General features: G+C 38.2%; 1 protein-coding gene across 3 annotated transcripts; it reads left to right on the top strand.

The window, feature by feature from the left end:
- Positions 1–45224: 45224 nt before the first annotated feature.
- On the top strand, positions 45225–286959 carry Bmpr1b (bone morphogenetic protein receptor type 1B). Of its 3 annotated transcripts, XM_059266351.1 has the most exons (13): positions 45225–45283; positions 131176–131240; positions 141733–141828; positions 238692–238851; positions 249560–249662; positions 250157–250259; positions 257590–257686; positions 258636–258774; positions 266110–266302; positions 267078–267375; positions 279624–279799; positions 280877–281007; positions 285102–286959. In XM_059266351.1, exons 4-13 carry the CDS (start codon positions 238709–238711, stop codon positions 285225–285227), a joined length of 1509 nt encoding a protein of 502 aa, XP_059122334.1. In that variant the 5' UTR covers positions 45225–45283; positions 131176–131240; positions 141733–141828; positions 238692–238708; the 3' UTR covers positions 285228–286959. The 3 variants fall into 3 exon arrangements, with proteins under 3 accessions (XP_059122334.1, XP_059122335.1, XP_059122336.1); XM_059266352.1 differs by lacking the exons at positions 45225–45283; positions 131176–131240 and having other exon boundaries at positions 141500–141828; XM_059266353.1 differs by lacking the exons at positions 45225–45283; positions 131176–131240; positions 141733–141828 and having other exon boundaries at positions 238737–238851; positions 249565–249662.
- Positions 286960–288358: the final 1399 nt, after the last annotated feature.

The raw sequence follows: 288358 nt of genomic DNA, 5'->3' as shown, positions 1-288358 counted from the left end.
TAATATGCTCTAAAGCTGCATCAGACTTATTTATGTGTCACACAGTTGCAGTCAACTCCATATTTTATATTGACTTTCTTTTGAAATTAAATTTATTGCCACTGAAAATTGTGGCAAAAATAAAGCCAAAAGGTGTTACAACTTACTAATTGAAAACATATATTCTTAAACTCGTTCATGTTAGTAAACACTTCAGAGGTAGGTTTTATTTAGTTTTTGTTGATGTTTAATAGAAGAGATTTAACAATAGCAAACTTGTCTCAGGAAGCAATTTTAGTTAAAATTTAGTTAGGATATATGTATATCTATCTCATAAAAATTATTAATTTTTTAACTTAAACTTCATTTCTAATGCAAAATATAACACATACAAATGAGTTAAAATTTGACCTGAGATAATGTTCCAAGTGGTTATTGCAGTTAGAGGATTTTTAAAAAAATGACTAGGAGTGGTGAGTCTTCCATACTCCTTCCTTGATAATGAGATACTTCTGGGTTCTGGCATGTGGCTGTTGGGTCACATTTACTATGGGGTCATTGTTTATTGTCTTAACTCTGATTATGCTACAGTAGCCAACAGGGTAATTTATAAAGAACATGGATTTAATGGCCTACAGTTCTGGAGGGTGGGAAGTGCCCACAACTGTTGGGGCCTTTCTGGTTTTGTAATCACATAGCAGAAAGCCAAATGAATATGAGACAAAAGGTTGCTGAGTCAACCTTTTGTAATAGTATTAAGCAACTTCCAAATGTCCTACCTTCCAATATCACCATAATGGCATCCAAGTTTAAACATAAATGTTTAAAGAGAAAGAGATTCAAAATGATAGCACTTTTTAAACTAATATTTTACTTGGACCAAGAGTTCCTAGAAAGCAGAAAGCACTTTTATTCTTGCAATACAAAGTTCCCAACACATCAGACATAGGTAACTGTGGTTGGATATCTATAGACTGATAGATTGTAGGAAAAGGGGTATGTGGAAATCAGAGAAGAATGAGGAGGAAGATGGATAGGGCTTAAGACAAAGCGTGGAGAGGAGAGTACCAGCCACCCCTCTTTCCACTCTTCTTCACATGAGATAGGACACTGAGTGTCTTGGGCTGTGGGGATGTCATCTTGTACACTTATCTGTATATATCTAGCAGTGATATCAGCGGCAATGATGGCTTAGGTTGAGATGGGTTGACAAGGCTAGTCAAACATCACCGTCATAGACTTACTTCCTCGGCAATCAGTCTTCCTAAGATTCTGGGCAACCTTCATGTTCTACATGGTCTCTAGAGAAGTATCCTTGCCACATGGCTGCTGAGTACGAAGGTCATGGAGTGGGAAATTGTTTTAGTATTAGTATTCCTGGTCTTCCATGGTGTAACATTTTTGTTGACTAAGCCATAAATGATCACTATGCTTGAATGGGAAATGGTATTTCTAAAGTGTGCTTTAGATAGAATTGTATTTTTGACTCATGGTTACAAGCTAATTTTTGGTACCAGTGCTAGGCAAACATTTCCACAGGCAACCACTGTTTATGCCACAGCCCAAGTCTTCCTCTTAAGCAGAAACTTCTTAAAATGCTTTGTTGAAATATTTTCAAAATAATTTATTGAGATGATGGTGTTCTTTCTCAGCTCCCATCCCAAATTAGCAACCCCAAAGAACAGCAAAAATGCTTAAGGAATTCTGAGATGCAGCTGGTTGGTTTTCAAAAGTTTACTTAACCCTGTGGTTGATAAGGCCAAGGGAAGGGGGTCCTTTGCTGTTGGGAGATTAGTGGGAGAACTGGCTTAATGGAAAATTAGCTTTGTTCCCCTTCCCACACCCAGTCCTCTTCTGGTGGGCTTTCAGATGCGTGAATAGGCAGGTGTGAGTTGGAGGAAAGTCTGGTATTTAGAACTGTGCTTGGGGGAGCCCCTCATCCCAACCTGGACAGTTCTTGACTGGAAAGTGTTTCTCAGAGACAAGTAACCAAGGAAAAGGAATTAATGATTAGAGTTTATGAATTAAAATAGGAGTGTACATTGCAGGCAACCCACTCTTTCTGACAAAGCACGTATGTTGCCTTTACTTCCTAGGTCTGTTTCCTGTCCAAGATATAATAGAGTAAAGATTACATGTGTCTGTCTGAGCAGCCCATAGGTTGACAATAGCGTCCCTTAACTCTGTAGTCCTTTCATTTCATGGGGTCATGGCTCAGTTGGTAGGGTGCTTGTCTAACATGCAGGAAGGCTTTAATCCTCCTCACTACATGCAATCATGTGTGCAGGCACACACCTGGAGAGGCAGGAGGACCAGAAGTTCCATGTTTTCTCTGCAACATAGCAAGCTTAAGACCAGCTTGATCTATGAGGTTCTGTCTCAAAAGAAAAAAACAGAAACAGGCAGGCAAGCTGGCTCAGTGGGCAAAGATGCTTGTTATTAAGCTTGATGACACCAATTCAAACCCTAGTGAAAAGAGAGAAGTTGTTTTCTGATCTACACACACACACACACACACACACACACACACACACACACACACACGCACAATGTATTTAAAGAAAAAAGAAAAAAAAATTTTTTAAAAGGAAACAAAAAACGAAAACCCTGCCTCATTTGGTGTTTAAATTTCCTTCAAAGCTGCAGCGATGTAGAAGTTCAAGGGTTTGACGGGGCTGCTCATTCAGTAGCCAGAAGTTTAAGCTGATCTCCTCAAATTTTGCTGCTTTATTTTTGTTCCAGTTTCTACTAACACTTTCCCCAGATCTTAGAGAAAGCCGAGGACACTGCCCTAACCATAGCCCTCCTTCACCATGCACTCTCCAGCACTAGACCCTCCTCTTGTATTTGTGTGTTTCTAGCCCATTGATTCCTTCACTGGACCTTGTTTGAACAGATCAAGTGTCTTAGCTGACTATGAAGTACTAAAGCTCTAACTACCTCATTGTTTAGCCTGAAATGCGGACAATAAATAGTATATCCTCCTAAAATATTCAAACTGATATGTTTTAAAGCATGCTAGTTATTTTCTGAGACTTAATAGAATACTAAATTATAAAATAACTTTACTGTGTGTAATGCATATATCAAATTAGTTTTGGTTTATAAATTGAGAACTTTTAATTGTGGAATGAGACAAAACCTTAATTAGAATGTTGGATTTACATACACACACACACACACACACACACACATACACACACCACACTGAAACTGAAAAACAAAAAGAAAATGACGATAAACAAACAAAAAACCAAAACCATTATATTTTTGTTAAATGTGGAAGTTCAAATAATTTTCAGTAAAATCATTTTTGTTAGTAAATTCTTTATTTTGGACTGTGAATATAATAAAATTACACATGACACTCAAATTATTTTCCAGTTTCTATTTTCTATCAGATTCAGTGATTAAAAATTGTACTCTTGGATGTGACTGGAAAGCCTTCAGTCATGTGTTTTACATTGTATCAGGTAGGGTGATTTGGACCCAAGGGGTATAGACTCTCCTTTGAGTGGCTGTCTAAGGTGTGTGGGTGCCAGAGAGGCTCAGAATATCATCGCAAACTCTGGAACTATGCCTGTCCGGATCAGCAGCCTCCAAGAGGCTTTTGGAGAGGGAAGGAACAGTTCGTATCTAATCTCTGACGTTCTGTGTTGGCTCCTTCTTCTTGTGTCAGTGCCTCCCACACACCTTGTCTCAGACCGGAGAAGTTTCCACAGGGGAGCGGTGCTGTATTCTGTGACCTCTTTCCCAGGGACCCCACAGTGGACTTACCTCTCCTTTGGCAAGACCTGGGCCACTTTCTCTCAACACATCATTGAAAAGAAAGAAGAAGAAGGACTGGCTTAGGCTTTCTTTGGTCTTGAAATAGTAAGAGATGCAGGCAAACCTTGTTAAGGTGTGGTGATAAAATGAACCTTATTGCATATCAATCAAAAGACTTTCACAAGAAAGTCAAGGAAATCCCATAGATGCCCTTTATAGTTGTAAAAAATAAAAAATACACAACAAGGAATCTATTTTTTTCAAGGTGTCTAAGTGTTGGGCCCAGGCATGCAATCCCTTTTTTCAGGCTTTTGTCTTAAGGATGGTAATTCTTTCCTCATGGTATTGGCTGCTGGAATAGGATCTGGAAGTTAGTTTTTACTTGTAGAAAAAATAATTTTACAGAAAGAACATGAATTTGCCTTTTTCTTTCTTTGATAATTTCTAGTCAAGAGATAAATGTATTAATGGTCATTACCAAATGTAGGATTTTGATCTCTGAAGGCATGTTTGTAAAGCATAAATGATCCATTAGTACCTTCAACATGGCCTCATGTGGAGCTTGGGCTGTTATGCACTGGTGAAGAGCTGATAACCCCCTCATGCTCAGGTCCATTGAGGCCTGAGGGGACACTGCTGAAGTCATTTCCCTGTCTGATGCAATCTTTGCACCCACAGCCAGGGGATCATCTTGCCACCAGCATCATGGGACCTAGGGACTGCTTTCAGAGTCACTCCCTTCTCTCTGTTGTGCTCTCCCACTGGGTCTTCCCTGTCACTGCTTAGAGCCATTTCAGGGCAGGTTGTTTTTTTTTTTTTGTTTGTTTTTTTTTTTCAGATTTCCTTTTTATAAAAATGTAGGGTCATTGTGGTTCTTATAAACACCTTTTCATGTTCTATTCTTTTGTTACCATTCTGAGGTGATTATAAAAAGAACTTAGTAGATGTATTTCCTCCATTGGTATTCCCCAGGTAACACATCTGGAAAGTTCTATGCAATAATAATTTAAAAAAAAGGAAACAGATGCATAATTGCTGTCCTGCCTCCTGTCCGAAGTCTGATATTAGTGGTTTAGGAAAACTTGAAATCTGCTTTTGCACAAGATCTATCTATCTATCTATCTATCTATCTATCTATCTATCTATCTATGCTGAAATTGGTAGTTTTCCCCGGTCATGATTTAAAAATCTTACATCTCCACGAGTAATAACTTTGCCCATAAAATATAGGAATTAAAGTCACTGCCAAGCAGATATAAATTCCTTAATTAAAATATGTATGATTAATATTGTAGCATACTATTGCTTTTAAAATGATTCAATAACAATAATAAGCCCCCAGATGCTGAATTCTAAAACAAACAATAAGCAAAACAAAACCCCTTGTAAGTTAATAGAAGTCTTCCCCCCCCCCCATATGTAATGTGATTTAATTTGGCTCATTAAAACTGACTGTTCCTAAAGTGGTGCTGTGTGACAGATGTCCCTTCCTCATGCCTCACCATCCAGGTGGCTCTCTGGTTTAGTTAGCTAAGGCTTGACCAGAAAAGCACCTTTCTTTGCAGGTGTGCGTTTAAGGTGGTCATTGCTCTGTCTGGACACTAGTTATGATTGCAAAACAGAGGTCAGGTTGCTCTTTGGATGTCTAAAAAAATCCTTTCAAAATCAAGTGTTTGCAAAGGACAAAGCACCCCTTTCATACATCTCTGCATTCCTGTGTTTTCAAATTATTGCCTTTTATTCATTCTTTCCAGATTCAACAAATAAGAGACTAGTTAGAGCGAGCCAGGTGTGAGGTTAGGCACTTTCCCCACACAACTACTTGACCAAGGTCCCTTAACTGCTCCCTGTCATCTTTGCTCACTCTCCTCTTGCCTTTTATCTCCTCTGCCTTGTTTTTATGGAAGCCTGCAATACACGGCTTCTGATCAAGCTGTACTTGAAAGTATTTTGCTGTGAAAGAGTTTTGCATGAAACTTCTGCATGTGAAAAGGAGGAGGAAGAACAGCGTGGCTAAAATGCACAGTGTGAGGATGGAGGCCATTATCCAGGCAGTCCTGGAAATGGAGAATGGAATGTGAGTGGAAAGACAAGCCACCCCTAGTTCCAGGTAGCTGGTGACTCAGTCTGTGGTAAGAGAAATACCTGCCCTCGAAGTTTCAGAGCAGGTGTTGTAGACCTCAGATAAGATCTTTTGTAAGAAAACACTTGGCCTGAGCACACTTGAAGCATTTCACTCCATCGCCTCCAGTGCTCTATTAGTAAATGTCAGCAAATAAAGGATGTCTGTAGCTTCCAGAACCAGACGAAAATGGTATAAAATTATGCACAATTTCTAATTAATTGTGTGACTGGTTGGAATGTTGTGTGATCTTGATATTTACTTTGCACTCAGACACACACATACACACACACACACACATACACGCTGTGTGTGTGTGTGTGTGTGTGAGAGAGAGAGAGAGAGAGAGAGAGAGAGAGAGAGAGAGAGAGAGAGAGACATACACACGCATACACATTTAATGTAATGTAATTATTATACACAATTAGACGAACAGCCTGATCTGAAGTTTGAGGCTCTATTGTTTTGTTTGGACAGGAGTCATATGTTGTAAGAAGTTGGATTTATTTCCAATGATGGAATCACTTTCTGCTGAAATACATTTTAAGGAAAACAGTTTTAAACAGTCAAATACATGCTTTCCCCCCTCCCTTCAAAGTGTATTATTCTACAGGGCACGGTCAGAGGGTATTCGTTCCTTTTTGATCTGAGCATTCCAGAGTCAAATAATTTTGGTTGATAAACAATGTAAAACATGCCAAATTACTGCAGAACTTTGCAAAGTTTATAATAAGTTAACGACTCTGTTAAAATGTAAGAGGGCATGCAGAACACACGGTCTTTTCAAACACTGTTTGAGAGAGATTTCTTTTCTCCCCCACCTATGACCACACAGCTCCTGTCCCCACCACAGTAGGTACTTGTTCTGTAGGTATGCCCTCTGGAGCAAAGCCACCACTTGGGCCCTGCCCTGGATATGGAATTAGAAACTCAGAAGTTTGAGCCCCTAGTCTATGTTTGAACAAGCCTCCAGGTGAGTGACTCTGATATGTGTGGGAATGACTACACCAGGGTTTCCTGGAACATAGTTTGGAAAATGAAGATATAATACATTTCAAATAGATGCCTTTAAAGAAAGTCACTCTGTCCTGAGTAGTGATATTTAAGCGCAGTTTTTATGCTGAGGTGTGGGGTGTGTGCACGAACTGTCAAAGAACAAGAAAATGCACCTTGCCAAGCAGAATAGGTGTGGGAGGATAAAAAAGGTGTTGAAAGCTTATGATTCAGGATTTATGAAAGTGGAGTTGCATTAGTTTGCAATTATGTATCTGACCGCATATACCACATCCTAACTGAACTTCAGATTTATACTTCCATATCTTAAAGAAGTGATACTTATAAAATTCCTCAGGATGTAAAATTTCACAGAAATACCAGCTCGTGTCCTTGAAGATTCTTGACATTCTGAATTTATTCCTTTGATACTGCTCTTATTTGTTGGTGCTTAGCAGGGGTGTGCTAGGTCCTGGTGGATGCTGAACACATAGTGATAAATATAAGAGCACACTGCTGAGCATCACAGTGTGCTAGGAAATAGAGACTAGGAAACAGGCATTTCTTGAAGAGGGCACTCAGGAAAGGAACTCCAACATCTAGGGTTTTGAAAAGTAGTGCACATAATCTAGACCTTGGATTCTAGAAGATTTCTCATAGGAAATCTAGAATAAAACAAAGAGACATTTGTTATATTGCCAAACAGTGTAAGACTATTATAATATCTTTGCATATTGGGGAAGGAAAACTAGTAGGTAGTTTGAAAGTGTCTCTGGTTCGTGGGAAGTTCATCATGGGGGTGTGTGGAGTTCACTGCATCAATGTCTTAAAGATAGGATTTAAGAAAAATTGAACAACATTCCTGGATTTAAAAATTTGGAAATGCAATTTAATAAATAAATACGTGAAACTAGAGCTAGCCATTCAGTCCAATTCTGACAACTAATGCATTTGTGCCGTTGTAAGAAGGAATGATAATACTAACTTAAGATACTTGTCATAGTGGCTATCAACAGAATCTTAATTATTTGGACAGTTTCAGAAGTTTTCAAGTAGAAAAGATAATAGAAGTTGTTAGTGTTAAATTTTCTAATTTCAAAGGTGCAATTACAGAATTCTGTCCATATATATGTTTACGTTTAGTGCTTTCATATTTTTATACTTTTAAATATAATTCTATGAGATAAATACATATGTTTTCTTTTTTTAAAGTTTATTCTTCTCTTATACAATACATTCTGACTGCAGTTTCTGCTCTCTCCACTCCTCCCAATACCTCCTCTTCCCTAGATCCACTCCTCCTCTTTTCCCTTCATAAAAGAGCAGGCCTCCCAGGGATATCAACCAAACAGGCCATAACAAGTTACAATAAGACTAGCCACAAACTCTCACATCAGGGCTGGTGAGGCAACCCAGTAGGAGGAAGAGGGTCCCAAGGGCAGGTGAAAGAGTCAAGAGATATACTCCCCCCCACACTCCCACTGTTAGGAGTCTCACAAAAACCCCAAGCTAACAACCGTAACGTATATACAGAAGACCTGGTGCAAACCCATGCAGGCTCCGTGATTGCTGCTTCAGTTTCTGTGAGCCCATGTGAACCCTGCTTAGTTGATTCTGTGGGCTACATTCTCCTGGTGTCCTCGACTCCTCTGGCTCCTACAATAAATACATCATTTATATTGTACTAGTAAAATTAATATTTATTTTTTACTTTCAATGCTTAAGGTGTTTTTGAGAAACTACCTTCCATTAATTACCTGTTAGTTATCATCATTATAAGTAGGATGATTTTAGTGAATAATTAGGTTCTTCTTTCCTCCACCCTTTTAAGCTCTTTAAGGCATTGTATTAATAGGGTTGCCTTTGAGAAAATTTCCTACTACATATTTCTGTAGTGTCTGAAATAGAGGTGTCTGTAAGTAAAACATATGAGACAATTATGCATCCATTAGTTGTAATGGATGTAGTGAAAGTGTATTGTCTAGTAGTCCAGAACTAATATTACCGGTTTACCTGGAGTCCTCAGAGTTGTTGTTTGTACCACGGAACAGCCCATTTGCTTGGACTACCATGTTGGTCTCTCAGAGAAAGTTAGTTTGCAGAGGTTTAGGAAGGGTTTTGAAAGCCGTACTGCTTGGGGCAAATCCTGAGCATTGGTGAACTGAGCAAGTCTTTGAACTTTTCCATACATTTTAGTTTCATTTATAAAATGCAGTTTTAAATATTACTTACTTTGTAAAGCTGTTGTGAGGATTAAGAGGATCAGGTTTTACAAAGTGCCTAGCATAATCTTTGGCATGTAACAGATGATGTGTAAATATTAATAATCGTTTTTATTTGACCATCAACAGCTTTTCATTATTCTTAAGGTAAAGGTGGTCTCCTCAATAGAGTTCCTAGAAGAACCCTATCATCTGGCCAGTACTCAGTCTTTACATGTCTCTTTTTTCCTAAACTTCAGGATGCTTCACTCTTTGGGGACTTTGACCCCCTCCTGACTGTCTCTCCTTCTGTACTGTTGGCCTCATGCTTGACTGACTGATCATTTTTTTCAGGCTTCATATTCAAGCTCAAATTCACATCCTTAATCTAACTTTTCCTGGTCTTCTCATCAGCTCTTAACAGTCTCCACCCTACCCTAGATGCTGTCCCCATGTCATCGACTCTGTTCCTTGCAGAATTTGCCATGCAATTTTTAGATCACTTGTCTTTGACACCACGGTGGGTTATGGACCAAGATTGTCCTTCGCTCATAGTAGGTGCAGAATAATTGTCTGATATGTAAAGGAGAGAGAATTATGAGTGAGCAAGTAGCCTATGCACACCTGGGTATTTTTCATATTTAGGAATTTGAAACACAGGTGCCAGATAATCCTGACATGGGAGATTAGACATCTTTGTTGTTGTTCTTGAAAGCTGAGAAGGTAAATGCCCCAATGTATTCAGGTGTGCTGGAGAACTACTTAGAGTGTAATGTTTAGTTTTGTTGATTCAATGCTTTATTTTCTTTGTATTTGTAAATAGTGCTAAACAGATTAACAGATTTATTGTGCTTGAAGTATGCTAATCACAGTGTGAACATTACCAGTCATTTCTCATTGTGTCTGAGGATTTGCATAGCTTCAGCATGAACAGCTTTCCCAGGCTGCTTTGGGGCTTTAGGAGGCACGCTTGTGCTCCAAGAGCACAGCAGCAAGTAAACACCTTGAGGCTGTTGTCTGCAGGAAGTCACAGATTAGTTCCAGAAGGTTCTATTTTCACAATGTACTTACAGTCATTTCTTTTTTCTCATGTGTATTTTCTTGTATTTATTCCACTTTTCAAATCTCTGCCCTCCTCTTCCAGGTTTGTGCGCTTGAAATGTTTTGTTTTCTTTTGTTTTCTTTTTTTTTTTTTTATAACTCCTGTTTGGTTTTAAAAGCACGGGGAAGTATATTTTCAATATAAACTATAATAATTGTTTTGTTTCTTTGAAGACTTCCATATCTTTGACATAGGGAGCAAAAGCCAGTTTACAATCCTGAAGCCCATTCACAGGCATTAGACTCTGTTCCAATCGAATATTAAAGCTTGGCATAGAAAATAAAACTCTATAGTTAGACTCTTATGAACCAGAACCAATAAAATGCTTCACCAGAATGGGAGTGTTTTACATGTTCTGGATGGCTGGTTGTCCAGCACAGCAGGTTCCGCATCACCAACCTGTACAGTAGCAACTCTGGTGTCTTACTGAGGGAAACAGCACCCAAATCCATGACCCATATACATTAATTTCTTATATAGCTCAACATTTTCTGAAATTTTTTTCTTATAGTGTGAATTCATGTGTGTATGTGTTTGCATGGGTGGATGCATGTGTGTAATGCATTGTCTCTCAGGTGCTTTTTAATCATTTATTTGAGACAGGGTGTCTCATTAGCCTGGGATTTCACCAAGTAGGCAGCCATCTCTGGGCTCTGGGGGATCTGCCTGTCTCTATCCCCCACCTCACCATCACCAGGATTACAGGATTCTGGGCACCAGGATTATAGGATTCTGGACATCAGGATTTAGTTCCCCTTGCCTTTGTTAGCCAAGTACTTTATTGACTGGACCATTTCCAGCCTTTGAAACCTCTTTCTTAAAGGATTTTTTTAAATTGATACTATGGTAAGATAAACAAGTGTTTGGTGTGCTATAGATTATATTAGTTGGCAAAACAATTTCAGACTATCCAAGTGATAATCTAGCAATAAATAAATGTTGCTTGAATGATACAGTAATGCATTTTAGGTAAAAAACAGAGTATGGTTCTCAGTGGTAGAATTTTTAAATAGTAGAAGTTTAAAAACTGTATACCAAATAATATTTTTAAAAGATGTATTTATTTTATTTTATGAGGATAAGCTTTTGCTTGCATGTGTCCAAGCATACCACTCTTTGCAGTACCCATGGAGTCCATAAGAGCGTGTCGAGTCCCCTGGACCTAGAGTTATGGGTAGTTATGAGCTGTCATGTGGGTGCTAGCAATTGAACCCCATGCTCTTATAGCAACTAGTGCTCTTAATCACTGAGCATCTATCCAGCCCCCATAGTTTAATTTTTATTTAGGAGTCATCAAGTTTCCTAATGGCAATGAGGAAACTATCTGTAAATGGCAGTTTTCAGGAATACTTTTGACATAGATTCTAACCTTTATGGAAAGCCTTCCCTTGTGAGCTAAAGGAAATGACTGTTGGACGAACCAAGGAGCATTATTTTAATAACTCATCTACATTGGGCTCTTAAGTATGAAACATGCTTTGTGAAAGGTCTCTATGCAACAGAATAAAAAGTGGTTAGGTTTTTAAAAATCCAATTGGTTTCCCAAGTAAATAGATTCATAGGTACATGGTACAAAACTGAAAACATATGAAGGTAGTGCTTCTCTTGTTCTTAGAGAAAATTGCTGGGATCAGGTTTTGGTTACCTGCTCAGAGATAGATGAGATGTGTCAAAATACTGTTTAAAACACAAACCAGTCTTAGCTACTGCATCCTTGGTATACCAGGAGGAAAGAGGTGACATTAAATTATCTTCAGCTAGTTGGTTTTTTTTAATACATTCAAACTTTTGATGTGTAAAATAAATATAGCCAGCTGTAGTGTGATGTGTCTGTACATCTGTCTGTACGTCTGACACTTGGAAGGCAGAGGCTGGAGATTGCTGCAAGGTTGAGATAGCCTGGTCTATGTAGGGAGTTCTAGGCCAGTCAGGGCTACATGATAAGACTAACTCTACCTCAAATGACAGTCCTTCTAAAAGTAAATAGAAACAGGAAAATATTTTATAAATACAACATCTTAGTTCTAATTTCCTGAAAAATCATGGTTTTTATAAAATAGCATCCGTTTTAGGGTAAATTATCCACAGTTCGTTTTTTTTTCCCCCAGCAATATACATGCCATTGTTGCAGTTCGCCAGTTCTTAGATATTAATAGCCATAGTATAAAAATAAACATCTGAGAATACTTTTTTTTTTTAACATGCTCTGTACCAAGGTCATTAAGTTTGGTCTGCAAATGTGTTTAGCAGCCATAATTGTGCTGCAGGATAATTTAAAAACTAGAATTGAACTCTTAACCCCAGGTTTCCTCTGAGGTAATTGCAGGATGAAAAATAGCTAAGAAAATAAATCAATTTATCTTCATTGGTAAATATTTTTCTCAGTCATGTTTAGTACTTTTTCAATCTAGTGGTCCATCTCACATAGCACATGTATGATGTATGTATGTATGTGTATTTATTTTTAGGAAATAGGTTCTCATTTGTTTCCATATTCAGTGGCCATGTGACATACCAATTTTAAATCAACAGTTATTTTCAAGTAGAAATTGGGGATTACTATCTTCCATGTATTGTTTTAGCATTTTAAGTATAATCAAATTTAATCTCTATGTTAGCCCTAAAAAGAAATCAAGATCCAGAATGATTAAATAGCTTGCACAGAGCCATGTGACTGAGAAGCCCAGTGGAGGACTCCAGCTGCTGAACTCTGTTCCCTGTGGTGCTCACTTCATACTGTGGGGGCCACATTCATCAGATTAGTAAATGAAACATTGCCAGGTGAGTCTGTGGAAGTTTGCTATCAGCAGACCTTGTGGTGACACTGCTCATGGACCTTCCAGATGGAAGGTGGCTGGTCAGGCCACCACAGTTGAATCTGGCATCCGAAGGCTGTTTCCCAGAAGCCACTGTTGGGCTGTACCTTTTGAAGTCATGCATCACTGGCTGGGCCTTTGATGTGCTTCTTCTGCTGAGGTCCCTTTCAGGTGTCCAACTTCAAATGAATGGTAATGGCTCCATTCCTCAGCAGTAACATAATGGAATTGTGTTCTTTTATCCTCGTTATGTGGGTTATGAAGTGTTGGTTTTCAGAGTCGTTGAAGTTTAGCTCATTGGGATAGTGAGTTTTTAAGATTGACTTTTGGTTATTTTATATGTAAATATTCAATGGCTGCATAAATGAGTAGCTTTGAGAAACGTTTCTGAGACACAGCTGCCCTCTTTGGTAGAGGTAGGGTGAGTGGATTTGTTCTCATCTCAGCGAGCGACAACAGGTGAAAGTCTCTAGAAACATTTCTCCCTTCACTGACATACAAATTGCTTTCCCCTCTGGTCAGTATACTCTGACTTTTGGGACTAATGAAACGTATTGATGGCTACAGTCCTAAGCCACAAACGTGGAAGAGATGTTTAGTATAAACTTAACTTTTTGAAATGAACCTTAGAGAAATGAAGTACACTAGTTGTCATCAGGGTTCAGAATGTCAGAGAAATTAGCTAAATTCTAGAGATCTAATAAATAGCATGATGACTATAGTTAATCTATATATTTGAAATGTATTGAGTAAATATTAAGGACTTTTATTATTCTGCTTCCATTAAACAACTCAAGCATACCCTTTTTAAATTTTGAGCCATTCTTTGAGTATGGATCATCTGCTTGGGCTCTTTAGTTGTGGCTTGTTCTCTCTTACCCCCCTAGTCCCAGCTCACTCTGAAGGAAAACTAACTCTAAGGGAAGTGGACTCCCTGGGAGGATTCAGTGTTTCAAAGGGAGAGTTGAACAAAGAGGCTTCAGGACTGGAACCAATGGCCTGCTGAGCTGGGCACCAGATGCTGCAGGTAGATATCCTTCTCTTCCCTGCCACTGTCCCTTCTTTCAAGATCTCATGGTCTGTCCTGGACAGTGTGTGGGAGAGCTGGAGTCGGTGTCTGCCTGACCTGTCTCTATGGCATGTTGGAGGATGGAGTTCAGAAGAGGTAAGCAGCAGGCTTCCCCCTGTTGTCCTGTTTGTCTTTCTCTGCCTTTCATATACAGTTTGGGAAACTGGTGATCTAATCTGATGTTGGATTTTGCTCTGGGGAAGAAAGACACGATTAAAAAAAAAAGTGGTAGTGATTCTGGTTTCAAAGCAGGTTCACAGTAATCTCTGGGGAATCCTCAGGAGGCTGCTTCTCACTAATCAGTAGTGTGAATCGATGACATTAACTGACTTTGAGGATGATGCTGGGATGCTGGTCTGAGCACGGCTGCCTTGAGTTTCACCTGTGTCCTTGAGGAAAGCTCCCAAGAGGAAGGGTGAGTGAGTGCTGGTGGGGGCAGGTCTGGGTCAGCATCTCCTAAGAGGTCTCTGTTGTCACCAAAAGTGGAGGAAAGCAGAATGGTAGCCCAGGGATGAGAAGAGACTCATAGAATGTTGGTAATTGGAATTTTATGAAAGCATATACAACAGATAACATACTCTGTCATGAATTTGATTTATACTTTAAAGAGTAATTGGGAAAGACATGAGAGGACTTTTTTCTTGGTTAAGTTTGTATTACTTCAATTAATTTCGTTTCAGTGTGAGAGTTGTTGAACTTTTAGACAGTTCAGAATAAATGGTTAGCTTGGAGAAAATGAGATGAAAGAAATTCCTAAGAAAGTTCACATGCCAGGAGTGGTGGTGCCAGCTGCAATCCCAGCACTCAGGACTGAAGCAGGAGGATTGACAGTATGAGCCCAAGCAAGTAAAACTAAAATAAAACAAAAAACCCTCCCCATCAAACAACAACAACAACAACAACAACAAAAACCAAACCAAGACAAACCCTACTCTGGCTCCCAAACCAAACACCACCAAAGAACAAGCCAAGTTAAGTGTTTCTTTAAACTGTAATGGGGGTGGGATATCAAGAACTCAGTATTAGCTGGGCAGTGGTGGCGCATGCCTTTAATCCCAGGACTCGGGAGGTAGAGGCAGGTGGATCTCTGTGAGTTCGAGGCCAGCCTGGTTTCCAAAGTGAGTACCAGGAAAGGCGCAAAGCTACACAGAGAAACCCTGTCTTGAAAAAAAACCAAAAACCAAAAAACAAACAAACAAAAAAAGAACTCAGTATTTACTCAAAAGATTTCTGATTCATATATGAGCACAGCCATCATGCTATCCCTTAGTGAGCTTGAGTTTATCTTCTTTCTCCCACATTCTAGCCCCTGATAACTACTGATCTGTTGCTATTGGGGCTCCTCATGTGTCTCTCAGTCACAATAGGAAATTTTCCACTGAGCATTTTTTTTTTTCACTGAAACTTTGCAAAAGTAGTTTAATTAAATGATTTATTTATTTTTATGTATGTGAGTGTTTTGTCTGCAGGTATGTACGTATACCATGTATACACCTGTTCCTGTGTATATCAGAAGAAGGTGTCAGGTCCCCTGGAAGTGGAGTTACAGACAATTTTGAGCCTCCATGTGGATGCTGAGAATCGAGCCTGGATCCTCTAGAATGGCAGCTGCTGCTCTTAACTGCTGAGCTACCTTTTCAGCCCTGAAAAAGAAGCTTTTAACTAAAGATCTGAACACATATAAATGTTAATATTTAGGTTGTTTGAATCCCTTAGAACAAACAAAGTAGGTGTGGCTGTTTTAAGGATCAGGATATACAAAGGGGACAAATTTGGAAGAATCCTCATCCGAGGATACTGCAATAAGTGTTTTGCAGGGGACTGGAGAGATTGCTCAGTGCTCAGCAATTAAAGTGCTTGCTGCCAAGTGTGAGGACTAGAGTGTGATTCCCAGAACCTGTGTAAATAGTGGGTGTACATGCTAGGTGGGCAGCCTATAACTCTAGCCTTAGATAGCAGAGACAGGGGATCCCCAGAGCAAACTGGCAAGTAACACTAGCTGTTACCACATAAGCTGTGGGTTTTACTGAGGGACTTTGCCTCAGCGAATAAGGAGAATCTATACATGTGTGTCCATATGTATGCATGTGCATACCACAAACAGAAAAAGAAGAAAACAAAAAAAATAATTTAAAAAAGTGTCTTGCAACTAGATTGAGCGTTAATACTATTTTGTTTTTCATAGATGAAGTGTTGGAAGTCTGGATTGTTAAACCCTTAGGTGTCAGTTGGGAAGTGGAAGGAGGAACTGTACTTTAGTTACACTTTTCATGGATTCTGAAGGCCATGTTTAAGTGGAGAATTAATATTCATAGAGCTCTCTCATATGTGGTAGCTCTTCCCAGTTAATCCCTCAACATGTTCAACTGGGATCTTTTCTTTCACAGAACAGAGAAAAGGAAAAAAGGTGGTTACTTTAAATAATTCATTATGATAGTGATTACCATGGAGTAGGAATAGGCACAATTTATTTCCTGTTTTGGAGATTTTCCTGGGAGACTAAACAAGGGCACATGGCCAGAGTGGCCTCGTGGCTGATGTAATTGAACTTGGCCAAGGAGGCTGATATTCCTGGAGATGTCTGATTCAGTATGAAAGCAAAAGAATTCTGAGAGGCAAATGTACCTAGATCATGCTTGGTCTTGTAAGCAGCCTGGAGTCTACTTTTATTCTTAGTGATATGGAAAGTTATCGGAATGTTTTCATCAAAGGTGTAACATGAGCTGTCACTGACTTCATAGAGAGGCATGCAAGGAGAGATCTGCTGAAGATTGTTGGAGAAATTACAGATGGGACAGGGTGTAGGGACAGAGCTAATGAGAAAAGGTAAAACCAAAGATGTATTTTAAGACAAAGCGTTGAATTGGATGTGGGGAGCAAATGAGGGGGAAGCATCAAAGAAAAAAGTTCCAAGGATTTTTCCAGATTAAAGGATGCAGTTACTATTCATGGGACCAAAGAGATGAGATCTGAAAGTGTGGGTTCATTTTGGACACATTAAGGTATCTGTTTGCTAGGTGAATCTGTTTGCTAGAATTGAGAGCAGAATAAAAAGTGGGCTTTGTTAGTCTTCAGTTTATCTAAAGCTATTAGACTAAACAAAAGCACACAGGGCCTCTTAAGGTTTGAATTTGAAATGTTTGTGTGCTGGTGGCACTCTTTCAGCTCATAGCTGGTGGCATTCTTTTGGCTGGAGACTTTGGAAAGTGGGCCTTGGCTGGCAGAGGGGGGCGTCACTGGGGACAGGCCTTTGAAAGTTGCATCTGAAGCCTGCTTCTTATTCTCTTCTTGGTGATCCCCTATGAGATGAACAGCTTCTACCACATGCTACTATTGCTATGAATTGAGCTGTTCCATCATGCCTTCACTACCATGGTGAACTGAAACCCTTTGAAACTGTGAGCCTAAATAAATCTTTCCTCAGTTTACTTTTTTTCCTGTTAGGTCTTTCGCTACAGTGATACAGAAGTGATACAGGACAGAGTCCAGATAGAAAAGCAATATAAAGACTGAGCCCATGGTACTCGATGGTTTGGACTTAAAAGTTGGGGAAAAAAAAAGGAGCCAGTTAAGGAGTCAGATAAAATGGAAATGAGGTGTGTGTGTGTGTGTGTGTGTGTGTGTGTGTGTGTGTGTGTGTGCCTGTTCCTACATACATCTGCACACCTCCTGGCACCCATTGGATGAAATTGTTTCAAGGAGAATAATTGATAACCTCAGCTAGCTTTTGTTTAACATGCAGCAATGGAGGCCTACGGGAGACCTTTACACAAACAGGCAGGGATAGTTGTGCTGAAGCCTGACAGATTTCTGGAGAGGGAGAGGAGGAGGGAAGGAATGTAGGGAACAAGTATGTGATAGTTCTTTTGGGGGAAAATAAATTGAGAAGTGAATGGTAGCTGGGTCTGGAAATGAAGTCAAGAGGAAAATCTAGTTTTGACTTTGATTTTGTTTTCATAAAAGAAAGTAAATATAGCATGGGAGTGATCTAGTAGGGGCAGGGTAGGCGAGATGCTGAGTATTGTTCTGTGTTGGACAGAGGAGCTAAGACCTAGAGCAAATAGCAGGATGGCATGTCTGTATAGGAGCAGATGGTTCAGGTAGAGTGGAAGGCAGATAAAGCAGAAGGGCATATGTGTAGGCTGGGAATTAGGTGTAGTGGATATATTAAAGTAGGAGGGTGTGTGTGTGTGTGTGTGTGTGTGTCACACACAGAGACAGAGAGACAGAAAGAAACAGAGAGACTGGGGTGGGGACGCAAGCTCGGTCCTTTAAACAGTTGCCTTCTTCCTTAGATCAGCTGTGCCTGCTGAAAAGAAAGCAACATGATCAGGCTTGTTGAACCTTGGCCTTCCTTCATAGAGGGAGGGAGTGGAGAGGGTCCTAGACCCTCACTGGAGCGTCAGTCACTCCTCCCAGCCATTTGAAAGCAATTCTGCTGTAATTGCATGTGGCCTCAAGGGCTCTGAGAGGCAAGAGTAAAAGCTTGGGGAATCTAATTGAGAGGTGACTCCATCTATGTGGCTATGGGGAGGTGACCATCCAAGCTGCATGCAGCGGCTGCTTTGGGCTTCCCCATGTTCTGGAAGTAGTCTTCCACCCTTGTTGTGTAAGACAGACTAGTAAGCTCATTGGTTCCCTAGGTTGGACTCTGGTGGAATCCTACTTCTCTTTATAGGTGGGGCCGTATAAGAACATACATGTTGTATGTATCTCCCCAGGGAAGGAATTCTTGCAGCAGTGTGCTTTTTGGTTTGTGTGAGTTGTCCCTAGACAGAAGAGTAAAGGGTATGGGAATGAGCTGAATGGGGAGCTGGGGAGAGAAGGCACCCTTCCAAATAAAGTGAAAGCTAGTGGCCAGTAGATTGTAGACAGCTGCTGTCTGTTCTCAGACTTACTGTCTTCTTGATTTGTTCCAACTCTTTAGTAAAAACCAATAGCACATGAGGAATCACCCCACATGAGCATTTCCTCCCTCCATCCTGATCTGTGTTGATGCCGTTCCTCTAGTTTGTTACAGCGTGTGAACAAAGGGCTCCTGTGAAGTTGACTCTGAGAAAGATGGAGACAGTGGAAGAAGATTAAAATAGAATCCCTATTCTCTTAATCTCTCACACCATCTTTTATACTTCAGAGCATGGGGTCTTCCTCTTTTGTGGGTCCCTTTGGCATTTGAGGGACTCCTGGGGGAATACTTCTGTAAGATTATTTTTAAGTGAAAATTTAAAAAAGACTTAATACCAAAGAAACCAGTCAATGAAATAAGACTTTTAAAAATAAGAAGCACAATTGTAATGATAATGTATGAGTCTTTATTATGTTTTAAAAAATAAATGGATCATGTGAATATCTTGATTTTAAAATAGTAATATAAACAAGATATCTACCCGCTGAGATGAAATATGGAAATGTTGGTCACAGCTCTGACTCATTTGTCTCTACATTCATAAAGGAAATGCTAAGTTTTTTATGTATTTGTTAACACAGAGACACATCTTTTCTCTGTTTAAGTCTGTTCTTCATTTTGTAAATGAATCTATTGGACAACTGTAGGCCTTGGTATCTGTGACCCATTTCAGAGATAGTGCTGGGGTGTAGAGCTGTCCGGGGTTGATCTGATCTCTACCCTAACCCTAACCCACTTACTCAAAACACATAGCCAAGAGTGCTTGGATACCTTAAATATCTTCAGGAACCCATTCCTTTCTTTCTTGCACTATGCTCGCATTTACCCTATGTTACTTTCCCTCTGAGCACAGTAAATAGCCGTATTGTCTGGTGTGGCTACAGGAATGACGGACAGTGCTCTATAAATGTGTCTTGCTTGCAGAAGGTGCTCACTGCATGTTTGTTTGATAGATGCTTCTATTTCCAGTGAATGTTTATAGACTTTTGTGAGGCTACAGGATGTTGTGAATGTCTTCCTACTGGTAAAGGCAAGATCCTTTAGGATTAGTGAGCACATGTAAGCCCTCTTTAACCTAGCAGAGCATATATAAGTTTTCTCAGTCAGTCCATCAGAGGCTAATATTCTCATAAGCCAAATTTCTAAATTTAACTAACTTTGATTGGAAAAGTTAAAGGTGATCCTGCCAAACCAATAATGGAAAAGCTAACTTCAAATGATTTGTAACTTGCTGAAATTCATAATTCAAAACTATGATTTATCTCAAATATCTTTGTCAGTTGTCTAAAACCATACTTCTGACTTAAATGTTTTAGTACATTAATACAGACACAATGTGCCTTAAAAGTAGAAGTCCTGTGACAGTAGCACTTAGTTTGGGGGAATGTACTATCTGTTAGTGTTGGAATGCGTTGTTAGAAGCTGTCTTCCCAGGATAGCAACCATTGCTATTTTCATCAGAAAAACTATGGCTACTCACAGAAGACCCTGTTGATGTTCTGTGAAGGAGGGTTGGGAGGGCCACAAGACCCTTACTTGAGGTCTCAGCCACACCCTCTGGGCCTCCCTACTTGCAGAATCTAATTCTGCCCCAGCTGCATTTACTCTTGTGGTCACAGGAGGTGCTAGAGTAGGTAGACTCTGGAAAGGTGAAGAAGGACTCACCTCTGCACTGTGGTGAAGTTGTCATCCATGCTGGTGTGACACTTGTAGTAATGCAGCTGTTTGGGGCTTACCCACACTTCTGCAACTCCTCACCCATTCTTTGTAAATAAGCCCAATAAGGTCCCAAGTTAGACCTTGGTAGAAGTATTGCATTGGTCTGTTGTTGGTATCCTATCTGGGTGAATAGATATTTGTTCATGTCTTTCCAGGAAATGTTCCTGCAACACATGCCTTTCTTATTCTTGACATAAAACTATTTTTATTCTTTCATAGTTTTCAGATTAATTTGTTGTTCTAACAGTCTAATAACAAGTGTTTTTGTGCAAATTATCTAATTTGTTTAGCTAGTCATGATATATTCTTTTCCATTGATCAAGTATTGAACAGCCTTTTATTTTTATATATGTATATTCATACAAATCTAAACGAGTAGTGGAGGTAACTGTAAGTAGTTAGATTAATGCTTGGCACATAAGGAGCATTTTGCAGATTAAATAAGGAGTCAGAAACAAAGGTTTGTGCTTTGAGTCTCTTCCATTAGAGTACACATATGTTTGCCCTGTACGTGTCCTTATCCCCAGTGTCTGGGATAGACAGTGCAGCTTTATGCATATGCATGTCAGTACATGAGTGTTGAATGAATGAAAGCTCCCAAGGAGCAGTGGTTATGGGGAATGCAAGATGAAGAAAGATCGCTGAGGCCACTGATGCTAAAGATGAGCATACTTCTTGCTATTACCTATTTTTACTCTGTGTGATCAATATTTGTGACAAATATAAAATACATGTGCTTACCCAGTTGCTGAGGCAGGGAGGTGTTTACCTGGTAGACACTGGTATGTCCACCTTGGCTCTTATCACCACAGGTCACAGTGGTTGAGAAACCTTTTCAATATAACCTGTGGTTTAAATGGATATTCGAAAAAAAAACCAAAACAAAAAACGTAATAAAGCTGTGTAGGTAGGAAAAAAGTATATATACCTGTGGAAAAATTTACACCAATTTACGTTTTTAAAATCTTTGGTGTATGATCTGTATATATGTGTTTATGATTATGTGTATGTGTGTTTATGAAAGAGAGCGAGAGAGAGGGAGAGAGAGAGAGTGAGCAATGGTGCATATATGGAGGTCAGAGGACAACATCTTGCATTGGTCCTCACTTTCTGCTTTGTTTAAAACAAGTCCTCTTGTCTGATGTTTGATGCTGCATCAGCCAGGCTAGTTGGCCCAGGTGTGTCTGGGGGTTTTTCTCTTCACCTCCCATCTCCTGATAGGAACAGTGGGATGCTGTGGAATGTCATTCTGGATGCTGTGAGTGTGTGTTGCTCTGATTGGTTGATAAATAAAATGCTGATTGGTGTAGCTAGAGTTTTCCTGCCTGGCCCACGGTCAGGGCAAATCTCTCTCACCTGCCAGTCCCACAGCCACTCAGACCCAACCAAGTAAACACAGAGACTTATATTAGTTACAAACTGTATGGCCATGGGCAGGCTTCTTACTAACTGTTTTTACAGCTTAAATTAATCCATTTCTATAAATCTATACCTTGCCACATGGCTTGTGGCTTACCGGCATCTTCATATGCTGTTTGTCATCTTGGCGGCTAGCAGTGTCTCTCTGACTCAGCCTTCCACTTCCCAGCTTTATTCTCCTCCTTGTCCCGCCTACACTTCCTGCCTAGCCAATGGCCAATCAGTGTTTTATTTATTGACTAATTAGCAACACATTTGCCATACAGAACATCCCACAGCACTTCCTTTTTTTTTTTTTTTTTAAGGAAGGTTTTAACCTTAACAAAGTAAAATTACATATAATTTGGGAATTTGGGCGTAGCTTCTTTTACTACTTCCTGCTGGAGGGGGGCGCTGTGTCTTATGGGGATACAAAGAAAATTTTAGAATTATGAAATAGTCCATGAGAGTGTATCGTCTGAGCCAGTTGCCTTCAAATTGTTCTGGATGTTGGATCATCTGGGCCATGGTGTCATCGGAGACCTTTCAGGAGGTCTTGGCTGGTCAAACCTGATGTATCTTAATCTGGAACAGATCCATAGCCTCTGGCTTTCTGTGGGAACAAAAGCAGAGACTCTTTTCCAAAGTAACATATCCTTACATCTAAATTTTGAAGTCAAGGTATCTTTAAAATATACATTTTGGCATAAGTCAACAGCTTTTACAATCAAATGTTTTTCTGCAGTTAAAAGTCCCAAAGACAACACAATCCAGATTCTCTGTGTAATATTCATCTTCACGTGGCTTATTTTTTAATATTAATTTTACTGTCTCTTTAAAGACTTTATTTTTAAAACTATGTATTTGTTTCTATAACTGTATATATCACCTTTTTTGTCTCTTTCAAGCCTACGTATATTTTACACACATTGCAAACTATTACATCTGAATCTGTCTTATTGTGAATCTGTTGCTTTAATCTGCAGCAGCTGTGGCTGCTGGCTCTGCCCACTTCAGCTTCCCAACATGGTGGTAGTAAGTTTTCCACCAGCTCTGGGAGCTATCATGGGTCTGTGGGTCTATGCTTTTATCCAAGCAGCGTGTAGCCCAGAAACCTCTTTTTTTTGTTTTGTACTAGGAAAGGCTAAACCCACCACGCAGCTTAATGTGCCACTTGCAGAGGCCTCATTCCTACCACAGGGCGTATGCTAGGAACCCACCAGTAGCTCAAACCAGCAGCTGCCGCTCATTTGAGAGAGACAATTAAGAACTGTTTTTAGCTCCGTTTTAGAATCTTTTTTCTCAGTTTTTAGGTGGAAACTCTTGCCACCACGTTGGACACCATTTGTAGATGTAACCAACCTTCTTATTAAATAAGAAACACAGAACCAATGCAAAGAAGAAAGCCAAGAGGTCAGAGCTAAGAGCTAAAACCTTACCCTTCCTCCTGCAGTGGTCCTACCTCTCCGAACTAACTACCCCTATGTTAAAGTCTTTATATAGTGTTCCTGTTCTGCCTTCTCATTGGTTGTAAACCCAACCACATGACCGCCTTGTCACGGCCTGTCTGTATAGGCCTCCAGGTTTTCCATGATTGGTATTGAGATTAAAGGCATGTGTGTCCAATAATGGCTGTATCCCTGAACACACAGAGACTTACCCAGCTCTGCCTACCAAGTGCTGGGATTACAAGTGTACGCCACCACTGCCCTGCTTTTCTATGGCTTGCTAATAGCTCTGACCCCCGGGCAACTTTATTTATTAACATACAAATAACATTTTAATACAAATAAAATATCACCATAGATTGGCCAGTAGCCAGGCAGGAAGTATAGGTGAGATAAGCAGACAAGGAGAATTCTGGGAAGAGGAAGGCTGAATCAGGAGTCACCAGCCAGACACAGAGGAAGCAAGATGTGAAGGCAGAACTGAGAAAAGGTACCAAGCCATGTGGCTAAACATAGATAAGAATTATGAGTTAATTTACGTGTAAGAGCTAGTCGGTAATAAGTCTTACCAAATGGCCAAGCAGTCATAATTAATATTAAGCCTCTGTGTGATTATTTTATAAAAGGCTATGGGACTGTGGGTGAGAGATTTGTCCTGGCTACGGGCCAGGTGGGACACAGAAAATTTCCAAGTACAGTGGGATGCACCCTGTTTTGCATGGATTTTGAGTAGTCAAGCTCAGATTGTGGTGATATATTGTGTACCTTAATAAACTTGCCTTAGGCCCAGAGGACAGAGCCAGCCACTAGATTAGACATAGAGGTCAGGCAGTGGTGGCACACACCCTTAATCCCAGTACTTGAGATCTTATGCCTTTGCTTGGAAGGCACATGCCTTTAATCCCAGGAAGTAATATGCCAGGGTAGAGAAAGGTATATAAGGCATGAGAAAACAGGAACTCACTCTTTTTAGACTCAGGATTTCACAGAGATAAGAACTAGTGGCTGGCTATTCTGCTTCTCTGGCTCTTTTTTTTTTTTATTTTTTTTTTATTAAAAGACCATCTAAGATTTGAACAACACAGATCCTCATGCTTTGGCAGCAAGTGCTTTCTTTATACACCACATATCTTCAGGCCAACTAAAAATACTTTTTAATGACAGAAATTATAGCATCTATTCAATGAATGTCATTTATGGATCATAAATCTTATAGGGATTGATGAGCTTATTTTTATATTCTGAAAGTAATATTTAGAGTATTGGTATTGCCTTTTTTTTTTAAAAGAGTCTTACTTTGTAGCCCTGGACTCACTAGGTAGGGTAGGCTGGCCTTGAACTCAAAGATAGCTGCTTGCCATTGCCTTCCAAGTGCTAGGATTAGAGGTATATGCCACTCCACCTGGCTGGAGTGTTGCAGTATGGCAAGGAAAGCATATTATTTTTTTACATTCATATACTTGCTGGTTTGGGAAGGGGATTTAAAGCTATTTTACAGGGTAATGAAAACTAATTAGTAGCATTTTCTTGTTTGAATGGCAAGCACCCACATTAGAATGATCACATTTCACCTACCTTATTTTCTGATTATCATTGTCTTCTCCTGTGTAAGAAAAGGCAGAGTAATTACTAGACTATATATAAAGTAATTTTATACTTGCCAGTTGATCTTCCCTTGAGGGCTACTGTAGATGTTATAAATAGCTTGCTGACTTCGAAGAAACATGGTTCTGTTCTCAGGAACTCATCTGGAAAGGGCATTTCTTTAGGGGATATGGAGACCATGTGTGGAATTTCAGCTACAGGAAAAATTCTGGGATTTAGACAAAGAAATATTAGGTGGTTTAAAATTGAAAGTTCATTTGCGAAAAACTGGTCTCCTCTTAATGGGCTTGTTTTATGTTTTCAGAAGTTAATACAGTGTGGATTTATAGTCCTCAGTTTGGAGGTTCCAGACTCTCAGGGACCTGCAGACCCAGGTTGCTATCATTGATTATACAATCCTGGTCAGAAGTCATGATTTGAAGTAGTATGGTTTTGATTATTGCAAATGAACTTTTTTTTTTTTACTTAAAAAGGGAACTTTGTTTTGTGTCCTAAACTTTCATAACAGTTTGAAGTCAGGACTGTAGCCTTTAGTTATGAGAGTCTGCCGCTTCTAGAGGTCTGTATTCCTGAACTACTTTTCTCAGTGACTCAGTTTACTTCACAGAGAGTATTGAGGCTTGAACTACCTTTTCATATTAAATTATCATTATATTTTACATAATTGTAAATATATGTATGCATATATTAATATATAAATATGTATTATATTGTATATTAAATTTTTTGCTGAGAAATGGTTTTATGGCTTTTCTTTGAAACAAAGCTGCATTTGTTGTGAGAGTGCATATATTCTATGCTAATCTTTAATGTGTTATGATGAGTTTATGCTTTATAAAAAAAGGCCTCTATCATGTTAGACCTAGAGATATCAAAAGTGTGGGTATTTATGTACTTGTGTATGGTATTGGGTCTTCAACCTAGGAAGTCTTGTATGCTGTGGAAGTGCTCCATCACAGAGATGTACCCTCCTCTCCAGAACCCTGCCCTGCCCTGCCACATGGTCCCTTTTTTACTTTCCTGGCTTGTGTGGTTACTTCAGGCTATATACAAAATCATTCACTTTTTTATAAAAACTTTTAATACAGTTTCAAAACTAAAACTGAAAATGGAGATGTGTAGCCAAGGGTAATGTGGTTTGATGCTTGGGCTTCTGTGTGTTGTGACTATGGCCAGCACAGACACAAAGGCAGACTCAGAAGGGTGGATGGTGTCTGCAGCTCAGAACAGGCTATGCCAGGGTTGTGGGGGAAAGCACTTGATATGTTGACAAAACAAACTCCTTGACTGACGTAGTTGTTGCCTTGGAAAATTTCACATAATCTGAAAGTCTTTGATAATTATAATGTGTGTTTATGGAAGATGGAGTTGAAGTCTGGACTTAGATAATTATAAACATTTTTCACCTTTGTAAGTGTCTCATGGAGAATCTTATCTCCAGGAAAAGATTTCAAACATAGAACACCCCACCCCTACCTTATTACCCATGTTTCCCTGTATTACATTTAAATATGATTGGGAAAAGTGAGTCACATTTCTTAATTTTAAAATATGCCTACCACATATTGTCCTTTGCAATGGTAATCTAGACGGGAAAGTGAATTTGTAAGTACATTATCCGTTATGTGCAAACCACATAATTCCCAAAGGGTTGCTTTGGCTTCTAGGGGAATTCTAGTCCATACTGAGAAAAGTGTTTTAGTGTGAGATGTGTGGAGAAATGAGAAAAGGTGATCAAGGAACATGTGTTTGACACCGTGTCGATCGTTCCACCTCTCCATTTCCAGGGGTGATAGCTAAGCTGACGAACGAGGCATTGCCAGTTTTCAAAAGACAGTGAACATGGAGAGGCTAATTTCCTTCCTTGGGATTCACAAGTAGCTTTGGTCACAGCTGCCATGGCTTTGGATTACAGCGGTGTCCAGAGACTCTCCAGAGGTGGATGGGCACCGTGAAATACGTCTAGGACAGGCCTTCAGAAGCTCTCCCAGTACCTTTCCTAGTAGCACACCCTTTCATAATTCTTCTTATTTTCCCTTCTTTTGAGTCAGTCTGCCGAGGAGTACTGGGTATAAAGGTGAATTATACACAGGGATTCTGCCTGGTATTTTCGAAGAGACATTAATGGGGCTGGGTATTTTAAACATGCCCAGTGTTGTGAGGCTAGTCAGTGAGAAGCAAGTGGACGGAGTTATCCTGTGTGGTCTAGGAGTCTAGGGAATAAGAAAACATGGCCATGTTCTTAACAAATACCATTTGAATAATAAAACTCGGAAGGCAGACCCTAGCACTTAATGTTTGCTCACTATCTTCCCACATTAACTGAGTAAGTGGACGTCTCATCTCTGATGCTACCTGCTACCTGAGAAAAGAAGTTTGTTCTTCTAGTAGTGACATTTGTGATTTTGGGGGAAACAGTATCAGTCTCCTGTATGTTCTGCATAGCAACAGAAGACTTGTTTTAAAAAATGGGGCTGGCAATCCTGTTGGCAGAGGTGTGGGTAAGTGAGCCCTGAAGTTGTGAGCATGGGAGAGCTGTCTCCATTACTCATCTGTCATGTAGTGGCAATGGCAGGGGAGAGGTGCCCTCCCTAACCCCACCCCCACCCATCAATGCCTGAGGCAGGTGGGAGAGCTGTCCCTGCCCCTCATCAGTTGCAGCACTCAGTAGAGTGGACCCTACACCACGCCTGAGTAACACAGTAGACACCGCCCTGAAGGTGTAGGTGTAGGTGTGGGATAACTGACCCCCGAGGACATGAAAGCAGGAGAACTGGCCATGTCCCTTGCTCATCACTGCAAGGGGTGAACTAGGCAGGAAAATGCTTTAGATTTTGCTTTAGTCAAAGAATTACATGCAGCTTTACTTCTCTGCATGGTCCCTAGCCATAGGGACCTACTCAGGTCTGGTCACTGTTGAAGGCTAAGGGCTGTGGGTGTGTGTACATATTTAACAGAGCTTTGGATCATCTTCATTTTCTTCATTTTTACTACATCAAAGTGAAAGATGTAATCCTATCTCAATTTTTCTCTACGTCTTCCAGATCAATTTAAATTCTTCTAATTATTCACAGATGAGATTAAGTATGAGAGAGGGTTTTGTTCCTGTTGTCTTTCAATTTTCTCTTTCTTTGGAGGTCACTCCCTTCTTTTCGCAGCTATGTTAATAGATAATCACGCCAGCACGGTTTACTGTTGCCGTAATCACGTTGTTAATGGAAGAATTTTAAACTACCAGGCGGATCTGGAAGTAATTTAGATCCTTGCCTTTTAGAAGAATTTGAACTATGGTCCCATCAGACTAACAGCAAGTGAAATTGGAAGGTGAAAGGATTAAGCTTCAAGAGGCTACTTATGCTATAAAGGATCGACTGGTTTGCATATTGAAGTAGGGATGTGTATTATAATTAATAATTCCTTAAAGAAGCTTCCCAGTTTTAGAATATTTAAGTTATTTATCTTTTATTTTTGTAATTTAAATGGAAGACCACAAGCCCACCTCCTTAATACTCTTCTCTCAAGGGCTTCTTTGGAGCTGAAGAAACTGAGGTGTTGGATTTGTGAATGTTTCTAGACACACGCTTTTGTATTTGTTCAGTTTTGTGACATCTGAGACCCTATTTTCTGACTTTAGTTTTCCCCTATTCAGAGTCTTGGAAGAGACAAAAAAAAGTTTTTGTTAGTTAAGAAAAAAAATATAGACACAAAATAAAGTAGCACCCTGTTAATTAAAGCTCTTTTCTGTCAATTTTGGGGAGGTGTTATGGAGTCGACTCCCTTGGGCGAATGCAGCAGAAATGTTTGCTTCTCCTATTCCAACGACAGGGTTTCACTGGGAGGTGGAATTTCAAATCGGACAACTGAGTTTTAATTAGTTACAGATGAAATTTACCGAAATGATTCTGATCACTTTGAGAATGATTAACTAGGCTCCTGGAGACGCAGGGGGAGGCAGATTTTTCATTGAAGTGAAAATGTTTTATCTTTGAAATCCTAACCTCATTACCCTTTTGCCATTGATATACAATTCAGTAATTTGCTCACGATCATGCCAAATTAAAGAATATTTTATTTCTTACCTCCCTGGATGTCTTAAGCGTCCACTGGGTTAGAACTGTACGGGAACTCCTCTAAGGCCTGCTTTATCAGTGTGCCCTCTTGCTTTAAGAAATGCCCGTCGTCTTCTTTGTGCCACGTGGTTGGAGAGGCTTCAGAGCTGCCACGGGACACTGATCAAAGCGAACGATAAATCAGGAATTCAGGAGTTGACCGTGTGAGGATTCCAGCACTTTCTGTCTTGGCCTGTTCTGAAAATAAGTAAGCCTGACAAGGTCTTCTGAACTGATTGATGTCTTACCGAGTCAGTGATGTCAGGGGGAAGCTGTACGACTTTGCTGTACCCTTTGGGACATCAAGGAAGGCTAGCTTGTTCCTTCATCATCAACGATTTGATCTCCCAGTCTCTGTAGCTAGGCATATTCTTTTATTGTCCTTTAAGACCCATTTATTACTTACAAATGCTCTTTTAAAAAAGGGTTCTTAGAAAGTTGTTGAGGTCCTAGCACAGAAAATACTGATTTAAAAATGTTTACTTGTCTTCTTGTGTATGAGTGTTTGCAAGTGTACCAGGGCATGCGGAGGTCTAAGGCTGATGCTACATGTTCTCTTTGATCACTCTTCCACATTATTCTTTGAGGCAATGTCTCTGATTCAAACCCGGATCTCATCAGCATGATTGGTTTGTTTAGCCAGCCTACTCCAGGCTGGATCTCCTGTCTCCACCTTCAGAGGCTAGAATTACAGGTAAGGCACCACACCCACTCACATGGGTTCTCATGGGTTCTGGGGATCTGCAGTCTGCTCTTCGTCCCTGTATGTTAGGTGCTACAGTCACTGCTTTAGTCTCGCCAGCCCTCAATACTGATTTATAACATAGAATCAAACCTTGTGGCAGGACAGACCTGCGTTATCTTGATTCTAGGCATTCCTGCCTCCATTCCATCCTTCAAGGAGTTCTTGGGCTGACTTAAAAGTTGGCATTTGCACTCCGCAGAATCTCATTTCAGGCAGTTCCAGTCCTTCTTCCTTCAGAGGTATGCAGATGCCTCTTGCAGTGTTCCGAGAGATGGTAGTGATAGGCAACAGTGTTGCAGCTGAGCAGGCTTGAAAACCCAATTCTGTTCACTGGATGTGAGTTGGAACAAATGATTAAATGCTGCCCTGTATCTGTTTCTTGAAGTGCGTGATTGGGATGATAACATGGTTTACTTTCTAGAGTGTTGCAACATGACATGTGGCAGTATGCACGGAGTGCTTAGAGCAGTGTCTGGTGCCTATGTAAACTCCTCTGTGAGGCTTGCAGGCTGTTTAGGCTTGATATTGCCTGTTTTGCCCAAGGGGTTTGCTGATCTGGTAGATGTTTGTATTTCTGTTTGGCCTAGTATAGACTGTCCCTTGGTATACATTCCTGCACTCTGTGAGTTCCTAGAACACACTGTACTCTGCTTCAGCTGCCAAATTATTCATGAGAGTACAGGCTGAGTCTCCTCCCTCACCCTTTCTGCTTATCAAAAGAAAGGAATAGCGTTCGGTGAATACCTCCTGTCACACTCGGTTGCAAATTTGTTGAGAGTTGAGAGAGAAATTACACTTTATACTACCTAGCTAACCATTCTTTATCACAGAACTAAGGAAAAAATGTAAAAAAAAAAAAAAAAAGCTGACTGTAAAGTTACTCATGCTGCTAATTCATTTTCTCCAAAGGAGAAATTTCTGAATGACAGGCTACAGGTCAGAATAGAATTGTTCCAACTATAATTGACAGATGACAGACTATCAGAGGTAGTTTCACATTGAATATTCCCTGAACATTGAATAGAAATGGGATCAGTCTAAAGCTAAACTGTATCTAGGTGACACACGATATGTACTTGTTTTTAAAGTTTATTCAGGAGGAAACTGCCCATTTCAATGGGAATAATAGTGACTGGCATTGCACCATACTGTGCTCCAAGTAGGACCTACTTATGAATGCCTAATCTTGATTGGAAAGCCTTAAAAAATACGATGGGGAAGGGGATTGTAAGAAGCTCAAACATAATTTTGGAAACACTTTTCTTAATTAATGATATTAATTTTGAGAGTTTGTAATTGATATGAAATAGTGCTTCTCCAGTGTTCTCCAGACCCTGTGTGGGTCTGGAGCATACTAGTTAGAGGTAGTCAGATAGGGAATGAAGTAAGGTGGTTGACTTGGTCAATGGCAGCTTAGAGAGGTTAGAAACAGAAGCAGAAACTTGTTGTAGGCTAAAGGTCTCTGTGAGACCTCCAGGCTGTTCTAAGTGAAAGGTGGAAAAAATCATGGCTCTCTATGTTTAGCTGGCAGTCGCTCTTTGGTTTCTAATTTTGGTTGCATATTTTTCTCTAATGTTTCATTTTGACACCGTGTGTTTTAAAAAGGACTTTTCTTGTGGATAACATTTTATGATATGCCTTTTCCTAAGTTCTAGGCGACAATGTGGCTGCGTTTTATTTACTGGAATCATTTGTGATGGGAACCAGACTCGAAACTATTCAGAAATAGTGTTAATTATACAAATAAAAGAGGCGCATATCTTCTTGATTCATCTATGTGTTTCAAGAGTTGCTCCTGGGTTTATTCCTCAAACCATATATAAATAATCACATCATCTTCTAATTCAGTAGAGTTTTTTTTTATTTAATTAAATATAACTTCCTACAGGTCCGTGTGGCTTCCTCCTAAAACTGCATGAGTAACTAGTGTCTGGTCATGAGATTAAAGGTAATGGAAGATGGAACACAACATACATGGTGAACTGAATACTTAATTCTTTAATAACTAGAGTTAGGTTTTGTAGACTTTAGTGGTTTCTCATTGGTATTTATAGAACAAAATAGAAAAAAAAATGACTCACAAGGCTGTAATCCCAGTTATCAGGATTTTTAATAAAAAGGATTTGGGGACCATGAATGCAGAGAAACGGTGTGGTCTATAGCTTGAGCGTCCACTAGTGTGAAGTGCTGCAATCTACTCTTCAAAAGACAGAGCCTGTGCTGGAGCCCCCATGGATTGTAACCACTCAGACTTTGTATATCCTCCATGGCAAATGGGGTTATTGGTGGCAGTAGGAGGGAAGGCGGGTAAAAATCAGGGTAAGATTTATTAAACAGTTATTAAGATTTATTTAACAGTTAGTACCCATGTAATATTCATAGGTTGAGGTGAGGCTGGGCAGGGACAACAAAGGACCTTGAGCTCAGCTTGAGTATCAAGGTGACCTGAATCCCATGATTAAGATGTTTTTTTTTTTCTGTTTCTTTTATAAATATCTCTTTTGATAAGGTCCAGTGATATATTAAGGGACTTGGATTTTGTATTTAAGGAGGTCATTTCCTAGGACTTCTTGAGTGTAGATTGGAAATGTGACTTAACATAGGTCATCATGTTTGATAGAGGGTGTAAGCTCAAGGTGCCTGCTGGGTGTGGAACTATTAGGTTTAGAGGCTGAAAGTCAACAAAGTGTTAGACTCATGTTTACCTTTCAGTTAGGTTTAATCAGATTTCAGAGGGCAAATAAGACCTGTAGGGAAGATATCTTGAACTTGTTCTTTTCTACTAAGAGATATCTTCATAATATACATGGGGAAAGGTTTTTAGTATTTAGAGGTAGATAGCTTGTTTATACTTCAAATGTCCATTAAAATGCATTAGTTCATGGATTTTTATCACTTTCAAATTTCATGAACTTACTCTAGATTAATTAAGAAAAAAAACAGACTTAGCTATTTGTTAATATGAGCACAAGTCTATAGTATACAACTCTTAATGTGAACTTGATCCTTGTATTTTCTATTTTAAGAGACTTCAGTTACCATCAAGGGGCGGTGAACATCCCAGGTGCATCTGGCTTGTCTTTTTCCTTTATTCACATGCTGAGAATATGCATTATGTGATAGACTATTGCAAACTTTTAGGGGTAGTTACAGAGTAGGGTAATTGTCTCATTAAGCATGTGATTTTTGTTTTGTGATTTATGTTAGGAGTTTTGAAATGACTACTATGATTTTAAAAGTCTATTTGTTGGATACATCACATTGCCACCCATATTCTCAATTTCTTTACACTAGCATTTCCATTTCCATTTTCATAGGGTGGACATTTCCTTCTCTAACTAAGAAGATACAGGCCACAAGACTTCTGCACTGTAGAGGGATTCCCTGTGTCCTCATGTGTTCCCACTGCCTTCCTGCCTTCCAAGGCTGAGTAAGGACTACCTTTCTCCAGTCATACTATTATTCAGTCATATCTCTTTTTCACCTTTTCTTCAGAATTCCTCCTCACCCCTCCCTTGCTTTTTGCTGACTCCTTGAAGAATATTTCTGTTAGCAAAACTGTTTCCTGGCCCAAGGTCAGCCTTTAGACCTGCTCCAAGGTCTTCTGAAAACAAACAAACAACCCACCAGAGCTTGTGTTCCTTGCCACCCATCCATTGTTTATGTCACTTTAGTATGTGGCTAGAAATGCTTTCATCATATGCTAGTGACAATTGCCTTGCCTGGTCCTTTGGACACTTGATTCAGGCTCCACATCACTGTACTCTGGAGGGTCCCATAGTGAATACAGAATAAATGTTATTTAAATGAATGACATTTTCTACTTGTATGTTTATTTTTATTTTTATGTTTATGTTTTTTCCTTCCCCTTGGCTTTTAATTGGCTTTTATAAAGCTCTTAAATGCTTATGTTATCTGAGGTTCTGAGGATCTCCTTTGCCACTCTAGCAGGATTGACTCGTCTCTGAGTAGACACCATTTACAAGCTTGACTTTAAAAGACATGCATGTAGCAAGTTTCTAATCTGAAGTCTTGATGCTTATTAAAATGCTTAAGTGTTCTTGTGTGTTCCCCACCTGTCTGTATCCAATTTTAGACTTATCAGTCTCATAAAACTTGGTCCTTTTACCCTATTACTTTTGAGTGACATCCACATTTTGACATTACAAGGCACAAAGATATTTAATTAAAATAGAAATCTCAGAATGGATGACTAGTTCTAAATCATTCATTTATTTTTATTATTTTATCTAAGAGCTTCAGTTTTATACTGCTTCAATTTTTATCTGAAATATCCTTAGTTTGCTCTCTCTGCCTCTCTAGTTTTGTCTGTCTTTGGTTTTTATTTTTTCCTTTTTCCCCATTTAATTTTATTTAACTTAGTAGAAGCATATATATCTCCATTGTGATAAATATATATTTTTTTCCTGGAGCAAATTGAAAACACTGGTCTGTGAACCCTTGAGGGGATGTAAGTCTTTCAAACTTTCAAACCACAATCAACACATTGTTCAATAAGTGTTTACGGTTTAAGTCTGACTGTATTGTTGAATATTATATTTAGTGGCATATAAGGGTTAAAGTTCATATCCTTACTCAATAGAAAGGGGTACTGTTATAGTTGGGTGTGGGGAGAATAAGTGGAATCACACACCCTTAGTTGCGGTCAAGAAATACCCTCTGTCTCCAGTGTTGAAGGATGAGAAGGGCTTGGGCAGTGGGAAGAACCATAGAAAGCAGAGAGAGGGCAGAAGCCAGTGCTTGGCACAGTGAGATGAGGTAGAGTGCAGGTATCATTGACTCCTGGGGCTAAATGTTTGACTTTTTATGAACATTCGTTTGACTCCCTGCTCATCAAAGGTGTTTCACGGGAGGATGGCTTTGTGTTCATGAGTCACGTCATGGTGTGTATTTTATCTTTATTCCCATCCTGGTGGACTGTATGAGAGGTTTACAGATAGCTGGATTTTAACTCTCCTATCCATAATCATGGTGGTGTTTGTCTCTGCAGATTCACCATTCTGAAGGAGAGTCTTAGACATCCAGGGCAATGCCAAAGAAATCAGAGATTGTCTCTTAACTTCTTTAAGATACTGTCTGTAAAATAAAACCCCAGCGGTCTTTCTAACTTCTCATTACCTCTCACCCATGCTAGAAATGTCAGTGATAATTTGGATTCTTTTGCTAGATAATTTGAGAATTTCATTTATTCTTTAAGGTACAAGATGAAATCTCTGAGTGTTTTTAACTCTGAATCCTCATTCACATATGTTATTTGAAGACACTTTTACACTTATTTGTACAACCCCTTTAAAACTTAGATTAGTAAAAATAAGAAGAAAGTCGGAATTTTTTTCCTGTGATGCTAAAATTTCTTTCAGACCACATGCTGAATTACTATTCTCTTTTCTTTGAGGTCTTTCTCAGACAGTGAAATATAGACTCAAGTGCACATAGCCAGTGCTTTAATCTGAGCTGTTTTGTCTAAATGTGTCTATTTGGATGACATGCATCTTCAACCTTCAGCTTTCTTGTGGACTTTAGGTTTTATTTATTTTTCCTAAGTTTTGTGGAATTAGAAGTGTGTATCACCCTTTACAGTCAGCCATTATGAGTTAAAGTGTGCTTGTGTGTACACACGCTTTTCATGGGAACATTTTAATTTGTTACTTTCCCTGAGATCCTGCAGACACTTAAGGATTCAGTCTTTATGGACTATCCCAGATTGATGTGCATGTGGGCTTTATCATTTCTGAGTGTGCAACCAAGCAGCTCTAAGAAATAGAAGCACTGTTTTCTCCGATGAGGTCTGATTAGTATTTGTGCACAGCATAACAAATACCTTTTGGATTTAGTAAGTCAATAGTTCTTTCAAGGGCTATTTAACAAGCTTTATGGGGCTGAAAATGTATGTAATCTATAGGTTTAAAAGCTTACGTTAGAGAAGGGATAAAGAAATGTAGGCTTTAAGGAAAATAAATTTATCTTGCTGTCTTACACTGCCTTTGAAATTCTGTTTCTATAAACTATGATCAGTCTGAACTGGACTTTGCTTTTAAACTATTTTGGGTGACAGTTCACACCACGTGGGCTATAGCAATGAGAACTTAGTGTTGTAATTGGTTTGTTTTGTGATATTTTCCTGCACTCAACTTGCACTGTGGTCTCGAGAAGCAGCCTTTAGGTCTCTCAGGCCATTCCAGCCACACGGTAGTTCTTCACCTCTGTGTCTGTGGGGTGCCTTGCCAATGGATTGCTCCTTATGTTCCCTTTCTCTCTATTTCAGTCCAAGAGCTTTTACAATATTCAATGAAAAGGAGCCTATATTTTTAGTGTTTATGGAGAGTAGACTGTATTGGTTTTGCTTTTGTTGTGTGATTGTGGGGATTACTGCCTCATAGACACTGTCAGCTTTGAGCTCTCTGTTTAGGTTTCAGATCAGTGCTTTTGTATCAGATCACTATTTATTTTCTAAGTCCTTTTTAGCTCTATTCATCATACCTTGGGGAACCAAGGATTAGGAATAATGGATGTGGGGGTAGTAGTCCATCCTTTGCTTCAGTATAGTGGAGTCAGCCTAAAAGCTTGGTTACCACGAGGCTTTTCCATTTTTCCTCATGTGGTAGATGCCCAACATAGTGGCCTCTATTAGCAACACCAAGTACCAGTTGCCCTAGCATTCTCGAAAGTTTCACTATGGCTTCTGGCCTTCATTTAGAAGCTAAAATGATAGGAAGAAAGGTAACAGCAGGTGATGTTTGGGATTACCAACCACTCTGAGGGGTTTGTGGCAAACTCTTGAGAGTCATTCTGGAGCTCTGATGTCTGAGACGGCCTCAGTTGAGAAGCTGGCTTGCCTGGGGCCTCAAGTGCTGTCTTTAACTGTGGGTTTCAGGCACACTTCTTTTTTCTTTTTAGTGAGAGGAATTCTGCCACATGTTCCATGCATATCACTTCATTTAATCCTTACAGTAAACATGCACTAGGCATTATCCCATTTTACTGATGATGAACCCAAGGCTATGATCAGTTCAGTAGCTTGCTCAAGATCTCCCAAATAGTAGATGCCGCTACAATTGTACCTAGGGATTGTCGAGCTCAAAGACTTGGCTCTTCACTGCTGTGGGCTTTTGCTATATGTAAAGTGCTGTGTGCTCACGACAGGATTGAAGAGGCTAATGTGTCATCCTTTGTATAGTGGGCTATTATTACTCTTGATATGACAAAAAAAAAATGTCCTGGAGCTTGGAACTGTTATTAATCCTTTCTATTATGTTAGGATTTACATTTACTTCATAATTTTTATATAAATACTTTTATACATACAGGATTGTTAGTATTTTGTCAAAGTCATGTCTCTTGATTTACAAAATGCTCGTGTTATTTTAATTTTTAAGTCTTTACCCTGAGGAAGGAAATCTATATTCTTCCCTCTCCTATATGTCATTAAGTTTTGTTTTGAAAATAAAATGAGCTTAGTAACTTTACCAGGATCCCTTTGCAGATTTTCTGGACTCTAGAGTTTAATAATTATAATTTTGTAGAAGAGAGTAGGGTCTTTAATATTCTATTTTTTTAAAGTAATATTTTATTACTTAATAGAATGTTGACACACATAGAAGAGGATTTATTGCTTCAATGAGGGTGTTGAATGGAGCTGGGGATGGTGACGCGTGCCTATAATTCCAGCATTTGGGAGACAGGCAGGAGGGTGGGGATTCAAGGCTGTTTGTGGATATAGAGGAAATTCTAGGACAGACTGGGCTAGATGAGGCCCTGCCTCAGAAAGAAGAAGATAATTCTGAATGGTCAAAAAATCATAAGCTTAGTTTACCTCCTATGTGTGCTGGTTATTTTGAAAGTTCTCATATTGCTGAAATACTTAAACAACTTGCTTAGTTTGTATGCATTGCTGCAATACCCCAAAGCCTGATTTTAAAATGCTTGGAAAATTTTTAAATTGCAAGAGGAAACTAAATGAGCACTTGTTCATGCTGTAACACTTTTCTGTAATTTACCTCAATTTCTGAGGTGGTCCTCTGGTACCTTTTTTTTTTTTTTAGGTTAGGAAGGGATTTTAAGGACTCATGAGCCCAAGTAATTTGTTTAATTGTCTTAATGCTATCTTTATAATGATTTTAAGCTGTGGCTTTCTGTGAGCCAGTGCCCAGAGCTGGGTAATTGACATCCTGGCAATGAGGTCTGTTTTCTTTTACTGGCTGGTGGCAGCCTCTGTGACCTCACAGGTTATTTTTTAATATTTCAGCTTCGCATAGCATTGTCAGTGAAGGCCTACAATATGGCTTGGTGTTTCAGAAGTGGTAATTTAAGTAAAAGAGAGTGTGACCCTTTGTAGAAATAGCTCTGAAATACTAACAGTAGTTGAAAATAGTCTTGGAAAGCACAAAAATATTGGGAAAAATTAATTTTAAACTTAGGAACAATAGTTTGAAATTTTCCTATCAGTACAATTGAGAGTTAGTTGCTCATATTTGTTTGAAATATAAAATTTCAAATTCTGTCTTCATTTTAAAAGTATGTGAATTTGTTAATTTTTATAGATGAGAAATTTGAATTCTTCCTTCATCTTTCATAAATGGCATATATAAATTGAATCTATTTTGGGGGCTACTTAAGAAAACATAAATCAATGAAATATAACCACCAGTCATATAAAAGAACAGCTACATGTACAATGCACCCTGTGAGTCTTAATGTGAGCCTCAGATGTACTTAGGCACAGTCTGCTCAGAGGCTTCAAGACAGGAAAATTCAGTTGGGTGTAGTTCATACATAGCATGGGTCTATATGGGGTTTCGAAAGGTATCTAGGTCTCCATTTAAGGATCCAGATCATGGGATTGTCGGTAGGGTCCCCAGACCACATCAAATGTACCTGGTGTATTGAGAAACTCTCCACCTGAGCTCTTTTCACACTGGTTCTGATTTCCAGGGACAGTGCTGAGTGGTAGCAGATACCCCAATTTCTTCTTTCATCCTGCACTGTGTGGTCAGAACTCTGTGTGTCTGGCCATTTGGTGACTCTCCGTTGAGGACTGACTGACCACCATATGCCATGAAGTTCCACATGCTGTTCTGGTTCTACCTGGGTCACTCAGTCCTCTGTCAGCTGCAGGTTTGTTTTTATATGCAGTTGACTTATTAGTTGAATTTTCTACTTAGATTCTCCACCCTCCTCTGTCTAAATCTCATCCACACTCAAAGGTTATACATGCTTGTCTTGCAGCTTCCTGTGTATAGCTCATTACTTATACCTTGTTGACTATAAAAATATGGAAAGAGCCATTGACTAAAATTCACCCACCATAGTGGAGAGGGTGCCTGAACTGAACCGGCTTGTCCCAGTGATCAGACTGTTGAATACCCTAACTGTCCTCACAGAGCTTTTCTTTAATGACTGATGGAAGCAGATGCAGAGATCCACAGCCAAACACCAGGCAGAGCTCCAGGAGTCCAGTCAAAGAGAGAGAAGAGGGATTCTATGAGCAAGTGCATCAGGATCATGATGGGGAAACCTGTAGAGACGACCAAACCAAAGTAGTGGGAAATCATGAAAGTTGGATCAAAGGCTGTGGAGCCTGCATGGGCCTGGACTAGGCCCTCTGCATGGCAAGACAATTGTGTAGCTTGATCTACTTGTGAGGCCCCCTGGTGGTAGGATCAGAATCCAACCTGGGTACACGATGGGACTTTTTGGAGCCCACTATCTATGATGGGACACCTGGTGCAGCCTTGAGGCAGGGGGAAGGGCTTGCTTGGACTTGCCTCTACAGAGTGTGTTTCCCCATGGGAGGCCTTGCCTTCTTGTGGGGAGGAGTGGGGGTGGGGTGGGTTGGTAGGGGGAGACTGGGGTGCAGGAGGAGGGAAGAGGGGGATCTTTGATTAGTGTGTAAAATAAATGAAAAAAAATTAACAAAAAAAAAATTAAAAAAAGAAAAAAATTACCCATCATAACCACTTTTATGAATGTGCCTCAGAGTATTAGCAGTATTCACACTGCAATGGCTCTGCAGAGCTTCTCATCTTGCACACCTGAAACTATACCCATTATACCTTTGCTCCCAATCCCCGCCCTCCCCCAACACTTCTGGCAATTACTTTGCAGCTTTATGTTCTTATGCGTTTGATTACTTTAGATACCCACTATTTATCTTTTGGGGATTGGCTATTTCACCCGCATAATATTCTTAAGGTCCCATGTGGTAGCATGAAATAGTCTTTTCTTTTTTAAGGCTGAATAGTATTTCATTCTTTGTATATACCACATTTTGTTTATCTGTACATACTTCAGCGGATATTTGGGTTGCTCCCACATCTTGACTATTTTAGATGGTATTGCTATGATCAGACATTACATAAGCACCTCTTTGTGATCCTTCTTGAAAGTCTTGGACATTGTTTTTCATGTCTGGGATATACACTCAAGAATAAGATTGCTAGACCGCCTGGTAGTTCTATTACTGACTTCTTGAGGAGCCACCATCTTCTTTTCTGTAATGTCTGCATCATTTTACATTTCTCCCAACAGTGCATATTGGTTTTAATCTTTCCATATTCCCCATCCCCTCCCAGTGATCAAACTAAGAGACTTGCAATGCTAAATGCACGCTCTTTCACTGAACTATACTTCAGCATCTCAGAATTTGATAGTGGACATTATAATTAGATGTTAGGTGATCTCTCATAGCTTTGTATTACTCCATTAGTTAGCACTTTCCATCATTATGACAAAATGTCATTACTAATTAGCATATAAAGAGAAAATGTCTCACGGTCTTGCACAATTGTATGCATGATCAGTTGGCTCCATTACTTTGGGTTTTTGGCATTGCAGCACATGGTGGGGCACATGGTAAAAGCAAACCACAAGTACCATAAGTTAGGGGTGAAGAGAAGACTGGGGTCTCTCATGCCCATTTAGGGGCACTTGCCCAGTGACCCAATGGTCTCCCTACCTTACAGAGGTTTTCATACCTCAGAATAGTACCACCATGAAACCAAAGCTCAACTTATGTGCCTTTGGGGAACATTTGTGATTCAGCTTTCATCAGTAAGAGACATGGGGCATGGTTTCATGATACTGCTGGCCATTTTTGCAGCAGTAGTGTTGGGGTTCTCTACCCATTTTTTAAATCAAGTGTTTTCTTGCCTTTAGTAGTCTCATTTCCATGCTTTTGCTTTTTTGTTTTCAAACCATTGCCAAATCTATTATCATAACTCTTCTTTTCTAAGCTTTTTCTTGGCTTCCTAGAGCCTTAGCTCTAGAATTAAATCTTTGATCCAGTGCTTATTTGTTTTTATAGATGGTATTAGGTGAGTATCTAACCTTCTTTGACATGCAAATATCTGGTTTTCCCAGGATCAGTTGTTGAAATATCTACTCTTTCTGCTTTGAATGCTCTTGTTCCCCTTGACAGACTACCTTTGGCCACATGTGAGGCTTTTCTTTCTGCTGTCTCTTCTGCCTCAGTTATATGTATGTCTGTCTTCATGACACCAAGACACTGTTTTGGTTATTATACCTTTACCATGATCTTTGAAATCCAGAGTTACAATTTGTCTAGCTTTATTGTTCTTTCAGAATTATTTTGACTGTTCGGAATATTGTCTCTAAAAATAGATGTCGTGTATAGCTTATTCATGTTTGTCCTTCCTTGAAATCTTGTGATATCTAGCTCATAATAATTACTTAGAAAATGCTAGATGAATTAATGTTCTAACCTGCTTTTGTACTGAGTTTCCAATCTGAGTAAAGGTCGATGGAAGTATGAAGAAGAGTTAAATTATACAAAGTCTTTCATTTGTGACAGAATATAACTATATAGTGAGAATGAACATTTAATAAAAGATAAGCAAGTACCAACCATGATACACATTTTACAAGATGAAAAATGGAATTCTTGGAGGTGTTTTCTTTTCTTTTCTTTTTTTTTTTTTGGTAAGGATATAAATAAGTTTCTTGAAGTAAGAAGATATAAAATATTCTTCTGGTAGATTATGTGTTTAGACTGCTTAACCACTTGTTTTTAAACCCCCCCTTTTTGGTGGATATTTTTAAAAAATCCATAATCTTGCTAGGTCTGGTGGCACATACCTTTAATCCTAACACTAGGGTGATAAAGGTAGGGGAATTTCTGAGTTTGAGGCCAGCCTGATCTACAGAGCAAGTTCCAGGACAGCCAGAGATACACAGAGAAATCCTGTTTAAAAAAAAAAAAAGGAAAAAAAGGAAATCTATAATGTAGCATTTGAAAAGGAAGGTCAGCCTATTCAAAAGCCTTCCTGCGTTTACCAAAGGACTGTTCAGGGCAAGGAAGCATGAATATCGTGCCCTGGTTTCACCTCAGTGTAGTCTAGCACTCTAATTAAGGAGGATTTTTCATATTCAAACATAATTTAATCTAGGAATTTCTGGCGAGGGAGCCAGGTGTGCACTTGATCTTCAAAGTCTGTGGACACGGTGCATCTCACCAAGAAGTTGTCGGAATTCTTTTGTAAGGTTCCTGAGATTGCATCCACATGGTTCCCACTAGGTACTTCCTTTTATGGTGTGATCTATAGATCCATCGACATTCTCTTCCTTGTCATACTGGTCTTTGAGTTATGAACTATTATCTTGCTTGTGTGTTGAGGCAAATCTGTGGGTAAATTTTCCACTCTAGTATCTGAGAGCTGTCATGGCAGCAGGTTGACCCCAAAAAGATCCCTGAGGTCAAGCACTCAGCTTTCAACCTAACAGGACCATTTTATCACCCCCTAATTTTACTTTAGATTGTTTTTTGCTGGAATATAAAACTTCTGTTCTGTAGTGAGTTTATGTTTATGAGATGATATCTAGAGGAGATCCATGGCCCTGCTCTAAGCCACTTCTCACTTCTCTCCATCTGGAGGAGGATACATTTTCTGTTTTTGTTTTTGTTTTTGTTTTTTTGAGAAGTGGGTATAAAAATCCACATTGTTATATATATCATATTGGTGATGGCTCCATGTTTTTACACACTCAATATAATTTGTGTCCTCTCAGAGTCATGCATTATCCTCTTGTTGAATAAAATATTTTGAAAGGATAGCAAGTAAAAATTGCTATCTTGCTTTAAAAATACTCTCTGTGTGTGTGTGTGTGTGTGTGTGTGTGTGTGTACACATATTTGTGCATGTGTGTTTGTGTGCATGTGGAAGTCAGAGACAACTTGTGGTAATCAGATCTCTTCTTTTATCATGTGGGATCCAGGGTTGAAACTCTGATTGCCAGTCATGGTGGCAAGCACCTTTACATGCTGAGCTACCGGTATCTCTGGTCCTGAATATATTCTGCCTTTTAAAAGGTGTGATTTCTTTTTCCCCATTTACAAGGCTGGATATTCTGTTTGGAAAGAAACCCCTTGACATAGAGTGGATGCTCAGTATTTATATTTTCTGTAAGGAAATAAAATTTTGTTTATAACCCGTACCTTAAAATTACCTAATATGCTGCACTATTCATACTGTCTGTAACATCAAGGTCTCACTGGATGTTAGGGCCATTTCAATACATTATATTGTTTTAAGATGAAGGAATCAAACCATCCCTCTAATCTGGGATGAATTGTAGTTATCAATGCATTGATTCTTTTTTTATTGTTATTTCTTATTAATTAGTTACTATGCATCAAGTTGATGCTCTAACTGAAACACATTCTCATGTTAGTATCAGACAGAACTGCCATGGAAGGATGTATCTCAATTTGATTATCTTGTAGAGTGCTGTAACTTATGCTAGTTTATTAAGGCATCTGATATGTGATGGTGTTGATGGTGGTGGTGGTGTGTGTGTGTATGTGTGTGTGTGTGTGTGTGTGTGTGTGTGTGTGTGTGTGTGTCTGTCTGTCTGTGTGTGCACATGCATGTGTGGGATGTCAGGTAGTCTGCTCTATTATGACCTACTTTATTCCCTTGAGACAGACTCATGGAACTTGGAGCTTACTGTTTTTAGATGACAGCAAGCCCCAGAAATCCCTGTCTCCTTGTCCCAGCTGTGCGATTACAGACATACGCAGCCATGTTTAGTGTTTAAGGGTTCCCTGGATCTGAACTCAGGTCCTCATGTGGCAAGCCTTTCTGCCCATTGAGCCACTTTCTCATGAATGTGACTTGGCCCTTAAAACTTGTAATTTGCTTTGCATTGCAGCACCAAAAAAAAAAAAAAAATCATCTAATTTCACATTTGCCATCAAAATCTAGACCATTTGTTTCACAAGCTATTGAAATGCTTTGTGTTGTGTATCAAAGTTATTCCCTGATTTTGATTAAAGACATTTGTATCTGATAAAATCCTAGGGTTAATTTTGAACTATGATGTGGATTTTAGTTTGTTTTGGAACTATGTGGGAGTCATAACCTTTGGCAGTTTAATCCAGATAATCCCTTGACAACTTGATCTGTCAGCAATAGAATGAAAAGTGTTGTAATCTTATCTTTGTTTTGTGTATATTTTTTTAACCTTACTATGAGACATAGTTGTACTGCATTTAGCCTTCTTTATTTAGTGTTTATTTTATTTTTGAGTTTATTTTTATTTATAATATTTATTCATCAGTTTATTATATTTATTATTCACTTTATTCTCTTAAATTTTAAAAACATAGAAAAACATGGATTATATGAATACACAGAAAAACATGTTTCTTATCCAATCAAGATCTAATTATGGTTTATGTAGTTTCTTAGAAAATGTATTAATTTATTGTGAATACTCAAAGGCTGTGAAAATATGATACATACACAAACAGATATATACATAAATACACATACTCATACATTCCCATGTATATTTGTTTAATATATTCAATATATGTTTTATATATGTAATGTATGTATTTAAACAAGTATATATATTTAAGCTTAAACAAATTTGGTTAGAAAAATATTGTGGATAAAATATGGTTTATATATCTATTCACAAATCTGTGCTTTTTTCATTACACAATACCTCATATTAAAGCATCCAGTAATTGCAAGTCCACTTAGACTTCATGTTGTTTTTCAGAAAGAAAACATGTAGTGTCTGTTGTGTTGATAAAGTATGCTTTCCTATACAAAAGGAGTAGGGAAGAATGTCAAGGTTCATGGTGTGTGTCTGCTTTTCTGTTCCTTCTGCAGATGTACTAGTAAATGACTCTCTGCAAGTCAACAGATTAAAGCAAATAGAAACTCAATTTTTTAATCCTCTGTTGACAGGCTGGAGTTCAAGGTACTCGTTAGATGTGAAAGGAAGTGAGGATCATTCAATGCCTTGCTGATAAAGGTAAAGTCATGGTAATTATTAAAGAGTTTGGGATGCTTGGTAGGTGACATTATTGCTTTTTGATATTGACTTTATGGTCTGCTGAAATCAAGAGAAAGATACAATTTATACAATGAGTGAATGTGTGATTGTTCCTCTAATTATCACCAAAAGTACACAAGATAAGGAAAACTGGTGTGTATCAGTGTGACAGAGTGGATGTGGATTAGTTCTGCAAGGAGCAAGGTCATTTCTTTCACTTGTAATGTTGGCTTACACACTTAGTCTGTTCCACAAACATTTACACACTCAGTCATGACTTTTCTCCAATACTGATGACTTCATTATGACAACATTTTTCAGGTCAGTACAAACTAGATTACGAAATTATTTTGCTTTCATGAAAACTTATTCCACCACTCTTTTAAGGCTGATGGTTCCAATGGCTTCACTAATTTTAGAAGGAAATGTCAAGTGGGTGGCACATGCTTCATGCTGGCTATGACATCATCAGTAGGCTATGCTGAAGAGGTGGAGTCAGGAGGAGCATGAATTTGAGGCCAGCTTGGCCTACATATTTCAGAAGGGCTGAAGAGAAGGTTTAGTGGTTAAGAGTCCTTGCTGCTCCTTGAGAGGACTTGGGTTCAACTCCCAGCACCCAGATGGTACCTCATGACTATCAAACTCCAATTCCAGGGGATCTGACTCCTTCTGGGCACCAGACACACATGCAGTTAAACTATCCATACATATAAAATAAAATAAACAAAATTACATAGAGTTGACTATTGAAAACATTGTCGCTTGCATTTGTCGTTTTTGTAACAAAGGTAGCCATAGGGGGGCAACTCCCTAATCATAACCCTAGTTGAGAAAAGCAATAAAAGGCTCTAGAAGGTTTCAGACATAAATCTCATAGTTTTCAAGCAACTACACCACAGGTGAACAAATTCATACAATGCAATATAGTAAAAGATCACTGCATGTAAACTAAAAATATTTAAGAATCAGGATGCCAGATTTTTATGAGTCAATTTAGAGGGGGTGCTCGATATTTTTTGGGGGGAGAGGATTAGTAGATAAGTAAAATCTAAATACGACCAAAAATTAATAGAAAAAACTTACTAGGTAAGTTTAAACCAGTTTATATTTAATTAAGAGGAATATAAATAAGGAAAATAGATCAGGAGCGTGCTGATTGACTGTATTGATGCTTGTTTTATGTGAATGCTGTAGGGTGAACTGGCTCATAATAATAATGTCAAAATGTACTTTGTTTTTTTATATCTTGTCCAACAAGAAATGAAGAAGAACAAGAAGAATTAAAACTATGCATTTAAAAATTTTTATTACTTGTTTGTTTGTTTATGAGACAGGGTTTCTCTATATAGCCCTGGCTGTCCTGGAACTCACTCTCTAGATCAGTCTGGCTTCAAACTCAGAGATCCACCTGCCTCTTTTTCTCAAGTGCTGAGATTAAAGGCATGAGCCATCGTGCCTGGCAAAAACTATGCATTTTAATGTACCTTTTACCTTTAGATTCATTTTTTAAATCTTTAAATCAAAGTAAATATACTCAGGAAAGTTTTTGAGTAATACTTGTACATATTTATCAAAGCTTTTATTTTTTAAAATGACTGCAAGAAATGTTGGTTACATGCATTTAAAATATTTATTGTTTTATTTATATATATAGATGGTGGCCCTGTGTTTATGTACCATGTGTGTGCAGTGCACATGGAGTCTAGAAGAGGGTGGTGGGTCCCCTAGAACTGGAGTTACAGATAGTTGTTGGCTGCCATATGGGTGGTAGGAATTGAACTTGGGTCTTCTGGAAGAGCAACCATTGCTCTTAATTGCTAAGCCATCTTTCAACCCCCTGGTTATATACTTTTTTAAAAAATAAAAATGATTGAATTTTAGCCGGGCGGTGGTGGCGCACGCCTTTAATCCCAGCACTCGGTAGGCAGAGGCAGGCGGATCTCTGTGAGTTCGAGGCCAGCCTGGGCTACCAAGTGAGTCCCAGGAAAGGCGCAAAGCTACACAGAGAAACCCTGTCTCGAAAAACCAAAAAAAAAAAAAAAATAAAAAAAAAATAAAAATAAATAAATAAATAAATAAATAAAAATTAAAAAAATGATTGAATTTTATTTTACATGTATGGGTGTTACTCTACATGTATGCATGTGAACCACATACATGCCTGGTTCCTATGGAGCCCAGAAGAGGCATTGCATTCCCTGGAACTGGAGTTAACACATGGTTGTGATTCTCCATGTGGGTGTTAGGTACCGAACCCAGGTCCGCTACAAGAGCAGCAAGTGGTCCTAACCGCTGATCCATCTTTCCAGCCCCTGGGTACATAATTTTAAGTAAAAATGTAGAAATAATTTAGTTTATGGCTCCTACTGTTATCTTTTTTTTTTTTTTTTTGGTTTTTCGAGACAGGGTTTCTCTGTGTAGCTTTGCGCCTTTCCTGGAACTCACTTGGTAGCCCAGGCTGGCCTCGAACTCACAGAGATCCACCTGGCTCTGCCTCCCGAGTGCTGGGATTAAAGGCGTGCGCCACCACCGCCCGGCCTTATCTTTTGGTTTTTAAAAATATTTTAAAATAATTTACTGAGGTATAACAATTTACATATATGCAATATCTAATGCTTAGATCATAGTTAATTGACATACCTATCCTCTCAATCATTGTTTCAAAATTGAAGTTTTCAGCATGGAGAATATTTGAGTGACTAATATTATATACCTCTGGTTGCATTACAAACATCTCTGAGGTAAAAGGTTGGTATCTATCGCTGTCCTGTCAAAAGGGCTGTGGACCTGTGTAAGGTGGGAATCTTATAGGCTGCTGATAAAAAGGCTGTGGATCTTGTGCAAGGTCTTTGGATCAAGGGATTGTGGGATCTCAATGGTCCTCTCTTCTTGCATCCTGGTTCACAATGTAAGTGATTTGTTCTTCATGCATTTGCTGTGGTGCGCTGCTCTCACCAGAGGCTCAGAGTTCATGTTGCCATGCAGCTTTGTGCTGGAACCTCCATGAACTGAAATAAACCTCCCCTTTGTAAAATAATAATAGCATGGATTTTATTATTATTGTATACAAAGTTGACTGCCATACTTGTTTATTAGAAGCATGGGATTTTTTTTATGGGGAGATGATAGAAATCAATAGCTTGTGATCTAGTTGCTGTCCTGCCGCAGACATTAGCACTTCGGGTGTGGGGCAGAACATCAGTAGCCTTCTGAGGATCAGGGTGAAGTGTTTGGAAAAGGTTTTTATCCATTTAGGGGTCATGCTTCCAATTGTTTATCGTTAATCTTGATGGTCAACTTAACTGGATTGATTGATGCCTAGGGAATTAGTAAAGTATTCCTCTGAGTGTGCCTTTGAGGACATTTGCAGGGAGGATTGATATGTGAGAGAGTGACTAAGGGGGACAGATCTGCCTGGAATGTGGGTAGTGTCATCCAGTGTGCTGGGGCCTAGATGGAAGAAAAGCAGAAAAAGAAAGCCAGCATCTAAGAACCTTTCCTATTGAAGGCTTCTACTGCCTACCAGACTCCTTGAGCAGTTCAACAGGACTCCCAGCAGGGACGTTGTACGGTGCTTCTAGGCCTTGATTTATACTTACTTGGCATCATGGGACCAGCAGCTTCCCAGTTCTCAGCCTTTTTGATGTGTACACAACCACTGTTGGACCACCTAGCCTGCGATCATGTGACCAACTCTCCCTTTGGAACTGCATATGTATTCTATGGTTCTGCTCTTTTGGAGAATTGTGGCTGAAGCACAGTTGTTGATGTGGTCCTCTAGTTCATGCCCACAGGAAAAGAGCCCTTTACCAGACATGAGGTACGGCGAGAGCCCAGTCACATGGGCAGGCTTCAGAGTGAGAGTTCTAGTCACTGAATTGGATAACTCAGAAAAGCAAGGGAACCTCAGCTTGTACACTGGGCTCTGTAGTTAAAGGTCGCCTATAAACCCCCCCCAAGGGTTAATACTGAAGATACTTAGAGTACTGGCTTATGGTAGATACCTACTGTGTGTAGGTAAGATTGCTACAGAGTGTGTGCTTTCTGAAGGTGTCAGGACAATGGGAATGGCTCAGCTTGTGGATTAAATTTGTAACTATGTCATTAAACAGTGAGACGAAGGAATGTAGAGGCTGTAATACATCCATTTTTTCCAGAAATAGCAATCATTGAATCATTAAATTACACTGCTTATATTATCCAGCAATAATAATATTTAACAGTGTTCTTAAAATAAATAATAAGACAGTTGGTAACAAAATAAAACTGCTACATCTATGATAGCTTTTCAGTGTATCTGTGGAAGTATCTTTTTATTTTATTATTTTCTTTTTGCAACAGAGTCTAGGGCTGGTCTAGATAGAACTCATGATCCTCCTGCCTCAGCCTCTTAATACTGGAATTCTAGGCATGCATCATCATGTTCAACCTGAGAACATTTTAAAGCTTTTTTGTTGTTTTGAGACAAAGTTTCATTACTAAACCAATGCTAGCCTCAGAAATACTTACGTAGCTGGGGCTGGCTTTAAACCTTAAAGCTCTTTAAAATATACTGCCAGGCAGTGGTGATACACACCCTTAATCCCAGCACTCGGGAGGCAGAGCTAGGTTGATCTCTGTGAGTTTGAGGCCAGCCTGGAATACAGAGCAAGATCCAGGACAGGCACCAAAAACTACACAGAGAAACCGTCTCTCAAAAAACCAAAAAAGTAAAAAATTATATATATATATATATATATATATATATATATATATATATATATATGCTGCAAAAATACCTTCTGGAATGCTGTGTGACTTGTGTTTGTTTCAAGAGCATAGGTAAATCTGTTTTCAACGAGCAGTAATGTTATGAAAATCTATCCTAATTAGATATTCAGGGGAAGATTTTTATCCCATTTTTTCCATGTGGTAGCAGTATTCCTTTGCATTAATAAGTTTTGATTCCTTTAGAAAATTTCAACATATTTGCTTTAAAGGTTTAATTTTATTTTAATTAAGATCTATGAATTTGACAGCCTGTACAAAAATTTAGAAAGCTGTGTCCTTGACCAATGAGCTGAATGAACATAGGAGATTTGTTTTATGGGCTTCAAATGGATGAAGCAAGTAGAAGCTGAATATGTATAGATTGGCCATTCAGAGTTACTTTCTTCATGGGGTTAGAACACAGGATTCAGTACCATGGTGGTGGTGGTGTTTGCTTCCTTTCATTTCCTCATATGACACCTAGGACTGGCTGCTCCATCCCTGTTTGATCTGGTCCACTGTGTTTAATGGCAGAGCTTAGATACTCAGAAAACAGGCTCCACAAATTTCATTTAACTGGCTTTTTTATTTTTTTATTTATTTATTTATTACCTCTGACATGTTTTCTAAACATGTGTGTTTAATGTGTGAGTTTCTCACGATGTGTTTCTCAGTTTATCTGTTACAGTTTTAGCCTGTTATATGAAGTCCTTATGGAACTGAAACTATCAATTCTTTGACTATCAGTTGAATATTTTAGTACTGCCTTGTTGATTTTGTTTTAATGATTTTATTAAATGATTTTACTACAGTAAAATGATCCCATATTATGTCTTCAGATCTCATCCAAGTTTCCTTATAATTTTTTCTGGTTTTTAAAAACCCTGGTTACAGTCTTGATGGTAATTATGGATAACAGATGTATGTAATTTTTTTCTGGATCTATCACGTTATTTACTATTTCTAACACTCTAGAGAGTGGTTGCGACTCTTTGCTTGTTTTGCGGATGCAGAAACCATGGCACAGAGAAGCTAGGATGCTTAGCTAGGGTAAAAAACAGTAAGAACTGGCCTTTGAACCATCTGAACCACTGCTCTACTCCTCCTCACTGCCTCATACTTCCTCAGAGTATGGAATTTAAAAGATTCCTTGAATATAAATGTTATCAATGGAAAGCATCATGAAAAACATTGGATGTATTCAATTTTTTAAAATTTAGTTTAATCAAATGAATAATATTGATTACTTCCTCTGTTACTCAGTGATTATATTCATCTAATTATTGGTCAGAAGTTCTGTAATCAGATTTTTCCATGATTATAGGCTTAGGCCAACATTTTGGGAAAGCATTTTTGCCTAACCTTAGCTCAAAGTATATTTTAAAGCCCTTCTACATGTGGGCAAGGCTATATTAGATAATGAAAAGTTAGTTTTAAATATAAAGTTTGATAGCGTTGTAGTTATTCTTGTTGTCTGGATTGTTTTGGTTACGGTTTCTACTGTTGTGATAAAATGCTGTAACCAAAATCAACTTGTGGGAGAAGGAAAGGGTTTGGTTCACCTATGTGCTTGTAGTCCATCATTCAGGGAAGTCATGGTAGGAACTCAAGGGAGGAACCAATGCAGAGGTCATGGAGAAATGCCACTTACTGGCTTGCTCCCATGCTGTGTTCAACCTTCTTTTCACAAACAGGACCACTAGCCTAGGGGTGGCACCACCCCCCAGAGGTTGGGCTCTCTTACATCAACCACTAATTAAGAAAATGCACCACAGGGGCGCGCACAGGTCCAGGGGCATTTTCTCCGTTGAGGTTCCCTCTTCCCAAATGACTTTAGCCTGTGTCAAGTTGACATAAAACTAGCCAGCATGAGGATTATTTAGAGTTCTTAGGTTATGTTTAATTGTTTTGGATTTATGTTTTTGGTATTTACTATTTATGGTATTGATCCAGTGCCCAAGAGTAATGAATGTATCTGGAAGATAATTATCTTATTTTATAATGTTGCAAAAACAGTAAATAATATGATTGTGTCAGTGTACTTGGACTTTTAGAGAAACATTTAAATTCTATTTAAGTTATGTGCATTTCTCATTTACTAAAACAGAATTTTCCCAGTAGGAAAGACACTTCTAAGGTTAGCTGCACATCATATATCTTTTATTTATTTTTATTCAAGAGCTAGCAGAATATAAGAATACTTTCAAATGCATGGCTGCTGTGTAAACTCAAGGCAGAACAATTTGCCTTCAAAACAAAGAATTAAAATGGTCTTGTAACAGATTCCTAGAAACAACAAAGTCTCACTTTAGTGGTTCAAAGATGGAGAGAATGCCATATGAGGATTTGGTAGTGAGAAAAGTTGGGTGCAGTGTCCAGGCCGGCAGTGTCTAGGGAAGTTTTGACCCTCACTTCAAGAGGGACATGTGGCAATGGGTGATACCTTGAACACTGGCTTCAGGAGATTCCAGCTCTAAAAGTAATTCTTGTAAAACAGGCTGATATATGATGGGGGTTAAGTAAGTGAGAAGAAAATAAATGTCTTACTCTAAAGGATAAGTCAGTGGCTTAAGCCTGGCTGTTCATCTGACTGAATTTGTGAGGCTTTGAAAAGTGTATTTCCTTCTCTACATGGTGGCTCAGCTCCAGGCTGTATATTGCCAAGAAGCTGTGTGGTGAATTTAATGGATGCTCAGGTTTGGAGACTGGTATGAAAACGGCTCCCATGTTGCTGTCCTCCACTGTTTTCTTCCCAAGGAAGCTTTGGAGAAATAATATTTTTTCCATCAGTTAAATTTCAAAATGGCTTTGTCTCCCTTTCCATGAAAGAAGATATGTTTAATAGCATGTGTATGGAAACATGGTGGGATTCTGTATTTCTTTTTAACTTCAGGATGTATAGACTGTTCTTTCACCAAGTATATTTTAGGTTTCCATATGGAAACAGACATATACCTGCTTTAAACAAGAAGCCTTGCCTTCTTCATCAGGGAATTGGCAGTAGAAATGGCTGGCAAATCGCCCTTGGCCTTTCTATGCTGTCATTATTACTGCTTGTTTCTGCAGACCTGTACTTGTCAGGTGCTGCACCAAACACTTAGCATACTGTTTTATCCACCTTCTACAGTGCTCCAAAGGAAAGTGATTTCATAGCCCTGATTTTAGAGATTAGGGAAAGGAAAATATCAGGATGTGTATACTTGGTCCAGGATACCCAGTCTAGAAAAGGTAGGGTAGAGATGGACTGTGGTTACGTTGCTGACACAAGAGTGGTTTTCAAAGCTACATTGTTGTCTTAGCTACAGCTGTCAACTGGATACAGCTTGGAGTCATTTGAGCAAGCCTAGTTGGGAGATTGCTTACATCAGATTAGCCTATGGTTATATCTATGTGGAATTGTCTTGATTAATGATTGTTGAATAAGGACTTAGGCCACTGTGGGCTGTACCATCCCTATGCGTTGGTCCTGGGCTGTATAAAATCCTAGATGATGAGAGAACCAGAGAGTGAGCCAGTAAGCAATGTTCCTCTGGTGATTTCTGTTGTAGTTCCCCTTTGAGCTTTTGTCTGGCTTACCTTGATGATGGACTGTAACCTTTAAGCTAAAATGAATCTTCATATCCCTTAGTTGCCTTTGGTCATAATGTATATCACAGCAACAGAAAAGCAAGTTAGCACAACCGTGTATAACTTTCACATGGCGTTCTTCAGACCTCCTTTACGATCTTGAGGCAAAGGTAAAAATGACTGGGTTTCCAAAAAGCATTTACCAGATGTCATAGTGATAAATATAAACTATGGTTGCAAATACTATTTTCCTTGTATTTTGGTACCTAGTACAAACTAAATAGATAATGTACCTTCAGAGATACTTATAGCTAAGGTCCAAACTTTCTCATGGAAGGATTATGAAAGACAGTGAGATTGCTCCCTGCCACAGTCTCTGGGTCACACTGTATTTTTAGAATGTCCCCAGTACTTAGTTTTCCTTCTCTTTTGCTACTGATTTTCCTTCTTTTTCCTTTTTGGTGAAGAACTGCAGAGTTATTGAAAGTATCCTCCCCATTAGAGGAACATCCTCAGCCAGACTTCAATCCACAACTCCTTGATTCAAAAGGCGACTGTGAATTTTTTGGTAGCTTTTTGTGACAGGGTGGTGGTAGGCTGTGAAATCACATACTGTATTTGTATGTGTGTGAATTTTCTGGTCCCTGACTTTGTCAGAGTCTGTGAGGCATCTATTAAAACACGATAGGACAGAGTGTTTTGCACTCATCACACCTCCAGGTGTTTTGATCTTTCATTTTCTATCTCTGCTGCCAATCAGTGCAGCAGTGACAGCTCCTTCCCCAGGGGCCTCTTTTGCATATTGACGTAATGCTTATTTGTCTCTTGCTTACGTTCTTCCTATTTTCACAAAGATTGTTCATGCAGAATGATCAGCTTATTAATAACTTAGTTTTTATCCATAGGTACTATATTTCATAACACATGTACTAATACTATATAATTACTATAATGGTGATTGCAGTGTTTAGTATATTCTTTAATATATATGTCACAATATTATTAGATGTAATATAAGTATATAATTACATTATAGGTAGGCACCTCTTATATTTTGTATAATCTTTTTGTATTTCATAAGCACATTATATAACTAGAAGGTAAATGGAAAATAGATATAAATTCTTGGTTAGGTTTGCTCAATTTTCATATAAAATACAGAAAAATGTAAGGTGCAGAATATAGGATGTGTATTTACATGGATTTTTTTCTGTATAAAATATTTTTGTCTCATTGTCATGATTGTAACAAGTTTGTTTTTTGGTTGCTTCTCAAATTTAGTGATTAAAAATTTAAACTTGCAAACTTCTAATTTATCACACTGATGTAATAGAGCATTTGGGGTAATAGGTGGAATTATTTTAAAATAGAGAATAATTACACACACACATCGTAGCTTAACAAACATGGGCAAGGACAGATACATACCTGTGTTCCTTGTTGTAGGACTAGAGATAATGTCAACACATTGGATGCATTTGAAATGAAGCTATTTAGTTAAAGCCTTAATAGAATAACTTACCCCTGTGATGAAGTCTTGGCTAACTACTTAATGTTCTTAGTTTGTGTAAGAAAATGACTTCAAGTTACTACACTGTAGCATTTCCTTCAACTCGATAAGAGTTACCATCACTCTAGTGGGTTTTCCCATATTCCAACTAATGTTATTTAGGTGTTACAGAATTTTCACATACAAAGACAGTGAAATTTTGTGAAACAATACTGCAAATGTAAGTTTCATTCGTGCATATTGTGGCATTGGCAAAACCAGTTCAGCCTTCAGTCTAAACTTTCTGCAGCATTACTTGGATCTCTATTAGGGTGTAGTATGTTCCCCAGCACTTGAATGAGGGTTGGACTTGTGATCTGCAGAAATGATGTTGTCCAGTTCCTAGGCACCTAGAGCTTCCCCTGCTCTGCTCTTTTGAAACCCTGCTACAAGTAAGAACAAGGAAAGGCTAGCCTGATATCAGGTGAACAGCCTGGTGGAGCAGAGTCATGTTCACCCATTTGAGGTCAGCTTTAATAGGAGCCACCGGCCAGCTGACCCAAAGTCCTCTCAGAGGCCCTGGTGCAGGTTGGCTGCCTCAGCAGCCTGTACTTTGCTGAGCATGCTTGAGTGAACCCAGCTGAGAACTGAGACAACACCCAGCTGCTGTGGCTCTTTCCATTCAGTCTCTAAAGGAACCTAGGAAACCCATCAAATTGAAGCTATTGCTTTATTTTGAAAGTCATAATTATTGATGTTTACAAGCAACTTGTAAGTAGATCTTCATTCCCAACAAGGGCATAAAATAGTAGAGATTGAATATTTTTTTAACTCTGAATTGTTTTAAGAATCATAATGGAGGAAGACAGTATATGTTTGTTTTTACATAGAGATCACATTTATAACCAGGGAAAGAGCCTGACTGTTTGATAGCGTGTGCAGGAATTATTCAATTTATATATATAAAAAAGAACACAGCTTAGATTTTTGACCTTATGTAGAATGAGTTGTAAAAATGTTTTCTAGGATTGAAAACATATAAAGTAAAAGGTCAAATTAATATTAAATATAATTTCAAATGTATCACTGAGCTGAAAAGACACACAAAGGGAAATCTTTAGAGGCCAAATATTAAAAAATGACCAGTCCAGAATAAAAGAGAATCCTATATTGACTGAGCTCTGGTGACACAGCTCCAGAAATGTATTCAAGGAGAAGGTTATACAGGAGATGATGCTTTCTGTACAGAGGAGGTTAAGTTTAAGGAACAGAGCACAAGGAAAGACACTGCAAATGGATTTAAATATACCTATAATCACAATAAACATAAATGCAGTGTACTTTTTTGTTCAAAGACAAATATTGTTGCATCTCATAAAGAAAAATCACTGCTATATGATGTTTATAAGTTCAGTGCCTAAAATGTAAGTCCTTGAGTGGTTAAAAGGAAAAAGAAAACAAATTACCAGCCTATCTGTCAAAGATGAAAGAAAGATTCTAGGGATTTTAAAAAAGGTCACTGGGATTTGGTAAGGGATTTTGTATCTAAGAGATACAAAAATTCTAAATTTTATGCGCTCCAAAGCCTAGTTTAAAAATTTAAAATAAAGTTAAAATTAGTTGAATTAGAAGGTAAAGGTTAACAAATGGAGCTTACAGTAAATTTGAACGTGATTGTCGTCTCCGTTATTGATTGACCAACATCGGTAAGCATGTTGGCGATTTGAGCTGCAGCCATTAGATATAATGCCTTTGTGCTCTATATTATACACTACACTGTTGAGCACACAAAGTCATGGTTATTGCTTTTGAAAATTAAGTACATACTTTCCAAATAGATAATGTCAGTGCCAGGTTTGTACCAAGTAACTTAAAAAAACGATATGATGGAAAATTACATTGAAAACATTTTAGTGTAAAAATTCCCTTACCATCACAAGAGACCCAGAATACCATTATTATAATGCCTTTGAGCCCTTCTTCCCATCCCATCATGCTGACAGAGGGCTACAGTGGATACACAGATTGGAAGTGGTGGGGAGGAGAGACAGGCCAGAATATAAGGAAGCACTGTAGTGAGCACAACATAGTTCATGTGACTAAACTCAGAAAACACTGGAAAAGAAACTGGGCAGATGGAGATTAGAGTATGAGAAAAGATTTGAAGGTATGATTAAGAAACATACCAATAATTTACTGTGCTAGCCTTACAAATGCAGACCTTCCCACGAGAGGACAAAGAGAGAGAAGGAAGGGAGGGAGAATTCTTGGTATTTGGACAGTGTTAATCCAGAATTGTTCTATAAGGGCCCATGAGTTACAGGCTTACTGCTCAGACTGGTGCTATGTGGAGTAGCAGGACCCACTGGGAGGTTGTACATCTTGGGCCCCTTCCTGCAAAGGGAACCATGGACCCTAGCCTCTGATTCTCTCTCCTTTTTGCTTTTTGAGTGCCAGGAGGTGGACAGCTTGTTCTGTACATGCTCCTCAAATGAACTTCTCATCCTCAGCCCCAGCCCTACAGGCCATGGGAGCAAACCTATCCAACTTTCACCCTCTGTTAAGTGAATTATCTTAGACATTTGTTAGAGTATCAGAAACCAGATTAACAGACAGTAAAGGAGAAAGGGGGTGGGACTAATCTTCGGATTCTGAAAAACAAAAGACAGCCACACATTTTCTTGTAGCTAAGCAGGTAGACCTGTGCATCCACCAACTTTGTGGGTTCAGTTCTCTTCAACCCCCGTTGTGGATTTTGGGGATCAAAGCCAGGGGTAAGGCCCTTGCAGTGTCTTTACTGACTGAACTGTATTGCTGCTCCCACCCTCTGTAATTATTTTCTTTCTTCCTTTTTGGGGGAATAGCTTTTAAAGAGAATAAAGTACAGGCTTTAGGAGTCTTTTCGTTCTTGTTGTAGGTACATATCTGATCTTTGGAAAAGATGTATAATATTAACTTTTTGGTATGCCAATACCAGAAGTCTCTTGCGTGGGGTCTGAGAGAAATAGCCCAAGGTATCTTTATTGTACATAGCACATAATGAAATGTATTATGCAAAAGGGGACTTAGTAGAGTTTTAATAAAGATATGTTACCCCTTTCCTTTTATATTCATTTTAATTTACTTCTGCTTAAAATATTCTTTATCGATGTCAGTATATCATAATCTAAGATACCTAAAATTAATGATTTTTTTTTTACTTTCTCAAGGCATTTCCCAAATAAAGAATAGAATTTCTAATTAACCAAATAAAAACAAGATTGAAATCAAACTTTGTGCAACACCAAGTTAACCTCCAACAGGGCTATTGTTCTGATTATTTTCACTAACAGTGATCATTGAAACGACTCAAAGGTCTGATTCTCTGCTGTGGCATGAAGAGAGGAAGCACTTATTAATTCTGTGCAGAGACTGTTTCCCACACAGCCACCGTAATGCACCCCAGCCTTCGTGTTCCAAAGCTGGAAACCTGAGAAGGAGCCATGGTCCTCCTGCCAGCAACAGATGGTTACTGTTTAAATGAGGGTCCACGCTGCTTCTCATCTGTGAAGTGACTTTAGGTTCTGGGTGGGGGTGAGGGAGTGGGAGAATGAGCTAGTAGCAAGATGAAGCAGAGGGGAAGAAGTAAGCCAAGGGTCTTGCTTTGTTTGTTCTTATGTGCTCTTTAATCACAGTCACATGGCAGGTTGTATTTTTCTGTCTCCTTCTCCACCTCACAAGGCGGGGGAGGGATGAATGGAGGAGGGCAAGGCAAACTGTTGACATGTGTTGTGTGTTGGCATCTAGCAAGTGCATTTTGCTGTGGGATAAGTTTGTGGCTTGTTTTCTGCTTGCTTGAATAAGGCCTTTCCAGGTTTGCCAAGCCTACAGTTAATGCGGTCAAGGGATTTATTATGAAATGTACTAAATCTTGGCACGGAGCTAATTGCATATAACAAGAAGCGTGCTAGAGGCTTGGACCTGAGGAGTGACACATGCAGAAAGCATTCTTTTTCTGATGCTGCTGAAAGAGGTTTTGTGTGGGGAATGTCTGCATGTCTGCACTTATTGCTAATGAGGTAGCCCCCACCCCAAAGTGCATTTCTGAGTTACTTGTTAAAATAATTGTGGAGTTTTTCTCACTTTTTCTTTTGTATTTTTGTCAACAACTGGCAGTTGAAGAATAAATATTTACCAACTACTTCTAGCCCTCTTACTGTACCATCAAACCATTTATGGTAAACTCTATGAGCATATTATGATATAGAATGATTATTATATAAAGATAAAGGCAGCAATCAGAAAAATTGTATTTTTTTCTTAGGTTGTTATAATAAAATAGATGGGGTAGTTTAAAGAATAGAAATTTGTTTTCTCACAGTTCTGGAAGCTAGAAGTCCAAGATCATGATGCCAAACTGGCTGGGTTGTGGTGAGACTGTCTTTGTAGTTTGTAGACAGCCATTAATCCCTGTGTATTCACATTATATATAGAGAGAAGATGTTCTATAGTGTTTATTCTGAGAAGGGCACTCACTCTGTCCCGAGGGCCCCACCCTCAGGATCTCATCTAAACCTGTTCCCTCTAAAAGGCTCCTCGTGCAAGTACTATTACACGATGGGTAGAACTCGAATTCATGTTATAGCAGAGGTGTTGAAAGGACCACTGTTGTGTCTTTTTTAACCTAATGTATGCTCCTAGGCCTTTTTATTCATTTTGAAATTAAGGGTAAAAGTTGAATAATTGTTTTTTCCTGCACTACTATTTTATTGTCTAAGTTTTCTTTAAAGTTTATTAGAATATTCAATATATACATTGCTTTTTCTAGGTACTTAATATTCTGTCTGTTCATGTTTGGTAAGTTGAATGTTTCAGTCTACATGCAACTTATAGCCTATCACTGACATGTTCAGGGATAAAGCAGAAATGCTTGGCTCAATGCAACAGTTACATCCCCATTTGGTATGCACTTTTCTGCTGATAGCATGCTTGGGTTCTGGTAATAATAGCTTGTTAACAAGATCCATTAAGGAAATAAATGTAGTGTTTCAGTGATGTCTGCTCAGTTCAGCCATTTTCCTGTGTACGGAAAGCTAATTTTTCTGTGTACTTAAATAGTAACTGGGAAGAGAGAATTATTAAAGTGGCTTCCATCATTTGGTTAACACAAGTATTTCTGTTACTCGTGGTTTTGTGATGGCAATATTCCTGAACTTAAGACTGAACAGTAGTAGCCACAAATTTCAGCCCTGGCACAGCACAAAGGAAATGTTGGGATGAAAGTATTCAGTATTTGAGGGGAGAAAAGGGTAACATTCAAAAACAGAGTGGCTAAGAGGTCATTTGTATGTTCTCTACACCACTACAGATTCATTAATATGTAGGGCTCATCAGATCTGGTAGAATTCTTATCATAAGCCAGAAATTGGCACTAATCAGGGTGGGCAGAAACCTGATGCCTTTCTCAGTCTACATGCAACTTATAGCCTATCACTGAAGAATATTTTGCTTATATTCTGAAGAATAATTTGCTTGCTTGCTTCTTTATTCTGTTTTTATTTACTCCAGCTTTCCTGGGTTGGCGGGAACGATGATAAGTGGTAATTGCTATAGTTGATACTTAATTTTTTATTTAATTAATATTAAAATGAGTCCCCCTACTGCTTTTCTTGCCCCTTAGGACTGAAGATACTAACTTTAAAATGGTTCTTTTTGAAACAACATTGATGTTGGGGAAATTCACATAAACACATACTTTTCCTTACCAAGTGTAATAACTAGAGGTTTGGTTCAGATCTGAATGGAGGTCAATATCCAAGGAACATACACATTCCCAAACAGTCACAAGACTTCTCGTGTCCCTGTAGATTATCGCTGCCAGTGAGAAGGTGGTCTGGGACCCAATGCCCATGTAATTAGAGTCTGAGTTCCTACCCCAGGATAACTGAGTTTGTAAGATTTTTACATGATTCAGATACATGTTAAAGTTAGAGAGGCCTAATTATTAGGCTTGGATTGTATTAATAATTGTATGTGTGAGGTTTATGTATGTCTGAGGCTGTCACAGTTGAGATGGTTTATTTACATATGCATTCTTTTAACAAGCATTTAGTGAACAGAAGGATTTATCAACCATGTAGCAGGAACCATCCTGGAAGCTGCGTATAATAAAGTAACAATCTTTAGTCACAAGTAATATTTAAGCAAATTTTACAACTCAGTGAAGCAGAGTTTATACCAGTGGGGGAAGAAGACATTAGTTTTCAACCAGCCCATGAAAGACCCACAAGGATTTAATCTGAGGTGAAGGGAATAAATAGCTTAGATTATCTTCTCAGTTTTATCTGTCTGCCAACTTTTGAGTAGATAAATTACTAGAGGTAGTTCATTGAAGGTCCAAATGATTAGGCAAATCCCTAAATAAAGGTATGGATGCTTTAGTTCATTCTGTTGACAGTATGTAAATATACTTTTTCTTAAGTGCAGAGTTCAGTATGTGTGGTTTTCTGTTCTAAGCCTTGCTTTCTTCATCTGGAAAGTGGGGATATTAGTCTTGCGAAGTAAGATGATATGAACACTGAAGCCAGCACAATGATCCCCAAAACTTCATTATTAATGATTTTAAGAACAAATTGATTTTTCTTGAGATATTATTGCTAATTTAGTAAAAGGAAAATATAGCAATGTGATTCATGCTTAAAACAAAAATCTTTCCCTTTAATGAATCTAAAGCTTGAAGGGCTAGAAAAGAAAAAGATGTCATCATGTCCAGGCTGAAAAAATATTTTTACTTTCATAAAAGGGGAAAATTTGCAAATGGATCATTCTTTTTTGGCTTTGGACTTTGCACCAAGTTTACATCAATCCCATGACAGGCTCTCTCTGTCTGCAGTAATGGGCCATTTCAGTCCTTAATGAGACTTCATCCCAATGCCCTTTAAATATGTGAGTAGGAAACACGTGAGAAGTGGAGTCTTTACCAGGTTGTGTGGGGGCTTCCTGCGAAGAAGTCAGTGCACTTGCTACTTGAGAAAATACGGCATCTTATTTTTGTTGTTGTTATTTCCTAAGTTCAAGAACCATATTTCACTATGATGCTAGTAAAGAGTGCCGAGTCTTCTATAAACAGAGATTGAAATTGGATTTCTCTAATCAGTGAGAAAGAAATGTTCTTTATTCAGGTCTCAGGAAATTGGTTCACTTGTTTTATAGCTGGAGTCTCACTTCAAGAAAATTTCCTTGGTGCATTTCCATTCTTGTAAAATGGCGCTCTGAGAAACAGCAGTAGAAGGTGGAGGGTACATGGGAGGCACTAATGGAAACAGAATGGTGGCAGGAGCCCACCGCCATGTAGCCGTCTGAACAGGGTGACAGAAATGTGCCACTCAAGGTAAACAGTTCACATTTGTTGTCTTTGGCTATTCCTGAGCACCTTGTGATAATGTAGTTATTCAAACTGAATTTGGAATGGTAGTGTTGTTCTCAAATTTCACCTAAAGACTGTGCTGCCAGGACCCACCTAGAACGGATCACATTCATTCATAAGCAGGACACTGCTAATATTTTAGTAACCCCACAAAAAGGATCATGAAATGAAATCACGTAAAAGAAAAAACAAAACAAAACAAAAACAATCTGCTCTGCATTTTCTTTTCCTGATTCTCAGTGAGATGTGTTATATAAAAATAGCCCTCTCCACACATTCTCTTTACACATACTCAGGTGGCACTCATTGTGTGTGGCATCACCCGGTCTCTGTGACCTTGGCAACACGTCAGGGGTTAACATTTTCGCATAGACCGACTGTTGTGAAACAGTTTTCCAGTGCACTGGCACAGAGCAGCTTTTCTTCAATCGTAAGCATTTATAACCCGTTTCTCCACCCTATTTTCCCTCAACAAACATCCATTATGGCAGACAGTACCATGAGGAAGTGAGGGTGAGGAGTGAGGGAGCCCTTGTTAGAATTTATGTGGAAATTTCCATAGTCTCAGGAAATGTGGTCCTGGTCCCGTTCAACTTGACCCCTTATTTTATTTTTTAAGTATTGATTCTCCTAAGATATTCCTTTCGACAGTACTTGTTTTACATATTGGCCCTAGTAGAACAGTCTAAAAATCTTCTTAAAAATAAACATGCATTTTTTCCCTTTAAATCCTTATTTTAATCTTTAACTATCTTTAACATGGTAATCTTGGTCATCAGATTCTGAAAGAACCAACTCTTCTACACTAATGATTTTTTCATTTTTGTCCTTTCTGCATTTGCTTGCCTTTAAAGTCGTAGAAACAAAATGTGCTCTTTTGATAGTAACTGGACTTTTTTTATTCACAGTGAAACTAATTTCTTCCTACAGGTTCTCCAAGTATTAGGCAGAAAAGTTATTCTGCAAGTACTATGATACAGAGTAATAACAGTGGGAAAGAAAACAGTTAAAATGAATATCCCAAGTTCTTGAAGGCATCTTCTCCTCGGAAAGCTTGGTAGTATCATGTTCAACATTTAACATAAACCTATATCACAAGATTCCTTTTTCTGCTTGGTTTTACAGTTGTACATCTAATCCAAAGTTGAAAATGTCTTTGTTCTTGAAAGGAAAATGCCCCACATTGCTTAGATTGATGGTGCTTTAAGACATGTTTATTCAAAGATGGCAGCTGAGAGGTGAACAGGCTAAATGCTCCACATTAGAGATCATTGTGTCTATACAACAGATGCAGGCAGCGATCTGTTTATATAGCTGCCTTCAATTTTCTTTGATTTATAATCTATGAGAGAATTTAAATGCTTGGTCTGTAGTTTTTAAACAAATACAAAGATTTTTAGACAAACATACCCATTCTAAAAATCAATTCATGAAGAAGATTTAGTCTCTAGCAAGTCAGCTCTGTTGTTAAATCACATGCTCAGAATCTTTCAGGAGTTGATCCATGAGAGTGTTGGATCAAATAAGATTATTGTAATTTTTGAGATATTAAACACAATCCATTGGTTAAATTTGAACATGTGCTACTTCAAAGCAATCCTTAAGCCATCCTGTGAGTATTCTAAAATTTATAAAACTGATTATACTATGTGCTTTAGTGTTAAAATGTTATACCAGCATGTAAATCATATAAGGTGATGAAATACACTGTGGCTGTTTATGGGATATCCCTATAAAGTACTTATTGACACTTGAATTGCATCTTTTGGTGACCCAAATATATTTGTCAGAATGCTTTTTGTGACCATGTTTACCAGTATAACGTCTCAGATGGGACTTGCAATTCTCTAACAAGGACAACAGTTACAAACCCTCTTCATCTAGAGATTTTCTTTACATTCAGTCCTGCAGTCAAAGGTAAAAGCTCTTCGGAGATTTTGTTTTTTGTTTTTCAAGACAGGGTTTCTCTGTGTAGCTTTGCACCTTTCTTGGAACTCACTTGGTAGTCCAGGCTGGCCTCAAACTCACAGAGATCCGCCTGGCTCTGCCTTCTGAGTGCTGGGATTAAAGGGGTGTGCCACCACTGCCCAGCCTCTTTGGAGATTTATAAAGACATATTTGTTATTTCCAGCTCAGGGGATAAAAGTGAATACTACTTTTTTTCTTGGTGTTTGTAAAATATTTACAAATGTTAATTATCCTATTGCTCTTATTGAAGTTGATGTAATCTATCAAATTAGTAAGACTAAATTTTGCACGTGCAGTCCATGAGTTCTCACTATTTTGGGCAATTAAATCAATACTTGGCTATCAGAATATCTGGTACAGAAAGTATCTGTTCTGGAACAGAGGAATGTTTTGGGAATGGAGACTTCTCATTTCGCACTTGAGAGATGATTCCATGTATCTAATCCTTTGATGTCCCGAATTTGTTCTGTTCAAATGTGAAAGCTAAAAATTAGTCCTAATTTGGTCATGACTTTTCTTCATGAAATACTTGTATACTTTCTTTGATTATACTCACACTAGAAACTTCTCAAGTGCAAAAGTACTTCACTTTTGCACACATAGGCTGCTCATGAGTTCATGTTGTAATCTTAAGTGGAAAAAAGTTTTCTGGATTTTAAATTGCTAGAGTTTTGTAGGAGTCATTATTTTTTGTCCTTATAAGGGAAATTAAAGCCATAAGCATAGGTTTGTAGAAAATTGTTGACTTTTAGAATATTAGAATATTCTGCAAAACAATTAGTTGCCCAAGCTAAAACCATATTATTAAGTTAGTTAGTATTGGCTGTATGCTGAATGAAGAGAAGTAAGATAAATAGGGGGCACTGATTTTAAAGATGAACTTGAGTATTTGTGGTGGTATTGTGTTCCCCAAAATATTGTGTGCCCTAATAAATTTATCTGGGGTCAGAGAACAGACAGCCACTAGATACAGAGGCTAGAAAATGGTGGCACTCAAACCTTTAATCCTAGCATTCCAGAGACAGAAATCCCTCTGGATCTCTGTGAGTTCAAGGCCACATTGGAAACAGCCAGGCATGGTGACTCACGCCTTTAATCCCAGAAAGAGCGTTTAATCCCAGGGAGTGGTAGTAGAAAGCAGAAAGGTATATAAGGCGTGAAGACCAGGAACTAGAAGCATTTGGCTGGTTAAGATTTCAGGCTTTAGCAGCACAGTTAAGCTGAGAGCCATTCAGAAATGAGGACACAGAGGCTTCCAGTCTGAGGAAATAAGACCAGCTGAGAAGTTGGCCAGGTGAGGTTAGCAGTGGCTTATTCTGTCTCTCTGACCATCCAGCATTTCACCTCAATAACTGGCCCCGGGTTTGATTTTATTAATAAGACTCTCTAAGATTCATGCTACAAGTATGTTTATATAATAGGCAGTATTTATGGAAGTCTGCTTTATACAGTACCTTGGTCTAGTCATGAATCTTGAAGTATTAGAGGGAAACCTGAGACATTTAACCTGATGGGCTGTGCAGACTTAAATATTAGCTGGTCTGCTTTATCTAATCCTTTGATGGAGCATCTAATGTCATAGACTTTGATCTGATTTTGACAAATCCTGGTATTAAGCCTTAGTAGAGAAATTAATGTACAAAAGAAGAGAAGTACTTTAGTACTGTTGATAATTCTCGGCAAACTATTTCCTGGAAGGTCTATGGTACTGTAAACTTGCCCTTTGGTCTTGTCATTTTTTTGGTTTTCACACTTTAAACATTTTTCTGTATCGAAATCTTTCAAAACTACTTCCCAGACTCCTCGACATACTCAAGCGGAATCCTTTATTTTCTCCAGGCCCCGCCTCCACCGAATTTGTGAATTTAAAATTTCAGTGTGGTATTCCGAAATGGCAACAGCTGCACTTGTATTTGTTTCCTGAGGCAGCTGCGAGGATTTACTACCTCACACTCTCAGGGTGACAGGCTCAAAGCTAGTTCTGAGTCAAAATCAGAATGTCCTCAAAACTGTGCTTCCGGTGTTCCGTGAGGCAGCTCATCCCTCACCTCTCCTGGCTTCCGGTGTTCCCTGAGGCAGCTCATCCCTCACCTCTCCTGGCTTCCGGTGTTCCCTGAGGCAGCTCATCCCTCACCTCTCCTGGCTTCCGGTGTTCCCTGAGGCAGCTCATCCCTCACCTCTGCTGGCTTCCGTTGTTCCCTGAGGCAGCTCATCCCTCACCTCTCCTGGCTTCCGGTGTTCCCTGAGGCAGCTCATCCCTCACCTCTCCTGGCTTCCGGTGTTCCCTGAGGCAGCTCATCCCTCACCTCTCCTGGCTTCCGGTGTTCCCTGAGGCAGCTCATCCCTCACCTCTGCTGGCATTCCTTGAGTTGAGGACTCAGTATATCAGTTTCCACTTCTCGGGTTCCAGTTCTGTGTATTGAGTCTTCATCTGCCCTCCCTTTCCTGAGACGCATGGATGGCATTTAGGGTCTACCTAGAAAAATCTCATAAATAATATTTCTGTCCCCACATCCTTAATCTGATCATACCAGTGAATATATCTTTAAAGGTAAGGTTAAACTTACAGAAGGCAGGACCAGGGTCTTTGTAGGCAGGTTGCTCTAAGAGTTTGTTCATGATAATAGTTAAATTACATCAAATAATCATTTGAGTTTTCTTTAAATCTTATCTATTAGAGTAAAATAACCAATTGAAGATAGGATAATAGGAACATAAAGACCTCTGATCTCTTATTAACTCTTTCTTATGAATATTATGTGATATTCTATTAAAGGTGGTGTATACAGAGACTTGAGTGGTAAACCATGCCTCTAGCATGTGAGAAGCCCAGAACTGGATCAAAATAAAAATATATATGTTGGAGATACAACCAAAGGAGAGTCCCATAGTTTGTCATGTGTGTTTACAAAATTTGTTCATTAGAAATGTAAAATTTTCTAATTTAAAATTACATAGAGTAGAGGAACATTATAGTTTATCTCCCATTAAGTAACATATCACCTTTGTCCTCTAGAATTGGGAATTCCTTACTGGAATTAAAATGAGAATGGGTTCTTCTGTTGTTCCCTGCTTGCCCACATGTGTGGGAGCCTGCTCCAACCTTTTAAAGGGTTCTTAAGTGGAGGAGAGAGGAATGAGGAAATATCAGATAGAAAGAGAGGCCTAGATGATGAGAAGAAACACAGGATAGTTTTGGGAGGGCCTGGGTCAATACCCAACAACCCCTTCATTTATTCGAAAGGGCATTTTGTGAAAATGCCAAGGGGAGGGGCAAAAGACCTCCCCCTTGCAAGATCAAAGCACACCGTACAGCCAAGTGTGGACCCTTCTAAACACCTGGTAAACACGCCTGTGGTCAAATCATCTTCTTATGCAACCCTGCTAGGTAAAGCAAGCCCAGAGTCTATGACCCTGAGTAAGTTCTCACTAGGAAGCCTCTGTGGGCTCACACACACACGTGGTACAGGTAGAATTTCAGGTATATTTTTCTGACAGTCTCTATCAGACCCAGAGTTTACTCTTGGACTTGCTACTGTATAGTTGAAGATAAAAGCAGGTTGTCATTTCTGGACATCCAATGTAAGGAGGGACTCAGGAAAGGGGAGAAAGGTAAGGTTAAGAAACAACATGAAGGCTTACATAAACAAGATTGGAATGAAAACTGTGTTACTTTTTTAATTTAGAAATCTGTAACGTATCCAATCATAACATTCCATGCTGAGTGCCGCACACTTTTAGAAAGACACCACAGTGCAATGCTCCAGGTCCCCAAATCTGCTTCAGTGCTGGCTTTGTGTCTCACTTGAACTTAAGACGTCAATTGGCTGGCTTGTATGTTTTTATATTGGACCCAGTAAAATGGAAAGAAAAGACAAAACAACTAGTGAAAAATAGACGGGCAGAAATGCCATAGAACCCTGGCAGTATTAACTGGAATGTTCAGTTCTTTACTTATAAATGTAAAATCGTAAAGGTTTAATTTTTCATATATATATTTGATTAGGATGATGTCATATGCTTTCAATGGTTAGGGTCAACTCAGTATAATAGAAATGCGATAAAAGCAAGGGCAGATGTCTCAGAAGAGAAAAATTAACAAAAACAATTTAAAATGAGCGATATCCTAAACCTGTCTGTGTGAGTTAATACAATATTTGGGAAGCATTGAAACCACATGATTTGAATAACAGAAACATCAAGTAACGTGATGTTTTATTACTTTCAGGAGAAGTCAAAACGTTGTTACAGAAAAATTTTGGGAACTCAAATACCTTACAAAATAGGGTATGCTTCTTGGGAGATTAAAAATATGCTCTTGGCCCATTCACATCTGGAATAGGATTTTATTTTCCATCACTGAAGCTAAAAAAGGTAAAGATAAAACCTCCCAAAGACCTAAACTAACCCTTAGAAAACTCAAAGAGTTTCAGTTTTCTATGCAACTTTGCTTGTATATCCCATGGAGAGCTTGGTGGCCTTAGGCAGATGACTGCTTAGATACATTGCCATCAGTGCTGTAAGTAGAGACCTCAGCTATGGGGCGATTCCCAAAAGCTCTCCCCTTCCTAAGCATTGAGCATCAGAGAGAGTGAGCCAGTGTTCTCAGTGTTGGAAGGGGACTCGTTACTTATACTTTAGCATTCATCGAATGGGTTTCAATTAGCAATGACATGAAAACAAAATAAAATAGAATGTAGCAGTGACATATATGTGTGTGTGTGTGTGTTTGTGTGTGTGTGTGTGTGTGTCAGGGATTAGTTTTTCTTAATTTTTTAATTGAAAATAGATTCTTCTCTCATACAGTACATTCCAACCACATTTTCCCTTCCCTTTACTCTTCCTTCCCTCTCCATAATACCCCTCTCCCCCAGATCCACTCCCACACTGATTCCTCTTCAGAAAAGAGCAGGCCTCCAAAAGACAATAGCTAAACAGGCCAAAACAAGATGCAGTAAGACAAGGCGAAAACTCTCACATCAAGGCTGGACAAGGCAACCCCGTGGGAGGAAAAGGATCTCAAGAGCAGACAGAAGAGTCAGAGATACACCTGCTCCTGCTATTAGGAGTTCCACAAAAACACCAAGCTAATAGCCATAACATATATGCAGAGGACCTGGTGCAGAACCATGCAGGCCCCATGATTGCTGTTTCAGTCTCTGTTAGCTCAGGTGAATCCTGCTTAGTTGATTTGGTGGGCCATGTTGTCTTAGTGTCCTCCATCAAGGAGGGGCGTGTTATTTTTTTAAAAGATCTTTTATATTATGAATGATGCTTTAAAATCTATACCTTTTTAAAACTAGCTCATTACTCTGGACACAGTTCCTCTTGTACCACCAGGCCATTATGTTTGCATCTTTGAAAAGGTTAACCTACCACATGACTGTTTTTCTTTCTATGAATGAATATATGAACAGCATGTAGAGAAAGATTTGAACCTGAAAACGCATTCACCAAGACTGGGAGATTCCATTTTTATTCTTGACCAACTATTCAATTCCATGAAATTATGGAGTCAGCTAGCTATAAAAGTTGTCCATAATACCACAAATAGAAATTAAAACAGCATTGAAATATCCATTTATTTTATCTATAAAATTTATCTTTTTTCTCCAACTGGGTCCAGAATATGCAAAAAGAGGAATCATTTTCCTCTTAGAAAAAACTTTGAATGTTCTTGGAAAAGTCGAGAAACTTTGTAAATCTGAGACCTAGGATGCCCATGACTGCTTGTCTTCATGTGTCATGGAGAATCTCTCCTGCTTGTACTGAAGGGTACTTGGATAGGAGTATTCAACTTTCCCTCCCTTTATGTATATTATTTATGAAACAGGCCATAGCAGCTATGGGGCATATAAAAATCCATGTATACATGTCTGAGATTTTTCTTTCCTGCTTTGACAGTAGACTGTTGGAGGGCTTTACAGATTGTGTTTACAGGAAGCAGTTGACATTGAGAAATGAATAACCCTTGTACATTTTTGTCACATAGTGAAGTCAGAAATATTATATTACATACTTATGTTATATACTGATTAATGCCATTTAGTGCTATTATTAAGACTATTTTTGAAATATTAACGGACTTAAAATGTAGTCAGTTCTGTTTGCAGAAAAGCAGACAAACTTAGTCATCCAGTTGCCATCATCACATTTGTTGTAACTTGTATGTATCTCTTTAGATGTGTTTTAGTTCATATTTAATATTTGAGGGAAGGAAGGAACGAACTTGGTTAATTATGATAGTCATACTTGCAGATCTCTTCTGTAAACTGGTGTGTTTCAGCGGTGGAATGGTTAAAGGAGGAACTTGAGATTCTTTGTTTTTTTTTTTTTTTTCTCTTTCCAATGGCAGTAGGCAGACTACTGAATTTATTTTCTGTATTTCCAATGTATAATTGAAGTTCCCTGAGGGCAGGGGATTGTTCTTTTTATTTCAAGAGTGTGTAGAATAATAAATTCTTGGCACATAGTAGAGTTCAGATGTGTTGAAATAATAAATAAATGGATATGAGATCAAGCCTTCAGTAGTGTGTTTTCTCCTAGCTTGTTAGTAAATCTATAGCATTACTGGGTCATATCTTCTATAAAATCAGATATCATATTGGAAAATATGAGAGGGTGCTGCATTATTCTGTTTCTACCTACCCCTTAGAATGCCATTGGGAGGTAATACTGTGGACTAATTTGTTGGCTCCCCGAATTTTAAAGTTTGGAGCTCTGTTTGTCCCATTACCCCCTTCCTTTGCAATATCTCAGTTGTCAGTGAATTCCTAGCTAAATTTAGGACCCATTTGTATGCAGTGGGATTGGTTGTATACACCTGTCTCTATGTTGTCTGGGCCTTAACTTCTGATTTCTGTTTGATTTTGTTCTTGCTGCTATTCTTTTTATCACTATATTTCATAATATAAAATAAAGACTTACAAACTGTCTTGAAAGTCTTTATGAAAAAGTTAGGAGGACAAATCATTTTCCTCCAAATGTGTTTGTTTTATACAACTCTTAAGTGAATTCTGTTAAAACTATTAGGCTTAAAGGTCAGTGTAAGTGATGTTGTGTGTGTGTGTGTGTGTGTGTGTGTGTGTGTGTGTGTTTAAGAGAAATAGACAACTTCACAGGAACATTATTGTCTATGAAAACAATCCTACTAATATGTTAGAAACCTTAATATATAGCCACTTGTCATTTCTATCTTATGGAAATGCACATCAAGGGAATGCAGAAGTTGTAGATGTATATTCTGTGTAGTAATCCTTTATATTTGTGAATCCCCTATGTCTTGCATAATCATCATGTATCATGTATGATAACAATCTGGCAGTGATTATTTGCCTGAGAATGACTGCAGTTCATGGGAACTCCCAGAATATGCAGCCACATAGCTCCTGACAATGTGGTTTCATAGCAATTGTGCCTATGGTGATGATTTCAAACCCCCTTTTCCCAGCACTTGCCCCTTCTGCTAAACTTGAACAGTGTATATTAAATAATAGCAGTGATTTAGGAAAACAAAACTGTTTCAGTTCCTGTCTTTGCTGAAGTTGCTAGTCTAATTCATTGCATTGCATCTGTAGTGAGTTTCTAGGGGAAAAAATCAGCCCATGAAAATTCAATGTTATGAAATATACTTTAGCTTATTTCAAAATGGAACATACTGCAAACCCTTTCCTCTGGCAGTGAATATGGAGATGGTTACCATGATGTCTTAAAGTAATTACATATTGTAAAAACTTAAGCATGTAAAAGGCTTGTTTTGAAATGTCTTTTTAGCATTGACTTTTTTTAATTCTTCTACATAGTAAATGTCAAAGAAATGGGACATGGATTATTACATTCTTTTACATGATTCCCCCTCAAAATCCTGTGGGATGGGTAGGAGGTGGCTCAGTGGGTAAGAAAGCTTTCTGTGCAAGCATGAAACCTGAATTAAAATCCCTGGGACCCATCTAAAAACTGGGCATGGCAATAGATGCCTACAAGCCAACTGTTGGAGGCTATACATAGGAGGATCCTGAGAGCTTACTGGACAGCCAGCCCAGCCAAGGCAGATGGCAAGCCTCTGGTTGGGTAAGGTACCCTGCTTCACAACAACAAGGCAGAGAAAGATGGAAGCAGCCACCCACCATCCTGCTCTGTCCCCATATGTATGCAATGGCTAATGTACCTATATGTTCACATGCACACATCCCCCCCACACACATACACAATTCTATGGGTCATCGCTAAAAGAGAAATAAAAGCAGTATTTTGTATGACACATTCTACTCTAAGTTTAAAATAGCTCATTTTTAATAGCTCTCAGCTTTGAAAGCCTTGGAATTTTTAGTTCATGTTTTGGCAGGCACTATATGAATTATTTTGGATAAATTATTTTAGAACGGATTTCTTTACTTGAGTCATGCTAAGTTTGTGAATCACTTTATGTGCATTGTTCAAAGATGGTGACATTTTCTTTAGTCTAAGGTGAGCATATTTGTCACCATGAATTCCTTATCTGAGATCAGCACAGGATAAAATAAATGACTTTTTTCACTCTTTATTTATTAAATAGCAAATATATTTCATTTTCATTGTAATGCTTTGGATAGATGGACAGTGACCTGCTAATTTTTAATTGATTTTAGGATCTATAGACTTTCGTTTATGGCTGCTGCTGCAGTAAAGACATGGTTACTAATGTAGAATAAGTTATAATAGTTTTCAAAGAGGTTTTATAGTTAACCGATAGTCTAAATTTTGTGATAACGTCCATGTTATTCTACATCTAATTAGCAAACACTTAGCTTTTGTTTCCTGTTGGCTTAAGTTTTATGAAAATTAATCTCCTTTGACCCGTCAAATTCTACACCTACATTATCTTTCTTTGAGTTTCCCCTTTTTGTTCATATCTTATCCTAATGGTAGTCACTGTGGTTATGTTGGAGATTCTTCCATCCTTTGCCCTCAGGTGCAGTGCTGATGTCTCTCCTACAGAAGCCCAGGAATTATGTCCTACTGGCTATCCATCCCTTACTGCTCCCTGAGTTATCACCATCAGGCTGAGCACACCAGTTCCATGTCTATTTGAGTTTGCTCTGTCTTGGTTTTAAATTTGGTAGTTTTAAGCCGGGTGGTAGTGGCGCACGCCTTTAATCCCAGCACTCGGGAGGCACAGCCAGGTGGATCTCTGTGAGTTCGAGGCCAGCCTGGGCTACCAAGTGAGTTCCAGGAAAGGCGCAAAGCTACACAGGGAAACCCTGTCTCAAAAAAAAAAAAACCAAAAAAAAAATATTTGGTAGTTTTATATTTACTGAGAGAAACATGATTCATTTTACCATTTAAATAGATTTTTTTTTCTGTATTAGTGACAGATATTTGTTTCTCTTTTGAGGAGGTTTCCTATCACAAAGGCATGCTTAATAGATAATAAGATAAGGGAAGTGGTGTTGATGAGTTTTAAAGAGGTGGTTCACAGTTGATGTTTGTTCCTATCTAGGATACTAAGTTTCTGTTCAGCCAAGTGAATAGTGTTTGGATGTAGTTCACATCCTTTCTAGTGACTCTACTTTTTCCTGTCTGAGAACATCAAACAATTCCTTGTATTGATATATTCTTTTTGTAGGTGTTTTGATAAATCAATCACTTTATGGTAAAGTGTGGTTGACTTAGGAACCCAAATGCCTTGTAAAAGCTTTGACAATACTCTTGAAGAACAAATTAAAATTAAAGCTTTTGTCTTGTTTGGTATTTGTTAAATAAAATAGGCCATTCTAAATACCGATACATTTTAGACCAGACATTTGTCTGTATCTTATCTAGTGAAAACTCATGCAAATATTCATACTTCAGAGGCAGCAAACCATATAGGATTATTTCATGATTTTTGAAAGAAAGATGTCTCCTTTCATCTTCCATCTCTCTGGCCTGATAACTACTGTAAAGTCATATAGCTTGCATTGTCTCCTCACTTACAAAAGATCATTTGTATTGTCTGCTGTAACCTGGTCAGGTGGTGGGTTTTACAGAGCAGCTCTTAGATTTTTTCATCTCTGCCAGGCTTCTTCTACTCCTCTCCAGGTGAACATCTCAGACTGTTTCATAGCTGTCACGTTTGAGGACCTCTTGGAGCAGTGTTCATCACTGACTCTGGGGGTGTGTAATCTGTCATACCTTGGAAAATGTGCATTTGTTAAAGGTGCATGACAAAAGATACTGAAATTTTCCAAGGTAACCCTTGATCCCACCTCCTCAGGTCTCAAGCAGTCCATCTAGGCAGAACCAAAGGCATGTACATTCAGGAAAGTCTTCCTGTTTGACAGATTATTCACACAACTCTAGAATGTGCCATAAGCCAACTGATGTCATTGGCAGTGCACCTATTCTACATGAGGGGGAAGCCTCTTTGGTGGTTTCTGACTGAATCACATTGCACAGAGTGGTGAAAGGGAATTACACTATGTTAACAGGAAATTAAATTATTTGTTAGTCGTTCATTTTATGTGTCAGGAGTACTAAGGCCGCTTACAAGGTAATTTCCTGTGCATATGCTTGCTCCCTTCTCTCACTCTCTCCTCCTTCCTCCCTTCTCTCTCTTCTATACTTTCTTTTCCTAACTCATCAGACAGTGACACGTGTCTCAATGACAGCATATTAGAACAATAGGTCAAATTAGAGGTTACTTCTATTGTACTCTGGAATCCATAGCTCTTTGCTGTCATCTGTGTGTCATGTATGATGTGTGTATTTGCTTGTGATGACTTACTTACTTGGCTCTCATTAACCTTATGAACTCATTCAGAGAAGAGCTGGTGACTTACTAGACTGGCTTGCCATTATCCCTGGGCAATGGAACCTTTATAATTATACTTAATGGGAATGCATGTCTGAGTCATCATAAGTTAAAAAGTTAAAAGATTAAAAAAGGTTTGTGGAAGTGTCTTCTTGGAATAAGTTACAGAAATCTCAGTTGTTCTTTAACAATAAGCATTACGCCTTTTATAAGAATTACATTTTCTCGCTTGAAATAGTTTGTCCAGATCCTTTAGAATGAAGTTACCATTTCCTAGTATCTGTATGATATTTTACACACTGCATTTGAAGTCTCTTACTAAGCTCTTTGGGGAACATTATTGTGTTTGATCTGCTTTGCTCAAACAGATGGGGCTTTCTTCTCTTCCAGTTAGCTGACATCCAGCCCCTCCCTCCTTTGTGCGCTCCTCATCACTAAGGTAGAACTCCTTAAGGTTATATTAAGATCAACCTCTCCTCTTTTTCTGTACTGTTATCTTTAATATCATCACCCTTTCCTAGGGCCTCTGTGTCATCCACGCATCACTGATCCCAACATTTCACCTTCAGCTCTGTCTTTTGATTACAGATAGTGATTCTTTTCAAAAAGCTTGGTCATGGGTAAAGGTGACTGACGGATCTCTGTGACTGAATGTAGGACTTTTCATCACTTTCAGTAGTGCCTCATTAATACATTCCTCTCAGGAATTTCTAAACAGTATTATGAAAGCCTCATATTCTTTGCTTTATCAGCTGAGCACTGTTCATAGTTCTTATCTGCTCTTCACGACCTTACTCTGTATTACAGTCATGGATTTCAGTGGGAAATTACCATAGCATGGGGGCTTAACACAGACATTTCTTACAGTCTTGGAGTCTGAAAGTATGCAGCCCAGGCAGGATCAGGGCCACACTTCCTGTGAAGACCCTAAAGTAGATCACTTTCGTGCCTTTCCTACCTTCAGTGGTTCTCAGCCCTCTTTGGTTTTTCTTGTATTGTGCTTGAAGTACTCCAGTCTCTGCCTGTGTGTTCTCTTTTCTTCTCAGAAGAAAAATTGAAGGCTCGCACTATTCAATATGACCTCATCTGAGATAACCGTATCTGCAGACCCCATATTTTCATTGTCCTGGGTGGACTCAACCTTTGGGGGGACATTATTTTACTATACTTTTTTTATTAAGAAAAATTTTTATACATTTTACATACCATCTTTCCTCTTCCCACCCCTCCAGCCTTCTCATCCCAACACACCCTCCATTCCCTCCTTCAAGAAGGTAAGGCCTCCCATGGGGAGGTACGTTTAGTAGAGGCAGGTTCAAGACCCTCCCCCTTCCTCAAGGCTGTGCGAGGTGTCCCATCATAGGTAGTGGACTCTAAAAAGCCTGCTTATATACTATGGATGGATTCTGATCCTACTGCCAGAGGGCCCCTCAAGCAGATTGCTACATAACTGTCTCGCTATGCAGAGGGCCTAGTCCAGTCCCATGCAGGCTCCACAGCTGTTGATTTAAATTTCATGAGTTCCCACTAGTTTGGTTTGGTTGTCTCTGTAGGTTCCCCATCATGATCTTGATGCCCCTTGCTCATAAAATCCCTCTTCTCTCTCTTTGACTGGACTCCTGGAGCTCGACCTGATGTTTGTGGTGGATCTCTACATCTGCTTTCATCAGTTACTGGAGAAAGGCTCTATGGTGACAATTAGGATATTCACTGATCTGATTACTGGGGTAAGCCAGTTCAGGCATCCTCTTCACTATTGCTAATAGTCTAAGCTGGGGTCATCCTTGTAGATTCCTGGGAACTTCCCTAGCACCTGGTTTCTCTCTATCCCCATGATATCTCTGTCTATCATGGTATCTCTTTCATTGCTCTCCTACTCTGTCCCTGTTCCAGCTCGACCACTGTGTTTCCTTATGTTCTCATCCCCCATCCCCTACCCTCCATTGCCCCCGTCAAACCCAGTCTACTCCTGGAGATCTCATCCATTTCCCCTTCCCAGGGTGATCCATGCACCTCTCTTTGGGTCCTCCTTGTTAGCTAGCTTCTCTGGAGCTGTGGGTTGTAGTCTGGTTATCCTTTGTTTTACATCTAGTATCCACTTATGAGTGAGTACATACCCTGTTTATCCTTCTGAGTCTGGGTTACCTCACTCAACCAAAGAATGGATCTACTATACTTTCTAAGTTAATGCTTCCCAAAGTGCCCTGCATGTGAGACAGGTATAGTGGATAACCCAGGTAAAATCTGGAAGAAACGGTTCCCAGATTCTGTTTCAAGTGTGTGTGTGTGTGTGTGTGTGTGTGTGTGTGTGTGTGTGTGTGTGTAGCCTTGGGTGAGTTAGTTATCAGCCTATGCTGCAGCATAGTTAAGGATACCCATCTATTGAAACCAGTGTCAAGATGAAAAGAATCCCATATGTGTTCTGTGCATAGCATGATGCCTCCACAGAAACATGTAGATGACATCTTCTAGAAGACATCTGCTGTCACACCCATTCGGTTTGCTTACTAGGCTCATAAAGATGTTTGAAAACTTTGTCCATATTCATCTCTTCTTGACTTTACATATTCAGGTCTTTCTTTCTCTCACTGTGTTCATGAGTGAGAGCTGCAAGGAGCATATAGTGGCAGAGCAGACACTGTGGATGTACTGACAGGTTTTATATTGACCCACTTAGAAGTTTTGCATAATGGGATGGTTATAGAATGTGGAGCCTTTTGTGACTCCTGATGGCTACAGGTACCTGAGAATCTTGGAATCTTAGTTAATTTTCATATTTGCCTTCAAGCTACTTTTCTGGCTTGAAAAATGAATTTTTGACCTAATCCCTTGAGTTATATTCTTATTCACTAGTGCTCTGTACTTACAATTTCCTTGTAATTTTTAGAAGCCTCTACAAAGCTGGCTACATTTGTAAACCTTTTCTTGAAATCAGCTCCTGGTGACTTCTTTAAGCATTTTGGAATTGCTTTTAGATTGCGTGTCTCACATTAAACACTAAGGTAAGTATATTTTAAGGAAGCCTGAGGTAAGCAAGAACACAGGATCATCTCTCCCCTGAGAGCCTTCTGGCTTCATTTAAAGTTTTTTTGCTTCAACGTATGTCTCATTTTACATTATTATCTGCAGTGTTTTCTCCCTGTGGTAAAACTACAGTATGTATTTCAGGTGATAGTACGGTTCAGTGCTTACTTTGGGACTTTAGATGCATCCACAAAGGAACAAAAGTCTTTTGAGTACTTTCCTGTTCTTCACTAACCAACCTGGTCTTGAATTTGTGGTGTTCTTCCTGTCTCAGTCTCCCGAGTTCTAGGATTATAGGCACAAGCCACAATACTCAGCTGTCTTACTTAATTTCAATTGCTATATGTGGTTGGTGGAAATCTTATGGGATAGTGCAGATCTAGTGAGAAAATAATTACATTACAGCAATTTAAAGTTTCAAGTGTTACAAAGTGGTTAATATGAAAAATTTAAATACCTATAGGAATTTATTGGGTTTAATCTGTAGGGTATCATTAAAGGCTTAGAATGATAGATATGGAAATAAATTGCTGTTTTGAGAATAAAGAGGTATTAAAATATAACATAGCAGTCATTTAAAATGAGGTAGATCTCTCTATCATGGTATCTCTTTCCTTGTTCTCCCACTCTGTCCCTGTTCCAGCTCGACCATCCTATTCCCTTATGTAGCATGAATCTTAACAGGTCTTATTAATAAAAACAAATCTGGACTGGGTATTGGGGTGAATGCTGGAAGATCAGAGAAGCAGAACAAGCCACAGCTTCCTCACTTTGCCAATTCCTCAGCTGATCCTGTTTCCTCACACTGGAAGCCTCTGAGTCCTCATCCAAATGGATTTTAGCTGAACTGCTGCTAAAAGCCTAAAAGCTTAATCAGCCAAAAGCTTCTAGTTTCTGGTCTTCACACCTTATATACCTTTTTGTTTTTTGCCATCACTCCCTGGGATTAAAGGCTTGCTTTCTGGGATTAAAGGCGTGAGTCACCATGCTTGGCTGTATCCTTGAACACAGAGATGCAGGTAGATCTCTGCCTCTGGAATGCTAGGATTAAATGTGTGTGCTACCATTGCCTATCTTCTATGTTTAATATTGTGGCTGTTCTGTTCTCTGACCCCAGATAAGTTTATTAGCGTGCACAAATTTTCGGGGACCTGGATTTTCAGATAGAACATATGATTTAGGTCTTGTCATACTTATGTTCTGGGAACATGGAGAAACAGGGTGCTAGGGAAATTCACAGATATCCACAGGATGACCCCACTTTAGACTGCTAGCAATAGTGGAGAAGGTGCCTGAAGTGGCCTACTCTGGTAATCAGATTGGTGAAAACCCTAACTGTCATCATTGAGCCTCTATATAGTAACTGATGGAAGCAGATGCAGAGATCCACAACCAAGCACCAGGTCGAGCTCCAGGAGTCCAGTCAAAAAGAGAGAAGAGGAATTCTATGAGCAAGGGGCATCAAGATCATGATGGGGAAACGTACAGAGACAACCAAACCAAACTAGTCAGAACTCATGAACTGTGGACCAATAGCTGTGGAGCCCCCATGGGGCTGGACTAGGTCCTCTGCATAGGTGAGACAGTTGTTTAGCTTGATCTTAAGGGGCCTCTGGCAGTGTGATCAGAATCTGTCTCTGCTGCATGAGTGGGCTTTTTGGAACTCAGTGCCTATGGTGGGACATCTTACATAGCCTTGTTTCAGGGGGAGGGACTTGGACCTGCCTCAGCTGAATGTACCAGGCTCTACTGACTCCCCATGGGAGTCCTTGCCTTGGAGGAGGTGGGAATGAGGGATGGTTGGGGTGGAGTAGCTGGGGGAGGGGTGGGAGGAGGGAGGAGAGGGACACCTGTGGTTGGTATGTAAAATGAACAGAAAATTTCTTAATAATAAAAAAATATAAAAGTGAGGTGGAGCTAGGGGTTTGAGAACACTGAAAAAGGACCTGGGTTTTCAGGTAGAACATATGACTTAGGTCTTGTCACATTGGTTTAGAATGTACAGGCCCAATATTCAGGAGACAGATCTTGTTCAGACATAGGCTTTGGGTAACTGAAGCTGTTAGCAGTGATATGCTTACTTAGCTTTAGTTGATCAGAGGTCCTGGTAATGAGCTAAAGAATGCTAGTGCTTAGTGGTAGATAAGTCCACAAGGAAGGAGAAAGATTGTGGATGTGGTGAGAATCGAGGTGGATTAAACCCAAGATTGCAGTATGGGTAATGGATAGGCGTAGTGGATACAGTTGGATGAGTGGACTGTAATGAGAGGACATGATGGTTTCTCTAATATATTGGGATAAGTTCATTTTGTCTCATGCAAATGGTGGAACATTGGGGTTGATGATAAGATTTAGACCTGATTATTAGAGTGAGTGATCAAATAAAGTTGACAGTATAGTATGGAGATTAGGGACTGTGACAACATAGAATAATTAAAGTGAAAATATATTTAATCTTATTTTTAGGGAAAAGGTAATTGAAAAAAGCCTATATGTTCTGTTAGCATTGTGAAGTGTTAGATGACTTTCATAGTGCACATATATTTATGTTATAATACATTATACAAAACTCTTATTATGATGCATAGTAAAACTAATGATCACATGATATTTCTTAGGAAGATTTTGATTATTCAAAACTGGAAGGTTTGCTGAAGAAGGTCATTTAAAAATGATTGATGATAATAAACCCATACATTTAAAAATGTGTGTGACCTCTTGACCTTGACAGGTTTCCATAGTGAAATGTCTTGACTTTTGCATTTGTAGCTTCAAAGGCATCATTAGAAATTAAATTAACTGCCATGCTTTGAAATCTTTAAAACTGTATTTGATCATTCTTCATGATCATTGACTTTTTCTAGTTGCCATTATTCCTTCTTCATTTTATAATTAACTAAAACCATAGCCTGGAAAGAACATTAATGATTTGATTCTTGTTCTGAAAAAGCCACTGAAAATTTAATACCTGCAGAAAAATAGATAGCTATCACAATCATTTTGAGTCATTGTAACTAATTCTTATCCCTTCCTCCATGGTGCATAAAAGTATACCCAGATTGACCTTTGATTTTTTTAGGACAAGTTTTAAAATTTATTTTAAAATTGAATATAGGTACTCAGTTTGACAAATGTTGTATCCTCTCCTTAAATGGCTACTTATGAAATCAAGACGTTTACTTGACAGCATGAAGGTAATTAAAGGGATGATACAAATTACAAACCCAGTTCTCAGGTTTGGTTAGAAATTCTAGTTAGTACTTCACAGTTGCCACTTGTTTGTGTCTCTATGTAATCACAACTGATTACTTTCTTAATAACCCACAAATAGCAGCAGCAGAAGGATTTTCAATTAAATTATTGGCGAGTGTCAGTTCCTGTTGTCTGGTATGAAGTCTTGAAGCTGTTTTATAAAAACTGTAGAAATATACTTGCATCACAGTAGCAATAAGAAATCAAGTTCTTTATTCTCACATATAGACTCGTCTTAAACGGTGAGTACCACAAGAGTAATTTCATTCATTATTTCACGTGAAGAACTGAGACTTCTGTATTAATGGATTTACCTTCCCTCAAGCTCACTTTGCTGAACAGCTGATTATTAAAATAATAACTTTACTGTCTAGGTAGCTTAGTCTTTTTAGGCTCAAGCCATTTTTGTGTAGCTAATTTTCTTACGTGCAAAATGCTCATCCTGTATTTTCTCTTAGTATTTCTCATGTCATTTTGTACTCTGCCATCTGTACCCGTCAGAGGGAACCTGTGTGGCAGTGAGTCCTTGCAGTGTTCTTTCTGATGCAGTTCCCTCTGCTACTGGGAGCACGGCTTGAGGGGAGTTTAGGTATATCTGCTGAAATGAACCTGGTCCTATCTGATCTTTGGGATCATCATGAAGGGACATAGTACTGAAGCCCGTGGTCTTAGCTCTTTGTCTTTAGTTTTGAAAACCTGAAAAATGCCACTCTCTTTTGGCTCTTGTGCCTCTGGGACCTGACAGCTTTCTCGTGTCTTTATATTCTAGGAGGCCACAGGAGATATTTTGAATCCTTTAAATCTATACCCAAGTCACGCCTTCAGATCTACTGTGTGAGATACTCTGTCACGCCCCTCTTCCAAGCCACATTAACATTCCCTGTCCTATAGGGAAAAAATTGTGCTGACACTCAGTCTTTTCTTAGGACAATTATTTTCAGAATATGATTTTCAGAAATGATTATAAATGATAAAACATTTTCCAGTTGCAATACAGCATGGTAGCCTTGTACACAAACCTAGCAGAAATAAATTATTCACAGATTCATCCTTGCTATTTTGGCATAACTTTGTATCTTCTATTATAATACATTTGACAAAAGCTAGATATTTTTCAGAGACAGTCTCCTAGTCCCTACAAAGGTTATTCGATTTCCTTTTCTGTCTGTCTTTGTCAGATTCTCATGACCATGTTCCTTCTTGCACACCCAGCCTTCCTTTCTCCATAAGGATGAACAGTGTTTAGTTTACTATCTTTTCTCTCAATAAATTATGTGATGCAGACATCAAGCTCTTGGCATGGGAATGGGGCATGAGGACATGTGACATAAAACTATTTAATATTCTAAAAATGCTACCTGCTAAAGGTTAAGATTGTGTTACTATAATAAGATTTCCTGACTCAATTTTCTTCATCTCTGTCAAGTGGTAGTTAATAAAAATAGAGACAATGTTGTCATTTGTTAGTTTAATTCTTTGACATCAATAGTCTTTTGTTTTAAGATATTAAAAGTTTCATACATTTCTGTAGTACTATGGTGGATTATGGCGCCCCTAGTGGAGAAAATATGCATTTTCATGTTTTTACTATTCGTAGTAGGCAGATTATTCAATTATATCTAATACGAAGTTAAAAACAGATGTGATGGATGTAGAGAAAGGAGAAGCATTTTTCTTCTATGTGACTTTTATGGTATTCTGACACATCTAAATAGAAGCAAAAAACAACTGTACTTTTGTTCAATATATAAGGAAAGCTTCATTTTAAAATGAGTAGTTTTCATTGTCTTTTACAAACATAAACATTGCCTAGAGTTTTTTCTAAGAGTTTTATTGCTTTCTGATTATTTTTAAATGCTTATTGTCTCTTGTTAACTAGCCCCAGTAATTGTCAAACTAGTGCCTGTTTTCTCAGCCTTTTCCAGGAGAAGCCTTGGGTTTCTATTAAAGTGTTTTACAGGGGCTCCCCACATGTCACATTTCACACAGTGCACTATGCTGTTTTATAAAGATCTTTGAATGCAGTGCCAAGGCCTCCCACTCATTGTTTTATGGGCTCCATGTGGGATCGGCATCCCTGACGAGGGAAGCCCTATGTCAGAGGCTGGGGGAGTGAGGACATATCGAACACAGAGAGAAAGTTTTAGAGAATCCTAGGGAGCTCTAGTGTTGTTGCCAAGAGTGAAAGCAGAGCCACAAAACATGCCAGATGCCACCTGATTTTAAACAGTGACTCCACTTTGAGAGAAGACTCTCTGGACTACATTTTTGGGGAAATCAGAAACTGTGCTACTATACTTTATGCTTAGCACTGGTGAGTTACCACTTTCCAAGTGGTTGAAAAAAATGCAACTAACTAATATTTTTATGTGTTCCTTCAAGGAGGGAGAACTAACTTTGGATATCTGTGAACATTTAGTCCTGGAACAATGTGTTCAAATTTGTGTGCTTTCCTTATCTTTTTCTTGAGAGAAGGTTAAGGAAGCATATTTTTGAGTTATTAACCATTCCATTCCACAATCTACTCTAAAAGTAACTTTCTTGAACTTTTAAGACACAGTTTTGGTGGTCAAATTGAAATTTATACTGCTTGACCCAGCTGAACATTGCTTTTCTCCAGGCTATCTTGGCATCTAGTTGGCATTTTAAACCTGTCCGTCCTCTATCCACTGAGGACAGATAGTCTCAAGGTGGAGCATGGTGTCACAAAGTGTTGTTGGATTGGTTAATGTTGAAATGTGATCAGAATTTGAGTGCTACACCTCAGTAGATCTGAAATAGTAATGCTGTTTCCTAAGAGAAGAAGGAATATATCCAGTCTCCTTACAGAATGCTAGCATTCAAACAAAATTACACATTGATGCTTTTTGCAAAGTTTGATGTATTATATGAGGAAATTAGTAAAGGAGAAAAGTACAGTTTTTAAAGTAGATGATATAGGCTAATCTTAAAAAATTCTAATATTTCAAATAAATCTTGGATACCAGCTATTTATGAAAAACACTTATCACTGGCATTTTGTTGCCATCTCTCTTATATATGTACATAACAGATTCTCTTTCTGGGATGTGTGCAGTGGGTGGTGGTGATTTGCCTGTCTGCTGTTCTGTTACACAACTAACTCAACAGCAATGAGTGATGTGGACAATACGATACATGTGAAGGGCTGAATTAGTTTGATTCCTCAGACTACAGAATGTATTTAAGTGGTTTGTTATTGTTCTGTTAGCCTAAGTATCATTTTGTCCTTCCAAAGTTGGTTCTAAATAGCAGAATCTGAACTAGGGAAAAAGTCGTGGTGGTGATTGATACATCACTGTGCTTTAGGGAACTTTTCATCTCAGTTATATTATGCAGCATAAACTCTGATGTTTAGATGGCATACTCTTCTTCACTGTATAGTAGATGAGTACTAGAAGCCAGCACTTTATCTCTGGATGGTTCCTTGATGTACCTTTATTTGAATAAGAAGTAACTTTATAGTATGTCCCATAAAATGAAACCTAATAGTCTCTATTATGATAAACATTAAGCTACCTTTCCAACTTCTGTGAGCTTAAATTGCTAAAGACTCAAACCCAACTTATGCCTTGCTTTATGTATTACCAATGTGTCTTCTTTAGGCTGTGCTAAAATTTCCCCTCTATTTTCAATTCTGAAGGACAAATTGAAGAGCACACATAAAGCTGTGTGCTGCTGTTCAGTCCCTATATCCCAATGACATCAATCAGAAATGCTGTTATTGATACATTTCCCACCATGGTTTTCTAGAGTGCTATAAGTCTTGCAACTTAGCTTTCTGTATAACTAATTTTTATTCACTTTGATTTATAATTACCGACTGGATTTTTGTGTATTTTTATGAACATGGTGGTGAAATTTTATGATGAATACAAAACTTCATATCTTTAGTATCTGAATGCATAAAAGTCTTCAGTTAAAATTATTAATTAGAAGATAATATGATTTCAGCAATGAATACACATGCCTGCACATATACAGTAGCTTCATGAGTTTACTTTATCATTGTTATCTTTATCAGTATTGTAGGGGTAGCATATGCTATTCCTATTTGTAGATAAGAAATCTGAGTTTTGAGGGTTTTTTTTTGTGCTTTGACCTGTATTTATTTTTTATTTTTTTAAAAATTTTATAATAAATTTAATTTTACGTATCAGCTACGGATTCCCCTGTCCTCCGTCCTCCCCCCTGCCCTCCCCCCAATCCACCCCCCATTCCCACCTCCTCCAAAGCAAGGACTCCCCTGAGAAATCTGAGTTTTAAGACAGTTGGATACCTCTGTTACAATCAAATGTCAAGTCAGTATAGTTATAGATGATTATGAGATATCATGTGAGTGCTGGGAACAGAACCTGCTTCCTCTGCAAGGACAGTACATGCTCTTAACAGCTGAGTCAATTCTCCAGCCTGAGAGGAAGTATTTAAATTGAAGACATTATTTTGATGCTGAGTTTGCTGGTAATTGGTGTCCTCAGACCCCGCTGTAGGTGGTACCTGCTAATACTAGGTGGTCAATAATTGTTGAATGAACTATACGGCTTGAGTTCAAGTTATGGAGTTCCACTAGATGAATGCACCTTCTTGGATTTGTTTTCCAACTGAATAATCATGAGTTTAGTTCATTTATTCTTTTAGTCACAAAGCTGTTCAGATAAAGTCATTTCCAGAAGCTATGCTTACATAATAGATAAAATCAGATATGTTCTCCTTGGAGCTGGGATAGTAGGAGAGGGTGTCTCTAGTCACCACACCCTAGGCACAGTCTGAAATGTACTCGATTAGATTATCACTCAGCTCAAAGATAATTCATGTTCTAGATTTTAGTAATCTTGTAAAGGTCTGACTCATGTTCAGACTTGGTCTTGGGAAAATATATATTGTAGCAGTTAATATAAGGATGAGTAAACTGCTCTGGAGGGTTGCCTTTGGCACAGAGTTGCTTCCTATTATTATGGGATCCACTTTAAAGTTGTTATGTCTTGACTAGCATATGTTGTTTTGGGGATTCAGGTATTTGCTTTCAGTTTTGGAAGAAATTCCTGGCCTTTCTGGGAATGATATTTTTTTTCTTTTTTTGTTTTAGCCTTTGAGAACTCTTTTTTTGTTATTAAGAAATTTTTTATTCATTCCACATACCAACCACAGATCCCCAACCTCATCCCTTCTCTTGCTCCTCCCCAGCCTTCCTCTCCAGCCCATCCCCCATCCCCTTCTCCAAAAAGGTAGGAGCTACCCCAGGTGTGTGAACTGGCTTCTTGGAGCCCATTGCCTATGGTGGGACACCTTGCACAGCATTGATGCAGTGGGAGGGCTTAGACCTGCCTGAGCTGAAAGTGCTGGGTTTTGCTGAGAATGATTTTTTTCTTTCTCTCTACCCTTAGGGACTCAAAACATTCATTTAACATATATGGATCACTCCTATTTGGCAACTTTAATTGTTTTATTTCAGTTTTCATGAGATACACAAGGTAAATTGGAACTTTGCCTGAACTGTGTCTTATATTGTGACTTCTTCCACCTAGAATTCTAGGGAGATCTTACTCTTATATTGGAGAAAAACAGTATTAATAACAAGATGTTTGCATTGTAATTATTTTCTCAGCATTTACATCCCCAAGAGACTGTAATGAGTTGAGAACCTAAAGGAAGACCTGGTGTCTACTGCCTTATTCTTGGATGAACAGTTCACTGTTTTTCACTATGAAAAAGAACTGCAAGCCTGTCACATCTATTAGATCGGAAACGTACTGTACTTTTTCCTCCTAATAACACTGCCATCAGCCAGACCCCGGTGAACTTAGGGATGTCTGTCCTTCCAGTACCAACAGCATAGGAGTCAGATACACTTAGAATGTCTTACAGTCTGTATCTACCTTTCCCTTTTCACTTTACTCCAGAAATATAATTGGCACATGATTGTATGTGTACACATGTGCATGTACCACATAGGTGTGTGTGGGTATGTTCACTTACATGGCCCTGTATGGAGGCGAGAGGTTGATGGCTGGGATATCTTCCTCAGTTGGCTTTCCACTCTACTTTTTGAGACAAGGCCTCTCACTGAACTCGGAACTGCTGTTTTAGCTGGATTGGGTAGCTATAGAGCTATGGGGTCAGCATGTCTTGCCCCCCCATAGTTCTGGGATTACAGGTGCGTGCTGTCACATCTGATTTTTATATGAGAGTTGTTATCTGAACTCAGGTCCACAATCTTGTGCAGCAAGCCTTTATCAACTGAGCCATCCCCAGCCCTGAGAAATATGATTTTTAATGATAGACATTTTGAAAAAGGGGGGGGGCAAAGGAGTGCAGGTTAGTCATTCTCCCATTGACCTATAACCAGAAATGGCACAAATATAAATGATATTGAAGATAAGTATTTATTTTGGTGAACTCGCCTATCCCCACTTTTCCTCGACATTTATTTTTTATGTTCAGGCCTGCACTAGCCATGGCTTGCATGTAGAGGTCAGAAGACAATCCGAGGGAGTTTGTTCTCTGCTTTGACCATATGAGTTCCAGAGAGTGAACTCAGGCCAGGCAGCAGCAGGTGCCTCTGCTTGCTGAGCCATTTTGCTGGGCTTCACTGTTGTTTCTATTGATTGTGTACTGGTTTCCTAACATTAGCCAGCCGTAGCCTGTGCTTCTAATTTAACAGCATCGTTTGAGAATAGTTTCACAGACCAACCCAATCTTTCACCCAGTGTTAGGACAAGTTAGAACTGATGCCTTAAAAATTCTAAGCACATATCAAATTCAAATGTAAAGAGAATCACAGAAATGTTTTGCAACTTGGTCATGTACTAGGATGTCTTACTGGGAGTTTGGGTAGTTATAAGGAGTCTATCCATCTGTTCAGAAAGATACAGGGGAAAAAACCTCCAAGATTTTAAAAGGTGAACTATGTGATAGTGATGGATGTTGGTGGAAATAGCTTTTCTCAGTTGCTCCAGATGTTGATTGGCAGTATTCAGGACTTTGGAATGATTCAGTGAATGTCGCTGGCGGCAGTTTGATTTCATGCAGAAGAGATTCCCTGCTAGGCACAAATTCCTCCCTTCCTCCCATCTGTGTTTCTGAAAATTACATCTTTGATAAGTATGGCTTCATGATGAATGCTTGGGAAACACTATTGATGAAAGATAGGTGTGCTCCTCCAGGTTCATCATGTTGTACTTAATAGTTTTTAATCTACATAGATCTTTTATAGGCTTGCAAATTTTATATACTACTTTTCTTATGCATAGCAATTGTATAATCATCTCTAGACATTAGATTCTTTTGTTTTTTCTTTTATATTTGATGCTCAGCATTTTGAGAAGTGCTTTTCTCATTCTAGAGTATTGCTTAAATACAATATTTAAATGTTACAATTTTTATTTAGTGCCAAGCACAATATTAGCCTAGAGGATTTTGCCCTCGAGTTCAGATGCATCTGCCATCTTGAGTGGATGCTCCAGGGACCTGCCTTATTTTGTTTCTCTCAAGAACACCTTGTTAAATCTGGTGATCATGTCCAAAGTCAGCAATGCATGCTGAGTTTTGTGAGTTATTTGGCTATATATTAGGTTGCATATTTTAAAGCTGTCACTATTTTCATTGAAGCTTTTGGTGTTATATTGATTTATTGTGTTTCTCTGTTTATGTATGCATGTGAATTATAAATGGCTACCTTTGCTTTTTGCAGTTTTAAAAACATAGTGAAAAATAGTACCTTTGAATGGTGCGCATAGGTGAAAATCCAGTAGATAACATAGAGAAGACAGATTATCTCTAATTAACTTACATTCTGATATTTTATTTATTTATTTATTTATTTATAAAGTGCAATTAAGCTATTTCACATTACTTTGAAAGTTAAAGGGTAATTTCCACCTTTGGTAGGATTGTAAGATTTACTTTAAAAAGTGTATTTTTCCCACGATCCAAAAACTATTTATATATAGTCCATTTTCCCCAAATTCTTAAGTTATATCAACAATTATTTATAAAATCAATAATCTGGACATAAGTACACATCACAGACTTGCCATATGGAGGGGACAGTTACAGCTCTTGTGTACAGACCAGTTTGTTCATTCCTAGTGAGTCACTGATGAATTGATGTGGCTGTAAAACTGTATGAACACATTAATATTTTGGTTAAGTTCAATAAACACTGAGTGTTTGCTATGATCAAATTCTTGGGTACCTCTAAATGAGAAATAACTATGGCACATTTTTTTCTCTTCTGTAGAGCCACTAGATTACTAATGCATAAGGCAATAGCAAAAATAAGTAATATTTGAGACATAACACAGGGACCATATAAAGCACCATCTGTGTGAGGATTCAGATATACAGAGCCAGAGATAGAAGAGGAAAAATAAAATCATGAAGGAATCAGTGTCTGAGATTATGAAGGGACCCAGGTTTGTGCTTATTATGAGAGTTGAATTAGTATGTGGGTGAGAAGGGATAGAGAAATGGCAGAAATGGTATGGATGCTGTTAAAGGGTCAGAGACTGGGAGGTGGCAGAGATAAACTCTGGAATAGCAGGCCTTATATTCACACACGAAGAAAATGCCATGGAATGGGGCTTAAACAACTGTATATTCCCTTTACCTGCTCAGAGAGAAGAAGACCAGTTACTTGGTACTGGGTTTTTTGTGGAGACCCTTTGGGACTATGCTTTGGCAGACCTGGGATGAAAAGATACACAGGAGTATGTAGCACAGAGGTCCATAAAGAAAAAGACCAATGTGTGGCTCATTTGGTGTGTAGAATCCATTATGTCCAGTAGCTCATGGGATATAGAGGATCAGGGAGGCTGGAGTTAAAAGATAATTCTGGGATTTGGAGGCTGAATATCTTTGGAATTTTAACAGAAATTAAGAAATCAGAGCAAGTAGCTGTTTTGGAGAGGACCGTGTAGGAATTCAGTGAAAAAGACATCATTGGTGCTATTTTACCTGGGGCTCTAGTAAGCACAAGTTTCATTTGATGGCTAAGCATGTGTTTAATAGTAGCATCTGCAAGTCTTTCTAATGAATATGGGAGGTTCTTTACAGATTTCCTAGAGTTCTGTGCAGCATCTGTGTTTATTGTACACAAAGGCAGACTTTTAAATTGTGTTAAACTAAGCAAATCTGAATCAAAATCTCTAAATTTCTGACTGGCTGTTTTGTGACAACACTGGCTAGGTCTGCCTTGGGTGTCATGAAAAGGACGTCTCATGCAGCAAGTCCTGTAGCGCCAAGCTTGGTATGTGTTATATTCTGAAATAAACGTATTTCCCTTTCTCCATCAGAGCTCCTTCTCTTCCTGTGTTGCATGATGGGTAAACTGCACTGGTGTTTTGATATCTTCCATGATGCCAGAAGGAGGAGCCTATGCGTACCCACAGTTCTTTGCTTGCTGTTTCCTCACTTGGGGTTTGAGTCCTTTTGTTCCACATCCTCAGTATTTCTCAGGTGTGTTTACCATGTTCTTTATTCCCAGCAAAGGTTATTTAGGGCTCCAGGATCACAATAATGTCTTCCTAGCAGTTCTTCCTTGTCCCAGTTTTACTCTGGCATTCTAGTCTCTATTTCATAGTTAAGAATGAGCTTTCCAAACCTTGTTTTGGAGTGGTTACTCAGAATAAAATCCAACATTCTCTGTGAAGTGTATGTGACTCTTAAACCTGTTGTGTCAATGGAATCTGCTGTATATTCTATCACGCAGTCCAGGGGTAACTCCTAGCATCCTCAGACGCTAGCCAAAGCTTCCACCATAGCAAGAATCCACTGCATTGCCTGCTGATGCAGGTGAGCAGGCTCTCACCTCTCCACTCCTGGGCTTTGCTCTGCTGGACTCTAAAACCCTCCATTTCTTGGTCTTTGTAACACACTTATTTTTTATGGCCAGGCACTGCGACCTTTTTTGCTTTTTTCATCATATATATTTAATCATGAGTATTTAGCATAAAGCTAGTTGTCATTCTGTGGAAATGTTAAATAAATTGAGTAAACAAAGATCAGTAAAGCCTGAATCTTATTCTCAAGCAAATTCATTGCCTAGTAAGAAGTTTTTCAAGTGAAGTTAATTTTAAAAGCCATCAACAGACAAGTGCAATACATTGTGGTAGAAGCCACTACAACTCGTGTTCCAGCAAGAAATGATTGAATGCTGGTATCTCAAAGCCTGTCCCTTGACTCTCTAAAACTGAGCCCCATTTTTTTGTTAGTTTTGGGGAACCTAAAATAAAAGCCAGGTAGGATACATTATGTGTCTGAACATCCATTTATCAGGTTATGAAATTGGGGACTTTATTTTTTCTTTTCAGTTATGAAATTCTCAAAACAACTTCTATAGCTAATAGTTTCAAGTAATTCTCATCTCTGGACTTCCTCTTTTATAACTAACTCACTAAGCGCCAATCACAAATATATATTTTCTTTACCCTTTAAAGCAGTTTAGGAGGAAAACTTCTTTTAAGAACTTGGGCCTATAACTTCATGGACTCTCAATTATTAAACACTATTGTGACATAATTTTCTTCATAATCTAGAGTCAAGACAATGTTGAAAATAATTAGTGACTCCTGACACTAAAATTCCAAATGAGAGTGTGATATAGCTGTCATTGTCACCACTGAACAACTCACCCTTACTTCAAGGACAGCCTCTATTTAACTGTTGGACCTTTTTTTTTGAGATTAATGTAGTTACACCATTTCTCCCTTCCCTTTCATCCTTCCAAACCTTCCATATACCTCTCCTACTCTCCTTTAAATTCATGGTCTCTTTTTAAAAATTGTTACTGCATGCATGTATGTATATACATATATATATATATATATATATATATATATATACATATACATATATATATATATATATATATATATATATATATTTCTAACTATAACCTGTTCAGTTCGCATAATGTGTGTTTTCAGGGCAGATGGTTGGTGTCCCTCAGGGCACTAGGGATCTTTGTGGAGAAGCTCCTGCTGAAGCTGTAGGCATACCTGCTGCTTTATTCCCACCGAGGGGAGATACTTAAATTTTTTCTTATTTTACAAGAATGATTTTGAAAATTGTTGGTTTACTTGATGCAGATATTTAAGGAAGTTACCTTGTAGACAATGAAGAAAACCCACAGAAATAGAAAGTGTGTATTTCCTTTGTTATTGCTTCTCTCCCTACCTCCACATGGAATTAACTCAAAGCTACGTGGGAGCTTGGCAAGCTCCATGTCCTGTGTCCGATCTCACTTGTTTTCCATCAAATGCCAGCACCCACAGAATGGTGCATGTCTATGAACAAATCTATGAGCCAGATCTGATGAGGGGAATGTGAGGCAGTGACTTGGTGGCTGGTGGGAAGCAGAAGTTTAACACTTCATAGAGTCAGGGTGAGGTTGGGGTGTTGCCAGTGTCATGGAGTTTACATCAAAATGCCAATGGCTGGCATATCAGGATGCCTGAGGCAGGTCAGAATTTTGTAGATTTTGGCCAAAAGACTGTTTCAGTTGAGAAATAAACATTTAGAGGTCCGACCATTGCCCCAACATCCTCTTGCATTCTCTAGGGCCTTACTTCTCTCTCCTACCCTTAATTAGCTTAGCCTAGGGGTAAAATTCAGGTCACTACCCTAGTAATCACAGAAATGGAGCAGAAAGAAGAGCTGTTTGCTCTGATTTTGTCAGGATGGAAGAAAATGGGGAAACAGCCAGGTAGAGAGATAATGATACAGAAATGTGTCTCTGAGAAATAGACAGGGATGGCCTTGGCTCAAGAAACAGTTGGGATTGTAAAAGCAGATGTAACAATGCTCCTTGCTCTCAGGAGTGTAATGCATCTTTTGAAACAGCTTAGAAAGTTGGCGATGTTGATTCAAAATGCTATTTAAAAACCAACTTTCAAAATGACATATTTTAGGGAAACTGTAACTGTCAATTTGAAGGATGGGATTCTGTTCAACAGAGCTTGTAAAAATACCCATGGCCATATGTGAAATAGGTTTAAGGCAATTTGTCATAAATAAATGAGTTTGTCAAACACACACACACACACACACACACACACACACACACACACACACAAATTCTTACTTATTTTATTTATTTATTTTTTTGGCCTCAGAGGAAAAAATCCAGATTCTTAGATAGTGAAATACTGACATTTTAAAAGCATGTATCATATATAAGAAGATAATGCATTAATATGTATGTTATTAAGAAACTGTAGTTTTAGGACAGAGATTAATTATGCCTGGAGGGAGGTATGTTTGTTTACCTGGGGGTTATGAAGACTTGCTAGATTTGGTTAAAGTTAAGAGTCTTAGCTAGCAATTGGTGTGAAAGGCACCCTTTCTCTTATCCCTGATAACATGAGAAATCCTACCTTCAGTGATGGCAACCTCATTTGGTCCAAACTGGTACACTTGTTGGCTTTATAATAAAAATAAGCCACTGCTTTAGTTGTGTGTAGTTCTATATGCAAACAATATTTGTGGCAACTTGGGATTGATTTTTCTCTCTCTTCTTCGTATAAGTGTTCATGTTGTATACAAAAAATTTTCTACATAATATACACAAAATGTTAAAATTGGAGTGAAGCTAGGTGTATAGTTTATAAAATATATTTTCATTTCTTTCATTTAACAGTTCTTTGTGTGCCTGGCATAATCTAAGAGTTTTTATAATATATCTTGTAAGTATTTCTCAAAAGCATGATAAATAGTTCAGTAAATTGTGAATTAGAATACTAAATTAATTAAATGTCATGTTTTTGAAAAATGTCTGCAAGCTCATCTACTTGGCATTGGCTGTTCCTCCTCCTCCTTAAATTCCACTTCTGTCATTTCCCTTGTTTCCCTGGCAAAGACTTTATTTATTTATTTCCTCCATAATTCTCTTTCTCTGTGATAGCTTCTTTGGCAAATTTAGGCACTTTCTCTGTCTTCCCATAATTCCTGTAGTACAGCTCCACTTTCTCAATTAATGCCTTAATGTACTTGCTACATTGCTCTCTTGCAGTGTTTTCCGAACCCTTCATGGGCACACACTGCCTTCTGTTTTTCTCTCCACCCCTAGCTCTTAACACATTCACTGATGGAGAGTGAATCATGGTTGAATGAATGAACTGTTTGCTTTGTATGTTTAGCATCATGCTATTTATATTGTGAAGAGCAATTAGAAGAATATGAGCCTTAATATTTGTGGCACTTCAAGTGTTAAATGTCTTTGAAATTCTACTTTTTATTTTTGTGTTTCTGATTTTTATGAAAAAGAAACTCAAGAAATTATGCTTTAACAATCTTCAAGGTAATGGACCTAAACCTGTGGAGCATTAGATAAACTCAAGCTTTTGGGCACCAACATAGGTTGTTCAGGAGAAAGCTTGAGTTGTCATGTTTGCAACTGCCTTTTAGCAACCTGATGTTGGGTGAGCAACCCTGCAGGTTGGGTGGATTTCAAGTGGCTTAGACTTTGGGATCACTTTACGGTATGTGCTCACGTTGTGTAACCACTCCATTGTATAACAGATATTTGTTGAGAGAGAGATAGTGCCATTGTAAACTGAGTTACTGTTTATTCTGTTATTTATTTCTCACTGCTGCTTTCAGAGATATTCAAGAATCTTTAAACACCCAGTTTTCATATGTGTAAACTGGCTTTGAGCACCTGATCTCTTGTGTACTTCTGAGTCAGTGATATGGTGAAAACATTTCACTGTACCATACCCTTCCTTGACAAAAGAGAAGGGGATAATGTAAGAGAACCTGCCTGCCTGCTGATGCAAAGGTGTTGTGTGGTATGATAGTCAACAAACATTGCATTTCTTGAGTTTTAAACTATGTATGGTATGTGGTTCTTTTAGATGCGGTAGCTAGTAAGATACGTGATAACTGAGTTCCCTCCCTCCCTAATTTGTGTGTGTGTGTGTGTGTGTCTGTGTCTGTGTCTGTGTCTGTGTCTGTGTGTTTGTTTGTGTAGGCTTATGTGTTGTATATGGATGTTTTATAAATGTGATTTGGCTCATTTTAGCCATTTGTAGCATCCACAAATATTTTAATCAAATGTATAATCTTCCCATGAAATGCTCCAGAGTTTGTCATATGAAATTGTTCTTTCATTTTAGTGCTAATTCACAGCAAATTATTTCATCCTTTTCAGGTTGATTTCATAGAGTGTTAAGTGCCATTTAAATCTTTCTTAGATACGAAGCCATTTATTTTCCCCTAATCACTTAAAGTAGCACCAACTTATCAACTGGAGTTTTTCTCCATTTTATGCACACACCAATCTGCTTCTGACTCACATGCATGTTTCTACCTTTAGGTCAGTGGGAACTCGTCCCAGCCATGTTTTCTTTTTCCCTTCATTCCTAATTTCTCTCAGGAACAAATGGCAGCACAGTTAAGCATTAGAAACGTGTAGCTGAAGGTGCTAACCTAAACATCAGTGCCAGGATATGAACGAGACTTAATAGACTAATTAATTTGTCTACTGCACCCTGACCTGGGAATTACACACAACAGCTTATACTATGGAACCCAGAGCCTGGGATCCAGAGTAGGGAAAATGCAACTTTTGTGTCCTTTCTCTACCAACATACAGTGAATACTGAGTTCTTTTTAGAAAATGGATTTTTAAGGAACCTTCCTCCATTACATGCTTTTGAAAGTATGGTGCTGTATGATGCTGTGTGATTTTTGTTGTTGTTGCTCCAGTTCCCTTATTTTACAGGTTACAATATTAACAAATAAAACCATCATGTTTATGGTCTAAACATGAATAAGGTTTGACCTCCAGGGGAGCACAATTATCAGAATATCATGATTTCTGTATCATCTATTCTGATATGTTCTCATAACAACCACTGTAACTTAGGGAAAAAAATGAACAGGAAGCTTGATGGACACCTCTGAAAGTGTTTGTGTGATGATTTTCTCACTATGGCATCATGGAATTTATGCTTCTCTCAGCAAGGAGATTGGTTTTGTTTCATGTTCTTTCCCTCATTTCTCCATCTCAGAAATACTTTAAATGTAGTTGAAGGCAGTTGACATTTGAAGGCCATAGAATTCATGTTGCTGGATGGCAGCTAAATTGAACAAATCTATTCAAATCAGCCTGCCATCTTATGGAACCTGTATCTCCCTGTATTGATGAAATCCTTTCCTGTTTGGATTTTATTTAGAACAGTGCCTCAACATTTCAGTAGCTTTTGGGTTTAGAAATGCTTACTAATCCACGGATGTTTGCTGAGCCCATGCCAGGCACTCCTTCATGTACAGTGGATACGGTGGTGAAGACTGACATCCGCTGAGGCTTGCATAGTGGAAGCCATACACAAAGAAGACGCGTGATAGTGAAGCATAAGATGCAAACAGTGAAATGGAGTAAAGGTATAGAGTAACTGGTGTGTGAGGGTACTAGAGGTGTCAAACTAAGTGGCTAAATAAATATATCTGAGGTTTCAGCTGGGAGATGGTAGCCTCTGGCTACATGTTGATCTAATGCAGTTACTGTCAGTAACTTTCCTTGAAGAAATATGCAAGACTTCACATGCTTCTCACTATAGGATGGACATAGTAGATAAACGTAGGCGTCTGACTTGAAGAGAAAACACCCTGCCCTTCTGAAGGTTCTGTCTTGCTTCCCATAGCACACTGAAAGATATGGACTTCACATACACTTCCTTCTGTTGTTGTTTTTAAACTGCAATGTAGGTATCACATTTGACTCCCCCACCACCCAGCATTTGTTTTTGAACTTACAGGATTCAAAGTGTAGAAGAGTAGGGTTTGTTCCTAGTGTGCCTGTCACTTGAATAAACTAAGAAAAGACTGAAGACTGTTTTTTACTACAGCATATTATGCTGCAGGTATTGGAGTATTTTTCTGGTTGATAGTCTAAAACATTGCTGTGTGAATGTATCTCAAAGATATTGACACATGACATGAATAGAAAGCCATGAAGCCATTTTGCATGTTAAGTTATCTGTGGCAATTTGGTCATAAAAGTCAGTTAAGGTGTTAAAACAGCAATTTGAACTCCGGGGTCAAGGGATTCCAAGAGAAGGTCAGGAGTTTAAATGCCACAGAAGCAGAATGACCCAGTTAGATTTTCTTTTTCTGCTTTCAGATGACGGTTTTGTTTCTGTTCTTCAAAGAAAGCATGATGAGTAGATGTGTTTGCCCTCTGTATTGATGGGATTTAGGGGAAGAGAGGGGTTAGGGACATGGAATTCTTTTGTCTCTTAATATGTTTGAAAGACATTCCAAGATCGTAGGTAGATGAGTAGTTTCCAGGTTAGGCCTTAAAATACTAATTCTGACCTGTTTCTTGTTTACACATTGAGAAGTACCATTTTAAAGAGAGAAAAACAATTAAACAATTATTCCTGAACTAATAATAGTTTGACTTTCTGTGGAGAGTCTTGTTAGAAGTTGCTCACAGTTTTTTCATCCCGAACCCTTTATTAGCCACTGCCTTCTCTTTCCCTTTTCACCTCTAGCTCTTAGCACATTGATGGTGGGGAGTTAATTGCCATGCATTGAATGAATAAATTGTCTACCCTGTATGATTAGCGTCACCCAATTTATAGTGTGAAGAAGAATCATAAGAATGAGTTGATTTCTGTTCTCAGTAAGGCTGTGTTTTCATTCGGCATATGTGATTTAAACACAAGAAGTAACCTGCAGTCACCAAACACAGCACAGTACAGTATGTGCAAGTAAGTCATTTGCAACCTGGAATTTTATGTGGACATTTACACACACAAATGCACACCTGTTGTGGGTGGGGAATGGCAGACAGGCCTTGTGGAGTAGGTAGTGTTGCTGTGGGAGATGAGGGAACTAAGGTAGCAAGTAGCGCTATGACTGAGATATGAGCAGAGTTCATACTATGTGTTAGAAAGAGATGAACTCACAGTGATAAATGACTAAATGCTGAAGAAAAATTCTAAACAGGAAATGGAATAGATGACCATTAGAGGAATATTATATGATGTCCAGACTTCTTTTTTACTGTTTTCTAAACAATAGCTGTGAGTAATATATAGTGAGATCAGAAGTGCCATGGCTAGCACATCACTTATTCTCTAGAGAAAACAGACAAGCAGAAGCAAAGCGAGCTAGCATCTCTTGGGCTTCTAGGTACTGTAAGAACAGCCTCCATGGAGTTGACATATTTATAAAGTGGACGCAAAGCTGTCTCTTTGGAGAATTGTAGTCTTGGACTTTCTGATTCCATAATTGGAATGTTGAGTCGTGTGTCTTTGGTGCCATTTGGCAAATCTGTTATTTATTTTTGTGGTTCTATTATTCCAACTGGGAATCCTCAGTTTCCACCAACAGATTATGGAAACCAGGAATGGATCTTGAAGCTCGATCCTGATTAGTCTTAACAATAAAAACCCGGAGTCAGATATCAGGGTAAAAGCTGAAAGATCAGAGAAGCAGAGCAGCCAGCCACTAGAGTTCTTCTTACCTGTATGAAGTCTCAGACCTAATGGGACATCCTGTCTCTACAAATCCTCAGACTGAAGGGGCCGATCCTGTCTCTGCCTGGCTTATATTCCTGTTTCCACCTCCTTAGGGCTGGGATTAAACGTGTGAGCCTTCACTGACCAGCTCTGTTTCTTTTAGACTGGGTGGCCTTGAACTCCTGATCTTCCTGTTTCCTCCTCCCAAGTGCTGGGATTAAAGATGTGTGCCACCACTGCCTGGCCTCTATGGTTAACTAGTGGCTAGTTCTGCCCTATGATCTCCAGCAAGCTTTATTTGTCAGAACACAAACTATCATACAACAGGATCTAGATGCTTCAGGAACTTCTGTGATTCAAAGAGTGGCTTATCTGCAATTTTTAATTTTCTAGAATTAATTTACAGTTTCTGTAGTCAAGTAGTAGTCCAAGCTAGGGGTCAAATTCATAACAATAACTAAATTCTGCAGCAGCACAATTTAATGGTTTTGACAGCAAGCTGATGTGACACTTAAGTCTACAGTTCGCAGAAAAGGCACCAGAGCCTATTGTGTGTGTCTGTTTTGAAATTGGTGCCAATTTGTGTTTGATGTGTCATGTTTGCAAAGTATATAAACTTGTTAATGAAAGATGGGCCCAGACATAACTGATGGGGACAGCTATGTGATAGCCCACTGTAGCTTTGTTATGATTTTCTGTTAAAACCTTTACGAAACAATGATGTAGTGTTGCATGTCACTAAGTAGGCTTCATTTATTATACTCCAAGTTTTAATGATAGAGATTATATGTCCCGATTTCTATGATTTGATTACCAATTTTTCCAGGTGTTATCTAGGGAATATTTTCCTTTTATTTTTGCAGATTTTAAAACTAGAGACATGTTAATACATTTTTTTTTTTTTCTACAGTTGAAGCAAACTGACCCTCCTGGAATTAGCTGGTGGACTTCAGCAGTGTTCTAGTAACTCACTTACTTGGCTAGTGCTGTTGACTTGAATTGTTTTCTACATCAGATATTAAAACATGTTAATCTTATTCCATGCCCTCCCCACTTTATCTATGAACTACCAACAGCCCTATGCCTTTGTGGTTGTTATTATGCTGTAGAAATTAAATATTATGTTATTTGTTAACTCACAAAACAAGAACTGTCAGAGTCCAGTTAGACACTGAATTTGGTTAGTTGGTGTCTTACCTGACATAAATTTCAGATTTTTCAATATTGCTTATGGAATTTTCCAAATGTTACAGTTGTTGGGTGCACATATCTCTACCATCTTGCCAGAGCTTAAGGTCTTGGAGCTTGTGTCCATGTGAACTTGGAGTAAGTGGTGTTCACTGAGCTGTGCTTACAGGCTGTGCTCATGTGACTCCACTGGATTGCTGTTAGGTTGCATGTTTCTCAGTTCAGTGTTTCTGTATCTGTCTCCAGCAATGCACTAGGCTCTGGATTTGTCCCTGCCTCCCATGTTCAATTGAGCCTATGACAACTTTCTCTGCTTCCATTTTTTTTTTGTCCTACTTCTCTCTGGCAGGAAAATTGAACTGAATTTTGAAATGTGTGGTAATAGCATATTGTAAGGATGAACTAAATGCTTATCAAGTGGTTAGAAATGAGTTCCCAGAGACAGAAAGTTGGATACTTTACTAAGATGTTGAGGATTTTAATGGCCTGGTTCATTTTTCTGATTTGATGAGAAGTCCTGTTCAACCCTTGAGGTCCTTTCTTTGTGTACTGTGTGTATTTAGGCTGTCTTAGGTACTTAGGCCAGCACTTGCTATCTTACAGGTGATGAAAAGACAAAAAAAAGTACTGAGTATTTATGTAATTACTTGGAGTATATCGATACTGGGAAGTTAAAGAGTACTGACTTGAAGTTAGTATTTCCTTTATATTCAGTTTCTAATTTATTTTTGAAATATATTTAGACATTCAAAATTAGGAAAGTTATTACAAAAGAGTAGTAGGTTGTACGGGCAATATAAACAAATAAAAATAAAAGTACTCATTTTACAGCACTTTTTAACTTTAATTTTTTTAGCTTATAATTACATTATTTTCCCCCTTCTCTTTCCTCCACCAAACTCTCCCATGTACCCTCTATCCCCTGCTATCTATCAAATTCATGACCTTTCTTTCTTTAATTGTTGTTACATATATGAGCATGCCTATATATGATTCTGTATCTGTTTGTGTGTTCTTCCATACATAAGTGCAACTTTCTCTGTCTGTATAGTGTTAATTATATGTGTATGTTTTCAGGGCTGAGCTTTGGTATTAGAAAACCATTTGGTGTGCTGTTCCCCAAGGAAAGCTCTTCTCCTGCTCTATGCCTTCCTTACTGCTAGTAGTTCTTTGTCTGGGGTTAGGTTTTAGAAAGCGGTCCCCCTTCCATGTTAGCCTGACTACTGCTGTCTTACAGGACTTTTTCTTTTTTTTAAACATGAGTGGGATTGTTGAATTGGTAAAAATTTGTTCCTCAGGTCTCACTTTTTTTTAAGGTTTATGTATTTTATATGTATGAGTATTTCATCTGTGTGTATGCCTGCACATCAGAGGAGGGCATCAGGTCCTATTATAGATGGTTGTGAGCCACCATGTGGTTGCTGGAAATTGAACTCAGGACCACTAGAAGAACCGAGAGCCACCATCCCTCCAGCCCCTCAGTTCTTATTTTTAAAGGATGGTTTTGTGTTTTCAAGAAGAAAAATAAAATTCGAATCTAATTCTAATCTATTTTTAGTCATTTAAATAAAAATTTTAATGTGTACTAAAAGTTATGTTCGCATGTCCATCTACAGTTTTGTGTCATAATCACCATATCTCTTTAAAAGTTGTCAATGTCAGCTCTGTCCAAATATTTCCACTGGTTTGGAGTCTATTTCATACTTACCTTTTATTGTGGTTGTTTATGGCAGGAGTTTTCTGATCACATAGTTCTTACACACAGGGCAAAAGCTCCAAAGGCAGAAGAGTGAGGCCAGCTGAGCTTTATTTGAGCGTTTCCAGTGCTTCTGCAGAAGCAGGAAGCAGAGGCGCTGAGATTGCCTTGTGTGCAGTGCTGGTCCTGATAAATGGATTTTAAAAAATGTGTATTCTGGCAGGAGTGTTTATGCTGCGTCAAGGAGTAATTTAAATGGAGTCAGAATAATTTTATTTTCACAGCTGCATGAAGACACAATGAAAGACAGCTTGAGTTCTCAATAATTTTAGAGGTATATGGTCTATTCAAATGGAATATAGATTTCTTCTGCTTTCGATCTTTGATGAAATAAACATGCAGTGCATTTTCTGTCTGCAAAGTTATGTGGTTTATAATCATGAATGATTGGGAGAAAGTAGGAAATTTTATGAATGTATCATTCTTTTGTCACAGTTTTAAAGCAGACATCAGAACTTCTGGATATTTATGCTTCATACTACTGCGATAAAACTTTGTTGTTTGCTTGTAATTAATCAACAGAACAATTCTCAGTTGAAACCAAATAAAAGTTGTTTCTCTTGCTGGGAAAAAGGGTTTGCCTTCAGCTATAAAGAAGCATACTTGAACATTTCATTTTTCAGCTGTAGTTATACAGTCAAACATGGTAAGAAATGCCATATTTAAATATCATTTTATGGTGGGTTAACTATCACTGTTACCTTGTGACATAACTTGAATTGGGCAGAATTCTGATTTTATAATTAATACAAGTGATATCACACATTAAACAACATTGTGTTAGAGTTGCATGCAAAACCTAGAGTACAACTAGTCAGATAATTAGGGTGTGATTCGAGAGTTGCAGGGATATTTGCATTTTGTAGACAAAATATAACAGTTTAGGATATAGGGAACTTTGCACATCTGCACTCTGTAGGCAAGAGTTCCGCTGATGAGTTACACCACTAGTTTCCAAATCTGATTGTAGCAGATCTTAAATGGTCTTATTAATAAAAACAAACCTGGAGCCAGGTATTGGGGTGAATGCTGGAAGATCAGAGAAGCAGAACAAGCCACAGCCACCTCACCTTGCCAATTTCTCAGCTGATTCTGTTTCCTCAGACTGGAAGCCTCTGAGTCCTCATCCAGAATGAATCTCAGCTGAGCTGCTTCTTGAAAGCCTAAAAGCTTAACCAGTCTCTAGTTCCTGGTCCTCATGCCTTAAATACCTTTCTACTTCCTGCCATCACTTCCTGGGATTAAAGGCTCTTGTTACCCCACCTGGCTCTTTCCAGTGTGGCTTTGAACTCACAGAGATCCAGAGGGTTCTCTGCCTCCGGAATGCTAGGATTAAAGGCGTGTGTGCCACCATTTTCTGGCCTCTGTATCTAGTGGCTAATCTGTTCTCTGACCCCAGATAAGTTTATTAGGGTGCACAATATTTTGGGGAACACAATATCACTACATCTGATAGTTTTTGAAAACCATTGTCTTAGTGTTCTATTGCTGTAAAGAGTCATCATGACCACTGCAACTCTTATAAAAGAAAGCATTTAATTGGAGTTCACTTGTAATTCAAAGGTTTAATCCATTGTCATCATGATGGGAAGCATGGCAGCATGCAGGCAGACATGGTTCTGGAGAGGTAGCTGAGAATTCTATGTCTAGATCAGCAGGTAGCAGGAAGTGAAAGTGACATACTTGCCAAGCTGAGCTTCTGAGACCTCAAAGACCTCTGAGACTCTTAGTGACACACCTCCTTTAACAAAGCCACACCTACTTCAACAAGGCCACAACCTCCTTATAGTGCCACTGCCTGTGGGCCTATGGGGGCTATTTTTTTTATTCAAACCACCGCAACTATCACTTGGAAATTCTATGAAATTATTCCAAAATCTGAAAATCTTCCTAATCTGAACCAATTCTGGTCCAGCCCTTTTGGGTGCACAGTCTAGTATAGTGTCCGGCTAGTAGGTACTGGAATCCGTTGGCTACTTGTGTCTTACTCTTCCACTTTCCATTTGTGGGGCAATGGGAGAGCTTCAGCCATGAGGGTAATATTGGCAGCCAGTGTATTTGTTTACTTGAAGATGAAATGGATTAGCATGTTTGCTGTGCTTAGAGAATTGTCCCACTTTGGTGAGATGAAGCCTAGCTATCATCATCATCCTTACAATGCTTGGTCCTCCCACACTGAGACCACAGGTATCAGTTGTAATTACCATGATGGTAGAGCAAGGCTTTATAGCTTTTAAAAAATGCTCTTCATTAGAACATTAAATGGAAATGGAATTCCATAGTTAATCTACTCTTGATTCAGAATATCGAACAACTAGGTTTTTTTTTTTTTTTGTCAAGTTTGAGACCAAAATTTAGCCTATTTTAAATATATTAGATCTTTATTGCAATAAAACCCTCATAGTTCTAATAGTTACAATTTACATATTTGGCTGTCAAAATTTCTTCCTTTTTCTGATTTATGTAGCTAAAATTCTTCAGATTTGTATCTAATAAAATGATTAGGGGCTAGATATGGCTAGACTACAGAGGACCTGAGTGAGTGTACCAGCATCCATATCAGGTTTACAAATTGTCTCCAACTCCAGCTCCAAGGGAATCTTTCCATGCCATCTTCTGCTATCCATAGGCACCAGCACTCATGTGCACATACCTGTTCACATACACACAAATACACAGAGTTAAAAATGAATTAAATCTTCAAAAATATTTAATAGTTGTATTTTTAAAGTTGTTTAGGAACTCAGACAATAGTTTCTTATGGAAGAATCTAGAATGAGAAAACTAGACTCCTCTTCTACATCAGTGTCTGATGTAGTATTAAAAACTAGTAGGTTTTTAATACATAGGTGTATGCTCTTGAAAGTAATAGTGCATGATTACCTTGCATTTCTTTGGAGACCATGATTCAATTCATTATGTTTATGTAGATCTATAATGAAATAATATATTCCTATATATAGGTAATGTATTCAGATGATCTTAAACACTCATCCTTCAAAAACTTAATGATTTATATGTCAGCTTGGCATAGCTTGTCACAGTAGGTTATCAGACAATGGGAAGTGATGTTTTTACTTTGAGGCATTAGTAGTATCCAGGGAGACTGTTAAAGGCAGAGTTATTGAGAGAACCCAATCACTTGCCTACAGCAATTGTTTAAATGAACTTATTAACTTATTGTATTGCTACCATAATGTTTATGGTGCAACTTATGTACTTCCACTGAATGGAGGTATTGAATGGCTGGACTGTCTGGGACTTGCAGTAGACTGGAAACTTTTTCCATGACATCATTATTATAACAGACAGCTGGCACTTGTGTACATTTTACACTTTGAACCATAGCAACTGCTTAGCTCCATGTAAGTGGTGGGGTAGCTTGATGCTTAACAAATGAAGCCAGATTCTGAGCTATGAAAGCATTAACATATCTAGTAATGAAGTGACTCCATGGGTGGAACATGTCACAATGTACCAGTGGAAGTGGGAAGTAATTAGTTATCACATTGACTAACAGTTTTTTCTTTTGTTCAGTATACCTTCTTAAAATAATACTGGATTACAATTTGTACTCATGTTCTAATACACATACCTGAATGAGGAATATCTTCATCTGAATTTTATTTGAAAATTTTGATCAGATTCTTTACATATTAATGCTCATTTGCTTTCTTTTAAGCAGAATAACAAGAATTGTGCCTCCTCCTATGCTGGAGGAGGCATACTTATTCTTATTATAAAGATAATATATTCTGATGATGGGGAAATAATCTTTCGGTTCAACATCTATAGATTATTTAGATATGAAAGAAGGGGCATACCTGTTTCTGTTTTGAATTATATTAAAGCAAAAATAAATATTTTATCCAAGAATTTTGTTTAACTGTTATAGACCTCCTGGAAATTTCTTTGCATGCTAGGTCTGTCTCATCAAGTTTTTCTTTTTTAAATAATAGTGTGACTTGTGGTATAAACTATATACCATCCATGTGGAAAAAGTCTAGTAGAGTTTTTGTATTAATATCTTTTCCTGGGGCATTCAAAATTATGCTGAAAATTTTAAACAGATCAAAATTCCTAAGATTGGAAAATTTTTAGAAGAATTCTTTTTGTAATTGCCTATTGAATTATAAATTTAGACTCTTGGAGTAAGAGTGATCTCACCAATTGTTATTTAAGTCCTTGGTGAACATAGTGAATGTTCCTACAGAAAGTTAGCTGAGTACATTTATTGCCTCTAATCAATCTTTCACAATGTACTCTGATTGACTATTGTTACTGTTTTTGTTAGGCAAGGATTACTTCTTGTTGACTATGTTCAAGAATATAAAATGCTTATTTTTCTTTTTCAGATTTCTATTGTAAATAAAAGGAAAATTGTAACTTTGAAAGCATCAAGTTTTAATCCAAGCCAGATGGTTAACTTGGGAGTAAGAGGCAGGAGGATCATAAGGTTGAGACCAGCAAATCTCAAGCATGTTAGAGAAGAACGGGTCTAAACTTGTATCTGTTGTTCATTATTTTCGTATGTCACTTGATTTGAAGTAAGGATATTACAGGTGAGACATCTAAAATAGAGGAAAAATATTACTCCAGAAAAAAAGTCTTATTAAAAAAAAGGCACTATGCCATATTTTAAATAAGCCATGTAGAATTGATGTTTTAACACTGAGCTTAAGATTTTTAATTGTTTTATTTTAAAAAATTTTTTTATTAACATACTTGTTTGTTTTTGCTCTTTTGGGGGACCTGCTACCCAGCTCCTAAATAAATCACACATGGAAGCTTATTCTTAATTATAAATATCTGGCCTTAGCTTGGCCTGTTTCTAGCCAACTTTACTTTAAATTATCCCATCTATCTTTTGCCTCTGAGCTTTTATCTTTCTCTATTCCTGTATACTTTTCTTTGTTTCTTACTCTGTGGCTAGCTGTGTAGTTGGGTGACTGGTCTCTGATGTCTTCCTCCTTCTCTGGCTCCTTCCTTCCTTCCTCTTCTCTCACTCTTCTCCTATATATTCTCTCTGCCTGCCAGCCCTGCCTATCCTTTCTCCTGACTTGCTATCGGTGATTCAGTTCTTTACTAGATCATCAGCTGTTTTAGACAGACACAGTAACACAGCTTCACAGAATTAGACAAATGCAACATAAACAAAAGAACACACCTTAAAATAGTATCCCACAACACATAATTCTGTTTATTGATTCCTTGGGAATTTCACATCATGCACCCAGATCTCACTCATTCCTCAGTCCTTCCATGTCTACCCTTCACCCTTGTAGCCTTCCCCTAAAAATAGAAGATTAAAAAAAAGAAAAACATTTTACCTCTCTAACTTTCTTGCCTTTCCATCACTTATTGTAGCAGCCGTGTGTCAGACGTATACCCTTTTGGCCAAACAGCTTTACCTGCAAATGTTCATTGCAATGAGTGGTTAGTCTGGTTCAAGGCCTCTGGCTTCTGGTATACCATCAATACTGGACCTTCACTGAAACTTGTCTCTGATATCCTGCTCTTGCCCCAGTCATGGAAATCCTGCAGCTATGGTTCTGCAGGATTGCTTCCTTCATGAGCTCCAGCAGGTGATAGATGGGATAGATGTTGGGGTGGGCCAACTCAAGGCTTTGGATGTGGGCCTGGGTGGTACCTGAGTTGGTCAGTCTGGGCCTCCACCGGGACCACCCTCCTCAGGCATGGTTCAGGGCCAGCTTTCTGGAGCCCAAGACAACCTGGCCAGCTCTGCCATGCACATGGTGAGGGGTGGGACCAGCTCTCCTGTTGTGGCAGCCAAAGGGGAGGCAGTTCTCCCAGGGCTGTCAAAGGTCTGGGTTAGCTCCTCCATGCCCATGCCATTGGGACCAGATCTCCCAGGAATGTATGGGCAGCTTTCTCTCTGAGGTGGCCATCTAAGGACATGGGACTAGTTCTTGGGTGCCCAGGCTACTGGCACCAGTTCTCCCATAGCCCTAGGTGCTAACACTGGCCACAGACCTAGACATAGAACCTGGCATCAGTAGAACCATGGACCCTGGGTGGTAGTGCAGACCACTCAGACTGGTATGGCATCAGCAACAATGTGGCCCTTAGATACCAACATGGTCTCAGGTGGCAGTCCAGATCCTGGGCATCTGCATAGCCTTCTGTGGTATCACAGGCCATGGACATCAATATCTTCCCCAGCTGCAGTACGGCCACATTCCCAGACATGGCCCTTATGGCAGCAGAGACCTGGACATCATGAGGCCCAAAGTGGTAGCGTAGGCCACCCATATCAGCCTGTTCCTTACCACCTTTTCATTTTAAGTTCTGCTTCTTTCCACATTGCAGGAACCACTCTGCTCCTCCTCCCCCATTTCTCTACTACATACTTGTTCATCATAGTAGTGTCTGCTCACCCAGGTTACCAGGCAGGCCTTAATTCAGTTTTATAATTTTCAGCTCCAGTTACTAACTTAGTTAACCAAGTAAAAGCCAACATTAGGAAACTAATGCTCATTTTCAAATGATTTATTTTGAAATTAGAGTTTGTAGCTTTGCCATTATATTCAAAGGGGCAGATTCAGGGGAAAGTCCTAACATTAGATAACAAAATACAAAGTCATGACTTATGTGCCTTTGTGATTAAAATTTAGGTGATCATCAATGAAAATTAGAGATTTAATGATGCATATTATGGTAGTTTGAATGTGCTGCGCCCCCATAATCTCATAGGGAGTGGCATTATTAGGTAGTGTGGTTTTGTTGGAGTATCTATGGTCTTATTGGAGGAAGTATGTCACTGTGGAAGCAGGCTTTGAGGGTTCCTATGCTAAAGATACTGCTCAGCGTCTGAGACCATTTTCCTGTTTCCTTGTGATCAAGATGTAGCCAGCACCATGTCTTCCTGCACGCCACCATGTTCCTGCCATGATGATGATGGACTAAACCTCTGAAACTGTAAGCCAGCCTCCTCAATTTAATGTTTTCCTTATAAGAGTTGCCATGGTTATGGTGTTTCCTCAATAGAAACCTTAAGTAAGACACATATTCTGAATAAACCTGGAAAGAAATTCCAAATACAACAAATAGGTGACCTCTTTAAATTCCAGGTTATCTTGATGCTATTTATGTGCTTATCAAGGCAGTGGTAACTAGGAAATTGGCTAAGGGGAGAGATGAGGATATCAAGTTCTTAGGAGGGTTGTATGGAGCAACATTCTCAAAAATGGCAAATAGCAAAATACCGAGTTCACAAAATGGTTTTATGATGGCTTTATAGCATTCCTTTATATCTTTTTGGGTGAGAGTAACAAATCAGAATTTGTTTTGTAATGACTGATAATGTGATTCTGTGAAACATTTTAACATGTAAACTGCAGATTTTTTTTAGCGTATCTGAATATTTTTGGGGCAGCATTTGATGGAAATACATGTGTTTGTGTGTGTGTGTGTGTGTGTGTGTGTGTGTGTGTGTGTGTGTGTGTGTGTGTTGTTTAATAGAAATAACACATGAAATTGAAAGAGGGCTTTGAGGTAGAGGCAGGGAAATTATCTGGGGGTAGGATGTAATAGGGGATTGAAGATAATCAAAGTCTATTATATACATGTGTGAACTATGGATAATTAAACCCATTTTCTCCAGTAATACTTGCTATTAAAATGAAAAATGTATAGCAATCACTAAAGATTTAATGTATGGATTTTTTACTCTTCAAAGGGGCTATGTCAGTTTCAATTGGATTTGTATGAAGGGAAATCTTTTTTTCTAATTTATTTTTATTTTATGTGTATTGATATTCTTGCCTACATGTATGTCTCTGTGAGGGTGTCAGATACCCTGAAACTGGAGTTTACATATAGTTGTGATCCATGTGGGTGCTGAGAATTGCACTGGTGCTCTTAACTACTGAGCCTTCTCCACAGCCCCCTGCGAGATCATTTTCTCATGTGATGTAGGTGTACTTTTTGTGAACTCAAAGAAAAATCACCATTTCTGTTAGAAATAACAATTATTTAAGAAATAACTAAAGATGATTATTGACTATCATGATTGAAGTTGGTAGATAGGCTTTTAAGTTTGGGTTTCTGTGTTCATACACATGAAATTCTCTGATTTTTACTGTAGTATTCATTTCACAATACACCAGATAATCAACAGGGCAAGTGTGAGTTCTCTAATTGGGGCCTTATTGCATGTGAGTATTTGCCTATCATTTTCCCTGCTCATTCACAGATCTTTCTGTGGATTAGTGTTAACAATCTTGTATTTGAGTGTGGCTGTGAAACGTGATGCCTCGCCTAGGAGGCCTGCCTTCCCTGGCGGTATATGAGGTGTGATTGTGAAGTGTGAGACTGATTCCACTTTATGGACATACTGTATGACGTCTGTCTCCAGAGAGGTACGATCCTATTTCACTGTTCATGTGCAAGAGTGTGTAGAGGAATTCTTTGTGGCTCTTTCTTCTTATCTGTTTTCTTGGAGGACTTTGGGGTCCAGCTCCTCACGACGATGGCACTTCCCCTTGTGCTGCTCCGTTTAGTTTTGCCCCTTGATTTTTCTGTGTCTTGCCCCCCCATGCTGTATTCTTTCACTCATCACATGTATGCTTCCTAGATGAACTTGTGAGCACTCATGTAGCATGTAACTTTAGTGAATTAAATTTTCATAAACTCTACTGAAGATGTTTTACAGTTTTCTTAAGATCATGGCCAGTGTTACTAATTATAAGATAACTCTTTCCAAAAGATGCTAAAATGTACCAAAGTGGAGATTTTTTTCATCAGTAAATTCTGGTAACTTACCCAAACTTAACTAGATTCTGGGTGCTGTGTGGTCATATTGAGATGAAGTATAAAGTATGTATGGGGCCAAGGTCACCACGTGAACATCCAGAAGTAGTTATGTTATGTAGCTACTACCTGTGTCCTTAAAAAGTATCTCCTTTATTTTTGAGATTGTAATTACATCATTTTCCTATTTTCTTTTCTCCCTTCCTAGCCCTCATGTATGTTCACTCTTGCTCTCTTTCAAATTCATTACCTCTTTTTGCAGTAATTGTTGAAACATAATATATGTACACACACACATACACATTCCAAAGTACATAACTACAACCTGCTCCATGTGTATATTTTTTGTACGTATGTTGTCAGGGCGGAACATGTCTATTGAGTGTGCTCCTCCCTGGGGAAGACTGTTTCTCCCGCTCTCCGCATTCCTTAGTTTCCTATAGTTTTTTGAGCAGGCTTTCCCCAGTTGACCTTAGTGTGTCTGTTGTTGTCCTTGTTCAGTCCATGTTTTGATAGTCACATTGGTGAAACTTTTTGGGTATAATTTCTGACATTCCTAGGCTACACAGTCTCACAGCACACTCCCTGTTCCCCTGGCTCTTACAGTCTTTCTACCGATCTGCCTGATGCCCGAGCCTTATGTGCAGGAGTTGTATTGCAGATGTGTCCATTGGGACTGGACTCAACACCTCTGCAGTTTGATTGGTTGTGGTTTTCTGTAACGGTCTTTATCTGTTACAAAGAGAAATTTCCTTGATATGGCTACTCATGTTCTTGAAAACAGAGTTAAAGGAAAAAGAAGGAAGATATTTGAAATTTCAGTCAATTATCACTCAGTAGTCTTCTGAAAAAAATTACTGGTAAGAGTAATATGAATATTCTATTTAGGGAATTTGCATGTAGTAAGTTTAACATAACCTAGGTTCAGTTTTTACTTGTGAGATCTTTAACTAATGAAATAATTTATTTCAGTTTTCTCATTCTATGACAAGCATATAATTCACAGAGTAATGTTGAGAATTAAATTATTGTAATATAGGATAGAAGGCTTTGGATCTAACTGTGGTAGAGTGACTTGCCTGTCATGTATGTGACCCCAGTTTTGATCCACAGCATCACACACATACCCATGCATATACACATGCACACACACATGCTATATATGTCTGTGTACACTTATATATAAACATATATACCCATATATATATGTATGTATATATACCCACATATGTGTGTGTATACACACACACACACACATACACACACATATATATGTGTATATATATATATATATATATATATATATAATGAGTATATGGTACTATATATTCATTTATTGAGACTCCCATACTGACAAAAGAAAATGCTACAAGTAGATGTCAGTTGGAGATAGCTTCTTGGTTAGGGATAGTAGTCCATGTCCACTTCCCCTCTCAACACTGAGACATTGCCTTACTTGAATCTGTGCAGGCTCTTTGCATGCTGGGACAGTCTCTGTGAGTTCATATGTTCTCAGTCCTCTTGTGTCTGGAAGACGCTGTTCCTTGCAGTCATTCCTGCTGTCTGGCTCCTAAAGTCTTTCTGCCTCCTCTTCTTCATAGCTCCCTGAGCCCTGATGGAGGAGTTTGATGAAGATATCCCATTTAGGACTGAGTGTTCTCAAACTTTTCACTCTCTGTGCATTATTTAGTTGTGGGTGGTTGAATGAGGACCTGGGGGAGTTTAGGGGATGGGAAACCATGTTCAGAATATATTGCATGAAAGTCTTTTTCAATTAAAAACAACAGCTGTGATTTAAAAAAGAAAAAAAAAGAAAATACTACAGAGCATGTAGCTTTAAAAATAAATTATTACTCTTTCACATTTGTGGTAGCTAGGTGGGAATCCAGTATCATAGTGTCAGTAGGGGCGTATTCTTGCCATGAAAAAAGAAGCTCCATTGCTGCCTATTCAGATGAGTGGTCCTCTGTGAGCTTTGCATTTGTATCTCTCTAGCATCCCTGCTGAGATCTCTTCTTATAAAGACACCAGTCATGTTGATAGGAGCCCCACTGGCATCTTGACTGATTACCTTTAAAATGCTCTTCCTCCAAACCCAGTTACATTCTGAGGCATTAAGGATTTCAACAGAAGAATTTTAGAGAGTTTAGCTCATAACATCAGGTCCGTGGTGTTAGCTATCTTTTAAAAAGTGTTTATTGCTTAATATGAAGACTCTGTCATACTTTTGGTGTGAAAAAAAGCAATGTATGTAACACCACTGTTTTCTGCAGAAAAAGGCTGGGACTACAAGGTTGCATGACTACATCAGGGGAACTCACTTATGATGATGGTCACATGAATTAAGCAGTAGAGTATGGGATAGAAACATAAAGTGTTTAAAATAATATGAGAATGAGAGCTGGCTGGCTGAAAAATATGAGGGAACCAATTTGGTTGGAAAGAAGCCACAAATTTTATCATCATGAGAGGTTAAGTACATATAAGATAAAGGATATATATTTTAGAATGTTTTGTGACCTAGGCTGGGGTTTTCTAATCCCAGGAAGCATCTATTGACAATTATTGGCAAAAAAAAAAAAAAAAAAAAAAATTGAGGAAGTCACAGTTCCTTAGTCCACAGGCTTCTGTGTGATTGGCATACACGTTCTACATTCATCTGTTGCAAACATGATTAAAAGCAGTATCTTTCACCACATTTGAAATGATCTTGTTGGTAACCCATGCTAACAGGTATTATGGTATTAGGAATCTCTCAAGTCATCACTCAATCCAGCTGTACACTCAGTGACAACATAGGATCCGAGGACCCTTCCAGACCCTGTCATTTTGCACCCCAGTAACCCTTGAGAGAGTCCGTAAATATTTTATGGAATCTCCTGATATTGTGATTGGCGTATTAAAACATTTCTTACTTCTCACATTTCTCTTAAATATTTTTGTCATTATTATTGTCTGAGCCACATTGGCTATCTTTATAAGGGACAACATTCTTTCTTGAAATGTAATATAAAATTTCATTAGAAAATATGTACTTGGGTTCCATTTCATAAAGTTAATTTACTTCACAGAGTTTTGGAAATGTTTTGGCCAGTGAAGTTTTTGATCTTTGATTAAAATGCCAGGTAATAAAAATATTATGTGAGTTGAGACCTATCTGCAATAAAATCTAGAGTAGAGAGTATGGGTTTAGTTGCAGCTTGGAAAAGTTTTGTGAATTATTATTTTTGAAGTCTTTTTAAAAATAAAAAAATTGAAAAGGTCAAAATGAGAGATAATTTAAAAACTCATTTTCAAAGAATTAAATGTTAATTGAATTGTCTGCATGCTTTCTATGTCAAAAGCTTAATAGTCTTTGAAGTAGTGTTAACTGGAGGGTTAATGTCTACACTTTGAATTATTGCATGGTTATAAAAACCAATAACCTCTTTTACCTCATTAAAATGGTTTAGAATGCTCAATTTGTATTTTCTTTTGCAAATATGAAGGGTTAGAAATGAAACAAATCTTTAAGATGTCAGTTTTAGGCTGGGTAGTGTGCTGAATGTGTTCGTGAGGCTGAGACAAGGGGTCATAATTTCTCTGTTATATATAGAGAACCTATCTCAAGCACAGTACAACCTCATACAACCCAACACAATAACACTAACAAACACAAATGGCTGTTTAGTCATGTAACTAAATACTACTACTACTACTATTATTATGGTGTGTGTCTCTGTGTGACAGTATATGTACATGTGTGCCAGTGTGCATACCTATATATGTATATGTACACAGAGATCAGAAGAGAGTTTCAGATGCCCCCATTTATTACCCTCTGCCTGTTCATTTTGAGGCAAGGTCTCTTCTTGAACCTGGGACTCATGGGTTTTCTCCCCCTGACTAGGCTAGAAGCCATGATGCCACAGTAATCCACAGGGATTACAGAAATTCACTGAATGCCTGCTTTGTTTAATAGGTGCTGGGGTATGAATTCTCATCTTCATGATGGCATAGCGTATTCTCTGAGCCAGTTGGCTCTCTCTCCAGCCCTTTATGTCATTTTCTTTTTTGAAAGTCAAATTATGACCCAATAGAAGTAAACATTATGTGGACATTTACTAATTCTAAGAGAACTGTCTCCTCATTATAGTTAAAATACTCTAACTCTTGCTTTAGTAGGCATTACTTTGTAGCATATACAGCCTCTGGATTGGACTTTATTTTTAAAGTCTTTATCAATGGGCAGAATAGTTTGTCTTATTCCTTAAGTCAAGGAACCATTTCTAGCAGAGATAGAGTGCAGTGAGTATCTCACATAGCTACACGTTCTTGGAATATGAAATAGTCATGTTAGAACATAAGAAGAGAAAATATTTAGCATTTTGAGACAAATTGGGCTTTGGGGTTTGCTCTAATTTTAAAAAACAAAAGCTCTACTGTTTGTAGTCAGAAAACCACATATCTTGGAGTTAAACATGGAAAATGTTTATAGTGTTGTATAGTTTTATTACTACAGACAGAAGGAGAAAGTTTATGAAGGACCTTTCAGTCAGTGAGAAATTTTATATAGGCCAACAATAAAGAGGTGTATGAAAATATTTCTTTCTGTAGTTAGAATGGGTGATAAAACCTTAAGATACTGAGACATTCACTTTTTAACAAGTGTGGTCTTTTTCTGGGTTTTATGTGGCAGCAGACAGCTAAGTAAGTAGGAAGGCTTTGTGAGTTGGAGTTTTCCCTGAAGAGAGGGCTTGCGTTGTTCCTCACCAATTGTCCTTGCTTTGTGGAAAAGCTAAGAGACACCCTGCTACAGGAGCCAGAAGTCTCACAAATCAATGATGACAGAGGAGTGTGGGCCTTTTTAGGGTTGAGGAGAAGCCATACCAAACCAGAGTGTTACCTGTGGACTTTGTTTAGAAGGAGAGAAAAATGAACTTCTGTGTTGTCGCTGCTACAGACTTGTGCAAATTTTTCATTATTCCTGGAGTGGTCAACTGAGGGATTTCATTTATTTTCCTTGAAAATGCCTTTTAAAATCGTGTCTTCTTTTGTATTTGTACTACTTCTTAGCAGACTATTTTTTTTCCACATCATACCTAAACTACTTCAGTTGCTTGATTAGAAACCTTCCTAAATCATTCATAATGTTATCCCTATTTGATGTGAAAAACTGTATTATGTTAAACTCTCTCAAGCAGCATTCACAGGATGTCACTCCTAAATTAAAAACTCAAGTGACTTCCTGGTTCCTACACTTGTAGATCATAGTATGTTTTTTCTTGCCTTTATGATTCTCAACAGTTTTAATATTTTTTAAAATTAACCATATTGAGTAATCATTGTATGCTCGTGTGTGTGTGTGTGTGTGTGTGTGTGTGTGTGTGTGTGTGTGTGCATACATGTGCACACACACTTTCATGTGCATGCCTGTTACAGCACCATGTGGAGAGCAGAAGATAACTTTGTGGAATCAGGTTTTCCCATCTTCCTTTGGCTTCCCAGCACTGAACTTAGCTCAGCAGGCTTGCATGGCCAGTGCCTCTATTTGCTCAGCTGGCTCCTTCACAAATCCTTATTAGTATTTCTGTTCTATACTAGCATGCCAACATGATTTTCTCTTCGTCTTATAGGCTTATTTGATGTATTTTAAAATCCCAGTATGTGTTAGAAAAATATAATACTTTTTTTCTGCAAACTAGTAGCTTCTGGCAGGTCGCTTTGGGAGCTGTCTTCCCATTTCTGCTTTCTGAAGGCAGGTCCATCCTGCCACTCCCAATGTTAGCCCTCGGTGGCTCCCAGTCTTCCACCCTGCAGGTCATGTGGATTGATATCAGTTTATTGGCACACCATATAACGCTGTCGTGTGATGTGGCAACCCCCTGTAACATATGTCTTTCATGAATCAGTCACATTTTACTCTGTCCTTGAATAGACCTCACAGTTTCTGGAATTTCTACCCAGGATTTTTTCCTTTTGTTGATATTTCTTACCTGAAATAGTCTTCTCCCCTACCCCTACTATTCCTGTGAAACTTCTGCCATAATACTGTGTTTTATGAAGCCTTTCTAGATAGATACACATGCTACTTTTACTGTGAGATGACCCTGCCTCCTCTCGCTTAGTTCTTCATGGGCTCTGCTCTGTAGCCTCAGCATGGTTGTTGGGCACTGACATTTTTAATTATTTTTGGATTTTGCTTCATGCAGTCACTTTAGCTCTACTATGTAGATGCAACCAACCTTCTTATTAAATAAGAAACACAGAACCAATGCAAAGAAGAAAGCCAAGAGGTCAGAGCTAAGAGCTAAAACCTTACCCTTCCTCCTGCAGTGATCCTACCTCTCCGAACTAGCTACCCCTGTGTTAAAGTCTTTATATAGTGTTCCTGTTCTGCCTTCTCATTGGTTGTAAACCCAACCACATGACCGCCTCGTCACGGCCTGTCTGTATAGGCCTCCAGGTTTTCCTTGCTTGGTATTGAGATTAAAGGCATGTGTGTCCAATAATGGCTGTATCCCTGAACACACAGAGACTTACCCAGCTCTGCATACCAAGTGCTGGGATTACAAGTATACACCACCACTGCCCTGCTTTCCTATGGCTTGCTAATAGCTCTGACCCCCGGGCAACTTTATTTATTAACATACAAATAACATTTTAATACAAATAAAATATCACCATACTACTAGACTGACATCTTCACACACCATATTTTCTTGGTTTTGTAAATGCCCCTCACGCCTGTGTGTGTGTGTGTGTGTGTGTGTGTGTGTAATAGCTGATTAATGATTCTACTTTCTAGTTCACCTCCATCTAACCCTGGAACAGACTGACAATTTTTACTCACCCAATGCATAGCTGGGTTTTCGACATGTACTATTAATACTGAACATTTGTTACTTGATAGTTGAATTAATTAATTAATTTGTTGAGAGCAAAGGCTTTCTTTTCTGTTGTCAGCAGTTTTGATCATAATTAATGTAGCCAGGAAGTGTTTATTTTTTAATATGGAAGCATTCTTTTTTTAATAAGTGCTGTCAGAAGTTCAGTGCATAAAGTGATCAGAGCAGAAATGTCATAGCTGAACGTCTATGCTCTGGCTTCCCATGATGCTCTTATGATGACTTATAGAACTCCTGACCTCTTGTGACAAAGAGTATATGGGAAATCACAGTATAAACAGAATTGGCTGCTATGGCAGGTGGCACATGCCCTGACTTTGCTGTTTGAGTTTGGGCAAACCATTTAACACTTTAAATTTTTTTCCTGTCTTTGGAATAAGAGATTCATTCTAAATGTTTCTTTCTGGTTATGAAAGTGTATCTAAATATTTCCAGTTTAGCCGAGCCTTGTTATTGAAGCTAGGCTACACATTTTTATCACTAGTGGGGCCTTGCCTCTGTTCCTTCTAATACTAAAATATTCTGTAAGAACAAGCTAATTTCTACCTCACCAGGACATTTGTTATACTTGTGTTTGTTGTTCTTAGCATGGATGTTTATTGTCCTCAGGATGGAAATTATGCCCTGGTGCACAGAGCTTCCCTAAATCCTTTAGCAGTGCACATTTTACTAAGCAACTGAGAAGGTCTCATCCCATACAATTTTGAATACTGTGTAAGCTCCTAATATTATTTCAAAATATTAAAATATGTTCTTCCATATGGTTATTACTGACCTTTTGATAGTTATTTGTGATCTATTGTAATAGTGTGTTGTTCAGGGTTTCTCATTTCTCTGTGTAGCTTTGGAGCCTATCTTGGAACTCACTCTAGACCAGGTTGGCCTTGAACTCACAGAGATCTGCCTGCCTCTGCCTCCCCAGTGTTGGGATTAAAGGTGTGTGCCACCACCGCCTGGCTTGTGTTAAGTTCTTTTATTGATGGTTTTGATAGTTTTTTCTGCTGAACTATAGAGACCTCTTCTTGTATTCCTATGTACTGCTTCTCATTGACTGTTGATTGATTTTAGTTGTTCAAGTTATGGAAAAGAGAGGAAAGTATGCTTTTAACATTTGTGACCAGATAGCAATTCAGACCAGTTTGTATAGAGCAAACAACCCATTAGACTCTTCTTTATCTACTTTTGTTAGAGCAGAAGAGAGCCATGCTTTTGGAGTCAGACATCTGAATGTAAAAATGTGAATCAGAAGGAGGTCTGCACACTTTCACTCATACCTGCCCCACACACTCACTTGTCTTGTAACAGGGTTTACTATGTAACCTAGGCTCATGTTCCTCTTTTTGTGCCTAGGATTACATGTGTGAACCATGTTCATGTTTAGACTCCTTATTCTTGCTATTATTTATTTATTTTTCAGATAAGTTTTTGCTTGTAGTTTGGACTAGGTTTTAACTTGTGATCCTTCTGCCTTAGTATCCCAAGAAAATCTTCATTTTAAAATGAGAATACGGACCCCTTTCTCAGTGTTATTGTGAAGGTCAGTTGAGATAACATGTATTAGATACCTGACTTATTCTAAAAACTCCACCAGAGTTAATTATTTTATGTTATTTCTTAAAACACAAGAAATCTGTAGTACATTCTCTAAGCTTGAGTGGTGATTAGCATTATCTACTGTAGATATTTAAAGTCCAAAGGAATCCATTTATTTTCTAACCTGAGTTATGTAAAATATTTTGAATTGAATTTGCAAAAGTTACAGGATATTCTTTTCTAATTCTACAAATTTTCTTCTGGCTCCACGCATCGAAAGACACTGAAAAAAAATCAAAGGTACAGTAACTTTGGTTAAAGCTGGTCCAACTTTGCAAGGCTGAGTTTTCTGGATTTATCTGGTGGCACACTGGAGAAGTGTTCTTCTTGTTGAATGTGTTTCAAAGAAAACATATTCTGACTTATCCTTTAGACTGAAAGAACAAATTGTGCGTGTCTGTTTTCATGTTTACATGTACGCACCGGAGTATTGATACGGCAAACACATCTGACAGCACTCCACAGCTCTGATCATAAAGCAACAGCCCTGTGGTGCAACAATGGAACATCTGTGGAGCTGGAGAACACAAAGGGACATTGGGGAGTGAGTTCCTTGGCACTCAGGGAAAGCATCAGCCAGGAGTGCACTTAGAGAATGACATGCGACCACACAGCTGCAGAAAAAACCAAACCCAAACAGTCTCTCAACACAAAATTTTGGCTTTGGGCTTCTTTAGTTTAAATATTGACTTTTGAAAGAGGATGAAATTTGATCTGTGCCATGTTGCAGTATCTTTCTCACCACATGTTAAGTCACAACAACACCACCTTTTTGGATAACCAGCACCATGTTTTTCCTGATTTACAACCCTGGTAACTTTTCTCATTTGAGGCAGACATTACATATGACACGTGTTGGAGCTAAAGTTAGCTTCCAGCTTACCTAATACATTTGATATTTCTGACTTATAATTGTTTGGATTTTTAAATTGCATTTAAATGTAGAGATTTGTCCTTTTTTCTTTTCAGAAAAACTGCAATCATAGAAAAAGAAATAAAGTCAGGAGTAATTGTGATGCATGACAGTTAAGTTTTATAAGAAAATGCAATACTTAAGCACTCCTAAAACACATACATACACATGCACACAGCATGAAAACAAACATATCATCATATTTAAATTGTAGAAAAAATTCAATTTTAAATTGGTCATAATGTTATGTTTTCAATGGCTAATCATCCTTTATACAGTGTGTATTTCATGAGTAGTGAACTCTAGGTGGGATGATGTGGAAAATCTCCCAGGGCCTAGGTAATTTTAGGGCCTTCCCTGGCTGTGTATAAGAGGCATAGGTGTCTTCAGTAGGATTTATGATTTGACGTTCATGCATGAAACAGTATTACATTTTATTAGTTAAATTTAAAGTGGACATAAAAGTTGAAAACCTCAAAGTTTGATGGCTAACTTTGTTATTTCCAGTTACTGAAACTATTTGAAATGGCAGATTTATATTGGAAACTTTTCATGAACTGAGCCAGCTGTTCCCAAAGAGATAGTATAGGGGAGTTAAAGAGCTGATTGTTGAAGTTCCATGAAGGGAGAGAGGGACCTTGAAAAAGTATTAGCCAGCTTGTAATGGAAAAATAATTTTATCTGGGAAGGTGACGGGAGGAGACAAGAAGACTTGTATCTGTACTGTATTTATGTATCTACGTTGGAGGGAGCTAGGGATCCATGACAGAATATCTCTAAGTTGTATCACATGCCAACCCTGTAATCTGGGGGCGGGGGAGACCATTGAATTAAAGGGTAGTCCCTGCTTATGTGTCTCACCAACAATAAGCCTTTTAAGACACATCATATACTTTTGAACTCTGCTAAATAGGAATAGAAACACTGTTGACATCTCAGAGTAGTGGCAACAAAAACTTAAATAGAGAAGCTGCAGAGAACAGGACAGAAAGCCAAGAGTGCTGCAGACCAAGCTCTCTCGATACAGATAATGGACACTAGTCCTGTTTGCATTAGTAATTGCATAGCGTTTTTGTATAGCAAGGGATTGTCCTATTGACTAGCTCTTGAAACAGAATGTATAAACTGTTGTGAGCATAGCTCAGAGCACATGAGGTCACACATGTTCTTAAACAATCACTGTCTTTTTGTGTGTTACTTGAAGGTATCAACAAAAGGTGCTGGTGATAGCGTGCTGGTAGTTCTCATACTTCGACATGTGTATACGCCACACGTGTGGCCTTTCATTCAGGGAGCTTTCTTTTTTGCTTTCAGACATTTTGGAATCCTTCCAGTCAGCCACTTAATTATATTTCCGTGGTTTATTTTGCTTTCTTTGCTCAGGCAGCTAATAAACTGACAATGGAAATGATTAGGAGTTGCTGGCAATGGTGACAGCACCCTGTCCCAGGTCCCCTGTCCTCTCCTTGACAAGACCTGGATGAAACTGAGCCTCCACCTGGGAGAAGGTTGTAAGGCTCTGCCTCAAGATTTAGAGTGCAGTGGTTTTTAGAAAAAGTACAATGCCAAGTTAAGAATGATAATATGTTGAGTTCTGGACAATGTTTTAGTTATTGTTTAAAAAATTAGGGATTCTTCTTTGTCAGCCATGTGAGTGCCTGTGAGAAAATGTATACTTTTTTTTTTTTTTTTTTTTACACAGAATTATTAGCACAGGGCAATGACATGACTTTTCTCCTCCATCGGTGGTAGCTGGGATCATTATGTTGAAACTTGACAGCAGTTTATGGATTGGGTAGTTGGTTGTACACAATCTATGGACTGCTGGTGTTTGAGATCTCAGTTGATTCTGGACTAAGTTGATGAAAGTGCACAGACTGTGGCATTATCCCACCTGCTTTATTCCTGGTCTCAGTGAGTGTAGTGACACAAGAGTCAGATCCAATGCTGTTCACGGCTTATTATGGCACATTTGTTGCTGTCAACATTTAACACTATTAGGATGCTATTAATTGTCTAATAACAAAATTAAAGAGTTTAAAACCTCTGATCTATTTGCATACTTTAGTTTCGGTGTTCGGAAATAGGGTTTCATTCTGTTTCTCATGCTGTCCAGGAATGCTTACAGATACATACAGATAATAATGAGAATAAAAATATACTGGACAGGGCAGAAACATTGGAGTCAGACTTATGCAGGATTCCATCCTAGGTATATTTTTGGGGATTTACTAGTTTATAATCTCTCTATTTAAAAAAATAGAGAAGCTAGTGACTTTGAAGTATTAATACATTAGAAATAGTAACAACATCTTTGAAGAACTCAGTAAATTCTAAATAAATGTTAGTTTCATGTTAGTAATTGGTTATCTTTACTCTTTGCTTAGGTATAACTTGATACAAAATTTAAACTGTGAAATTATAACTGTTGATCATGACAAACTTTCACAAATATAATCACTGAGAAAAAGTTTTTCAAGACACTGACCTCGTAAATACTCCAGTCATCCACCCAAGTTATTAGCCAGAGTTCCTGTGTTAGTCCACACTGCTAGCAGCGGTGTAAAAGGAGAATTTCTTTCCCAACCCTTTCTAGCAATGAACACTATTGCAACTAGTATTGATTCTCTCAGGTCAGTCTCACGTGACCTTTGTCATTTTCTCACATTCATAGAAATTGAGATTAATGCCGTGGTTGCTGGTCTTTTTATTGTATATTTCATGTTTTTTGCTTATGAAGTATTTTTCCTCACTAATTTGTATATTTTCTTAATATATTAAGCATGTTAATACTTTATCTTTTAACAAATATATTCATAGTTTTGAATTAATTTTATTATTAGAAGATCTATAGAAGAACTCTTTGAAATCTTTTCTCCCCCATGGAATTTTATTTATTACTGCATTGACTGCCAGCATTTTTACACCTAAACTCCAGGGTTTCTCATTCCTGGTCTCATGCATCCGTTCTGTGGCTGGTTTGGAACAAATATTCTGGGTTTTATTACATTGTGGTCATTTGTCCATCCATTTTTGGAGTTTCTCAGTGAGTATGCCAGACTGCCTAGGACTTACTATCCTCTTGCCTGAGGTCTCTGTGTTCTGGAATTACAAGACTTTTAACTATGTCTGATTCTTCATTTTGTTTTTCTAGTTGTCCTTTAAATAAAAAAGAATACCTATAAATGCCAAAAACCATCCCATCACCAGAGTAGGAAAATTCAACCAACTGGGAGTTCACATTTAAAATCCCCTAGTTGACTTCTCAGGTAGAAATGTTATTGATAGTAATAGTGCATAAAAGCTATTAAGCTATGCAGGCCCATGTTTCTCTGATATCACATGATTTCAATACATGACCTCATTTTTATATTACTTAGTAGTTTAACTTAAAGACTGATAGGCAGTTGTAGTAGTTAATCACCTTGTTGCTATGACAGAAGTGACTTAAAGAAGGAAGACTTTGTTTTTACTTACAGATCGTGCTGGCAGGACGTGGTGGTGGCAAGAGCTCATGGCAGTTGATCACATTGTATGTGCAGCCAGGAAGCAGCTAGAGATGAGTGCCGATGCTTAGCTTTGTCTCCATTTGTGTATAGATGGCTTATGGTGGGTCTTCTCACCTCAGTTAATCTACTGTAGAAAATCCCTGAGAAGCATGCACAAAAGTTTGTCTCCTCTCAAGTTGACAAAATATATCAGCCATCACAAAATTTTTTGTCTTTGAAAACTTTCTATAAGAATATTTATTTTTAGCAGTTTCTGTGACATTTTTCCTATAAGCCCAAAATGGTAGGATCTCTCTTGCTTTGTTCATCTATTATTTTAGCTATGTAACGGACTGTTGCAATCCATAGTGGCACAGATCTACACCTATATGGTGGTCTCACAGTTTCTGCCGGTTAGGAATTGGTGGAGAGTTGGGCTGTTAAATCTTGTCAGGGTTTCCCTGCATTTATTTGGTCAGCATTGGAATGGAGCAGATGAGGCTGTGCGTGGTGGGGGTGGATGGCTAATAATCTGGAATCTCTTTCTGCATAGAACCTGGGCTTGTCTACTGTGTTAATTTAGGTTTCTTCCTACTGTCGGAGTCAGCAGTTAATGCAGTAGCTGACTGATTCAGGGAAAACATTACAGTGAGCAAGGTGCGAACTCCTTGCCCCTTTGTTTAGTTCATGAAATCAGAGAACTTCACCTACACTATGGTCAAGAACTCCAGTTGAGGGATGCATATAGTAAAGGAGTATTACAGGAGTATTACTGTGGTCATCTTTGGAAAGCCTGATCTTCAATCCTCTGATCACATCCACTCACAGTTCTCCTGTAGACAAAGCATCATTGTTTCTGTTTCATAGTCCCAGGCTCTTTCTGTGATTAGATGCGTTTACAGTCCAAGGTACTGGGAAGGTGCAAGCAGGGGTAAGTGCCCTTGACTGATGAAAATTTTTGAGCTGAAGAGGCTTGTGAATACCTTTGAGCTGACAAGAAAAATTCCCTATCTTCCTCATATATTCAATGTTGGACAACTATGGAAATCCCAATTGTTCTTCCTGTTTACAGGAGAAAAGAGCCAATAACCACCCTGTTGGCCATATTGCCATTTACTTAGTGAGGCTCTGTCTTTCTCTGAAATTGTTCCTGGTGACTCTTGGCTCTTACCTCTGTGCTCTGGATTCCATCCTTTGTGTTATCAGTTTTTTTCTGGAAGGTGTGGCCAGTGTTTACCACCAATGACTCCGTTTCTTCCTATGCCTTTAAGTTTGAAATAATATGATTCTATAACAATCTCTAGGGTTTCTTATATGTCAATTTATAAATCAGCATATTAACAACTAACTGTATTAGCAAAAGCTACACACCCCCAATTTAGAGGTAATTACTTCTTTATCGGGGATTATTTGCTGTGAGGATGGTGCATTAACAGCACCTTAGGATTCTAGTAGCCCTGTTTAGTAAAGAAAGTCAGCTCTTTTGTCTTTAAGGGTCATAGGAGACCTTTTAACCACATTCCAGCACCCTAGTCTCCATTCTCATATTCCTAAGTGTACTAAGCACTGTCTGAGTTACTATCTCACCCTTATTTGTCTTCTGTCAGTGCCTACCACCATCTAGTCCGGTACTTGCTTTCACTTTCGTCTCTGGTGTGATAAAGGGTGCAGAAAAGTGTGGTTTTTTAACCCAGCACAACCTGTCTTTATTTTACATAGTTTCTCTAAGTTTTACTGAAAACTATACAGCTTATTTTTTTTTTAACTTATCCAGCTCTATCCACGACTTAATGAAAAGAAGTCAGACATTCCCAGATTCTGCTTCTGCATCTCCTCAGCTGAATATCTAGAGCCCATTAGGTACATATTCTGTTTCAAATGTCACTGGGCTGCACTTATTACTGAATTTTCTTCCACTGTAAAAACCACTTTACTGTAGCATGAATCCTAATTGGTCTTAATAGTAAAATCCCAGAGCCAGATATCGGGGTGAGTGCTGAAAGGTCAGAAAAGTAAAGGAACCAGCTACTAGAGAGACTTCTTACCTCTACTGAATACTCAGCCTAAACGTTCCTATCTCCACCCAGCCATATCACTTCCTGTTTCCTCCTCCCAGGTGTTGGGATTAAAGGTGTGTGCCACCACCGCCTGACTTCTAGTGGCTAGCTCTACACTGTGATCTACAGGCAAGCTTTATTTATGAGAGCACAAACAAAATATCACCATACTCCACCTTCTAGTGACATAGTCTGGAGGCAGAACCAGGATGGCCTGAAGCAGCAAGGAGCTGTCCAGTCATTCTGTGACTCATGGTACTTGCTTTTTTTCTGCACATTGGTAGTTTGGTCTTTGTAACGGCATAGTATCCTCTGGGGTGGGGTGCTGTTCAAATGCTAAAACTTTCCAGAGCTGTGTTCTGTTGAGTAAGGTGTGACATCAATCAAATTTTATGATCTAGCCTTGAAAGTCATAGAATGTCACATTTGCCATGGTAATAAATTCCCAGATTGAATGAAAAGGAACTGACAGTCTCCCCCCACCCCACCCCACCTGCCCATGGGAGGAGCCTTTAAGACATGCTGTAAGAATGTTCTGGGTGGGAGAGATCATTTTAGCTATCTTTAAGAAAACTCTGCCATGGTGATAGGCTTAAAAAATGAGGAAATAAAGTTGCTGATCTGGAAGGAGTTAGGGGAGAGAAGTGGATATAATCAAAATATATTACATGAAATTCACAATAAATAAGAATATAAAAAAATCTGCCACATCTCTTAATATCCACTTTACAAATTAACTAAAGTTGTTAGAATGCTGATTACCTAATTTTGTGTTAAAAGAAAAACTCTTAAATCTTTGCTTTTCACAATCAAATCTTGTTGTTTACACATTTAATTTCTATTTATAGCATCTAATGGTATCCTAACTTTTATGTTTTTCTTTTGCCAAAGCCAGAATAATAATTGTGGGTGGCACATGTTTTAAATTACATTAAGTTCTTAGCCACACAGAATTTATGAATGGTAATAGTTTTATTTGGCTAGCTACTCAAAAAAAAAAAAAAAAAAACCTTAAGAAAAGAGGGAAAATGTCACTCAAAAAGAAGAAAAATTATTTCTCTTCCTAAATTCTACATATGCATTGCTATTTTGTGGTAGGTCCTAGTGATTCCTAAAATTAATCTTGTAAAGTATCAATAAGCATGTGACTGAATTTCATGACTATGAGCCACAAAAACCTTCATTTAACTGATGAGGTTGTAACTGTGTGCCTTTCTTTACTCTCGGCCATGCCAGCCTAGCTGCCCTTCTATCCCTAGGGGTGTGTGGGCTACGTGTGCTTTGGCAAATTTAGGGCTATTTTAGATGTTTAGTCTGCACAGGCTGGACCCTTTCACTGCGTTATTGCCTTGGATTCCTCTCCACTTTCAGCAATGGCATCACCCAGCTTGCTTTTGAGGGAGAGCCAGAACACAACAGCATTTAAGATCCAAGACCCAGAAAATGGCTACACTTGTGAAATGTGTACAGAACTTCTCTGAGCTTCCAAAGGACCATGTTTTGTAAAGCCCTTTAAAATGCCAGGCGGTGGTGGCGCATGCCTTTAATCCCAGCACTCGGGAGGCAGAGCCAGGCAGATCTCTGTGAGTTCGAGGCCGGCCTGGTCTCCAAAGCGAGTTCCAGGAAAGGCACAAAGCTACACAGAGAAACCCTGTCTCGAAAAACCAAAAAAAAAAAAAAAAAAAAAAGCCCTTTAAAATGAACCAAATGTGGCAAAAATCAGGGTAAATTGTCTTAGTTCACAATAATTATTTTATTGAAGAAGTCACATATCTTGGCTATTGATATGGCTACCAACAATGATAATTCAGCCATGTCAGAAATGAATCAATGTCTCTAGCGAAACTAAGATAGTCAGGTATAGTTTTAATGAGTTCTAAAGTAGAAGTGATGTATGATCTAGTGCAGTAAGTTAGGATTTAATTTGTTTAGTCCAGGTCATGGATGCAACTTCCCTTAACAGTTCGTGCTCCGTGATGTAATGTGAAACCTAGGAATTAGTGAATGTACTATGAATGCTAGTGGAATTGTTCGTGTGGTTTGTTTATTAATTGCAAACTGATTTTTAAAGATTTTTGAATTATCTTCAAGCTTGTAGGCAATTTGAGTAAAATGTGTTTTGGGTGGGTAACTAGAGTAGTATCATAGTCTTATCTTGCATTGAGTGGGTGAATTTTTAATTATGTTCCCTCAAGTAGTTATGTATTTTGCTTAGTAATAGATCTAGGAGCTGCTGCACTGGGAACTTGCAGTAGTGAAAGCAGATGTTTGTTGATAGGTCTCTTTCTTGGGATGTTACCTGTACTTGACATACCTAACCCACAATGGCAGATTTACTCTACCTGTTATGAATAATTAAAAAGCAATTCTGGATACTGAGGTGTGTTGTTATTGTTTTTTGCTCTTTTTTGGGGGCCCCACCCAGCTCCCAAATAAATCACACACAGAGGCTCATTCTTAATTATAAGTGCTCGGCTTTATTTGGCTTGTTTTTTGCCAGCTTTCTTAAATTTAAATTATCCCATCTACATTTTGTCTCGGGGATTTTCCCATTCTCTTATTTCTGTAAGTCTTAGTCTTACTCCATGGCTTGCTATGTAGCTGAGTGACTGGCCCCTGGAGTCCTCCTCCTTCTCTGGTTTCTTCTTCCTTTTTTTCCCTCCTAGATTTCTCCTTCCATATATTCTTTCTGCCTGCAGCCCCGCCTATCCTTTCTCCTGCATTGCTATTGGCTGTTCAGTTCTTTATTAGACCATCAGGTGTTTTAGTCAGGCACAGTAACACAGCTTCACAGAGTTAAACAAATGCAACATAAACAAAAGTAACACACCTTAAAATAGTATTCTACAACAGAGGTGTGTACCTATGGTTCTGGATATTTGAGAAACTGAGACAACAGGATTGCTTGAGCCTAGGTTATCAGGGCTAGCCTGGGTAATATAATGAGATACCACTTCTGAAAAAGAAAGCCATAGTAAGGGAAATGTATCTTACCTTTGTGTGTGTGTGTGTGTGTGTGTGTGTGTGTGTGTGTGTGTGTGTGTATCCTTCTTAACAGATACAAAGTTATTTACAAATTTCAAGCCACAATATTCTAGAAGTCTACAGAAAGAATATATAAAAGCCAGTAGTTACATTGAGCATTCCAAAGGAATTATTTTTATCCAAATTATTTGATTATTTAGAAAAGTAGTCAATGCTTTCTATCATTTTTATTCTTAATGATAATTTAGTTTAGAAAGAAATATATTCCTAAGGTATAATGCTCCTTTTAACCAAATGTCTAGATGGAATTTTAATAATTTGGTGAATAATAAATTTTAAGTGAAACTTGCCTTTCAATGGATAGTTATGTCATTCGACTAAAATTTCAATTTCTTATATTGGCTTAAATTAGTATGTCTCAGCTGTGCCATCTATCTGGATCCCCTGGAGAGCTTCAGAGAGTGCTAGCATCTGGGATCCCTGTAATGACTCTGGGCCTGTTCATTTATGGGTATGACTCAGATATCTGCATTTGTGAAAACTTTCCAGGTGGTTTTAATGTGCTGCATATTTAGGAATCACTAGCTGGAAACGACTCCATTTTTCAGCCCCGAGTATTGGACTTCTTCACGTGCTCTTCCACCTGCCACCTCAACCCTTCTTATAATGTGGATGGAGAATAGTCTCTCCCATGGAATGTTCCATGGGCAGTTTTTTCTGTCTGGAATGTCCTTTCTTGATATTATCACAGAGCTGATGATGCCTTCATGAACCTCTGTGGGTTCAGCTTAAGATAATGCTTTTCAAAACACAGTCTTGTGTTTTGCTTTCATTGTTTTATGCTTTGCTATGAGATATTATCATATTCTTTGATTCTCACTTCTTTCTGGAATACAAACTCAGCGAGACAACCAGCTCCCTGTCATTTTCTGAGGTCTAAAACAAAGCCTGTTAGATTGCAGTTGTCAATAAATACTTCTGAATAGGTGAATATAAATGCCAATGCAGAAATGATAATGGTAACATGCATATTTATATTTTCACTCCTCTAAAAAAGCTGCACGAGATAATTCTTTAAATGTTACAGATCTAGATTAAAATGAATGGAAATGTGAACAGGCAGAGACGAATAAAACCTAGAAAATGTGGATCCATTATTGGAAGTCTAAGGGCAGTGATCATGACTGGATTGATTATTGCCCCTGGAGGAGTTCCTCTCTCCAATGGCCACATTCCTAGTCTTCCCATCACCTGCAGCATGTTTAACGTTTGAAAGTTTCCCTGGCTTTCTGATTATCTGACACTATTTTCAGAATCCAGATAATCACTTTCTCTTCCAAAACGTCACCTCTGAGCTCTGTCTCCAGTACTTTCATCCTTTCTGTGCTACATCTTTGCTTGTATTGCTGTATCATGGTGGTTGCTGGAATTAGCTCACCATCTTTCTCCCTTACTAAATCCACTGGAATCAGAAGAATGTATCTCTGTGACCAACCCCATCACAGGTACTCAGCGATGTTGACTAAATGAAAGCATCCAGTAAACACAAATGATTTCTTAAGGCCTATTACTTGATTACGCTCCAGTTGAAGGCCTTACTTCCAAGAATATGTGCTTAGCACAACTTATCCTTGATGGCTATAAAGAAAATAAAGGAGGACACAAAGCTGGCAGGTTGGAGGTCCTGGGAGGAGTTGAGGAGGGTGATTATGATTAAAATACAATGTAAGAAATTCTCAGGGAACTAATAAAAAATTAAAAAAGAAGCATTAGAAGTGGTAATTAAGATTGCAAAAAGGTATTTGTTCGGAGTATAAGTAAGTCAAAGTAGTTTTTAATAGTATAGTGCAATAAATAGGGTTTCCTAAGCCAAAGAGTAAAGTGTGATGTTATGTACTCTTAGGAAATTGTGGAGACAATGAGTCTGAGTACTGGCTTCCAACTGATAGGCAGCTTGTCATCTGAATAAGGTTTTCAGGACTCACTTGGGACTTTTTATACATTATTTACTATTTTTGATAAACTTTTCAATAACTGCTATTCAGACAGATGCCTTTTCCGGTAACACCTGACACATGTTTTAAAATGCAGCTTTTAATTGCTATTGATTGCTCATAAGCTCATGACAACTTTCAGCACTGTACTTTGAACTTGGTTGTTCTCTTACCCTCCCCCCAAAAAGGCAGCGACCTTTGGACACGTAAATACTTAAACTTCTCTATAAAGATGCTTTGTTAGCTTCATAGGTACAGTTGTTATGCTTCCGGCACTTAAATACCTGTTAGAATCACCTTAACAGTTGGTCTTCGCTTCAAAAGCTCAGAAGCACTATATGCATAGTTTCATGTGGCGGCAATATTTTTCAGAGACTGCCATATGGTCATATTTTTATTGCCTTATTTTTTATACCATTAGGTTCCACAAAGTCATATTGAGAGGGGCAGTGATGTGATGAGAATTTTGCTCCTGGGAGCTTGTGAGATGTATGAAATTTTATTTATATTCTTCTTTGATTTTTTAGGAGACAATACATCAGTGCAGGCCAAGCAGTTTGCCACATTCCTCAGAGGAACGCCAGAAACCTTGGTAAGAAGTCAGAGCATCCAGGAAATGTTTCTTCTAATTTGCACCTGCACTAACATATAGTTGGAGCTAGTCTTGGTTCTGGCTTAAAATCCAGCCCCTAGGAGTGGACAGTAGGAAGGGGCTGTTCTGTGAAGAGGCACGAAGTGTGGCAGCGCTGCACATGGCATTTCAAGTGAATACATAGTGGGGAGAGTTAGGGGGCAACATGGGATTTGTGTTATGCGCACGGAGGAAACGAAGCTGAAAGTGTAGGATCCATTTGTGATCAGGGATAAGGCTATACGCCACACTGAGAAGTCTGACCCTTTTGTCAGTCAGAGGAGGCTTAGCGACAGAATGGAAGCCTGAGGAAGGAAAAAGGGAAATGGTGACAGGGACTAGACTGGGATCATTTCAGTTGTTGAGATTATGTGAAGCCTGAATTTCGCCTGGTTTCTCTTTAAAAATGGGGACAGTGGATATATGATCCTGTGTGTTGTCAATTTCAAGCTCAGCATGTTTCAAATTAGAATATTATATCACAGGAAAAACATTTCTACTGAGATATTTTCCTACACTAGAAGATTTATAGGGGCCATGAGTTTTTGTGAGACTGCCTGAATTGAAATTTTCTTTCGATCTTGGACACCATGGTTTATTAGCTTACCTGATTCTTTGAACTTCAGTTTCTGTGTGTATAAAGTAGAAATACATGCAACTATGCTGGTTATGAACATAAAATGAGATGATATGGGGGACTACACCTCTTAAACACATGTAGGGCTTTGTAGTTGTGAGTTACTAGAATTTTACACCACTTGGAGCTGGCCAGTATCAGTAAAGTTGTAATTCATTAACCTAAGATCACATTTTGAGTTTTCTGTACTTGGAAATATTCTCTCATATTTTGTACTGGTGTTTTTAAAGTATCAAATATGAGAGGCAGTTTGTTTATTTTTCTAGATATAAATATTTATATAAAATGAGCCAGGCGGATCTCTGTGAGTTCGAGGCCAGCCTGGACTACCAAGTGAGTCCCAGGAAAGGCACAAAGCTACACAGAGAAACCCTGTCTCGAAAAACCAAAAAAAAAAAAAAAAAAAAAAAAAAGACTATTTTATTCAGTTATTGGACATAAAAGGCCTTTAAAACAAAACAAAAATGTGAACAAGCTAATTAATAATAAGATGTGTTATTTTGTCTCTAGTTGGGTCATGGAAAACTAAGTATAAACATACTCTTCATCTGACATGTGCTACTCTAGCCATCTTCCTTCAGGCAGGTGTCAGCACTGTTCTTGTTGGCTAAGATTGACCCTCATAATGCAACCAACCAGGTCAGGGAAAAGGTCAGAGTGTATTTCTCCATCATATTCATCTACCTCTGTGACATTATGAACACTTCCAAAATTGTCTTCAAATGCCTTGAAAACAGAAAAGATCACCTCAACTTACCTCATAACCTAATTAGTTATTGCAAATGTATTATACACAGCAGTATTACATGCAACAGTCTTCAACTCTAATGAATCTGTAAGATAGATTCTCCATCTTTTGTCTTTTCATTATTTGTTGGTCATTTTTGTCTACACATAAGACTGTTTCAGCTTCTGTCCATTAGGGCAGCTAATTTAAAAGAATATTACATTTGTATATGAACCAAAAAGAGTAAAGGGTGGCTCACTCATTTCTTATTAAAATTGGTTTTCTCTTTTGTTTTTTCTTACTTCCTCTTCATTTTTTTTTGAAATATATTTTGATTAGAGAAAACTGGCCTTGAAATGAATGATGATGATTCTCATTTTGTAGTTTTCAATCCCACCAAATGAAAGTGTGCTTATTATAAAGTAGTAAACTAAGCCATTGTTGTTTTTGTTTTAATTTTGTTCATGAATTATTAGACTTAATTTACATTGCCATTTTCACTGCCTAGTTGAACTTAATCATCCAGTGATATTTTTATGAGGTACTGCTAGGTGATTAATAGATACATTTTTAAAAGTCAACATAAATTTTGTAGATGGGCCTTTCCTGCTGAGCTGGTGTCTTTGCTCTCTCCTGGCTGGAGGAGGAAGGGCCAGTTGCCTTAGGGAGTGTCTTAGTTTCCTTCCTTGAGCTGATATAGATTGTCTTCTATGGGTGGCTTCAGGATGACCTCTGTGACCTTCCTGCTGTAGAAAAGGACACCTGTGCTACTCCTGAGTTTGATTGCAGTTCCTTATAAAGTGCAGATTTTTTTTTTCTAAAAAATAAATATTCCATTAAGTCAATGGATATTAAGGAAGTGAAAAATATCTGTGAAGAGTTGAGGGGTAGGGAAAGAATATAATCAAAGTATGGTGTATATTTTTTAAATTAAAAAATGAAAAAAACAGATTAATGGTACATTTCTAATGATGGGTGTGTATATATTCATGAAAGAATCTTCAAATGAGTCGTTTCTAAAGAAAAGGCATCAGGTTTGGAAATATGGCTCAATGGTTAAGAATGCATACTGCTTTTGTAGAAGACCTGAGCTCAGTTCCCTGCTTCCATGTCAGGCAACTCACAACCACCTATAACTCAAGCTTTAGAGGATATGATACTTTTGTTCTCTACTGGCCCCTGTACTCATGTACACACACACACACACACACACACACACACACACACACACACACACACACTTTCTTTCTCTCTCTCTTTCTTTCTCTCTTTCTCTCTTTCCTTCCTTTCCTTCCTTCCTTCCTTCCTTCCTTCCTTCCTTCCTTTCTTTCTTTCTTTCTTTCTCTCTCTCACACAAAAATTAAAATTAATAAAAATAAATCTTACAAAAGAGACCAATAACAAGAGTTGAGCTTCACCTTATGATAAAAAGAAACAGATTACTGTCAGACCAGATCACCATTATCATCTGGACATTAAAACTCTTCCTAGGGCCTTATTGTCACATGGACCTAATTTCTATTTTGCAATTGTTGTAAACAATATTGAATTAGTGTGGAATAATTTTAACAGTTTCTTATGAAATGCCTACTTTGTTATATTTTAATAATTGCAAATTTTAAAAATAGGAACTGCTTGAAATTATATTGCAGATAAATGCTTACCATGTTAAACAACACTTTTTGAAATTCTCCTCCTTATTAATCCTTTTGTATTCTATAACTTCATATATAAAAACTGAAAAACCATATCAGCTTGAAGCTTAGGTACAAGTACCTAAAGTACAATTAATAAATAAGAAGAGAAATTGGCACCATAGCCAAGTAGCAACAACTTTAACGTGACAATAACAATGTTACTGATTGTTTTTACTGCTACAGATTTGCTAAACTAAGTACAGTTGAGCATATGCTTTGGTTCTGGTTATGTTTATTCTCTCCACTGTGGGGTTTAGATCATTTTCTGTTTGCTAATGGCAAGGTGCTTTATTTTGATTTGGCATGAATTTGGTGTGCTGTCAAACGAAAGTGAAAAAGGGCACACTTTCTTTGCTATGGCTTGCATATTTAGGATATTCTTTCATCTCCATTTATGTATGACATTGTTCCAGTTGAAAGGAACAAATGGCCTATTTACCAATTGTGCAGCCAATATTTCTTCAACTCATAATGGATAAATGCTCAAATAAAGGGCAGCAGTAAAGGTTAGTAGACTCATGTGTGATTTTCCTGTGGGGTCCTGGGAGCACAAAGTATTTATTACTTGAGAACAAAGAACCTTAGAGTTCAAGGTAAGTCACTGTGTATATGATATGACTAATAATAGGTCCCCAAAGGAAAGAGAAAGGAGAACACAGCCCACACCTTCCTTTTAACTAGGTGTACTGTGCATTTTCTTCTTCCTGTCATTTATATTGAAAGTCTCATACTCTCTCAGGTGTAAAATGAGTACAGTCTTGGATTACTAATGTTCTGCTTGTAGCTGTTTGCCCCTGAGATGTTTCATTCCTATGTAGGGTAAAAAACTTTGTGTTGTTCATCTCCGATTAAGTTTGTCAACAAAATAATTCAAAATTATTCATGGCTTAGCTTTTTGTTTTCCTAGCCTCTAACTTTAAGGAAACATTAAATTTAAGCATTAGTACAACCAGAGTATAATACCTGTTTCCTAGCATTATCTTTTAGTATATTCGCAAACCAAATGTGTCCGTGTAGGTCGTTACAATCCTGAAGATATAATTAACTAATTTTCTCTGTATTTGTTTTCTTTTCAATTTCCATAAACTTTAGTGTAGAAGAAAAAAAAACTTTCAAATAAATAAATAAACTTTCAAATAAATAAAACCATATCTTTATCAGTTTTTTCTATTAAATGTTTTTAGTAGCATGTAAATGTGACATTTTTGAACAAGATTAGATTCCTTTTTGTCCTTTACAAAATAGTCCACTGCAACTGTGGATAAATTTAAATTTATTTTAAAAACTGCACAGTGATACATAAATAAAACTTGTAATTGTTGAATCTTTGGTGTGTCTTCTATATTATTTAGTTAACAAGTGAGTGGTGATGTCTATGCAAGGTCAGCTTTGCTGAGCCACAAAAATACACTTGTTTGGTCTGTATGGCCTGAAATGTAGTGGATGTCTAGTGTAGAAAAAGATGCTCAGTTACCACTAGCCCTATAGAAATGACAAGGAGATTGGACTTCAAATTTACTAGTTTTACTATGAAAAATGAGAGATGACTGCAGATCTTTCCAAGGTGTAGAGAAATTCAAACCTTTGTCCAGCTGCTGGCTATGCTGTGAAATGATACAGCCTATTTAGAAAACAGTTTGACGTATTTTTTTAAATGTTAGAATATATTTGTTCTAACACACATAGGATGATTTTTTTCCCTAAGCATTTTAAATGTTGGGGGATATTTGATAACACCCAGAGTTTGCATTTGCATTAATTAAATAAAATTAACCTTGGGCCAGGAGGCTGAGTTAGCAACTAGTTGACAAAGTAATCATAGAGTATCAGAGGCATCTGGGAGAGATAGAGAGATGTACTGGAAGGAGGAGGCAGGGATTTGAAGTGGCACAATATTTTTGGTGTGGTGGAGCAGAAAGATGCTGTCTTTGGGAGATGCCAGCAAGGAGAGAAGGTCAGCTAGGTGCTGCTCAACCTCCCTGAGCTAGCAGGTTTTCACCCCAGCCTTTGAATCTCTGGTCTTATTTATAAATGGAATGATAGAGATTTAATTAAAGCTACTTTTAGTGGCAGAGGCAGAGCCAGTGTCTGTGGGAACAGAACTCAGGCTGAGCTGCAGCCTGAGTGACCAGGGCAGGCTAGTTAACTACGGAGTTGAATTGGTGGCTGAAAAAATAGTAGATTAAGGTGCAGCTACTGGGCCAAAGTTAAAACAACATTTTCACTTATTGGTATATACCAAATATTAATGAAAATTAAGTTCAAGAAAATATGAACCTGAATGTTTATAACATCCTTTTTCATAATGGTGCCCAAATGGAATCCAGCTCAAAAGTCCATCAGCTAAGGTATGGTTATATAAATTCTGGCATATCTGTATAATGAGACACTATTCTTTAATAATATAAATTGATCTCAAAGACTTTCACACTATGGTAATCCCAGTTTAATAACGAAGAGGCAAAGGCGTGTGTGTAGCTCACCATCCACTTTGAGAGGTGACTCTAGACTTGACACCTCCTGTAGGAAGTTCTGCTTCCTTTGCCATGCTTGTTTGTGGTTTTAAAACATCACCCCATCCTTCTCCCTCTTCCATGTGGGGAAAGCTTTTAAAAGAATATTGTTTCACTTGTCTAATTTTGCACACTGACCTCCCATCCCTCGAAAAACAGCTTAGGCTCCAGTGCTTCCTCTTTTATAGCTTTTTCACAAAAGATAGCCCATGTAGCATGTTAATGCTTTTACGTTGCACATGCTAGTGGCTTCTGTGCCACGAACCTCTCTACTTTCTGTGATGAGCTCTTTTCAGTTCCTGACATGTTGGATTTTTCCAAGGCACTTGCATTGCTGACCTTACCCACCTTATTACTCCAGTCATGAGCCCCTTTCTCTTGCTCTGGTTTCCAGTGTGTTTAGACCTTTCTTCCTTAGCAGATCCTTAAGATACCAATTTTGGCTCACTCTCATTAATACGTGGTGACACTGAGAGATCTCATGACTGTGTTAGCATACAGCTGGCCATTGTCTTTTCAGCCATGTGTCCAGCAAATACTGTGTATTTATAAATATTCACAGCTCATTTTAGAAACTTGAAACCTATGCTGTCACTGAACTTGTTCTTTATTGGGCAGAGTAGGAAGTTTCCCATTTTAGGGAGTGTTGCAGTAATGGGATTTGCTGAGAAGGTGCCTGTAGGAAGAACATACAAAAAGGTGAATGCAAATAGAAGTTTATCAAGGGAAAGGTGTGTAAGGAAAACCCAGAGGGTAAATGAGTTGCTGCAGAGACAGAGAGGTGTGGTTGCTACTGTCTAAGGCACACTGATGGAGAAGAACAAATGGATTTACAGACCATTGCTTCTACTGAGTAAAATGAGGAAACAGTACAAATATTTATCAGATGATGAACGTATGATCTGGGTGGTATTTTAAGTAACTTGTATGGTTTCTGATGGAGACTGTATGCTAATGGTATTTGAATTGCAAAAGAATAGATGTTTTCCTGTACCATAGACCAGCATATTTGAACATCTACTAATCATGTTCACTAGGATTCAACACATATCAAGTTCATTGTGACTAAAACTAAAACTACCCTCTTTTCCCAGCACCCTATTGTGAACTTGCTCCTTTTCCTGTAACCTAGCTTGGCAACAACCTAGCTGCCCAAAGAAGAACCAGCCTTGACTTTTCAGAGGCTCTTTTCCCATTTGCCAAGTTGAGGAAAAGGCATTTGAGCTCTTTGGTGCCACCCTCTAACTTACTAGTGCCTTCCTTTTGCCACCTTTCAGTACTCAATATTAAAATTCTCTCCATTCTCTGAGAGAAGCTCATTAGGCCTATTTGGTCCTTACTGGCATGTTCCTTGCTTTTTCTAGCCTGAGTGGTATCTATACTTAGTTTTACAAGTGATATCTAGGTGGTATGTGGTACTATAGTCCAGTCATAGACTGGTGTTCGATCCCGGTTTTCTATGACTGATTTGTTATGTGACTTCTGTCAAACCACTTAATAACCTAGCTTTATTTTCTTTATCATAAAAACACCAAAAGTTTGGTCATCTGCAGGGATCTCGAGGGCTGAGCCATCTCTCCAGCTCAGGGCTTCATTCTTTGTGTTGAAAACGTCTGTATATTTGGCACATGCATGACATCATGCTGCCATTACATCACTCCAAGTGGTTGTGCTTCTATGAGTAGTATCCTCCTTGGTGCTCTTTGTCCCCCCACCCCTAAAGCCTGTAACCCGTGGAACTGTTTCCTGTTCCCAAATGTCATGCAGCTGGAATCACATGCTGTGGAGACTTTTAACACTAGTTCTTTTCTCTTAGCAACTGACTGGATAGTTTCATTGGAGTGTCTACTTTCTCAACATCTACTTGTACTCCATTAATATTGATCTTGTTAAGAGCAATGCTTTACTAATGGCAGCATTTCTTTTGCAAAAGAAACCCTCATCCATCCCAAGTCATACTGTGGTGTCACAGTGTGTGCACCACAGTTATGGGATATTTAATAACTAAAAATCTAATACATTAAATTTTATTGAAGCAATATATGAAATTAGTAATGTTTTGTTATATGTATTTCACAAAAATTCTAAGAAGAAATAAGATGGTTAAAAGGTCAATAAAATAAAATATAAAACAAAATTTTATAGGCTGTCCTTTACAACAGCCTAAGTGATTTCTATATTGTCTTACGGCCATGCCAATCTTGACTTCCACAAGCGTTATGTTTACCTCAGTCATTCTCCCTAGACCCTAAATTGTGAACGCTATTTCAGAGTCAACAGTACCCATCTTTATGGAAGAAGCCCTATGTACTTGGTAAAGAGTTTCAATGTAAAGATGTCTTAAGCTTTGTTGTACACACAGGACTGTTTAATTATCATCAGAACACTTTTTTTTCCCAAAATTATGCTGTGCTTAAATATGGCTTAAAAACAAAACAAAAATGAAACAAAACAAAACAAAAAACAAAAACAAAACAAACAAAAAAACCAAAATTTACAATTGTTAAATAGATCTTTTTATTTCTAAATAGACAATGGTTATTTTAAATTACAATGGATTGAGTGTGTATTTTTGCTGAATTTTATTTTAAAAATGTCATTATTTCTAGAAAGTAGAAAATCAGTTCTTTGCAAGCGCTCATGTTATTACTGCTAAAAATGAAAGATATAAATCGGTGATTGCATGAGGATTACATCATTTTCAAAATTCTTTGTGTGTGTATGTGAAAAATATCTGAATCTTGGAACCTACCCTAAATAGAAATCCCAAGTTTGCTAACGTGACTTTTAGAGTCCACACTTCTTTCTCTACTGCATATTTTCCCTAAACATTTTTTTTTTTTAAAGATTTATTTATTTATTATGTATACAGAAGAGGACACCAGATCTCATTACAGATGGTTGTGAGCCACCATGTGGTTGCTGGGAATTGAACTCAGGACCTCTGGAAGAACAGTCAGTGCTCTTAACCTCTGAGCCATCTCTCCAGCCCCTCCCTAAACATTTTGCATTGTCTGCGTGTACCCCAATCAGAAGGAGCTGTGTGCATGTACACATGTGCACCATCCTTTTCCTGCCCTTCTTTACCTTGTTATCCTGTCTGTGCCTCAGTAACTTTGCCTGGGGTATCACATGACAAGCTCTCTGTGGTAGAGAATGCTAGCTGCATGTATGCTTGATCCTGTTTGCTCAGTTGCCCCTCCTTCTTCATTGTCTAGCTAATGTACTGGCTAGCAGCTAACCACTCCTCTAACTTAGATTATAAGGCCTTTGAGAGCAGAAATGTTGCTTCTTCTGTATCTAGCTGTACACTTCTCCCAGCAATGAGTTAACTTAGTGAAAATATTAATTACCAAATTAAGCATGGGCGATGTGGTTCAGTTGTTAGAAACTTAATTGTATGTAACATTTTTAGACAGTTTACTTATAACAGATTGTCTCCTTTACACTAATTTTGTGCCTATGAATTTTTGTTTTCATTTGTTGTTTTGAAACAGGATCTCAATTTGTAGCTCTAGCTGTCCTGGAACTCACTATGTACTCCATCTAGGCTTGCCTCAGACTCACAGAAATCTGCCTTCCTCTGCCTCCTGAGCGCCTGAATTAAAGGGGTGTGCTACCACACCTGGCTGTGAATATATTTTCTTATGGGTAAGACTTTCAGGAAGTTTTCACATAGAGATGAAGCTAAAGATGAGTTTTGAGAATCACTATCCTGGTGCAAGTGGCCTAGCATCTGAGTAGTAAGGAAGGGCTGTGGTTAGGGTTTTGGCTCTGCTATTATGTTGCCACATGACCCTGCTGAATAAACTAACAGACTAGATGAGGGTGGATCTTTAAGATCAGGATCAGATCATTTCCGAAGATTCCCTCATCTTTGATTTAGTCAAGTGATACAATTTAATAAAACAAACAAGTGACTATCATTGGCAAAAGTATTTTCTAATCATTTATAATGTGAATATTACATATTATAGATAATAGGAAATTTATATTACCCACAATCTACATATTGGGATGGCTTAGTTTATCCTTAATCTAAGAGTCCAAAGTAAAATAATTCAAATTGTCAGAATTATAAATCTACACGTTAACATAACATGTTGATTCACATAATGTTTAGATTACATTTTAGTTTCTTTCACCAAATGCATAATTTATCTGTTTAATATTATACATTCCAATGCATTTCTATCATTCTGTAAGTGAACATATGTCAAAAAAAAAATCTCTCTGTGGCCAATTACTCATTCCCCGCAGCCTTTTTTTTTCCTTTTAAATAAGAAGCAATATTAAAACAATTATAAAACTGCTTTCCTATGATTTAGGTCATTCATATTATGTATAGCCAAGTTTTGCAAAGTTTAATTGAATGACATTTAGGTAGGAATTTTATAAAAGTTTGAGATGGTGTTGTTTGGACAGAACAAAAGCAGTATTTCCTTTCTTGTCTTCCCCTTCTCCTGGCCCTCTTCTCTCCACCTGCTTGAGAAAAGCCGTATTTCTTCAGACAAGCCTCATAATTGCCCCTCTGTGCCTGATTTGGGACTCAGGAAAGGCCCGTAGCATCTGTAAAGCTGGCAGCGAAATGGTATTTCCAGGCAAGCACAGGGTTGCTGGGTAGTGAGCCAATCCACTGCTTTGTCCTAGCAGCTGAGAACCTCGCCGGAGTATTACCACGGTGTTCAGTAACACAGACCTGTGCCATGAGCAAGGAGAGCTCTGAGCAAGTGTGAGGGTCAATATTTATAGACCACTACGTAGCTGCCTTGCAGAGGGACAAGGAGAAACACGCACACCCAGAGCCAGGCAAGGAAGACAACAGTGGAGGGAACTTTAATTTTGAATGTTTGTTCTGAAGAAAATTTCTTTCTGTCAGGTTCAAACTTCTGCTGAATCACAACCATTTGGCGCTGAGCTATGACAAGAGAGGAAACAAAAAGTTAAAGGAGCAACCGGGGCCATACGTGAAGAGGTAAGTAATTAACCAGTTTAGGCTGGTTTTTACTTGTAAAGCCCATCTCCCTGTTGGCTGCCTCGCATCAGTGGGCAAAGGGCTGTGGGACTTGGTACAGCTTGTAAGGGGGGGCTGCCGGCTCTTACGAATGTTCTTGGAGGCAGTGTGGGTTTGTGTATTCCTGTTGAGAATGCCTGGACCTTCTTAGTGTGGGTGGTGACAGCCACGCTTGAACGTTGATTTCATGCTCTCTCGTTTCTGTCAGACTGAAGTCTGCCAGTTGGTAACTTCCTATTTAACTTTATATAACATTAAGGCATTAGTCTTAGTTAAGTTTTGTGGTCTAAAGATGGAATATAGAAAATGCATGTCAACTTGTAGAGATGTACTTACTAGACAGTATCAGAATGTGGAGACAGGGAATGTGGGCAACATAGGGGCATTTTGACAAAACAAAACTTCACTGGATAGTACACTGAAACAGTTACTGCTATCTTGGGGAAGGGACTGAACCTGGAGTGACAAGAATAGCCTTCCCTATACAGACTATCAAAGACAAGCATTTTTGAGATAGTCCCTGCTTGTCCAGATGACTTGCTGTTAGATTTTTATGAACTGTGTCCCCCTTCTTAATATTAAACCCAAGTCAGCATCTCCAGCTATGGATTACATTGGTGTTTTCCTGTTACTACAGGTAGGAAGTTAAAAGTTTCCCTGTGTGTATGTATTGCTGTGGTATTCTCGGTTATGCTTATCTCTGATCATACTAAAAGCAACAATACTGAAGAGCACAGAAACCACCTTCTGTGTACTTTCCTGTTTAGAATACTCTTGAAATGTTTATGCTTTTATATTTTTATTTATCGTATGTAGTTTAGAGAGTCAGGATTTTGCTTCATTACAACTATGGCATTAAGTACATGAAAATTAGCTAGCAATATAATATAGTGGATACAATGGGAGGTTACTGGTTTGATCTTTAGACTGTGGAACTACAAATACTTGCATGATATTTAAACTTTGTATGCCATGTTATAGGTGATGGTTTGAGTTCCAGTGAGTTTTCTGTAGTTTTGCTATATATATTTATATTGAAAACAAAATTTATACTGCTATAGTATTTAAACAATGTGCCAGTAGAGATACAAGGAAGAGCCAGTATGTGGCACAGATTTACATAGGGTTATCAAACAAAAAACAACTCATTTTGAAATATGATGGGCCATATCAAAACAGCAGCTAGAATAGCTCTAAATGAAATGTAAGCATCTTTGAATGAGGGCAGAATTTATGCAGAATCACTTTGATTGATTAATGTAATTTTAAGAAGTGTTATTGATACTGGGTCTTTGTAGTAGCCTTGACTGGTCTGGTACTTGCTGTTCATGCTACATTGGTCTCCACCTAAGCTTCCTGGGGGAGATTACAGGTGTCAGTCACTATATCCTAAAGTGTATGCATAATTTGGGGTTTTGTTTTTGTTTTTTCTAGACAGGGTTTCTCTGTGTATCCCTGGCTGTCCTGAAACTTGCTCTGTAAACCAAGTTTGCCTCCGATTCAGAGATATGCCTGCTTCTGCCTCTCAACTGAGTTCTGGGATTTAAGGCATGTGCCACTACCACCTGGCTACTTGTATAATTTTTAAAAGATTTCAAAATCATCAGTTGAGAGACATATAGGCTTTTTCCATATTCTGCCTACTGTGATTAAGGCAGCCCTGAATATGGATGAGTAGATATCTCTATAACAGGATACAGAGTCTGTTGGGAACATACCCAGGAGTGGTGTGCCTGTATCATGTGACAGATTGACAGATGTCTTCCTCAATTTTTGAGGAACCTCTACACTGATTTCTGTCATGGCTGTACCAGTTTGCATCAACACCAACAGTGAATATGTGTTTTCCTTTCCCCACATCCACCCCAGTGGGGTGTGTGTGTGTTTGTGTGTGTGTGTGTGTGTGTGTGTGTGTGTGTTTGAGAGAGAGACAGAGAGAGAGAGAGAGAGAGAGAGAGAGAGAGAGAGAGAGAGAGAGAGAGAGAGAGAGAGAGAGAGTTTTAAGCTTTGCCATTCAGATGGGAGGAAGGTGAAATCTCAAAGTACTTTTAATTTGTGTTTCCCTGATTGGTAAGGATGATGAACATTTACAATATTTCTCAGCTATTTGTGTCTATTCTTTTGAGAACTCTCTGTTAAGTTCTATGCCATGTGATTTAATTGGATTGTTCGTTTTCATTGTGTTTAGATTTTGTTTTTTATTGTAGACACTAACCCTGTGCCAGATATATCGCTGGTAAAGAATTCTTCCCATTTTCTAGGCTGCCTCTGTACTTGAATGATGGTGTCCTTTGCGCTGCAGAACTCTTTAGTTTCATGAGGTTTCATTTGCAAATTGTTGGTCTTAATGCCTATGTTATCATGGCCCAGTTTAGAAGTTCTTTATTGTGAGGCTGAAATAATCCATATCTGGTCTTAAAGTTCATGTTTAATGCTTGTCATTTGTAATCCAGATTTTTTTTGTATTTGTTTGGAAATTCTCCTTCCAGCTTGTAAATAGTTTTCATTTATATTTTTAACATTGTTTATTTTGAAAATGCATTATAGTTGATCTAGAATGGACAAATTGAAACTGAGTAAGTCCATCAATAAATGTCTTTGCTACATGGTGAAGATCCTAATTTCTTCTTCATTCAGTATCCTGCTTTGTTTTTATATTACATGAATCCATAGTTTTAATACCTTTTAACAAGTTTTCTTTTCACTCTTCCTTACGGCTTTTTTTCTGAAGCACCATGTTGAATCTTTTTTGAAAGAAAATAGGGCAAATAAGTCACTACTAATAAGTAAATAAGCAAAAATAGCAGAGAGGTTTTTTCTTTTAGTTTAGAAGAAAAGAACAGAAATTATGATACTGGTTGATGATGCCAAAATGGATTTTATTTTTAGACTAGTTGGTTATTTTAAAATGTGAGATACATTTTGAATATTATTTTTGGCTTTTGACCAATCATGCTATTGGTTGCTTATCATGTTTCTAAATGCCATTTTTATATAGACATATTACAAAAAAAAAAAAAAGCCCTGGAGTCTTTTGCATCATGTAGTAAGCATCTATTAAAGCAATAACGAAGTAAGCACAAAATGTTAATAGACACTTCCTAGTGGCCCTCATCTGCCCAGCTCCCCTTGGAGGGGTTAGTCCACACTCTGATAAACAGCACATTCCAGCAAAACTCCTCCCATCCCTGGCCTTTCATTGTCCTTGGAAAAGATCACGATTCTTGGAACTGTGAGTTTTTCTGATCTTGCTAACACTTTATGTTCATCTTCTGCCATTCTTTCTGGAGTGTTATCTACATCTCTGCCTACCCAGGAGAATATCCCTCTTTTCCTGTTTATTGTTCCAGCAATAAGTCTTGTATTTTTCAAAATTGTCCACCCTGTGTTGTTTCTCTCAAGAATTTCTTGGACTACCACTCCATCCTGAAAGTCCTTTCCTGGGTTTTAGTCTTATTGGCAACATCCCTGTCTAGGAATCTCATGGGTCACCTTAGCCTTCCATATCAACCTAGGTTGAAGAACCTCAGATTACAGTGTTTGTGTCCTCTATGAGACTAAATGAGTTGTGTCTGGGATTTAAAATTTACTGTAATGTTCTTTTCCAATGCCTGTAATACAACAAATATTCCACGATTAGAGGAAATAAAATATGTTTATTTTACACATACATTTTAAAATAGCCATCTTATATTAATACTTTAAAAAAATATTGGTTAGGTGAAGGGACAGAAAGTTCTTCATGAAGGAATAAATACGTTAAGGGCAGTAACAATATTGTACTTTTTTTCCCCCTAGCACCAATTACATGTGGGAGAGAGAGAGGTTGGGAAGAGAGAAATTGATCATTTATGATCGTGTATAGGGGCCATATCCAAGCAAGTAGATATTTGTTGAACAAAAGTACAAAATTACATTGGCTATCAAATATAAATCCAGAATATACCCCCAATATTTGCTCAATCATCTTGACCAAATCTGATAATATAATCAATAAATTGCTGCTGCAGTGTTGAATGCTGTGATACAGTAAATGATTCCCCCTGTGAACAGTGTCCCATTTCCCAAAGGCCCAGAGAAAGCTTTAAGGGAGAGTAGGTCTGTCCTCATGAGTCAGAGAAAATTAGAATTGCAGAATGGAGTTGCTCCCAGTGATCACAGTAAAGGCATTCCTTCAGTTGTGTTTACTCTTGCAGAGACAGTTAGGGACTTAAGGAAATAACACAAAAGCATGGCTGAAGAATTCTCAAACACGAAAGGGGATACTCTATTTAAGTCCAAAGAATTCACTTCTCAAAATAGAAATGTTGAAAGAAAAGGAAGTCAGTGTTTAAAAAAGTTGAGAAATAACAGCTGTTTCTTTAAGCTCTGAAATTCAATAAAAATAAAAATTATTTCGTTTTTAATTCTGTTTTGTTTACCCAGAATACATAACGTACTTGTTACTGGAGCTACTTCCTATACCAGTGACAAACATAAAGCTTGGTAGACAATTTCAAGCAATTGGGTAGTCCCCATTCTGAGTGGTTTTACTCTACCACTGTTTTCACTACTATTTAAGGCTTAAAAACCTCTTCCAGACATTGAATATGGCTCTTGTTTGCTTAACCTTGACTTGTATCTGTCTGAGGAATGAATACAATATTGGTATTTCATAGGAGAATGTGGTGACTTTTTAATTGCTTAGAATAGACCATAGTCAGCTTGAAATTTCTTTTTAGATATATTTTGTCCACATAACTGTCCTGTTGTAAGTTGGAATTGGAACTGGTACCATTTCAGAAAGTTTACTGCTATAAATTTTATAAATCTTTCTGGCATATCAGATGATATGAGATGGCTGGGAGAATAGAGGTTTCTTTGATCATGGATGTAGACATATACCTACTTCCCATTATCCAGCAAAGACAGAAACATAAGCTTGTTTCAATATAATCTCAAAGATTATAGCCAAAGCAAATCACAAAACTCCACCACTGCTACTGAGAAAAGGTCAAAAAACTCTGGGGTTGAAATGGGGCAGAAAGGGATTTTTACTGAATCAGTAGTCTTACTTTACTACTTATTTATTACCTTAGCAGTTTGCCTTGCCAGTCAATATTTTTCTATAGCTATGCGTAGCATGCAATTCATAAAATAAAATTTATTAACTTTTAAATTGGAACTCTTTTATGTTAAAGATGGGTAAACATATGAGAAATGGGTGACAAAAATTGACAAACATCATTTTAAAGTATATAATTAAAAAATAAATCACAAAGGAAAGTATACGACCTTTTTTCATTTGATTTACTTTTTCCATATTTATTCTGTATATTATATTTTAAAATTAATTTGTTTAATTCTATGTTTTATACTGTATTAGACTCTTTTGTAGTATTTCATAATTTCTGAAAGTTAAATCTTGCAGTTACTGTCCTCACATGAGCTAAAGTACTTTTCCACTTGTAAGTATACTTAAAATATTTTTTTGAATGGCATTCCCTTACTTTCTTTTCTGATTTCCCTATTTTTCTTGGTAGTACAGTCATATTTACATCCTACAAACATGTTTTTGCAGTGTGAAAATATGGCAAATAAACCTAAAAAAAGGTAATAAAAATTATATATTTTGATTGTAGCTTAGGAAATCTATTGGGGAGTGAATGGTTATCTTATTTATAATTTTGTTTTGAAGTTGATTTGTTTTTTGAATTTTCAGCTGGTAGAAGCTTTTTTTTTTTTTTTTTTTTTTTTTTGGTTTTTCGAGACAGGGTTTCTCTGTGTAGCTTTGCGCCTTTCCTGGGACTCACTTGGTAGCCCAGGCTGGCCTCGAACTCACAGAGATCCGCCTGGCTCTGCCTCCCGAGTGCTGGGATTAAAGGCGTGCGCCACCACCGCCCGGCTAGAAGCTTTTAATAAAATATAAATAAACATGTTTTCTAGATTCAACTGAATTCTATTAATAATTTGAAAGAAAAAAATTCTCAGATTTCTGGCTTCATCAACGAGTTAGCTAGCACTCCTTTTCAATTTCATGAAGTAGTTGAGAATTATTGGTAGAGTCAGTGGTGAATCCATTTGGGCCTGTGCTTTTAGCTAAGACATTTTAAAAAAAATCGCTTCAATCTAATTGGTTATTATAGATATGTTTACATGTTCTTATCTTGGCTTAATTTCATGAGGTCATGTGCATCTAGAAATTCATCCATTCCATTTTCGTTTTCCAAATTTGTGGAATATATATTTGAAAGGTATGTCCTTAAAATTTTCTGAATTATATTGGTTTGTGTTGTAATTCCTTTTCATTTCTAATTTTATTACTGTCTTTTTTGGTTAGTTTGACTAAGGATTTGTGAACCTTTTGTAAATATTTGTTTTGTTTCTGTTTCATTCATTTTTGTCTGATATTAATTATTCCTTTCTGTCTACTATTTGGAGTTTGACTTTTTCTTGTTTTTCCAAGATTCTAAGGTATTGTGATTTATTTGAGCTCTTTCTAATATTCTAATTTCTTTGAGATCTCTCTAATATTCTAAACTTCCTTTTTATGGTTACTTTAGTTTCAAGGATGTTGGAGGATGTCAAAACCTTTTCATTTACTTAGATGACCAGTTATCTATTCATGGGAAGTATTACATTTACTGATTCATTTATGATGAACTCTCCCTGCATTTTTGTGAGGTTTTTGGATGTGTTTTAATTTTCTCTTGTTTCTAGGATTTCTAAATTTAAAAAATTTTCTCCATGATCTCATTGATAATTCAATCATCATTCAATAGTGTGTTGTTCAATTTCCCTGATATCAAAACCAGATAAAAGCACACAAGCAACAATAACAGAAAAGAAACATAAAGGTCCATGTCTATGATGAGCATAGATGGAAAACCACAGGAAAATAGTTGAAAATAGAATTCAAGAACACATCAACAACCATCGTTCAGCATGGTCAAGTTGGCTTCCTCCCCAAAATGCAGGGACAGTTTAACAAACATACATCAGCAAATACAATACTTCACAGAAGTTGAACTCAGTGATAGAAAGAAAGTGATATTCTTAATAAATGAAAGGCTTTTGACATACTCCAACATCCTTTCATGATAAAAAGCCCTGAAGAGAATGAAAGGAACACATCTCAACGTATTAACAGCTGTATAATGCAAACCTGTAGTCGACATTATCTTAAATGGGGAAAAAAAAAAAAAAAAAAAACAACTCAGAATTTCCAACAAAGTCAGGAACAAGTCAAAGCTGTCTAGTTTCTCATTTGTTTTTCACTTCTATGTTTTGGAGTCCCAGATAGAACAGTAATATAAAAAGAATATAAAAAGGGAAGAAAGAAGTCAATGTACTGTCATTTACAGATGATACAGTTCTGTAAATATGAGACCCTGAAGTCTTTTTCAGAAAAGTCTCAGTTCTAATTAACACCTTCAGGAAAATGGCAAGACAGAAAATTAGCATGCAAAGATCACTATCCTTTTTGTAAACTGATAACAAACATGCTGAGAAATAAATCAAGAAAGCAATACTACTCACAGTTGCCTCAAGTAAAATAAAATACCATAGGGTAAACCTAACCAAAAGATGTAAAAGTCCTGTACAATGAAAACTCTAAAACACTAAAGAAAGAATTTTAAGAAGATACTAGAACATGGAAAGACCTCTCATGCTTCTCGACTCTATTCTAAAATGACTATTTTTTCAATGCAAATTATAGATTCAATGAAATCTCCATCAAAATCTCAATGATGTTCTTCATACAAGTAGAAAACAAACAAGAAAACTCTTGTCTCCCTCTCCCAGCAGCTAGTAACTATCAACGGTCAAACTTAGGGTAGGACTGTGTGCTCTCTCCATGATAGGATTTGGTCTGGCTTGAGCTTGTACAGGTTTTGTGCATGCTGCCACAATTTCTATGCATTCATATGTGCAGCTGCACTGTTGTGCCTGGAAGATATTTCTTTGTAGTCATCCACCACTGCAAGCTCTTAACACTCCTACTTTCTCCTCATCAATGATATTTGAGTCTTGGGAGAAGAAGTGAGGCTTATATATTCTTTAAGGTCAGAACCTTCTGCAGTCACTCTGTTTTTGTCCACAGTCTGGGACAGTGTGTTTGTTCATCCCCTTTTACTGTAAATAGAAGCTTCTCAGATGAGGGATGAGAGAGTCACTGATCTGCGGGTCATTGTAAGTTTTGTAAGTTTTTCCTAGTGCCTATGTCCGATCAAGCCATAGATTTTTACCCTAATATTGGTGCCAGGTATGACTTTTATCCTGTACAGCAGAACTCGAATCCAATCAGAAAATGATGCTTGTGTTACTGTTGCTCAAGTGGGCATATCTTTCCAGGCCAGTCATTATTTCAGCTTGCAGGGTTCATGACTGGTGATTACTTTTCTCTCCCAGTAGCTCTGTATCACCTTCAAGCACAGTGAAAGCTAATCATTAGGGATAAAACTTTGAGACCTTTCCCAGCTTCATTTTGTAATGTTCTATGACCCAAACAGCAATAGGTCAAGGGTTTCTCTGTGTAACCTGGGCCCTGACATTGCTGTCCTCTTATCTCAACCTCCCAGGTGTTGGCATTACAAGTTTGTGTTGCTAAAGTCACCTGTGGAGCAGTTGTCTCATGAATAACTGAAGGTTAAGTCCAACCTTAGCCAGTGACTCTGTGCATTCTGCTGTTGTCCTTCCTTTACAGAATCAAACTCACTTCCTTCCCATACCTCCCAGATTACTGAAGAAAGTTTCATGACCCTTGGGTAAACACATCTCATTGGATTGCTGCCTTTTGCACTGGGTTTGAATTGCCTCCTTTAAAAATTCTTTCCTGAAGGTCCCTATAATTCTTCTTACATTCCCTTGTCCATCTTTACTCATTCCAAAATAGCGGTCAGCAAATTTTCACTCACTGGTGGCAATGTATAGTACTAGGAGACTAGGGAGGCACTCTGAAAGCTGTCTCAAAAGCACTGCTCAGGCAACTTGAAGGAAGAGATGGCCAACTGGAAGCAAGGCTCCTGAGGATGGCGGGATGGCTTTCAGCAACTCAGAATCCATGAGGCAGATCAGGCCTCGAGTCAGTGAATAAATGTTTTGATTTCTTTTTCAGAAAAAAAAAATGTATTAGTATCTTAAAAGTTAAATTTGATTTGTGTCTTCATTACTATTTAACTTGAATTTAGGGGGCTTATTAGTAATTACAATTTTTCTTTATTATGTATCTATTTATGCTTTCTGAAGAAGTTGCATTTCTCTTTTTTGTTTACAGTAGTTATTTTTTAGATGAAACCAGATAATCCCAAGTCTAAGTGGTCTTTGGAGACCGTTTCTTAGCAACTGCATTCATATGCTCTTCATTACTTTAAAAATTCAATTTCTCTGTTTTGAAATAAAAAATATCTCCTGGAATATCTTTATTTTCAGAGATAATTAAAATGTTCTTCATCTCCATTGAAGCATGGAAAGCTCTTTTATATCCAGAAATAGTAACATTGAATTTGTTCGCAGACATTGTGGTCCACAAGGACTTTATTAATCAAGCTTTTTTGTACCTCTATTGGATCATTACCCATTTCCACTTTCTTTGTGAAGCCATCTTTGCTTCATGAACCTATAGCGCAGTTTTAAATCTTTGTGCTACATTTCAATTCGTATTGTGTTTACACTTTTATAAGTATGGACTAAAATATGTTTCTTGTTGAATGAGGCTTAAGCATTAGATCATGTTAGGGTGGCTGCATTGGAATCAACGTGGCATGGCCCTTGAAAATACTTGTAGACTAGAGAATATATGCATAGTGCTTATGTTAGAACAGACTTTACAGAAATATTATCTTTGTGAGAAATTATGCTTGAATAGTATAGCTACTATTAAGTTTGTGTCTCTAAGCCCAGTGTTGGGAGGAAATATTTGGAAACCCTGCATGCAGGTCTTTGGAATTGTTTCTGGAAGATAGAGTTATTTAGAATGCCTTTGTTGTCTCTGCTGCTGCAGTCTGTGTGTCAGATTCCAAAGGCAATGTAAGTTTCACATGTGCAGGGGCAAATGCCTCCGTGGTACGTTTGCAGCTGTTTATATCATGTTTATCTGGTAGAAAGGAAATGAGTTATTGATAGTGACATGATTTCAGTTTCTTAAAACTATAAGCACTTGGCAAGATAGCAAATCAATGAAAAATTTTGGTTAGGTTTTAATGTTACTTCCTGTGAGACATTTTTTTCTGTTTGATAACTGTATTACTGGTGGTAATTGATGCCAATAGCCAGAAACCTTATATGAAATCAAACACTGATTTACAAATACTTCCTAATGCATGGAGAACACACAGCTGGCCAATTGTACATTTCCCTTCCTACTATATTCCTGACATATTTTATCTGTTGGGCATTTCCTTAGACACTTTGATTTGGGGTATGCTGGTGGCAGCTTGAAATCATGTACCAGCTGGACAGTGCGTGCTCTCTATCCCTCTCCCTCTTTGCTCTTTTCTACTTCTGATTATTCTTATTCTTTATTATTTCTTCTTCCCTCTCCCCGCTTTCTTTCCAGTTCGTTTTTTTTTTCTTAGTCTTTAATGTCTGTTGTTTTGTAGGTTATCTCTGATACCAAGTTGTTACTGATTTTTTTTTTTATAATTTTTAATTTAAAAAAAGTTTTTCTTTTCTTTCTTTTGGCCTAGGCTGGTATCAGACACCCTATAGTAACGATGATCTGAAACCTGTGATTTTTCTGCCTTCGTTTCCTGTATGCTGGGACTATAGGCATATGCTGCCACGATGGTTTACTCTATGTTGGGGTTTAAACCCGAGGTTCTTTGCGTGCCAGGCAAGCATTGTCGTTCCCAGCCACATCCCTACTCCTGATTTTTTTCTTTTAACTTTTTCTGTATCTTTCACTTTCACTTTCCTCCTTTCTTGTATCAGAAAGCTGTTCTTTTATGCAATTAAAGAAAATATTCTTGATTTTCAACATCGGATATTAAATATCTAGAAGGCAGAAAAACGTTTATGATAGGAAGTTCAGGCACAATTGCCATCCTTAACAGTGCTCATAAGTCATCCATTCTTTCAATTTATAATTAATAGCAGCTTGATCAGCACTATGCCATAGATATTTTCACATAGGACAACTGTTTCATATAACACACATATAAATATTAATTGTACAGAAAGGCCTTTATAATCTCTCCTTTAAAGATGAGTAAATAGAGGTTCAAGAAGGCTCAACTCCAGTGCTTAAGATTGTACAGCTTGGAAAGTACATGTAGTAAGAGTGAAATCCAGTTCTTTCTGACTCCAGAAAACATACAGTTTGGTATGTGAGTTTGTTTTAAAATAAATATTCAACTTTCCTATTCCTGATCATGCTAACATTCTGAGAAGTCACACAGCAGTACAGAGGCTTTCAGATGAGGCACACGATCCAATCCTCCAGATATCCCAGCTCTGGTCTCTATAAGAAGAATAAGGCCTTGTCTATAGTCACCACAGAATGAATAAATCTCTAGGTAGACTATTCTGATTTTATTCAACACTTTTCATACTTTTGTAACTTTCTCACTGTTTGTACAGCCAGACAAAAACCTCTCAGGAAAGCTTGCTCTTGCAAATAATTCTTTGTTTTTGAGATAGTTTAAATTCTCAACTTCTATCTAGAGATTTTGCTTTTTAAAAATTTCACTTAGATTCTGTTGGTCTTTTATATAAATGACATCACACACATATATATTGCATCAATTTTTTTTACAGTACATCAACATAAAAATAGATACATTCTGTTATTCAAATAGGAGGTTTCCTATCTATAGTTTAACCTCCTCCCTGTTCTGCTTTCCAGGAACTATATTTGAAATTATGTGAGAAAGGAAATGACATTAAAAATAAATTTTATTTCTGCATCCGGTTCATTAACCTTTTGCCCTTTTTGGAAACAACTTAGGTATGGAATAAATAAAAATACAGATTAAATGAAGAAATGATCTGTTGATTTTCCCATGATTGTTTTGGTCCTGTAGTTAACAGAAATAATTTAAGAGGGCTGTATGTTGTGGCTTCTCAGGAAGGTGTGTCATTGTAAAATCATGTTCACACTAACTGCTTCTTTTGATCTCGCTGACCCAAATACTTTGAAGTGAGCATGTGTATGAATTTCATGCATGAGAAAGTTACAGTGCAAGAGATAAGGCAGGATAAAAAACCCATGTGTTTTGACATGACTGGTTAGTTCTAAACTTTGGTTATCTTAATTACAGTACATGAAACTGTGAAGAAGGAAATAATCAATTATGTTAAGATAGACAGTCACATAACGAGTAATCAATGCAAATCATTAAGAAAGTTCTGAGAATGTTACCTAATACTTTTTTTCTGCAAACTGAGAAAGGAATGTCATGATTCCACTGGGAGAACACCTGTAATGTGAGTGGGGAATTTGGTGGGAGTCTACTTTGGTGAGAGCCACAGAGTTATCACATAGAGATTTTATTGGAATGTAGGGCAGAACTAATATTTCCTTAAAGATTTGCATAAGCTGTGTTAGTATGTAAGCAAAGAATTCCAAGGAACACAGGGAAATTCGAACCAAGTCCTGAAGACCTCAACCTCTGTGGCGGTAAGGTACGGACAGTGAGATGTGTAAGCTTATGTGAACTTTATCAAAATCCTGATCTCCCTTTGGCCCTTTTTCCTTCATCCATCTGTGATGTTATACTCTCTGCTTCGACTGTAATGCCTCATCCATACAGGCCATCACTAACCAACCAGCACTTGTTCTGTGAAGTCCAATGAGCCTTGAATGCAAATAGAAGAAAAGATGTCTTAACTTGATCTTTCTGCAAAAGTCTTAACGTTTCAAGCTAAGTTTTCTCAATATGCTCCTTGTTTTGGGGTGGGTGCTTGTAAGCTGGATTCTTGCAGTTTGTGTATAGCCTGGCCCCTTTGCCAGCTGTCTAGAAGATCCATTTTTGTTCTGTTAATTAGTATTGATTTCTTAGCATGCCCTGACCCTTGTTCTTGTAGTAGTGTGGTAAGATTGTGCCCATGCCTCACCAACTCTTGATTCTTCATGGACTCAGATTTCTTGAGCTCTTATCTCTCCTGAGTCCAGCTGCAGGACCCTTGAGTCTGCTTTTCTGCTTTCTTTTTCCCTATACTGTTTTTTGGAATCCCCAGAGGGCTTTCTCATTTCTTAAGTGCAATCTCCTTACCCCCCCCCCCAACCTCTACATATCTCCCCAAATACTGCCAGGTCACCCCCCCACACACACACAACCCCCAGAGCCAGCACTGGCCCTCTCCCAGGCTCCTTTTGTTCACTCTGCCCCGATGCTGTGGTTCTTCAGTGCCCTTCATCCTTAGTACCCTCCTACTCCTTAAGCTGGGAAGTGATGATACTTAGAGTCATTGTAGTTAACCAGGATGCTCAAGGTTTTAATGCTGCTGTTGATAACCTTGTGCACTAAGAGCCATGGGGTCTTGTCCAGTACCCATCACTCTTCCACTATGTTTGTGCCCTGACAGTGCACAGTTTCTGCAAAGTGAAAAATAGACACATGCTTTTCTGCTGTGACTAGCTTTTGTTTTGAGGTTTTCCAGTATGTTTGCTTAGGCCCTAAAGTGTTACTGGTAATAGAATACTGTCTTTTCTGGGGACATGTCTGCCAGCAAGGTTGATACACCAGAGGGGTTATCTGGACATTTATCAAATCTTAACAAAAAACTTCAGTGTCAGAATCTCTAGTCCTATTGCCAGGTATAACTTGCCAAGTCTGTCTCCTTCCTCAAGAGCAAATTCTTTTTTTTTTTTAATTCTTATTTCCACCTTGAAAATTAGCTTTAAAAATCTATGCAATTCATTTGTTGCTTCAGCCTGTAAGATAATAATGAGTTATTATTCAGAGAATCTCTATATCATCCTGTTTCTCTCCCTCCTTCCCTTCTTTCTTTTTTTTTAATGCACATATGCCATACACCCTAAAGTCTTACATGGTCAGTCTTGCTACATAGTTAAGAACTGTTATATGGATAAGATGAATTATTTTTAGATGGCTCCTCTAGCCTTAAATAAATCTGATTGCCCACTAGTCAGCTAGAGGGTAGTGTTAATGTGTGGGCCTCCCACATGATGAGATTATTGATGTAAGATAGCACAACTGACTTGCTTTTTTTTCTTTTTCTTTTTCTTTTTCTTTTTCTTTTTCTTTTTCTTTTTTTTTTTTGGTTCTTCAAGACAGGGTTTCTCTGCGTAGTTTCGGTGCCCGTCCTGGATCTCGCTCTATAGAGGAGGCTGGCCTCAAACTCAGAGATACACCTGGCTCTGTCTCCCGAGTGCTTGGATTAAAGGCGTGCACCACCACTGCCCAGCCTGACTTGCTTTTCTAGATGGTGGCCAGAACAGTAGTTACCTTTCCAATATAAAATGGGAGTTTGTGATAAACCTTGACACCATGATGGACTTGAGCTCACTTTGCTAAGTGTTGTTTTGTTGATAAAACACAATTTCTCTGTCAGCAAGTGTGCTACAGCCATGGTCCCTTACTAATGGGGTGTGTTCTCAGAAGTGCACAGATGGCTGACTTGCCAGTATGCAAACATGATTAAGTGTGTTTGCACAGCATAAGCTTGCTCTCCTGAAGGGCTATAACTAGTGTGCTCACCATCTTCTGTGCCTTCCATCACTGACTGAAATCGCCTCACGTGGGTGTGACTGTAACTGATTAAAGCCCGTCTAGACTGCCTTTTTAAAACATAAAATGTGTTTATTCATATGTAATAATGTAACAGTTACGTACTCAAGTGCCCTCAAATAGTCTGGTTTGGGTTCCATTTCCCTTCCTGTAATGTTTTGATGTTCTTTGTATTCAGAATCATTCATACGGACTTAAAAAAAAAAAAAAAAAAAAGCCCAGTGCTTGTTGAACTTCAAAGGGAGTGGAGTTAAGAGCCCATGTTCCTTGGGAAGTGGCTTGATTCGTATGAAGTTTTGTTTGTCTCATTTCTTAGAATAGCTCTTGAAGCTCTAGTAATTGGGAGGAATATTGTTAGGAAGCCGGAGTTCAGTCACCCTTTAATCCAGAGCGTTGGTGTGAATTGCCTAAGTTTTATTTTAAAGAATTCCACTCAGTGTTCAATACTAGCTAAGAAAGGCTTGTTCCATGAGGATTTCTGATGTCCACACAGAACAAATTACTTAACAGATTCCCACATTAGAGATGTTCAGGTCACTCTCATGAAACACTGCGACACAGTGAATGTTTTTGACTTTTCATATTATGTAAATGCAAATGTAGGGATTAACATTTAGATGGGAGTAACACAAAGTGGAAATGATCGTGGGATACAATAGAAGCTTGCTTCCTACATAGAGACAAGTGTAGAGGTCAGGGATTATGTGACTGTTCCACAGACACCAGGGACCTGATCTCTTCCTATCATTCCTCCCCACTAGCCTATCAAACAGCAGTATGTTTCTGAACTTAGCTTTCCTTCCATTTAATTGATCAATTTTTAATCAATTGGCCACATTATGATTTTTTTTCTCTTATTCAGCTTTTCAAAAAATTATTTCATTTCACATGCATTGGTGTTTTGCCTGTATGTATGTCTGTATGAAGGTGTTGCATTCCCCTAGAATTGGAGTTACAGAGAGCTGCGACCTGGGTTTTGAACCAGGTCTTCTAGAAGAGCAGCCAGTATTGTTACCCTGAAAGACCAGATTAAGGTTGCTGAGGAGAAGGGATGATGGGTCACAATTTGGTTGTTCTGCTTCATCTTTTATGCATAGGTTAGTGATAGAAATATTTCATAGGTAAGTCATAACAATGAGCAGTGTCATCTAGTCATGAATTTAATGTGTTGATTCTTCATTCTAAGGCAATCCACATAGAATACAGTCTATTAACCATTTAAATATATCTTTTAAGTCACTGCTGTTTTTCATCTTCTTAACACATTGAGTTAGCATATGTAGTCCTATGACAAGGTTTTAATATCTGTTCCCCTGAATATCTTTGACAGTTGAACTAAGCAATCAATGAAAGAAGTGTGTCAGAATGCACAAAAATACCCCCAAACTTAGGATTTTCAGAGAGGTATATATTTTAGGCAAACTGAGAAAGTAAGGTAGTAATTTGTCCAGGTTCACGGGTGAATAAATTATAAATTATATCAGTAAGTCACAGTGTGACTAATTCAGGAGAGAATGACTTGGCATGTATATGAATGAGTCATTTTTTTTCATTCTAAGCTTGCATACTTCATCTAGCCTTTATGAACTTTGATATAACAGTACCCATGCTGTTTATTATTAATATTTATTTGTAATTGATATAGGCATAGTGACAGTTATTTTTGGTACATCGCCAGCTGTGTAAATACCCTTATTGCATAAATAGACTAAATTTAATCACAGAATTTATAGTGCTAGCAGCATTTACAACTTCATTGTGAACCCAGTGTTTTACACATCTGTCTTTCATTTACTATATCTTAAATATAGACTTTTATAACTCAGACAGGGTTATAAGTATTTATACAAAAATGCTATAATGAAATACTACTTGGAGGAAGGACTAAAATCTTTGAGAAGAGTTTCTTAATAAGTAACATGGTTTGGGTTAGTAACCCTCTCTCCTATGGAAAGAAATAGGCGCTTTTCAGATAGAAGAAGAAAACAATTTTGACAGAGCTCTTGGGAGGCAACTTAAAATAATTTTGAAGATCTTAAAAGTAATATTTTGTATACTCAAAGTTATTGATTTTTTTAAATGTCTTTGTCTTGTGCTAAATTATGGGATGTTGTCAAACAAAACTTTGTATGGTGTTCAAAATGAGTTAGGACGATACACAAGGTAGAGAAACAGACTTAGTAACTACGAATTTGAAAGGTTATTTTTCTCCCAAACAGTGAGTATATATCTGTCCAGCTCAATTATGTAAAAGAAGACTTTTGTTTTTATAGTTATTTTTTTTTTGAGCCCTGAGAGGCCAATTCCCAGTGTATTTCCTCCAGCTGATTTTGTTTTGGATAAAATCATTTTTATCTGATTTTCCTTTGAGAAAACATGGACATTTGCTTCCTTGGCTGACTTACAGGTACGGGTGAGTACTGAGAGACCCACATGAATAAGCTTCACAGATGAGAGCCCACCCCATGCAGAGAAGCCTCCCAGGCCAGCTCTTTGTGCTATGCAAAGGCTAAGTTGCATGAGGAAACAGGTACTGAGACTGCCCTGGTTCTCAGGTCTTACACACTCTTTTTATAGGGGCACACAGTGTTCTTGAAGATGGTAAGGAGAGATTAGAGACTACTCACTGCTTGAGTGGTACAATTGGTACGTAAAATAGAAGAAATAAGAAAGGACAAAGAAGTAATGAAATAGAAGATTCTGTTTGGAGTCTTTTCCCTGCATCCACGTTGAGATGTATGTTGTATTTATTTTATGTTGTAAAATTAACATATCTTGTACTCTTTACTTCATGTATGTGGTTAGCTTTCTGCCTTTGTGGAAACTACTGTCTTTGACTTCAGCATTGAATATCATATCAGATACTTCCTAAGTTTCAGGTAGAGATGTCATACCAGATTTAGGTGACATATTTGATAAGTAATGGCTTATTGGTATAGTGTTTTGAGAATTCTGCTGCTAGGTTTGTGTTGTTAGAAAAACTATGGTGATGAATTAATTAGGCAGGAAGTGTCTTGATTTTTACAGTATGTCTGAACCTCAGGGTGCTGCCTGGCAAATTGTAAATAGTAAATAATTCTTTGTTTAAAGAATGACTAAATAATTCTGCAACAATTGAGGACACAAGTAAGTATCAGGCATATTGGCCATCTATTCCTAAATCTATGCTATAGTGCCTCATACTTTTAAATTCTATAATTAGTATAAATATTTGTTGATTCATTAAATATTAAGCTGTCTCCAAATTCAGAAGCTAGGCTAACTTACAGGTGGTTAATTCCACCCAAGACATTTAGATGCAAAGCTATTAAGGAATAATTAGTTTGAGAAAGATAAGCTTTCCTGGAATTCAGTCACTATTGTTTAAGAAATAATTTTTAAAATTCATTTATTTAAGTTGATGGATTTTTGCCAATTTTATGTCAAAATCCAAATAATACTAAACTAACAAAAGCAGTTAGAATTCCTCTTCAATTTATATTGTAGGGTATACAACATGAGCGTCCATAACCTTGCTATGAAGTAATGTTTGGGACAGATTTATTTCTCTGTATTATGTATGGATATACTATGAATTTTTGTCATCAGAATTCAAATGAAGACATACTGTCTCCTTTCTGATTGTCATAAGGAAGATTAATTCTTAGAAATTAAATTAAATTTTAGATTATTATTACCAGGTAATAATACCACTGGATTCCTGATTTCAGTGCTGGTACTTTTGAATTGTTACTTCTCTGTCGTGTTGGCTATAAGGAAGATTAATTCTTAGAAATGAAATTAGATTTGTAGATTGTTATCACAGGGATAGTTTACCACTAGGTTCCTGATTTCAGTGCTGGTGCTTTTAAAATGATTTCATTTTATTTCCATCAAACACTGCAGAAGGCATCCTACTAAGAGCAGGACAATTCTGTATTGTACAGGGGTATCCATTTGTTTCCCTGAGATCCTCAGTGTTTTGGGGGGAAAGGCATCCAGAGCAAAGGCTGTTAGAGGTATCTCAGAGTGTTTTAGGGAATTTTTTAGCCTACAGACTGTTTCTTTTTTTTTGTAAATAAATTTCAATGACATTTAATTTTTCATTATTTCATTACTTGTTTCAATAGTTCAATAGTAGCACTAAGTTCCAGTACTGGTATCTTAGCACTGACCAAAGTCTTGGCACCAAGTCATACTGTTTGCCTTGGTATTCTATCACTTAATATGAAATCAGAAATAAAAAAATGTCAGAAAATGGACTTTTAACTGAAAATATCCTTATAAAATAAACATCCAATTTATTGTCATTTGTCCTTTCAATATTCTGTGTGATGAAGTGGAAATAGGTGTTGTCTTCTTGCTACTCATTAAAGAACAATGCTTTTACTTAGAAAATTCTTGCTAAACTAGTTCCTTCTCAATAGAAGACATTAAGTTGAAAACATGGCTGACAAACTACAACAGTTCATACTTTGATATTGTGTAGATATTTTCTGAAAATGAGCTAGATGGACATATGACAAAAGAAAAATGAGTGGCAGTATTTACACTGTTAAAAAATGTGAGGTTTAAAGTAGAATCCCCATCTTTGGAATGCACACAGCTGCTGTAAGGACCTTGAGAGTGCTCATATATTTAAAATCGTTTTGATGGTGTCCATACTGGCATTACCTGATGCGGCTTTTTCTGTTGCATAAGGAAATGCATTTCTGCTTGGAAGCTCTTGACCTAGTAGCTGATATTTTCCAGATGATTAAACCATGACATGACAACAGTGTGTACAGATCACAGATCCATTCAAAGTGTAAGATAGTTGAAAGGATTGTGATGTAACAGATTATAGTCACTGGTGTGCTTTGCATTGTGCATCCTAAGTACTTAAATAAACCCGCAGTTGTTGAATTTTGGAGTAGTATTAGGGGAAAATATCCATACTTTCTGACACACTATTAAATTACTGTTCCTGTTACCACTGTCTATCTTTTGGAATTAGGGTTTCTTCATTACTTAAAACTACACAACCTCACACAGCATACTGAATGTACAAGTGGGATAGACGCTATTTGCTATACTGCCAGACGCTTCTCCACAAATTGCTTTTCTGCAGGGTAAATGCATTTCTTTGTATTTTCCACTTGCCCTCTGGCTGGAGAGTAGCATATATTTGAGTCATCATAACATTTTTTCTCACTCTTCCATCCTGAATGTGGTCTAGGTAGGTATATATGAAGCATTTGGAATGTATACACTTATACACAGACAAGGACAGGGGAAGCATGTTTTCTCAAAGCAGTTTCTGGATGTACTCTTGCTCTTAACCTTTCCAAGTTCTGTGGCAAGAGTGCAATGGAGAACTAGAGATCATATTTAAAACATTTGGAAGTTAGACAGATTGAACTCACCATTAAAATGCTTAACAAAATAGTTATCTTCTTTTGATGACAAGTATACAGTCTTACCCACAATAAAAAAATACATGTAAGACATTTTCTAGCAAATAACTGAGAGCAGCAGAGTTCAGAATGATTGTCATTATCCACTGAGGACTATGGTTTATTCTTGAGAGTTCTACTGGCTTTGGCGAGACACAAATGAGTAGGAAAATGGATTTATTTCCCTCTTTGCTCCTTCAGCCTCTTCTTCAAATCATTTGGTAAATCTGCAGGAAGCACTTCTCACTTATTTTCTATGTCAGGTTGGTCTTTGTTTTGTCCCCACAAGACTTAGCTACTCATCTCTGTGTCCTGCCCACACTCTTTGTGCGCATTTACCCAAAGATAGGCAAAGAAGGAATGGGCAAGGGTTCTCTTCAGTTTTCAGATAGGCATGCATTCTTCTCCCTGGCAACAGTGAACTCTTAAGTGCTGAGTGTCTTAAAGGAAAGTGAAGTCAAAAGGCCAGATCCCAGTTGGACTGCAATGGGAACTGGGAGAAGTTACTACTGGTGTTTCAGGACCACGGTCCAGTGCTCTGTATCTCCTTTTCTACTGACTTGTCACTGAGCCACAAGGAACTTCTTTTTGCATGGATATGGACACGTCTTTCTCAGATGGGCACCAACAAATTTTCCTTGACGTGTTTTGGACTATATGATTGTGCACTTCAGTTCTTTGGTTAAAAAAAAAATCTAGGCTTTCAGGCCTGAATCGAGTCTTTGAATGGAAAAATGGTAGGATCTAGAGTGGTGTGATCCTTGCTTCCATGGACCTGGAAGTTGGTGGGGCATTTAACCAAAGAGGGTTAGAGCCATTATCTCCAAAATTCGTACCTCAGCATAGAGAACTTATTTGACTGTAACCAATGCCAGCATTGGTATAGATAAAATAGAATCTGTGCTATATTAGAATCATCAACTGTGATTATTAAAAATTCAAGTCCATGATCTCCCCCCGCGCCAGATTCTTGCTTAGAAAGCATTGTATTACCAAGTCAGTTAAAGGTGCTGTCAATCACAGGTCATTTTGGAGGGTTTTTGAGGTGGTGAATCTTCCTACTTAACATCTGAATTTAAGTGTGCCCTTTAAAATATCCTGTAAAACATGTAATCTAAACTATTAGCTACTCTTTGAGTTTGATATTCTTAGTTTTCAGAGTGCATGCTATAACTCATATGGGGAATTGTGGTCTTGAGATGACCCTGGGATAATTTTTCTCCTAAGGTCAAAATTCTATATCATATCCATCAAGATTTGCACATAGTGTTGCTGTGGGACACCTGACCTACAGTGTTGGAACTCTCTACAGTGTGCCTCTAGAGAGTAATGTACTTACACTGACATAAAACTACTACTCTTCTGAAAAGTGTGTGATGCCTTCTGTGGAGGAAAATCCTTTCTAAATTTTGATTAAAATACTGTCTTTTCAATAAAATCAATTCCCATTTAGTAAATTAAATGGTATTATGTAAGTTAAAGTTACTGATGAAATAGGAAATAATTATTAAAGAATGTAAGAAAGTTTTGTGTACATAACAATGTTAAGAGCTTCACATTGTGATTTTGCTAGTAATTTACATTTTTAATGTTTCTTCTTAAGAACATGTCACCTGTGACTAGAATTACATCACTGTAACAGACAGTGGATCAAACTAGGGATTGTATACATTGTTTTCAAAATTAATTTTTAAAAGGAGTGAATGGTCAGATTTAAAAGTGACTGATAATCATTGCAAGAAACAAATAATGAAGCCACTTACTCACTTCTTAAAAAGTATGCACCTAAGTCCATAAAATTCTGTTTAGTAGCCAGGGAGCACTAGTTAGTGCTACCTACACAATACTCTAGTTGTTCCCTAGAGTTCCTATTCACCACATTCGATTTCTAATTTGATGCAAAGATACTATATAAATACAGCTGAAAAGCTCTCCTAAAGATACAGAACTTCTGTTTATCAAAGCCGCCAAAAGAAGCCAGCCTACAGGGCAGTTGTGGGTTACACAGAAAAATCAATGTAGTAGAGGTTAGAAATGCATCCTGAACCAAAGAGTTAATCTTCAGATATTCAGCTGGTGTCCTGTTTGCTGGGGCTTTGTATGGCTGATTGTTAATTGGCACTTCAGACTCTACGCTAATTAATGGAGTAACAAGGGGCAGGTGGCCCCATTCTATTTTGATAATCCTCGTCAGCAAGACCTGTATAATCTTCTTGTTTAATTATAATGAAATGTGCAGTTGGGGTGCATGAACTTCCTACAGATTTTTTCACTGGAGGTTCACTGGACAAGGGCAGTTTTGCAGCTCTCAGACCCTGCTACACATTGCATGCAAAGTCAGCCTTTTTTCTTTTTCTTTTCCCTCTTAGCCACTGCAGATACTAAGTCCTAGGTTAGCAGGTGACTAATGGGTGAAACTTGTGCTTGTTTAAAAAGAAGTAGACAACTGCACCTTAACCCAGAGAATGAAAGCATATTGCTACAGTTGTACTTTTTTTTCTTGATTGCGAATGAGAAATTTTGTTTAAATAGAGATATTTAAACTTAAGAGTCCATAATGGATGAAAATATTAGAGTGATATTTTCTCTGGAAGGAAGCACCTCGGCAGGAAGTCAAAATAAATGGACCCGCTTTGCTTAGGAATTTTCAGGACTGAGCTGTGAAATGACTAGATAAATGATTCTTTTTGGATGGAGGGACTTACCAGAAGGTGCATATTTTTCTCGTTTCCATTTTTAAAGACATTATTATGCTCTCAAATGTAAGAATAGAACTAAGTGAAATAAATTCATGATATTAATAGCTGTGAAATTTGGTAACAAGTCTTAATTGTGACCCATACAAAGCATTATTTATTTGTGGGGAGTGAGAGAAAAAGGGGAGGAATCAAATCAAAACAAAACAAAACACCCCCCTCCCCGGTTGTTAATACCTTGAAACTTAGTAGAAAGGAAATAACACTCCATTTATAAGAATTCCAATGTAAACAAACAGGAGCTGTGATAGGAAATGGCACGAGGACCCATTTATAAGACTTGGTCCATGCTCACTTTTCAGATCAAACACCCTAGGCTTATTCCTTTTGGGCCAGACTAAACCCAAAACAAATCTTTCTCAAATAGGAAAGAGTGATGTTTTAATTAGGTAATATTTTGGGGAATCAAAAATAGTTACTTCTACTTTTGGCACTTCAATAAATTTTTTTAAAAAATTGATGATAAAGAAAATATTATATAGACTTAGATGCTATGATCTTTGCAGTTTATGACATGATAATGAAAGGTGACAGTGTTTGAAATTAAGCAAAGACTCTCGATATGTATTGATTTACATTTATAATTAAAATGAAAATCCATTACCCCACGTCTGTGGTTTCAAGTCCGGGAGTAGTTTTGCCATCTGAGGGATGTTTGGCATTGTCTGAAGATGCTTTTTATTCTTACTGTCAAGGAGGAGCTCTGCTGAATCTCCTGAAAGAGTGAAGGGACTGCTAATCACAGTTGCCTTTCCAAAAATTATCCACTGATGCTGGGACGGAGAGATCTCTCTAAGTGATGCTCCCTCTGATACAACACCATCTTACTCATGATCGCTGGGTTGTGAAAACACTTGCTGAAGAAATGGTGTCCATGAAAAGAATGTTAATGTGTGAGCACATGTTGGGCTGTGTAGACCCATTAACAAGAACACATTCCTAATACTTATTTTTTTCTTGTGAGTTATATTTTCAGAAGAAAAAGTTATTCATGGAAGGGAAAATTCAGATATCATGGAAATAGCAGTTACAAATCCTTTATAGGGATTTTTTTTTCATTTTCCACTACGTTTATATTCACAATGGGAGGAAGCAAAGTACTGGCTTGGCTTGGGAAGAGTATAGTCTAAACGCAATGGTGTGTCTTGTTGCAGGCCTTTAGATGTTTAATGAGGCTTTACATCATTTGATTGCTGTAAAGTAGCTATATGTTAGGAGTTTTTAAGAGGAGTTTAAACCTGGCAAGTAATATAATGGACAGAAATGCTATAAAAGTGTAACAATAAAACAAAGTGTATAGTATTTTATGTACACTGTGTATATGACATGTCCATTAGAAATTATAAAATTATTTCTGAGTCTACAATATGTGAGATTGTAGAATGAACCCCTTCCCTACTGAGAGTCTTGACTGAAAAAGTCACAGATGTCTGTTCTTTGGCTGGGCCCCTTCTCAGGTGCGTTTGGAGAAGCATGCTATTTTTAAGGACTCATATGAGTGATGGGAAGGGCTTTTCTCACATATATATTTCTGAAAGTAGCTTGCTAGGTAATGAAGAATAATGTGTCAGAAAACAGCTTAGTATGTTTTCATGTTTTATCCCTGGGAGAGAAGAAATCAAACATGCTCCTGGCTAGGGGCGCCCCCGAGAACTTGGATGGCAAGAGGCTTTGTTCACAGAAACACGGAGGCTCATTCAGCTCTGTGGCTGTGGTGCGTTTTATAAGGAAACCTGTGTCTAAAAATAGATGTGGATTGAAACTTCTTTTAGAGCACAGGGCCATATGTTTTTTAAAGGAACACTTTGTCTAATGGGAAAGAAAATATGAAACCCCCCATTTGGACACAAGGCTTAGTCTTAGCTTTTAGAAAATGTCTTTGAGGCACCATAGCTAGGTGAATGTTCCAAATCAGGGATTTTCTGAACATAGTAAATAAGTAACTACTGGCTCTATTAATAATTCTTACAGTGCTATGAGAGTGTGCTTTTCTTTGAATGATTGTGGAGGGCATTGCAATCATTTGGCACAGATTTTTTCCCCACTGGATTTTGGAAGATGTTCAGTATGAGACATAAGATGTGGAGATGTAGAGTTGGATTCTATGTGACCTTTGGTTTTTGTGTGTTAATTCTTCTTTGAAGAGATTTATTTTTAATCATGTTTATAGCTGTGCCTCTGAGTGTGGGCTTGTGTACGTGTTTATAGTGCTTGCAGAGGCTGAAGGCAGGGTTGGAGCCACTGAAGCTGGAGTTACTGGCAGTTGTGAGCAGCCTGAATTGGATGTTGAGATGCTAGCTTGGGTTCTTGGTAAGGGTAGTAGCTGTTTAACCACCGAGCTTCTCTCCAGCCCTGTATGTTACTTCTTTAAACATTTCACATAACACGCCTAGTCCATAATATTAATGTTATATTACATGATGGGAAACATGTATTTTCTATGACATTTACAAATTCATGTACCGAGAATCCATTGCACTAATATAAATCCTAAAATTTGAGTTTAGAAAAAGACTATTATAATTAAATTTTTAATTAAAACATCATGAAAGCGATGTTAAAATAGTGTATGTCTTGAAACTTCTGTTAGATTAAGTGACTGAAAATGATGTAGTATGAAACGTTTTTTCTGTCTATTTGGCTGCAAGAAAGTCTTGCAGGCTGTGCAAGCTCTCTGACTGGGTCTTGAACACAGAAATGGTGATGTAACTGAATGTAGGGGTCATGAAACCTTGGTAACAGTAAAAGGTTTCTGAGTGTGCAAGCATCAAAATGAGTTCAGCATCAAACATATAATGAATTCAAGGTGTTGATTTCAGGGTCCACCATTGTTGTTGCCTGTGACTTTACTGAAGCTGAAATAGACTGTGTGCACATAGACACAATGCACATGTGCACAGAGCACCATGGATGCTGTCATGACGGCAGTGGCAACAAGCATGCCTTCAACAGTGGAACTCAAATTCAAGACTTTCATGTGCTATAAATGGCACAGTTTTCATGTCTTCTCCTATAGAGATGGAATTTAATGAAGAAAAAGTTTTAGTATTTCCTAATGTTATTTAAATGTCAAATTCAATTAATCAACTTAAGTAACAAAGCAACAAAGTAACAACTTCTAACTCTTAAGTGTACTTCTGCCACCTTGTGCTGTGTATTTATGAAAATAGCTTCTCAGCATCAAGAATTAATTATATAATTAAAATGCTAACCAAATCTGAAAAACACTGAAAATGTTAACTCCATATCCTGCAGTATCAACTGTTCAACCAGTATTTAGTTTCTTATGCAAATATATTCAAGCACGTTTATCTCATTAGTATACAATTTTTATTTACTATTTAATAGATGGTAAAATTATACATACCAAAGAATTATCTCAAAATAAAATTCTTTGTGATTTTATGATATACCTGTTTTATATTTCTCTATCTATATGTGAGTCATATAAAAGTTTCTCCAGGATAAAGGTATTGTAAATGAGAATAGTTTAGAAAGCTTTGATACAGATCACCAATCATTTGTGGGAATTCATGTTAGAGGTAAAAACTGAAAACCACCCTGTCATCCAGGCTATGTGCTAAAGTTACAAATGATCTCTTTATTTCTTAAATTTAGAGCAGGTTGACTATTTCTAACCTAGTGCTCACAATCAGGCATGTTTCAGAATTCCTTTAGATTTTGGAATATCCATGTGTAGATAATGACATATTTTGAGCGTGAGAATCATGTCCCAATGTGAAATTTTATTTATGCTTCGTGCATACCTCATACATGTAGCCTGAAGGTAATTTATACAGTACTTCTTGCACACCTGCATTGTGACTGCAGACCATCCCAGAATTCCATGTGTGGAATTTTCCACTTGCAGTGTCATGTCAGAGCTCCAAAAATGTTCACTTTCATAACATTTGGGTTTGGGATTTTCATCTGAATACCTTAAAATACAAGCTGAGAGTTGTGTGATTATATTTATGCTTTCTATTGACAATTTCCCCAGTTTAATTCTTCTTAATGTGAGAGTATTTCTCATTGGTAACACAGCTCACGGGGCTGAAAACAAACATAACCTTACATCTTTCCTGTTTCAACACCCATCCAGTCCCAAGCTTTTCTCTATAATTTTCTTCCTACCCCTCAGAGACTTCTTCCTTCTCCTTCAGGCATGTGCCTGCCAAAAAACCTTCTAGTGTGGTAAAATGTTTTATATTTGTATGTTCTTTCCAACTCTTAGGTCACAGAGACTTGAACTTGACTCAGACCTAGAAGCAGTGATGGCTGGGCTTCAAGACTCACTTCTTTTTAAATGTGTTTATATGCATTGTGTAACATATTTTTAGGATGTGGTTTTGAAACATGGGCTCACAAATGAAACTTCTCGTATCAATGGTATTTTAATATATGCAAATTTATACAATGCATGAGTGAGTATGTAAGTTTTAATGTGTGAACTTCGGTTTTATGCGACATCTTACAAACTACGTGTTTTGACAACCAGAACTCAGTTGTTCAGTGTGGAAGTATTGCAAAGCATGAGAGGATTTTGGTTTTATGGTGAGAATTGTTGCTTAAGGGGATTAAATGACCTACTCAAAATTTCAGTACAGTTTGGTTCTGTGACCATAGGCCAAGGGCATTTTCCATCAAGCCATATCAGATATATATTAAAATCCAGCAGGGTGATATTCCTAAATGATAGTTTTGTTGAATTTAAGAGTACTGATTCTGTAACTTGGCCCCTGAAGCTCAAACACTTAGCTCCCCGAACAGTGATAATTCTAGTAGCTGATATATTAGAGACTATACTTGCACACTGCATACCATGTAACGAAGGCTCAGGTAACTGTCTCTTCTTGCCTTGAGAAAGCACTTTCTGCCTGACGATGACTTGGTCTAGGGTTTTCGTATTGTTGATTAAGTATGGAATTCACTTTGGATGCAGTGCTAATTAATCTTGATACCTTAGCTTGGTTATGAGACCCGAGAAAAGGAAAAGTCCTCAAGAAAGCCCTAGCAGACTTGTGAGAGGAAGAACATCCCTTGTTTACCATATTTGTTGAGTTCTGAGCAATTACTCCATCACTATGTTTCAGGACCAGTCAGGATAATGAGAAAAAGAAACTTAGAGTCAACATTTATATATTACAGTGATTTTCAACACGTTACTGTCTTCATTAGGTTCAGGTGTCACTTTTTTTTTTTAATGTGATAGAACTTAGATCAGTCTCATTTCATGGAATGTTTTTCTAACTGTCTATATATCACAGAATACTTTATCAAAATAAAGAACATGGTTCTTATTTTTGCTGTGAATTTAAAAGACTTGATATGATTTTAATAATGCCAAGATGGCAGATATTTAATTTATTTCAAATTTGCTTACTTTTCCTTTTAGTTAGCATAGTTTTTTATTGTACTTACGTGATACACATAAATGTGTCTTTATGCCAGGGCTGTTTCTAGAATCCATATGCACAACATGTCTGTTCATTGTGTAGAACTTGGAACACAACTTTATTGTATTATATGGAAGATTATTATATCTTAATATCTTAATTTATCGTATTGAGTCATATGTATGATTCAATCTTAAATTACAGCATCTATATTAACCATTCAATTACAAAAAGCTGAGATTTCAGTATACAGTTGTAAAGCTCTGCCTCTTACAAAACACCTTTGTTTCCTTACAGACTGCTCACATTAAATGAGTCTTATTGTTTCCTATCATTTGGTATCCTTTGTTCTCAATATTATTACTAGTATGTTTTATTTTCTTGAGGAAAACTTTCCCTTAATATTTACTAAGGTTTTTTTTTTTTTTTTTTTGAGACCTCCAGCCTTTTCACCATGTTTCCATTATTTTGGATCAAAGATAGCAATTATGAGAATTATCTCTAATCATGATTTTCTTATATTGTCAAATGTGCTATAGTTATTTTTGTTTTCCAAACTATTTTAATCATTTCTTTGTACCTGACAGAAACAACTTAGCAGGAGTGACTATTTACTTGGTTCATGATTTCAAAGGTATCAGTCTATCATGATGGGAAGTTGTAGAACAGAGCACTTCCTATCTGCAGCAGAGAAACAGACATGGAGGCACAGTAGACAAGACACCCTCAGGGACTCATCCCTAATGAGCTACTTCCTCTGCCTATGTCCCAACTCCTAAGCTTCTAGAACTTCCCCAACTATGTAATACCAGTGGAGTACAAAGCCCTCAACCCATATCCATAGGTATATTTTATCTCCAAACTATAACACAGTATAAACTTAGTATTAATATGTTTTTGAGACCACTAGCATTTAAACCATAACATTACCATTTAGAGTGACCTATATTACAACTTTGTTTTTTCGATGACTGCCCTTTAAGAAATTGTACTTCTTTCATATCAGGAACTCAAATGACCTTGTATGTAGAACATGATGAAAAGAATTATCTACAAACTTAGAATAATGTTTCCTATTTTTCTTTAGAGTTCCTTTATTAAAAATCAACCTGGGGCGTGTTTGGGGGCAGTACTAGAATACTGGTACTATGAAGGGAAAGTCTAAGTGGGTAGGGGCTTTACCTGGGGGGAGGGGAGGAGGGATAAATAGCACTAATGATGTTTGAAAAATCCATGGGAAAACATTATTTTATAAGCTTAAAAATGCATATGTGATAGGTATATATATACATACATATATGCATGCATATATACACACATGCATATATATTTGCAATGATATTATACCACATGAGGTATAATGGTACCTAAAAAAAAAAAAACAAAATAAAAATATTTCAAGTTAGTTGTTGGTCAGGGGATTTCCAATAGACTCCTAAAGCAATACAGATTATTGTGATTGCCCTTGGCTACCTCCCAGAACTTGAAGATAAGGCCCTATTGCTGAAGAAACCACATACTTCGGACATAGGATTATGGGAGGAATACACCTGGAACTGTCCTGAATGGATCCTTCATGGATTAGCTCTCACAGTACCAGAAGGTGCTATTCAAGATGTCAAGAGAATAAGGAAATCAATGTTCACAACCAGCTGTAAAGCCTACAAACCACAGCAATGATCAGCCTAGCAAGATATCCTCAGCGGTCCAACAGTGGCACTTTCATTTTGGGGTAACCAACAGCTGTCTAATTGGACTTAAGACATAATCCATAGGACAGAATTCATACCTGGTACTGTAAACATAACCAACTACCCATGGAGAGGTCATAAGACCTCAGAGGAGAACTACTACTGTCATTTTTCTAAACTAGTATAATATTTAACACTTTCAAAATACTTACAGATAGTTGTGAGCTGCTGTGTGGGTGCTAGGAATTGAACCTGGGTCCTCTGGCAGAACTATAAGTGCTCTTAACCACTGAGCCATTATTCCCACAGTTAGTGTAGCTTTCATCCCTCATCAAAGAAGCCTTTTTTTTCTCCTCAAGATGGAGGCTCTAACAGAGACCCACAACTTGTTAAAATGCAGAGACTAAGTGCTAGTGGGGTGACTAATCCCAACTGGTACATCTACAGTAGAACCCCTATGCCTAAGGCTTAGGAAACATTGCAGAAAAGGGAATGAAATGATTGTAACAGCCAGAGGATCAGGGATTTAGTGTCTTCTAGACATGACATGGTAACTGCACTCATGAAATCTCAACAATACGGCTACTTAAACAAAACTGCATGATGGTGACATCATTGACATGCTGGCATGGATGGGGAGATTTTTACAAGGTTTCATCCCTAAATGAAAGCGACAATTAATTAATGGCTGCCAAGACAAAGAATCAGTTTTCTCCAGTAATGAGCTCTCTGATAGGCTACCCAATGCTGTGTGGTCAGCCTTAAACCTATAGACATGTGAAACAGTAGGTATGTGCATATATGCATGTGTGTATGTGTGTATCAATAATAAGAGGTTATAAATCTGAGATGGGGAGCATATGAGGAATTGATGGGAGGAAAGGAAGGGGTAGAAATAATGCCAATACAGTGTGCTCATGTATGAAATTTTCAGAAAAACATTTAAATTTAAAAAATAGTCAAGTAAACACTGTTCTAAAAGAATCAAAACTTGGTGAGATGTAGAAATTGCAATCATTTCATGAGTTGCTTTCCTGGAGTTTGCAGTGTTAAACCTACCGTCTGATTAAGGTGGGGTGGAGAAATGGAAGTTTCTTCGTTTCTCATCACAGCATACTGAGTGCTCTTCTCTGCTTGCTTTATTATTCATTTCTCTTTCTGAACTAGAAGATAAACGTGAAGCCTATTCTAAAATTGCCCATCGTACAATAAACTCTTTGTGATGTAAATAGAGCAGGATAACTATTTACAATGTAATAACTCTGAGTTCACTTGTTGAATACAATCCGGTGTCCTTGGCATTTGGGGTGCCTTATCGACTTATCGACTGGGAGATGAAATAAATAATCTTAAATAGAATATAATTCTTTTCACTGTATGTCTTGTGCTATCTCCACACACAGATAATTAAATTGGTAGGAGGAATGTCTCTGTCTATGGATACGCACATGGAATGTTTGCTGTGTTCTATACTTTTTCTTGGTGTTGATGTTCATGGTCTTTGATCTGCCTATTACTTTTTACTGGATAACTTCAAGAATACCACAAAGTGCGGCCCCATAGTTAAAGAAAGCACACTATTATTTAAATTATTTTGCTTAATGAAGATCTCATTAGTGCAGAGGCAACAGAAAGCTCAGGGCATTTCCCTGGGAGGTCAAACAGGATGGTGGGAGACATTGCTAAAAACAGCACAGAGGTGGCATTCTCCTAAGAGGGAGGCGCTTCCCCTCTGAGAGCCCATGCTGGAATTAACTGGTGTCATTTTGAAGGAGTGGTCTGCTAATTGGAATCTCCTGATTGTATATAATGCCAACACCTTTCTCTATTAATTATTTCCCATACATATAGCTGCATAAGGGAAAACTGCCTAAAAACGTATACATGTCTAAGAGGAACTGTTGCAATTTCATTAGCTTCCAAAAGCTCTCTGTGAACTTTAGTAGTTACTTGGTGTTGTTTGTATAATTTCTTTTTGAGGTTGGAAGCATTATGTTCATGTATTGTGGTGATGGCCTGCTGAGTAATTGCAAGGTTCATTATACTCCCAAGACTGTCAAGGGGTATTTATGGATATTCATGTGCAATGAACCATTGAACTTGAACTGGTCATTCATGTCTCCTGTGCTGGAACTGTGTTTACACTAAATGGCAGGAGAGGTTTTAATTATGAAACAGGAAAGTGGCAATGTTATCTACATTTAAAGTGGCAGATGGGCTAAAAAGACAAGAGCCTCTACAGTTTCGCCCTCTACTATCAAATTATTACTAATCTTCATTATCAAAGAAAGTCACTGTAACTCCTTTCCTTTTTAAAATGTTTTGTGGGTATTTCTTTTAAAATCTTTCAGTTGAAAGTGACAGAAATCAATATTGTTAGATTTAAGTATAAATGAAGCTTATGCAGAGAATATTTGCTGTGTCATACAATCTCTGGAAAGATAAGAGAACCAAGCTTGGGAGAGACAAACCCAAAAAGAATAATGAAACTCCCTTCCCTTAAGAATGTCACAGTTTCTAGAACTTTTCTTGGGCATTTCAATTGATGTTGCTTTTACTTTGTGCCTTATGTCATAAGAGCGCTGATGTCTGTGCTCTCTCTAGACATGAAATGTGGCTTCCACAATCACCAGTCAAAATGAACACACTAAGGTCCTCGTTAGTGTGCTCCAAAGCCGGGGACAGATACACATCACTCAGAGGGTTTCAGTCCTGTTCTCGTGTCTTACATACAGAGGTGAGGACAATGAGGCCCTGGCATTTTTAGCCTTTGTGCTTTCAGAGTTGTGCCCTAACTAAACAAAAAGTATACAACATTCAGAAAAGTGCTGTAAGGAATGTCAGTAACTACTTACTGGCAGAGATTAGATTTGAACTGCTGTAGGAAAAATGGGGATATTTAGATCTATAGCTGTAGTTGAAAATAGGAGGTGTTCATTCAGGAAAAGCTTTAGCTCAGTAGTTAACGTGATATAAACTTAGAGCCAGATAGTGTAAGGGAATAGCTTTAAGAGAAGAGATTTTTTTTGGAAAGAAACACAATCATCTGTATTGTGGTGAATGAAAGAAGCAGCTTGGATAAATAGGTCTTCACCATGAAAATCCCAAGGAAAGGCTTCTAGGGGATGCAAGCTCATGGAAATTGTTCAGTTTACTTTCAAATGACTGAGAATCTTGAGGAGGGAAGTAATTGTTGTGCACAGTATTGCCTGGTTTGAACAGCATGAAAATTAGGAAAAAGTGACCTCTGGATCTTATAATGGAGAAATTCATTAGACTTGTAAAGGAAGAAACCAGACGAGAAGTAGGAACTTGCAAGGGAAAAGTAATTGAAATTTGAATAATTCCTGACACAAAAATCTTGGGAGTTAACAAAAGAATGTCAGAGACCTATTGAAAACTTGCTACATTACTGTCTCTGAATGCTTTTGGTATCCTTATCTTCCATTGAGGTTGGGTGGAGATGTATTACAAACAATAAAAAAACACATAATAAATACATTATGTAGTGATTAAGTATTTTATGCTATGGAAAACAACAGTGAAGAGGTAAGGGGGGTTAAAGTTTTGAGTAGAGAATGGTTGAGTGATGTATGGTGGTAGAAAGGTAGACATCAGTGAGAAGGTTATATTGAAACCCGATTTGGCAGAGATGAGAAGAGGCTGAGGACTTTCTGTCACAGAGCTTTGTGCTAGAACATGAGGGATGTATTTGATAAGAGGAAGAAGTGAGACCACAGGGAGCAGCCCTCACCACCACCAGTCCACCAGAATACTTTACAAGGGCGTCATAAGCAGTTATGGTAGAATGGCATCCCTCTGATGTTTTCTGTAGCTCAACATGAAGTTAATGTAAATACACAATTCAGAAGGCTTTAAGCTTCATTTCCCTGTACTTTTCTAGAAAGTGATAGAGTGAAAATCAGCACAAAGAGATGGTATTATGACCATAGAAAACAAGGCCAAGGATTGCGACCCAAGTTCACAGAGCAAAGCAGATAGTTTTGTTCTGTTGTCAGTTTCTACTCATCTACATTTCAGTCCATTGAAAACGACATTTTAAGCGAAAACAACATTTTAAGCAAGTAAATGTTAAGCAGTTAGTGCTGTTGAACTTCCTCTGTGTTCTTCTGTCTTCACACATCCTTGGAGGAGGTGCTAATGAGATGTGCTGAGCACTTTGAAGAGTTTCCACCATAAACCTCTGAGAGACCTCCAAGTGGAAGTGATGATGATGATTTAGATCATGTGGCTGTCTTAATAGCCCTTAAATCATCTGGATAAATACAGGTTTTACTCCTTTTGGTTAAGGTAGAATTTGAATGTTTCATTTGGCATAATCCTTACGGTAACTCACTGCCTGTCTAAGTTCTGACTCTCTGGCTGGGTGTTTGGCCTTGAGAGTCATCACCTCATGGAGTGCTGACTGCAGTGAAAGCTGGAGCAAGCTGATCTGTGAAGGAATGACTGTGTAGCGGGGTGCTTATGAGACAGGAATGGGGCTTCAGTTTCTTGTCTTCCCCCAAGACAATTAGAGATTTGATTTCATATGGACGCATCACTAGTTGTATCTGATGTGGATCTCCTTTTCCTTAGTTCCATAATGTAAGCAAGCATTTTGCCTCTACCATGTTGTGCATGTTGAGTATCTTCTGATGTTACTGGAATGCCATTGGCACAGAAAGCATTACGGCATGTCAGGTCAGTGCTGAGTTCTACTAAGGTCAAAGTCTGGTTTTCCCCCTACGGTAATATTCTGTAATGGAACAAAATCTATGAGTGGAATAAAATTTATAAAATTTTAAAATATATATTTGTAAAATATAGACTTTGAAAAACAAAACAAAACAAAACACAAACTTGCTTTGTAAATACTAAGCCAATCCTCAACCTTGTTAAATTTTTTCTTGCAATGGAATCTAGTAAAAAGGCTTCAGTAAGGTTATCAAGAACTGCTCTTTTTCATACAGACAAAGACTCGAGGTTGTGTAAAGCTCTGTTTTGAATCTGGAGACAGGTGAAGGGGAGCTGAGAGAATGGGTGTGTCACATGCACACCTGCTGAAGAGGGAGACGACATATGTTTTTAGGCATCTTTGAACTGTCAGCCATCTGCCATGAGGAGAATATCTTAATATAGACAATTGACAGTGGAAATATTAAGAAGTTTAGCATGTTAGAAATCTAAACCAAGAATTATGACATCATTGCTGCTTCCACATGAAAGCATTTTTTATGTACAGAGTTTCAACATAGCTTTCAATAAAAAAATAGCTTTCTCAAATCCTTGTATTTTTCATAGTATTATTTTTTTGAAGCAAGTCTACTAATAAATATGTAAGTCAGTATGTGCTAAACAAGAACAAAATTTAATGTTACTAATGTCTTTCATTCTACTTTTAGAAACTTCTTATATTTAGGTGCTTTCCTATTAGTGAAAAACCAGGTTTTCTAGGTGATATCTTCATATGGTATATGGATAGACAACCTGAGCTTCTTCCTTGTGGGGTAGGTTCAGCAAGAACTGCACTGGTGTGTTGAATGCTTGCTCCTTGTATCTGAAGCCCACTCAAAGGCAGCTGCAGACATACAGGATATAAAATGGAATTCTTTTGATAATCTCATCCCCACTTAACATTTGATTTTAGCTTCCTTCTTCAGTGCACACTGGGTTTCTGTGAGTTTCATGCATGTATGACTTTAGGATGAAGAAGTGATGGTGATCCTAAGCAACTGGTTTGGGTTTGAGATGGCTCACCTTCTTCGTCATTGACTAACATCAGAAGCAAACAGGTCTTACTGGAAATTTTGAATTTCTGTGCAAGGATGCTGTGGCATCTATTTTTTTAAGAAAGACAAAGGCCTTGGAAACCTTTTAGAATAGAGCTTCTCAAAAGCCAATTTGTCACAGGAACTTGGGGTTCCCATGGTAGGCTTCCTCCAGAGTTCAGGTGCCAAAGTACTGGAAGGTACAGTGCATCTAACACTTTTTAGACAGACAGGCATACAGATGATAGCTAAGAGTCATTTATGAGTTAGTTTTCTGGAAGTGGAGCGAAGTGTATCTTCAGAAAACCTTTCCTAGACAAGGGAAAGAACTACTTCCTGGAATTGGAGACTTCATCTTGTTTCTTCCCCCAAGCCTGAAATGCTGCGTCACTGCCTCCCATCACACAAATAAATCTACTCAAGGAAGAAAAAAAACATGTTTCCTCAACCCCAAGTCCCACTCTCCTTTGAAAAGTGTAGTTGATTGAATAGCTAAAGAGAAAATGGGAAATAATGTTTACAGAAAATGTCTTCAAGCAAAAGATAATATAAGTATTTTATCTCAATTAGTCCTGTAAATAATTCACATGCTGTGGAGAAGAGTTCCAGCTCTAAATGAATCTGAACCGTCCGATCTGTTGTTTTACCACTCTGGATTCCAGGGGGTTTGGTGGCAATCTCCTCTCGATTCATTACAATTATCTAACCTTTCTTTCGCCAGATCTTAGTTCTATCAATTGTGTTCCATTATTGGATCTCACCAGCCTCCCAGAGTGTCTGAGGCCTCCACCTACCGAAGCGACTATTTCTGCAGAACAAAAGCATAGTGATCCTTACCTGTGAAATATGGTTGTCTGCATCTATTCATCATAACTTATTCACAGAACCCATTTGTTTAATCACAGTGTTCTCATTTGTAAACGGAAGTGTGATTACCTCCCACGCGAGGTGAGGACTAGATGTGGAAATATATTAAGGATATAATGTGGGGCCTAATAAATAGCTGGAAATCCACATAAATCACAGACTATAACCATCCTCCATGTGTTACATTGATTGGGGAATTGTAAACTCGTCTTCCCTGGGTTCTTTGCTTCCAGGCTCTTGCCAAAATACCTTCCTCCCATTCAATTTCATTTTATGAGAGGAGAGCTTTCCCTTAAGTGATTAATGTAAGAATGGTCTCAGATATCATCTCTCACTTGATTCTCTATGATTAGGGTGCAAATTTGCCCTCATAGGCTGTTTGTAGAGTAACACTGACAGGAAATGGTAGATTAAATACCCACACATGGATTGTGCGTAGTGGATGCATCTTGGAGTTGGCTGTTTCTTCTGTAGCATTTTCCTTAACAAGTTAGTTCAGTTAATTGTATTTGGTAGTCTAATCATCTTAGTTGCCTTTAATTTTCTTCCCATTTTTCAAATATCCATTGCTTTGTTTACTCATATGTGGCTGTTTAAACCTTGTGTGTATATGTATATGTGTGTGGAGGAGTGTGTTTCACAGACCATGCATATTCATAGCATGACATTGTTTTTCAAAAAGTAGTCTACATTCTCTAGATAAATGATTTTGGTTTGAGATACCATTATATCACTGATTAACTGAAGAATCTTTGATGTTTGCTTGTGCTGCTGATGACATTATTAATTCCCAATATGTATGTATTATGACGTGATAGAACACAGTCTGGTACTCATTTGTTCTTCTCAAAATTGACCTCAAATCCTGTTAGTGAGTTATTGTGTGTGTGTGTGTGTGTGTGTGTGTGTGTGTGTGGTGATGGGGAATCATGATAGAAGAACAACACAGCATCCTGCACCAGAGGGTATATTATAACTACTCTATACCACTAGAGCTTTCGAATGTTAAGAACAGTGTTTGTTTTAAATGGAAAACAATTCAGACTATGGACTGCTGGCCCAGTTTATATTAATATGTTTAAAGTGTTTCCTAAAAGTGTGTTTTCTCTGTTACCTATGTGAATGTCTCAGATACCTTTTAAGTTTAGATGTTTTAAATGAAAATTTACATTTTTAGTTTTTGCAATACATCCTTAGTAAAATGTCTTAAGGGAAAAACAAAAAAATCTGCTAAGGCTGTTGAGACTTAGTTTACAGTAAGTTTTGAGATCTTAAAGAAGGTACAAAGTCTGGTTGTCTGTTTATATTTGTGTGTGGAGTTTTGTTGTTGCTAGTGGTAACTATAGAGAATTATTTTAAACAGTACCCTTTTAATAACAATAGTCTTCCCAAACGTAGTGTGGCATAGCTTTAAACTTTATTAAGTCTGCCTTGTCCCCTTTCCTCTCCCTGAGTAAATGGAAGAAAAGTTTCCAGGCTCCATGCTGTGAGTTTGATTGATGTCCAGAACATCTGAAGGACTTTTGTGTCCTGCCTGCTCTCCATGAGTTCATAATGTGTGAATACGTAAAGAAGGTCAGCCCTTATCACATGTAATCGAGGCCTGAAAGCAGATCTGCAGTGACAGTCCGATCCTGTAAATAAGGGCACAAATCATCCCCTGAACAGCTTAGACAAGTTGTGGGATCTTTTGCTCTCTTCTTTTTACCCCTTCCCACTCGGGGGGACCTTGGCAGAGCAATGAAAGCGGAGCGGAGACGTGCTCAGAATAATGTGTCACTTCTGCGAGGGAGGAAGGGATTGTGTATTTGTCAGGATGTGATGGTTGGTCTTTCACTGAACAGCTGAAGGCAGCTCAGGGTTGTTAGTGACTAGTGGTGTGGAATGCTGCAAATTAGGACAGGGCCGGGAGGCGGGAGGCCAGAGAGAGCCAAAGATGCGGTCTTTACAAACTCCCAAGTCAGGGAACATGCTTTTGTTCCTTGAGCTGCTTTCCATTTTCCTCTCATGGTAGACTATTAATAGTTTCTTTTTTTTAATGTGAATTAAATGGTTAGTTAAAAATAAGAATAATGCAATGTATTACCAGTACTGTCCTGAAGGCAACACATATGTAATTTTAAAAAATATTGTAGTACAAAACTTCATGGAATCGTAGGGGTCCAAAATGCTCTAGCTTCTAAAAGGAAGATAGAGGTTTCTATAATCCTGATGCACCTGTGTCCTGGGAGTTATATTTAAGTAAATACTAGCAACATTAGTACGGCTATTCAGATGATAATTACAGTAGCACATACCTTATTCTTCCTGCTAAGAATAAGGAAAGATTTTGTTAACATTCTTGTAAATAGAGAAGAAAGTATTATTTATCTTATTTAGTGGTTTGCTTCAAAATACAATCAGCTATAAAATGTAATAGTTGCTGTCAGTTTGTGCAACAGAGAAATGAAGAATGAGCCACACTGATGTCTGCAGGTATGGAAACATTCCTTTCCAAGCATATAGGATGAAATTGAAGCTTCCACTTTAGGATAGAAGCAAAGCCCTTCCTGGCTTCTGCTAGATGCTGCTCCCCACCACCCATCTCTGGAACTTTGGGCTTACTCAGTTTCTCATATGTCCTTTAGACGTGACTTCTAATATTTATGCATAGATGTATTTGATGTCATTTTTTCTCTGCATAAGAGTTCTTTATACTTGAAATACATTTGCAGATACAGTTCTATTTTATTTTTCAGCCTTACCTTATTTGTGTATGTGTGTGCATCCATTCATTTAGGTACATGTATGTGTGAGTGTGGGTGTGGGTGTGCATGCAGATGTGTGTGTTCCTGCACGTGGAGATCAGTGTCAGGTGTCTTCCCCCATTGCTGTCTGTCAGTAGGTTTTAGATTTCAGCTGTTTCTTCTGCCCCTTCTCCTAGCTTTTGAGTTACAGGTAGATGCATGCTACTGTGTCAGGCTGAGGATCAGAACTCAGTTCCTCATGCTTGTGCTGTGATACAGGCAGTTCACCAACTTCCCAGTCCCTGGAGACCCAGTTCTCAAGCCTCTCTTCTATAAGTACAGCCCTGTCCTCAGGCACCGTGAATCTGTGCTGCATACTCATTGCTGGTGTCTCCTCCCATTATAGGATGAGGCAAGCTCTTTCCTGAAGGCAGGTGTTGACTTTTTCTATCCTCATATCCACTAGGCAAAGGCATACCACCTAACACACAGAAAAATAAAAGTCCCCAGCAAAACGTGAGATATCACATTATATCATGTATGTAACATAGTCAGGAAGATAGAATTTTCAAGTGAAAATAAACTACAAATTGAAATTGGTAACAAGGTAATCTCAAATTATAAATACTCTTCTGCTTCAAACATATGAATATTTGATGAATTAAGCCAAAATAAATGTATTCAAAGAGATACTCTTCCAAGTATAATTTGAATTATTTTAAAACTTGATTTTAAAATAAGATATACTTTGTGTTGTTTTAACAATAACATTCCTTGTCCCAGCAATAGTGTGGCCAGCACAACTTCGGGTCTTGGTCTATTAAAGGAGGGTAGTGAAAGTCCTTCTGTCAGTGGGCAGAAGAGTGATTAGTGAGAGTCATCAGGACTTTGCTGCTCCTCCGTGATGCCTTCCTACGTTCACAGTGGACTCAGGAATGTGCACTAATGCGCTTGCTCACTGAATGTAACAGTCATCACAGCTGGCCCAAGAGCTCACTGTTCCTGAGTGTCTGAACAGTTCCTCTGGGTTGTGCAGGTAACACATTCATACTCTCTCTATTATAGTGTAGGGGTGCCATATGTCTAGAGTGTGTCCTTCTGTCTGAAAATTCTGCAGATGAGTAGGATGACAGGCCCTCATGTTGGCAGTGCTAACCGCACACCTCTCCTTGCCCTTCTCTGAGGTGCCCAGTGTAAAATGCCATCTTAAAAATAATCTTTTCCTCTGGAGTATTTATCAAAACCTCAGTGTGTAAACTGACTGCAGAGTAAAGTCGCTTTTGTTAGTAGAAGCTGAAGAATACCTACCGTGTAAACCATGGTTGTTCTCTTTTCTGCTATTCCTTCTTGTTGATAAGATTGAGAAAAACGTTTTTAGCTTCTTTTTAAGGTAAAATAAAAGCAGAGTTAGCTATGACAGCTTCATAAGAAAATATGCAAAGAAATCATGAACTGCGTGCTGCCCAGGGGCTGTCAGCACCATTAGGGAAGAGGGGAATCCAGCTTCAGCCACGAAAAAGCTGCAATAGAAAAGGCCTAATTAGATTGGACTTTGCAAACTGAAATGTGAACGCTAAGGAAATGATATACTTTAGGGAGAATGGGTTAAATTATAGAGAAGTCTAGAGGTTTTGCTGAGCCAGATTTCTTGAGTAGCATGGGTGTTCATTAGATTTTTGTTCTTTGAGCCCTGTAGTCTAGGAGCTGATTGTGTATGTTAGGAACATCCTTGTTGTTGTCACACACCACACGTAAAACAATGTAGAATGGTAGAATCAGGGTGAATTTTTTAATATTTTAAAATGAAATCTACATTAGCAAAATCTTGATTAAATAGAAACTTTACATTATAAATCTAATTATCATTTCTCCCCACATAGTTAGAAACTGAAGGTATCCTACAACCAGAATCCCCATATATTCTATTCATCAAGCCAGTCAACTGCTCAAAAGCCTTTAATATATGGACTCAACTTTGTAACCTGCATTCAGAGCCCTGCACATACTGGTTCCACTCTGTCTGGCTTTTTCTCCAACCACTTTTGAATAGGAGCTGCCCGTTCCAGTAAGGCTTGTCCCCATGCTGCTTCACAAATGAAATATTCTTAACTCGAGCCCTGCTTGTTTAATTTCTTCCTCTGTCTCCTCTGCTGCTGCATACTAGCTCAGTGATCTTCAGCCCATCCTAATCCATCCTCCACTCTGAATTTCTATGAATGCTAGTGTGTTGGGGGGATTGTCTTAAAATGCTTCACTTTTGCCCCGACTTTGTTATTACAGCTCTTATATTCCTGTGGTGTTGACTGCTTTGCTAGTACATCCACATCAGTTAGCATTTAATTCTAAGTCAAACATAGCTGCTGGTATAAGTTGGGTTTAACTCAAAAGTGGAGTTCTGGGGGGGTGCTGTTTATGCTCTGAAGAAGTCCTCTTTGCCCTTTTTTGGGGGGACTGTGACAGTGGAGCTGTCCCACATTTCAGCCATTCAGTCATTGCCCAAAGCTTAGGCTAAGCTCCAAACTGGCAGCAGACCCACAGGGTGATGTGGCTCTGAGCCCAGCAGAGAAGGTTTGAAGAGATCCCACTGCTTGGTTTTTGTCTGCTTCCCCCTCTTTCCTGATGGCCTCCATTTGTTTGCATGCTCATTATACACACATGTGATATATTGTGGTTATATCCATCCCCTCTTGCCCTCTTGTAGCCCCTTCCTTTTTTGCACAACTCCCATCTAGTTCTCCAGAAGCCACATAGTTAAAGAAAATGACACCCCTCCTCCAGCAACAGTCCTTAGCTCTCAGGAAGGGATGAGAAGATGGCAGTTTTTGTTCTAAACTTTTTTCATAAAGTATCAAACGTATCATAGTGATGTAGTAGATGAAGCGGTTGAAGTTTATTCGCTCATTGATCCTTTGTGAGTGTGGTGGTCAGAGTCTCTGTCACTCTTCATGTTATTAGATGATGTCAATCATCTCTATAGCTCTTTATCTTACTGTTTTAGACAAGGGCTCCCAGGGAACTGGAGGTTTGCCAGCCTGGCTGGTCAGAGAAACCAGGGATCTGATCTGTCTGCCCAGACTCTCCCTACAGTGCTGGACCACAGGTACCTGTGACAAGCCCGGCTTTTATTTAGGTGGGAGGATTTGAACTCAGGCCCTCTTATTTACACAGCAGTCACTCTTACCCAGGGAACAATCTCCCAGCTCTTCTCATAAATCTTGACCAGGTAAAGTGATGAAGTTTAGTAAGTACTCTGTTGTGCTACCTATAGTAACATTGCAGACACATGGGCTCTGACAATTCCTTTATACTTCTTGGTTTTATTAACAGTCTCAGAACAAAAGAAAACAAGACTTTCTCTTTCTCTCTCTCTCTGTCTGTCTCTTTCAGAACCTCTCTGTGGGAAGTTTATTCAGCCTCCTGGAAAAAAATGATTATCTATAAAAACATAATGTTCTACAGTTAAAATGAAAAAATAATGAAAGAATTAACAGATTTATTTTTGTATATAAGCTTGGTAATATTCATAGTACTATACAGGTAATGAAATAATATCCATTTAGAGAAAATTGACAAATGAGTAGGTAGCCAGAGTATGGCAACTTGCAGTATTGGCTAAGATATCTTTAGTATGGGACCCTTTTCCTATTTGTGGGTTAGATTAGGCTCATTTGCTCTATTTAAATGTTGACGCAGTGTGAGAAAACTGAGGGAAAGTGTCACTTTGATGTGTTCAACTCTCTCTGTCATTTCATCCAAGAAAAGAACACTATGATTTCCTCTTGTCTTCACATTTTTTTTTCCTCAAATGTGACACTTCTTAGTTAGAAAAAGAAGTCTGGATGGAGGAAATAAACTTTTTTTGTGACAGGGAAAGGTTGGTATGGCCTGCCATGACTTCCCTCACTGCTGTGGGAGCCGGGGGACTGGGGTGCTGCCTGGGCAGGGTGGAGCCTCTTGTGCACTGGCCCTGTGTGGGCGTCTGGGTCAAACTCCTTTCTTTAGAAAACAATCGGGGAGGGGTCCTTTCGGCCTTTGTTGCCCTCTCCAGGAGGTGATGCAGAAAGTCTGTGGTGACAAAACCAGTTTGTAGCAGGCTTTTCTTTGGGTCTGTCTCAGGCTTGCTGGCCCGGTTGCAGGACACTAGCATCCACAGAGGCCAGGCAAGAAGCTGCAGGCAGAGCAAGCAGGTCACAGCGGCTGCTCTCCTGCAGTGGCTGCTCTCCTGCAGTGGGCTGGTTCCCAGATCTGGCCGGGCAGCTGCTCAGTTCCTTGATTATTCTTCTGCCTTTGCACAGGAGGGTAAGATCCTTGTCTCACACCGCGGTGCTGGCAGGGGCTGAGTTCATGTGTGATTTCGGGGCTTTTAACACACTGAAGGGCAGAAGCTAGGTGGCTAAAACTTCCCACCCCCATCCTCCAACTGCTCTGTGTTTTTACTACTTTCTCTCTCTGGAGTAACCCTCTAGGTAATTTATTAGAATAATTGTAAAGTGATTTGAAATTTCTCTCTCTCTCTCTCTCTCTCTCTCTCTCTCTCTCTCTCTCTCTCTCTTTCTGACAAGAATTACTTTCAGTCCAGTTTGAATCTTCAAGTGTGGAGCCTAATTTCCAGCAAACTATGAAATTTTGTATATGAAGAAGTTAAGATCATGACAGCATTAATAAACTTTGTTTTGACCATTATAATTTGAATTCTGTTAGAATTTGTAGGTTGGTAAATTAACCTTGAAGGCTAGAGTAATTTTTGTGTGGTTGCATTAAGCAAATCTCTAACTTTACAATGGCAGTAGTTACAGTTTGTGAATGTGTGAAACATTTTTCTGCATTTGAAAACGCGGGTTTGATGTGTAATAATTCATCCAGAACTGTTCTTATATCGAGGTAGCTAAAACATAGTAATTAAAAATATTTTAATTGTTTGAGTGAAAGAATCATATTTTAAGAGTGAATAAACTATTTTTTAAGTAAGAAGGAAGGCAACTTGATGAATATGAGCTACTGCCCTGTGCTGCTGACAGTAGTGATGATGGATTTATGAGGAAATAATGGCTTTGTAAAATGAAGTCAAATGATAAAGGGACTATGAGCAAGACTGTAGTGCATTTATAGTTCAACTTCACACACTTAGACTGCTGTTTATAGAACAAATTTCGCTACACCATCATATAAGTATCTCTTATTGATTATCTTGTACTTTTAATAGGCATGGACAGGATTACTTCTTTTATAATTGCCAATTTTTCATTTCTGTTAATATATTAGATTTTATGGCTTGGCTCTAAGGAAAAATACTCTGAAATAAAAAGGAGTGGATGATGTAAGTCAGAGCAGTTACATCTGTTGTTGTAAAGGCAGGTTGGGTTTATCATCTATCTAGTTTGTTAGCTCATTCTCCCAAAGCTGTTATAATCTCATACCTCCTCAAAGAGAACAGAGAAATCTAAGGAAACATAGTGCTTATGACAATTCTGGAAAGCTCTGAGCATGGTGCCTATGAAGCAGAACTCTTATTCCTCTATTCAAATTGGGAATACTTACAGCCTAAAGCTAATTTTTAATTTTCCTTTAGTATTTTTCTCTAAATATAAATACCTGAATGTGGCATCAAATTGTGCCAAGAAAAAGAAGAGACCATGTGCTATACACAGAATCTGTTAACCATATACTACTAGTTTAGAATGTAACTTCGTGTATAAAAGTGCTCTCTTGTTTCTCTGGTGAGGAGGCAGAATCTCAGAGAGTCCCTGTTGCCTTCCAGGTTATCCTGCCTTCCCTGTCCAGGGTTCCTTCCTGCCTGCACATGTGCATTTGTGCCTGTGATTGTGTCTGTGTGTGTTTCAGTCATGCACATGTGTATTTGTGTAAGCATGTATCTGTGTATGTGTGTGTTTGACCAATCACTTACCTTGCAGTACAGTAATTGAGGATATGGACCTCAGGTCTAGCAAGCCTCACTTTGAATCTTAGCTCTGCCATGTCCCTTGGAGTGACTACTCAAATAGCTAACTATGATGTCTCAGTTTTCTCTACTATAAAATGGGGCTAGTAATTGTGTCTCCCTCAAGATTGGTTTAGTTACTTAATAAGCATGTACAATCATTTAGAGTAATACTTAATGTATAATAGTACTAGGAGTTTTATAATTATCAAATTCATCATTAGTAATTAGTTTATACAAGAATAGGAAGTTAACAAGTTGGAAATATGAAGAATTTCAGATTGTGAAGACAAAATTGTGAAGAATCTTAGTGTTACATGCCAAATCCTGATTGATGTTTCCAGATTAGTCATCAATTAACTTTAACTTCTTATGATGAATTTTCTGTTAATAACATTGTATAAAATAAACTTCATTTTACTAATCGTTTTGCCTTGATGAATGTAGATTGAGATAAGGGTTATGAATTTAACCACTGAGAAACTACCAAACTTTGACTGCTAAATTTCAAAATTTCTTTACAATGTACATGTTTTAGAGTAATTAACTCTGCAGTCATTTAATAATAAAGACATCTCTCACACACAAAAAACTGCTGTGAAGCACAGATCAGTGAAGTGGTCATGACTCTGAAGCCAGCAGCAAAGCCAAAATTAATGTGCTGAGATCTTAAATCTTTATTTAAAGTAGTTTTTCAGAATGATGAGAAGTGATATCTGAAGAGTGCGTGTGCTAAAAGATGTGTACAGCCTTGCTGCTCTACCCAAGGTGATTGCAACTTGTGTGAAATCAGAGTAAGTGAAAGAGCAAAGAACCCTTTTGTAAGTAGAACAGTGGTGTGGGTGGCCTGTGTGTAGGGTAACTGACCAGCTTAAGTCTTCCCAGCACCTAAATCTTAGCTCGGATATTCCACTTGAGCTGACACAGGCTTAGGAAAACTGAAGCAAGACAGTTCTTGGTGGAGATGTTGAACGCCATAGCTTTTACATTGGGATACTGTGGCTGTTTCAGAAGTGAATTTTTGAAAGCTAGTGAGTCCTTCAATGTGATATTGCCTTCCTAACAGTGAAGATATGACCCCTAATGGGAAAATCTGAGGTGTTCATTAATTTTTCAAACAGATTTAGAGTGGAAAATACACACACACACACACACACACACACACACACACACACACACACACACACCATGACCTTTGTTGTCAAAACATACCAAAGAACTATCCACACCATAAGGCTTGATACAGCATATAAACAGTATTAAAATCTTATTTTGGTCTCTCCCACTCTAAAAGTTCTGCTGAAAGACTTAAGTGATGTTAGAAGTATGCTAGATTCATTGACGTAAAAACTAACAGTAGACTGCTCATTGTTCTTCACACATGGAGGGAAACCATGTGCCCTTCCTGACAGGGTCTGGGCTCACATATTAGCATGCATCAAGGTAAAATTTTCATTCATATCCCTGATTAATGGATATATAAGAATTCTGACAGCTTCTCCTCTCTCTGGTGTGGTTATATATCAGTAAAATTAAACTAAAAGTGGGTATTAACACTTAATTCCAGAGGATGTCTATGTTACTGAAGACAGTTATAGACAAAAAAAGAGGAAAGATAGGAAGTAGGAATTGGAATTTTTTCTTGTCATTTTGTATTTAGTTTTTAATACAAAATATTCCCAAACCCAATGAATAAAAATAGATCTTGGTCTCTAAGGTCCCAATAACTTTATATAACCCAGATTTTACATCCTGTTTCTTCCCTTCCAGGCAATACTATATGGTTTTCCTCATGTAAAATATTTGTATCTGACCTTGCTGAAACTAGTGTATAGTTTGAAAATATGTTATGAAACATTTAAGCAAAATTGGGGGAAATAGAGAGTCTAATAGTCTAATAGGGAAGATGCCCATGCACGTGGTCTCACACTAGGAGGATGAGGACCAAGTTTTGGTCATATTTTTAAGTGAAAAATGATCCTTCTTAGCATATGGCGAAATATAGTGTGAACTCCGAACTGTTAGACCAACACAGCTGTCACATGCGTACATGTGTTTAAAGTGTTCTCGACGGGAGCTATTGTGCGGCACTTCCAGAGATTAATCTTGGGCTATTAATTGGCAGTAACTGCGAGATGTGGTGAAAATCACAGATGGGAGTAACGTGATCTGTGGTAATTTACCTGGGAGGAAAGTGACCAAACTAGAGTTTGCAACTTAAACTCTCCAGCATGGATTGGTTAACAACTGCTAGATATAGAGACTCTTAATTTCGCTTCATCTTTTCATGAGAAGTTGCAGTCTTTAAAAAGTGCTGACCACCATACATGTTTTATATGTGTATGCATGTCTGGGCATACATAATCTTAAACGTTCAATCACAACTAAGTGAAGACCTTTGAGAGACTAATGGCATTAGGCACTTTAGAGCACCGTTTTGTCCTCTGGAAGCCAGTGAATACAAAGTGACATTTTAAAAATCTTTTATTTATTGAGAGATTTCAGGAGCAGGTCTGTGGGGATACTTTTCCATAACTTTTCAAACATATGTTTATTTATATTCAATTAATATAAGAAATTGAGCATATTTTTAATAAATAAAAGGGACAATAGTTAACTCTACAGATTGTCTTAATCAGCTAAATTTTCTGTTGGTCAGATTTTCTTCTGCTTAGGTCTAGATGAACTCTTCATCTTCTACTGGTTTCATGTATAAGTAGTTGCTTTGCAACTTTAATAAGTTCCTTTAAAAACTTAGTATTGAAACACATAAGGTAATTCTGTGACTCTGCACTAAGAATAACCCTGTTCCATGTTCTAAAATCCTCCACCATTCTCTTAACTGTGAAAGAAAGATATGGTTTAGGAAGAACTAATTTTTTTCAGTTACTCTCTTCAGTCACATTCTTAACTTTTCATAGAACATCACATGACTAGGCTGAGAAGATGGGTTCCTGGGTAAAGTGCTTGCTGAGTAAGTACAAGATTTACACCCCAGAACCATGCTGAATATGATGGCACAGGTTTGTGATCACAGCACATGGGAGCAAGGGGCAAGGTCATGGGGCTTACTGGCCAGCCAGCCTTGCCTACTGAATGACAGTGATACACTAGGTTGTGAGCCTAGCCTTTAACGGCTGAGCCATCTCTCCAGCCCGATACACCCTATCTCAAAAGACAGGGTAGATGGTACATGTGGAGGAAACCTGAGATTGATATCTGCCTTCCACATGTAAACACACAGATGCACATGCTCTTGCTTTCATATGTGTGCTTGAAAACACACATATACATATACATGTTCACCCCACATTATTTGTGTTAATATTTTGGTCATAAAGGACAGACATTTTAGTAGACAAGAAAAGTTGAATGCCGACATGGCAAATACCTAAAGGGAGCTTACAAGTCTTCAGGGAAACCAGAAAGCCCACAATTCATCTCAGTCTCTGCAGCTGCTTTCACGCTCGGGGCATCAGACCCATAGACTTTCCATTGCCTGACTGTTACCCAAATACTGAAAATCCAGACCCCTTTCTCACACAGATATTTCTGATATGCTGTTTCTATAACCTGGAAAGTTCTCCCCCTTTCTGCTCTGCCTATGCCTGTTTGCTTAAATGTCATTCGGTTAAAATTTTTTTTAACACTCTAAATTAAATGAGTCCTTTGATATCATCCCTGTCTGTAGGCTTTCATTTTCTTTTAACATATGATTTATCATTACATATGTGTAGATGTTACCAACCGTCTTATTAAATAAGAAACACAGAACCAATGCAAAGAAGAAAGCCAAGAGGTCAGAGCTAAGAGCTAAAACTTTACCCTTCCTCCTGTGGTAGTCCTACCTCTCTGAAACAGAGCTACTTCCTGTGTTAAAGTCTTTATAAAGACTTTCGATTCTGCCTTCTCATTGATTGTAAACCCAACCACATGACTGCCTCGTCACTGCCTGTCTGTACAGACCTCCAGGTCTTCTATGATTGGTATTGAGATTAAAGGCGTGTGTCTCCAATGCTGGCTGTATCCCTGAACACACAGAGATCTACCTAGCTCTGCCTACCAAGTGCTGCGATTAAAGGTGTGCGCCACCACCGCCCGGCTTTCCCACAGCTTGCTAATAGCTCTGACCCCTGGGCAACTTCATTTATTAACATACAAATAACATTTTAGTACAAAATAAAATATCACCATACATATGCACTCCCTTGGTGGGAGCGTGCATCTCAGAGGAAAAGCTGTGCCCTGTATTCATAGCTATCTCGAGTGCAAAGCATCTGCATGGTATGTAGAGGTACCTACCCTAATAGACATCCTCATTTCTCATGTGGCATACAGTGTTGAGAGGCACTGGTACTGCAAGTCATTTTGGGGAGTGTGGATCTGCAGAGATAACTGATAAATATTTCAGTGTCTTTCATTTTGAACACCCGGAGAGAGAAATTTGTTTAGCTACTGACCTTAGAATAGTCAGATGAACCCAGCTTGAATGTTTATCCCCCAGTCCTGAGATGGCCTGGCAGTAACTGGCACTATGCGCAGATACAGTTGTGAAAGAAGCTTTAGTTTTAAGTTAGAATTAGAAACACCTTGGGCCTGGAGTGTAGCTCAGTGGAAGATCTCGTGTCTAACATGTTGTAGTCCCTAGACACCGACTCCAGCATTTCAAAAAGTAGTATTTAATGTACATGTTGTTATCATTTGTAGTACTGTGAGGGTTCCCAGAATCCCCTTGTTGTTGATAGATTGCTGTTAGCCACTAAGCAGTGTATTTATTAAGTATACTTTTAAATATTGATAGTTCTTACTTGAACTTAATTAACAAGAGACTAATTTTTAATGCTATCACAATTCAATGGTTTCTACAGAATTATATTGACAGATGTGTAGTATGTTAATATTTTTTGTTCTTTAAAAAAAGATGAAATTCCAGATGCTGAAGTGTTGGAAAGAATAATCCACGAACACAGCAGTGAGGAGGATGTGAGAAACAATGGTCCTGTCAGGTTGGTAGGTCCAAGTTTTACCTCTCAATTAAAGCAGTAGTTACACACTTGATGTCTCAGGAAACACATTATATACTTGGCATTTGTGATCCCTGGGCAGACTCTGAGGATGGCCTTGCACGTCCCTTATTTGAGCAGACTCTGGGGATGTAGTATCTGAAACTGCTTCTCTTCCCGCCTTGGGTCCAGGTGAAAATTAACACATGTGTTTAATACACTTATTACAAATTTTTTGAGTATGTGTTGAAATGGCTTTTGTCCGTATTAGTTCCTCCTCTTAAGTATTTGTTCCACAAAATATCCCATAATCATCTTTTTTTTAATTTAAGTGGAAGTTTCATATGTGTGTGTAAATCATGACTTAGACTACCCTTTTATTAACTGTAGAGCCTCAACAATGTGGGAACATGACCAATAGGGAATATTAGCCACAAGGGGGAAAACAGAACATGACAGAAATAAGTATATTTCCATTTCTGTTGACTCTCAAGTATAAAGTAAGACAGGGTTTACAGGCTGAAGAAATTATCTTTCTTTATGTTTATAGAACTATTCAGCTATAAAATTGAATAACATAAACATATTTCATCTAGTGATAACCTTGGCTTCTCTCTAACAGATTACCTTTTTATCAAAAATGAAAAATTAGATCAGTATTTTAAATGAATACTCTCTTCATATCTAAACGATAAGAACTTGCTGATTTGTGCCTATGTTTTACTTTAGTGAATACTCAATTTTGTGGGACACATTCTCAGCAGTACATTTACCTTGGTTAAAGTTAATATGTTTGAATTATTATTCCGTTGCAAAGCAACAGTCTTCTTATGTGTCTGTTTTGAAAGAAAAAAAAACCCAAAATTGATGTTTTATGTGTATCACACTATATTTACCCATGAAATACTAGGGGCTGTTTTGGCAGCTTTTGTAGGAATATTTGAGTGGTTCTGGACGTAGCCTTGCTCTTGAAATCAGGTGAGCAGTGACCTAGAAAAGAGCCTGAGAGGAACTCCAGTGTGACAGAGTTACAGAAGCAAGGCAGATGGCACTTAGCTGAGGGTCCTGACAAATTACCCTTTACTATCACACTCTTTGTCCTATGCATTATACATATCCACACATGTGTTTCTTATACATTTGTTTTTACAGGATTGCTGGAGTTTATTGAAGTCAGACAATATCAGTAAATAGTTCCTACTTAATTTCCTATGCCCTGAGTGAAAACATGTTATGAGGCCTGGATGTAAAGAAAAAAAGAGCATAAATCACTATTTCTTCACAGATATATGGCATTCCTTCAATTGTTTTTTGGCCTGGATTTTATGAGTGTATACCAAGCAGTTTATTCCTAGCACAAGCAATTTACTGGCAATTATGTGTGTTGTTAATCTATACTACTTAGCCTTTCCAGTGAAAAATGTAATTTTCTGTGTTTTTTAAAAATAGACTTAATGACAAACATCTTGCAAATTAGATTTTCATATATTTCATCTCTCTCTTATGCTCAATTTAATCTATCAAAGCCACACATTGTTGAAGACATCTGGTACTGAGCTTAAGCAGCTGGATTTCATTTGTAAAGGTTTTAAGCAAATTTTGGTACTTGCCAACAATAATACAGCAGTTGGCCAGTGTGTTTTCTTTGTGGCAGCTTTGTTAAAAGTGGCAGAGGAGCCCTGAGTTCAGAAGCAGGTGATTTTCTTCCCCTTTCTGCCCTGAGTAGTGGGAGGCAAGGTAGTGGGAGGCAAGGTATTATCAGGTGAGTTTCTTCAGAAGCCATGCCCATAGCACTTATTGTACATAGACAAATCACTCTGTGTGTGTGTGTGTGTGTGTGTGTGTATGTGTGTGTGTGTGTGTATGTATGTTTGTTTGTTAAAAGAGGGAAGAGAAGGGGCACTGAATGCCTAGGATTGTCTTGTTCCATTGTCTCCTTGCCAAGGCTTGCTACAGTGGCTGTGGAGAAGGAATCAGTGCTGAGCCAAGGACAGCCACCTTGGTAACTTGGAGCACAGAATGTGGGCTCTCACAGCAGGATTATTTGTTTCTTGCCTCAGAATAACCATAGATCATTAAGATATAGGTGCTGACATTCCATCTCAAATTTATGAAGCAAATATCTGAGTACTAACTCTGGACAGAACCAATGTGATAACTTCTCTGGGTATTACACACACACACACACACACACACACACACACACACACACTCTAATGGATCCAGAGATTTTGTTCATTCTTTCCTGCAGAGATGATCTATAGATGTCCCTTCCCCTTTCCAAGAGATGTACTGTTTTGTTTACGTGCATTTAAAAAGAATAGAATTGATTTGAAAAGGAACTTACTTATCCAGGTTACAGTGCTTTTTATAAAACATGAGCATGACCTATTGTTTGATAAAAACAGCTCTTCACAATCATTAAAATATCATCCTCAGTGATGAAAAAGGTATATGTAGCAAGCCTTGGTTCCTTTGAAACAATTCATTATGACCTGAGGGATTTCTGAGATAGGGAAATCAAATGAGAATCCAAGATTTCTTGCTTTTTTTAATGTGTGGGTGTGTATATAAAGTCATAGGTATATGTATATATGTATATAAATATACACACACATATAAAATCAGTTGCTCCCTCCTGATAATCATTAAACACTTGTTTGGCTCTTGGTGCTATCTTCAGAGTTTATAAAGTTCCATGAACTTCTTCAGAAAGCATCATATTGCTGACTGTCTCTAGCTCTGTGCCCACCCCTACTCACATTAAACATGTTCCCAATGAAAATAATTTATGTGTTTGTCACTGTCTAGCAGTGCTGAGGACTGTTCTGGGAAGGAATCAAGTCATAACTCTCTTCTACTGGAAAAGTCCTGTGCCAGAATTCCTACTACCTTAGTTGAGTATTGTTTTGCTGGTTCTGAGTCCAGGGTTGAGTTTTCCAGACAAACACTTCTGAGTTCCAGGGCAATATGGAAACACACCCGGGGAGTTTGTGTGGATGTGAGGTTTGTCTCTTTGAAGTTAATAGGTAGTGAATGTCGTTAAAATGTCATTAACTGGAAATGTGCTCTTTTAAACCTTATCTTGCTTTATAAATTAGCATTCAGACATTCAGAATTTGGTATTCCTTCAGGGCCCATGCATACAGCACTTACTGTACTCAGACAAACCCTACACTTACTTTATATATCAAATTAAAAGAGGGAAGAGAAGAGACACCAAATGCTTGGGATTGTCTTGTTCCATGATCCATGTCATGCACGAACCACATCTGCAGCGCTCTGAAGTTTCTGCAGGGAGCTGAGCAATGCAGCTGTCTCTAATGCACTGTGAACCTTGAAAGGAATTTCCTTTCAAGTAAGAACGGAAGTAGTTTGTGTGTGGGATGATGGAGCGCAGGGTTTTCTTTAACAGAAAATAAAGTGCTATTATGTGTGTCAAACATCCCCACATCTTAAAACAACCCCAGTAGCAAGGTATGTTAGAGGAACTTACGTGCATATCAGAAGGAGTCCTTGTAAACTTTTCATGATCTGCCTCTATGTCTTTATCTTTGGTAGAGGCAAGTGGTGTGCATATTTTTGGGGACTTCTGTTGTTCCTAGAGGTAAAGTAGAGTTGGAATCTCAGAATGTTAGTTCTCATTCTTTGGAATTTACATGTTCAGTTTAGGACTACAGCTGAGGCAGAACAGAAATCTGAAGCAAGTGTTTGCCACATGAGCATCTAACAAATGGGTTACAGCACAAACATGACCACCTCAGAGGAACAATTTGAATGTCTGAATGAAACAGAGCCAGGGACTTCAGTTTTGCCTGTTCTCTTTATTTCATTATATTCTACTTTATTCAAAGCATTTGTGCTCATGACAAAGCACTTTTATATTTGTTTGATTTTTCTGTTCATAAACATTCAGGTATCTATAATAAGAAAAAAATAAAGACCACATTTGGATTCTAGGGGAAAAATATTACATACCACCCATAAGAGTGGAGCAGCTTTCTCTTCTCTTCTTGAAATACTTGTCTATTGAGGTAGCTCACAAATTATCTCAAATATCTCTGCCTGCAAAGGAGACATCTGATGTCTGGCTTTACTCCTGGAGAGTGAATTTTATCACCTCTACAGATTCATTTCTTAATGCCAGAATTATGTAGTCATTGTTCCTTTCCATTGCTGAACACCCTTGTACAGTAACCCTCTAAAGTTATGCATTTGATTTTACGGCATTGGGCAGCTGAGGTAGAAGATTTGGGGAAAATTGTTCCATTGTTTTTAGTAGGTGACATTGCTGTAGTGCTTAACCTATTTTTCTACCTCTCCATTGATTATTTATCCAGTGAGTGTAAGTGTACACTTTGGTTTTGAAAGCTGAATGAGAACACTCGTCCTTTGTTCTGTGGCTTGTTTTGATTCTTACATCTGCTCCAGAAAGGTTTTTAAAGGTCCATTGAAGATGTCATATCATCTGTTTTTATTTTATAAGACACATGGGCAAAATTATGCCCTAAAAGTTCTACTATAATGTTTTACTTCTTAGTCTACAGATTGTTTTATTATTCTCATGCTTAAATGAACCATTACCCTATTAGCTACAAAATAATCCAGAGTTTGAGAGTAAAAAAAAATAAAGCATACTTATGGCTCCATTAAATATTAATAATGTAATAGACAGTAACTGACATAATTCATTGGTATTTTTGCAACTTAAGGATACACATGTCAACCATTTCTTTTAATATGACAGTGTTTGCCATTTTTAGAGGTCAGGCATAAAGAAAGCTAAGAATACTTTCCCTTGAGATATAATAACATGCTAATTTTGCTTTTTTATAGCTTTACTAATTAACATAATGTGATTAAGGATTAAGATAAAGCATTGGTGCTTTATTACCTCATTATATAAATTATGAAGGAGCCTCAAAGAAGGTTATAAAGTTAATACAGTGTAGTACTTAGGTTAAGATGGCCTGACTACTGTGTCGATTCTGTTATCTACACTGTAAATATGTGTTAAAGAAAACTATTTATATGATTTCAACTTAAAAGAAGATGTAAAAATGTAAGACATAAATTTTTAGAATGCTGTAATGGTGAACTTAATAGTTTAGGGAAGCAAACCACAAAAAAAGCAAGGTAGTCCTCCTCTTGGAAAATTGGCTGCATGGCTTATGAAACGGAGTTACTGTCAGCTGTCTATGTCTTTAAAAGGACAGAAATGGAAAGCAAAACAATGTAAACATCAAAAGTCATGACCAAGCTATTCACAGGAGATGACTGTAGATATGACAAGCAGCTAAATAAAAGAATTATAAGCTCAAGTAATAGGAAATACCAAGCTCCAGTAAGCCATCTGACAAAGTAATTAACAGTTTGGAATTACCAAGGTTTGGCAAGTTGAGAAGAAACCAAAACCTTTAATACTGTTAGCTATAAATTTTCCTCCAAGTTTGAAGAGTGACCAGTCATTCACAGTTATCAAAATTGTGCAGAATGATCATAGGCCAAGTAAGAAACCTTAAGATAATGGCATTTAAAGGTACAAGCAATAATAAAAATTAATAAGTGGAATTGATCAATTAAAATTAGCTTCTGTGTTTCAGAGTATATCACCAAGAAAGGGAAAAGATAGCTCATAGAATTGAAGAAAAGATTTAAAATTATATACATATGATATTAGACACTGAATCAAATGATATGAAGAATTCCTACAAATCAGTAGTAACAAAGAATTATTCTATGTCAAATTGGGCAACTTTCTAAAGTGACACTTATACGGTGGCCAATAAATGAACAGATGATCAGAACTGCTATTTATTATAGACTTTCAAATCAAAACTGTAGTGAGATACTGCTTCCACATCTGCTAGGATGATTTTAATAAAATTGCAGTTAACAAGTGATCAAGTTGTTTGCTAAATAAGAATGTATGTTCAGACATGTGTGTGAATGTTCAGTGTCATTATTCTAAATAGCTGCAAAGTGTAGACAGCCCTAATATTCATCACATGGTGAGCAGATTAAATAATTACAGGATCTTCTTTTTTGTACATTTGTAGAATTTTATATAATCGGGGAGAGTTAGAAATGAAATCAAGTAGGTATGTCTCCTACTCCATGTCAGCCAGAAAACATGGCTTTTTTCTCTTTTTTCTTTCTATTATTTGAAGTCTGTGTTCTAGCAAATATTGTCTACACCAAAATGTTGAATTAGGGTTCCCACCTTGACTGCTGTTTGCTTTTTGTGATATAAATTATAATATTTTATATTTAAAATTCAAATTTTAGTGAGATAGTTTATCATTTTATTACTTAGTTTATATCAAAAACTGTTTGTGACTAAGTTATTAGTCTTGGTTCAGGTTGTTCGTTTTCCTTTGCTAATATAGCAGGAGTAGTCCACCTGCAATTGTTCTGTCTTGTTCAGGTAAAGAGAAACAGTGTCTCACTGGACAGCTGCTATGTGTAACTGAGAATCTGGCCATTTAACTTGCCCATCAGCCTTTAACATGGCTTCTTCAACCTACACTGAAATAGTTATCTGAGGGAAGGCTCATTCCTGAAACTCAGTGTTCATTTCATTTCTGTTGGTGATGTAGTTGAATTGCCTTTCCTTCACATGGAATAGTGCTTGGTTCAGAACTCATCCACAATGCCAAGCCCGTCTGAAATTGGAGGATCTCATAGTCATAACAAAAATATATTTTTTGTAGAATATTATTTTTATTCTTTTCTCTTTCATGGCAATGACCATGGGTAGGAAGGGAAATCAACCTTGGGCTTTCAAATTTATGTATCAGAGAATTCATACCACGTACTGAAGCTGTCTCAGAATGGGTTGACTTTCAAGTATGGCAGCATTCATACAGAAATGCAGTTCATTGTGTGGTACATTTGGAAGTGCACTTACCCTACACACTGCAGATAAAGTGCTTTCCTTCTAACTGTTGTACCTGTAGAGAGAGTGGTTGGAGCGAGTGAACAAAAGCTAGAAAGGGAGAATTTGAGGAGCTGGAGGTTTGTGTGGTAAGGGGAACTGGATGCCGTCAAAACTAGACTGTGAAAAGACCACACCTTTCAAATCATGTCCTACTGTCAACATTACATGGAAACTTGTTGACTAAAGAAATTCTGAGGTCCTAACTCAGATCTATTGAGTCTCAAAACCCTCAGAAACGCATTTTAATAGGCTGACAGGTGATTTTGGCACACAGTAAAGTTTGAGAAGCATCTGCCTGGATGATGTTGGAATCTCAGTGTCAGGTGCAAAGATTGTACTTCATCCCACAGGCAGTGCGAATTCTGGGAATGTTTGGGAGCAGCTGTAGAGTGCTTCAGGAGGTTACTATAGAGTTGAAGAGAGTCTTCTGCCTGATTTTTCTAGTGAAAAGATTGCTGTTTTAAGTATGAATAAGAATAAAAATGCTACAATATTTGTGATCTGATTTAATTCATATACTTTAAAAAAGGATATTGGCTTTTAGTTTCTTTTGATTAAATGATTCTTGTGTAGGTATGTGGAAGTTTCAGAGGAGTAATTTTTATTGGCTATAAAGGTACTTTACTTTGTGTGCTATTTTGTTTATTAAATGTAAAGCAATTTATGTATTTTTTAGACCTAATCGTGCTTTTAAATCCTCAAGATACCCTAATAATTAAAAAAAAATAGCTAAGGACATTTCTCAGGTCATTTTACTGTGTAATTATTTCCCAAATATGTTTTGCATTTTAGATATTTTCATTTCTCTGGTAATCTTATTACATATCAAGAACACATGATGTGTTGGCATCTTCTGGAATAACACATTTGTTCCAAATGCAAATGGCTAGACTCAGAAGACCTAATCAGCCAAGGTGTTTACCCAATAAAAACCCTTGCTTAATCTAAAGTTAATGGTCAAAGTTTTCATCAGAGTGAATGTCACATATTTATTAGTCTATACAGAGTGCACAGCATTGAGTAAATATTACCAAAATATGTCATTTAGTCCTGTAGATAAGAGACAGTGTGTGAAAAGGGATTATTTCTTTCACAGGAGTCCTGCTGCATTGCCTAGACTGATCTTAAACTTATATGATCAAATAGCCCTCCCAGAAGCTCTGAAGTGCCTAATATGGCAGGATATGGGTCATCACACCTACAGGAAAATAAGAGATCTTTTATCTGTAGACCTGAGGTGGGGGTGACTGCACAAAAATCTGATCATGAAACTCCCACTTTCAGAGTAGTTTGATCATAATTAGAATGAGTTTCATTTACCACCAGAAGGCCATGTTATTGTGTTTCAATAGGCAGTGAGTATTAGGATACAGTAGGCACTTTTGTTCTTGATCCACCTAGTCTTACAAAATACCCTAGAGTGTATTATACCCAGCTCTTGTCTAAGAGATGCTGGCTTGGGGAAAAGGTGTATGTGTTTTTGATGGGAATAAGAAAACCTGGATTTTACGTTTGCCCTCTGGTGCTAAGTACTTATATGTGTTTGGATATCTCTGTTAAAATCTCTTGCTAGCTGAGATAAAAATACTGAAATGTTTCATATGAAAAGTTAGTTGTGGGCAGTATTACTATGTCTTTAAAACACGGGAAGCACTTTTCCTTCCTTTATCAGGCCATTACAACACAGACAATTTTCTAATGTTGTTATATGCTCTGTGCATTCAAGAAAGATAGCCCCAGGTGGGACTACATTGTTTAGTTGAGAGAATATCAATACAGAGAATAGTTTGAGAAAAGAGCAGTGTACAAATGACTGAAAAGAAAGTATCAACCCAGTTGAGAACTAAAGGCTGACAAGGCACTATCTTGAAAAAGAACAGAATTCAATACATTCCCGGCGGGAAGACTCACACAAGCAGGAGCTCAGAGAACTTACAGTTGTGGCAAGGGGGAGAACTGAACAGTTGATGTCAGTGCTGTTGAAGGGCAAGTGACTTGAGGTGGTAAAGCAGGGACAGATGAGAAGGTATGTGGTGACTGACATTAGGAAACGTGTGCTTTTCTCATGGGTCACATAGAACCATGTATAAGTTATAGGCAAAATAACATAATTCTAGTTCCCATTGTTTCCCTCTTTAATTTAGTGGCAGTTCCACCCTTTTAATTGATTAAGACAAAACCCTTGGCATCATTTTAACCCTTCTTTTTCCTCTTGCATGATTATGTATTTGATTAGAAAATTATTTGAACAGTTCCAAATTGGGTCTTCAGACACTGTTCTTTGTGGTCCCCAGACTGCAGCAAGCCTGTGATGGCAATGGCCAGCTTTGTGAAGGTTGGAATGGACTGTCTTCCCTCTTACCATCCAGTTCTGCTGCCCCTCTCATGTAGCATGCACAGCTCATGCAGAAACCATCCCATGGCCATATACCTCCTACAGGAAGTGACAGAAAATGGTCCTGGGGCAGTTTGATTAGTGGGAGTAAGAGGGGATGAGGAGTAGTCATGGATGGAGGTACTGAGAAATTTCATGGTACCATTAGTTAGAGAGGAACTAGATAGTAGCCCCTAATTCCTACTTTTTTCCTTTTTTGTTTCACAACCTATTCATTCGTATACCATCCTGGCATGACATTTCCAAATAAAGTACCCCTATGCAAGCACTAGACTTGGTTTTAATTTTTTGGGAAACCAAGGTTATGACAGTAGCTTCAAAATGAGTTCTTAAAAGAATCTGTTTTCCTCACTGTCTTGTATTATCACCCACACGTGCTCTGCAGTGCTCGCTCACTTCAATGACTGCAGTAGTCTCCTGTCCGTTTGTGATTGCTTTTGCTTCCTGTGTCCTTATCCCAGCAGTCAGAGTGACTGTTTCCAACAGGCCTTCTCACATCAGCTCTCCAGGTCCCCTCTGATCTCACTCCTCCTTTTGCTGAACAAGTTAGGTCCAACTGTTCCCTTTATAAACAGGTGTGCCTTGGCAATCCAGCTTGCTAGTATTTCTGTCCAGAACATTTTTTTATTTCTCCTCATGGGTCACTGTCCTTCTTACCTTTCTTTGTAGAGATGACTTAATATTGAGACAATTCTAAAAATCCTCTGAAATAACAGTTTCCAGTATGCCTTGACTGCTTTCCCTGTTTTCTCTCCACAGCACTTACAAAGATTTACATATATTCATGTTTTTCTGAATTCTTTTTTTTTCCCCTGCAGTGACTGAAAGCTCAGTGTTGGCAAAGAATTATACTGATTCCTTTTCATTGTTCTTGGATTAGGACAGTGTGTAGTCAGTCTGGAACCTGGAAAGTGCTCAGTAAAAAAAGTGCCTAGATTGAGGCAGGGCATATTTTAAGAAATGTAATTCTAACTGTAGTATAAAGATAGTTATGGGAATTAGGGCTAGAGAAGAAACACTGAAATGTTAGTGATGACCATCAGAGCAGAAATAATGAGGGCAACTTTCAGTGGAGTCAACAGAGAGGCAAGGAAGAATGACAAAAATATATAGAAGATTAAGATGAAATTATAATATTCTGGACAATTAGTGAAAATGATAAGGGAGTTGTCTGTGACTCAGGGCTTGGGGCATTGACAGGTAGATGAATGATGGCTTTTTGCATTAAAGAATACTAAAGAAAGTAGATTAAGTGGAGCATGGTAGTATGTGCCTGTAATCCCAGCATTTTGCAGAGTTGAGGTAGGAGCATGGTGAATTTGACATCAGTGTGGACAACTTAGTGAGACCCTAAGAATTTTTTAAAACAGATTCACAAAGAGAGAGGCATTAGGAAGGAGGAGGAATGGCTTCAGATATAGTTATTTTTGATGTATAACTGAGTTTTCTGAGTGTTAAATGATTAGTTGAATACATAATCCCTCAAGCCTAGGTAACCTAATAGTGATCAGGGAGGAGAGCCTTGAGTAAGCCAGCAGCCTCATAGCATATGCTCATGTGCCAGAGTAAGAATTTCCAATCATTGGCATACTTATATATCCTTAGCCTATATTTTAAAATATTAATAATATAAATATTATTATAAAAGATAAAACAAATCTGTATTCCTCTGTTAATATTTTCTCCTTGCTTAGTTTTTCTTGCTATACTATGGAAATATGAAGAAGCAGCATGTGCAGATACAATATCTAAGTACCTTTAGAGTACACAAAAGTTACCTGTGTCTTGTCTGGCTACTCTTAAACCCTGTGTTTTGCTTTTATAATCACTATCTTTTATTGAAAACATGTTGGAGTACATTTTTCCTTGAGTCACTGGAATGAGTAACTTCTTTAGTAAAACATTCAGAATACATGCAACTTTTAAAAGGTTTAAATGTATTCCAAGAAATCTCTTGGCACATATATATATGTTAACAATACCCAGTTATTAATAGTGGTGTTCTTCACAAGCACATTTTTTCTGTGTTTTGAAGCTGAGGTTTGGCCAATCCCTCTGGTGCTTTTTTCCCCTTATTTAGTAGAGGAGAGTTAAGCATCTTGAAATGGTCTTCAGTCTAGAAATTTATTAAACAATTTGATTTCTCAAAGGGACCATGCTATTGGAAAGGTTACCTCATACCTCATACAGAGGTATGCTGGGCCAGAACAGAAACAGAAATATTTATGGAAACTTATAGAAATGAAGACAAAATTACCCATTCTAATCAATGATCATCTCTCAGTTGATAAGGGCACCTGAGTTGTGGACGACATCCTTGACCCGATAGCTGATTGTGACGTTCCGCCTTCATCTTATGCCACCACTCTGCAGTAAGCTCTGATGTCAGTACTCTCTCTTTCTTGATGTTCATAGGAGACTCAGTGGGGTTCTGAAGCCACAGAAACTATATTGATTAGATTGCTATCAGGAAAGCATGGTTCTGGCTTATCACTAGTGGGGAAATCACAGTTACTGATTTCATATTGGGAGGAATTGTGAGACCCATAATTCAGAGATCCAACATAGCTCGTATTTAATTAAAATTTAAAACACTTGGCTATTTAACACACTTCCTAAACTTAGCATAACTGCATTTTTGTGATGTCTCAGAAACATAGACAACTTATGTGTGTGTCTTTATGTAAAGAGATTATAAGGAATGATATCACAAGATTACATGATTAGAGGCTAATGAGTCTCAGTATTTGTGGATGGCAAAGTAAAGACCCAGAAAGTCTAAAATTGTGGTTTATATCAGAGGCCAACAGGTCTTGACCAGGACCAGGACAGTTAAGGTTTGAGTTTGAATTTAAAAAAATGTATTTTAAAATATTTATTTATTATTAACGTGTGTGTATGTGTGTGTGTGAGAGAGAGACAGAGACAGAGACAGAGACAGAGACAGAGTTGTATGCTTGTGGGTGCAGATGTCACAGCTTGCATGTGGAGATCCCAGGACAAATTTTGGCACTCTCCTTATACCTTCACATGTATTCTAGTGTTGGAACTCAGGTCACCTGGCTTGTGCTGCAAACGCCTTCCACCTGTCAGTACCCCTCAGTTTGATTTTGAAAGCTGCTATCCTGAGGATGCCTGTCTTCATTAAAGAGTGTAGGCTTCATTTCTAATCATTCAAATATTAACACCCTGAGAGAACCCCTGTATTATAGCTTAGTGGGTTCAGTGTCTGGCACTGAAGCATGAAGCCCTGAGTTTACATCTTAGCACCCATGGGAAGATGGACGTTGTGATGCCCGCCTATAATAACCCCACTGTTGGTGTGGGAAAGTGGAGAAAAACAGATCTAGGGGCCTGGTGGCCAGACAATAGAGTCAAACTGGTGAGCTCCAGGTTCAATGACAGATCCTGTGTGTGTGGAGAGAGATTTTAGAAGACAATGGATGTTGATCTCTGACCTTTGCACCAGTCACACACATACACAAAAACAATAACACCCCATAGAAATGCTCAGAATCTCTGCCCCCTTACTAAGTTTCTTTTAATGGGTCTCAAAATACTGTGAAGATTTTTAATCAAGTTACTTCCTTTATGAAATACTGATTTTTAGAAACTAATTTAGAACTTGCTACACAAATGACCCACAAGTATTTTCCTTTAAGATTTTATGTTGCATTATTATCCTTAGGCAGTCAGTTAGCATTAAATGTCAATGCCCAGTTGGAGTAAGCTGTTTTCCACCACTCCCAGAGCCCGGGGTGGCAGGTGTTAGTAATACTGCTTATTTTTTAGCCTTTGCAGCTCTCTGGGTCAGCCTGGTGACCTTGCAACTTTGGCAGTCTTTTGTCTACTGCTTCAGTGATACCCACAGGAACTGTCTCATGTCATGGACTGCAGAGTGATCCAAAAGACGATGATTAGAGCAAATCCCAATACACTGATATAGATATATTATCATGGACAACATTACAGCTTCTCTCTAACATATCCGGCAGTGTTTTGGTTTATCTCAGCAAGCTCCCATAGAGCATAAGCTCTATGATAATCCAGTGCAGAGACATTGCCAGCACCCATTTGCCCTAGATGGTCCAGAATAAATCATTTGAGCAGTGAAGCTGCTTACATCAATGAGTTAGTTTAGAAAGACTTGTTATTAACATAGAAGCCCATGTAGTCCCCAAGAAGAGTTTGACTCCATGTTTTATGGTACACTTTAGTCAACTTTGAACTTGTGATACTGAATAGAGCAAGGAGACCACCATGTTGTGTTGGAGAACTCTGGTCTCCACTCAGACTACAAAAGACAGTTCCAGTACCAACAATTTGGTAGATACACAGACCCAAGAACTCATCAGTTGGAACTCCTAGCAGAACACAACTCAGAGTTCACACAGTATAGCTCTACAGCCATTGCAATATTTATGTGACTTCATCTTTTGAGCGAAGGATGTTAACATGTGGCTCCAGCATGCTGCCACCATTGCAGCCAGAACCTGCTGTAGGCTCAGCGGTATTGTATGTTTGCTAATTTTAATATGTGTAGTAAATTCCTTGATGATTTCTTCATATCACTTTAGGTTATAGGGTGGATCAATAGAATCTGTTTTGTTTACATGAACTATTAGATGATTTTTCATGCCCCATTTATAGGCCAGACGAACATGGTTCATGTGAGCGTATTTGTTTTACTTCACATCATGAACTTTAGCAACAACCATCAGGACAGTGCAGCCAGCCTGTGATGTGTCTATGCTCACATTTTTGATAGTCTCCGTGTCTTTAGGTATCACGTATAGTCATATAATACTTTCTAGGCTCAATTTTCCATATAGAGATGGCAATGGCAGTATCACTCGTATCCTGGGCTTTCAGTTTATCTGAGATCTTGGCATCCTTGAAGGTGTGTTTCCCTACCTGCAGCCTTTTTGCCAAATGTTTCAACCTTTTTTCATTGATCCAATCACACTTTTAGACCATTTGGTAAATGGTGGTAGACGTGTCTGAAACTACATTGGTAATCTTTTCCTGTTTCCACCTGAATTTACTGGTAATTTTCAGGCCATGTGTTCTGGCATCACACCTTCCAAAAAGCCATCATAATTTTTTTTTGTTTGTTTTTGTTTTTCAAGACAGGGTTTCTCTGTGTAGCTTTGCGCCTTTCCTGGGACTCACTTGGTAGCCCAGGCTGGCCTCGAACTCACAGAGATCCGCCTGGCTCTGCCTCCCGAGGCCATCATAATTTTTTAAGGTCTGTCTTTTTACTCCTGTCCCCAGTCAAGTTGAACCATAAAATTAATTTTTAAAATAATCCATTTTAGTATTTTATCTTATTGCATTTACTTGGTGTTTATGTGTGCACACAGAGATCAGAGGACAACTTGAGACAACCAGTTATCCTTGAATACCATGTCGCTTCAAGGAATTGAATTCATGTCACCAGACTTGGCAACAAACACTTTTATACACTGAGCCATCTTGCTGGCCCTAAGTAACCCATTTAAAATCCACTCAAATTTATATAGTCACAAAGTGTTATAGGCAGGAATATATAGATTCAGCAGAGATAGAACATCTCAGATATTCTAAAGAAACAGAAGTGGCTAGGGAGATGGTTTAATCAGTCAAGTGTTTATCATCCAAGCTGAAGACTGGAGTGAATCCCTAGCATCCACATAAAAGCAGGATGTGGTAGCATACACTTGTGACCCAGTTTAGCTAATTTTGCAAACTCCAGCTTCTGTGAGAGATCTTGTCTTAAAAATAATGTGGAGGGCCAGAAAGGTGACTCAATGGTTAAAGTGTTTGTGGGTAAGCAAGAGAACAAGAGTTCAGATCCCCAGAATCCATGTGTAATTTTGTGGCTGGGACAGCTTGCCTATGATTCCAGCCTTGAAAGACAGACATGGAATCAATGGAGCAAGCTCACTAGGAAGACTTGCAGTGTGGATGAGCTCTGCATTTGATTGAGAGATCCTGCCTAAAAAGAATAAGGTAGAAGAACTGAGGAGAAAGAGTTCCCATCAACCTTGGGCCACCACATGCAGGCACACACTTGTGTATAGGCACCTGAACACACATACATGCCAATAAAAAAAAATACAAGATAGACAGCAACTGAGGAAAATGCTGAAGATTGGCCTCTGTCCTCCAGAGACACACATGCATACCCAACCACATACACATATGCACACACACATATACTAATTATATTCAAGTATATACAAAGAAATAGAAGACAAATGTCATGAACCCTTAATAGAGACAGTTTTTTTTTAAAAAAGTAGATTTATGTGGTTGTATCAAGACTTTTTTACATGCATATGTGTCTTAGTTTATGAGAATGTTACATCCTAAGTCCATCATAAATTGAAAATGTACTCTACTTACCAAACATCTAGACTTAGTCTAATGCATCTCTCTGCATCATGCTTGGAACCCTTTCATCAGGGAAAGTCATCCGACACAAAGTGCCTCTGAACGCTGAATGTCTCGTAATTTATTGAATATTGTACTAAGTGAGGAGTTTTCATGGTTGTATGGACATGTTGTCACATCATTGAAAAGCAAAAATATCCATAAAGATATAGAAGATCATTGTGTGGAGAAGCTTAATATCTGGCATCAAAATTAAGTTTAATCTGAATATAAACTATTAAATAGCCAACATGAAAATATGTACTTTAAAATAACCTCCCTGATTTTTTTTTAATATAACAGCAAATATTAACCATAAAACATGAGCCAGAAAAGCCTGGTTTCTGTCTGTTTTATGTTGATCCAACAGAATACCACATATTGGGCAATTGGTAAAGAAAAGCACCTGAGGTTGAGGAATCCAGTGTCAGGTATTGACTTCTAGAAAGGGATTTTGGGCTATGTGGTAGCATGGAGGGCATCACAGTGGGAAACTGCAAAAGAAAACTGATTAAGATTACAGTAACTCTTATATTTTTGGTTGTGAGCCTAGCCTTTAACAGCTGAGCCATCTCTCCACAAAGGTACCTCCACTGTAGACTACTGGCAATGGTCGCGAGAGTGCCTGAGCTGACCTATTCTGGTGATCAGATGGCCAAACACCCTGGCTGTCATGATAGAACTCTCATCCAGTGTCTGATGGAAGAGGATGCAGAGATCCATGACCGAGACCCAGGTGGAGCTCCGGGAGTCCAATCAGTGAGAGAGAGGAGGGATTGTATGAGCCAGAGATGTTGAGACCATGGTTGGAGGAAGCACAGGGACAAATAGCCAAACTAGTGGAAACACATCAACTGTGAACCAATGGCTGAGGAGCCCCCATGGAACTGGACCAGGCCCTCTGGATATGTGAGACAGTTGATTAGCTTGAACTGTTTGGGAGGACCCCAGGCAGTGGAGCCAGGACCTGTCCTTGGGGAATGGGCTGGCTTTTTGGAGCCTGGGGCCTATGCTGAGACACTTTGCTCAGCCTTGGCATAGGGAGGAGGGGACTGGACCTGCCTAGGCTGAATCTGCCAGGCTGGGCTGACTCCCCAGGGGAGACCTTGCCTCTGAGGAGGTGGGAGTGGGGAGTGGAGTGGGGGGGGGGAGAACTGGGGGTGGGAGGAGGGAGGACAGGGGAATCCATGGCTGATATGTGAAATTAAGTTAATTATAAAATAAAAATACTACAAAAAAGATTACAGTAACTCATCTCTTGAGATAATGGTCTTAGTGTAGTCATGAGGGTAGAGTCCTAAATGTCTCCTAATGCTCATTCTTTTTTTTTTTTTAATGTTACAATGGCAGATACATTTTAGTTAGTTTTGGAGGAAACAGACAAACTGTATTATGTTTTTGCCTAGATTTATTTATTCATTCATTCCCCTCTCTTTCTCTCTGTCTCAGTCTCTGTCTTTCTCTCTCTGTCTCAGTCTCTGTCTTTCTCTCTCTGTCTCTGTCTCTCTCCGTCTCTCTGTCTCTGTCTGTCTCTCTCTCTCTCTGTGAGACATGTATCCCAGGATGGCCTTGAACTTGCTGTGTAGCAGATGACCTTGAATTTCTCATCCTCCTGCCCCAATCTCTCGGATTTAGTGCATGTTAAACTACGTTTGCAGCCCTTTGTTTTTAGTTTCCGAATATAGTCACTATATATAAAATGTTCTTTACTTAGTAGCTATGATACGTAAGCAAAGTTTGATTTTGTTTTTTATTTGACAGCATGGGCTGTGCATGGTAGTGCCTTTCTCTACACTAGTACTCGGGAGGCTGAGGTGAGAGATGTTCCATGGGAGGAAGAAAGGAAAGGATTGAAAAGGGAACAGAAGGGAAGGACCACAATGAAAAAGGAAGGGAAAGGAAAAATGGGACTAGAGGGAGGGAAGGAGGAAGGAAGAGAGGAAAGAAGACAGCACAGAGAAGAACACTTGCACTTGTGAATGTAATTAATTAATCTTACTAAAGTATCATTACTGGCACACTTCTGTCCCTACAGTCCCACCCAAACTCATGGAAATGAAAAATGTATGGACAACAAAATGTAAAGTATGTTTGGTTGATTCTAATCATTTTAGAGTAAAAGACAAAATAAAAATTATTTGGTTAACAACTTAAATTAAGTGTTCAACGCCACAAGAGATTAAAGTAATCTATATTTGGTTTATAATGGAACTTATTATATAAAAGTGGGGATCCATTTAAAACTACATAGTTATACTCTTAATTTACTATTGGAAAAAAAACCTCAAATCTTAAATCCAAATCTCACCGAATATTTTGTTATTCCTGGTTACATGTCAATGATAACCTAGTTCATTAAAAGTTCAGTCTTTTTTTGGAATATACATTTATAGACACCTAGCCACAATGTTTCTCAGTCAGGGAAACCAAATAATTATTCAATGGAAGTCACTGCTGTCCAGCTGGAAACCATAGACACAGCTTTCTCTTTTCCAGGTTGCTTTCAATGGTGAATCAGAGGAGGTAGGTCAGAGAGATTTGTTTGTAGTGTGTAAATGTTCCTGATTCCTACTCTGACCTCAGGAAGCCGGGCATTGCCAGGATCCCTAGTGGGCATCACCTACCCTTTGACAGTTAGAAGTAGCCAGGGTCAGACTCCAAGCAAGAGTGTGAAACTGGGTTCTGACTGCTCTATTTGGTTTATGGAACATGCATCACTTTGATTAACACTTTCTTTGGAAACCCAGATCCAATGTGGCAAGACTTGCCTTGTTAATTTAGGTCAAACCTGTTTTTTCCCAACATTATAACCTTTATACTATTCACTGGTACAAAGGGCATTAAAAAAGCTGCTTAAAAGCTTTGGACCATTCAGAACTTGATGGAAGATAAAATAAATGACCAATATTTCTTGAGGACAACTTTTAAAGGCAAAAGTCAGAGTGTTTTTACTAAACATCATTAAGTGTTCTGATAATAATGAGTCATTGAGGCAAACACTGACTTTAAATCTGAATGTTCACAATCCTACTTCACATCTGCTCTGCCTCGGAGCCTTACTGTTTTTGTCTCCCAGCTTTTGGGCAACGGAAAGAACTGCTCTTAATGTGTAATGAATATTTATGCAGGCCTTTGACAATTAAAAGCTCATTAAAATTCACTTCAAAAGAAGAGATAAAAAACACTTTTAAGACCAAAAAAAATGCAGTGGCAAGTAGGAACTCAAATTCTTTTTCATTGGAAATAGTCAGGTCAGAAACACTCTACAAATGCACTTTGAAAAATGACTCTTGGTAGAAGGTGCCTCTCAATGCTGGGTCAGGGTTTGAGACAAACTCTCTGTGTTTAAATCTCAGTTTCTGCTTGTTCTAGCTCTGTGACCTTTAGCACATTCTGATTAGAACAACTCCTGCATGGTGGTGTAGAGAGAGACCAGTGGCCATTACCACAGTCTGCTCGGAAGAATCATCTGAGTCAACACATGAGCAGAACTAAGAATAGTGACACACCTGCCTCTCAGGCTTGAGAAATCTTTCCTGTCACTTTCAACTCTTTGACAACCTACCCACACTGCAACCATTTGGAATAATCCTTATTTTCCTCTTTCTGAAGAGATGCAAGGGAGTGTATAGTGAATCCTCACACTGATAACATCTTACAAGGTAACATCTTAGTTTCCTTCATTTCATTCTTCCATCCAGGTTTTTATTCCCATTATGCTTTCAGATGTCCTGGACTATAGCATTTCTCATGGCTCAAAATTTACATGGATGACATAGGAATGCCTAAATATATATTAAGATGCTGTCAAAGCCACACCCTTTATATAATGCAAAATGTGTTGAAGCCAGGGTAGTTGGCTAGTTTTGTTACTATATTGAATGCAAATCACCTGTTTAGTAATAGAAATAAAGAAATGCCTGGGTGTGACCAGATGGTGGCCTGTATAGTTATATGCCTGCTTACTAATTTATAAACATTTATGAATTAGAAGTATGTATTAGGATGAACAAAGAAGTGATAGAGCCTTCATTTATGTATTTCTTTTTCCATGAAGCTTTACATTGGTATAAATAATCATGGCCTTGGGAACCAGTAAATGGTTATTATGTTGTTAAACATATTTCTTTAAAAATTATACTACTTATTCTTAAGTAATTGGCCATTCTACATTACATAAGATAGTGTTGTGAGATTATACTTGTAAAGTGCCAAGAAGGTGTTATTGAACTCAAACATTTTCTTTAAGATGTGCCTCCTATATTAACAACAGTCATGATTTCCATTGGAATCTTCATTGTTTTCACCATCTGCTCCCCTGAGTCTCTGCAAATTATTGCAACTGTTTCATAGGCACTAAGTAAACATTTCTTTCCAATAATTCCTATTAGGAACAATAGTCTAGTTATGGATTTCCAAGTACTTATATTATAGTCTATGATTTAGACATCACTATTTTGGGTGCATTTCAGGGAGACTTTGTTGTAATCACATTATTATTATATGTACATGACCCTGATGAAAGCTCAGTATATGTATCTTTCATCATTTAACTATGTTGGATATTCACTCTACTTGTTGACTATGGCTAAGTTTGCCTTATAATTCTTACCACCTAGTCTCTAATTTAAAGTGGAAAGATATTAGAGAACATGACAAATTTCTACACATTTTTCAAGTACACATTCAAGTATTATCTTAGTTAGGTTTTCTATTGCTGTGAAAAGACACCACGACCACAGTAACTCTTATAAATGATAAACATTTGATTGGGGTTGGCTTACATTTTCAGAGGTTTAGTCCATTATCATGGTGAGTGTGACATGGCTGAGTGCAGGAAGATGTGGTACTGGAGAATGAACTGAGAGTCCTACATCTTGACCTGCAGACAACAGGAAGTGGTCTGTCTCACTGAGAGTAGCTTTAGCAAAGGAGACTGCAAAGCCCAACCCCACAGTGACATACTTCCTCAAACAAAGCCACACCTACTCCAGTAAGCCCACACCTATTCCAACAAGGCCATACCTCCTAATAGTGCCACTCCCTTTGGGGGACATTTTCTTTCAAACCACCTCAAATACATGAACAATCATTAGTCTTTGGCTTTTTGCTGTGTTATATTAAGACTTCTCTTTGCCAACTCAGGGTGTTCCATTGCTCCCTTCTTTTATATTTTTGGTTGTGAGCCTAGCCTTTAATGGCTGAGCCATCTCTCCAGCCCCATTCTCCCTTCAGCCACTGTCACAAGTTTATGTCCACTCAGATTTAATTATGAATACCAACAGCTAAAAGATCAGAGTTGTTGACTCATACAAATATAGAAGAGGAAAAAAGATGCATAGTCTGATGCAATTTATAGTGTAAATTATAAAATGTTTAGAAAGCATTCAAAAGGAGTTTACAAAGTATGTGTAGAAGTGGAAAACCACAATTAATGAGCCTCTCCTCCGCCAAGTCTTACCTTGAATTTGTAACCCTTTATATGCAGTAAAATTCTAAGGCAAACTGACGATTTTTGGAGGGGTCAGGGTTATTTTGTACCCTGCAGGAATCCATTTCAAATGCTCTTTAATGGTCTTACACCATGGTTAGATTGTCTTTCCATCCACCAGGACAGTAGATACATTGCTAATGTAAAACTTCATTAAAATTGTTTGTGTTAATGTCTCAAAAGTTTTGCAGAGATTTAAATCATCATTGAATCCTTAAGTGGGCCAGTTAACTTTGAAGAATGAGAACTCTTTGTTTGCATACTGCCCCTAATAATATTATATGAACTATCCCAACTTTTATGGAGCAAACAGAATCCATGCTGGTCTAAGCTTTCTATATATGTAAATAAGGACTATTTCATTCTTATTTACACATGGGGACATGACTATTCATTGCAGCTAAATAACTTGTTTGAATGCACACATTTAATTCAAATTAATAATGACTTGAATAACTCTTATGTTGATAAATATAGTAACTTCATTAAGAGACACACATGACAGAAAAAAATTTATCCAACTTTGAAAATGCTATTATAAAATATCTATCATGATAATGTTCCATGGAAACACTAAAACAAAAACATACATCTGATTCAGAATTGTGACATGCATGGTGAAAGAAAGAAAGCTGTTGGAAGATAAAGAATATCATGAGCAATAATATGAGAATATAAAAACCATGGTGTATATATAATAAGGTATGAACAGGGAGCATACTGGGTAGGAGATCAAGATAGAAAAATGGGTTACATCAGTTCTTAAAAACCTTTGGCTGTTATGGAATATAGTTTAAGATGTGTTACCTTCTTTTATGTTACATTTGTTTAACTCTGTGAAGCTGTGTTACTGTGCCTGTCTAAAACACCTGATTGGCCTAGTAAAGAGCTGAACAGCCAATAGCAAGGCAGGACAAAGGATAGGTGTGGGGGGACTGCAGACAGAGAGAATAAATAATAGGAGAAATCTAGGCTAGAGGAGAAGAACAGGAAGAGGGAGGAGACAGAAAAGGAGAAGGAGAGGAGGACGCCAGGAGCCAGCAACCCAGCAGCCACCTAGCCAGGCAAGGAGTAAGAAGTAAAGAAAGGTAGATAGAATAGAGAAAGGTCAAAGCCCAGAGGCAAAAGGTGGGCAGGATAATTTAAGAAAAGCTGGCTAGAAATAAGCCAAACTAACGTCGGGCATTCACAAGAAAAAAAATTAAGTCTTTGAGAGCTGGGTGGCGGGTCCCCAAAGAGCAAAGAGGAAAAAAAAAAAACAACCCAGCCTCATTTGACATTTTTCTTAACCTTAGATGGGAGCTTTGTTTATTTTGCTTTATTTATTTATTTGGTTTCTTAAATGTATACATGTATGCTGTGTTTTTTAAAGGCATCAGTAGAATTGGGAAGGCTAGGAGTTCAAAGGGAGACTGATTAGGGACTGGGACCAATGGATAGAAAGGAAGAGCAAAAACTAAGAGCTTGTCTTCTTTATACAAGAGAAGTCACAACACTTAAGAAAACCTTTTTTGCTGTTGGGGCAAACAGATAGAATGTGGACATACCTAGTGCTGATGAATGACGCCGTTGTAATTCGGTCTAGTTCAAACATTAATATGGAGTAGTGAGATTCTTGGCTTGAATTTAAAACTTTATATGTGAGCCTCAGTTATTCACAAAAGTCAGAGCACTTGTGGTTATTTTCCTAAGCTGTGGTAAGAACGATGTGAAAACACATGCAAGATCTGAACACAATATTTCACCTGTGGCAGACACTTAGTGAAGAGTAATTTTCTTTCTTCCATTTATGGATTACCTCAGAAATTTTTATTTTTCCTGCTTGAAGCATGCTAAACACAGTAGACCTGATACCACAAAGGGTCTATTAACAACAAGTTTTCTATATTTAATTTTGAGATGATATATTCATACATTTTGAAGAGAATATCCATGATATCTTTATATCTTCTTCATGTTAAAAATTAGGAAGTTAGAATCTAGTAAAATTCCTCAACTGCGTTGCATCACTGCTATATCTATGGGAGAGCTATTATACATGGTTAAATGAAGACAAGCTTTGAAACCTATTTTATACTTTCTGTAGATATATACTATCTATCCAAGTATGACTTCTGTATCTGTTTAATACATACATATACATATTCATATGAGTTTCTTGCACATCATAAGCATGATATGCAAATACTTAAATGCTGTTAAAAATAGTAGCTAATGTTATTATATAGAATTTCATAATGTCTTATAAGGTGTATTGTGTATGGCATATAAGACTTGCTGTTTATAAGTACTCCAGAGACAAAGTTGACATGACATACTATTGAGCCCTAAATATAAGTGAGTCATATTGGTATGTTTATGTGATACATTATGCTCTATAGTATTGGTGTTTCTTTCTCTCTCTCTCTTTTCTCTCCCTCTTTCTGTCTGTCTGTCTGTCTCTCCCTCCCTTCCTTCCCTATCTCCATACTTGTTTAGGCCAAAGATCATCCTTAGGAGTCTTCCTCAGTCACTCTTTGACTCATTTTTTGAGACATGGTCTTTCACTGAACCTGGAGCTCACCAGTTTGGCTAGATTGTCTGGCAGCAAGTCCCAGAGACCCTCCTGTCTCTACCCCTGAAGCTCTAGAGTTACAGGTGCATGCCATCTCACCCAGCTTTTACATGGGTGCTGGAGATCCAAATGCAGTTTGCAGAGACGGCACTCTACTCACTACCACAGCTTGAGTATTGGTTTTTCCTGTCATACCACACTTACTTGTCAGTACTATTAGGAACCATGGTCATGGAGTTTACTCATGACTTTTTCTCCAATAAAGCATATTAGAAAATGGCTAAAGTTGACTGAAAATTGGACATACATTATGTATTAATTATCACAAATAATACCTATAAAGAAGTAATTTTTCCCATTCTGTAATATGCTCTTCTCCCTGTGTGTCTTTAACTAGTATGTCATTTTCAGTTCATTCTGGATTCTTGTAGTAGCTTTATGAACTTGCAGTGAAATTTGAAAACTTTGCAGTTGCAAATCTTACAGTCAAACTTCATTATCAAAAGTTAAACCATGTATTTTCTGATAAGTGAAGTAACTGACATTTATAAGATACTCTTGTTGTGTGCATAAGGCCATGCACTAAATGCTATGTACAATATTCTACTTATTTTAGTGACATACCTGTAGGAAATATTCATCATTGTCCCTATTTTCAAGGTAGAGAAATTAGGGTCTAGAGGAGCTAGGGAATTGAGCAGAAGTCATGCAGCCACTATTCAACAGAGCTAGATGTGGTCTCCAGCCTATGGGATTCCTTCTGCAAGGTGCTAGCTGATTTCATTGGCCTTGAAGACTATTCAGATTCTTCTCCCAACTCAGGCTATATATAGTGTTCAGCTATCTATCCTAAAATATGATTTAATTTACTATCTCTGTCAAAACCTGCAGTTTTTGAATTTGAAAATTTTGGATCAAAAGGAAGAAGAGAGAAAAATTCATCTGTGTTCTCATCTTTTGTTCTTAGTTTCATGATCTGGAGATCATACAATGTGATAGCCACCTTCCTGTGGCACAGTTGAAAGACTAAATTTTATTTAGAAATCAAGATTTAAACTAAGTGCTAGTGAGCACAAACATAAACTTAGAAGAAAATCTGTCTCAATATCTTAGTCCTTTGATGTTCAAATATGGAAAAGTATATGTGAAACAGAAGATGCTGCTACCTTTGGTAGCTTCAAATTCACCCCAAAAGTTGTCAGATAAACAAATAACCCCCTCCACCATCAACAACTGCTACCACATTTGAGGAACTTTTCCTTTTTAAAATGACTGTTTAGAATGGGAATGGTTGTATGTATTTGATTTACTCTCCTACTATTGGATCCTTTCTTAAGGGTTTATCAGAATTTCATAACTGGAAGAAAGTAAATGGTGATGGGTTAATTCTGGATCTGTAGCTTAATTTTAGTATTTAAAGACTGACTAAAATTCCAAGAGCATAGCTTTTCATTCATAATTTTTCCCAGTGCATTTACTACATTTAAAAGTTTTATCAGTGATCTGTGGTTTCTAATGGAAAAATATAATTATATTTTAAGAAGGCTCAAAATTTTTATTTTCTCTTAAAGAAGATGATTGTTTAGTTAAGGTTTCTATTGCTTTGAAGAGATGCCATGACCATGGCAACTCTTAAAAAGGAAAACATTTAATTGCTTGGCTTACAGTTCAGAGGGTCAGTCTGTTATCATCCTAGTGCTGTACATTGGCATGCAAGCAGACATGTGCTGGAGAGGAAGCTGAGAGTCCTACATCTTGACCTGCAGGCAACAGGAAGTGGTCTGAGACACTGGGCATAGCTGAGGCATACATGAGACCTCAATGCCCACCTCCACAGTAATACACTTCCTCTGACAAGGCCACACCTCCCAATAGTGCCACTCCCTTTTTTTTTCCTTTCAAACCACCACATTCCACTCCCTGGTCCCCAAAAGTTTGTAGCCATATCATAATGTAAAAATGCATTCAGTTCAACTTCAAAAGTCCCCATAGTCTACAACAGTTTCAAACATGTTTAACCGTCTAAAGTTATGAGTCATTTCTGAGATTCATATAATCTTTTAACTGTAATCACCTGTAAAATTAAAATTAAAAAAACAGATTACATACTTCCAACATATAATGGCACAGGATACACATTACTATTCCAAAATGTAGAGAAGGCAGCATAGTGAAAAAATACTGGACCAAAGCAAGACTGAAAAACAGTTGGGCAAACTCTAAACTCTGCATCTGCATGTCTGATGTCAAAATGCTCTTCGGATCTCCATCTCCTTTCAGCTTTGTTGACTGAAACACAATTCCCCCTCTTGGGCTGGTTCCACTCCCTGGTAGCAGCTTTCTTTGTTAGGTATCCCATGGCTCTGGCATCTCCAACATCTTGGAGTCTCCAAGGCAATCCAGACCTTAACTTAACAATTGCACACAATGGTTTCTCTGGGCCTCCTTTCAGAGACACCCCTGACACACTCCTGGCCTCAGAGACTTTCCTTAGTCTTGGAGGGAGATTCCATAACCCCTTTCTTCTATCCTTCACTCTAAAGCCAAAAGCATGTGGCCAATGCTGCCAAGTTCTGCTGCTTGCTGGGGCTGGATCATTGTCCCTTCGTTCAATTATATCTTCGCTAGCTTTTTGTTTTCCATAGTGTCCTTCACTGTCCAAGCTTGGCTGTTCTGGAACTTGCTCTGTAATCCAGGCTGGCCTCAAATTCAGAGATTCACCAACCTCTGCCTTCTGAGTGCAGGGATTAAAGATGTGTACCACCACACCTGGCTCTAAGCTTTTCTTTAATTCCTTTTCACTAATTGGAAACCTAGCTGGGTGGGATCTTGCCTTGAGGTCACCACTCCCTTTATTCCATTTCTTAATCTGTTTATCTTCTTGAACACAGGATTTAGTTCTATTCTACTTCCTGGTGCTCCTTCTCAAAAATTTACATTTGGTAATTTGCCCTGCTCAGCTTGCTACTTTTCATTATAAATATTTGTAAGCATGAATGAACACTAGTAACCATATGGCAGAGTCTATACTCAGCTGTTTTGAGATTTCTTCTGCCAAAGGAATTAATCCAAAACTTAACATTAGCTCAGGCAGACTCTTTGGACAAGGACAAAAAGCAGACACATTCTTCATCAAAGTATTACAAGAACAGTCTCTAGGGCACATATCAATACCCTTCTCCTCTGAAACCTGTTGAGCAATCCCTCTACAGTTTATCAAATCACCCTCAGCACCACTGTCTTCCATGTTCCTACTAGTGTGGCCCATTAAGCATCATTTGAAGCATTCAACTACTTTTATATATATACATTATTTTATTATTTTTTTCATCTTACATACCAAACACAGTTTCCCTTACCTGCCCCCTCCTGCTCCCCCCTCCCCTTCCCCCTCCCCCTCCCTTCCATCAACTCTTCAGAGAGGGTAAGGCCCCCCATGGGGAGTCAACAAGATCTGGCATATCAAGTTGAGGCAGGCCCAAGCCCCTCCCCTCTGTATCAAGGCTGAGCAAGGTATCCCACCATAGGGAGTAGGCTCCAAAAGCCAGTTCATGTACCAGGGATAACTCCAAGTGCTACTGCCAGGAGCCCCACAAACAGACCAAGCCATGCATCTGTCACCCCCATTCAGGGGGCCTGGTTTTGTCCCCTGCAGATTCCCCAGCCATCCATCCAGAGTTGGTGAGCTCCCTCTAGCTGGGGTCAACTGTCTTTGTGAGTTTCCCCATCTTGATCTGAACCTTCTCCCTGCTCATATATTCCCTCCACCCTCTCTTCAACTGGACTCTAGGTGCTCAGCCCACGCCTAACTGTCAATCTCTATATCTGCTTCCATCAGTCACTAGATGAAGGCTCTAGTTTCTTTGAACTACTTTTCTAATCCACACTGCCAAGGTCCATATTCCTTTAAACAAAAGCATAGTCAGACCTGTCACAGCAATACCCTAGTCCCTGGTACCAACTTCCGTCTTAGTTAGGGTTTCTATTGTTGTGAAGAGATACCATGACCATGGCAACTCTTATAATGGAAAATATTTAATTGGGTGGCTTATACTTCAGAGGTTTAGTCCATTATCATCATGGCACATATGATATAACAGTATGCAGGCAGACATGGTGCTGGAGAAGAGTCCTGGCTACATCTTGACTTTCAGGCAACAGGAAGTGGTCTGAGACACTGGACATAGCTTGAGCATATGAGACCTCAAAGCCTGCCTCCATAGTGACATACTTTCTCCAACAATGCCACACCTCCTAATAGTGCCACTCCCTTTGGGGGCCATTTTCTTTCAAACCACCACAGTCATTTTTGTTATATGTGTATGAATATTTTGCCTGTATAAGTATGTGTATCACAGCATGGTTTACACTTGGAAACCATTATAGGGCATTGGACCTCCTGGATAGAACTGGATTTAAAGACAGTTGTGATTCACTGTGTAGGTTCTAGGGACTGAACCTGGCTGCTCTAGGAGAGTGGCAGTGCTTTTAACCACTTAGCTATCTCTCAAGCTCCTGAATTTATATTTTCTCCATTGAATAAGCCTTGGGGCTACAGAGTTAACTCAGTAGATAAAATGCTTGCTGAGTAAGCATGAGGACCTGAATGTAGATCTCTAGCACCCACATAAAAGCTGGGCATAGCTGTGTGTAACCTATAACTCTGGTTCTGGGGGTGGGGAGGATGTTGGCAGAGAGGCAATTCTGGGCTTCTTGGCTAGACAAAATAGCTGAAATGGTGAGCACTAGGTTCATTGAAGGATGTCTCAAAAAAACCAAACCAAACCAAAACAAAAACCAACCCAAAAGATAGGCAGTGATAGAAGAAGGTACTCAACACAGACAGCTGGCCTCTGTGTACGTGTGTGAGTATAGTGGTACACATACACAAATCTCATTATACTTCTGTGTCTTCCATAGTTAATATTTCTCAACTTACCTTTAAATATGCATAAATTTATATTTGTAGTTTTGAAGACTAGAAGGCTTGAAGTATATTCAAATATATAGTTACATCAAGATGTGTTAACACTTGTAATGCCAGTATGGATCCTTGGCAAAGAGCAAGGCAAACCACCAAAATGTCATCATCATTGCAGAACATATTTAGTGATGACACACAATTCAAGTAAGAGAAGCTTCAGTCAAGGATGTTCTAAGTGGAACAGTTACAACAGTTAATAACAGTGGATGTTATTAAACATCCACTTAAGTGAATGCCACCTTCTTCTGCTAGTAGACATGTGGAATGTATGATGGAACTCTTCAGTGTCCTGAAGATCAGGGGTTTTCTTAAGACTGATTTCATGGAACGAACTGTTTTCAGGGAAGAGTGACTGATGAACTATGACTGTGCTAATTAGTATTTATAGATGTATCCTCCAAAATGAATAAAATGCCTGTCACTTCCAGGAAAATGACACTACTGATTGCCAATGACAAAGTGTAAACCACCAAGGAACAAACAGGATTTTGAAGATTGCAATGATGACTCAGTCAATAAAGTATTTGCTGCTCAAGCACAAGAACCCCAATCCAGATCCTCAGAACCTAGAAAGCCAGACATGGCAAATGCACCTGGATTGTAATTCCAGCATGGAGGGCATTAAGCTGAAGAACCCCTGGGGCTTGCTGACCAGCTAGTTTAGTCTAATCAGTGAGAGGCCCTGTCTGGAAAAATAAGGAGAAGAACAATTGAGGAAGATACACAAGGTCACCTCTGTCTTCCAGATGCACGTTCACACCAACCCCCAACCCCAAAACAAAGTAAGATTTTGAGAAGCTCGCTTTCACAGAACTCATCTGCATCACACAGTGAACCAGACATTATCAAAACCTGGAGAAATATTTTGCTTCAAATCTGGAACTTGGAAGTACTCCTACCACTCCATGCTGTGTTGCTCTGGACTTTACCTAGGGCCTTGCACACGAAAGAGAAATACTCTATTACTGAGCTGTGCATCCAGCCTGACCTGCAGCATATTTAATGTAATCGTTCTTTCTCTTGCCTTTTTCCTCCAGTAGTCTGACCAAAATCAATGAGAAATCGTTGGCAAGAACTCTACTAACCCATCACACACAGGTGCTTATGAAAAATAACACAAAAAGCCAAATTACAATGAATGAGGAAAAATTGAGGTAAATAGCCACGTGTAGATAATCATGGCCTTCTGAGACCACTGACCGATTTGTATTGCTTCTATTCTTTTTTGTTCAACGCTTAGAAACTTTGTAGGTCTTAGAAGCTTTATATGAGCTAAAATTGGAGTTGATTGCAAGTCCCAGTACTGTAATTAGAAAGCAAAACAAACTGGAAATGTTTAGAATGGGAAAGTACATATCATAATTAGGATCAGACAACCTTTTTTTTTTTCTTCCAGTACAGGCTAGTATAATTTTGGAGCAAAACAGCATTTCTTGGAGGGGGGGGGGTCTAAATACTGGGTCACGGTACCATCTCTGCATATTGAGACCTATTCTCTTTACCCACAACCCAAAGCTCCTTGTGCTGGATGGAGTTAAGGTTTTAGTTTACCACACTATAGTATTTCTCTCATCTTTTTGTGTTACCCCATAGTCTGTCCAGTTACCAAGTAGAAAAACATTATCAACTTAGTAAATATATATCAGAATAAAATATGACTTTTATTTAAATACATTTAGTATAAATAATCTCAAACACCTTATTTCTAGGCCACTCTAATATGGCTGTATGTACTGCCCTCCCAATTCACTTTTTCTAACAAAAATCATTCAGTTCATTTAATCCCCATCTAAGTAAGTTTAATAATACAAGCTTATAAGCATAAATAATTTGAAATGTGCATAATATTCTGTAAATATATAAATGTAGCCCACAACCTTAAAATCTGCTTAAATTTTGGTGGGTCAAGCAAGTGACACACACACATACATCTGTATCTAATATATATTAAGAACCCTGTATATTCATCCGACCTCATATGTGTAATAGAAATGCTTTCCTGAGATTTGGGCCAGGCAGATTTGGATCTGTTTTTATTTATTGTGATTTTAGATATTAGAAGACTTATGTGTTCTTTCCCCAAGTTTTTGCTTGGTAAGCATAGAGCTGGAAGTGGAGGTGTACTGTGTTAGAATGTCAGCGGATATAAGGAAGTTACCCGAACAGCCCCTACTTTATACATGTGGTTCCCTTCTTTAGAGACCTCCATTAGCACCCTTCATTTGCCCCTCCAGGGAATGGGATTACCAGTTAAGTCAGAATCATTTCCTGCAGACCAAAGTGCTAATCTAGACAGGTGTGTTTACCCAAGTCAGGTAATGAAGTCAATAAGTATTCCATAGACAGACATCGTCCATTGTTTCCTGAGACGCTGTGCTTGCCACCTGGGCCTTATTTAGTCAGCATCATTGTGCTGGCTCCTGCGCCAACCCCCACCCCCCCCAAAAAAATACATACTGTAGATTCCCAAGTCAGTGACACAGCTTAGGCTAGAAATCGTGATTCCTACACCTGTTTGGAGTTTAGTTACCCTGTTACACGTGTGACTTGGTCTATTGTAAGAGGTGGTGCCTGGTTACGTGTTTTGTATGAATTTCTACATTCTAATATAAAGCTGTAAACGAAACCTCTCCGACTCTCAGAGTTCGCTTGTTGTTTCTTCCCAATAAACTCACATTCTCTTTGTCCTAAAGCTTTGCTTCAGCTGGGCTGAGTGAGGCTGGACCAGTTCCTCTTTTAATGTAAGGAGGGGATACTAGCTGGGAATCTGGGAGTGAGAAGAGAAGAGCACCAGCACCCAAATGGCAGGCAGGACAGCTCGAGACAACCTGTGAAAATGAAAGGCAGCTCACGCGTAGGAGTTGCTGCGGGGAGGATGGGGCAAGAGAGCATTTGGAGGGCATTTTGTACCTGGTGTTTCTGAGGCTCTAAGACCAAGTGGGAGGGAGAGGGTGTTGAAGCCTGAGTTTTCAAGAATATTTTAAATTTTTGAGGAACCATTTGGAGTTGGGAGACAAGACGCAAAAAAGGGGATAGGAAAATATCTAAAATTAAAAAGGAAAAAAAAAACCCATTCTTCAAATGTACTGAAAAAGAAAGATTCCTCTCTACTCCATGTCTGATATATACCACGTATTAGTGGAGGCTTCTGAATTTGCTGCTGCTGAATCAAAGGTGACTGACAGCTGTTTTATGTATGAAGACTGGTAATTACACTTTAGCAAGCACTGGCTGCCATCTTTCCACACCAGGCTTATGATGCTATCCATTGAGCGAGCACCAGGCCTTCCCTAGGACCAACGGCCATTGGCATGAACCAGTTCGCAAGCAGTTGCTACTTAATACTGTGGAGTTTTGTAGTTTTTGTGATATAACAAAAATGTATGTGCTGATAATATTTTATTGTTCATGATGTACATTGGAGAAAATATTATATGTTTGTTTGAAGCTGGCTGCAAGTTTGATGTTGGAGACAGAGCTGCTTTGAACAATATTGCTTGGGAATGGATCTCATGCTATCTGGGATGTTTTAAAAAATTAGCATTAATGTACTATTCTTTCAGAGGGTGTTTATAATGCCCACAAGAATGTGTTAGAGCAGAGATCAGATTGCACCCTCACCTTCTGGTCCTTTCATTGGCATAATACACACCTGTATGTTCTCTTCTCTGATCTCAGAATTGTTTTAAAAACCTTCTGACAGCTGATGTGTGGAAAAGGCAGATTTCTGTTTGTCTTCTGACAGGACAAGTTCATATTGTTCCTGTATATACTACTTCTGACAAGGGCCTTTGTCAGCCCCATACTGTGCTAAATCATGTGCAGAATCGAACCTCAAGTGTTCTGAGGTAGGTTCTATTTAACTGTGTAGTGTTTTCTTGAAGCATTGAATGAACATGTTACTGATAGGTAAATGCATATAAATATATTTATAGTAAGGTATAAAAGAGGAATAATGTTTTTTGTTTTGTTTTGTTTTGTTTTTGATGGGGTCATTTTCAAAGTTCAAACTTCAGTAAAGGTACTTTGAGTATGAAGCCACTCTGCAATAATTCTGATAACTGAATTAGTGGCCCTTTTAAAATATGGGCGGTATGTTACATGTATTTTTATGTGACAAGATACTGAAGATTTGTGTACTTCAGCACACTGCACTGGGTTTTACTAAATTGGCAGATTCTTCCTTTCAAATGAAGCTGCCTTTTTCTCAGCACCAGTGAGTGGTTGATTTCTTGCAATCTGTTTAAATGAGTAGTTTCTGCTGTTTATTCTAAAATGCAGATAAATGGCTTTCAGCACATGGTTTATAGTGGAACATTTCTCAAAGACAGTCAAGATTATCAGCTAGAGTCTTCATGCCATAACTAATGATCTCTCTGCTTATGTCTCCCTGCTGGAGAGAAGGCATCGAACTTAGCAGAGGCTTGAGCCCAGCACAGTTGGGGTGGGTAGATGGTTGGTCGGGTACCTGTTAGAATGATTCCTTTCTTCTTCACTGCTAGGAAGCAGGGAGGGAAATCTTGTCCATAGTTTTCACATGCACAAAGCTGCCATGTTCAGTGAGCTAGGAGGATATAGAATTTGGAGGAAGTAACTGCAGAGATATAATCCATTCCAGGTTGCCTAGTTAGTAACTAATGCTATTTTAATACTTCTTAGGCCAATTAATATGAGGATAGAAAGGGAGACACTTCATGTCACTACCAAAGAGTTATTATGGTTTTAATGATGAAAGTGAATGTTTTCTCTCTTGTAAAAGACAGAAAGAAAATAAGTATATTCAGTTGTGAACTTATCACTTATTAAGGGGTCTATTTGTTCTGAAAGGTCATCATAGGCTTTTTTTAGAGACACAAAAACTACTGTCCTAAACAAACCACTTCTGTTCTTTTAAACCAGCAAGCCCAACTTGCATAGGAGAGCTGATAGGCTTTACCGACCTCTTTTAATTTTGCTGATTTGTGTATGCATACGCACATGTGTAAGGGAGCGTACAGGCACATGGGGATATGTGTGGAGGCCAGAGGACAACCTTGGCTACCATTCCTCAGGTGCCTTGCGTTTTGAGACTGTCGTGGAGCTGCGCAGGTAGGATGACTGGTCAGTGAGCCTTAGGCATCAGATGCCCCCAGCACTCAGGTTCAAACGTATACCATCATTATTGGCTTCTTTCTTGCCTTTTCTTTTTTGATGAGGGTTCTGGGGGACTAAACTCAGGTTCTTGTTCTTGCCAGGCAAGCACTCTCTTGAATGAATCATTGTTCCAGTCCTGTTTTGCTGGATTTTTACAGAGTACAGTTGCTGGTAGATAGAAGGACTGGTCTTTGATAGCTGAAATACACAGTAACACGTTTTGTCAGGAATTTTGCTCCATCACATGGTTTTGTGGCTATGAAAGAGCTTCTGACCGGAGTGGTGGTTGAAGTCTTTTGTTCCCGTATTAGAATCATGATAGTTTGGAAGCACCTACTTTCGTTATTCATGTAAAGTATGCCAAGTGTATATTTCCTATCTTCTTCCTTCATTTGAAGTTTGAGATTATATAGTCAATTTACCAATATATTCAGGGTGAGACAATACAACGTATAAGTTATCTGCCTTAGGTTGGTGTGAGTCAAAATACACAAACAGGTGGAAAGAAAAGTTTATGAAAGGCAATTATTTTTCAGCTTACAGTCAATCTTTTTGTTTTTTTGATGGTTTAGGCATTATTGATAATATTGATAATTTTGAAAAGAAGGAAGGAAACATCTTTAATTTAGAGCAAAATGTATGAGAATACTATTGGTATAAATGGAAGTATGGGGATTGAATAAAAAAAATAAATAAAAGCCATGTATGGTATCTCACTCCTATAATTCCAGCATTTAAAAAGTCTGAAGCAGGAAAATAGTTGGCTTTGAAGTCAGTCTTGGCTACACAGTATGTTTCAAGCCAGCCTAGACTGCAACATGAAGTCTTGCTTCTAAAAAGAAAACAATACGTGAAGAAAGGAAATGGAAAGAAATTCAAGGAGACTTTCAAAGACTAAACCACTGAGGCACTGAGGGTTACACAGTCAAGCAAAGCAAAACAAAACTGAAAGTACTTTGGAAAATGTTTTGAAAACCAAAATTATTTTTATCAAAAGAAGGACAGCTTGAGCAGCATCAGGCCAGAACGTCCCAGTGTGTACCTTACACAGATTTAAGATAGCACAATGTTTATAATAACATAACTTCACTTAAGATCATCCCTAGTGCTTCTGCCTAGAAAGCAGCGCAATTGTTGCTTGGCAATCTTCTTCCCACAAGTCAAGGTGGTGGTGGGGGGCACAGTTTTTGAACCTCTTTAATAGCCAATTTGGTATAATTAGTGGGAACAAATGGTGTTTTGTTTCCCTCTGAAATTATCAAGCTATGTATTCTAGTCTTACACATCCATAACACTATTCTTATTTTACTTTGTACTTTCAGCATGGATACGTGGGGAAAGTAAGGAGAAAACTAATATTTGCATCACATGTCTTCCTTCAGAGTTGCTTGGGAATTATGATACAGTATTTTAATAGCGCTATCTGCATGTAAGAGAAAACCACTGAGACTTGTCTAATGCTGATAACAAAGAATGTTATCGGGGACACAGGAATAATTTCCACCTTATCATTCTTCTATAAACATGCTATGTATACACATAGATCTTTTCTCAATAAAAAATAAGTTATGTCTGACAGCAAAATTAGTTTCTAAACAAAACTCAAAGTAACAAAAAATATTTTTAAATATACATATAAATTGTACTTACATTTTGGAATTGATATAATTTTCTTCAGGCTTTTATTGTGCCTACAATTTTTTTTTTTTAGTCCTCTGCTATTAGGAAAAGATACATGGTTTTTAGATTAAGTCTGAAGCTGTTAAATGTGGCACAGAGTAGCCTCAGAAACGTGGTGTGGCTTTTGTGCAGAATATAAAAGAATACTGTGAAAGTTTTGATGTGAGGGAATATAACCAGAACCAAAGAAAAGTAGCAGAACTGGGGACAGGTATGCCACTCTCTATTTGGATCTTAAGGCTTTGTGAGCACAATGAGTGGCCATTTCTTCTTCATCTCTTCAAGCCTGCAGTACTTTGTTATGGGTTGTGCATGATAGATACTTCCAAATGGATTTGGCTTTCCTAGCATTCCTGGGATGTTTACAGTATTTTATTCTGGTTTTTCTCACACCTTTATTTATCAGTAGGATAATAAAATCTGAAATATAATTTTCATACCCCAAACCTCCAATGGGTCAAACCAAATGATACACTATATTTGATTTTTAAAAAGATAGAAACAATGTTGATTGCTCGGTCTTCAGTTTTCCCAGCAGTGTGAAAGGATTAGAATTATAGAAGGGACCTGTAAAGGTAAACCTTGTGGACCTCTAGATATGTTTAAATGACAAATTTCAAATGATTTTCTGACTTTCATAAAGCTAGAGAAAGCTTTTAACTATCTGGGAATCTGCAAATGAGGCATAATATTACCCTGTGGTCATTGCCTGCCTTCTTCTTTCTTTCTTTTTTTTTTTTTTATTCACATTTTCTTTTTCACCTTTCCCCTGTCATATGCTGTGGATCCTGAACATAGCTCAACGCCTGACTGGAGTAATCTTCCTGGCCAGCTCATAATCAAAGGGAGGACTGAGGGAGACAGCTGAGCTGCATTAGGCAACCACAGACTGGGACACATTTCTTAACTGCTGAATAACACATCACAGGTGCAGGATTAGTGCTGCCCACGGTGTTGGGCTTTTTAGTGGGAACCCTAGTAACTCTGTACCTCCTTTTCATGTCTCTCAGCCCAGGAAACTTGGCAACCATATATCAAGCATGCAGAAATCACAAGTGAGTAGTGAGAGAAGTTTTCTATCTCACAGTTTCTTGCATCCTTCTCCAAGAAATGTAAACAAGATCCACAAAGGCAGTCCTGGCACATGCCCTTGCACGAACACACACACACACACACACACACACACACACACACACACACTCACTCACACATGCACACTGCTTTGAACTTTTTCTTTCTTGGCATAGAAGGTGGAATGGGACATTTCAGAGGACTCAAAAATCTATGCACAAAATCCAAACGACAAGAGAGAGCAGTTTAACTGCTCTGCCCTGGCAGTCTATAGCTTATTCTACTTTATGACAGTTGAATTATACATACATTATTTCAACTTTCATATTGAGTGTATTGGCCTGACACTACCATTAGCCCAGCATTATCCAAAGTATTTAAAGTCAACTGTTATGGCTGTGTAAAGTCCTTGTGGCATCATTTATTTATAGCTTTTGACATTCTAAGTTCTTTTACTGGTGTGGCATTCAACTCTCAATTTATAGAATATGAATGTCAGAATTACATTCTTATAAGTCTTTCTCTCTCTTTCTCTTTCTTTCTTTCTCCCCCCTCCCCTATACAGCCAAGGCTGGCCTTGAACACCTCCTTCTCTTGCCCCTACCTCCTGAGGGCTGAGATTATAGGCATCGGCTACAGTGATCATTTATATCTGATGCTAGGGTTTCATCAATGCCAGACAAGTCCTCTACCAACTGAGCTACATTCCCAGCCTTTAAATGAGGTTTTAAAAGACAAAGTTTAAAAGCCTGTATATAATGACTTAGATATTATCCCAAATAAAGGTTTTGAAAAACTAGTAATTAACCAATTTTTATCTAGATGGTTATAATTTATCTTAATAAGAAAATGTATACCCTCAGAAAAACAAAAGCAAGTGTATTTTAGTAATTTACACCATTTTTGGTTTAGTTTTTAGAAAAATTTTCTATAAGGTATAATGTGTAAGTAAGAAACAAAAACCAACAAAGCTTTATGCATAGCCATGCAGATTCTAAACTGTTTAGTTTACAGAGTTTTCTTGAGACTCTATCATGCACTTTGAATATTCTAATTTTGTTTAATTAATTTTCATCATAAATAAACTGCTAAATGCACAGGTAATGATTGTAGTTAATAGTTGAACTCTAAGATTAGTTTATCTATACACATACATGTACCAGCTTTATGATATATTTGTTTAGATATGTGAATTATTAATATATTTCTGTTTTTTGGTCAATATGCACTGTAACTAAGGTGTCCTTTAGGAATTATCCCATTAAGGATTAGAAACTTAAAGATCTTAAATACTTTCTTGGGGGTTTGTTTGTATGGAGAAAATATATATCTGGTGTAAGGCAGGCAAGCATCTTATTTTTCTGGCTCCATTGTTATACTTTTATTATATATATGTGTGTGTGTATGTATGTATGTATATGTATATGTATATGTATATGTATATGTATATGTATATGTATATGTATATGTATATGTATATATAACCTATTCAAACCGGTGTTATATGTGAAGATGTCCTGGGCATTTTTGGCAGCACCACAGCGTAAGACCTGGTATAGTGGCAAGTTGAACATCTATCTACCTTGGTAGCCTTAGAACTCTGAGACGCAGAGCACTGATGGAAACATATGGAACCACAGCTCCTGGATAGAAATCTACCCAGATCTAGCTGATTCCTTGGCATGATCACCAGAGAGGCCATGGTTCAGTTTCTTTTCCAACACTGTTGATCTGAATTGACATATTAAATATTTTAAAATACAGAGATAAATAAAGGTCTTTATCTTAGTGATTGTGCTACTGCATACATATGGAGTCAGCATGATGCTTAATGTCTGTAAACATCATGGTAGCTTCCTGGCTGCCTCTTCTCTTCATTATGTTGAAGATTTCATCAAAATGCTTATAACTAATTTATGTTCTAAAATATTTTGCATAATGATTTTTTGAAATCAACATTTTGATTGGATTTCTCTAAATTTAAAAGCACTGTAAAGCCCAGGAAAAGGCCTGGCTGCTGTTTAAACTTTGGAAGAGGGATGCTAAAATACCTTTACGTTCTTTTGTACCTTCTGTGCTAACTTGGGCTCATAATTCTGCATCAGTTACATGCAAAACAAGGAAGTGCAAATGTAGGTTGACATTGATTGAATATTTAAAATCTTTATGATTTACTTAAATTATAATCTGACATCACAAAATAGTGTCCAGAGCTTTAATTTTTTTTCAGTTGTTTTGGGGTCTCTCACAGGTTTTTAAGTGATAAATAACACTGCCATTTCAATCATCCAACACAACCTGAGTGGTGTGGTAATGTGGGTGTGCACTTATGGGGAAAGACTGTTGTCAATGAATAGGGATGTGCATAGGTACTTAATGATAACGGCTCTATTTTATAATGCCAGCACATCTCTTAAGGCTCTAGCCAACGAATACTGCCGTTTGCTACATTCTTTAAAGAGGCTCAGTTAGTCACTAAGGCCAATTAGTTAAGGAGGTGTCTGAGAGGGGTGAGCCCGTTTGTCAGGCTCCATTGGCCAGTGACCACATCTGTCACTTGACAGCACCCCAAGAACCAACATCTTCCCATTTGATTCTGGGTCTTTAGAAGAAAGCTTCTAGATTTTTCTAACATTCAATTTTCCTCATCATTTTGGAACCAAAATTCCATTTTGTCATTTTCCTGAATTTTAGACAAATAACCGTTCAAAAAAAAAAAAAAAATAAACAGGTATTTAAATCGCTGACTGAAAAGAAAATGGAAATTTATTGACATTATTATCATTAAATATATGAATGGAAACGAGAAGGATTATTATCAAATTCCGATGATTCAGTCCTTTAACTTTCTCTTCCATTTACCTCTTTACCCAAGCGAATTGCAACCTTTTGTTTTCCACTTCTTGCTCCTGCCTGCCCTCTAGTGCAGACCTTGTAGAATAGTGAAGTCAGTCAGCATTTCAAGACCTGAACAAGGATGGCAGACATTCTAATGTAGGAAGGGGAAAATTTCATACAGTCAAACCCCTAGTCAGAGAACGGCAGGTATCTAATGAGTGCTGAGATGTGCTTTTAATGAAACATCTGATATTTGGGATGCGTTTTCATTATTCCTATTGTGTTCATCTGAATATTCACATACTTAATCTTATGTTTCTTATTTCAGCATTACTACCATTGCTAACAAAATTTTTACATTCTAAACAAAATGATTATTCTTTGACTATGCATCTAATCAGTTGCCCTTTTCAAGACTTAGCTGATGTATACTGTTTTGTTTATGGCCCCGAATGCCTGTCTTCTATCTGTGAGGCTGGATTTTGCTTGAGTTTAGTGTAATATGATATATGAGACTAACCCTTTTATAAATCTCCTCCCACAATTATAATGTTAGAGCCGTGCAGTTTCTGATTGACCATTTTGTACCGCTGTGGATGGCTGTTCAGAGGCCATGCAGCCTTTCTTGGCCACACTTAGCATGTGAGGGGGTCTAGTAGTCTGTTCATTGTATTGATGCTTTACACTCTTGTATCTGCACTCTTCCAAGCAGGTTATCAGTATTGCATTCCGGTTTTTTACTCAATTTGTCCCTTGTTTTCCGGTGGCTGTGAACTGTGATATAATTTTCATTCCTAGAGAATTAACTATATGTAGAATAATAAATAGCAGCTGCATACTTGTATATCAATGACTTCCTTGCCCTCATGATTTTGACAGAAACAAGAACCTTCTCCCCGGTTCTGTCAGATTGTCAGTTCACCATTTGTTTATTGGTAAATCTAATTAGAAGAAGTCATTTTCTCATCTCACTTCTTTAGTTTACTTGGTTCACATTGTATAAAAACCACCTTGTATGTTCACTTGGAATGGTTGACCGCTAAGTTTAAAGAAGTATTTATTGTCTCTATTATGAGCTAGTGATAGTGATATATCTCTTGGTCTTATGAATGTCTTTCTGGTTTAAAAATAGCCTGCATTCTGTCTGCATAAATATTAAAAGCAATAATTTATCTTCATCATCTTTATGTGAGGGCTAACTTTTACTTGATTTTTCCAGTGTTTCCAAGCCAGCTTTTGATCACAAAGGGTGCTTGGAGTTACTAGACTTGTGTATTTGTCCTTAGTAAACTGAAGTAGTTAACCTAAGACCATCTGTAAAATGCTACAGACTGAGATTTTATTGTCCAAGGTACTCGAGGACAGAAGTATGTGAGGTCTAAGGGTCTTTCTTTCTTTCTTTTTTTTCTTTAATTCCGGAATATTTGCTTCTGTATAACAAGATACCTTTGGAGTGGCACCTGGGTCTAAATGTATAATTAACTTTTGTTTCATGTACACACTGTACAAATGCCTGAAAGTAAATTTATAAAATATTTTAAAATAATTTTACACGAAAGTTTATAGACATTGAATTATATAAAATCATTTAAACAATGAAAAGATTTTGGGTTTGAAGATGTTTTAGATTTGGGGTTTTCAGGAATGTTTAACCTGAAACAAATAGATTGTTGTTAATCAACAGGATAGAATGCAGTATGTTTATTTTCCAAAAATTTTGGAGAACATGCACATAAGCACACAAAAGTGTGTTCACTAACTGGAAATGGCTGGCCCATGCCTGTAGTCTCTGAACTCAGGAGGCTGAGAGAAGAGTTTTACAAGCTAAAGACAGTTTTGGCTACAGAGTGAATTCAAGGCCAGCTTGGGCTATATAATGAGGCATTATCTTGAAAGAAAAGAAAGAAAAAAATGAAGCAAAGCATGGTTTTAAAACATTAGTGCACTTAGTTTTGCTGCCAAGAAGGCATTTGCAGTGTCTCAGCCGTGACTCCCAGAAGTGAAGATGGGCGAGGAAACATGATCTTCTTGAATATGAAGTTTTTGGTTCTCTGGTTTGTTTTTCATTGATGTTTGTCATTCCATATCAAGATGTGAAACAAATTCTTTCCTCTTTTGAACAGAAAAGCAGTTTGCAAATTCACTTAAATAGTTCTTAACTATTATCAGTTCTGATTTGCTACTCCATGGATATGTTCAGATGTAGAAACAGATGTTATAGCCCATTTGGATGCAAGCAGAAAATTTCATGATATAAAATTATTCCTTCAGAGATAATCTGCAACAAGTCAGATATTTTATACATTTCAAGTATATGTGCATAATGATGTGAGGCCATCCATGTCTCCCACATACTTGTTTTAATACAGTGTAGAGATACTTACCTTTTAAATAGTATTTTTAGGTTCTTTCTCATTTGTATATATGTGTATACATAATAAAAATAAAACAATAAAAATGGAAATACGAATAAAAAGAATGGTACAAATTTTGGGTGAAAAGTATACAAAATGCAAAGATCAACATGTAGGAAAAATATAAATCAAATGTGAAGGCGTTGAAAAGTAGTTTAATATTCAAGACATCAGTGAAGTGATTTCTATGCACTTTTCTCAAAAAATCTATTCGGAGAGATAGTCCATTAATATTAGGTCTAAATAAAGGAATAAGCCATTGCCAACTTTAAGGGAAGTTAAGGTATTCCCCATAATGTAAGTCAGTAAGATGAGATCTCATACCTCGTTAAAGTCAGGTTACAAGACCATGAGACAGAGATCTTTATGATACCCTATTAACAGATTGACTCATGAATTTTCCATTTGTGCTGATTGAAAGTTTGAAAATGAATATGTGATAGAAACATGAGACAATATGGGAATTGATATTTCTACTCAAGTAGCACATCTGGGCAGGCAGAAACATGTGTGTAGATAGTGGGAGCAAAGGTAGAGAGAAAGGATGGGATGGTCCTTTCCATTGTGGAAAGCCAAAAGGCCGGAGGTACTGGTACAAACTTAATTTCATGATATTGAGGGAATATTTTAAAGAAAGAATGAAAAGAGGCATACATGTCATTGCTACTGGAGAGAAAGAACTCGAAAACACTATTTAAAACGAAAGTTACCTTTATACTATATTAAAACAAGTATGTGGGAGACATGGATGGCCTCACACCATTATGTAAATACACTTGAAATATATAAAATATCTGACTTGTTGCAGATTATCTCTGAAGGAATAATTTTATATCATGAAATTTTGTTTGCACCCAAATGATTCAAGGACAGGAGCATGTAGAGGTTGTGGTCTTTATGTAGACACCACCTCAACTTCTCCATGTTCTCTGAATTTTGTGGGTATTGTCCTCAGCAGTGGGGCCTTCCTGTCAGTTTGTGGAGAGCAACCTATAGTCATGGCAACCACATGGGTCCTTTGGGGATTCCCATGGGACCCATTTAGCCAACAAGTCAGTATATGTAACCCAGTCCCAGTACTGGAAGCTTCATTTGGTGACAAGAGATGGCCAGTTGGGGCTTGATCTCTCCCATTATTTGATGTTCTCATTTCAATCATCTTCATATATGTATATATTTTATAGGAAACTTCTTCTGTATTATGTTTCTATCCTGCCCCTCAAATGACCCTTAATTTTATCTGCCTCTCCCTGTGCCATCCCTGGGCAAGTGGTCCTATGTGCTATAAGAAAGCAGGCTGAGCATGTCATGAGGAACAAGCCAGGAAGCAGCCTTCCTTTGTGGACTCTGCATCAGTTCCTGCTTCCAAGTTCCTGCTCTGACTTCTCTGGATAGAGTTATAAACTGAAAGATGAAGTACCTCCCTCCACACCTTCCCCCCACCCCTACCCCCACCAAGTGCCGTTTAGTCATCAGCAATAGAAACTCTAACTAGTACAGGTCTGTACTTTTTTAAAAAGGTTTTTAAAATATATTTCATGTTTTATCTATATTTATATATATGCACGCACCCCATATATTCCTACAATTGGGTGTTAGCTACCATGTGGCACTGTGAATTGAACCAGGGTCCTATGTAAAACAGCAAGCATTCTGAACCTCTGAGCCATCTCTCCAGCCCCATGAGTCTTATTTTTATACTCATGTCTTTTCAGATTGAAGCTCGTGATATCCAGTGCATGATTTACTGATTTGATGATCTACTGTTTTCTCAAGTCTCCTGGGTTGATTTTTCTCATGCTGATATCCACGACATCCCTGAGCCTCTTCCTTGCTGTATTTGTCTCTTTGTATAGCTTTTCTCATGCTTATGTTTGAGTTGATCTTCTGAGATTTTCATCAATGCAGTCATATATTTGGAACTTCTCCTTTATGATGCCCCTTTCACAGCCATGCTCTTTTGTGTTGCTGGCATGTTTGTTTGTTAGTTTGTTTTTTAACAAGCAAAGAATATTGATAACAGTTGTTTTTACAGTTCCTTGCCTTTACACATGAATCTATTTCTTCCTAGTTGTTTTTTTTTTTTTTTTCTGTATATTTGTTTTGTCTTCGGCCCCCAGTGTTTATGGTTCTCCTCAGCTATCTCCTGGCCCTGAACTAGTGACTCATGCATGGGAGTATGGCATACTGAAAAAACTGCCTGGAAGCTTCCAGATAGAACTTTTCACTAATGTCCTTCACTTATGGGATAAAAGGGGAAGAGAGCTGTTTTGCTCTTTCTTTAGCCTTTGGCTTGCTCTTGACCTGCTTAAATTCCCCAGTGAAGAAGGCAAAGCCTGGTGGGGAAAGAAGACAGGAAGGACTCAGTGTCCACTATTGGAGCTAGTGCTCCCGCCTTTTTTGTGCTCTGTTTTTTACATCCTTGACTTGTAGGAAAGAAAAGGAAAATAAAATGTCTAGTACTGTAAGCACAGGATTTCTGCTCCCAGTCTCCTTCAGCAGTGGGAGAGAATGGTTACTAGACTGGAGGGCATCTGCATAATAAATGAATATTTATTGTTTTGTTTTTGAATTTTTAAGAAAAACGGTCTGCTATGGGAGGAAGCAGGAAGTAATATTTTTGCATCCTCTTTTTCATCGTATTGTCTCTAGAGGCAACTTAGGTTATCAAGTTACTATGATTTAAGCCAGATTTACAAAGAACGAATTTACTAGGGCCGGGTGATATGTGGACATAGCTACACTGTTTCTAACAGGTATCCACACTCTTGTGTAAATAGACTCTTAGCAAATGGCTTGAAAGAGGAGGTGTTAAGAGAAACTGTTTAATTTCACTGTACTTCAGAATTTGGCTTGCAGGGAGTCCTCTATCATACAGAAGAGTGTGAACATCCTGGAATCTAGTATATGGGTGGGTTAAGTAAGTGCTGGCCAGCAAGCCCTGGGAGTCTTCCTAACTCTGTCTCCCCCTCACCAAGATTATAGGCACAGCGGTAACCACCTTTTTAATATAGGTGCTTGAGATCAAATTTAGGGGCTCATGCTTGCCCAGTGAGCACTTTGATGACTCAGCCATCTACCCAGACCACCTGGTTTGACATGTTTTAATTATTTTTACACAAATTATTCACTAAAGTTTGACTAATTAGTGTAAAATGTAAGAAAGTCTAGGGAAGGTTATCACAGATATTTTTCCTAAATTCCTCATTTTCTGATTCAACTCATGTATAAAAAAATACAATAAATGTACTCTGTACAATATGTACATTTATTGTTTCTGATATATAACGTTAGTTTTTTTAACCAAACAATCTATAATTCAATATTTTGTTGAAATTTGGTACAATTACAGTCCACACAGATATGGTTTGAGAGGAATTTTTAAACTGGACATTGGTAAGAAGATAATTTACTCAGTGACATGGTATGTAAGAGCTCTGATCACAGTACCTGAAGCAGAACAGATATTAACTAATACATGCTCTTTTCATGTGACATACACATACCAATCTCTTCAGATAAGATATAGGTATTTATAATCATGATTTTAAGAATAATAAAAATGTGTTGCAGAGTATTATAAAATTATCCAAGGCAACTATATGGAAGATAGGAATACCTGCTATTAAACCCAGAAAATCTGCCCCTAGGAGATCATTCCTGTGTAGATAGTGTCTCCCATCAAAGATGGTAGAAGAATCCTTGTAATAATATAAACACTTTGATATGTAAAAGCTGACAGAGTAGAGATATGTGGTTTCTGATTTTTTTTCTACACATTTTGCATATTAAATGTGGAGGAGTGTACTGGTTAGTTTTTGTTAACTTGGCACAAACTGTCACTAGGGAAGAGAGAACCTAAATTGTGGAATTGTCTCCTTTAGCTTGTCCCATGAACATATCTGTGGAACATATTCTTAATTGATAATTGATGTAATTAAGGTTCTGGACCACTGTGGGAGTTTCTGTCCCTGTGCAGGTGGGCCTGGGCTGTGTAAAAAAAGTAGCTAAACAGGCCTGAGGAAGTAAGCAGAGACCATCATTTCTCCATGGATACTGTTTCAGTTTCGGCTTCCATGCTTATGCCACAATTTTCCTCAGTTATAGATTGCGATTCCCAGAGTTATAAGGTGAATTTAACCCTTTCCTCTCCAAGTTTGTTTTGGGAAGTGTTTTATCCCAATTGTAGAAAGCAATTTAATACAATGATATGCCTCAGATCAACCTTGTGATACGATAAAAAAAACTAGTGCTAAGTTTCAGATAATCTGGATTTTAAATGCTGGCTTCATTATTTGACTGTGTGCAGATTAATTACTCAAGATTTGAATTTATTATCTGAAAAATGAGACTGACATTATTCATCCTTAATATTAATATTAATAATTAAGAACAATCTCTACAGTACTGTTTCATTGAAATCTTTTTACTCAACTAAATACAATTATTCTAATTTAATGGATAAAATTGTATTCTGAAAGTATTGTTTGTATTTATAACTCTATGAGACATAAGTAGATATCCTATGAAATATAAATAGACTCTTATGAAAACATCAAAATACCTGTCTTTTATTTGAAACTTGGTCACAAATACTTTCATTTTAATTTAATGTTTTTTCATTTCTTGGACAGAAGGCTGGAAGGCTGTCCTCATCCTCACTCTTTATTCTTTTACAGAGAAGTCCATTGATAACATGCTCTTACGAAGCTCAGGAAAATTAAATGTGGGCACCAAGAAAGAGGACGGCGAGAGTGCAGCCCCCACTCCTCGCCCCAAGATTCTTCGTTGTAAATGCCACCACCACTGTCCAGAAGACTCAGTCAACAATATCTGCAGGTTGGTAATAGAAATAGTTCAAAGTTCACTTTCACAAATGGTCACATACCATTTTAAACATACATTAATGTTTCCAAAAATATAATCTGAAGGATGTTGCTGTATTGAGAGAAATATCTAATCTTATTTTACCCTGAAATGGTATTCGAGACATCCCTTTTACCTAAACATAAGCAGAATACAGGTCTCAGGCTCCTTACCAATGAACAAAAACTATTGTGCCTTTCCATATTCAGTTAACATAGATTTCATGTAAATATGCTGATCTTGTCTTAACTACTCATCATACTGATGTTCTTCATATTTTGCACTAACAGATTAATAAACTGCTCTGGAAAGCAGTTTTGTAATAAAGTTTATGTGAATCCAACAGATGTTAGGAGACACATTGTCACAGTACTACAACTATGAAATTGGAAATTGGAAATATGAAATTGGAAAACATGTTTTAACGAAGACTACTGGGGTCCAGACCCTCTATAGTTATCTCCCAGAGTTTTAAAAGATACACTACCAGCAGCAGATTAGTTAATCTGAGGGATTCTCTGATAAATCTTTGTACACGAATCTCTTTAGTCCATTCACTTTATTCTTCTGAGTTAGTTCCCTCTCTACACAGCTCAATTCTATTCTCATACTTAGCTCTTCTCTGTCCCTTCCTTTCTGGTTCTCTCATTGTTCTAAGTTCCTTCCATCTTTGTTCCCTCCTCTCTCCCCAGTCCAGTTTAAATACACATACAACTGCAATTCTCTGCTTTCTGCTCGGGTGGGGCAAGTCTGCTCAATAGGTAGGAAGCCTGCGTCATAGCTTGATGCACCTGGTATATGTGAAAGCCTTTTTGTTCTGAGTTAATTGTTAAAGGGGAAGTCTAGAGTTACCAATAAGGCTATGAGAGAAAGATAAGCTTAATTTGCACAAGAAACAAAACCCTGTACCTAAAAACATCTGCCTGACCTTGGCAGTTGTCTCCATATGGATGTTTACATTATAGTAGGAGATTAGCAGGTGGTCTGGAATGTTTATCTGTCTGTAGTCTGTCCTTGGAATTGAGAAATATCTCAGATAAAATGCTTTTGTCCAGAGATGGCCCTAGCCGGGCATTGCTAATGATGATAATTACAGAAAGACCTGAAATTAGGGATCTGGCCATGTGACTGCTTTTAGCATAGTTGGGAGATTTATATCCAAATATTTTAATTGTATAGGGGAAATTGTGCCCAATGAATGATCAGACACACTGTTCTAGGGATGGAAAAGCTACAATAGCACACAAGAAATTCATAGCAGGAAACGACTAATATTCCAAAGCCAATATCACCAAGACTCCTTAGACCTTGGGTTTATCCTCTGGAAATACCCTTGGCTTCTTCCAGGTATAGCTTTGTCTTAGTGAGCTAATAAATTCCTACTTCATATTTCTGCAGCCTGCAGGAATGTTTTATAAAAGATGAATTCAGTTTCAAATAATGTAAAGCATTTTTCTTTGTACTCATCTTTATGCAGCTGTATCCATTTTGCTGGTTATGATATCTATTTGTCTTCTAGAGTAAGGGAAGAGTATGTAAAGAGCCATAGCCTCTTGAGACCAAAGGAAGACAAGAGAGAAAGGGCTCAGCTACCCACACATCATGGCTCCTGGGAAGGACAGTGTCAGAGCAGAGTGTGCATGCATTAGGAATGGCCATAGACTCCAAGTTTTGGAGTCCAGAAAGAGTATCTGGGTAACTGCTTAGACCATCATCAGAAAGGAGGACATATCAAACTGAGATAAATGCTTTCACTGTTGTGGAGAGCTTTTATAATGTTTATCATGATAGGGAATCTAATACAGGTTATTGTACTAGTATCCCTAGTACAAAAATTACACATTTAAAATGTTCCCAAAGCACAACCATGATACTACTAGTGGAAATTTCCTCACCTGACTTCATGTGATGGGTCACAGTCAAAATGAAGGCACACTAAAAATATTGTTTAAAATTATGTCCCTGCTATGTTTGTATAAGACACATAAGATATAAATAAACTTCACTGTTGGATATAAGTCCCAGTCCCAAGATATCACATTAAGAATATGTAAATATTCTAAAACTCTAAAAGAAAAACAAAATAGAGCAGTGGCCAGTGTTGGCTAGGGATCACACTGCCTTAAAAACATAGAGGCTTACAAATGAAATGTTTGTTTTTCACTTAGAGATGCTGAGCTTTACTGGGTTGGGTGACCTTGGCTTGAGGGTGATTATTAGACTCAGGCTTGCCATACATCTCTTCTTTCTTTTGGGACAGCAGCAAAGCAGGACATACAGGACATATTTTCTATTATGTATGTAAAAGAACAACTTCCTGAAGCCTCTGCCTCCTGTGTTCTGATCATTCATTAGCCAGATTAAGTAGTAGAATGAAGCTCTAGGTCAAAGGGAAGCCATGCTTATGGATGAGGGCCAGTAATGGAACATGGTCTATTGGAGCAGAGCAGAGCCTTGAGACACTGAATAGGTGGGTCAAGAAGAATGTCCTAAGGGAAAAACAGAAATAAGAGTCATGGAAACTAAGGCTAGAGAGGGAGATAGTTAGGTCAACTACATTAAATGCAATTAGAAGTCAAATGTGACAGGGACTGGAAGTGGAAATCAGAACTGATAACATTAATCAGAGCAAGGTTATTTAAGGTAGAAGAAATGAATAACAGATTGATATGGGATTTTAATTATGTGATTGTCAACTTTTGATTTATTGTAGCAAAGGGAAACAGAAATAACCTCCATAACAATAGTGACAGAATCTCTCAAAAGAATGTGAATATATCACTGCAGTCAGCATTGATGTGTTGACATGTAAAAGTCAACAGAAAACTAGTATTTACTGAATGATGCTATGTTTACTTTCATCTATCTAAATCATCACAAAATTCTTGTGAAGAATGCAATATTTCCTGTTTATTTCCAGGTAAGAAATGTAAAGTTCTGAAAGGTTAAGTTATCCTTAGTCAGTTTGATGATATGATAAAAATTTGGCCAAGACTCCAAGTTATGAATTCTTGGTCAGCAGCCAACCCTGTTGGGTTCTCTGAGGACATTCCCTCTTGAGTATGATACTCATTTTGTTAGTGAGGAGCTGAGTCCAGTTGAATTTTCTCATGTGTGGATCACAGGGACTGCCTTTGTTCTTTGTCTAAGGCCAAGAAGAAGCACGTGACTTTGTCTCAGTTTTATGAGGCCATACTCTATTCTTTCCCTCCAAGGCAATACTTCTCAAGCCCTTTCTGTTAAAAGATACCCCTGCACACACAAAGTTATGCATAAGTACTTGCCTAAAGTACACTCAAGATTAATTATTAAAACCATTCATTTAAAAGCTTGTAAATTATTTGTCCTTTTTAATTTTTTAGTAAGTTTCAACAGACATGAATTTATCATATCAAGTTGCTATGCAAGTTTCCATTTCTGCTTTAATCTGTTCGCAGACCTGCAGGAAACAGTTTACTGTCCTGACTCTTGGACTCTTATGCAAAGCAGCTTTAAGTATCTAATGAGTGAGGTAAAATCTGGTATATGTTGTGTACCCTGAGTCTTTGTTGTATGATGAATTGCTAAACAGTCTTATTAATAAAAAACCCAGAGCCAGATATTGGGGTGAAAACTGAGAGATCAGAGGAATAGAACAAGCCACAGCCAACCTCACCTTACTAACTCCTCAGCCTCCAGAGAGAGAGCTACTTCTTGTATACTCACGCCTATATACCTCTCTGTGCCCTGCAATCTTCTCTCTCCCCGCCTGGCTACATTACTTCCTCTTTCTGTACAGCTCTATCACTTCCTGTCTGTCTGTACAGACCTCCAGACCTCTATGATTAAAGTGCTGGGATTAAAGGCATGTGCCCCCATACCTGGCTTTGTTCCTAGTGTGGCCTTGAACTCACAGAGATCCGGATGGATCTATGCCTCCCGAATGCTAGGATTAAAGGTGTGTGCTACCACTGCCTGAACTCTATGTTTAATATAGTAGCTGGCTTTTTCCTCTGATCCCCAGATAAGCTTTATTGGGGTGCACAAATAAAATATGAAACAAAATTCCCTCCCTCCATCAAGCTGAATGTCTCAAGTAGGTTTCTTATTCAACATCACTTCCACAACCCTGGAGAAAGCAATCCAAAAAGGAGACAAGAACCAAGAATGCTTCATACTTAACAGCCATTGTGAAATCTCACAGGCTGTCAGAAAACATTGGTGGAGTTTAGAGGTTTGTAAATTCTTCAGTACTCTTGGTTGTTTTACCAGACAACAACAAGGTCAAAGGTACGGATGTGTCTCCTACCAAAATTCATGTCACTTCTATTGCTTATGGCATGCATGGTAGAGGATTTAGTTAGTATGTATAGATAGTTAGTTATTGAGCCATATGTGTGGTGAACACCTTTGATCCCAGTACTAGATAAATAAATGTAGGGCGATGGTTGCAAACTCAAGATCAGCCTGGCCTGTATAGCAAAAAATCAAAAAAGAATCATGACTGATTGCAACATTAGTATGAGTACAGTGTTTGTATCTGTAATCACAAGTCAGAGGCAAAGCCATTGAGACTTCTCCTTTAAGGTAATGTCTGTCTTCTAAATATGCTTCCAGATGTCATGTTGCTTTGTAGTCCTTCTGCTTCCTGATTTTGTTGGTGGGACTGCAGATCATTACTTTAGCCTTGAGAATTGCAAAGTCTGACACAGTTCTTCTTAGGTGGTTTTCACCATGTCATGCTCTGTGTCATTTTCCCATTCTAGCAAATGTTGTTTCGGATTTGCTTATGATTTTTCTATATATATACTTTCATCTGGTTTTTAAATCCCTTCTTCTTAGATATGGCCCTTGATAGTCACTTTTTTGTTCCTGTCTCATGACCATACTCAAGTTCCTTTAATCCATTACACGTGTCTATCCATTTGTAATAGCTATTATTGATTTATCTTTCAGGGATGATTTTTAATACTTCCACATTTAAATTATTGGTTTCTGATTAGAAATTCTCCTACATGGGCAATTTTTAGGTATAATAAGTTAACATGCTTGTTTGTATAAAGAATGTAGAAATGACACTAGCTGCTTCAAAGTGGAAGTAGATATGTTTTCAGTTGTTGTCTTTGTGGTTGTTATCATTGGTAGGAATTCCAACCATGCCCCCATGGTCGTGTATGCCTGGCGGGACACTTAGTCATCTCCGCCTAGTCATTTCCAGTCATATGTCCTGGGTAACCCATGGCCCATGGCTGCCTGTTCGCATAATCATGCAGCGCAACCACGTGTTCTATGCACATGTGTGGAGTAGGCATGTGGGCCTGAGTGCGCAGGTGTGAGCTGGCCCTTAAAAGGCAGGCTCCATTTTCCTTGCTCTTTTCACATGTCCTTCCACAGGCCTGATCACATCTATCCCTTTCTCCTTGTCTTGATAAAACTCTTGTTAGTAGATTTTGTTGTTTTGTGACTTTTCCTTGGGAGTAAGAGTGCCGCTAAAAAAACCCATCAATAGTCATCTTTTTTTTCTCCTCCTTCACCTCCTTCTCCTCTCCATTACTCTTCTCCCATTTTTTCTCCTCCTCCCTTGATATAGTCTCTCATTCTGGAGCCCTCACTGGCTTGGAACTCTCTTTATAGGTCAGGCTGGCCTTGAACTTACAGAGATCCACCTACTTCTGCCTCCCAGATGCTAGCTAACTGTATATCTTGAAGCATAAGAGTGAAAGCAAAGCTAATGGCCATACTAAATGTCATTAGAGCCATCCAATATTTCCAGTGTTGGTCAGTCCAACTAAAAACCAAGGTTTATTGAGTTTATCTTTTCTAGTAGGAGGTGTTGATTTCAATTATAGTTACGAGAATGTTGACTCCTTCCCTAGAACCTGTGATTTAGTCATTACTCTGATATTTCCAAGTCAGTGATAGAGGATTTTATAAGGCATAACTATTTTTGTACATCTCATCATCAGAAATAACACTAAATGGGACCAATTTGTTGTCCAGTTTAATTGAAAATGAATTGGACTTCTTCAGATTATCCACTGAAGATTTCAGAGCAGAGAAAGAAAATGTCATATCTCTCAGACAATAATATTAATATACAGATTGACCAGTTCAAAAATGGGAGAGAGGAGTCCCTTTAAAGGGCTCTTAGAGATTATAGGGTCTGCACAGGGTAGTGAGATACTTAGTGAATGTACAATTGGGACAGCGTTAAAAAATGTGTGCTTCGTAGAACAATAAGCCCATCCCTAATCATCAGTGTAAGTGCTAGAGAAGGATGCTGTATAGAGAGAGACGTTCTTGAGGACCGAATCAAAGGCAGCACTCCTCCTGAGACTGTCATCCATGCTGTTAACTTCACCCCCCCCCCAGGAAAAGACAAAGAAGGGGACAGCAGTATTACTGCATTTCCTTCTGACTCTGTTGGAATCAGCTCATCTCAGAGGCTGGGGAGGGCACCGGTGAAACCCTTAGGAATCGGCATTTTCGGAGACTGCCACTGCTCCTCATTCCTTGCTCTTGCTCAGTCAGCTGAGAACACTGGGCAGCTTCGGATTTCTATCCCTGCTGCCTGAAGCTGGTGAATTTCTTTCCTGTAGAGTCAGAGTCTGTGTAATCCATGTGCTCCTCAAACCAAGACTGCCTCTTCCTCACACGGCCTCCTTTGGTCCCTGATGCTTGAGTGAGATTCACAAATGAAACGAGCTGCCTTGAACAAAGCTGCATGTGGCTTTGGCCTCTTGAGAAGCAGCTACCAGATCAAACAGCAGGGGCACAAACTGTGTGCACCATAAGATTACCTGTGCTGCAAATTTTGAAAACTTACTTTGTTCACTTGAATGTGAAATAGGTATTTTCAAAGACAGGGTGTTCTCAGTCAGTCAGCCCTTTAAAATGGATTCTGATTGAAATTTAAACTCAAGGGAAATTCAAGGATTTGAGAATTTGGTACAGCTTTAAAAATGTGCAGGGCTATGTATTGATCAGTGAGGAAAACTGTTAATCCTTGGAGTCATGAGCTCATAACTGCTGAACTATCTTGCTAGCCCTATTTCCCTCACTTTAAATAAAGGTATTGTTGCTGTCATTTTAGATGACTTATAAAATTGCTTTCTCTCCCTCAACAATAACTCATGGAGGAACTGGGTTCCAGGGGGTTGTTCTAAACCCACTTAGAATAGAAATGAGAGGAGTTAAAATTCTTTGCAGTTCCTAGATGCATACCAGCAAAGGGTTAACTAACTTCCTCAGACCTTCAAAGCAGAAGTACCCTCTTCTTGCTAGTATGAGTTCACTAGGTGACACTGAAAATCTGAAGCAGTGTCTCCTTCCCACCCTCTAGATGTTTCAAACATTCCTTGCTTTTGGAATACTGTACAAATTTAAAGAGACAGGAACCTGAAGACCTATCTATCCAAGGATTGCAACAAATGGTATCACTACTTTGACCTCATGTAACCTTTAACTTGCCAAGTGTTTGGCATTTTTATTGAGTAACTACAGGAATATCAGAATCCATGACTGATTTTCTTGGTAGGCAGTGTACCCAATTTTCAGTCCATTTGTCACTGGTTCTTCCCTCTCTGTGACACAGAAGGTCAGCACATTAATTGACAATTCTATTAATTGACTCTGTGTCACTGCCCTTCTCATTCAAAATCATTTCTGTAGCCAGACGATTCATCCTACATTCATCCATGTATTTCACTTCTTAAAAATATTTTTACTTTGACTTCCTTTATGATTTTTAATCTTATCATTTCATCTGTTATGGGAATGATGACACAGCCTTGAATACCTAGGCAGCAGAATATTAAAAAAAAAAAAAAACAACTGATGGAGGGTAATTGTTATTTATGACACCTAATAGACATCTTGGTGGAGGGCAGAGTTGGACATTTTGGACTCTTAAGATCTGCTTGTTTCCATTTGAGCTTGCTACAGAGTTAAAATCTCTCAAGTGGTGCTTAGGCTTCTAGACTTGTTCGGCCTGTTTCCAGTTAATGCCCTGTGCTATACAGAAACTCCAGTGTGAAGTTGATAAGTTTATAAATTACATTTGCTGTGTTGTTTATAAATTACATTTGCTGTGTTGTTTATAAATTACATTTGCTGTGTTTCAGATGATAAACAATGAAATGGCTCTCTCCTCCTTTTTTAGTCTCCACATATTTGATTTCTACATGAATTTATGGCTTATGGTATAGTGATCCTTTTCTCCAGGATACCTTTATCTTCTTCTCTATCCCTAATATATACATGCATACACACATTTATTTTTATTTTATGTGTATGGACATTTTGCCTGCATGTATGTATATGTACCACACCTACATACAATTCCAGGAGAAGCAAGAAGAGGGTTCTTGATATTTGGAACTGAAGTTACAGATGTTGTTAGCTACCATGTGTGCGCTAGGAATTGGACTCAGGTCTTCTGGAAGAGAAACTAGTTGCTCTTAATTGCTAAGCCTTGTTCTTAGCCTTCTTTGTATTTCTAGCTGTCAGGTCTGCAAGCAGATTTGTATATTTTTAAAGTTTGATTTACTCTCCCTAGAGTTGCCAACAAATTTATTCCCCCTCTCTTTTTCCTTTCTTTCTTTCTTTCTTTCTTTCTTTCTTTCTTTCTTTCTTTCTTTCTTTCTTTCTTTCTTTCCTTCCTTCCTTCCTTTCTTTCTCTCTTTCTTTTTCTTTCTTTCTTCCTTTCTTCTTCCCTTGTATTTTCTTTTGTCTTTGTTCTTATGAACTACCTTGATACTCATTTCTATACACTTTGATTTTGAGCAACACATTAAATCATCTCAGATATACTGTATTATGTTGACTGCTCTACTGCCTAGGAATTCTAAATGAGAAATACTTTACACTAATAGTCTGAATAAATAGAAAAAGACATCAAAAACACACAAGAGTAGTATTTACTCACATTGTTTGGAGTGAAGGTCTATCTTATTTATTGCCTTCAGTATTGTGTGTTTTACACTCCCATTGAGGTTTCAGTGAGTTGACTAAGAAGTCCCAAAGAATTTGAGCATGGGCTGTTCAGAGGCAGTTTTTCTTCTACAACTATTCATGCATTTGACCTTAGTCTAACACAGATATATCACTTGCTCTTCCTAGCCATTCATTAGTATGTTTCAACTCTGCCCTTCTAGTTTTTATAAACTGAGACATGTCGGATCACTTGAGACTTAGAAACTAAGTAAACAATTATAAGGATGTTGATGATAACTGAAGGGCTAATGCATGGCAGAATGCTGCTACCACTAATGTGAGTAGACAGACCTACAAATCATGGCTAATACTGTTCTCACAGCTTTGTTCCCATGACCTTTTAGAACTCCATTGTCATATTTGTCTTGGACACTGCACATGCATATGGATGAGAAGAGGATGGGAGATGTGGCTTCATACTTTATTTCTAAGGACACAGATGGCAGCTTGTGACTTACATTGAGAATCCACAGTATAAGTGCTGATTTATGAAAAGAACATAGCAGTTTGCATGCATTCCTGTGTAAACCAGTTACTATTTTTAGTTTAGTCCCAGGATAGCAGATAACAAGTGGCAGTGAAGTAAGAGGACCTCCATTCAAAGCCTGATGTAACTATTTCTATTCAACCTCAAGTAGTCGTACTTTCTAATCAAGTCACTTCTCCCATATGTAAAATAGGAATATTATTTTCTTCTAATTGTTGGTAAGAAAATTAAATATCATTGAACAATTAAATATTATTTTATCTAGAGAAACATTAAATTTTGTTATGTCAAAACTTTTCTTTCTATTGTCCATTCTTATCCATATCCAACAGTGTTTGCTGCCATGCTTAACTGTGCCCCCAGCCCAACGCAGAGTACTATGTCCCACACTTTCACTGCCTCCACTGTCAGGGGTGGCTGATCCCACCCTGCCTGGCTCTGTGCCCAATGAGAGAGCCAGCCCCTGCATTCACTGACGTAGTTTCCAGCATTGTCTTCCTCTCTCTCTCTCTCTCTCTCTCTCTCTCTCTCTCTCTCTCTCTCTCTCACACACACACACACACACACACACACACACACACACACACCCTTAGTCTCCTCACATAAACGATGAGGATAGTACTATTTTCCTCAGGTTGTCTGTCTGGAAAGGTGATAGGGCCAAGATAAGTTAGCTAAGAGTGCAAATGCTTTTGAATGGTAATCAATGACACATAGAAATTTTGATTCTTCTCTCCCCTGAGTTTCTAAGTGAAGGGGAAACCATATGTGTTATGTGATATTTTGATTAGGGTCTGACAAATGGAGTTAGAGGGCAGAACTATCCACTAGCTAACCATAGAGGTTTGGAGGACTGTAGAGAGAGGGACAGGAAGTGATAAGACAGGGCTGAGACAAGATCTTCTGGTGGAGGAACAGAGGTAAGAAGTCACTATTGGCTGCTCCCCTGCTTCTGTAATCTTTCAGGTTTTTACACCATATCTGACTCCTGGTATTTATTGATAAGATTAATTAGATTTATATTTCACATGTGTTTTTAATGATTGGTGCATCCACTTTCATAGATTCAAATATTGAGATGTCCTCAACACTTTGTAGTCTTAAAAAAAAATCAGTCACTTTTTCCTGTTTGTGATGAAGCCAATGGTATTAGGTTCATTTTATTTTCCTAAAGTGTGTGTTGTTTTTTTCTCACTCTTGATGTACCTGTTTGGTCTTTAGCACAGATGGGTACTGCTTCACAATGATAGAAGAAGATGACTCTGGGACGCCTGTTGTCACCTCTGGATGTCTAGGACTAGAAGGGTCAGATTTTCAATGTCGCGTAAGGAAGATAACTTGAATTTACTTTGTAACCTACATTGACTAAATTTTCAAAAGTATTCAAGCAAAATAAAATAATCCTTTTGTTGTGGCTATCCCATGTTGAATAGTTCATAAAACAGTTGAAAATTCTTACTAACCAATTCTCTCTTCATTTGCAAACCATGTTTTTAAATGAGCTATTAACATATTACTTAGCTTCTATTTAGACCATCTTTAAAATCCAGATTATCTTTTATTTAAACTGAGACTAGATTATTTTATTCAATGTATGCTGTTTACTACAAGTACAATAATATTTTATACTGAAATGGAAATGTTGTAATGGTACATGATAATTTGAAATAAATTTCATGATGGAAAGTAACATTTTCGATTTTGAGCAAAATTATTAGAACTTTAAATGTGTTCTCTAGTGACAATCTGTTAAATTTTAGGTGATATGATGTTGAAATTTAGAGGAAACCCACTAATAGTTTTTGTGTTCCATTTTAGGACACTCCCATCCCTCATCAAAGAAGATCAATTGAATGCTGCACAGAAAGGAATGAATGCAATAAAGACCTTCACCCTACTCTGCCTCCACTGAAGAACAGAGGTAAGGCAGGTGAAGAGGGGCTTTAGCTTACTGAGGACGAGCACTGGACTCTTTCTCCTTGCCAAATTCATTGGCACCTTGGCTATTTTTGCCTTTAATTTGTTTCATTACCCACTGCTGGAGTAGAGGGCTGAGGCAAGCTGACATCATGAATGTCATTCAACAGATATGCAAGCAGATCTTGGTTTAGTCGCTGTATGTAGCTTCATTCTTAGGGTCCTTGTCATTCTGCTTCTCCACACCTCTCCCCAGAATGCTCCTCTTTGGAACACTTAGGAGTGTGCTGCTGGAGGTAGAGAGCATGTAGTGCTGCACACTCACTCGTAATAAATTCCCACTGAAGCCTTCAAGCTTTTCAGATTAATTCATAGACATTCACATAAGAAACTCATTTTTCTTTATTTCTATTTCAAGCAATATCCTAAGTGTTATGGATACAGAAATAGATGAAGAAAATATTGCTTGCCTAAGTATTGCTTGCTTACACAAGATGTAAGAATTAACATGTAAAATATTAACTTACATTTGGTCATGAGTATCTCACTAATAGAGATAGGTTACAAATCATATTAAGGATGGTTTAGTAACTTTCCTGTTGCTGTAATAAAATACCCTGACAAAAAGGAACTTTGAGAAAAAAGGGCTTATTTTAACTATAGTTCTAGAGAGGTGGGGGGGGGGGGGAGGGTGGAGAGAGACAGAGACAGAGACAAAGAGACAGAAAAGGAAGTGGAGTCAGGCTATCAAAACTCAGTCTACACTACACTCAGTGAAGCACTTCTTCCATCAAGGCTTTGACTTATAAAGGTTCCTTATTAACATTCTCAAACAGTGCCACCAACTGAGGACTGAGTACTTAAGTACGTGAGATTATGGGAGGTATTTATGGGAAGTATTCTCACTCGAAAGGCAATATCATACCCCTGGCCCCATATGCTTATTGTGATTTCATGCTACAAAATGTATTTAGTCCAACTTCAAAGGTTTACCTGTTCTTTAGCAACCCCAACCATGTTCAAGAGTGCAGTCTCCTCTGAGACCCAAGGCTGTCTTTTCACTGTCACCCAGTGTAAAAACAAACAAACAAACCCAAATTACACACTTTCAATATCCATAGCATAGAGTGTGCATTCCCATTCAAAAAGGGAGGAATCAGGGCATAGTACAGCAAGACTAAACCCCAGCAGAATAAAAGCCACCAGGCTTCTCTTTCAAATGGCTTGGATGACTCTACCCCTCCAGCTTTGCAGCATGCAGCATATCTCCCTTTCTTGGGTTGGTTCTACACCCATATGCAACTCTTCTTGGCAGGTATCCCACTGTTCTGGCATCTCCAATAGCCTGGAGTCTCCATGGAAACATAGGCGTCATCTTCACAGTTTTATGCATTGGCCTTTGCAGCCTCCTCACAGGGACTTTAACTCTATTGTGATGCCTAGTCTTGGACACTCTCTGAAATCATGGTGGAAGAGTACATGGCATCCTCAATATTATATCTTTCATGCATTGAAAAGAAGTAAATTGTGGACATGAAGTTTTGCTACCAGCTAAGGATGGAGCCCAATGTCCTTGGGCTATGTTTGTAGCAGATTTTGTATGCTGAGGCCACTGAAAAGTAGCCTGGATATTTGCTTTTTTGGAGTAGGGAACCACTTGGGCTCTCTCCTTTCAGAAACTGGGACTCTAACGTGGTAGAATCTTGTCTCCAGGGCACCTTTCCTGTTGTTACAGTGTAGCACAGGAGGGTTCTTGTCCATGGTGATGCTCTCAGAAATAGTGATAGATTCCTTTTAGCACATGGCTTGGCTGAAATCTCAAGTTTTTTAGTACTTTTTTCTCCCCCAAACTGCACATTTTAAACTTTCTTTTGCCCTATTTGCTTTCTTTTTTTATTGTAGACATGCACAAGAGTAATCAAGAATAACCATGCCACAGACTCCATGTTATGCTGCCTAAAATTTCCTCTGCCATAAAAATTAGCCCATTCTTTTAAATTCAGCCTCAAATAATTTCTCAGCACTTGTAGAATGCAGCCGATTCTTCACCAAAATATCACATGAATGACCACTGGTCCAGTTGCCATTTGCATCCTTGTGACCCTCTGAAACTTCTCGAGATTTGTCTCCACTGTTTCATGTTACTCTCGACATTCCTGTTTTCCAAGCATTCACAAGAATGGCCCACTGAGCTCTGCTCACAGCACTTTCCAGTCTGAAGTTCCAAAGTCCTTCACATCTCTCTGAAAAACATCATGTCAGGTTCATCACAGAGACAAACCTACTTCTTTGTTACCAATTTCTGTATTAGTTACTTTTCTGTTGTTGTGTAGAATATCATGACAAAAGGCAACTTTGCAGAGATATAGATTGTTTTGGCTTCCAGAATACATAGAGTACATAGACAGTGGGACTATGAGGCTGAACATAATAGGGCTAGTTCTGCATCAAATGACAGGGTAGCATAATAGCCTTAGAGATGTGACCCCTGAACAAGAATCAAGGATGAACAAGAATTTACTAAATGCGTGAGACAAAATGTTAAATGAAAATGAAAATGACTAATGTATCCAGGTATTATACTAAATGTTATATTAACTAACTCATTTGAGTCTTACAACCCCATGAGGTATTTGCAATGGACATTCCCATTTAAAGATGAAAAACTGCAGTATAAAAAGTGTAACAGGATTCATTTTTGTTATGAAATGGGTGGCAATCCTTACTTGTCTCTCAGAGGGATCCCCACTTGTCTGCAGAGTTTCAGTTGGTTCTACTCCCTGAGAAGTTGGAGGGACAGCATAGATAGAAATGGTCTGTCCCAGAAGGGCCTCAGGTGATCCTCTTCGATTCATGGGTGTCTGGAAGGGTTTCCTCCCAGGAATATTCATGTTAATACTCCAAGTGCAGACAGTGACAGAGTAGCACAAGACTAATATGATCAATGGATACAGGTTTATTGATAAGAATCCACAGTTCATGAACCAAGAGAAGTAGGCAGCTGATTTAACTGCAAAAGAGGGTTATTGCGGGAAAGAAAAGGAAAATACAGAATAATGCTAGCCTTAAGTACAGTGCTGGTTGGTAAAGAAAGACTTCCTTAGGTCCTTGTGGTTTTATTCCTGTCATAAGTCAGAAATGTAATGAGTAATAAACACATGGTCGGCAGTTCACAGTGTAGTCTGGGCTCTGCATGTACATAAAAAGGCAAAGAGAAACAGTTTTAGCCAAATTATAGCATCAGAGTGAAAACATTCTAGGTTCATGTGTTGGAAATTCATTGTGATCCTGTGGTTAGATTTAAATTTAGTAAAGGAATATTCTCTTTGGATTCCTAAAAATGTAGAGTTGTCCTTAAAATTGGAAATAGAATATAAGCTGTGTTTTCCAGTATAAGCAAAGATTCCAGTCTTTACATATATATGTAGGACATAAAAGAAAGAAACTTAATACAGTTGTAGCCTATTTACTTTTAAGGACCTATCAATTATTTTTGACATTTATTAAGCAATATGCTCCAAACAATGTACATGCTAATTTTTACTCCTGTTAGCGATGGCTTTTTAGACAGTCCTTCATTGATTCAAGCTTCTATACTCCTTTTTTATGGGCATGTATAACAATTCTGAACTGGATAATTTAAAAAAAAAGCTACTTTCTGATTATTTTCATTTAGTTTCTTGAGATGCAGCCTACTTTCATTCATATTTGCACGTAGTATATGGATCATAAGTGTTAAATACATATTTTAGATATCAGTAACTGTTATCAGATTTGTCAAGAAAAAGATCTGTTGGTTAGAGTTTACAATAACTGATCCAAGCATTATATGCAACATTGCAAAGTAAGTTTATTTTCAACTGTTATTATCCCAGTTCTTACAGTTATATAACTATTTGTGAGACAGTATCCTTGCTCTTATTATTTGTAATAAGAACTCTGAATTATTTAAAGGTGAATAGCAACATTGTCCTGCAACCTCAAATGGTCTAAATTAATACAGGTACACAAAATACATAATGGAAAAGAAATGTGAATGCAAATGTGTGTACATATGTATGCATCTGAGGATGGTTTTGTGTAAGGGGTGATCAGAGAGCAAGAGAATTATAACACACATGACAAAATGTAAGTAATGAGAATTATGAGTGAAGGACATATTGGAATTATTTTGTCAAAAGCTGAAATTATTTCAAAATAAGTAAAATTATTATATTGATAATGAGTTAGAAAATGTTTGGTCTTTTTAAAGGATATTTGATAGTATTATGAGAAGATGTGTAATATCTGCCCTCTGAAGTAATAGTTTGACATCTAAGAATAGTAGATACTGTCATAATCAAAGATGTGTATGTATTCATTACATAATTGTATATGTTATAGAAAATCTGCATTATAACAAAATTTCTTAATGTCACAACAGAAGGTTGGTTTCTAATTAGGATGTTTCTATGTAAGGTACCGTGTCATCTTTGAAAACAACTTGTTGTGTGAAATGTTCACAATATTATATACAAAAATAATTTAGCCAGCATAGTGGCAAGTATTGTAATCTTAGCCCTTGGGAGGCTAAAGCAGAATGATTTGAAGTTTGAGCTAGCCTGGGTTATATAGTAATACTTTCTCCATAAAATAAAGAGAAAAGAATCAAATTACGAGATGATACCGTATCCTTTGTGAAATACTCTTGGTTAACATTTTTGTTCCTTGAAATGAAACTTTAATGGCACATGTGCAGCTCCTGTTAGTAATTTGTTAAGTATGTAATGATTTCATCTATTTTAGTCAATTGGTCCTTTAACTTTTTTCATGGAGCATATACTACTTTTTATTGCAAAAATCACATTTGGGTGAGAGAAAGTCTCTTGCCAAAGTTTGAATATGTCTATTTATATATGGGTACAGCTGGGAAAACATCTTCTTGTACTGGTCCAAGTCATCCCTTAGAATCCTACCTTTTCAGCTACGTAGCAGTCATCACTTTTCTCGGGGACCTGTTGTACCTTTCCTAAAGCTGCTAATTATGTTACTGTACGACTGGGCTTGGTTTCAACTCATTTTTGTTTAAATATCCCTGAGCCACCTGAATAAAAATCACCTGGGATGTTCGGTTACAAAAAGATATTTTGAATAAATATTTCTGGGCTTGAAGTCAGTAAACACACGTTGATCTCTTAAGACATTCACATGACATTTGAGAAAGCTTGCTTTAAGCCAATCTGATTTGTCAAGACCTTGAGTTGATACAAAATGAGCAATATTTAATGATCCGTAGCTTAAGAGCACTGAACAGCCTTTGCATAGGACATTTCCATTTTAATATTTTATTTCCATTTTGAAAAATTAAGGTATAATTTGTTAAAGGGCATTTAAGGCCAAAAATATAATTAATATAATGTACAATATAATGTACAAATTAATATAATTGTACAATATAATTAATATAATGTACAACATTTGAGGAGCCCTTATGCTTTGCATTCATCAGAAAGCAGCTTTGGTTATAATGAATATAGATTTGTTTTTGTTTCTATCCAAAGAATATTCCAGATGCTAGATGAGAAGAGCTTACAAACCTACCACCTGACTCTGGGATCACATGAGCTCTTGCTTAGCTATTAGGCTCAGGGACCCATTTGCTCCTCATATTTCTCTTGTGGGTTTATTCTGTGTCAGGTCAATTCCTTCCATAGAGGAGACTCATGCTGTTGAGATACCTATCTAGTTGAGTGGATCCTTCATAGCTAAGCACACAGTTTTGAGTATATGCCAGAGTCTAGCTCCGGATGAGGGCAGGGTCTGAAGATGGGTGGATGCAAGAGCAGCGATGGAGGAATCAGACATGGGATACTTCTTAGTTTCATTTTAGGAGAGATGGACAGAGGAAGCATACGGGAGTCATCCCCAGTGGGACAGGTCCCAGCAGAGGATGTAAGGAGTCAGCAGGGGAAGGAAGTGAGCCAGGCCATGGTGGTCGGGAGACTCTTGCAGCCTGACTGGCTAGCAGCCAGAGTGCTTCTTTATTTATACAGAATTTAGTTAGCAGGGATACATTCATGATATTCCAAAACATAGAACATAATCATTTTTGGGTTTGGACATGTGTTTCACTTCTTTTTGCTCATTTTTAGTCATCATTAATAAACTATGACAGAACAGAGTTACTATTTCCAACCATTTTTTCCTCAAGTTTTGACAACATTAATAAACAGTTAACATTCTTAATCATTAACCCTATAACCCAATTTTTAAGAATCCAGAGGCATATGACATCCTGTACTCAGGCTGGTTACTTCAAGGACGCTAGACCAAAACAAAATCTTTAAGCTTCTCTGGGCACTTTGCCATGCCCCAAGTAGTGTATTATTAACTCTTAATACTATTATATTAATAACTCTTGGTCAGAGTGCCCAAGAAAAATCCTCAGGCCAAAACTGCTACACTTATTATTCAAATTCTGGCATAACACAATGTTTATATTTTTGTAACATTTGTCTATATGTCTAATCCTGGCAATCTCTTGTTAAGGAACAACATATGACCAAGGGGTCATATGACATTACTGTGACTCTGTATGTGCTAACTTTCTAAGAGAGGGAGGTTCTGACATCTCATACTTTTACCATCTTTGCACTCCATACTTTTATCAATATGTTTCTATGTAGGGCAGAATTGTATGCCACATATTTGTCTCAGTGTACAGTGGGAAGAGGCTTTTAATTTGAACTGTGGCCAATTCCTCTAGCCTTCCAAATCTTGTTGATGTTTTAAAGTTCACCTTGTTTTGAATAACTTATTCCTGTGTAAGTACAGGGACAGGTGTTTCAAGAATGTCTCATAGCCTCATGAAGAGACCTCTGGCTTCTTTATGTGTCACAACCTCCAAGGTGTAAAGAAGACCTTCAAGTAGATAAGGATATCTTCCTAAAATCCAGGGAATAGTATGTTCAGGACTTTCCTGGGGAAACTTAAAAGCAGCATTCCTGGGAGAAGGCATAAATGATTCATAAGGAATTTTCCATCAATCCAACATCCCCAAATTATACAAATATTAAAAGTGCCTCAAGTATGCTGCAGGCAAAGATGAAAATCAAAGGTGGAATGGCAGCCATCATGCCATTCAGCTCTGCTGGATCTTTGTCAAGCAGCTGTGCTGTCTTTATGACTTCTGCCATTCCATTCAGATATGGCTGTGCCAAGTATATATGTGATTTTCTCATAGCATATTAAAGTTTTTTTCTGTATTTTGCTTATCATGTTTTAATCCAACTTTTGGGAACGAGTTTATCCCTTTTGAGTAAAAATATGTGCTGTTTTGTGGCTTTCTTTTTCAGATTTTGTTGATGGACCTATTCACCACAAGGCCTTACTTATATCTGTGACTGTCTGTAGTTTACTCTTGGTCCTCATTATTTTGTTCTGTTACTTCAGGTAAGTATTAGACAGATACTTGGAGTTTTGCCTGCATAGTGAGATCCCTACATGGATGTTTTTTCCTGCTATTGCCTGTCCGGTTTTGCATCACGGCCTTCTTTGTCCCTAGATTGTAGGTTTATCTGAAAATGTCTATTACCATTGACAAAGACTTACCCGAGTGAAGCTATAAATAGACGCTGTCTCATTTCTGTTTCAGACACCAAAACCACTCAGATAAATTTTTCATCTGTAAGGAAACATGGGTAAATGGAAAATTTAGTGACTAGTTATGACTTGGGTTTAATTCTAAGCAAAGAAGAAACCATATGGGAGTCTGAGTGCTTTTAGTAATTCCTTATTTCCTGACGAAAAGATTCCTCTAGTATTATAACATTTATAGAGCAAACATTAAAGTAAACTAAGTTTAGTTATATAAAAGTTTTTTAGTCAAGAACTTATTTTCTACTTTGTGAAATATGAAGGTTTAAATGTCCATATCATTTGAGAATCCTAATATTCAACCATAATATTTTATAAGTTCATAAATCAGTTGAATAAAATAAAATTTTGAAGACATTACAATAGCATGTTTTAAAGTTTAACTTCATGTCATGGTTATTGTATTGTCTTGTACATTTTCATATGTAAAAGAGTCTCCTTGCATACTTTTATAAATGAAAAAAACTTGTATATTTAATTACCTAGGGAACATAAAGGAAACGTTTCTAGGAAACAGATATTGGAGCTACTTGGAAATACTAACAGAATGTAGTCTGCTTGTATAGTAATTGACAGACATAGAAAAGAAAACTTATACATGATTGAATGAAAAACATTCCAAGGGTAGCAAATAGCATTTGATCTTGTGTTTATTGCTGAATTCCATGATTGATGTTTGTCTGTGATGTTTTGTATCTGTCGTTGCATTTAAGTTTTTAATCCTATCTTCCTCGCCCATGCTTAGGTATAAACGACAAGAAGCCAGGCCTCGGTACAGCATTGGGCTAGAGCAGGATGAGACTTACATTCCTCCTGGAGAGTCCCTGAGAGACTTGATCGAGCAGTCTCAGAGCTCGGGAAGTGGATCAGGTCTCCCTCTGCTGGTAGGAGAAGAATATAACACGAATTCCAAAGAAATGTGTTCTGAGGGGGAACATCTGTTTCACCTTCCTTACAGAGCAGTAGACAAGAAGGCTCTGTGCCCTTGGGTGTCAGCTCTTAGCTGTGGGGCTTCCTGATAACATTTGACATACAGACAGTGAGCCTATTGCTCTCTAATATGAGTGTCTGGTTAAAGCCAGACCCTCAGACATCCTGATGAAGAGTGAGTTAGAAACATTAAATGTTTTTGGTGAGGATGGCCTTACTTACTGTACTTTGACCTGGCTATTGAATGCAAAAGTATTACCCCCAAGATCTGCAAAGAAGGAAAGCTGCGGTTCAGCTGCAGGCTGAGGTTTCAGGCTGAGGTCTGTGTCATCTATTCAGGAAAGGTTGAATTTCTGATAGTAGGGACTGTCAACTTCAGCAAGAACATATACAAATCCAACATGTCCATTCCAAACCCAGGTCACTTCGTTGGCTAAGAAAAGTGCATGGTTCTTTTATAGACCACAGAGGAAGGTTGGTGGAATTAAGGATAGAAGTAATTTTAATGGAAACTACTTTCCTTAATGAGCTTTATTATTTTAGAGAGAGGTAGGGCGCATATGAATATGTGTGGGTGCACACATGTCATGGTGTCCAAGTGGAAGTCAGAGTCAACTTGGAGGAACTGGTTCTTCACTCTGTGGTTGTGGAGGATTGAACTCAGTCTCAGTGGCAAGCCCCTTCACTCACTGAGCCATCTTGCTGGCCCCTTAGAGACTGGACATTGACTGTCTGACTTCAGGCTCGGATTCTGACTTGCATGTCGTCTTCTGGACTTGTTTCGTTTCGTCTGACGATCTCGGATTTTACCTTCATAGTTTGGTTTTGAGATCAAACAGAGAGCAACCTATGCATGTGCAGCCATGTTAGTCACGATAAGCAGAGTGATAGTACTTAGGACTTTAAAAATTGTCCAGGTTCTGATGATCAAACTGGTTTTTTATTTTTATGATTTAATTCAAGTGTAGCAATTCTGACTACAGTATTTGTAACTCTTTAGTGTGGTATTTTTTTTTTAAAGTACAAGTAGTGAAACTCACTGGTACTAATGAATTAGATGCTCTTGGAAATGTAATTGATTTGACTTAGTTTCTCCTACATCATCTTATGAAGCTGTTGTTACCTTTCTATATTCTTTGAATCCTGCTTTTAGTCTTTGCCCAGATGCAATAGTCTAACACCTCCCATTGTCTGCAGATCTTCTTTTCTCAGCTTCATATGAACAGTTTTTAAACTCCATCTGACTCCTCTCTTTCTTCCTGCTCCCCTGCTTGCAGCCTTAGCTCCATCATTGCCTCTGAGCAGCTCTTCTCCAAACAAAACACATGTCTCTATGTTTTCAAATGCAATCACTTTATGGAACATTCTTCTAGTTTATGGCTCAAGGCCTCCTTCATTTTACCTCTCAGCACTTCTCAGTTATCTCAGCCTAGAGTCTAGGTATCTTTCGTCATGACGTTGTCCTTTTACTACTAATGTTGCAGTTTAAATGATGTACCTTACTTGAGGGTGGGATATACTCCTTTGTATTCGCTTCCTATCCTTCCCAGAGTCTCTCCAACCCATTAAACAGGATGCTCAGTCATTTGATGTAAAAAGCTTTCAGCTCTAGAGTTTTACCATCCTCAAGGACCTTGTTTCTATATCCCAGTCTACCACGAATGTTTGGCTTCTCTCTGTGTATCTGCTTCTTATTGCTGCAATAAAATACTAGAGACAAACAAATTCAAGGAAGAATTCTTAATTTTAATTTAATTTTTTTTCATACACTATGTTTTGATTATGTTTTCCCCTCCCCAACTCCTCCCAGATCCTCCCTACTTTCCTACCCACCCAACTTCATGTTCTCTCTCGAAACAGAAAACAAAACATAACAAAACAAAAAAAGAACAAAACAAAAAACTAATATTACAAAATACCCAAACAAAGCAAAAACCCGTAAAAATTCATGGACTATGTTTTTGTTGTTGTTGTTGTTGGACAATAACTCTTAGGCCTAGAGGCCTGGGATCTGCCCTGAAATGTGATTGATATACCCAGTGACATTCCATTGGAGAAAACTGATTTTTCCTTTGTCAGTAGGTATCAGTTGCAAATAGTTTCTTGGTTAGGGGTGTGACCCTGTATCCACTTCCTATTCTTGGTGCTAGGATTTTGTCTGGCTGGAATTATGCATGCTGCTATAGTTTCTGTGACTTTATATGTGAATCAGTCCTGTTGTGCTAAAGACACTGTTTCTTTGGAGTTATTCACCACTTCCGGCTCTTACAATCTTTCTGCTTCCTTTTCCACATAGATCTCTCAGCCTTGAGTAAAGGGGTTTGATGAAACATTCCATTTAAGACTGAGTGCTCCAAAGTCTCTCACTCTGCATATTGTCCAGTTGTGGGTCTCTGTGTTAATTCCCACCTACTGCAAGAAGAAACTTCTCTTAGGAGAGTGGAGGGACATAGTTATCTATGGGCATAGAAATATGTCATTAGGAGTAATTTGTTAATATTTTACTCTGGTGGAATAATAATAGTAGGCTTTCCCCTAGGCCCAGGACTTATCTAGCCTGAGATCCTTGGCCACTTCAGTAGAGCCCAATGTGGATTCAGTCTCATGGAATGGGCCGTAAACTCCATCAGAAAGTTGTTGGTGACTCCCATTGCATTTGCCACCGTTACACCAGTATATCTTGCAGGCAGGTCACTGCTGTAGCCGACAGGGTTTGTAGCTAGTAATTACTGATGGTTGCCTTTCTCTTCTGATGGTGTCCTAGAATGGTTAATAGTATTGCTTTTCTTGCTAGATTGGCTGGGTTGTCCAATCCAGAGATTATCCTTTATAAATGTGTTCCTCTTAACTATTTGTAGTAGCCACATTAGATAAAAAGCCATGTGATCACTAATGATGGAGATATAGTCTAAGAAATGCATCTCTAGTCATTTTTATTGCCATGTGAACATAAAGGCATGTTTTTACACAAAGTAATGTAGCTCTGTTACCACTAGGGAATTTAATCTTATAATACCATCATTGTTTATGCAGATCATGGTTGACCCCAAAAAAAATATGTACCACTTGACTGGACTAGAAATATAACCTTGTATTAATTTAGGGATATATAACCAGTTAAGTTAATTCATTAGTATATGGAGAAGCCAAATTCCAATTCAGACTGTGTGAGCCTCTAGAACCCATGCTACTGACATTCTTAACATGTGAAGTAAACGTTAGTTGAATAAGGAAATATAAGCGGATAGCAGCATAGAAAAGAGGCTCCCAAGAGATGGAGATCCATGAAAAAGTCATACAGTCAGCATCATGGCTAAAATATCTAGTCTTAAGATGTGAGCTTGAGATAAACATTGGAGCAGAACAGAGTAGTAATGGTATTATTAAGGGAATGGTGCTCATACCTTATGACTGATTGGTTACTTATTTTCTTAACACAGTGGGAAATTTTTATGCTTCATCTATGTACATATATGTGGACATAGTATTTTTCAAGTTACTTTTGGAGACCTCTCTTTCTATTTCTTCCCTTTTCAAAAAGAAGTGATATAATAGAACTATTTGAAGAATTAAGATATAATATGATTTTCTTCTCTGTGAAGTATGTGTACACATTTACTATATAACATTTGGAGTATTTTACATATCTCTATATAGTATATGTTATATAATAAAATATTACTATTTGTATCCTACTTATTTGACATTATACAGGAATGCAAGGCAGTTTCTTTTTTTTTCCTAAACTGTAACCCAGCTTTTATTTAATTAATTAATTAATTAATTAATTAATTAATTAATTTAGTCTTGTTTTATATACATTTGTGTTTTTGCCTTCACATATGTGTCTGTGTGAGGGTGTTGGATCCCCTGGAACTGGAGTCACAGACAGTTGTGATCTACCATGTAGGTGTTGGGAATCGAACCTAGTCCTCTGGAAGAGCAGTCAGTGCTCTTAACCTCTGAGCTATCTCTCCATCCCTTGGAGGGAGAGGTGTCTTCCATACTGACCAGGCCTGACCCTGCTTAGCTTCCAAGATCAGACAAGACTGGGTGCATTCAGGGTGGTGTGGATATAGAAACAAGGTGTTTTTTTACTCAACATTAAACTCTTAAATTTGTATTTATTTTAATTTTTGTGTGCATTTCTCTATGTGTGAGCACAGTCTCTCATGTGCTACATGCTTATGTACTATGGCAGATATGAAGTGGTCAGAGGACAACTGTCAGGAATAAATGCTCTCCTGTTGTCTCACTAGATCTAGGAATAAAACTCAGATCATTATTCCTGGGTACAGGAGCTTCTAACTACTGAGCCATCTTGCCAGCTCAATATTAAAGCTCTTGAATGAAGCCTAGTAAAAGTCTTTCCCATATGTATTAGTTCAGCCTAACTAAGCCAAATATATGTGTATATTTGTGTTTGTTCACACACACGTGTTTATGTGTGTTGCTAACTCAGTGATATAGAATATTGAACGTTGGTTTATAACAACTTGTTTTCTTTTCTTCATGTGTGTACACAGATGCATACATTATAGAAAATAGATGTCTAACCATTAAATGAAATGACAATATTGGAATAGTGATTACATATACATATATATGTATATATATATATATATATATATATATATAATTTATAGCCAGTGCACATGATAAAATTCTCTTTTTAGAATCACAGTTACAATAATTAAATATTCCAGACATATACTGGTCATTTTTCTATGGCAGGTAGCCGAGATAGCCAGCTAATGTAGAAAAAAGCTTTGTTTGGGCTCACAAGGTTAGAGGTTTGTCTGTCGTTGCTTGTCCTCTTTCTTTGGGCTTATGGATGCACACTGAGGTGAAAGTGCATGGCAGAGCAGAACTGTTCATCTCATGGCAAGGAAGTGAAACTAGAAATTGAGAGTCCTATAATTCTCTTTTATTATTTTATATTTTAATTTATATTTTATATTTATATTTTATCATTTCCTGTGACCTCCAGAGCTCCTACTAGATAGACCCTATGTCTTAACGTTCCCACTTGCTCATACTTAAACCAAGCTGGAGACCAAACATTGAGCACACAGACCTTTGAGTGACACTTCAGATAGAAATTATAGCAAATTCTTGTAAATTTTATCTGCACACTCAACTTTTTTAAAAAATTGTGCATATGATTTAGATTGAAATTTTATGTGCAGAACGAGAAGAAAACATTGGTGAAATAAAAAACTGGAATCAGTTTTTAAATTTTAAACATATGTTCAGGTTCTTGGATGATATAATCTTAAAATGTGAGTAAAATTCTGTTTCCAAGTCTAACTTAATGGCCGAGTGTCTTGGAGGTCTCTTGTTTCTGTCCCCCTGATATTGCTGCTGCTGCCAGTGTGTTCACTAGAGAAAACCTCTCATTGCCAGAAAAGAAACAGAGCTGTTTGTTAGGCAGGATTCCATAGACTCACAGAGCAATGCTTGTGCATCTGTAAAGTGAATATGCTTTCATAACTGTGGTAGGTTTCCCTCCAAGTGGATAACTAAGTACTTTGTAGCTGCCTCTCAGCTGCCTAGTACTCTCGTGATGCTTCTCTCATCTTTTCAGGAGTAGTGGACATGTAGTATACCAAAGGTTGCCTCATCCCAAATGCCTAACTCTGTGAGAGGAGGGCTACTTTACACATCTGCTTGTTTGCTTATTTCCACCTCACTTTGTGCTTCCTAGATCAGTAGTCATTCTTTAATTTTTAAAACTTTAACTTTATTAAAAAAAAATACCCTTTTGCAACAGGATTTCATTCTGTTATCAGTGTCACTAACAGTTTTAAGAATGAACTCGGGCCAAAAAAAAAAAAAAAAAAAAGAATGAACTCGGGACTTCTTGAGTAGATATTATCACCCATCATGGAAACACAAAAGAATCCTAATTAAGGAATCTGCAGAATAATATCCGTATCCTAACCCTTAGAATCTGTTATGTAGGAGAGACTTAGGCTGCTAGCCCATGGACTAGGCAATGAGAGAATTCTAGATTATGTGGATTGATTATCACAATTGAATGATCCAAAAAATTACAGAAACAGAAAGGAAAGCTTTAAGCTTTTACCTGATGTATCACTACAAAGACGGCTTTGTATTTATTATGGTAAGATTTTGCTAGTATCATGTGCTAGTTTCCTTGTTTATTTATCTGAGACAGATTATTCTCTGTAGATCATGCTGCCCGTCAACTCCCAGTCTACCAGCTTGTCCTCCTGAGTCCTGAGATTATGGGTGTGTGCCCCCAGCCCTGGCTGTTAATTCTACTTTCAAGATTATGTAAACCGCCTCAAATAGTTACTCCTTATAGCCAGGAAACCATTGATAAAGTACAGATGGTATAAATACCATGGAGACTAGTCATTTAATTTCCATGCTGCTTCACTCGATGTTTTCCCCTTTGTTTTTATGAATTTTGTAATTCTTCAGCTCTATTTTATAGAGTATTAAATGAGCCTTCTCTCCAGCATGTTAGCCTCCTTTTGCCAGTTCCCCTGCATGGACTACTTTTTTGTGTCTCTATTCTGCATTTTTTTTCACTGAAACAAATGCCTCTTTCACTTCAGATGTACAGTTTTCTCCTATCTCACATTGCTTGCCTAGTCTTCATTTAGTTTCTTAAACATTTTCTGCAGCTACTTGGCACTTCATAACTAAAAATTCCACTGTATAATCTAAAGGAGTTCAAGCCTGCCAGGCTGGGAGTGCTCAGTCTCATTTACAGTGGCGTTTTCTTTTTGTTTTGTTTCTTATGAGTTTTCCTTTCCCCCTTCATCCCTCATTTTGTTTTTATTTTGTTGTTTGTTTGGATTCCTCTGCTCTTCTCCATTGTTGGAATTTTGATAAATTTCCTTTTGCATCCAATATTTTTTGTCTTATTTAACAGATTCATGATTTGTTATATGGTGGCAAGAATTCCTTCAGAGTATTTAATCAATCATTATAACAGTAGGACACTTTGTTCTGTTGGGTATAAGTTACTGTGAAACCCTTTGTCCTTTTTTCTCTATGAAAATTGCAGTAGGTAGAATGGAACATGTAATGATTTGGCAGCAGTATTTGATAATTTAAAATTGGCAATCATCCATCTGAAATACACTTAAAAGAGAACAGCACAAATTAATAAATACAAATAACTCATGTATAAAGAATAATATTGACTATATATTTTTACATGCAGTCATTGCCCCCACCCTCCCCCTGGAGAAAAGCTTAAACATATCTGCAGTGCTGTAAATATACTAAGAACATGTTTTGGGCTTTGCCAGGTCCAAAGGACAATAGCTAAGCAAATTCAGATGGTGAAGCAAATTGGAAAAGGTCGCTATGGGGAAGTGTGGATGGGAAAGTGGCGTGGAGAAAAGGTAGCCGTGAAAGTGTTCTTCACTACTGAGGAAGCCAGCTGGTTCCGAGAGACGGAGATCTATCAGACGGTCCTGATGAGGCATGAAAACATTCTGGGTGAGTCACAGTCTACACAGCGATAGTTGGGGTTTGTCACATTCTTCTGTTTTCCCTCCACATGTGCATATGAACTCATCTGTCTAGACCTGTTATGAAACTTACAGACTCTTTCTTTTTGGCATGAGCCCAGAGCCCACAAGCTTCTGACAGAAGATGTCACAGGAAGCATGACTGCGGTGCTTCTGTGCATGGGTGGTGGGCTGGAAATGCAATACTCACCAGTGATGTTTTTTTTTTCCTTCAGAAACAGGAAGTACAAATGAAATACTAGAATTTCTTAAGTTTTTTTTTTTTTTTAAGGAATTTGAAGGACCACATTTGGGTTTAAATACTGTGAAAAGTTATAGGCATTTTTATTTGCAGAGTTTATTTGTAGCAAGAGTTTATGTTCAGAATTGATTTTCTTTTCCTTTCCTTGGGCTAGACGTGATCTGCCTGGGTCATTTGAGTAGGAGAGGACCCAGTCAGTGAAGTAGAAGGCCTGACTCAAATATTTTATACAACATGCCTTGCTTGTTACTATAATACCATAAAGGAATTCAGTACCACTGATTAGAGAGTGGCTTCAGATCCAAACTCTTGTGTTTTTTTTTTTTCTCCCTCTGATTTTGATCACCCCTGCTTGGTATTAGTAATTTAACATTCTCATAGGCATAGTCAGAAAACTGAGCACGATGTTAAACCAAAGAATACGGAGAGAGAATATTTGAATATATGAAGTATTGCTCATTCTGTCCAGGAAACATCTAATCCTTTTTACTCTGCCTTTTAGGGTTTATTGCTGCGGATATTAAAGGGACTGGGTCCTGGACTCAGTTATACCTCATCACAGACTATCATGAAAATGGTTCTCTTTATGACTATCTGAAATCCACCACCCTAGATGCAAAGTCCATGCTGAAGTTAGCCTATTCTTCCGTCAGCGGCCTATGCCACTTACACACAGAAATCTTCAGTACTCAAGGCAAACCAGCAATTGCCCATCGAGACTTGAAAAGTAAGAACATCCTGGTGAAGAAAAACGGGACTTGCTGCATAGCAGACCTGGGCTTGGCTGTCAAGTTCATCAGGTTAGCATCTAAGTCATCAGATGCCCACTTTAAGATGCTTTCTGAGTGTTCTAGTTCCTTTCCATACCTCTGTCCTAGGATAACTCCGTGGTTGAGGCATATCATAGACTTCTACTCTTTTAGAGATTAAAAATGTCACCATTTTCTTGGTAACATGGTGTGTTTGGGTCAGTCCCATAAGAAAGAAGGGGGAGAAAGCCATGGGGAGCAAGCCAGTAAACAGCTCTCCTCCATGTCTTCTGCTTCAGTTACTGCTTTCAGGTTCCAGCCTTGACTTCCTGCCCTGACTTTTTTAAATAGACTTATAAGCTGTAAGGTGAAACAAACCCTTTCCTCTCCGAGTTGCTTTCAACAGAGACCCTAACTAAGATGATGCTTGAGAAACTGCAGCCAGAGTTCTGCATAACATTTGTAAATAAGGGTTGGTTTTCAGGAAGAACCGGCAGCTATGTGGTGGAAAAGGCCATGCTTTACTTGTGTGTACTGTAAGGATTACTTCATAAATGTTTGTGAGGAGTACTGTTAACTATAGTAAGGAACAAAGCACTGTTATAATGTAGCTTAAATAAAGAACACAGCACCTGAACACATATACCCAGACTTGCTGGTGGTGGTGTGCAGACCCTGCAGGCTCCTCGGGACATTGATAGCCCCTACAGAGTAGGGAGAGTTTCACACTCAGGAGCTGGGACTCTCTCTCTTTAATCAGTGTAGCTCCTTTTAACCTAGGACATGTGTCCAACCGTGTAACCCAGTGCAAAGTCACACATTAAAAACGTTGTTGCTCTCATTGCACTTTTGTTTTTGTAACTCAGCTGTCCAGTTCTCCAGGCTGAACTTTGTGGATGGCGACAGACATCTTGTTACTGTGGGAAGAGGTTGGACACAGCAGGTGGGGATGACTTCGAGGAAATGGCGCCTCTAGCCTGAAAAGAAAAAGGTTCATCTGGGAGCTAGTAGTGAAGAAACTACTGCATAACTACCTTTAGGATACTCAGTCCAGGCTGACCCTGGAGTACATCTCTACTGCATAACTACCTTTAGGATACTCAGTCCAGGCTGACCCTGGAGTACATCTCTGGCTCTACTTTTGGATATCTCCCAAGGAAGATTCTAGAGCGTGTAGAGAAGGACAAAAGGAAGAGCTAGGGAGAGGATTACAAGAAAGAGCTAATGGGTTTCCATTTTTCTCCTGAATATAAAATCTGAGACGTGGTTTAATAATGAACTCAGATAAGTGGAGGGCTTCACCATGTAGAGATTACAAATGAAAACTTAACAAAGCAAGTGAATTGTGCTATAAATTTAAGTTTGAGACATGAGTCTTACCCTATTTAATGATTTAAAGTATGAAATCCAGTTTCTCTTCAGAATTTATGTTTGTGAACGGCAACCCTTTTTAAGTCTACGCTACAACAACCAAGCAAACGTACATAAGTAATTCATCTGGTCTAGTTCCCAGACTCTACTCCTCTCCTAGTTAAATTTCTCCAAAGCAGTTCCAAGGGGTAATAGTCCTCTGCTGTCCCCTCCCCTGGCCTGCTTTATTAAGAAACCATCTCCATGTGCAGCCAGAAGTCCTTGCTCATTGTGACACCACTGTCCCTGGAGTCCAGAGTGCTCTGAGCATCACTGCACAATGTGTCTCCTCCTGAGACCGATTCTACTCATCTTCCACCTTTAAATATTTCCCTGTGTGAGATTTCCAACTGTATCTCACCTTTTTTCTAGCTTCGAGTTTGGCTGAACTATGTTAAAACTTGGAATGCCTAAATTTTTATTTGTACAGTTGAGTGAGTTCTATCTTTTTGAAACTCATGCTTTACCTTAGTATTATGGTTAACCCCACTATACTATTTCATCTACATCCTTGGATAAAGCATTGTACAATTACTTCCTTTCTGTCTTTCTGATTTCCAGTCTTTTCTTCAGGCTGCAGAATTTATTTTTTCAAAGTGCAGTTTGAATGTCATCATATTTTCACCGTTTCCTGTGGCCTTGGGTTAAAATGTAGTTAGGGTCCCTTGCTGTGGTGAACTCTTTTCTGATGTTGGGCTTTTCTCAAGATTTATTCCCACCATGCTGCTTCTGAACACATTCTATTTCTCACAACCTCAAGTGCTGTTTTTCATATTATCTGTATAGCTTACATCCCTTTTCTGTTTAACCACCACTGATCTTCAGCGTGCACGGACATATGTGGTTACTCATAAGCAGCCCTATACCAAGTGTCAAGGCATTTCTCAAACTGCTGCAGTGATCGTTGGCTTCTTATCTCTCCCTCCTGGTAGAGAGTAAATAGAGCACATGTCTGTCAAAGTTCTATCCCCAATGTCTTTGCCATGATTGTGGAGGTGTTTAAGTTTTGCATACAAGGTAATGGAATGAAAAGAAGAAAAGCATGTTATCCTAGCCTCAGAGAATCTACACATTCTGGACTATGCTCTTCATAACTGTACTTTGTACCCATACTTGATTTGTCTTGCTTTTGCAATACTGAACCTCTGTGTTTTCTCCTCACATAGCCCATGCTGCCTGATGCTTTGCTTTTGCATTTAGAGTCCCTAGCGTGGAGCATCCTGTCTTTCCATGTACACTTCCCAAGTCTCCAAAATGCCTCTTAGTTAGTGCACCCATCCACACCTAAGAGGAAAGAAACCACCTTCTGAATTCTCTGGCCTATATCTACCTACAGCTATTGTTACTTTGGAATATGCCTCATCTCTCCTGTTACTCATTGGTACCTTGAGAGCCAAAGCCGTGTCAAATCCACCATGGATTTCCCTTTTGACATGACATAGAGAATTACTGCTACTGTTTTAAATCCGAAAATGTAAGGACAGTAAAGTAATTGAGGCAACACCTTCCTTCTGGATCTTAAAGTAAACTCAGTTTTTGTTTCTGAAATTTATGTTTGTTTAGGGTAATGAATTAAATGATCTTTCCAATTACATGTGGATCCTGACTCTAGGAAGAGGAGGATGCTCTTAAGGGATAAATTGAGATATCTTAGGTGTACAATGTCCTGTTCATCAAAGGAGAGGACAAGGATGCTGGCTTCACAGACTCATTTCCCTATGCAGATAGAGGATATATTGGATGATCTCAGACATTTTTATTTTCTGTCTGTCAGAGTTTTGACATCTTCCATTTTTAGTGCTGGGTACAAGCCTTGCTTTACATATTTCTCTGATTTTTACCCTTTATAATGATTTGCATTGTGTGTCTGTCCACGTGCAGCTGTATAGAGTGTTTTATTTCACACGGAGTCAAAGCTAACCCATGTTCATATGTGAATTTCCTGTGAGAACTCAATCTTCACTCTTGTTTCTGTATAGGAAGTAAGTGGTCTCTTAGGCTTTGGGGTAATTTCTGGAAGGTTCCCAGCGAACTTGAGAATCACAGAGAGCTCTGTTGGTGCCCTAGGGACTTTCTGTTCACATAACACTTTTGCTCTTGTTGGCTTCTTTGCTGGTACATTTCCTACCTAAAGGAGATGTAATCCAGGTGATGTTGAAGATCCCTGATGTCCCTGGGGAGGAGAAAGCAATGCCACATGACTTGCCTTGAAGGAATGCACTTAGCCTGGGTGACTCGCTCCCTCAAGCAGCTTCCAGTACTTTACTGTGCGAATACAACATTTTTTTATAGAAGAAATAAATCCTGGATCAGGGTATCTCAGATGTTAAATCTTAAACAGAAAACTTACAGTGACAAGATTGGGCTGTTTTATAGATCTCCCCACTGATGGTGTGAGTTGTCCAAATACAGAAGAGGATTGACTCTACATAGCAGATACTGAATTTCCTGAGCCCTTATGATGTCGTTTTCTGCACTGATATATATATATATATATATATATATATATATATATATATATAAAATGTATGTACATAACACATACACGTATACACACACACATATATATTTATACACAATATATACATATGCATTATATACATATGTACATATGCATAGAACATATATAATATATATAATATATGTGTATTTATTATAGCTTTTTAAATCCTGATATCACATTTATAGAACTAAGCTCATTAGTGATGCTGCCAACACTCCCAGTAAATGTCTTAGCAGGTGTCCCCATCTTCCCTTCTTTGGAGTTTTGAGTTTTAGTTCTGAAGTTCTGAAATGCATTGAGATTTTTAGGAATTTGATTTTTGAAACATTGTTTTAGTTCTATTTGTTGTTGCTGCTGCAATACAGTACCTGACAAGAGGAAACTCCAAGCTCATTGTGGCTCACTGTTTGAAGGTCTGTTTACCATGACAGGGAAGCCAGAGCAGCAGGGAGGTGAGGGCACATTCCACTCACTGGCAGGAAGCAGGGAGAGATGAATGCTGCCTCCTTTCTGTTCAGTCCAGGACTCCAGCCCATAGAATGGTGCTGCCCACATGTAGTGTGGGGTCATCTCACCTTAATCAACCCAATCTAGAAAACTCCTCACAGACATGCCTGGAGGTTTTTCTCCTGGGTAATTCTAGATTCTGTCACTTTGTCAATAAATATTAACCACTACAAGCGTTGAGCTCCAGTGAAAAGTATAGCAGAAAATGTTCCACACCCAGCCAGGGAGCTTATGGATGTACAGGGGTCAGCTGAGTAAATTGGTTCCACAGCCACTGGGAAAATAATACAGGAGGCACAAACAATGTGTGTATATGTCTGTGTAAGTCTTTCATATCACACTTCCGATGTATCTAATGTGACAAGAGATTTACTATTCCTTCATGTGTATTGTCTATAGTTTCAAACATGGATTGTAAGTGTTACGCTAACCAACCCCTCTTTCACATGTCTTCTCATCACACTTCCTTCACGTGTTCTTTCAAAGTGCTGCGCTTGGTTTTTTAAAGCTCTGTAGGTTATTCAAGATGTTCAGTGTGTATTTACTCTTTCTCTGTCCTTTTAGCTCGTTCTCTCCTCCTCTCCCTTGGTTTCTCTCCCTCTTTCCTCTGTGTTAAGTAAGCATAGGTTTCCTGAAGGAGGCCCACCCCCAGGGGCAGAAGGCCGGAAGTGGAGCCCTGCTGGTTTACCGCTCCATTCCTGCTTGTCTCTCATTGTCACAGTGGTTTCTGCCTATGCCCTTCAGGAAACTCATGTCCAGAATTTGTGTCCCTGGGGAGTGTGCACTGCGGTGAGCTACAGACCAGGATTTTCCATGACCCACTCTTCTTGCCAGACTTCTGATTGGGAAGCATAATTAGTACAAGAAATATTGAATGTATATTAAGGCTAGCAGAGATATCATTTAAAACTCCCTTATTCTCCACCTTCAAACTTCTCACTTGACCTTAAGCGTGCACTGAACACATTAGACATACCTACTCACTAAGCCTGTGGGTGTGGAAGGGTGCCCTGCAGGTAGTGTGCTTGCGATTGAATCAGCCTGGGTAAAAGAGTGCTCTGGCTGCCCGAGAGAATGAAGCCAGTTAAGGTTTCAATCTTTATTTTCCCAGTGTGGCAGCATTCTAAATGTAGCCAGTGGTCACATGCATTTCCCAGTTGTGGGCTTGGTTCCTCTGATCCTCTTGGCATAGTAGTCCTGCCTGGCACCTTACTGGCCTGCTCATATCTCATCATTACCTGTCTTTCTCTGCATCTCAGCTGAGCCCACACAGTGTCAAGTTCTTTCCCCCTTGCCTCCCTCCTTACTAGAAGCAGTAGCCAGGAGAATTCACATTTACTCTGTAGATGAATGGTCTTGTTAAATTAGAAACACAGAGCCAATGCAGAGATGAAAGCCCAAGAGGTCAGAGCTAAAAACCTTACCCTTCACTGCTGCTGTTGTCCTCTTCAGCAAGAGACCTACTTCCTGTCTGTTTGTCTTTTTTATAGACTTTCTATTCTGCCTCCTCATTGGTTGTAAACCCAACCACATGACCTCCTCGTCATTGCCTGTCTGTACAGACCTCCAGGTCTTCTATGGTTGGTATTGAGATTAAAGGCGTGTGTCTCCATGCTGGCTGTATCCTTGAACACACAGAGATCCGCCTAGCTCTGCCTCCCAAGAGCTGGGATTAAAGGCGTGCACTACCACCGCCCAGTTTCTGCTATGGCTTGCTATTAACTCTGACCCCCAGGCAACTTTATTTATAAAATCACATTTCAGTACAATTAAAATATCACCATAACGTCATCATCCTGGCCTAGGCTAGAAGAATCACTTGATTTCAGACACTCCGGAAGCCCTTTGTCATCCCTGTGAATGAATCTCTGTTTTTGCTGTCATAATATTGCTACCCAGTGTCATAACACTGCTAGCCAGTCAGAGATGCAAACTCGGCTCCTCGTTCTTTACTGAGGCCAGCTCGGCAGTTTGAAGTTCAAATAAAATGAGTTTTATATTCCACCTTTATGTATTCCGCTCAATATATGGATATATCAAAGTGTTAAAACAGAAAGTGAAGAACTGTAAAAGGCCTGGCAGAAAGGAAGCCCTTCTAAAGAGAAATTTGTGTCTCTAAACCTGACTATCAGAATACTGAAATGATGGACCCCAAAGAAATGGGAATTTACCCAGGAATCTCATGCTGGGAGAAGGAAAGGGCCAGAGCCAGAGGGAAATTTGGCCTCCAGGAAGAACTTTTAAAGGATTCTAACAACTCGTCAGAATGAAGCCCAGGCAAGAGTGGATCAGTAGTGAGTGATACCACATCTTGAACAGTTGCTTAGAATGTGCACATCCTTGGCCCTCTGTTTAAACTAGATCTTACCTTAGAGATGGGCTTGGAAGATTTGCTGGATATCATTGTTCTTCTTCCCAATGTGGTCACCTTGCATATATCTCCTTTTCTGTTTAAATATTAGAAAATGAGTCTTTATCCTCTGCATTCTTATATTTAATTTAAAGCTTTTGTGTGTGTGTGTGTGTGTGTGTATTTCACATTATGCTATTGGGTCCAGGGTCACAAAATAATGAGGACAGACCACCAAAGTCTATTAAACCAGAAGCAAACTTTATTCCAGAAAAATCGAAGAAAGAAAAGAAAATCACCAAGGGGCACAAAAAGCTTATCAGCAAGCTGAGAGCAGAGCCAGAGTTCAGGATTCTGAAGCTGTGGCCCCAGGGGTGGGTTTCAAGCCTCTATAAAGTAAGCATCAGGCATAGGGTGTATGCTAGGAGTCAAGTAGAGACAACTATTAAAAGTTAACTTTAGTCCAGGCAGTTGTTGGCTATTAGGGGCAAGAGGGTTAAAAGTTCACCCCTGGCTGTTGACAGAGGAACTGGCTGTAAAGCAGAGAGCCATTGTCAGAAGTTAACCTTTAGAGCCAATGACTGTCAGCTTTTATTTTTTTAGGCTTATGGTTTTATATTTCTATATTCCTGGACCCTTCAATGCACCCTGATACCATTTATCTGCCCATCCCTTCTCATCTGTCTTCTGCCATTTCAACCCTCCCCCACAAAAAATTAAAATTGAAAAGAAAAAAAAATCTCATCATGGAAGCTATAGTGTGGCCCGCTGAGTCACACAGTGTACCCTTAGTTCATACATCTTTACTTGCAAGTGTTTATTGCAATGAGTCATTGGTCTGGTTTGAGGCCTCTGGCTTCTGCTATACTATTAACTGGGCCCTCACTGGGACTCTTCTTGGATATTCTGTGGTTGCCCTGTGTCATGGGGATACCCTGCAGTTTTGGATCTGCAGGACCGGCCCCCTTATGTGCTCCAGCAGTTCATAGATGGGGTGGATATTGGGATGGACCGACTCAGCCCTGCTTCTGGGCCTGGGTGGTAGCTGGGTTGGTCAGCTGTGAGCTCTCCCTCATCCTCACCAGCAGGGCAAGCTCTCCATCACTGCCCCAGATAGCTCACCCAGTGCAGCGGGCAGCAATGGGCATGGCCAGTTCTCCTGCTCTCACCCTCAGAGCTGGCTCACCCACATACATTGCACCAGGGCTAGCTCGACTGTGCTGCTCAGGTAAGGTGCAGGGCCTACTCTCCAGAGTGATGCAGTTGGTGACCAGCAGGCAGCAAGAGGCAGGGCCACTTTTCCTGGTCTCAAGCCTTCCTCTGGCTCACTCACACCCACGCCAATCCCAGCACTTGGGAGGCAGAGGCAGGCTAATCTCTGAGTTCAAAGCTAGCCTGGTCTATAGAGGGAGGTCCAGGACAGCCATGGCTATACAGAGAAACCCTGTCTCAAAAAATCAAAAACAGAAAAAAAAATGCTCTGCATTCCTATCTGGAACATTCTGTCAGGATTCTCAGGACCTGTTTCCTCTCTGACATACCCTCTTTACATTTCTCACACACTTGATGGAAAGCTCCCCCCACCTTGCTGTAACTCTCCCTTTGATGTGCCTACTAATGTACTCTAAACATGCCTTGACCTTTGCCCTTTTTTTGTTCTGCAAAACTGTGACACTTCATGAAACCACTTCCATGTTGCAACATGGAGTTTGGAGTAACCTAAATCTTTGTTCTTGGGTTACTGTCAGTCAAAATAAACTCCCCCTTTCCCCTTCGAGATGAAAGCTGTGGCTTTTGCATTGACATTATTAATCTTCAAGTCACATTTATTTCCTAACTCTGCTTAAGTTTATAACTCCTTGGTCTACACATTAAGAAGAACAAAAGCTTGGTTGGGTCTAGTGGGATATTATAATTATAATTATGAAATTATAACTGAGACAGTCTGTTCCTGTAATTCTCTAAAGCCTTTGCCTCCATCACCAGCCTCTGGGATTAACCCCACTGTTCTCCATAGGAAAGGTAAAGAGAACCTCCCACCTTTCTCCGTGGGAAAGGTAAAGAGCTCATATTTCCTTGATACTTAATGCAGGACCCACATTTATGACAGAGTATTTTCAGTTCTTAGCAGACATCCATTTTCTTAGCTAATTTTATCTAATAAATCACTTTTGAATTTCAAGGTCTTATGCCTATAGTTTATCCTTAGTCTTTAAAATATATCCTTTCTAGTCATTGATCCTGCTGGGTTATATTAAATATACTTATGGTATATTTAATAATGCATATTTGTACTTATATTATAAACTTACATAAGGCATTTCAAAGGGCAATTGTGTTACAGCTGACTATTAACAAATGATAACAGCTTTGTAGCTAAAGTTTTCCTGCCTGGCCCACAGTCAGGACAAACCTCTCTCACCTGCCAGCCCCACAGCCCCTCAGACCCAACCAAGTAAACACAGAGACTTATATTGGTTTCAAACTGTATGGCCATGGCAGGCTTCTTGCTAACTTTTCTTACAGCTTAAATTAATCCATTTCCATTAATCTATGCCTTGCCACATGGCTCGTGGCTTACCGGCATCTTCACATGCTGTTTCTCATCGTGGCGGCTGGCAGTGTCTCTCTGACTCAGCCTTCCACTTCCCAGCTTTATTCTCCTCTCTGTCCCACCTACACTTCCTGCCTAGCCAATGGCCAATCAGTGTTTTATTTATTGACTAATCAGCAACACATTTGCCATACAGAACATCCCACAACACAGCTTGCCTCATTTTTTCTAGTCTTTACAACAGAAATCAAACGTTGAATATAATCTTGTTCCCTTCCCCATTTTGTTCCTTTTTATGTCTCCTAGAGGTAACCAATATCTTGTTTATACTTCCTGTGTCCAGTCCTGTGATTTGGCAGTTCACATATGTAGCTGTTGTTGCACCTGCAGTTACTCTGCGGGTTGGAGTTACTCTCTCCACTCCTGTACCCTTTTTACAATATGCATCTTTTCTTGCTGACTTTGTCACTCAATGCTCTGCACTCCTCCATAGGAAAGGAGGTTAGAATAAGCCGAAGGCCCCTGACCTTGTCTGCTCCCTTCTTTCTCTTTGACTTTTTTTGTGACCCTCTCTCTGCCCTCTTCTTATATGCATAGCAGCTTCTGAATCCACTTTCTTTTTTCCTCCTTTATAATTGACACACCAGTGGTCAACTTGATTTCCAATTTTGGTCTTAAAGATTAATATAAGCTCATTTTTTCTTTTACTTGAGAACAGGTATGATCCTACTGAATGTCAAAGACATTATCCCTTAATTGATTTCTTTCTTTTGTTTGTTTGTATATTTTGAGATTATAATTTAATTACAACATTTCTTCCATCTCTTTCCTCCCTCCAATCCTTCCTATATACCATACCAACTCTTCTCCAAAATATTGGCCCCTTTCCCCCCACTGATTGTTATTGCATACATATATTTATATATACATATATATTCCTAAATATAACCTATTGAATCCATATAATATTACTTGTGTGTTTTCACGACTGACAGTTTGAACTGGACAACCAGTTGGTATACTCTACCCTGGGGAGGGCCACCTCTCCTTCTCCCAACTTTACCCAGATGCCTGTACTTCTTTGTGTATGGTTCATGGCGCCATGGGCTTTACTCCACCCAGTTTAGCATGTTCATTGGTGTCATCCTTGTTCAGCTCATGCTTGATGAGCCTCTGATGTTACTAGGAGATGCAATCTCACAGCAAGTCCCTGATCCACTATACTTTCTAATATAGAAACATGCCCGATGGAAGAGGCAGAACTCTATCTTAGAGAATATGAAATCTGATAGTATCCAGAAGGAGTTACCTACAATTTGCATGTTTGCTGTTTAAATGTGGTGGTGAAGGCATTTACTGTTAGCTTAATAGTAATCTTTCACAAAATCTGCTTGCCCAATAAAATTCCATCTGTGTGGATATTAGTTCCAATTCATTTTTTTGTAGTTTTTATATAGCAGTTTTACATCTCTCTTTAAATTATCCATAGCAAAGGTTACTGTTAGCAGGCCTTTTCATTCTTCCCAGTTCATTTTTTTCCATACTACATGTAAGCTTTGTAATGAGTGAAGATGAATTAGAGCATTCATCTTCAGGGCCATACCAAATGACTGTAGCAGATATTCAGTGCTTACAGGAACTTAAAGTCTTTACATTGTTAGATACTTATTCAAATACTTCCAGGGAAGATATTTTCTGCTAATTATAGGGAAGATGCTATTCAAACACTGTTGGGAGACACAGGGGTGGCAAAGGAAAGGGAGAAGGAATGGCCATCTCAAGCATGTGGGAGGAACTGCTGTCTGCAGTTGATGGACATTGAGAACCTTGATCATTTTCTGTTGGACTAGTTGACAGGTGAAGAGTTGGAGATGAAGGGGAAGAGTCTAGAGATGGATCTTAGTCATGTTGTTTGGTAGCAGTTACCTTTCAGTTCCCCAGCAGAGATGTGTCTTTACCACACATTCCCCAACCACTGCCCATCCTCCTAGATCCAAATAGATATAAAGGAGCTAGAAGAGTGGAGCTGTTAAAAATCTTCACCCCCTGGGGCCAGAATATATCTCCAGCTCTCCTGATCCACTCTTGGGTGTCCTAGCCTAAGATGATTCTTGCTTTCCTTTCTCAGCATATATTCTTGAAAATAATTAGAGCCCTTAAGCTATCCTTTTCCCTATAATTTTTTTCTGTCTAAATCCTTAAAATTCCATAATTGGAACCACTATTAATTCTTCTGATGATTAAAAGAGACCCATTATAACACACACAGACAACATGTCAATGAAATACCTCCTTTGTACTCACTGATAATAGTTATCAGCTGGGATAGCAGGAGGGAAACTTTTCTTTATTAGTTCTTTGGGAGTTACCAGTTTCATACAGTGTGTTGGGTGACATATGACATATGACATTTTTTCTAGCTTCCCTTTAAACCTATTTCTGGCATACTTTCCTCCCTCATAAAATATTATTAAGATGTTTAAACCAAGTTGATAGATGTACTTACCAGTTATAAGAGGAAACTGATTAAAATGTACAGAGAAGAAAGGTACATTTTGGGTATTTATTTGCCACTGTTTATCTTTTGAGACAGGTTTCATGTAAGTCAGGCTGACCTCAAATTCATTACATAGCTGAGGCTGGCCTTGAACTCCTGATTCTCTTGCTCTACATCCCAGGGGTTTGGATTATATGTGTAAACTACTGTGCACAGCTTTTGTTAGATATTTAATAATAGTTGACAGTTTAATTTTGTAGTAATATAATTTTGTGTGTTGGGGCTTCATTCTCATTTAGTTGCATATGGTCTGGATATTTAATCTATAAATGTTTAATTTTCACCGAGAAATATTGTTTGAGGAATTGTTTTGTTCACTGAACGTTTTTCTCTTTGCATTGCCACTGACATGCTCTTTCCGAGAGCCACAGCGGCCTCTCCAGTGCTGACAATGCCTGCTCACTTTGCTTTCCCTCAGTGATACAAATGAGGTTGACATTCCGCCCAACACACGGGTTGGCACCAAGCGCTATATGCCTCCAGAAGTGCTGGACGAGAGCTTGAATAGAAATCATTTCCAGTCTTATATCATGGCTGACATGTACAGTTTTGGACTCATCCTCTGGGAGATTGCAAGGAGATGTGTTTCTGGAGGTAAGAAGGAAATGTCTTTGAAGAGCTACTACTCCTGGGAAATGTTTACAAAACCTTTCTGATCAGAAAGGATTAAAGTTGGTGTATTACAAACAGTTTCAGATTTTCTTTCCCTTCCCCTTTATTCCTGTTGATGCTGTCTGAAACCTTCCAGGAAATATCTATCAGAACCATCTTTCAGTGGTTGTCTCCTCCCCTACCCTGACCAGTGAATGTATGGTTCTAGACTCATAGGTATATGCTGTCATCCTAATGAATGTAATGCTCTAGCAAATCATCTTAGAACTCAATGGTTTCATCCTGTTCAGGTCAACAGTGACAGCATTTCTACCAAAAGCAGCTTAGGAAAGAATCTGGGAGGTTGTTCAGAAACTCTGTCCATCACTGGAGGACATGAAGAGCTCATTAGATAAGGTTGACAAAGAACATACTAATAGCATACCTTCTTAAAGGACAGGGCAAAAATTTTAAAAAGTAAAATTAGCGATTAGACAGGATGAGGTAAATAAAATAGAAAGTTTAAAGAAGAAAAAGAAAATCACATAACTTTCAAACCTAAGATGAATCATTGATGATATTTTTGGATATACAACTTTCCAATATTGAATGTATAAAACTTCTTATGATTAAACACAAATAAATGAATCTGACATTTGTTGAAGTAGGCTACTCTTCCAAACTTATGGTGTTCTTGGCCTCATATGCCAGTAATAAGAAGCGGTTACATGTGATGTGGCACTGATTCAAGATGTGTCTTCTAATTTTACATTGAGACTTAATATGGACTTAAAAATATAACTAGCTCATGCAAGTTGTGGATGCCTGTTAACTCAGCTTTTGGAAATCAGCCATTGGCTTGGGGGGAGGCTTGCGGACCTATGATAATATGTGTCATTGGGTTTCCTATTATTTTTTGTAAACTAAGTTGTCATTTGGGTGCTTTTCAAGATTTACTTCATTGTTAACCAGAGCCTATATTTAATATTGATAGTTTATTTGTTAATTGAGGAAAGTTGTATGTTAGACATATTTTTACCAGTTCGTAGGAAATAATATTAATAAAAAACATGCCTTTAGGTATAGTGGAAGAATACCAACTTCCTTATCATGACCTGGTGCCTAGTGACCCTTCTTATGAGGACATGAGAGAAATTGTGTGCATTAAGAAGTTAAGGCCTTCATTCCCCAATCGGTGGAGTAGTGATGAGGTAAGGCCAGGCTTGGGGGGGGTGGGTGGGTACGGATGACTTCTAGATACATTTCTGCTTTGCCAAAATTATTTTTTCTCTTTCCTTTTTATTTATTCTATGTGTCTCTTGCATCATGTATCCTGATCCCATTCCTTTCCCTGTCCCTTTGCACCTGCCCTCTGCCCTTGCACCATCCCCAAAATAAAACAAAATTTAAGAGAAGAAAGGGAAAAGAAAAAAGGGGGGGGTCATTTAAAAATCTCATCATGGAAGCTGCAGTGTGACACACTAAGTCACGCAGTAAATTCCTTTTTGTCTGTGTACTTTACTTGCAAGTGTTCATTGCAAAGTGTTCATTGGTTTGGTTTGAGGCCTCTGTTACTATTGTACTATCAATTCTGGACCTTCACTGGGCCTCTTCTTGAATATCTTGTTGTTGCCCTGTGTTGTGGAGATCCTGAAGCTTTTGGTCTGCAGGTCAGGTTCCTTCATGTGCTCCAGCAGATCATAGATGGGGTGGATGTTGGGGCAGATCAAGTCATAACCCTAGTTCTGGGCCTGGGCTGCTGTAAGGTTGGTCCACTTGCCTGTTCTCTCCTGTTCTCACCACCAGGGGGAGCTCTCCAGCATTGCCTTGGCTAATTCACCTCTTGCAGCAGTGAGTGAGGGGTGGGGCCAGTTCTTTTGCTTTCATGCCTTCAGGGTCTGCTCTCCCACACCTGCACCATCAGGGCCAGCTCTATTGTGTTGCCCCTATGAGGTACAGGGGCCACTCTCCCGAGTGCTGCTGCTGGTAAGCGTGAGGGACAGCTCTCTCACTCTTAAGACTCCATGGCCAGCTGGGCGGCGGTGGCGCATGCCTTTAATCCTAGCACTTGGGAGGCAGAGCCAGGCAGATCTTTGTGAGTTCGAGGCCAGCCTGGGCTACCAAGTGAGTTCCAGGAAAGGAAGACTCCAGGGCCAGCTTCTCTACCAGTCTTGGGTGTTGATGAGTGGGAGGTAGGAGGGCATCTCTCCTCTGTCCATGCTGCCACATGTCAGATGAGTAATGGGAACAGTTCTCCTTTGCTCACAACCTCAGGCTGGGTCACCCTTACCTCCAACTACCCGGCCAGCTCTGTTTTGTTGCCTAGGTGAGGAACAGAGCCAGATTTCCTGTTGCAGGCTGTAAGGGGTGAGGGGTAAAGGGGTCATCTCTGACCAACCCACACCTACACCGCCATATGACAGACTACTAGTAGGGCAAGCTCTCCCATGTTTACACCTTTGGGGCTGACTCACCCATACCTTTGCCAACAGGGTTGGCTCTATTATGTTAACCCAGTGAGGTACAGGAACTGCTCTTCCCAGTGTTACAGCTGGTGGGGGTAGGGACAGCTCTCCCTCTCTTGTGACCTCAAGGCCAGTTCTCCCACCTGCCTCAGGCATTGATAGGCGGGGTGGGGGGTGGGAAGGAGGGCAACTTGCCCACAGGACAGGGGCTGGCTCACCCACACCTCCACCAACAGGGTTGGCTCCATTGTGTTGCCCAGGCAAGGTGCAGGGCCTGTTCTCCCAAATATTGCAACTGGTGGGGCTCAGAGACAGCTCTCCCACTCTTATGACTACAGGGCCAGCTCTCCCACCCTCCTAGGGCCTTGATGAATAGGGGTCAAAGGAAGGGCATCTCTCCCCAGTCTATGCTGCCACATGGCAGATGAGAGGTAGTTGCCAAAATTCTTAATTTGCATCACTAACATTCATTTTGATGGTGACAGTAATGCTGTCTTATTGCAGTATTTGTATATCTGTACTGCATCAAATCTATTCCTTTTTTTGATTTTATTTTGTCAATTATACAACATGGTGAATGGGCAAGATTGAGCCTGCATAACAGAGAACATTATTTCATATCTCAGCTGCAATGTTTGCATAGAGGCTGTTGTTTCTTTCTCTCTGTGTGTTTTAAAGCACCATGTTTCTTTTTCTTTGTGGTAAGTCCAGACCCTTCTTTCTGAAGGTTGGGGTTTCTATACAGTGACATGATACAGGTGCACTCTGCTGACCTCCCTCTCTGTGATGGCCTCTTCATCAACAAAAGTGCTGAGGCCTTGGGGTGAGAGAGATGGCTCACTGGTTAACAGAGCACACTCCGTTTGAAGTTGACCTGATTTTGGTTCCCAGCTCACAACAGCCTGTAACTGTGCTCCGGACAATCTGGTGCCCTCTTCTGTCCTTTCTGTACTCATGGATGTGTGTACCCATACATGCACATACACAAGATGAGTGTCATGATATATTGTGTACTCCAATAAAGCTTATCTGGGGATCAGAGGACAGAGCCAGCCACTAGATAAGACATAGAGGTCAGGCAGTGGTGGCACACACCCTTAATCCTATCACTTATGAGGCAGAGATCCATCTGGATCTCTGTGAATTCAAAGGCACACTGGGAAACAGAGTCAGGTAGTGGTGGCACACGCCTTTAATCCCAGCACTTGAGATCTCATGCCTTTGCTTGGAAAGCACACCTGCCTTTAATCCAAGGAAGTGACATGACTAGGTAGAGAACGGTATATAAGGTGTGAGGAGATAGGAACTAAGAGCAGTTCAACTGAGACCCTCAGGGGTGAGGACTCAGAGGCATTCACTCTGAAGATTCATGGAAACAGGATTTGTAGCTTGAGTTTTCCTGCCTGGCCCACAGTCAGGGCAAATCTCTGTCACCCGCCAGTCCCACAGCCACTCAGACCCAACCAAGCTTACAAACTGTATGGCCGTGGCAGGCTTCTTGCTAACTGTTCTTACATCTTAAATTCATCCATTTCCATTAATCTATGCCTTGCCACATGGCTCGTGGCTTACCGGCATCTTCACATGCTGTTTGTCATCGTGGCGGCTGGCAGTGTCTCTCTGACTCAGCCTTCCACTTCCCAGCTTTATTCTCCTCTCTGTCCCGCCTACACTTCCTGCCTAGCCAATGGCCAATCAGTGTTTTATTTATTGACTAATCAGCAACACATTTGCCATACAGAACATCCCACAGGAAGGATTGGCCTTGGAGTTGGTGAGGTGAGGTTGGCTGTGGCTTGTTCTGTTTCTCTGATCTTTCAGCGTTCTCCTCAATAGCTGGCTCCCTAGTTTGTTTTTATTAATAAGACCTTTTTTTTTTTTTTTTTTTTTTTTTTTTTGGTTTTTCGAGACAGGGTTTCTCTGTGTAGCTTTGCGCCTTTCCTGGAACTCGCTTTGGAGACCAGGCTGGCCTCGAACTCACAGAGATCCGCCTGGCTCTGCCTCCCGAGTGCTGGGATTAAAGGCGTGTGCCACCACCGCCCGGCTTAATAAGACCTTTTAAGATTCATGTTACAGATGAGTTTGAAGCACATTCTGATAAAGAAGACTCTTATCAAACATGTACTGAGCCCACCAAAAAGAAGTGCCTAGAGCACTGTTCATCAAGTAAGGTGTCCATGTAAGTTCACTTAAGATAACTGGTTCATTGGCTCAGTGTGTAGTTCTTGCATTGCTACCTAGTGTATGTATGCTCCAGTAAGCTGTTCAGAGAGCATCATGAGATGCTGGAGTTATATTCTTCCGAAGGAGACTGTGGGTATTGGTGTCATTTGAAAGCTCTTCACTGCTGATTTCTAATGAAGGGAAAGTGTGCTTTGCAGTAAGAACAATTGACAGACCATGGGCAAATCCAGGAGAAAGTTTTAGCAAAGCCATGCACAGGCCATTAATCTTGCTAAGTGGTACAGCATTGGGCCACTGTTAGAACAGACTGTGGTGATATAGGAATAGCTATGTTTATTTGAGTGGTACAGAATTAGATAAAATATTGAATAAAATTCAGACTTACTGGGTATTATGTTTGCTTAATACTGTTTTTAAAGTCATCCTTCCATATCCTCAAAGCTTCCTTTTTTCTTTTGTCACAGGGAGATATGAGAATCTGTGTGAGTCATGAACATTTCACACAAAAAAGAGTTTGAGTGACTTTTGTGTCCACATATTACTGGTGCCTTAAAAATATATTCAGGCTTCATGAGCGCCAACTAAAAGCCAAATATTGAGTGCCTGATCGAGAGTCCATTCTTCTGACGTCACTCCAATATCTCTTTCTCTTTCAGTGTCTCAGGCAGATGGGGAAGCTTATGACAGAGTGTTGGGCTCACAATCCTGCCTCCAGGCTGACAGCCTTGCGAGTTAAGAAAACACTTGCCAAAATGTCAGAGTCCCAGGACATTAAGCTCTGACGCTGGATACTCGTGGACTGAGCAAGAGAATTTACAGAAACATCTGTAGCCTAAGCCTTGAACATTGTCCTGCTGCCCAATGGCTTCAGACTTCCCCTCACAGGGAGCAAGCTGGACAGACATAGAAGGCCCCAGAGACACAGAGTCCTTATGGCTTTCTGAGGAGGGGAAACCATTTGGGTAACTTGTTCAAGATATGATTCATGTTGCTTTCTAAGAAAGCCCTGTATTTTGTGATAGCCATTTTTTTAAAAAGATACTTTAATTTTACCAAAATAAAACAAATATTGTAGATGTTTTAAGGTTTATACAACTATAGTTTAAATAATAACAAAAGTTCTTTCTAGAAAATTTCCTAGAAGTCTAAATGTTTTTCCATTGGCAAAATACTCTTGCACTCTACAAACCCAAACAGTCTGAGAACGTAGATTAGAATTCAACTTCTCTGATTCACTGCCCCAGCCACCAAAGCCTGTTTGGGCCAGCCCTGCTGAAAGGCTGCCAGGGCAGTGTGAATATACATGCATCCAAGTCCCACCTGTCTGGGACCACAGTTTGGAATCCTGAAGGCGGACCTCTTGCAGCTTCAGCCAGTGTGGAACAAATGAAGGTTTTATGTCACTAATAGAGGTATGTGTTGGTGGGTATTCTTCAGAACCACACTTGTTTCTGGTTGTATTAGACAGATCTTTCAGGTAAATCCTCTCCATTTCATTAAATACAAGCAAAGGCTTCCTCATGTGCAGAGAATCGGCACGGGCATGCTTTTTGTTCTCGTAAATCAGAAGATCAATATTAAATAAAACTACCATGAGTATGGTAGAGACGAGGTACTTTAAAATAGAAATGATTTAGAAAAACATGCCAGTAAGGCAGGGCAGATATTGAAGGTGTAGATAGATGGCTTGTTCCTGATATATGCATAAGAGCCTGACACAGAAACACAGGAAAGAAATATACACATCACCGTTTGTTTAGATACAGATAGTTGTATGTTGTTGTCTTTTTCTAAATCTCAGATTTAAGAGGCAGAGAGGAAGCATCTGTCAGGTTATTATCACTAAAGTTCAATTTAAAAATAAGCTTCAAGTGGTTGAGCAGAGGGAAGTTAACGAAGGTCATCAAACACCATGGCTGCTGTGATTTATTCTAGAATAGATATGGATCCGGTAGGGACATCTTAATTAATTGTTTCACACCTTAGGTATGACTCATTCATTCTAATGTGCATTTCACTATTAACTTATTCTGTTTCTCCATTATGGCATGTGTAAAAAACATCTTCTGATTCAGTCCTGTGAGGTTTTAACTTTTGACTATATGAACAAAATCACTAATAAGCCAATATTCCTTAGAAACAGGATCACAGTAAAGTGGAAAATGCCACATGACCCTTGCAACTTTATCCATTTATTTCCCTACTGTGTTTCTTCCTTAATGACTAGAAATTACTTACTGGTTATTAAGGAATGTTGAAGTACTTTGCCTTAGAAAATGACATTCCTTCCAGAATACTCCAGGGGGCAGTGTTTTCTTATACATTTCACCACTGGGTGCTTGAAAGATGGAGAATTTAAGAAAAATTGACAGCTGCATGAGAAAGGAGGAAATATTTCCCTCTTCTCTGGAGTAGACGTTCAGCTGGTAGGCTGTTGATCCGGAAAAGATCCTGGAGCTACAGTGTCTGTGAGCAGTGCTCGGAGTTTGGGAAAACTGTAGAGAAGAGCCCTGTTTTATTTTCCACTAAGAAAGAAAACTTTCTCGGTTCTTGAATTTGAAAAAATAAAAACAGCACATTGTTAATTTAATGGTCATCAGATTTTGTTCTTACTGAGGCCAGTAGAAGCTGAGCCACTGAAGATCCATTTCTCTGTTAAATTGTATTTACCACAGACAGTTTCCCCATATATTTGTAAACTAAGTGTGGCAGTCCTCTGAGCCTGGGAGAAAAAAAACCTTAGTGCCTAGAGAGGTCCATCTATAAACACCTAAGGAAGCATTTTGCTAGTTAACTGAGTATGTCTTGATTTTTTTTTTTACTTAGTTTTCCTTAGGTTTAATTGAGGTTGTGGGGACCTCTTAGGTCAAGCTGTGTTTTCTTATCAGTAGATTTTTAAAACACTGATAACATCAAACCAGAATGTTTTGTGGTGAGGCTGTTGATGACATAAAGTTTACTAGATTTCTAGGGTTCCAGTGAAGAATGGGGAGAAACTTAAGAGAGCCCAGATCTCATCCACATCGTTCTTTTTGTTGCTTAGGGAAAAATCACAGCTTACATTCTAATTATCAACCTTATTTATTCAATATGAAAATCTTGAAATTATTGAGATACTTTAAAAGATCCATTCAGTTATTACCAATTTTCAATGAAGTAAGAATTTATAATTTATTTATGAATATAATTTCTGTCTTATGAAAATCTACTTAATAAAACTAAGTTGTTGTTAAGGACTACCTGTTCATTTCCCAATAATCCATGATAACTTCTAAACTTCTAGCATATCAGAAATGAAAGTTATTTTATCTTTTGCTTTCACTTCCTGCAAATTATTAATATAATTGACTGCTGCTTACCTTCAGGGCTCTTTCAAAGAGTAAGATTTACTTCTAATTTCTCTCCCCCAAAAGGAATCCTAAATTATTGTTAGATAAGCTTTGTATGTTCAAGTTTATGGTTGATGTATGTGTGTATATATTATATAAATATAGATGTATATGTAAATATGTTCATCCTGGAGTCTGGCACAACTCTAGTATGTGGATTAGAGAGTAAAATATTATGGATGATAAAGTCCTAAATGAAACATAATATTTATTTATGGAAGCATGTAGATTGTTAACTCACAAATGAAGAGCAGTGAGCACCATGCCTGATCTCTTGGACAGAGTACCCTGAAGTCACTCCTGACCATTTTTATATTCTCAAGCAGAAAGCTTCTTAGATGGCATGCTGGGATTTTATTTGCAGGGAATTCTTTGACACATTTCAATTGGTGTGTAGTCAAGGATAACAAGTACTTAATGATGACTGACTGTAAAGTTCCTAGGGCCATGCATATTCATCAGGAATTTTATATTGTTCACCTGTTCTCACACTTTGTGGATGGAAAGGCAGTGAGAAAAATACA

This window comes from Peromyscus eremicus, chromosome 6 (genome assembly GCF_949786415.1).
Source record: "Peromyscus eremicus chromosome 6, PerEre_H2_v1, whole genome shotgun sequence".
NCBI classification, from domain to species: domain Eukaryota; kingdom Metazoa; phylum Chordata; class Mammalia; order Rodentia; family Cricetidae; genus Peromyscus; species Peromyscus eremicus.
This window is presented reverse-complemented; position numbering and strand designations above follow the sequence as displayed.

Coding starts and splice junctions, on each gene's coding strand:
- Bmpr1b (XM_059266351.1), top strand. CDS start 238,709: ATGCTCTTACGAAGCTCAGGAAAATTAAATGTGGGCACCAAGAAAGAG. Junction 238,852..249,559: donor TCAGTCAACAATATCTGCAG/GTTGGTAATAGA, acceptor TTTGGTCTTTAG/CACAGATGGGTACTGCTTCA. Junction 266,303..267,077: donor GAGGCATGAAAACATTCTGG/GTGAGTCACAGT, acceptor TCTGCCTTTTAG/GGTTTATTGCTGCGGATATT.